At 50.2% G+C, this 266,274-nt stretch overlaps 6 protein-coding genes, 1 long non-coding RNA gene and 1 pseudogene across 67 annotated transcripts; 3 read left to right on the top strand and 5 right to left on the bottom strand.

Annotated features, from left to right (window-relative positions):
* Positions 1-371: 371 nt before the first annotated feature.
* FCN3 (ficolin 3) lies at positions 372-4,252 on the bottom strand. The gene is made up of 8 exons (XM_035308328.3): positions 4,156-4,252; positions 3,784-3,879; positions 3,407-3,451; positions 3,068-3,100; positions 2,713-2,840; positions 2,185-2,314; positions 1,940-2,074; positions 372-739 (listed from the first exon to the last, which is right to left on the bottom strand). Exons 1-8 carry the CDS (start codon positions 4,244-4,246, stop codon positions 498-500), a joined length of 900 nt encoding a protein of 299 aa, XP_035164219.3. The 5' UTR covers positions 4,247-4,252; the 3' UTR covers positions 372-497.
* Positions 4,253-9,785: 5,533 nt separating this feature from the next.
* CD164L2 (CD164 molecule like 2) lies at positions 9,786-21,942 on the bottom strand. Of its 4 annotated transcripts, none has more exons than XM_078330849.1 (6): positions 21,682-21,942; positions 13,380-13,547; positions 13,208-13,279; positions 12,661-12,705; positions 10,652-10,796; positions 9,786-9,974 (listed from the first exon to the last, which is right to left on the bottom strand). In XM_078330849.1, exons 1-6 carry the CDS (start codon positions 21,707-21,709, stop codon positions 9,803-9,805), a joined length of 630 nt encoding a protein of 209 aa, XP_078186975.1. In that variant the 5' UTR covers positions 21,710-21,942; the 3' UTR covers positions 9,786-9,802. The 4 variants fall into 4 exon arrangements, with proteins under 4 accessions (XP_078186975.1, XP_078186974.1, XP_078186976.1 ...); XM_078330848.1 differs by lacking the exon at positions 21,682-21,942 and adding an exon at positions 14,000-14,171; XM_078330850.1 differs by lacking the exons at positions 9,786-9,974; positions 21,682-21,942 and adding exons at positions 9,981-10,131; positions 14,000-14,171.
* A 203-nt stretch (positions 21,943-22,145) lies between these two features.
* GPR3 (G protein-coupled receptor 3) lies at positions 22,146-25,297 on the top strand. Of its 3 annotated transcripts, XM_035308332.2 has the most exons (3): positions 22,146-22,259; positions 22,478-22,594; positions 23,298-25,297. In XM_035308332.2, the coding sequence occupies exon 3, from the start codon at positions 23,303-23,305 to the stop codon at positions 24,293-24,295; it is 993 nt and encodes a 330-aa protein (XP_035164223.1). In that variant the 5' UTR covers positions 22,146-22,259; positions 22,478-22,594; positions 23,298-23,302; the 3' UTR covers positions 24,296-25,297. The 3 variants fall into 3 exon arrangements, with proteins under 3 accessions (XP_035164223.1, XP_035164221.1, XP_002750541.1); XM_035308330.2 differs by lacking the exon at positions 22,478-22,594 and having other exon boundaries at positions 22,146-22,369; XM_002750495.6 differs by lacking the exon at positions 22,478-22,594.
* Positions 25,298-32,847: 7,550 nt separating this feature from the next.
* WASF2 (WASP family member 2) lies at positions 32,848-117,801 on the bottom strand. Of its 6 annotated transcripts, none has more exons than XM_078330844.1 (10): positions 117,614-117,801; positions 72,941-73,046; positions 58,274-58,446; positions 48,011-48,145; positions 47,327-47,480; positions 44,142-44,259; positions 43,010-43,140; positions 40,739-40,894; positions 37,869-38,383; positions 32,848-36,857 (listed from the first exon to the last, which is right to left on the bottom strand). In XM_078330844.1, the coding sequence occupies exons 3-10, from the start codon at positions 58,401-58,403 to the stop codon at positions 36,700-36,702; spliced, it is 1,497 nt and encodes a 498-aa protein (XP_078186970.1). In that variant the 5' UTR covers positions 58,404-58,446; positions 72,941-73,046; positions 117,614-117,801; the 3' UTR covers positions 32,848-36,699. The 6 variants fall into 6 exon arrangements, with proteins under 6 accessions (XP_078186970.1, XP_078186969.1, XP_035164217.1 ...); XM_078330843.1 differs by lacking the exon at positions 72,941-73,046 and adding an exon at positions 89,072-89,113; XM_035308326.3 differs by lacking the exon at positions 72,941-73,046 and adding an exon at positions 88,987-89,113.
* Positions 117,802-134,863: 17,062 nt separating this feature from the next.
* LOC128928279 (large ribosomal subunit protein uL11 pseudogene) lies at positions 134,864-136,431 on the top strand (annotated as a pseudogene).
* A 10,243-nt stretch (positions 136,432-146,674) lies between these two features.
* LOC128932607 (uncharacterized) lies at positions 146,675-149,031 on the top strand. The gene is made up of 3 exons (XR_013519891.1): positions 146,675-146,806; positions 148,701-148,809; positions 148,911-149,031. It is a non-coding gene; the product is annotated as an uncharacterized LOC128932607 (long non-coding RNA).
* Positions 149,032-164,264: 15,233 nt separating this feature from the next.
* On the bottom strand, positions 164,265-234,079 carry AHDC1 (AT-hook DNA binding motif containing 1). 47 transcript variants are annotated; one of them, XM_078330862.1, is made up of 9 exons: positions 234,054-234,079; positions 233,620-233,750; positions 233,289-233,383; positions 188,931-189,108; positions 188,531-188,755; positions 183,313-183,424; positions 183,137-183,174; positions 177,496-182,427; positions 164,265-164,697 (listed from the first exon to the last, which is right to left on the bottom strand). In XM_078330862.1, the coding sequence occupies exon 8, from the start codon at positions 182,351-182,353 to the stop codon at positions 177,539-177,541; it is 4,815 nt and encodes a 1,604-aa protein (XP_078186988.1). In that variant the 5' UTR covers positions 182,354-182,427; positions 183,137-183,174; positions 183,313-183,424; positions 188,531-188,755; positions 188,931-189,108; positions 233,289-233,383; positions 233,620-233,750; positions 234,054-234,079; the 3' UTR covers positions 164,265-164,697; positions 177,496-177,538. The 47 variants fall into 47 exon arrangements, with proteins under 47 accessions (XP_078186988.1, XP_035164227.1, XP_078186997.1 ...); XM_035308336.3 differs by having other exon boundaries at positions 233,289-233,386; XM_078330871.1 differs by lacking the exon at positions 234,054-234,079 and adding an exon at positions 234,004-234,038 and having other exon boundaries at positions 188,531-188,593.
* A 7,997-nt stretch (positions 234,080-242,076) lies between these two features.
* FGR (FGR proto-oncogene, Src family tyrosine kinase) lies at positions 242,077-265,826 on the bottom strand. 5 transcript variants are annotated; one of them, XM_035308355.3, is made up of 13 exons: positions 265,320-265,444; positions 255,137-255,199; positions 253,737-253,968; positions 253,124-253,226; positions 251,681-251,779; positions 246,737-246,840; positions 246,398-246,547; positions 245,232-245,387; positions 244,976-245,155; positions 244,392-244,468; positions 244,013-244,166; positions 242,998-243,129; positions 242,077-242,902 (listed from the first exon to the last, which is right to left on the bottom strand). In XM_035308355.3, the coding sequence occupies exons 3-13, from the start codon at positions 253,957-253,959 to the stop codon at positions 242,694-242,696; spliced, it is 1,587 nt and encodes a 528-aa protein (XP_035164246.1). In that variant the 5' UTR covers positions 253,960-253,968; positions 255,137-255,199; positions 265,320-265,444; the 3' UTR covers positions 242,077-242,693. The 5 variants fall into 5 exon arrangements, with proteins under 5 accessions (XP_035164246.1, XP_017829943.2, XP_054114966.1 ...); XM_017974454.4 differs by having other exon boundaries at positions 253,737-253,971; XM_054258991.2 differs by lacking the exon at positions 265,320-265,444 and adding an exon at positions 256,186-256,311.
* Positions 265,827-266,274: the final 448 nt, after the last annotated feature.

Below are 266,274 nucleotides of genomic sequence, written 5' to 3' on the forward strand. Positions count from 1 at the left end.
CCCAGTTTGTCAGGCTGGTCTTGAACTTCTGACCTCATGATATGCCTACCTCGGCCTCTGAAAGTGCTGGGATTACAGGTGTGAGCCACCTCCCCTGGCTTTCTAAACATTTCTTTACCCACCCCTTGAAGGAGACAACCCCTGCCCTTTGGGCTACAACAGCTTCTCAGCTTCAAATCCCCAAGAATCCCCAACTTTCTTGTGTGAATTAATGACCTGGTATTTAAGCCTCAGTGGACCCTGAAATCAAGAACTGGGGCTATAAGGTGAGTAACTTGTCCTTTCCATCTTTCCTTCCAGCTTCCTGACACAAGCTGAAACTTGTGTCCCTGGTCTGCCCTCTAGAGTTTTTCACAGTAACTAGAAGAGTCTTGAAAGGGTTAAAATGATTTTATTTTAAAATGTGGACAGGCAAGCAGAGGTGGTTGACAAAGGGAAGGTGGCTGAGGGTCTGGAAGTTGTACAGGAGAGATAAGGGCACTGGCTGCCAGAGTGCCCTATCGAAGCATCATCCAAACCCGGCGGTAGGGGTGGCCCACACCACGGCCTGAGGCCCAGTCAATGCCATATTTCTGGGCAGCAGCCTCAGACATTGCATAGCGACCATTGAGATTGGATTGATAACAGGATCCATACCACCAGGCACCATGGACAATCACTGCACAGTTGCTCCCACTCGAATCGTGGTCAGCGTCGTAGGTGGTGAAGGGCTTCCCGCTATGGAAGCTCAGGGAATCCCCTGGCAGGGAGGAGATGGAAAGCACCTTAGTGCCCAGCTCCATGCCTGGCACCTTTGGAGATATAATCCCATGTGAGTCTCAAAGCAGCTAGGAATTGAATTTTATCAGGCCCTGTGAGCAGCACCAAGGGGCCAGGTTGTTTGCTCAGGGTCACTCGGCTAGTCGAAGCAACAGCAGGACTTTTATATATACGTATAAAGACGGGGTTTCACCATGTTGGTCAAGCTGGTCTTGAACTCCCGACCTCAGGTGATCCGCTGCCTTGGCCTCCAAAGCAACAGCAGGACTTGAAGTTGGGACTGACTGGCTCCAAAGCTCACAGCTTTTCACCCTGTCTTACACCCTCCAGAATCTTCAGCCTCCCTCTAGCTCCTTTGTCTCCTCTCAGCTCCCAGCCAGCCTGAGCAACTCTGCTAGGAAAAGCTGGGAGGAATCTCTCAGGTGCCTGGGCAGGAAAGGGGGTTCCCTGAGGCACCCCCTCATAACCACTTCCCTCTTTTAAATCTCTCCCCAACAGTCACTGTTTCTCTGAAAGAAGATTTCCTTGGTTCCTCTTCCGAAGCAGAGAATGCTAACATTCAACAGAGCCTCAGGCAGCACCCACAACCTCCTCCTTGCCTCCTTGCCCCACCCCCCCGCTTTTTTTTTTGAGACTGTCTTGCTCTGACGCCCAGGCTGGAGTGCAATGGCACGATCTCAGCTTGCTGCAATCTCCGCCTCCTGGATTTGAGTGATTCTTTTGCCTCTGCCTCTCAAGTAATTAGGATTCTAGGCACTCGACACCACTTCTGGCTATTTTTTTTTGTTTTGTTTTTTTGTATTTTTAGTAGAGACAGGTTTTCACCATGTTGGGCAGGCCGGTTTTGAACTCCTGACCCCAAATGATCTGCCTGCCTCAGCCTCCCAAAGTGCTAGGATCAGGCGTGAGCCACTGTGCCCGGCCTCCCTGCCCATTTTATAGAGGAGGAAACTGAGGCTTAATGGGGGATAGGACTTGCCCAAGGTCATATAGGTACTATCTGCCTTCAGAACCCAAATTCTTCACTGTTGCACCATCCTGTCTTATGATTGCCATTTCTCAGATGCAGGAAACTAAGGCCCGCAGAGGAGAAGGGATTGCTCTGGGTGCTTCATGGGGGCAGTAGCAGCACTAGGAAAGGACCCAGCCTCCTTCCTCTGCTCTCCGTAGGCTCACTCACCTGCAGTGCCCCCTGAAAACTTGCCCAGTACCAGCTGGTAGTGGTCTACCTCCCCGAGGAGGCGGAATGTCGCATACTGGGCGAAAGTACGGTTGCTATTAAAGTCTTCCAGCTCTACCCGAAGCTCCCAGGTACCTGGAAGTGAGGGGAGGCAGGGATGGAGCAATCCTCAGATCCAGGGGTTGAGGCAGGGATTCAGGAGGGCAGACAGTAACCCCCAGACTTCCAGACTGCTGGGAACTCACCCTGGAGAGTAAGCAGGTGCAAATTCTCATTTCCCAGCCAAAATTCAGACTCCTGCTTCCCAAAACCTGCTTTGTAGGAGGACCAAGAGCGGAAGAAATCCACAGAACCATCCTGGCGCCTCTGAAACACCTAGGGAGGAGTGGGGGCACAGCAGCTATTACTCCAGGCTGGGCACGGGTAGCTGAGGGTGCAGGAACTGTGAGGGGTAGGTGGACACCCTCTCTGTCTTTGAATTGGGGCCAAAGAGGGATTGGATTTCGACTCACTGCAACCTCTGCCTCCCAGGTTCAGGCGAATCTTCTCAGTTTCCCAAGTAGCTGGGATTACAGGCGTGAGCTACTGCACCCAACTCAAGGTCCTTTCAAATGGCACCTCCTCTCTGAAGCCCTCATACTTCTTCAGGACCCATTGGAAGCTCACTAAACATTTGTCAGTGAATTACTCTAGGAAATGCCTGCTCTGATGGGCTTGGGCTTCCTGGGGGCCAACGGGGAGAAGTGACCACTGGGCCATTCTCAGACACTCACCAGCCAGCCTCCCCCCTCAGTGTCCATGTCACAAAAGACTCGGAGGGCCCTGCCCCCAGGTAGGCACAGATGGTACCAGCCACTCAAGGTGGCACCCTGGCTCAACAGCTCCCGGCAGTTTCTGGGGCCTGGCAAAGGGGAGATGGGCTGAGGAGGGGGCAACCAGGTTATTCCCTGACCCCCACCACCAGGCACTGGAACAAGTGCGGGACTCTATGGGCCCTCTTGGCTACTTCAGATCCCTCAAGAGCGGTTCTAAGGATGCTGTGGGGAGGGGCTTGGCCACACTTGGGGGTCTGCCAACACCCAACATGACGTGATCCCAAGTTCCTGGCTCCTTCAAGGGCTGCCTCACCTTCCTGGCACCGGAGCAGGTTTGCTGGATCTCCTGCCCCAGAGAAGAACCAAGTGTTGGCTGAGATGTCTGAGCATCCCCATGGGAGTGCCCATGAACCACCAATGGAAAGGGTACCCAGGTCCTTCAAATCCTCCCCACTCCTCCCAGCCTTCCGTCCCCCATGGGAGGGCCATCATAGGGTACCCAGGCCCTTCTCCCAATTCTTCCCACTCCTCCTAGCCTTCCCTTCCCCTGTAAGAAGGCCATGATAGGTGCAGCAGCCAAGCAGAGACCCCACTCTAGAGTCCAGGGACAGAAGCAAAGAAAGGGGAGAGGCCTCCAGCCCCACATACTCACCTGGCTCACCCTTGGGGCCCATCTTGCCAGGTGGTCCAGGTTGTCCTGAAATCTCAGAGGCACAGATGCCCTGAGTCCCACCCCATGCCCAGGACCAAAAAGAAACAGGAGACTTGGAGCCAGAGGTCAAATGTCAGTGTCACCCTTCACTCTATGACTGTGGGCAAATATTTTATCCTCTCTGAACCTTCCTGTCCTCCTCAGCAGAATGAGGATGAAACCACCTACCTGGCAGAGTTGATCTTAGGATGCAGGGTGCCCAGCCTGGAGCTGGCACAGGGTAGGTTTCTTGCCCCTTTGTGGTGGCCCCTCGGCACAGACAGAAGTTGCTGCATTCTTGCCTTCCCTGTTCCCAGCCCACTCCCCACCTCTCTCACCTTGAGGACCTGGGGCCCCCTTCTCCCCAGGACTTCCTGGAGCTCCAGGACAACTGGGCAGAAGGACAACTTTGCTGGCTTCCAGTTCCCTGGGTCCTACAGGGAGACACAGGCAGAGTGGGCACAGGGTGGACTGTCTCTTCCAGACCCCTTTGCAGTTCTCTTCCAGTTTCTCAGATTCCCACTGTCAGGATGCTTGTCTCCTGAGCTAGCAAGGTTTCGCGTGCCTTACATTCATTTGCATATATTTACATGCAGAGCCCAGATTATGAAACTCCCACCCTGTTCCTTGAGGCTGATGAGCCCTGGTCAGGGGACACCCAGGGAGGGAATGAGCAGTGGCTTGGTGAGGAGGGCACCCTAAGTGCCTACCTGGACAGCTGGGGTGGTCCTGGGTCTTTAGGCAGGCAGGCCCCCCAAGCAGGAGGAGCCACAGAGAGAGCAGGATCCGTAGTAGGCCCATCTTGCTGGGGCCACTGGGAGAAGGATGCCAGATTATAAGGGGGCCAGGCTGGTAGAAGGACATGCAGCAAGACTTCCTCCCATTGTCCCCCAGAGACACCCCACCCAGACTGGAGCCAGCAGTGGGTGGCGGTATTTCCTCCCACAGCCCCGGAGAGAAAGGGCATTATCCCTGCCCTATCCAACTAGGATGGAGTCCAATTTTTTTTTTTTTTTTTTTTTGAGACGGAGTTTCACTCTTGTTACCGAGGCTGGAGTGCAATGGCGCGATCTCAGCTCACCACAACCTCCACCTCCTGGGTTCAAGCAATTCTCCTGCCTCAGCCTCCTGAGTAGCTGAAACTACAGGCGTGCGCCACCATGCCCAGCTAATTTTTGTATTTTTTTAGTAGAGACGGGGTTTCACCTTGTTGACCAGGATGGTCTCGATCTCTTGACCTTGTGATCCACCCACCTCGGCCTCCCAAAGTGCTGGGATTATAGGCTTGAGCCACCAAATTTTTTTTTTGAGACTGAGTTTTACTCTTGTTGCCTAGGCTGGAGTACAATGGCGTGATCTCAGCTCACTACAACCTCTGCCTCCCAGGTTCAAGTTATTCTCCTGCCTCAGCCTCCTGAGTAGCAGGGATTACAGGTGCCCGCCACCATGCCCTGCTAGAGTCCAAAAAATGCCCGGCTCATTTTTTGTATTTTTTTTAAGTACAGATGGGGTTTCACCATGTTGGCTAGGCTGGTCTTGAACTCCTGACCTTAGGTGATTCACCCCCCCACCCCACCAGCCTCCCAAAGTGCTGGGATTACAGGCATGAGCCACCACAACCTGCTAGAGTCCAACTTCTTTTTTTGTTTTTTTTTTTTGAGATGGAGTTTCGCTGTTGTTACCCTGACTGGAGTGCAATGGCACAATCTCGGCTCACCGCAACCTCCGCCTCCTGGGTTCAAGCAATTATCCTGCCTCAGCCTCCTGAGTAGCTGGGACTACAGGCATGCACCACCATGCCCAGCTAATTTTTGTATTTTTAGCAGAGACAGGGTTTCACCTTGTTGACCAGGATGGTCTCAATTTCTTGACATCGTGATCCACCCGCCTCGGCCTCCCAAAGTGCTGGGATGATAAGCGTGAGCCACCGCACCCAGCCTGAGTCCAGCTTCTTATCCTGGCTTCCAGGGCTCCCCAGCCACCTCTCCAGACCTCTAGGTTCACAGTCACCTCTACCTGTGAAGCCTCATCTGTCCATGAAGGTCCAGCTCTACAGCCGTCTCTGCTGGGAATCCTTCCCTGATCCTTGTCAATGCTATGAATAGTGGCCGCTGCTACCGTTTATCGGGAGCTACTGCATTGCAGCGTCCTACTGATGCCACCTCCAGTCCTTATGCAGACTCGCTCTTAGCCCTTATTATTGCGTTATGGGCCTGGTACAAAATGGGTGCTCAATAAAAAGGAGTTAAATGAATAAGGAAAGAGAAACTGAGGGCCAGGATGGGACATGAGTTCTGTTCTCTCTGGCACTTATATGTTGAGAGCCACAGAGCTTTTACCCAAGCCCCATGCCCCGACCAGGGAAAAGCACCATTGAGAAAGTGACTCCAGGCCAGATGCAGTGGCTCACGCCTGTAATCCCAGCACTTTGGGAGGCCTAGGCAGGTGGATCACGAGGTCAGGAGACCGAGACCATCCTGGTCAACATGGTGAAACCCTGTCTCGACTAAAAATACAAAAATTAGCTGGGCTTGGTGGCAGGGGCCTGTAATCCCAGCTACTCAGGAGGCTGAGGCAGGAGAATTGCTTGAACCAGGCAGTCAGAGGTTTCAGTGAGCCAAGATTGTGGCAGTGCGCTACTCCAGCCTGAGTGACAGAGCAAGACTCCGACTCAAAAAAAAAAAAAAAAGAACGTGACTCCAGGGGCGCGGTGGCTCAAGCTTGTAATCCCAGCACTTTGGGAGGCCAAGGTGGGTGGGTCACCTGAGGTTGGGAGTTCAAAACTGGCCAAGATGGAGAAACTCTGTCTCTACTAAAAATACAAAATTAGCCAGGTGTGGTGAGGCATGCCTGTAATCCCAGTTACTCGGGAGGTTGAGGCAGGAGAATTGCTTGAACCCAGGAGGCAGAGGTTGTGGTATGCCAAGATCGGGCCATTGCACTCCAGCCTGGGCCACAAGAGTGAAACTGTGTCTCAAAAAAAAAAAAAAGGAAGAAAGAAAGTGACTCCATGCTCAATCTTGAGTTCCATAAGGCCTAGGAAACAGCTGCTAATGTAGGCAATTGAGTGGGAAGCCCAGGCAGGGAGCCTGGGAGGCCAGTGAGGATGTAGCAGCCAGGGTCCAGATGTGAAGGATGAGGCCTGAGCTGGAGAGGGACCTCAGGTGATAAGGGAGGAGAGGAAGGGCTCATTCGTTCATTCACTCATTCAGCAAACGCTCCCTGAAGGCCCCCTCTGCACCTCCCTGGTATTTCTGGGGAGGGCTGAGGTGCAAGAGGTGTCAGGAAAAGTGGAGGCTGTGTTTGCCCAATAGGATGTGTCCACGAGATGGATGCCCTGAGACTCTGCAATTCCAGTTCTAGGAATCTGTCTTCCTCAGACTGTCCCACAAGTGTGCTAAGATCTGCAGACAAGCCTGTTTACCACAGTGCTATTTGTAAGCATCAATGCGGAAATGTCCCAGCCAGCCATTGATGGAATTCACATGAGTTAGAAACGTTCAGACAAGTCATAGGGTGAGTCTGATCTAAAATGAGAGGGGCAAAGTACAGAACAGTATGCACAGCGTTATTCCACTTTGTATTTTTAAAATGCTAGAGGTGTGTGTATAGATGTTGTAAATTCACAGAAAAAGGTCTGAAGAGACCTTGTGAATTGTGGCTATTTCTGGAGAGTAGGACCAGGGAGAGGGGTAGTTCTCACTTTTATTTATTTATTTATTTATTTATTTATTTATTTATTTATTTTGAGACATGACCTCACTCTGTTGCCCAGGCTGGAGTGCAGTGGTACGATCACAGCTCACTGCAGCCCCCGCCTCCTGGGCTCAGGCTGTCCTCCCACCTCAGTCTCCCAGGTAGCTGGAACCACACACAGGCAGAGCCACCACATCGGCCTAAATTTTTATTTATTTATTTATTATTTATTTTGAGACACAGTCTTGCTGTGTTGCCTAGGCTGGAGTGCGGTGACTTGATCTCAGTTCACTGCAACCTCCACCTCCTGGATTCAAGTGATTCTCCTGCCTCAGTTTCCCAAGTAGCTGGGATTACAGGTGTGCACCACCATGCCCAGCTAAATTTTGTATTTTTAGTAGAGATGGGGTTTCACTATGTTGGTCTAGCTGATCTCGAACTCCTGACCTCAAGTGATCCACCTTCCTCAGCCTCCCAAAGTGCTGGTATTACAGGTGTGAGCCACTGCACCTGGCCTAAATTTTTATTTTTTGTTGAGATGGGTTCTCACCATATTGCCCAGGCTGGTCTCAAACTCTTGGCTTCAAGCAATCATCCTTCCTTGGTCTCCCAAAGTGCTGGAATTACAAGTGTGAGCCACTGTACCTCCTGGCCAGTTCTTTTTTTTTTTTTTTTTTGAGATAGAGTCTCATTCTATCGCCCAGGCTGGAGTGCAATGCGCATTCTCCGCTCACTGCAACCTCTGCCTCCCAGGTTCAAGCGATTCTCCTGCCTCAGCCTCCGAGTAGCTGGGACTAAAGGCACCATGCCCAGCTAATTTTTGTATTTTTATTAGAGACGAGGTTTCACCATATTGGCCAGGCTGGTCTTGAGCTCCTGAGCTTGTGATCTGCCCACCTCGGCCTCCCAAAGTGCTGGGATTACAGGCGTGAGCCATCATGCCCAGCCAGTTTTTGTGTTTTTTTTTTTTAATATATAGAGGGTCTCACCCTGTCACCCAGGCTGGAGTGCAGTGACATGATTTTGGTTCACTGCAGCCTGGACCTCCTGGGCTCAAGTGATTCTCCCACCTCAGCCTCCTGAGTACCTGGGACTACAGGCATACACCATCACTCCCGGCTAAGTTTTGTATTTTTAGTAGAGACGGGGTTTCGCCATGCTGCCCAGGCTGGTCTCCAACTCCCAAGCTCAAGCAATCCTCCTGCCTTGGCCTCCCAAAGTGCTAGAATTACAAGCATAAGCAACCACACCCAGCCCGATTCTCATTCTTCATATAAACTTCTGTATAGTCCTTTTTCCAATCCTCACAGGCATTTAGTACTTTTGCAAGAAAAAGAAAGCATCCAATAAAGGAGGATGATGAAGAAAACTTGTGCTGGGGGAGAAACAAGGGCAGGGGGGCCCAGGCAGGAGAAGCTGCTCATGTGGAAGCCTGGAGAAGAGAGAAGCCAAGGCAGATGGGGGAGGCAGCAGGGCTCTAGGGAGCTGGAGGAGTGCACAAAGGCGAGGCTGATTTCCAGAGGCTGGGAGCTTTGGCAGAAGTGAGGGTGTGAGGGGGGATGAGGAGGTGGACTGTGGTTGGCAGTGGGAGGTGGAGTGAGCTGAGATCTCACCCCTCTACTCTAGCCTGGGTGACACAGCGAGACTGTCTCAAAAAAAAAAAAAAGGAAAAGAAAGAAAAGAAAAATTAAATAAAAAGTTTTAAGACTTGCAGCTACATGCCTGGCTCCCAGCAAGTGTCAGGGAAGTCAGGGGAGACTTCTGTGCCCGGGGACAGGAGGCGGGGCTTCCCAGAGAGCCTGAGAGAGAAAGGCCAGAAATGGCCACTCCGGAGTCCCAGGGGGCCTTTCCACCTTGGCACTGGGCAGAAACCTAAAACTGCAGGCGGCTGAGAGAGCCTGGAGATGCCTCCAGAATACAGTTCTGCTCACTCTGGACTCAGAAAAGTCTGAATTGATTTTATTTTTTATTATTTTCCTTTTTATTGATGGGGTCTCAACTATGTTGCCCAGGCTGGTCTCCTGGACTCAAGGGATCCGCCTGCCTCAGCCTCCCAAAGGGCTGAAATGATAGGCATGGGCTACGACGCCCAGCCGAGAAAGGCCTGAATTGAAACCCCAGCCCTGCCCTGTCCAGCTGTGTGACTTGAGCACTTGTACTTACCTGAGTCTCCATACCCTCATCTGTAAAGGGGGAGAGAGTGGGGTTAAGCTGGTATCAACGATGAAAATATATATATATTTTGAGATGGAGTTTCGCTCTTGGTGCCCAAGCTGGAGTGTGATGGTGCGATCTCAGCTTATTGTAACCTCCGCCTCCCAGGTTCAAGTGATTCTCCTGCCTCAGCTTCCTGAGTAGCTGGGATTACAGGAATGCACCACCTCATCTGGCTAACGTTTTGTATTTTTAGTAGAAACAGGATTTCACTACGTTAGCCAGACTGGTCTTGAACTCCTCACCTCAGGTGAACTGCCTGCCTCGGCGTCCCAAAGTGCTGAGATTACAGGCATGAGCCACCATGCCCAGCCAGAAATATTTAAAAAGGTGACAGTGACAGTTCTAGGTGGAATTCCTGTCAAAAAGAAGACAGCAGCCACACCCTCCCCACAACCAATCTACACACAGCCTGACACAGGACATGAAGCACAGTGCAGAGTTGCTTTATTTGGGGGCAGTGCCCAGGCCAGTTGGTGGGAAGAGGCAGGCACAGAACCCAGTGCCGGGCTGAGGGGCCCAGCAGGGATGATGGAGGAGATGAGGCAGTTGAGGGATGCTCTCAGCTGTGGGTTCCAGGCCCAGGACAGGAGGAGATGTCAGGCATTGCACACTGAGCCTGCTTGGTGCCCACAGGAGCCAAAAATTGGTGGCCAGAGTTCTTCCCACCCCCGCCTCCTGCTTGCCCACAAGGGGGCCAAGAGGCCAGCCTCCACATCCTCCTTTCCCCTCAGGATGGAGTCCAGGCCCAAGAGAGTCAGATTCTGCAGAGGACACTGGGGAAGGTGACCCTGCCTCAGCCAGCCAAGGACCCCCTGCCTCCAGAGAGGAGGCAGCAGAGGAAGAACAAACACTTTAACACAGGCTTCAGCGACCCACCCCACAGCACACACGGCACACAGAGGGCCCCAGGCACAGCTCCCTTCCAGAGCAAATCCAAACTAGACACACAGCCCGGCTCCTGCCCACAGCCACAGAAATGTAGGCCGCAGGCTTGCCTGGGCTGGCACCTACTGGTTCTCTTCCCTGCTGGCGGCATGAGGGGAAAAGACACAGGTGGGCTTGGCTGGGCTCCCAGACACCAGCCCAGGCTAAGTCCTGGTCCCAGCCAACAGGGGACAGAGAAAGCCTCCCAACCAGAGGAGAGAAAGGGGGTGTGGCTCACATGGGGGATGCTGTCACCTTCCTGAGCGCTGCCCGTGGAGGAGACAGCTCCCTGGGTACTGAAGGGGAATGGTGGGCAGGAGCCAGGAGGTGAGCTGGGACTCAGGTACTGGCTGCTGGCCAGGTACTCACAGTGTTTGGTAGGTGCTGTCCTTGGCCTTGAGAAAGCGCAGCACAAAGAAAGCCACTGCTTGTAGGCTCAACACCAGCACAACACCTCCAATAAAGCTGGCTCCATCAAATCCAGGGCTGTGGGCCTCAGGGACAAGGGGGCTCCCTGCAAGGGTGAGGCAGGGTAGGGAATCATAGCAGCCACTGTGAACTGGAATCCTAGTCCCACCCTATAACCAGCACAGGTAACCTGGAGGCCCTTGTCCTCAATATGGGGTCCTTAAACCCTGTGCTCAGAAGTCTAGTCCAGATCCCGCAAGCAGCTGGGAAGTGCCTGGTGGGAGGGACAGTGGTGTGGGAGGGTGAGGCACTGTCCAGCCCTGGTTCTGCTCCTGGCTTGCTCTGTGGCTTTTTTTTTTTTTTTTTTGAGACAAGTTTCACTCTGTGCCCAGGCTGGAGTGCAGAGACGCAATCTCGGCTCACTGCAACCTTCACCTCCCAGGTTCAAGTGATTCTCCTGCCTCAGCTTACTGAGTAGCTGGGTTTATAGGGACATGCCACCATGTCCAGCTAATTTTTTTGTATTTTTAATAGAGACAGGGTATCACCTTGTTGGTCAGGCTGGTCTCAAACTCCTGACCTCATGATCTACCCACCTCCACCTCTCAAAGTGATGGGATTACAGGCATGAGCTCTGTGGCTTTTATGCCATACCCATTCTCTCTGGGCCTCATGATCACTTGGGTCCAATAGGTGACTTGGAGTAGAGAGTGACTGAGCTCCCAGCCTCCCTGGGCCTCACTTGCCCAATAGGGTGAGGACAGATCCAGAACTCAGATATTCAGACCCACTCAGAATTCCTTTCAGCCTTGGACCTCAGGGTTCAGAGCCAAGATGGAGATGATATAGCCTCTTTTCAGGACTCCTAAGCCCTGAGACCCCAGTGTCACCCAATGTCAGAGCCCTCAGAGAGGGAAGAAGCAGGGGGAGAAGTGGAGGCCCCAACTCTCACCCTGCTAAGTGGGTGAGCAGGGACTGGACAGCATGTGTCAGGGGGAATGCAGCTGAGGGACAGGCTTGGCCAAAGTCACCTCACAGGACACACATGGGGTCTCCTCACCATTTCCTCTGCCTCATGGAGGGTAAAGCCTTAGGGTTATGGTTGCCAGGCTATGCCTGGGTAGCTCCCAGTTGTGCCACGGTACCTGTCCACTCCCAGCAGGGATTCAATTTCAGGCCCTGGGCCAGGTGCCCAGAGCAGGGCAGGGCTAGTGGATGGAACATCATTCTGGGACAGTGGAAAGGGCATAGCCTCAGCTGGGACCATTTCCCAGAAGGTGTAAGGGGTGGAAGGAGTCTGAGAATATGAAGAATAACGGTCCCAGCTCCTGCTCAGGGAGCCCCAGAGAAGGAAGCTGAGGGATGAGGAGCAGAAGAGGGGAGAAATGAGCTGCATGAGGCCGATCTGGGACTCCAGCTGAGGGAGCTGAGCCATCAATAATTCAGCTTCTGAGATCGGTTTCTGGCTTTAATTAACCAAGGGCCTCTTCAGCCATCCCTGCCAAGTCTGGTGACCTCCAGCCTCTGAGAGGCAGTGGGAAGAAAGGGGTGGGGTTCTCGCCTCTGCTCTACCAGGAACCTGCCTTGTGACCCTCTCTGGGTCTGGAGGGCGCAGTAGGTGGGCACCGAGGATGTCTCCTGTGCAATTTGAGCTGCACAGCCGAACCTCCAAAGACAAATCCCTAGGGGTCATCTTGCATTCCCAGGATGGGAAGGAGGGATGGGAACTGTCATTTCTTGATCGCCTTCAGTGAGTCAGACACTGAAGTGGGCACCATACAACTTCTCATAAAACCCATACAGCAACTCTGTGAGGAAGGCATCATCCAACCCATTTCACAGATGCAGAGACAGGCTCCAAGGGAGAAGGTGCAGGGCTGAGGTCACAGGGCATGTCAGTGCTTGAGCCCAGAGCTGTCTTCCCCTGCGCCTCTGCTCCTCCCACTCCCCTATCCCCAGGAAGTACCCACCTGTTGTGACTGTCTTTGGTTCATAGGTGGGGTGGTGGTGAGCAGCTAAGGAGACAAAGAATTCATAAGAAAGCAGCCTTCCTACCCCTGACTCCCCCATCAAGACCCCAGCCCCCACTCACCATTAAACTTTCTATTCCGATGCAGCCCTGTCCCGCTCCAGACATCCAACATACTTGCAAGCCTCAATCACACAATTCCCCCCACCAGATGTGCTCTCTCTATTTCCACCTTTGAGGCTCATCGCTAATGCCACTTCCTCCAGGAAGCACCCCCTCTCATTCCCTCTGAACTTCCAAAGTCCTTGCTATGCCTTAAACTAGAAGAGCTAAGGCTCCCATCCCCTCCACACCCCTGTACGAATTTTCAGATAAGGAAACAGGCAGAGAGAGGAGGGGACTTCTCAGTGAGCTAAAGGCAGAAGTGATACTGGGCCCAGGTATTGGTGAGCACAGTCCACTCCCCAAAAGAGGCTGTTTCCTCCTAGGGGACAGGCTATGGCTGGGGAGACTCATGAAACTTGGCTTCTGCCCAAGACCCCCCTTACCTGGACATGCCTCTGAGCGATTGTAGGTGGAGCAACCTTCCTTAACCACCTCAGCTTGGGCCACACAGTGTCCTGGTGGGAGAAGGTGCAGGGGCGAGGTTTGGGGAGAGGGGCCAAAGCCTTGGGGTTCAGAGTTGGGGGCACTGAACCTGGGGAGGGCTCAGCTCCATACCTGGCTCTTCTGGCCAGCACTGCTCCCACACGCAACTGGAGAGATTGCTTGCTCTGTCTCCCTCCACGCAGCGCTCACAGATCTCCAGCTGTTTGCAGCCGCCTTGGTCCGATGGCCAGATGTTCAGGCGGATCAGGGCTCCCCTCCCAAAGCCTCGAGCTCCTTTACCTGGGAGTGCGGTAGAATGGGAAGGGAGCAACTCCTCATAACCAAGTTGTGGCACTCACCCATCCTCTGACTCAACACTCCGGAGGCCCTTGCCCCTCTGCACACGTCTGGGCTCTCACATACACTTGCCCCTGGATCCCCAGGCCCCAGCGCACACCTGGAGCTCCCACAGAACATGTCTACACACGCCTAGAGCCCCCCCATATTCACCTAGGGCCCCTTCCTTTGCATACACCTGAGGTTCCCAGATTCGGGAACCTCATACCTGGGGCCTATATTTACACAGAGGGCTCCACACAGAGCTAGAGCCCCCTCTCCAACCTCTGGAGGCCTGCTCTCGTCCGGAAAGCCCCCTCCCCTCAAGCCCGGGCTGCTCCTGGGGAGGCGGCTGGCTGAGGGGCAGGCTCCACCAGCCCCTGTCGGGCCCCTAACCAGACCCTGCCGCGCGTTACCAGCCACAACCAGCTGGGTACACAGGAGGAGCCAGCAGCAGCCGCCACAGAGCGCAGTCCTCACGGCGCGGGGTCCCGGCGCCTCCATGGGCTCGGGGGCAGGGGCCAGGGGCGGCGGCCAGCGGCCAGCGGCCAGGCGCGTCCCTCCCAGATTGAGCTCCGCGGAGCGTGTGGGGAGAGAGACCTGGGCAACAGGGGCGTGGCCAGGTGGGGGCGCGGCCAGAGGGAGCGGCAGGTGGAGCGGTCGGGGCGGAGCCCGGTGGAGGAGGGGCCAGTTAGGGGCGTGGCTAGTGCGCGCGGCCTGGCGAATTCGGGGGTCTGGGGCGGGGCTTGGACTAAAGCGGGCGGTGTCCTGGACTGGTGGCCGACGGGGTTACTGTGTATATAGCGACTGCTTTTATCCCTGCTTCACAGGTGAGGAAACTGAGGCTCAGACAAAATGAACGACTCGTTCAAGGTTACAGAGAGAGGCAGTGGCAAAAAATTGGATTTGTACATTATTTCGCAAGCAGAGGTCACTTCCCTGCCTTCAGGGCTTGGTGCAGGCACCGCTTTGTCGAGTACACCCTCCACCCAGGCCCCATATGACCGCTGGGATGGGTGCCAGCTGGCTCCTGCCCTCTGACTACCCAAGCTCAGCTCCCATGCTCCCTCTTCATTCACTTCACCCCTCCACCCACCTCCCTTCTGCCCCTCATCCGCTGTGTCTGCCTCCGGCCTACCACACCCTCTGGCCAGATCAAGGGTGACTCCATTATTAGGCCAACTGGGCCTCTCTGCAGCCTTCCCCACGGCCACCACTGCTGCCCTGGCACCAGCCTCTTTTGGTTCTCCTCAAGCTCCTTAGGGGGCATTTCCTCTTCTTCCTCTTCCTTCCCCCCCTCTCCCCTCCTTCCCCCATCTGCTTCTCCTAACCCTCTTAATCAGTGCTGGCCCAGGTTAGTTCCAAACCCTGTTCCACACTCTCCTGGGCTCATCCTGGACATTCCACTGCCATCAGTCCCCATTTAAAAGCCAACAGCTGAGGCAGGAGGATCACTTGAGCCCAGGGATTTGAGGCTGTAGCAAGCCGTGATCATGGCATCGCACTCCAGCCTGCATGTCAGAGCAAAACTCTGTCTTGAATGAATGAATGAATGCCAACAGGTCATGTATCCCAATAAATATGTATATCTACTATGCACCTATTTTATTTTTCTTTTACTATGCACCTATTTTAAAAAGTTTATTTTTAGGCCTGGCACTGTGGCTCACGGCTGTAATCCCAGCACTTTGGGAGGCCAAGGCAGGCAGATCACAAGTTCAGGAGCTCAAATGACCAGCATGGTGAAACCCTGTTTCTACTAAAAATACAAAAATTAGCTGAGTGTGGTGGCAGGCACCTGTAATCCAACCTACTTGGGAGGCTAAGGCAGGAGAATCGCTTGAACTCAGGTGGAGGTTGTAGCGAGCCGAGATAGCACCTCTGCACTCCAGCCTGGGGACAGAACAAGACTCTGTCTCAAAAAAAAAAAGTTTTTTTTTAAAAGCAAACAGGTCCCCCAGTCATCTCCAGGCCAGTTCTGGCTTCACAGCTGCCATATATGCAACTGATAATATATAGCTAGCAATTATTGACCCCTTACTAGCAGAATGTACATTTTGAGAGCTTTTACGTGCAGCTTCATCTAATGTCCACAGCTATCCTCTAGGCTTGGATTTTGTCATCTCCCATTTGCAGGCTGCTCAAGGGTACAGGGTTTCAATGCAGCAGGCCAGGATATAAAGCTAGGACTGAATAATGCTAGAGGCCATGATCCCTTTGCTGTGCCTGCCATGGGTCCACCGGCTTCTGGCACTTCCACCTGAGTTTCTCTGAGGCTCCCCAAACTGCCCAGTCTCTTTTCCCTACTCAGGGAGGCCCCATCATCCCCCTAGTCACCCAGGTTGGAAACCAAGTCTCATCTTCAGCCCTCTCTCTGTATGAGCCTCCAGATTAAAATCCTTCGGGTTCTGTCCTCTTGTGCTCCCTCTGCAGGCCTCACTGCATCTCACCTTCAAGGCCCCTCCCATGCTGGCCCTCACAAATCATGAATTTGACCATATCTCTTCCAGTTAACAACTTCCTTCTTTTCTTTTTGTGTTTTCGAGACTGAGTCTCGCTCTGTCGCCCAGGCTGGAGTGCAGTGGCACCATCTCAGCTCACTGCAACCTCCACCTCCCAGGTTCAAGTGATTCTCGTGCCTCAGCCTCCCAAGTAGTTGAAATTCTGAGATTACAGGCATGTGCCACCACATCCGGCTAATGTTTTGTATTTTTTAAGTAGAGACAGGGTTTCACCATGTTGGTGAGGCTGATCTCGAACTTTTGATTTCAAATGATTCACCCACCTTGGCCTCCCAAAGTGCTGGGATTACAGGTGTGAGCCACCATGCCTGGCCCCACTTAACAACTTTTCAACAATGATTTGAATTGTTGAAAATTCAATGTGGAGACAACCCTTCGATTCCTGGTTCTAGAAGTCTCTCTATCCTGGCCTGGGCTCTTCCCATTACCTGTCTACCCTCTAAGATAGAATGACGCCTTCCCTCTGTACCGTTCTTCCTTTATCCTAGCTTTTCTCTCTCCTAGAGGGTCCTCCTCAACCCTGGACTTCATTTGCCTGGTAAACTAATCTTTCAAGACACTACGACAAGGCCACCTCCTGCAGAAAGCCTTCTGTGACTGTCTCAGAATGAGGCTGAGCTGCTGTAGCACTTAGCTGGAGATCTAAATCCATCTGCTTTTCCACATCAGAGCCCTCACATCTCTTGCCTGAATGACTGCATGGCCTCCTAGTGGGACTTCTGCTCCCCATTCCAGTCTGTTCTGCACTCAGCAGTCAGAGTGACCCTTTGAAAACCTGTCAGGTCAGACCAGAACATTCCCCTCCCGTCAATGGCTTCTGTCTCACTGACCACATGATCTTGCCTCTGCCCGCCTCGCCTCTCCTCCCTCTCCCCTTTGCTGATTTAGCTGCCAACACACTAGCCTCCTCTCTCTGGTCCCCATACCCATCAATGCTTTCTCTTCTTGAGGACTTTGCACTTGTCATGTCATCTCCTTAAGACTCCTGTTCTCTCTTCGAGTGACTTGCTCCATGACCTCCCTCCCCGAAAGAGGCCTCCCGGTGATTCTACAGCCCTACAGCTGCTCTTTTCTTTGGAGCATGTATCTAATGTATAATTAATTACTCATTTGTTTCCTAGGCTGTAAGCTTCATGAAGGCAGGAACCATGTTGATCTTTTTCCCTCCCTAGCAAATTCCTTGCACACAGTAAGAGCTGAATAGATGTTGGGTTTTGTTTGTTTGTTTTAAGACGGAGTTTTTCTCTTGCTGCCCAGGCTGGAGTGGAGTGGCGTGATCTTGGCTCGGTGCAACCTCAGCCTCCCAAGTAGCTGGGATTACAGGTGCCCACCACCACGCCAGGCTAATTTTTGTATTTTTAGTAGAGATGGGGTTTTATCATATTGGCCAGCCTGGTCTTGAACCCCTGACGTCAGGTGATCCACCTGCCTCAGCCTCCCAAAGTGCAGGAATTACAGGCATGAGCCACCATGCCAAGCCAGATGTTTATTAAGTAACCTTACTGTACCATGTTGTGACCATCTGTGTACATATTTGTCCCACTGGTCTGTGAGGACCCTAACAGCTTCCTACTTGGTAGATTTTAAGGATCTATTTGTAGATTGTCCATCTCTCTGCATTAAAATCGAAGCTTGGCCTGGCACAGTGGCTCAAACCTATAATGCCATCACTTTGGGAGGCTGAGGTGGGTGGATCACTTGAGGTCAGCAGTTCTAGACCAGCCTGGCCAATATGGTGAAACCTTGTCTTTACTAAAAAATACAAAAATTAGCCAGGAGTGGTGGCACACACCTGTAGTCCCAGCTACTTGGGAGGCTGAGGCAGGAGAATGGCTTGAACCTGGGAGACAGAGGTTGCAGTGAGCTGAGATTGAGCCACTGCACTCCAGCCTGGGTGACAGAGGAAGACTCCATCTCAAAATAAATAAATACATAAATAAACAATACATAAATAAAACTGAAGCTCATTGAAGATGGCAGGGATTTTTGTTCACTGCTGTATCCTCTGTACCTGGGAAATAGTAGATGCTCAATAAATGTGTCTATTGACTGTTGAAAAGGCAGAAATGTGGCCAGATCATCTTTCTGTCCCTAGTACCCACTGAACAAACCCTAAGCCCAGGGGAACTGCCGATAAATAATGGCTGAATGAATGGGTCTATGCTAAGAATATGGGCACTGATGATGCCTAGACCCTTGGGTCTTAGACAGTGGACTCAGGCGTGGAGATTATCTGTGACTGACACACACGAGCACACACTCCCCTCACCTCTCCAATTCCTCCCTCCCCAAGAGATCTCTCAGACTGGTGAAGACAGAAGAGGCAAGGAAAAAGTCTCACCTGGAAGTGAGTGCTCACAGCCATCTGGTGGCCACCTGGGGAACTGCAGGTATTGTCAGCCCTTATCAAACTTTAGCCTGAGCCTCTTCTGGGAAGAGGGTGACATCTAGGCCAGAATGGAAGGCACACTGGACTTGGTTACAGATGGAACTGGCTTCAGATCCCAGCTCTGTCATTTGCTATGTGATTTGGGGCAAGTCCTTTGGCTTTCCTGGGCTTCACCCAAGAAATGGGGACATGGTCCCTCACCTTTGCTGGGTTGTCCTAAGTCCCGGGCTCTTCCTACCTGGTAGGTAGGAAGGGTTGGAGGAGGTGTCAAGGAGGCAGGAACAGAGGGCATGAGGAGAACAGGAGAGAAGGAACTTTCTCTTCCTCTAGAGAGCAAGTTCTCAGGGAATGGAGACCTGATTGGCATGAGCAGTTTTGATGCATGAGGGAGAGCACATGTGTGTGAAAATCCACAGCCCTGCTTTAGTCTCTCAGCTCTCCCGGGTTTCTCAGGGTTACAAATGTCACTGCACTCTTTTCCTCTCCAGCTGCCTTAGGATCAATCTCCCTTGCAAACAACAGGGTAGTTATCAGGATCAGGAAGTTCATGACCAACCACTACTTCAGTGGAAATAAATGATTTTCTGTGTCCTTCACCCTGGGAAGGCAACAATACCTAAGACAGAAAACTGGTGAAAAAGTAGAAGACCACAATGGGTGTCATGTTTGTATTTAGAACCCATTTTGCACCAGGCGCAGTGGCTCAGGCCCGTAATTCCAGCACTTTGGAGGCCAAGGTGGGCAGATCACTTGAGCCTAAGAGTTCAAGACCAGCCTGGGCAACATGGTGAAACCCTGTCTTCTACAAAAGAGCCGGGTGTGGTAGTGCATGCTTGTAACTCCAGATACTCTGGAGGCTGACATGGGAGAATCATTGAGCCCAAGAAGTTGAGGCTACAGTGAGCAGTGATTGCACCACTGCACTCCAGCCAGGGTGACAGACTGAGATCCTGTCTCAAAAAAATAAAAATAAAAACAGAACCCATTTTGGTGGTGGTAAGACAACTGTCTTGGGCTTGATTTATGATTCCTTGGATTATGCTAAGAAAAATTAATCCAAACACAGACTTGCAAGACATTAAAGAAAAAGACCTCAAGAAAACAGCTAAAGGAACTCAAGAACAGAATGAAGACAGACAGGGAGTCACGAGAGTGTGGTGCTGGTGCTGGCAAACAGGAATGACTTTATCTGCAGTGATGGTGCAAATTTTTCACCAGAGGATTAATAAACTACAAAAACCTAAAAAAAAATAATTGCCATTCAGAGTAGCAGAAGATAGTCCCTGATACTCCCCTTTGATGCCAACCTCCCAGCAGCCTTCACCCATCGCTGAGACCAGAACTCTTAGGGATCCAGCTCTGATGGGGGAGAAAGGGGATCCCTGAGTCTTGGGGCCCTGATGCCCTTGGATCCTCTCTCTGACACCCCCACCTTCCTGGGCACCAGGCATACTACTCCTCTCTCTGTTTTCCTTTTTTCCTCTGGTTGCTCCCTTTTAGGTCAATCATCCAGTCCATGATCATTTCTTCAACACCAGTTACTTGTCAGGCATTTCTCCAGCAGAAATGGGACATAGTCACTATCCTTTTGGAGCTTAGGTTCTAGTGGGGCTGACATGTAGTAAAACAAACTAACATGAATTCATTTATAATTTCAAGAGTGCTTCATCCTCCAAAAATGAATAAATCAAGAGAAGTGGAGAGAGAGTGATGGGGAGGTGAGTGGCAATATGAGAGTTCAGAGCAGTCCGTTTCGGAAGTGGCTTGGGAGCAGAGACCTGGATGAAGAGAAGGGTTGTAGCGGAGGGAACAGCCAGTGCAAGAGCCCAGGAGCAGGAACACCCTCATTCATGGTCTGTGCCTCCAATGGTGGGGTCCCTGAAGCCCCTCCTCATTCTCTGCTCCCACCCCTGGGTGACATTACCAGTAAAACTCAGTTGCCACCTGCACGCCTACCCCTCCCGGGCGTCCCTCATTGGCCAGCTGTGATGTTGATGGCCAACAGCTTGCAGACCCCACCCAACAACCCCATGAGGCCAGTACTAATATTATTCCTATTTTATAGACAAGGAAATAGGCACAGAAAGCCAAAGTCACACAGCTAGGAAATGGAGAAATAGATTTGATCACCTATGCCCCTTAAGCCCCCTAAACTCACACATCCAACCGGAAATGCATCCTCTTCTCCAGCTCCAACCCCCTCCTCTTCCCATATTCCCTGCCACTTGACCTGCTGCCTCACACCCAAACCCCAAACCTGCCCAGTGGAGCCTGAGCATGGGGGCTGCAGCGGTGATGCTGTGATGGGGATGTCCGGTGGGGCCCGGGGTCCTCAGGCCTTAACCTCATCTCCCCCCTCCCACAGGCTGCATGATTCCAGGGAGCATCAAGGCAAAAGACGCAGGGAGAAGGAGCAGCCAGCCCCCTACCGCAGGACTGGCCACATCTGTCACATCTGGAGAAGTCTGCCAGAGTGGTTCTCCTGGACTAAGGGCAGGCAGCATTGGGAAAGAGAGAGCTCTTTCTCCTTGCTCCACCCATCAGGATGCCTAAAATGGGAGGCTGAGAGGGGCCTGCCCTGAGGACTGAGCTGCCAGGCTTTCTGCTTCCAAGTCCTTCCCGGCTCCCCATCTCCTCCTGCTTCGGGGAAGTGCAACCCCCACCCCCTCCCCGCTGGCTTTCTAGATCCTTGAATAAATAATTCAGGTTTTGAAATCTTGCCAGGCCCACCCCTCCCGTGCTGTGAGGGCGCTATTGGACTGACATGAGTGACGTCACCCAGCTCCTTATCCCAGCCCCAGCATCACGGGACCTGCCCTGGCAGGAACTTACCTGCCTGGTCACTGTCAGTCCAGACCCTCTACCTTGTCCCCCTCATTCTGGAGCCCACTCACCACAGCCACCTGCTATCTTCATTTCAGGACCCCACAGCCCTCATGGCTGAGCATTGTCGCTTCAGTACCCCAGCCCTTCTGACAGGGTCATGGTGACCTGAAGTCACCTGGACACTCCGTGTTCCCGGGCCACTGCCTCCGCCATCCCGGGGTCCCTGAACTCCGCCCTGCAGCAGAGTCACCCTGACACTGCCATGGTTGCCCTGGGGGCTTCCCCTCTATCCTTAGCAACCCACGGCCGTCACCCCCCTCCAAGATCCTGTCACCATGCTCATGTCGTCACTGCCACGCACCTCCCAGCTCCCTCGTGCTCCTTGTCATCGTCACCTCAGGGCCCCATCGTCTTCACAACCCTGTCATTCTCACCAGGGACGCACAACCAGCCCCATCACAAGCTCTTCCTTCGTCACCTGGATCTCGTCAGCCTCTCTGCCACCCAAGGGTCCTATCACCCCACTTCCTCGCCGGACCCCCTTTCCACTCCACCACGTTCCCTGCAGCCTCCCGGAGACTTCAAGCCTCTCGCACCGGCGCCGCTGAAACCCCCAGCCCGCAGAGGGCGCCGCGTCAAGGACAGGCGGGCCTACTCGGGAGGGGGCGGGGCCGCAGCCACGTTCGCTTTTTATGAATGGGGGAGCGGGCGGTGCGAGGCCTCATTACTATGCCGCGCAACTTGCGCTGCGCCCCAGCGCGCCGCGCCCATTGGCTGATAGAGCCACTGACGTCACCGAACCGCGAGCCGGGGGCGGGGCGGAGTGACTCACGCCGCTTCTCCCGCGGCCGCGGGGGCTTCTCGGGGTCCACGCAAGCCCTGCGCCGCCAGGACCCGAGCGGAACCTCCCCGCGGCCCGGCCGCGCGTGGTGCTGAGCAGTGAGTAGCGGGTCCCGCCGTGGGCACCAGGGGTCCTGGAGGGCACGCAGGATGCTGGAGCGTTGGGCCAGCGGAAGGCTCCTAGCGGCCTGCCAGGGTCCGAGTTCGAGGTGGGAATTCTGGGTTTAGCCGATTCTGGGTTAGCAGGTGTGGGCCCAAGGGCTCGGGTGCTGGGGCCGCGAGTTGGATGACCTGGTGAAGGGTGAGCATTCCTGCAGGGACCCGAGGCCCTGGAGGGACCGACTGATGGTCATCTGAGGTTGAGCCGGCAGGAGGCGTCTGGGGCAGGGACCCAGGGTTCTGAACAGCAGGAGGTGTCCGACTCAGGAATCCAGGTATCCAGCTAAGAGGAGGAGTCAGACCCAAAATCCTGGTGTCCGGGCGGAAGGTGGCATCTGACTCAGGGATCCAGGCTTCCAGCAGGGGGAGTCTGTCCAGAGACCTAGGGATTCAGGCAGAAAGAAGGGTCCAGCTAGGGACAAAAGTCTGGGAGGGTGGGGAGTGGGGGTTGAGTTCCCAGGTGTTACCTCAGGAGTGCTGGGTGGTGGCTGGCGGGAGCTACTTGCGCATTTCCCGGGGGTGGAGTCTGAGGCTGGCAGTACTGAGAGTCGTGAGGGGTCTGGGAGCATCAGGCACGAGCTAGCACCATCCTCTCTGATGGGAGGGAGCAGAGCTGCTCCGTCTCCAGATGTTTCCCTACCCCAGTCTTGAGGCTTCAGGGGCATCCCCTGGATCCTATGGCCCTCATCCATTTATAGTACCCCTTCTTCTGGTTACACACATGGGAAAAAGACCCACAGGGCCTAGAACAGGGATCCCCAGGAAGAGACCCTTGTTTAGAGGCCTCGGGGCATTGGAGAGGACAATGGTATCCTGGGAAGAGCTCCAGGGCATGAATGTGGGGGTTATGCATTGGGACCCTATCAAGTATCCTGAGGAGAGACTCCCACCATTATCCTGAGGGGCACCTCACCCCCTCCAGACCCCACCTCCCATCATCCAGCTTGGTCAGCTTCTCACAAGGCCTTTCTCCTGCAGGTACCATGATGTGGGGTGCAGGCAGCCCTCTGGCCTGGCTCTCAGCTGGCTCAGGCAACGTGAACGTGAGCAGTGTGGGCCCAGCAGAGGGGCCCACAGGTCCAGCCGCACCACTGCCCTCACCTAAGGCCTGGGATGTGGTGCTCTGCATCTCAGGCACCCTGGTGTCCTGCGAGAATGCGCTAGTGGTGGCCATCATCGTGGGCACTCCCGCCTTCCGTGCCCCCATGTTCCTGCTGGTGGGCAGCCTGGCTGTGGCAGACCTGCTCGCAGGCCTGGGCCTGGTCCTGCACTTTGCTGCTGTCTTTTGCATCGGCTCAGCGGAGATGAGCCTGGTCCTGGTTGGCGTGCTGGCAACGGCCTTTACCGCCAGCATCGGCAGTCTACTGGCCATCACTGTCGACCGCTACCTTTCTCTGTACAATGCCCTCACCTACTACTCAGAGACAACAGTGACACGGACCTACGTGATGCTGGCCTTAGTGTGGGGTGGTGCCCTGGGCCTGGGGCTGCTGCCTGTGCTGGCCTGGAACTGCCTGGATGGCCTTACCACATGTGGTGTGGTATATCCACTCTCCAAGAACCATCTGGTGGTCCTGGCCATTGCCTTCTTTATGGTGTTTGGCATCATGCTGCAGCTCTATGCCCAAATCTGTCGCATCGTCTGCCGCCATGCACAGCAGATTGCCCTCCAGCGGCACCTGCTGCCGGCCTCCCACTATGTGGCTACCCGCAAGGGCATTGCCACACTGGCCGTGGTGCTTGGAGCCTTTGCCGCCTGCTGGTTGCCCTTCACTGTCTACTGCCTGCTGGGTGATGCCCACTCGCCACCTCTCTACACCTATCTGACCTTGCTTCCTGCCACCTACAACTCCATGATCAACCCCATCATCTATGCCTTCCGCAACCAGGATGTGCAAAAGGTGCTGTGGGCTGTCTGCTGCTGCTGTTCCTCTTCCAAGATCCCCTTCCAATCCCGCTCCCCCAGTGATGTCTAGTTGCGTCTTGTTGACCCTTCAGCCCTGATCACTACAGAATTCCAGAATGTTAGGTTCTCCAGGGCTTCTTTCCAGACCCCCAGTTCCACACCCCCCAGACCCAGCTGGTTCTGGAGTTCTAGGACATTGGGTGTTTCAAGGTCCTGTTCAGATCCCTATGGGGACCCAGCTGGCTCCACAGTTCCAGAATGTTCAGGTGGTCAGGGTTCTACTCAGAAATGTCTCATAGGCCAGCTGGCTTGCAATTGCGGAATGCTGGGAGTTTTACAGTGCCATTCCAAGTCCCAGATGTCTCTCCTCTCCCAAACTTGACCTTGACCATGTCACTTTACGTTTGAATTTCTGAGCTAGAGTCAGAGAGATTAGTCACATAGTTGCCTAAATAGGAGAGAGAAAGATTATATATGCGCACAAACGAAGAGAGTATTATTTATTTATTTATTTATTTATAAATTTACTTATGGGTGGTAAGGGGGAAAAAGAGACCCACACCTTGATACCAGGGTACCCCTTGTCACCTCACCCCCATTTCTGACCTCAGTTCCTGGAGGGGGGAAAGGGAGAAAGAGAAACCACGTATTTTGTTATTATTTTGAATTACTTTTTATCGAAGAGATCATAGAAACCAGAGCCTTCTCCCCAGGCCCGCCCTCCTTGGGTTTGCAGGGGGAACACACCAGCCTCTGGTTTTTTATTTTTTTAAGAAGCCATCACCTGAGCAACCAAAAATTCCTCTGCGCTGGGGTCTGACTGCCCTCTGGTGGCCATTTAGGGAGAACTGCAGTCCGGCCAGGCAGCCGGGACCAGAACGCAACCCCAGCTCCATTCCAGCCTGGCATCCAGTGCCACAGCCATGGCCTGGGGGCCAAGCCTCACCCTGTGGTGCCCTGGAGGGGGGGCACGAGCCAACACCCCACCCCTCTGCCAACCGGGGTATGGCCCCCAGTGCATTCCCCGTTCCTGTCTCCAACCCAACTCAATAATAAATGATTTTGTCATAAATACGTTTCCCTATATGTGTGTGGAGGGCATGGGGTGGGGCCTGATGGGGGATGGCCTGGAATAAGAGGGCCAGGCCACGCCTGGGGGGCCTGTTGGGGTATCTGGGGAGCTGGACAGAGGGTGGAGAGTGGCTGGCAGGTGACTCGCACTCAGATGTCAATACCCCTCTGCTCAGACCTGGACACTGAGTGGCAAGGATCTTACCTCTCCATGGTGACAGGAACCTAGTTGCTTGGCCCTTCCTGGGTCAAGGATGTCCAGATTCTGCCCATATTGGCCAGTGTGGGGCTTAGGCATGATGAATATGCTCAAAGCATGTCAGTTCCCTTAATAATAATAGCCCCTTCTTATCGTGGGTACCTGCTGTGTGTCTGGCACATATGCCACCTCATTTATGCCTAATAAGCATCCCATGGCACTGGTAGTGTCTTCTCCATTTACAAACAAGGGAACTGAGGCTGAGTGAGGGACAGTGACTGGCTCAAGGCCATTCAGCTAAAAAATGGTAGAGCCGGGAACATCTGTTTCCAGAATCTGTGCTGTGTAGGGAGCAATTTCCTTCCTTCCCAAGCCTGGGGCTTAGGACACTCTGGACCCTGATTTATGTTGGGGTTCATTTTAAGGGCCACATTTGGGAAGTGGTCAGAGGGGTTCTGGTCATTTTGGAGTCAGAAGAGCTTTTCTACACATAAAAGTGGGTGGCTATCAGTGTGTGCCTTTAGGTACATATTCGTGCAGGACTCAGAGTTTGGGTATCTGGGGAGAGGAAGCCGACCCCAGAAATCAAATGTATCTATCAGGCCAGGGCAGAAGCAGGTTTGGGGTGTGGCTACACAGGAAGCTTTGATTGGCCAAGCCTCCCAGCTTCCCAGGCCTTATTGTTGGGCAAAGCCTGGAGGTGGGGCTGTCAGAGCATTTCTGGCTCACCCCTCCATATACAGACAGGGAGTCTGAGGCCCCAAGAGGAGCAGCCACTTGCTCAGACTCACACAGCTGTGCTGGCTAGGACACAGGCCTTTCTCCATTTCCCTGGCCTGGTGTAAAGATCCCTCCCCAATAGTCCAAGGAGGGTGGTCATGCCAATGGCCCAGGCACAAAGTGGGGAGGCTGTACCAGGCCAGGCCAAGCCTTATTCTATCCCCATCCTCCTGACAGATCCCTGGGAAAAGTCCCTACACAGCAAGCACCTCCCCCGCACCAAGCTTTGAGCTAAAAGTCTCACACCATCAGCATGGCTTCATCAGATGGGCACCATCGCTCTCCCCATTTTACAAAAGAGGAGGTTGAGGCTCCAAGAGTAATGGGCCTTCATTCATTCACTGCTGTCCTTGTGGATTGCTTACGTTCTAGCTGGGGGAAGTAGTAATACAAAGTTTTTCCAAAAATGTAATGTTACACAGTGACAAGTCCTCAGAGAAAGAGCAGGGGAAGAAGGATGGGGAGAATGTGAGAAATTTTTAAATGAGGATGCCCAGGAAAAGCCTCCCTGCGAGGTGACATTGGATTGGTCCAAAATCAGGGGTTGGTAAGAAGTTGAGCTGCAATTTGAACCCAGGTCCGACTCCAAATCTCTTTCTTTCCTGGATGAGGGAGTGTGCTTCAGAAACAACCCGGAAACATCAACAGGCCACGGGAAGCGGGGGTTCTCCAGGTTAAACCCAGATTTCTGGAGGCACGGCACAGGGCAGGGCCTTGTTGCTGCCCCTGCCTCATGCTCCCAAGCCCCACTAAGGTCCAGAGGAGAGGCACCAAGTGCCCACCCTACTCTGGTGGGGCTCAGCCCTTTGCTTCCCCAGCCCAGCTTCCAGCTCCAGGGCCCAAGAAAGGAGCTGCTGCCATCCTTGTATCTGGGAGGGCCTGTGTCGGGCCCCTGCACTGAGGAGCTTCTTCTGTCCCTCTGGGGGTGGCTGTGGGCTGGAGCTGAGGCATTTCTGGCAGCCTCCATCTAGGGTCTCTGCCTGGGGTCCTGGGCCCATCTTGAGGGGTGTCTGAATTTGTCCCTCAGATTGTGCTGTGTATGGTGGGGCTGGCTGGCTTTTCCTTCCTCCCAGGATTCTGCAGATCAGCTTCGCGCTTCTCCCCTGTACCTCCACTCCATGCTTCCTCCAGGAAGCCTCCCTGCCTGAGCCCTTTTGTGGCTGTGAGAATGTGATCCAATATGCCTTGCTATACCTCCCCTGAATAAACATTTACAGAGAATTCTTGTCTCCCTCCTTAGAATGAAGACAGGGCTGTGTGTCCTTCCTCCAGTTGAGGGTCCCCCACAGAAGGAATGTCTGTCTTCTCAAACCGAAGGCTCCTGAAGGCAGACCTTTCTCCTCAGAACTAGGGGCTCCTGAATACAAGGTAATGCCTCCCCCCTCAGACTGGGAGCTTGGGGCCTCTTGAGAACAGGGTCATGTCTTTTGCCTCAGATTGAGGGTCCCTGCGGACAGGACCCTCTGAGTCTTCCCCACTCAGACTGAGGCCTCCTGTGTCTCCTTCAGCCTCAGAGTCCTCTGTGTTCAGCCTGGAGCTGCTCAGTACTGCATGTTTGTGTGTATGTGCGCCTGAGTTTGCATGTTTGGGGAGGGGTAGCCACGCCTTCTAGCCTCTCTACCTCTGCCAGTTTTCCAACTCCCCAGGAAGGTGAACTGGTGATGTGGCCCCTGAATTGGGGGAGACAGGACTAGGGCCCAGTGCCCCATCTTCCTGCTGGAGTAGGCCCTGGGATGGGGCTAGAGCTCAACCCTCCTCTCCACCTCCCTTGGTCCTGGTGTGCGTGACGGGGGGACAGCCTCGAGTGCTGAGCCCCCACCGGGGCCATGTCCGCCTCTCCTTGCAATAAGTGAGGAGACAGCAGCTATTAATATAAGATGAGTTCACGGGCTCACAGCTTCCGCAGGCTGGAAAACAGGCTTCCGGGGCTGGGGGCTGCGGCAAGGCTCAGCTGTCAGATTCCCTCTTGGAGCCTGGAGACCACCAGTCCCGCATCCCCCAGCTCCTTCCGTGCTAAGATCTGCATACACAGACACATGCTCATGGCACATGCAGGCACACACGTCTAGGCCCCTGGCTGTTCTGAGAACACACACACATGCAGACATGTATGTACATATACCCAGATTCATCTGCACACTAGCACATACACACTTGTGCATGCAGATACATCATTGCACATGTGTACACGGACCATGTCAACTTTCTCTGTATGTGTACACCGATGCAACAAACATGTTTGCATATCCAAACCCATTAGCACACTCACATATACAAACAACTGCATGTGTATATAGATGGTATCCATAGTCATGTATACACATTTGCATGTAGTACTACATTCAAGGACTTGAATGCATGTGCATGCCCTTTCACACACAGCATATACACTCACACATGCTCCCTGCTGCTGGCAGTGCTCAGCAATCCTGAATTCACAGGTTAACCCTCGGTTTCCAGAACTAACGAGCTGGCTCAACCTCCACTCCTTGTCTCCCCTTTCCCCTTGCCTCATGACAAGCAGCTCATGCTCCTGCCAACCCCAATGTCTGCCTTCAGCTTCCCGCCCCCCCAGGGGGCCCCCAATCCCTGATTAATCCCCTCACTAATTGGCCAACAGCCCCTTGACTTTGCTGCAGGCCTTCTCAGAAGCTGGGAGCGAGAGGCTGCAAATTGGCCAAGTAGGACGGGTCTAGGGAATACTGCGCAGGTAGAGGGTGAGGGTGGGGGTGCTGCAAGTCCAGTGCCTGGCTGGAGCCAGGCAGGGCACCCCCTATTCCAGAATTGGGCAGAACACTGGCTTCATACTCTCTTGGGAGGGCACTCCTATGATTCGTTACCTACATAGTCACCTGAAGCCAGCCCTGCATGCACATTTACACACAATCACCAGCCATGTGTGCAGACATATTCCACCCCACTCAGCACACTAACACAGGTGAACATCTGCACAAACCCAAGTACACTCATGAATGTACCAAGTATGCATGCAAGCAAAATTTTACATGTTCATAGTCACCTGCCAGATATACAGACATCATTTATATATGTACATCCAAACGCACACAAATTCAGTTGCATATATGGCCTCACAAACACATACACATCAGACGTGCCCATAAATGTCCTAAGTGTACTTGCAGGCATGCACCAACATCTATCCACACTGTGATAGACACATGTAGAGTCCAGATATGCATGCAGAACATCTATGCACGCCAGTCACATGCGTGTATATGCCCTGACGAACAAGCTACGAAGTGGCCACAAGCTAGGGAGAACCCTCTTTAGCCAGCCTCTGGCTTTACATAAAAGGAAGCTTGAGGTTTGCTAAGTCTACTGGGGGGAACAGGGTGTAATGGCACCCACCCAAGTTCCAACCTGTCTTTTTCCAGCCTCCATGCTAAATGCCTAAGCCTGGGACCTCCTCTGGGCTTCTCCTAAATCGTTAGGCAGCCACAGGGACACTGTCATGGCTCCAAGAAAAAACGGCATAGCTTCTGGCTTTAGCCCTTGCAGTATCAGTCTTCTTGGCTGTGGCCCAAGCCCACAGGTGCTCTGCTCTCCTGTAGGCAGTCTAGAGCATTGGAAAAAAGGTTTCTATTTCCATGCCTGCTGCTAGCTTGCTGTGTGACTTCAGGGAAGTTGCTGTGGCTCTCTGTACCTTGTTTCCTCATCTATAAAGCAGGAACGAAAGGCGTTGCATTGGTAATCCTTCCAAGATGCACACTCTGGGAGTGGTGTCAGTTCCCAAGATGGTGCAGTGCCAGAGTAGAGGGCCTGCATACATCATTGTAGTCAACTCTTTGTTGACTAGGTGAGGAAGCTGAGGCCCAAGGTCTGCGCTAGATCTGACCTCTGATTTCTCAGCCAGGAAGTCTGCTCCTTTTTAATGATGTGTGCAGTGTGAGCTTGTGTGTGCACACTGTGGACATGCATGCAGTGTCTTAGGTAAAGGCAGGGAAGGCATCTAGGCAGGACCTTTTTTTTTTTTTTGAGACCGAGTTTCGCTCTTGTTACCCAGGCTGGAATGCAATGGCGCCATCTCGGCTCACCGCAACCTCTGCCTTCTGGGTTCAGGCAATTGTCCTACCTCAGCCTCCTGAGTAGCTGGGATTACAGGCACGCGCCACCATGCCCAGCTAATTTTTTGTATTTTTAGTAGAGATGGGGTTTCACCATGTTCACCAGGATGGTCTCAATCTCTTGACCTCATGATCCACCCACCTTGGCCTCCCAAAGTGCTGGGATTACAGGCGTGAGCCACCGCGCCCGGCTAGGCAGGACCTCTTGCCCCAAATATTAACTGGCAATTCTCCCATGAAAGATTCCTTTGGATGTGAAAGGCTTTTTCTTTTTTTTTGAGAGTCTCACTCTGTTGCCCAGGCTGGAGTGCAGTGGTGCAATCTCAGCACATTGCAGCCTCCACCTCCTGGGTTCAAGTGATTCTTGTGCCTCAGCCTCCCGAGTAGCTGGGACTACAGGAGCCTGCCACCATGTCTGGCTAACTTTTGTATTTTTAGTAGTGATGGTGTTTCACCATCTTGGCCAGGATGGCCTTGAACTCCTGACTTCAAGTGATCCACCCACCTTGGCTTCCCAAAGTGCTGGGATTACAGGTGTAGGCCACTATGCCTGGCCCGTGAAAGGCTTTTTGTCCTTAAGCTTCAAGAGCACCCTCTAAGCACCCACACCTCCTGGGGCTGAGGGGGCAATTCAGGGGGAACCCTTAAACTGCTCCCAGCCCCTCGATCTAGGAGGGAACTAGCTGACAACTAGCCTCGAGCAGAACTTCCAGGAAACGGTGCCAGGTTGCCCTGGCCACTGAGCAGCCAGGAGGGGGCAGTGAGGAACTGGTGGAGGCAGCAAGTAGGGAGAGCGGCTGCTGAGGACTGTGTGTGGGGGCTGCCTGCGAGTATGGGTTCCTGTAATCATGTGCTGGTTTATGTCCTTGTGAAAACAAGGACAAGGATCTGTGCACAGTATGTGCACTGGTGCTCATGTGTCTTGGTCCCTGGACCTTGGTCCTCTCACACGTGTCTCTGTGAAGCCCTGGCCCATACCTAGGGAATCCACTTTGTTTACAGGTAGCTAAGGGTGTAGGCACTTCCTGTTCTAAGGGCCTCAGATAGCTGGGCCCTCAGCCAAGCTCACTTGATTTCAAAGCAAGAGCAAAAATGACCATCACTGTTCACTGCGCCTGTAAAACTGGGCACCAGGGAGTGGGGCAGGTAAGAATGGAAACCTTTAACAGGCTCCCTACAGCGTTAAAGCCCTCAAGGATTTTGGATGGAGACTTAAGATGTTTCAGTCACATGGTAAACAGAGCATTGGGCTCTGGCTAGAGAGAGGCCTGTGTTTGAACCACATTCTGTTCCTGGCCAGCTATGTGATCTCAGGCAACTGTTTCTCTCCTGTGTCAAATGGTGAACCCTTGCCTCTTAAGAATGAAATAAAAGATATGCAGTCTTTGGCAGGTAGTGGGCGCTCAATAAATGCTCATTCTTCTCAGGATCAGCCCAAAGAGGTGAAGCGACTTGCTCAGGGTCACAGCTCCCGAGTGGCAGAGCCAGAATTCAAGCTCAAGCCTCTTGCTTTCCAGAGCCACATTCCTTCCTTCCAATTCCCTAGCAAGGGCGGCTCCCGAACCACCATTTTGTCTTCGGCCAGGGCGGGCGTCTGGTTGCCTGTCAGTCACCGGCCTCGGGAAGCCAAGTGCTGACTAAACACAGGCCCGAGCAGGCGGGTGGAGCCAGGGGGCTCTGCAGGGGCGAACCGGCTCCGCGGCCCCCTCCCCGGCACCACCACCTCCAGCGATGAGCTCAGAGCGGCTGGCGCAGCAGCTGCTGACAATTCAAAACTTCTGCCCCCTCTCCCGGGATGCCAATGGGTGACTCTCCGAACAGCAGGCGTGACCTGCAGTCACCAACTCTGCTCCCGCCCCTCTCCCAGGGGCCACTACACTGTGTCTGCTGGGCCCGGAACTGGGTGTCTGCTCATAAATTGCCCCCAGGGACAGTTACCCGCAGCAGCTGTGCTCGGAACAACCGTTGCTTCCTGGGTAGGTCATTTTTTGGGTCAGAATAAAAACCCAGCCCCTTCGCCTTTCTCAGGCAGGAGAGGGGGGGTGCAGCAGCCTAAACCTTTTATCGGATTCCATTGTAAATCGTTCTATTTAAGGTAAGTTGCTTGGGTCTGAGAGGCAGAAAAGATGCCGGCCAGATGTTGGGAGCAGCATCAGCATTCAGCCTGTGCTCCTCTCCTGCCTGATGCAAACAGTTGCTAGCAGCTTGTCTCCTGTGGCCCCAGTACACCCCCTTTCTCATGGTGAGAGGGGACTGGATACCTGGGTCTGCAGTTGCCCCAACCTGGGTCTCCTCCTAAATTGAAATGGTTTCCAGCCTTCTTCACCTCCTGCACACAGTGCGCCTTCCACACCCAGAAGCCTTCAGCACTTCAGGCCCACCCACACTGGAGCCCCTCCCAAGCTCTGGCCACCACCTGTGGCTATCAGTATCACTTCCTTCTAATCTCCTGTCCCATTAAAACAATCCCACAAACACCAGAGGTGGTTGAGTGGCTACAAAGACTTTATCAAATTATTTTAAATGTTGGCATTTAAGTATTCATGTGTATACATAGTTACATGGAACCTTTGGGCCAGTGGGGCACAAATGTGGTAGACACAAGATGAGCCTGGCAGGGAAGCAAGAGACCAGGCTTCAAGCCACAGGGCTTTAAAAAATTGATGTCTTTCCGAGGGTCTGAGAATGCGGCCGAAGAGGAAAGGGTCACTTTATGGGGTCTGGCTTAACCCACTGCCCAGAAGAGCTCCTTTCCCACCCTCAGGGGAACAGGGCCTGTTTTCACATGGCATCCCTACCACATATACACCCATTCCCTAAAATCCTGATGTGGCAAACACACCAAAGAACCCACTGGAATATGTCCTTATAAATATATTTAAGAAAACAAGGCACTTTGGGAGCATTACGGCTCACTCTACTACATGTACATCATTCTAGACAGAAAGTAAAAATTGGTTAGTTTCTCAAGTGAATTAACTGAATAAACTTAATAACAAAATTGTTCCCTAACCCACACTGAGGCACTGTTCAAGTGAACACGGCAGGAGGCACAGAATGAGACACATCTCTGCACAACACCTGGTCCCAGGTCAGCTGGACCCCAGCAGGGCTCAAAGCCTGATGCCCCAAGGAAGGCTGACATCTCTCATGAGCAAAGCCCCCCGGCCTCGGAGCACTGGCTCCCTCCCTCCCCAGGCCCTGAGGTCAGGTGAGGGGCCGCAGTGGGAGGCAGTCCTAGAGCAGAGCTGGGACACGGTGGGAATGCTTAAGCAAGGTCACCAAAGCCACAGAGACCTCAATCTGTCCAAGCTGGCGCTGCAGAGTCGGAGGATTGGCGCCACGGGAAGAGATTTCACATTAGCCCTGACAACACCGCCTCAGCTCTGCCGTAACATTGGCCAGGGTTGTTTCTGAGGGTGCTCAAGCTTCTACTGGAGGTGAGCTGGAGCCCGGGCCAGCTGCTCTAAGCCTCCAAGGGCTGGCTGAGCCTGCCGCCTCCCTGGGCTGCTCCTTTGGAATGTACCCATCTCACAACAAAGGCAAAGCCACAGTTGCTTCTGACACTATTGGAAGCTGGGACCCAGGGCCACAGGAATGGGGGCAGGTCCCCTGGGTGGGGTGAAACAGGAAGGGAGGAGACTCCTTGGCTTCAGCACTTAGGAGTCCTTATGGGCCATTGTTCCATATTCTCACCAGCCTCAGCCCAGATTCAATAATCACTAAACTTTGCATTCTACATTACATTGAGTCCAAAAACAGGATTACCTGCATTGGGTCGTTTCTCATCTTAAAGGGCTCTGGGTTTAAAGAAGCCCTTTTTTTGGTGCATATGCATAAGTGGAGCCCAGAGGGCCTCTTGGCTGACTGGGTCCCCGGCCCCCCAAGCCGAGGAGGCTTCGCAAGGCCGGCTGCTACAAAGCGCAGAGCTTGGCTGCATAGATTTTAATGAGAGCGTCAGGCAGAGCTGTGCTGTTGCTCTCCGGGACTTGCAGATCATTACCAAACCAGCTGTAGGATGAGAACACAGCACATCGAAACCCTAGGAGGTCACTGAGCTAATGATCTAATCCTACCTTCCGCAGGCAGTGCCCCTCCCCACCTCCTGCCCCCGGCCCTTTATACGATGGACTCAGTCCATTCCAGAAGCCAGGCCAACACTGCCCCCTTCAAGGTCAGAGCAGAATGATAGTGAGTGGCTCTAGCTCTCCCTTTTCCGGAAAGGAGGAGGATGGGGGTAATTCAGTCAAAGCCATTAAGCCCAAACCCTGGCCTGGCCAGGCCCCAGGTCTCCTATTTGGGAGAACCACTGCCCTCTGCCTGCCTCTCCAGCTACTGCTGGACCTTCAACAGCCATTTTAGGGTTCTGATGAAAGCACCTTCGGCTTCTGAAGTGCAGCCTGGAAAACAAGGTGGGGGCCCATATAGCTTGGTGTCTCAGCAGGGAGCCTGGTGCCAAGTCCTGTGCCAGAGACAGAGAGAAGAGGGCACATGTGGGACTGGCCACAGCAGGAGGGCACGCTGGCCCTACAGGCTCAGTCCTCACACCCTGAGTTCTAAGAAAGAAGGCAGAGGGGAAGCGGTCAGCAAGGGCACAGAGGCAGAACCCATGACTATACACTCTCCTCCAGCCGGAGGGCTTTATGAGGGCTTTGGCAATTACTACAACCATTTGCTGTGCTGGGTAGGGACAGATCCTGTTTCTCTTTGTTTCAGGGCTCTGAAAGCTGGAGAAGCCAGCAGAAGCCGATTTCAGCATAAGAGGCTACACAATAGTTAGGGCAGAAGAGAAGAAACCTCACTGTTGGCCAGAGCTGACCAGTTTTTTCCTGAATAATAGCACCTGTGTATTAGCCTGGGAAAAGTGGGGAGGAAGGGAGGGAGCTTCACCACGTGCAGCGAGGGGAGCTGGAGACAGGACCTGGAGCCCCTCTGCCTTTCAGCCTGCTTCACGGCTGCCAGGCCCCCCCAGGCAGGTACCGGCATGGCTGCCAGCCTGAGGGACTGAAGTTTCCACAATTGGCAGAATCTATGCTTAAACTGGGGGGGGAAAAGGGGGAGGAGTTGCACAGGAATTAAAAACAGCACCTGTCAAAGCTGCCTATCCTCTTCCTTCTCTCACTACTTCTGGTCCCCCAGAAGGGCAGCTCCCAAGGCTGTATGGTTGGTTGGTGACAGAAAAGGGGCAACAAAGAATGACAAGAGAGGCTATGAAGGTCTGAGCAGCACTGACAGCACTGGCACAGACCCTGAGTCCTCCTACTGGGACCCCAACCTACAGTGAGGTCTGGAGTAGCATACTGCCATGAAAGCTCTGCCCAGACTCCAGTAGGTGCCCATTATTTGGTCCCAGAAAGCACAGGTGACTTGGAATCAGGAACTCTGGGCTCTAGCTACGTCACTATCCAACTGTGTGACCTTGAGCAAGTCACTTCCCATCTTTAGGCCTCAGCATCTTTAAAGGGTGGGACCCACAGAGCACCGCTGTTCTTCCTGCCCTGCAGCTCCAAGTCTTCAGGCTTTGCTCCTGACAGCCAGAAGAGGCCTCTGATGTCATGTGTCAGGGAGAGTTTGGTCATGGATACTAAAGGTTAAAATTGGGCTGTGTTGCCTGAAGGCACCTAGAGGTGGTGGTGGTGCATCCTGAACACCATACTCACCAAAGGGATCCTGGGAGGGAGGCAACAACCTCAGCCTGCAGAAAGGCATCACTTCTGGGAAAAGGGGGTGAGACATTCTTTAGAGGCTTGATGCCTCCTGGAATAAAGGACATCCCAAGCATAGAGATCGCTTAGAAAAAGGCAGGCCCACCCTGCTGATTAGGGCAAAGGGTGAGACAGTCTGGCCATTGGAGCCTTCGGCCTGCTCTGCCCTTTCAGTGCACGGGAAAGGGGCCAGCTGTGTCCATTCAGGCCACTCCCCCTGCTTTAGAACCAGAAGGTGGCTGGCATTATTCGAAGTGGCTGAGGGCACAGGTTTTAGAAGACTGCAGTTGAATATGGCTCCTAAGGGAAGGCACCATCTCCAACAGAAACCCGATTAAAGGAATTTGTTTTGGGATTTCTCCTTCCTTTCAATATGCAACAGGCACTTGAAGGAAAGAGGGAACATTCCCAGCTGCTGAATCTCAGGAGCCCCACAGGGCCTGACAAGGGGAGAAGAAATACAGGTTGATTTGGAGGAAGCACTTGGATATATCTTTGGTTGCTTCAGGGAAAGCTTTGGCCCCTTAAAATTACTTTTTTCCTCCCTTTTCTCCCCCACAGGACTGTTGGGGTTGGCATCAAAGAAGGCAGGTAGAAATGAAAGAAAAAGAAGGTGGGCAGCAGGCAGAAAGAGTTAATCCGACCAGTCGTCCTCATCAAACTCAGAGGAGTCATCTTCTGAGTCACTGTACTCAACAGCAATTCGACGAGACAATATGGTAGCCACGTCATTGCCCACGACATCCCGCTTCTCTTGTTCCCGTTGCTCCTCAACCCTGCGCAGCTGGAAACCTGGTGGCGAAGAGACAGAAGGGTGAGGAAGGCATGTCCTCAGCCTGGGAATCCATCTGGGACTGGGTAAGGGGGAGTGGCCACCAATGGGTAAGGGGTATTGGAAAAGACAGAAAAAAAGAAGGTTGTTCTGGAAAAGCAAAAAAATAAAGATGAGTTTATGAAACTGGTAGCCCTGATGCCGCAGGTGTGTCTGAAAGGCAGCCTGCTGTCCTTCCTGGTTTACACACTTTCAGGCTGGCAAGGACTTCTCCTCACGCTTTGAAATGGTGAGCGGCCACCACACTCCAACTAACAGATCCTCAGTCTGCCCAATTCCATCAACTATAATGGGGCTTAGCTGCCATAGACTGTCCCTCTAGACTAGAAGTTTTTTGAGGATCACAATCAGAACAAACCACCATAATCCCTTGGGACTAGACCTGACCTCTGACAGAATAAATACTCCAATGTTCCAGGACAGTGAGATGATGATGGGGGAGGGGAGGGGAGGGAAGGGAAGAGGAGAACAGAGGGAAGGAGATAAAAGAAAACGTGAGAAAAAAGGGGTAAGAGGGCAAGGGGCAAGGAAGGAAGACATGAAGGGCAAAGTGGTGGAGAAGGCTGGGGGGTTGCTGAGTCCAGCTGAACAAGGACCCACTAGGACAGTGATTCTTGCTTTTTTTTGAAGGCATAAAATCCTTCTGAGAAACTGATGAAAAATGGGGATCCTTCCCCAAGGAAAAGAAAATGCATGCAAACACACATAAGCATATATTTCCAAGGACTTCCAAGATCCCAGCTTAAGAATCCTTTACTTTAAACCAAGGTGGAAAGAAATCTCAATCTCCATATTTTCAGGGTGAAGCCTTTTCTCAGGCTGCTCCTAAGCCTAATGTCCCAATCTCTCCCCACCCAACGAAAGCTATTTCCTGGGAAGGGCACAGAGCCCCCCTCACCCATCCTCCAATCAGTCATCCCAGCTTCAGAAAGACAAGGCTCCACAGTCCCAGACCCACCACTGGGATTTACCTTGACGGATGGCTGAAAGCAGGTCGCTACGGGCATCACTCACGGCAGGCAAGGAAGACTTGGGCTTGGTGGCATCAGAATGTGGTGGTGGTACAGCAGGTTGGCCATCTGCACCAGTGAAAGGGGGAGGAGGGGGACCCGGAGGTGGAGGAGGAGGGGGAGGGGGAGGTGCTCCTCCTGTTGGCTGGGACAAGGGAGGTGGTGGCAGAGTTGGGTAGTCAGCTGCTGGTGGTGGAGGAGGAGGTGGAGGGGCAGCAAAATCAGGGTGAGGTGGGAAAGATGGGGGTGAGGGTGGTGGAGGGGTCCCTGGAGACCCAAACCCTACAGGTGGTGGTGGAGGTGGGATGCCTATCATCGAAGGGGGAGGTGGTGGAGGGGCAGGTGGTGGAGCAAACCCGGGTTTAGGGCCTGGCGGAGAGCTTAGAGGAGGAGCTGGTGGAGGATGGCTTGGGCTGACCACACTGGATCTTTTGGGTCCAGCCAAACCAGATCCTCTTTGGTTGTCCATTGAGTAACTAAAAGGCCAAAGAAAAAAGACTCACCATCACTCTTAGAATGCAAACACCTACCTACAGTTAGCCTTGTCTCTATGCCAAGGTTTATCTTGGTTGACTATACCATTTCACTTTGGCTCAAACAGAAAGAAAAGCCTACCTATGGTCAGAACAGATCAATAATAAAATAAGCAGCCTTGTAAGGTAATGAGCTTCCTACCTGTAGACGAGGATAGCCAGATTGAGTAAAACTACCTGAAAGAAGTAGACTTCAGATTCCTCTATTAGGTAAGGACTGGCTGAGACATCTCTTAGGCACCCCTCTACCTTTTCAGCTCTCCTGGGGAAGGCATCCTCCCAAACCCTTCTCTAAGAATGGTCCATGGCAGTTGTCAGTTTAAACCTGCAGCCAGGATTAAGGGTGCATGCAAGAGAGAACTGGAATAAAAATTCAACCACCCACCCACACACCAGGATCTGTTTCTCAGGCTATTACCATTCACCAGCATTGGAGAGGGCAGGAAACCCAAGCCAGGCTGACCACACCTGAGTGGGATATGGATTTAGGTGAATGCATCTTCAGTGCTCATGTGGGGAAATCTTGAGAGAGAATGAATCTCAATCTGAGAATCTGCAGAGATGGGAAATGAATGTGCCACCAGACTCCTGACCCAGGCTTGAAAGAGGATTAAGTCTACACCTCTCCTGGGATCAGATTTGCTCGGATGCAGCTTCAAGGTCTCAGGCCATGTGTGAGGCTGCAGGTTTTCTTTTTCCACCTTTGTATCTAATAGCTACTCCTTAGAAAAGCAGCCATTTTGGAATTTTCCACAGACCTTCAAGCCTTAGCTGCATCTGACAGGGCAACCAGCAGGAGTGATTTGGTAAGCAGAAGGAGATTTGGGATTAATCGTTTCAAGGGCCAAGAAGAATGAGGGGAGAGGAGGAGGGCAGCACTGCTTTAGGTCTCCATCTGAGGGGTCCTCAACATATTCAATCTCTAATTAAGCAGTATTTAAGGAGAAAAGTGCACCTTTCAAAGCTCTCATTTGTCGGGCTACAGAAAGGACAAAAGTAACTGAGAAGACAGTGCAATCTGAACAATTCTCAGCTCTCTTTTCAGTGTGGTACTGAAGTGTTACTGCCTAACAAGTCCTCTGTACACCTCTGCCAGGGACACTGACAAATAGCAAAATGGACAAATTTGGAGTTTCACCCATCTTTTCCCTTTGTTTCATTCTTTCTGGAGATTCTACACAGCAGTGAAACTAACCTGAAGCAGTAAGAGAGGAAGTGACTCTATGCTAGGTTCCTAGACAACTGGGCAAGGTATTTGCAACTATTTCATGGACAGCAGTTTGTACCACTTCATTTCATGATGAGTTAAAGAAAAAAAGTTGGTGACTTCTATTTGTTCGGGTATAGTCAGGAGTAGTTAAGAAAACAGGTTCTGGGGGGCTGGGCGTGGTGGCTCAATCCCAGCACTTTGGGAGGCCGAGGCGGGTGGATCACAAGGTCAAGAGATCGAGACCATCCTGGTCAATGTGGTGAAACCCCGTCTTTATTAAAAATACAAAAAATTAGCTGGGCATGGTGGCACGTGCCCAGCTTTTCGGGAGGCTGAGGCAGGAGAATTGCCTGAACCCAGGAAGCGGAGGTTGCAGTGAGCTGAAATCACACCATTGCACTCCAGCCTGGGTAACAAGAGTGAAACTCCATCTCATAAAAAGGAAAACAGGTTCTGGTCCAACTGACCAATCACGGCTCTGCCCTTACTGGCTGTGACTTTTGGGTCATTTCATTGACCCTCCTCTGTGCCTCACAGTTTACTCATCTGTAACATAGGGATAATAACAGTACCTATTTCAGAAGAGGACTCCTATGGGAATTAAGTGACATATACATACAGTGTTTAGCATAATGCCTGCCACCTTGCAAATAGTGGGTAAGTGTTAATTATTTCTATTATCTAGACAGTTTTGTTTGAAGTTATTTTAGTGGTCTTGACCTAGGGTTTGAACTCTCACTCTTTTTTTTTTTTGGCTCGCTCTGTCATTCAGGCTAGAGTGCAGTGGCATGATCATGGCTCACTTCGGCCTTAGCCTCCCAGGCTCAAGTGATCTGCCCACCTCAGCCTCCTGAGTAGCTGGGACCACAGGTGGGTGCCACCATGCCTGGCTAATTTTTTTGATTTTTAGTAGGGATGAGGTCTTGCTATGTTACCCAAGCTGCTCTTGAACTTTTGGCCTCAAGAGATCCTCCCACCTTGGCCTCCCAAAGTGCTGGGATTAAAGGTGTGAGCCACTGCTCTTGGTCCATTCTTTTGTTCTTGAGTGTATAACCACCAATAGTGGATGGAATAGGTCCACCATTTACCTGAATTCTGCTGGTGGGGGAGGCAAATTGTCCTCGGAGAAGGAAGGAGAAGGGGAAGAAGCAGAGTCTGACTGCGGTGGTGGTGGATAGTTGCTTGTATCCACATTTTCAACACAGCCAATGCTGCCATTCTGGTACACCAAGGTGGGTGGATACCTGACAATGAACCGAACGCCAAAAACTGTCATTTAAAGAGCCTGAGTGGGTTTTCTTCTTAAAATGTACTACAAAAATGCATTGATACAAAAGCTATTAGGGAGAAATAAAATAGGTATATTTCCCATATATTTTCTGCTACACTGAAATTTTATTTTAAGACTAAATATTCTATTGTCAAATATATCCGAGATATTTCTGATGAATTGTGTGTAGTAACAGGATACAACCCAGATTATCAAAACCATGCTCCTCCTTGCCTAGTCTTGGCCTTGTCAAACCCGGCAGTTCTTTTAAATTCTCTCCCCAGTGTCAGGTGCAGATATACCTGAATACCAGAGTCTGTCCTGTGGCAAAGGGTGAAGCCAAGTCCCACAGGCTAGTGAGTTAAAAACATGTGACTGGCACACAGCCTGATTTTGAGGTCAGCAAGCCTCTGGAGAACTCGAAGGCCAAGGAGGTACTGGATTGCAAAATGAAGCTCAGGATGAATGCAGGGTGCTATGAGGTAGTAAACGTGGTCTTTCTGCCAGGTCTCTTATCAAACAAAATGAGCTGACGATTAAAGTAGGGTGCTAGGGCTTGCCTCATGAAAACCTGTCCCTCAGTGCACTGGGCCTTGGGTGAATTTGTTCTGGGTGAACAACAACAAAACTTCAAACAAGCACAAATACACAAGCATCAGCTAGCAAAATCTGGCCTGCTATGCTCCACCTCCCGCCCTCTTTCCACCATTGTTGGGTTCTAAAGAACTCATCTAAAACAGACCCCAGGGAGAACAGAGTTGGAGGAAACTAACTGAATCTAAAGATTCTCTGATGTGGAAAATCCCCAAGGCCTGGAGCCCTGGAGCCTTGGCACGTCTCTTTATAGGTTCACCAACAGGCACGTCCAGATAGACTAGCCATGCAGCCCAACTCCAAACCACCCGGACAACAGGAAAATGGGAGGCAAATCCTCATCTTCCTACTCCACAAAAAAAAGACACACATGGGTAGCTGGCATTCTGAACACGCAAGCTTCTGGCTTTAGAGTCACTGAACCTGTGACAACTGCCTGTCTGAACAGGATGGGTCCATGGAACAAAATGGCCCCCTTTACTGGGAGGTAAAGGTAATGAAGGTACCCTCAGGGGTGATTTCCTAGAAAAGAAAAAGATTCATTTTTTCCTTTCACCGTCTTCATCACTCTTTAAAATAGATCTCTTAATCCATGAAGAACAAGTGTCAGAAGTGTCAAGATTTTTAAAAGTCAAGATTTTCATGTAGAGTTATTTCTAAAAGCTAGAACAACTAAATTCTTTCCTTTTATCATTCCTAGACACCCAGCACGGGCTGGCATGGTTCTCTGACAGCCATGATGCAATGTATTTAGAGAAAAAACCAGGGTGACATTCATTCCAAGCAGTCATGGTGACTTGGCTTTGAATGTCAACCAGGTCAGATACCAGAGTAAGTATCAAACCAAGCTTTAAAACCATCTTTTTCCCCCCTTTAAACCTCCAGTGTGACTTGGTATCGGGAAATGGGGTCAGACTGACACCTCTTATTTCTTCGCAGAGATATATAGCCTCAATACTGGCCGAGCAACCTTTCCCACACTGTCTATGAGGTTTGCATTCAGTCCCTTGGCCAGCCTCTCTCCCAAGACTGACAAAAGCTGACTGAAAAGTTGCTTCAGTGATGTGAACAACTTCCTTGCCCGGCCCTCCCCAGCCCTCAGAGTGAAATGCCCAGTTCTTAGGCATGACCTTCAAATCAATGCTCTGGAGGCAAAGGATTCCCAAGACCACTTTTCTTCCCTTTCCAGTCTTTCCTCTGGGGCCCTGAGATGTGTCAGTGTCTCGCAGAATAAGGGCACTAGGAGCCATGGGCTTTCTTTTCCAGACCACTCCAGTCACCTCATTTAAATTGCTGAGTCTCTTGATTTATTTAGCAAATTTTAATCACCAGATGGATGCACTTTAAAGTAGCTGATTAATAGTGGTATTGATCTAAGCCACACAGACAGACTTCAGGGGGTGTGAAAGGTGTCACACCAGAGCTGTCAGACTGTTGTCCCCAGGTCCCCAGCCCCTTCAAAGAATGCTACCAACAGCACAAAGGCATCACCTACCCAGAAGGCCCCAGCTTCTCTTTGGACTCCACAAATTCTTGTCCCATCTTCATTTTCTCCCACTCTTCCTTACGTGTCTTGATTTTACGTGGGTTTACGTTCCCTCGATTTGGATTATCTTTCTTTTCTTTCTATAATGAAAAGAACAGGAAGGTCTTTGCAGAACATTTTCCAAAGTTATTCATTAGAATTCTACCCATCTTCATGGATGCATATCTAAGAGATGATCTGCCTAGACAACATACAATAACTACATAACTTACAGAATTACTGGGTTTGCCGGGATCTAGAGGCCATCTAATCCACTCCATCCCCTAGGTGAAACATTTGCTCAATCTCACATTCAAATGCCTCCAGCAATGGGAAACCCACTACCTCTTTTCACTCACATTTTTGAAAAGCTCTAATTGCTAGAAGTTAGTAAACAGCTATTTATTATTTGCTCAGCCCCAAAGATCAGTCAAGAGAGATGAGATGTAATGAGACCTACGGTTATCTGGGCATATATAAGGAAATAGTTAAAAAAAAATCAATGAAGAATTTTTCAGCCTGTGCAGCTGCTCTTGCCCCTGGCACTCTCTTGGGCCTCCCAGCAGCCATGCTTAATGGGAATGAGGTTGCAACTGGTAGGTCACATACATATCAGGAAGACTCTATGGGGAGGAAGAATCTCCAAAACCTACATCTAGTCCCTCACCCTGGCCCCACCCAACCAGTAGTGAAGGTGTTAAACTGCTCCTGTTGCAAATCAAACACTGCAGAACCTTGTGCTAATCTCTGAGAAATGAGCTGCAAAACTGGAAGGGAAGGGACTAGCCTAGCTTGCGTGTCCAGCAGAGTCAGGTGCAAATTGCAAGAGAAATAAATGGTGAATAGAAAAGTCAATTTCTAAAACTCAGCCTGAATATACTCAATTGTTAATAGTGCTGGGGGGAACAAACACATTTTTGGTGTGATTTATACTTTCATCTTCGTTGTGCTTGGTGTGGCCACATTTTTTTAAGAGTTTCACCTGGCATCCAAGCAAGCAGCCACTCAAAATGATTACTTCACATAAGACTGGCTTCCTTTTTATCCCTCCCTCCACAATCGTGCCTACTGATGTGGAGAACAGAGGCCCCTTTCCCCTCACCCTATGCTTTCTCTTCTCTTTCATGATATCCTTGGTGTCCTGCAGCATCTTCTCCTTCCAAAGATCAAAGAAGTATGAAGGGTCTGTGTAGAATTTGAGTGCCTCTTTTCCATCATCCCTGGGATAGAAATGAAGACAAGTAGCTGTCAGTAGACAGATGAGCTCCCAACCAAATCCAATATTCCAAACACCTACCAGTTAGCAGTTTTTACACCAAGGAATCAAGAAGTCATTTGAATCGATTGCATATTTCCTCTCCCATACCAGCATTTCAATGCCCCTGAATGGCACCTCTCTACTTATCAGGCTTTTTAAGAACTTTAGCCTTACTTTCAATTCCTGGTAGATGAATTTGCATTGTCAGGGCAAGAACAGGTGATAGCAGCAGGGATTCTGATTACTTCTAATGATCTGCATGGCCACAGACATCTCCCTGAGGATATTCAGATATCCTGGTACATCAGAGGGAATTTCTACCACTGTTTCCTCTTTTTGCACCAGTTCCCCAGGACTCTCTAGGAAGCATCAGTAGCTTTCCACCCACTGGAAATCTGTGTATACATGTGGAGGTTCATGTGTATGCATATGTACACATATATACATGAAAAGTGTGTGTGTGTACAGCTGTTATTTCTCTGCACACACAGATAAGAAACCACAGCACTCCACCTTCTTGCTCCCTTCTAAAATAGCTTAGCGCCCACACACACCCCAACCACAAGGGGGCTCCAGTGAAAAAAGACGGCCAGCTGTTGTTAAGACCACAAGGTTTAATCACCAGCTCCTAATTAGGGGCTGTGCCAGTGGGATAGCATAAATCACCGCATGTCCTTATAAGGGCTATCTGCCAGACTCAATGGTCCTGGTTGGAATCTTGCACTTTGGCATGGATGGATAAGGTCCTCTCACTATCCAGAAAATATGTGCTTAAGAGTGAACATTTATCTTAACATTATTCTGAACTAAAAAGAACTGGAAGGGCAATTCTATTTCCTCCCCTCCAATCCTATCACAACACGGAAAGCACTTCCAAATCAAACATTAATGACTGAGACAGAGTCTAGCTCTGTTGCCAGGTTGGAGTGCAATGGCGTGATCTTGGTTCACTGCAACCTCCGCCTCCTGGGTTCAAGCGATTCTCATGCCTCAGCCTCCTGAGTAGCTGGGACTACAGGCATGTGCCACCACACCCAGCTAATTTTTGTGTTTTTTTTTTTTTGAGACGGAGTTTCGCTCTTGTTACCCAGACTGGAGTGCAATGGCGCAATCTCGGCTCACTGCAACCTCTGCCTCCTGGGTTCAGGCAATTCTCCTGCCTCAGCCTCCTGAGTAGCTGGGATTACAGGCACGCACCACCATGCCCAGCTAATTTTTGTATTTTTAGTAGAGACGGGATTTCACCATGTTGACCAGGACGGTCTTGATCTCTTGACCTCGTGATCCACCCGCCTCGGCCTCCCAAAGTGTTGGGATTACAGGCGTGAGCCACCATGCCCGGCCTAATTTTTGTGTTTTTAGTAGAGACAGGGTTTCACCATGTTGGCCAGGATGGTCTGTATCTCTTGACCTTGTGATCTGCCCACCTTGGCCTCCCAAAGTGCTGAAATTACAGGCATGAGCCTCGGCGCCCAGCTGTTTGTTTTCTGAGACAGAGTCTCACCTGTCGCCCAGGCTGGAGCACAGTGGCGTGATCTCGGCTCACTGTAACCTCCGCCTCCCAGATTCAAGCGATTCTCCTGCTTCAGCCTCCTGAGTATCTGGAACTACAGGCATGTGCCACCACACCCAGCTAATTTTTGTATTTTTAGTAGCAACAAGGTTTCATCATATTGGTCAGGCTGGTCTCAAACTCCTGACCTTATGATCTACCCGCCTTGGCCTCCCAAAGTGCTGGGATTACAGGCGTGAGCCACCGTGCCTGGCCACATTAATGATTTCTATATTAAATCTTCTTCTGAATTAGATATACACCAGTTATTTCTGTTAGGCCAAGTTCAGATAATTGAGAGGCCATGCTAATTCTGATACTGTATGTTAAAAAGAAAAATACCACTAACTGAAGAAAAAAATTCTATTAATATCATCTGTTTATCCAATCCTATCACAAACCCTATGTCACACTCCCTACAATATTACTAGCTGTATGACCCCTTTTTGCCCCACAACCCCTCTGCCCAAACCCAACTAGACTCAGTAATGGAGGATGCAGAGTCAAATCTCTGTCCTGCTATGCTGGTCTCTTTGAAAGCCAAGGGCAAAACATAATTTTACACAGTAAAATGAAGGACAGATGCCATGTACTTTATATCTGTGTGAGAAGGTTCCCTGAATCAGACTGGTGTTCTTGAATTTCACATGGGGATGCGCAAGTGCACGTGTGTGCGCTCTCTCTCTCTCTACCTTGTAGTGTACACATGTCTGACAGAAGACATCCGCCTCCAGCTATCTGTAATTACTTTTTACCTGCTCCAAAGATACGTATGGATGTAAGCAAGATAAATATTCGCCTTCTGCCCCTCTTCAGTGGTTTTTTGCAGGACCGCAAAACTACCAAACCACTAGAGAGGGGCTTTAAGTTGTCTATAAGGCTACCTTGTTTTTCAAGTCCAGCCACAGCAGGGTAGGTCCTTTCAGAAGGAAATGTCTAAAGGATGTTCAAAACAAAGTGAACAATGCTCATTTGGAAGAATGCCAATTACTCCTTAAGCTTTGGAAAGACCCCTCTGGGCCCAGAGCAGCCAGTCCAAGAGGCTTGCCCCACTAACACGCCCAAACATCTGGTAATCTGGTGGTTTCCAAGTAAGTGGGAGCCTTGCTAGAATGTTGCCCCTGGGATCCATGCTGTAGGACTGCCTTGTAACAAAGTCCTTTTGGTTCTATAATAACTAAATTCCTTGGATGGAATCCAAGATGGACTTGGCTTATATGAAATTAAACTTTGTAGCATGCAATGTTACAGTAAACTTTCAATATATATTATACTCACTATGCATTTCAGAAACCAAACAATAATAACTGACAAGTGTCTATGGGGTAAATTTTAGTTTCTGCCATCACAGCCAACATGGGGGTAGGCAGTATGCTTTTAAATACAAGCCTCTGATGTAAACAACCACTTCAGATAAAAAGACAATCTAGTGTTATTAACCACAGGTTGAAAAAGGGAGGAGCTAGCCAGCCATTACCTGTAAGGGGTAAGATTGTTGAGAGGGGGAGGAGTATCACAGGTATTGTATGTTTCTAAGACAGGCACTGGGAGAGAGTTTCTGTCAAAAAGTTTCTGATCTTGAATGGTGGAGCTTCTGAAGGCCTTTCGGGTGTTGATTCCTTGTAGTGACACTGAGAGAAGATGGAAGGCATTAGAAAATGGACGACAGGCTATTTGAGCAAACACTGAGTCACACCAGTCAGAGAGGCCTCAGCTGCTGCATTTCTTGGCTGCAGCTGTCTGCAGCCAGGCTTTTTTTTTTTTTTCCCTCCTGCTCGGGGAAGCCCCACAAGGCTGTCAGCAGCCCAGTCATTTCACGACTGAACAAAATGAGGCAACACAAAGGTTTACTATGTGGCCAGATCTAGCAGGCCTCTCCTTAGGAGGAATGAATCTTCCAAGTACTTTTATGGTAGCAGAATACGATTGAGGGAGGGGAAATCTGAGAAAGAAGGAATTGGGGAAATGGGAGAAAGGAATATGTGGGGGTGTGGTAGAGCTAGAAGGTTTCTTCCCACCACTCAGGCTTGTGTCATTTCAAAGCAGAACTCTATAGGTCTCTGTGATTTCTCTCCTCACTTTTTTTTTTTTAATAAATCAGGGAAAAAATTCTACAAAACTGTTCAGCAGAGCCTGCAAATGCTGAGCTCAGCTTTCATACCTTCTTCTTCCTTGGGATCCAGCTGAGTGACTTTAACTTGTAGTCGGTCAACCCTCTCAGCAAGGGAGCTTACCCGAGAGGCAAAGGTATTTGCCTGGGTAAAAAGCTCTCCAAAAATGTCCTCTGCATATTTACCTGGGAAGAGCAAAGAAACAAGTCACTAGTGCATAGAAGTAACATAAATGGTCAGAAAAACTGGCTACTAAAGATAGTATTCCCTAACTCCCAAACACATATATACATTCATACACACATACCCTAAGACGGTTTGGGCTATATGCAGATGACTGCTCTTGGAGACAGAGAAATACTCTTCATAGTTTAGGAAGTCTGCATATGCTCTATAAGTAATGGAGCGTTCTTGACAGACTGTGAACAGTCATGAAACTCAAAACAGGCCGAATAAAACTGAAAGGTCTAATGCAAAAAATTAAGCCTGGAAGAACAGATAATATTTCTACACATTTCCAGCCTGGGCAACATAATAAAGCCCCATCTCTACTAAAAATACAAAAATTAGGCAGGCGTGGTGGCAGGAGCCTATAATCCCAGCTACTAGGGAGGCTGAGGCAGGAGAATCGCTTGAACCTGGGAGGTGGAGGTTGCAGTGAGTCAAGATCCAGCCACTGCACTCCAGCCTGGGTGACAGAGTGAAACTCAAAAACAAAAACAAAACAAAACAAAAAAACTACACATTTGCCTATAGCCTTTAGCCTCTTGCTGTTCTGTAAAAGCACCTTATAAAATGGTTCTGTAAAACAGACTAGGAGTTCAGAGGACGTTCTAGGTATCTAAAATTAACATGAAAAATAAGAAATTAGTTCCTGAATGGAGCCTGAAAAGTATAGTGAACAACCATGATTCGCTGTGGTATCTTTGAGGGGTCCTGAGCTTATCAGAGATGCGCAACTTCTAAGAGGTGGAAAGATTACTTTATGTTTTATAACCTATAACTTTCTTTTCTTTTTTCTATTTTTCTTTTTGGAGACAGTTCCTCTGTGGCCTAGGCTGGAGTACAGTGGTGTGATCTTGGCTCACTGCAACCTCTGCCTCCTGGGCTCAAGAGATTCTCACATATCAGCCTCGTGAGTAGCTGGGATTACAGGTGTGCAACACCATGCCAGGCTAATTTTTGTATTTTTGGTAGAGACAGGGATTTGCCAGGTTGCTCACTTGTCTCAAACTCTTGCCTCAAGTGATCCACCCACCTTGGCCTCTCAAAGTGCTGAGATTACAGGAGTTGAGCCACCACGCCCGGGCTGTAATCTACAACTTTTAAAGTCTTTTCTCTAGGTTACAATCCTTCAAATCTATATCTCAGAAACAAAGTGAAAAGCTGAAACTTCCAAGCCCTCTATGAAAAACAACATACCAGTGGTCTCTTTCCACAATGTCTTGATTTTTAGAAAAAGAAAAGTTCCATACTTTCAACCCTGGAATGCAAGGAGAATTTGCAGCCAAAGAAACATAACAGCAATTTGACACTACCTCTATATTGTCATTCCAAGCCACAGGCACATTCTTACTAGGAATGAAAAGTGGTGCATACAAATAAATATACCATCTGAGCTTCTTCTTCTTTTTTATTTTTTGGAGACAGAGTCTCGCTCTATCCCCCAGGCCAAAGTACAGTGGCACACAATCTGAGCTCACTGCAGCCTCCTCCTTCTGGGTTCAACCAATTCTCATGCCTCAGCCTCCTGAGTAGCTGGGATTACAGGTGCTTGCCACCACACCAGGTTCATTTTTGTATTTTTAGTAGAGACAGGGTTTCACCATGTTGGCCAGGCTGGTCTTGAACTCCTGACCACAGGTGATCCACCCACCTCAGCCCCCCAAAGTGTTGGGATTATAGGTGTGAACCACTGCGCCCAACCCTACCATCTGAGCTTTCTAATTGCAAGGTGAAGGCAGGTATGAGAGACTGTGCCCAATCAAATGATAATTTTTTTTTTTGAGAATTATTTAAGGTAGGCTCAATTTTTAGCTTCAAAACTACATTACGCTTAGTCCACATTTGAGGGGAAAAAAATAGCCTAAAAGGCCAAAACCATACCTTCAGGTGAACTGCAGTTCACCTTCCCAGTACAACCTGAAGAGTGGGGATAAGACCAATCAACTGCATATTTTGAATTGCTGGTAAATTTAAGTCAATAAGGATTTCTAATCAAGGAAGAAGCAAGTCCTTGCATACTGAATGGTTTGTGACCTAAACAACTATCGGAAGCTCCTGAGCGCAAATAACTCAAATCAGCTGATGAGCATTTCTATTCTGCAGGTTGTGGATTTTATTTGATCCCTGTTCAAAATATGGCTATGTTCCTATAAAAACCATACGGTATCATGCTCATCTAGGTAATGGAAAATTGTGTTTGGAAGGCTAAAACAGAGAAATATGCAACATTATGTGTAGAAAATAAATCAAGCTCAAAAATATCTGTTAAAAATAATAGAAGGTGGCCGGGCGCAGTGGATCATGAGGTCAAGAGATCGAGACCATCCTGGTAAAGATGGTGAAACCCCGTCTCTACTAAAAATACAAAAAATTAGCTGGGCATGGTGGCGCATGCCTGTAATCCCAGCTACTCAGGAGGCTGAGGCGGGAGAATTGCTTGAACCCAGGAGGCGGAGGTTGCGGTGAGCCAAGATCGCGCCATTGCACTCCAGCCTGGGTAACAAGAGCGAAACTCCATCTCAAAAAAAAAACACATAATAATAATAATAGAAGGCTGGGGCCGGGTGTGGTAGCTCACGCCTGTAATCCAAGCACTTTGGAGGCTAAAGTGGGTGGATTACCTGAAGTCGGAAGTTCAAGACCAGCCTGACCAACATGGTGAAACCCTGTCTTTAATAAAAATAAATAAAAATAATAGAAGGCTGGGCGTGGTGGCTCACGCCTGTAATCCCATCATTTTAGGAGGCCAAGGTGGGTGGATTACGTAAGGTCAGGAGTTTAAGATCAGCTGGGCCAACACAGTGAAACCCTGTCTCTACTACAAAAATGAGCTGGGCGTGATGGCGGGTGCCTGTAACTCCAGCTATTCAGGAGGCTAAGGCAGAAGAATTGCTTGAACCTGGGAGGCAGAGGTTACAGTGAGCAAAGACTGAGCCACTGAAAGCCAGCCTGGGTAACAGAGGGAGACTCCATCTCCAAAATAAAAAAAAAGCTGGCTGTGGTGACATACACCTGTAATCCCAGCCACTCAGGAGGTTGAGGCATGAGAATCACTTGAACTTGGGAGGCAGAGGTTGCAGTGAGCCGAGATTGCGCCATTATACTCCAGCCTATCTCAAAAATAATAATAATAAATAAAACAATAAAATAATAAAAGAAAAGGGCTGGGTGCGGTGGCTCACACCTGTAATCCCAGCACCTTCGGAGGCCAAGGCAGGTGGATCACAAGGTCTGGAGATCTAGACCATCCTGGTTAACATGGTGAAACCCTGTATGTATTAAAAATATAAAAAATTAGCTGGGCATGGTGGTGGGCGCCTGTAATCCCAGCTACGTGGGAGGGAGGCTGAGGCAGGAGAATCACTTGAACCTAGGAGGTGGAGGTTGCAGTGAGGCAAGATCATGCCACTGCTCTCTGGCCTGGACAACAGAGCAAGACTCCATTTCAAAAAAAAAAAGAAGAAGAAGAAAAGAAAAATATCTATTAACCATCCAGCTATTCTGAAGGGAAAAAAAAACCAAAAACCTCAATCACCTTACACCAAGAGAGTCACCGAGAGTACCTAGGATTTCCTGCTCCTTAAATGAAGGGGGTAGTGACAGTGAGAGTAGAGGCTCAGTGTGGCAAAGTGATTTTCAAGATAAAATCTTACAAAGAACCTCAATATTTAAAATTGCCAACAATAAAATCTCTATTTTAAGAGGAAGAGAGGTGATGTGAAGGCTTCCCCACTGTCTCATCAACTCAGGCCCAAGGCAGACTTACAACTATACTATGAGACATGCAAGGAGCAGTTGACTTCAAATCAGAAAATCTAAATCAAAGTCTCAGATTATACTTGTGTACTCATCAGCAAGTCACAATCTCCCAGCCTTAGTTTCCTCATCTGTAAAGTTGGGATATCTACCCCATCAAGTTACCTTGAGGATTAAGTGAGCTCAAAATGTGAATTGTTACAATGAGATTCTTCCTTATACTGCTCAACCACATTACATGATTTAAGATTGTAAATACCTAAGGCCAGGCGCAGTGGCTCATGCCTATAATCCCAATACCTTGGGAGGCTGAGGTGGGTGAATCACTGATGGGCAGGAGTTTGAAACCAGCCAGGCCAACATGGTGAAGCCCCTTCTCTACTAAAAATGCAAAAATTAGCTAAGCATGGTGTCGCATGCTTGTAATCCCAGTTACTCAGGAGGCTGTTACATGAAATTGCTTGAGCCCAAGAGGCAAAGGTTGTAGTGAGCCAAGATCACACCACTGCACTTCAGCCTGAGCAATGGAGCGACACTGTCTCCAAAGGAAAAAAAAGAGCGTAAATTCTGAATACCCTAAGTTTTTGTTTTTAAATGTTTTTATTTTTTAGACATTGTCTTGCTCTGTTGCCCTGGCTGCAGTGCAATGGCATGATCTCCACTCACTATAACCTCTGCCTTCTGGGTTCAACAGATTCTCCTGCCTCAGTCTCCTGAGTAGCTGGGATTAAAGGCACATGCCACCATGCCTGGCTAATTTTTGTATATTTAGTAGAGAAGAGGTTTTCACCATGTTGGCCAGGCTGGTCTCGAACTTCCAACCTTAAATGATCCGCCTTGGCCTCCCCAAGTGCTGGGATTATCGGCGTGAGCCACTATGCCCAGCCTAAATACCCTGTTTTAAGCTTAGAGGAAAATTTTAGATATAATTCCAATCAGTAATTTGATAGTCTCAATTCTTCAAGTGCTAAAAATTACTCCCAATTTCAGAAAACAATAGTGTGATACTGAACTAGGGAAAACCAAAATGTCTTGCTCAAGAGTTAAATTTCACTCATTCAGATGACCAACACAGACCCAGTATCCATCAGGACATTCATAACAGATAGCACATTCTGCAAAAGATTCCAGGAAGCAGTCTTCAATTTTGTTTTTTTCCTTAGTAGAACTCTTCAAATGAAATGTTACACAGAAGTAGAACAGGTAAAACTGATTTTTAAAAATGTGAAGCTGCTCTTATTGAAGTCTGAGTGGGAGTCTTGGAGCTCCCCAGTGGCATGCCCCACCCCCTCACCCACACTGCAGTCAGTCAGAAACCCAGTATCTAGTTTGATTTTCTAATAACCCAAGTGGGGGTTCCATTCTCCTGGGTGGCCACAAAACTGATCCAAAGTGCTGGCTGGCTGTACCTATATTTCCTAAGATATGGCAACCGAATATGCGAAATGCCAATTTACTGTTCTGAGAAAAAATCAGAAGTCTGGATGTGCTGTCACAGAGCAATCTATGGCTGTGGAATTTTTAGTTTTAGGCTTTATCCATTTCATAATCAGACTTTCACTACTAAATTGAGAAGTTCCACCTAGGTACAATGCACATAAGGCCAAGGTCATGAGCCTGAAGCACATATGAAACCCTTCCCTGTACTCCTTTCAGCTAGATGAAATCCCAGTCATCTTTCAAGGTCCCATTCAAATGTAACCTCTTCTATGAAGCATTCCTTGACCCTGCCTATCCCCACCTGTGCTGCCACTACCCACAGAAAGTATTCTTTCCATTCTTACATTCTTTGTGCATCAACAGCATAAAATCGTGGGAAATATACAGACATGAATTATTCGACAAACATTACTAAGCTTCTGCTGGGTGACAGGTACTATACAAGGTAGACATCGGGGTTCAAGGACAAACAACACATGATTTCTACCTTCAACTTTTTTTTTTTCGGTTGCCCAGGCTGGAGTACAGCCGAGCTATCTCAGCACACTGCTGCCTTGACCTCCTGGGCTGAAGCAATCCTCCCACCTCAGCCTTTCAGACAGCTGAAAGTACAGGCACATGTCACCACACCAAGCTAATTTTGTTTATTTTTTGTAGAGGCTGGGTCTCACTTTGTTACCCAGGCTGTCTCAAACTCCTGGGCCCAGGTGATCCTCCTGTCTCAACCTCCCATAGTGCTGAGATTACGAGCATTAGCCAATGCACCTGGACAAGAATTTTTTTTTTTTTTTTTAGATAGAGTCTCACTCTGTTGCCCAGGCTGGAGTGCAGTGGCACGATCTCGGCTCACTGCAACCTCTGCCTCCTGGGTTCAAGTGATTCTCCTGCCTCAGCCTCTTGAGTAGCTGGGATTACAGGTGCGTGCCACCACGCCCGGCTAATTTTTGTATTTTTAATAGAGATGGGGTTTCATCATGTTGGTCAGGCTGGTCTCGAACTTCTGACTTCGTGATCCACCCGCCTTGGTCTCCCAAAGTGCTGAGACTACAGGCGTGAGCCACTTCACCCGGCCCCAAGAGTTTTGAATTGCGTATAAGAGACATAGGTAATCTGTAATATAATGTGACAGGATAATATAGGCATGTAATGGGAGCTCAAAAGTGTACTCTTAGCCCAACCTGGAAAAGGAGATCCCTGAGCTGGGCTTTCCTACAGGTAGCTAGGCAGCCAAAGATGGCAAGGGCTGTTCAGCCAGGCAGGATAGCAAGAGTACTGCATGGAAGTATGAAAGAGCATAGTCTGTCTCAGAAGAACTACTAGTAATTGATAATTCATTCTTTCTTCCCTTCCTTTTTCCTTTAAATTAATTAATTAATTAATTAATTAATTTGAGACAAGGTCTCACTCTGTTGCCCAGGCTGGAGTACAGTAGCACGATCATGGCTCACTATAGTCTTGAACTCCCAGGATCAACCAATCCTCCACCTTAGCCTTCCAACCAGCTGGGACGACAGTTGTGCACCACCACACCTGGATAATTTTTAAATTTATTTTGTAGTGACAGGGTCTTGGTATGTTTCCAGGGCTGGTCTTGAACTCCTGAGCATAAGCAATCCTTCTGTCTCAGCCTCCCAGAGTGCTGGAATTATAGGCTTGAGCCACTGTGCTGGGCTCCCTTTCTCCCATTTTACAGTCTTTTCAAAGACTGTAAAATGAGGGCTGGGCATGGTGGCTCATACTTGTAAACCCAACACTTTGGGAAGCCGAGACGGGTAGATAACCAGAGGTAGGTCAGGAGTTTGAGACCAGCCTGGCCAACATGGTGAAACCCATCTCTACTAAGAATACAAAAAATTAGGTGGGCATGTTGGCAGGTACCTGTAGTCCCAGCTACTCAGGAGGCTGACGCAGGACAATCACTTCAACCCAGAGGCAAAGGTTGCAGTGAGCCAAGATCGCGCCGTTGTACTCCAGCCTAAACAAGAAGAACAAAGCTCTTTCAGAAGTAAAAAGATTTTTAAAAGATTGTAAAATGGAAGACAGATTACAGAAAATGAGTCTAGAGTAAGGCATGTCTTAGAGGGTCCTGCATGCTCAGTCAAGGCATCTAGATAATTTCATAGAGAGGAAGAGGAGAAATAGTTGAGATGTATACTCTGACTATAAAAACATTTGTTACATTCCAAAAGTTAACACAGAATTAATTTTCAAAGCCTCAGAAATTCAGAATTATAAAAGTAAAAAGTGAGATTTAAGTTTTAGGCAGATCACTCTGGCAGGGATAAGGGGACAAATTTAAGGGGGCTGGATCAACAAAAGAAGGCAGAGGGAGGCTTGGGTAATAGTTTAGGTGAAAGTCAATGAAGTCTGAACCAGGGCAATATTGGCAGAGACAGAGCTAAGAAACTCATAGGAAGCCTGAATTTAAACAGTGACTTCGCCTCTTACTGGCTGTCTATCTTTAGGAAAATTACCTTAATTTTTTTTTTTCTTTTGAGATGGAGTCTCACTCTGTTGCCCAGGCTGGAGTGCAGTGACATGATCTCGGCTCACTGCAAGGAGCTGGGACTACAGGTTTGTGTCACCATGCCCAGCTAATTTTTGTATTTTTAGTAGAGATGGGGTTTCACCATGTTGGCCAGGCTGGTCCTGAACTCCTGTGATTCACCCCCCTCAGCCTCCAAAAGTGCTGGGATTACAGGCATGAGCCAAGCTACCTTATTTTTCTGAGCCTTCTTTTCTTCATCTGAAAAATGAAAATATCACCACCTAATCTCAAAGGATTACTGAGAAGACTAAATGAGATAATCTATGTCAAGATCTTATCCAAACCTGGAATAAAGTAGGCAATCAACAAATGTGGGTTCCCTTCTCACTCTCTCCCCATTCTCTCTCCTTTTGAGACTGTTGCCCAGGCTGGAGTGCAGTGGTGCAATCTCGGCTCACTGCAACCTCTGCCTCCCGGGTTCAAGTGATTCTCCTGCCTCAGTCTCCCGAGTAGCTGGGATTACAGGTGCCCGCCACCACGCCCAGCTAATTTTTGTATTTTTAATAGAGAAGACAGGGTTTCACCATGTTAGCCAGCATGGTCTCGAAATCCTGATCCACCCACCTCAGCCTCCCAAAGTGCTGGGATTACAGGTGTGAGCCACCACGCCCAGCTCCTGTTAAGAATTATTTATTTCTGTCTCCCCTTGTAGATAATGAGCTCCTGGAGGGCAGAGACCATTTCTTATTATTACTGTATCCCCTTCAGCATCTGGTATATAAAATACATTCAACACATGTTTATCAGATGAATAAAGGGTCAGTTAGCCCCCACGATGTAAGAAAATCTTGTTTCCTTGGGCATAAGGTGACTTTGGCCCTCAGATCAGCTTCTACAAGATAGGAGTGGTCTGATCACAAGTGCAAGTGTGAGCAATGGCACCCATCAACACCACCGTGGAAAAACAGCTGAGAGCATAACTTCAGTAAGTGAAAATAAGAAGCACCATTAACTAGATATTCTTTGTCCTGTGAAGAAGGAACCAGTGTGTGATTGACTTCCACCCATTTGGCCTTCTCAGGGAGAGAGAGAGGCAGAAATTATGCCTTTAAAAAGCAGTGAGGCTTTCTGCAGCCTTCATGTCAGCTGCACTGCTGTTGTGCTACTGTCAATGTTCTTTTGTATAAGACAGGCACTGGCAGGGTTTCATTTCTTCATGATGCCCCATCTAGGTTTTTCAAAAGCCCTGGATCAACTGAGATGGTCCCTGAGGTAGGTGAAGGCTTAGGAATCTCAGACTCCATACATCATCTGGTCATACAGTTCTGTCTCCTCAGACTCCTATTTTAAAGGCTGGGCCTATTGCTATCCGGGGGAATGCAGGCTTTCTTGATATTCCACTGCCTTCACTAAGGGCAGTGATGCGATAGGAGGAGTGAGTGCCTGAAATAATTCACATCAAGATGCCTTTGCTAAGGAAGATCACTAAATGGCATTTTGACGGAGGTGCTTATGGGAGCTGGAGTGGCACTAGACAAATGCAGAGCCAATCCAAGCATCTGCCCTTCCCATATCTCAGCTTCAAGCAAACAAAGTCAACTTGATTCAGAATGAATCCAAACCACATGCATGTACCCCACCCAAAGCAGTCTCATTCATTCTTGCCAATTAAAAAAAATATATATATAGTTGAGCTGGCTTTCCTTCAGCTCCAAAACAGTCTGGGCTAACCCCCATCTTCCTCCTAAAGAAGAATGGCTCCAGCTACTATTTGTGTCACTGTATGTTCACACAGCTTGCAAAACTCCCAATACCCCAGAGACTGCAGAAGTAATTTGTACCCTGAACTTGAACCTGGGGGCTTGCAGCACAATTAAATGTGTACCAGGGTGGACAAGTCAGTCAGAATCTCTCCAAAGGCATGTTTACTTTGCTCCTCTTTGGGAAGAAAAGGGGTGGGGGTGTTGGGTAGATAAAGACTATTGGCACATTTGAGGCTTCAACAAAGTCAAGCTACATCGAACAGCTCATGTAATTACAGGCACATTCCCCGACCCAAGATACTGCTCTGTGAACCTCCCACTTTACACATACAGAATTCTGCTCTGTCATTCCGTCTGCAGTTTTTGCTGCAGCCCTTCCTGCCACCCTTCCCACAGATTTCTGTTGAAGCAGGTGGAGGGGGAGGGGGAGGGAACCTAGAGTGTGGTGGTAGATAAAGAAGGTTGAAGAGAAGAAGCTACACCAAAAGGGAGCCTCTCTTTGGGGAGGAGAGGGAGGATACATTTTGCATTACCTAGGGAAGGCAGATGGGGGAGAAACAGGAACGCAGGAGGAGAAGGAAACTAAATAAAGAGCACCAACGACCCCTGAGGGCAAAGCACAGGCTCTCCGAGGCACTCACTCAGGCTGCCCAGCTGTCGGATGACATTTGCCAGGGTGATGTTGGTCACGCATTCCAGCTCGCTTCTAACGCTAGGCAACGTCTGACGGCACAGGTGCCTTGGCTCGATGTTCCTTGTTACTAACGGCATGGTGGACCTGCTTCAGGCAATGTTCTGAATGATGAAAAACAACCTAAAAAAGAAATAACAGGAAAGTATTACTCAACCACAAATTCCAGGCACACTAGGGCTGTGTGAATCTTTTTTGTTTTTTTTTTTGTCTTACCCTGATCTAAAACAGCTTTAAAAAAAAAAACCTTCACTCCTCCTATCTTTCTTTTTCTTTCATTTTTAAGTCCTCCCTCCCCTGCCCTTTTTAAGGTTTGCTATTAGAAGATCTGCTGTGTAAGTTTAGAAATTCTGGACTGATGACTGCTGCCTAAGGTACAGAGGCAGCATAGAAACCTTAAAGCGCCAACTACTGCTCCAACCAACAAGAGTCCCCAGAGGCAAGGAGGCACGGTTAGAAAACAGCCCATTCAGCAGGCACTGGATGGTACAGATCCTATCCTTGGGGTGTTCATAACCAGCACAGATCAGATTCTGGGTCACCAATTATAAAGATCAAAAAAGAGCACTGTCACCTGATAATCTCCACAATGAAATCAAGCTGCCAATAGTGATCGATATACATTAGGATATAACTTTTCCAGTCCTTCCTTGGTGAATGGCTGTTAATGTATGACTAATACTAATGCCAGTATTAAGTTTAGTTTGTAAATTGACAGAATGAGAGAATATAAAGTAAAAATTTTACACATTCAATATGTCAAACATGATGCTGGGTAAACTGTGCTATAAAGTCCCTGGTGCTTTCTCTTCTACCCAACAGCTCCCTTTCTCACTTCCATCTGGTTCAACACACCTGGGCCAAAAGGCTCTAGAGACAGCAGGAAATGTCTGGAGCAGATCCGGAAACCTTCCAGTTACTGTTTCTTATCCGGTGGGCTGAGCCCCTTTCCCTAGGAAATTCCCCATTACTTCAGGTTCATGCTGAGCTATTGTTTTAGATTTAGATTACCAAATTCCTAGTTTTACAAGGATAGGAAAGGGTTTTAATTTCCACAAAATGGATGTGACTATAGTCAAGGCATGCTGGACTGGTTCTCTTCTCCATATCTTGTAAAACTAAAGAAATCGAAAACAGCCTAATGGTTTCATGCAGATTCACTTTAAACGAAAAGGTAAAGCATAAAGTTAATATATCTAAATCCTCAATTTTTTTTCTTATTTTTTATTCTTTTTTGAGATGGGGTCTCATTCTCTCACCCAGGCTGGAGTGCAGTGGTGCAGACTCAGCTCACTGCAACCTCCACCTCCTGGGCTCAAGCCAGCCTCCTGCCTCAGCCTCCCAAGTAGTTGGGACTACCGGCATGCACCACCACGCCCAGCTAATTTTTGTATTTTTTGTAGAGATGAGGTTTTGCCGTGTAGCCCAGACTGGTCTTGAACTCCTGACCTCAGCCTCCCAAAGTGCTGGGACTATAAGCGTAAGCCAATGCGCCCAGCCTTTTTGTTTTTTTGAGATGGGGCCTTGCTCTGTCATCCACTATGGAGCGCAATGGTGCGATCACAGCTCACTATAGCTTTGACCACCTGACTCAAATGATCCTTCCACCTTAGCCTTCTGAGTAGCTGGGCTAAGTCCCCAATATTATAAACTCCTTTTTTAAAAAAAAAAAAAAAAAAAGGCAAAACGGGTTTACTTACATCAAATCTTAAAACACCAGCTCATCACCAAAAAGTTGACTATGAATATAAAATGCTTAAACCAAACTAAACATTACAGACATATTGTCTGACCAAAAGAGAGAGAAAAAAAAAAAGCCTTTCAGGCTCAAAGCGGGAGTAGAACCCTTTGGAACAGACTGCTCCTTGTTATGGACATTCTGATCTGCTACAAGTAAAAATAAAACAGGAAGCCAGCAGCTTGGGGAACAAGATTTCCTGTCACCAACAGCAACAGCCCAAGAACCAAGAGAATCAGCTGTTTGCTTATAACTTTGAACCTCCCTTTAATAGTCACTGTGTGGCAGCTGTGCCTATCTTTGGGGTGCAGAGGTGTTTCCTGAATACTTGTCTACTGTCTAAGGAAATGATTTCCATTCCATTCCTCTGCGAAACTCCCCCTTTAACCTCAAGGGTTTTCTAGTTCCAAACCCTGAACTTTCCAATTTAACTCTTTCCCTCTTTTATTTAATGTAAGGGGTATCAGGTACTAAGATGCAATCTTCAGTACCACATGGTAAAAAGAGAGTTTAGAGCCTGGCGCGGTGGCTCATGCCTATAATCCCAGCACTTTGGGAGGCCGAGGCGGGTGGATCATGAGGTCAAGAGATTGAGACCATCCCGGTTAACATGGTGAAAACCCCGTCACTACTAAAAATACAAAAAATTAGCTGAGCATGGTGGTGTGTGCCTGTAATCCCAGCTACTCGGGAGGCTGAGGTAGGAGAATTGCTTGAACCCAGGAGGTGGAGGTTGCGGTAAGCCGAGATGCCGCCATTGCATTCCCGCCCAGGTAACAAGAGCGAAACTCTGTCTCAAAAAAAAAAAAAAAAAAAAAAAAAAAAAGAGTTTAGAACAGGAAAGGTGGGAGGAGGTTCCAAATGAAACAACCTTGCAGGGCTCTGAGCACCATCCTCTAGGTGTCCTTAGATTTCCAAATTTCAAACTTTCAAGATCAACCAGAAATTTGGTGTACAGCCAGGAATGATTGAAAACAGCCACTGTGGCTCTTCTACTGGTAATCATTTCAGTACTCATTCCAGCTTCTCAGAGGAGCTAAAAGAACCAGACTACCTTGAAATTCTGTGCTGAATGTGACCACTGATGGCATTCTGGACTTTCCCTCTGGATATCTAATAGAAACTAGATTCCAGATGGCTATATAAATTTCAGATTGAGTGTGGGGGGCAAATTCTAACACCTTGGTACTTTGTACCTTGGAAAAGCAGAACAAATGGAATTAACTCCATGTCCTCTGGTTGGGGTTTACCTGGAACCAAGTTTTCAAAAGCAAATGGTTAGAAAACAGCCCATTCAGCAGGCACTGGACAGTATAGATCCCATCCTATCCTTCTTCTTGTCAAAAAGGCCAGTTCCCACAACCAGTGGGAGAGTACTCAAGAAATAACAATATGTCAATATATACTAGAACAAAACAATTAGAAAAGTTTATCTGCTATTGTTTCAAAGCCACCAAAGAGGGACAAGATTCCTTGCTATGTGAAATTACATGCACCATTGCTCATTTTTCTTTTGGATAATCAAAGATTGGTATGCACAAGAAGTATGAAATTATTCATGATCTGAACCACAACAGTAACTTGACCAAGAAGAAAAAAAATCTTACATTCAGAAAATAATAAACTTAGAATTGGGCAAAAAGATTTCCAGGCTTTCTCTCTCACACCTCAAGTTGTAGAAAATGTACGGGCTTTATGAAGTCAAGACATTCTTGGGTTAGTACCCTGACTAGTACACCTTACTAACTGATCTGTGTGATCTTGGGGGCAATTTTCCTAGAGATATTAAATAATACATATAAAATAAAATACCCATTACAGGGCTTTAAAGTAAAAAAAAAAAAAAAAGGCAGTTATTTGTAGTTCCACAGTCCCTAGGCAAATCCTCCTGTAGAATAAATCCTATTCGTTGATAAATATTTTATCTTATTATTTATTTTAAGAAACAGGGTCTAACTCTGTCATCTGGGCCTCACTCTGTTTCCCAGGTTGGAGTGTGGTGGCACGATCATAGCTCACTGCAAGCTGAAACTCCTGAGCTCAAGTGATGCTCCCACCTCAGCCTCCCAAGTAGCTAGGACTATAGCCACATGCCACCATAACTGACTAATTTATTATTTTTTATAGAGATGGGGCCTTGGAGGTTGCAGTGAGCCAAGATCGTGTCACTGCACTACAGGGTGACAGAGTTAGACTCCTTTAAAAAAAAAAGAAAAAGAAATGGGGCCTTGCTATGCTGTCCAGGATGGTCTCTAACTCTGGGCCTCAAGCCATCTCCCCACCTTGGCCTCCCAAAATGCTGGGATTATAGGTGTGAGCCACCGTACCTGGTCCCTCATTGATAAATATTTAAAAATACTTTTTTTTTTTTTGAGACGGAGTTTTGCTCTTGTTACCCAGTCTGGATAAAAATACTTTTAACCATAGACATATTATGTGGTGGAATGAAATATTTATATTAAAAAAATTTAAAGACAAAACTAGCTTTCAAAGATATTCTTCCTGGAGTTTTTCCTGGCAGCTGCTTCCAGCTGTGATCCTGGACCTCTTGAAGAACATATACTATCTCTTTCTTCCAGTCTTTCATAACTGGATTCCTTATCTGAACCACAGAACAAAAAAGATGATTACAGTGACAGTTTTCTCAATTCTCCTCAAGACTGTACGTAACTAGCACCATTCTATGCATACTGGAGAAAAGTTAATATATTATATACGATGAATGCTTAATGACCTTAAGATTTAATTCTCTCATGGAACTCCAGTTGAGAAAGGCTTCTCTATGATCAGCAGCACTTTACTGGTATAGAGCACTAGGTGTTGGGGAACCACTGAATTAAGGAAGTAGATCAGGGCTACATTTGCATTTTAGACAAATCATTCTGCATAAGCACAGAAGATCAATTGGGAAACTTCAGCAGCTGAGAAGGAGAAAGGAGAAATGGAAAGGCCCACCACACCACAGCTAGCCAATAGGAGTGGAGAAACTAGATGGACTGCAGTTGCAGAGGTGAGTCTAGCCCTTCAGCCCTACCTGTTGCTCTCTTTAGTTTTATACAGTTATACTCACAAAGTGATAAAATGTATGTTTCTTTATTAAAAGTGTCAGAATGCTAGTGCCAATGAGGGAAACACAGAGAAAGTGAAGAAAACCAATGAAGTGGTGGTTCTTGGTCAAAAAGGGACATTCTGGATACATGAAAGAGTGGAATGCCCTGTCTTTATGGAATCAGTGAAGGTCTTTTTCAGACATCTTTTACTTTGATTAGGGAAATTACATACTATAGTGATATCTGCTAATTTGGGGATTTGAGAAGGTCTTACCTTGGGAGATGTTACATAGAAGAGGAATTAAATTAGAACTGCTGAGAATATAAAAGTTACAGGGAAGTAGATTTCAATTTATCTAGGTCATTTTAATGAGAATTGTCCTATAGTAGAATGGGTTATATTTAGATAAGGTTATGAGTTCTCTAGCCCCATCCTCTGGATGACCAGCTATCAGGCATATTGGGGGAGAAATTTCTAGCATTTAAGAAGGTGCTGGAAGGTCAGACTAGATGACCTCTACAATGCCTTCTAAATCAAAGATGTTACAATTTTTATTCTGGGCTTTAGTGTCCTCATCTACAAAATAAATGAACTAAGCTAAATAATCTATTAGAAGCTTCTCAGCTCTAAAATTTCTAGATTCTCTTCTACCCAAACTGCCATAAACTCCTCACGCAGCCAACATCCACTTGCATTCTGATCACACAATCAGAGGCACATTTAGGGCCCGTATAGAGGGGTGGATTATGGTCATGAATCAAGCTTCTTCTCCAGGTCTACATTTGTCTAGTTAGTAGGACCTATGAGATCCAGAATGGCCCAAAGGAAGTTCCAGACAAAGCCCTGAGGCTATTTAGACCCAAAAGGCTCCCAGACTGATCGGGAGTTAGCTACCCAAAAAATTCCAAAGGAAAAAATTGTCTTTTGGACCAGTTTCAGACATCCAGGCCAGACTCAGCAGCAACCCCATCTTCATCTGTAGCAAGTTTCAGCCTAAGGGACTTGAGAATGAGTCTGAAAACAAATAAAAGACTGCCAGGCCTTCCTAACCTTGGCCCGGCAGTATACTGACCAGTCTGGACTGTTAGAGCCATGATGGTATTCATGCTTTGAAATGCAAACTGGAGGCCAGGCGTGGTGGCTCACGCCTGTAATCCCAACACTTTCAGAGGCCAAGGCGGGTGGATCACGAGGTCAAGAGATCAATACCATCCTGGCCAACACATTGAAACCCCGTCTCTACCAAAAATACAAAAAAATTAGCTGGGCGCCGTGGCACACGCCTATGGTCCTAGCATCTCGGGAGGCTGAGGCGGAAGAATCGCTTGAACCCAGGAGGTGGAGGCTGCAGTGAGCTGAGATTACACCACTGCACTCCAGCCTGGTGACAGAGCAAGACTCTGTCTCAAAAAAAAAAAAAAAAAAGAAATGGAAACCAGATGAGGCCCTTTAAGGTCCCCTCAAACAGTGAGATTGTTGAAGTCTGTATATTTGAAGTTATCATGGAGTATTTTTATGTATTACATTTGGTCAGTATAAAGTTAAAAAGAGACTCTGGGGCCAGGGACAATGCCTCACACCTGTAATCCCAACACTTTGAGAGCTGAGGCCAGAAGTTTGCTTGAGCTCAGAAGTTGAAGACCAACCTGGGCAACAAAGTGAGACCCTGTCTCTGCAAAAAAATTTAAAAATTAGCTGGGTGTGTGGTGGTGTATGCCTATAGTCTCAGCTACTAGGGAAGCTGAGGTGAGAGGATCACTCGAACCCAGAAGGTTGAGGCTGCAGTGTGATGTGATTGTGCCACTGTGCTCCAGTTTGGGCAACAGAGACTCCAATATCCACCCTACTTTCTGAACTCTCATGATTCTGCTCCCAACAGCCTGGTGTAGGGTGGGGTGGGGTGAGGTGAGGTGGGGTGGGGTGAGGTGGGAGTTGGAGAGTGGAAGAAAATACAAAGGGATGGGTATCTGTGAGAGAAGGGAGGATGCACTCATCTGTGCCCTACACTCTGAATTCCGTACCAGGAGAGAAGACAGATGACTGCTCATTCTGGCTATGTTTATTACTAGCTGTTCATGACAAATAAACAATGCTGCATTTTGAGCCAAGGTCACTGATAACACCTGCAGATTTCTATGGTCACATCCAAAAAGCAAGCATATTTGAGCTATAGCAATAACCATCACAACAGAAATGCTTCTCAAGGCAGTTCCTCTTTGAAACGTACCCCAAAATGCTGATCAGCAGTAGCAGGGGATGGAACATGTGGGGATGTTGCATGTGTGGCAATTAAGACTTCTGCTTTCACTTCAGCGTTTCCCACTGTTCTATAGTTAACAGCACTTTGGATGGGGACATATGAGTAGAGGTTTACTTTGTAGTTTCCTCTTTCAAAAGATACATTTCTTTATGTTAAAGAATATGGCTGGGTGTGGTGGCTCACACCTGTAATCCTAATACTTTGGGAGGTTGAGAAAGGAGGACTGCTTGAGCCCAGGAATTCAAAACCAGCCTGGGCAACATAGCCAGACCTCATCTCTACTAAAAAAGATTAGCTACGTGTGGTGGCATGAAGCTGTAGCCCCAGCTACTCAGGGGACTGAGGCAGGAAGATTGCTCGAGCCTTGGAGATTGCAGAGAGTTATGTTCACGCCACTGCACTCCAGCCTGAGTGACAGCAAGACTCAAAAAGTCTTCTTTGTCTTAAAAAGAAGAAGAAAAAAGTATGCATTTCACCAGGTTCAAGACTTTCAGTTGTTAAGTTGAATAGTCATTTGACTTCAAAATGATAGACATACATGGTCTTACCGTAATTTAAGTCTGTATATTAAAATGTTTAAGTCTGTATATTAAAATGAATTTACTGTTGCATATAGCAGTCCTCATTACCATGCAGCAACTACAAGGAAGAACGCTTCATTATAGGCTTAGGCACCCACCCACTTCCTGTTGAAATACAGGGTGGGGCTGAACTAACAAATATAACCACACTCTCTCCAAGCACAAGGAATAACTGACAAATCCGTTTAGGTCACTAAAACAATGTCCAAAGGAGTTAGTAGGGCAGAAATGGAACTCCTGCAGTAGACACAAAATATCTGACTGGGAAAACTGAGAAAAAGAGCTTACTTGTGATCTAAAAGCAGGAGATACTTACAATTTCATAAAGGAATTACACAACAATTCTGTGCCTACATCCAATCAATGCAGGGATCTATCTTGTCTTGATATGGCTTTAAGACAGTGGCTGAGGAAAAAGAACTTCTAAAATCCAGTATCTTACTCCTTTAGCACAAGGTACATCCACGAAGGACCATTCACACCTGGTAATTCTATAACTTTTTATTATCTTTGGACGCAATAGAACATTTTGTTCTTACCTTTTTACACTTCACGGTCTAATCATAGTTTTGTTCTTAAAACTAAAATTGGGGGAATCTCTTTAACCTTCAAAATTGGTTTCTTCCAGTATTAAGTTTTTCATAGAAAACTGTCTTCTAAATGGCCAAAATTAGACTCTCCTTTTAGTAGGATCCATCTGGTTGTCCAAAAGAAAATACATTTAAACTGAGTTGGAAACCTGGATTGTAGCTCTTAGTCTAATGATGACTGGCAATTGGGGATAAAATTTCAATTCATCCCTCTAGTCCAGCTGTAAACTACACTAAAAATGCTTGAAAGTTCCTATATAAAACTGAGATTTTGTAGGCAAAGTATTCTTAACTCTGAGGAAAAGATTTACCCACATGAAGTATTTCTTTTATCTCCATCTTAACCCAATTCCCTGTTATGGATCCACTTATTTACATGGGATCTACACTGTGGTTACTGATCACTTTCAGTTACAAAGTTCATTTTACTTTCTCAGTCTAATGCCAATTTCTAGCAAAACCTGTATTCCCAAAATTGTATGGTTTGAAATACTTCAAACTACCTATCCTTTTACTTAGATTGGATAAACATAGATTATGAATAATTATACTCATAAATGGAGAAATCTTACCCTTTACTCCTAATAAGATACCGATTTCTTTCAACCATTGTCATCAACTGAATATTAAATTTACACAGGAGTTTAACATGAAAAACAACCAAGCTGCTCTGAAAAAACAAACAACCACACACAAAACAAAAAAAGTATAGTATCAAACCTCAACAAATCAGTTCACTAGATTACTAGAAATATGTCAATAACTCACACAAACCCCAGTAAAATACTGTTCACATTCAAACACTTCTTTTCACATTTATAGCCAATGACAAAAGAGAGTGCTTTCCAGTTGGTGGTACCCAGAAATTTGAGATTAGAGAATAGATACAAAATGCATTCCTCTGCAAGTACCCAGGAGGAACCCAAACATGGGCATGTATTCTCCCAAACGAACACCAAAAGTCCAATACACAGCTGGTTTTTATGTAAGGGTCTAACCCCATTTTACTATCATACTCTGGGATGGAGAAGATGGAGCTAGACTGTAACCTTTCGATCCCTGCAAGTAGCATTGAGTACTGTAGGCTAAACTTCCTTTGGACAAGGTACTAGAGTACCCACTGGTGGATTAGTTACAGTGGCAGGTTTGAAAATGGAAGAGGAAGGAAACAATAAGAGCTGAATTGCCCATCAGGCACTAAGTCTCAATTCATCTGGCTAGCTGTCTAACCATTTATTTTAATTTTTATGATGCCTTACTTCTTATTGCAAGCTTCTCTCTGCAGTAACTGCATCCTCTCTGGGATGGAAAGACCAAGAAAGAAGCCAACTTTACACAACTGAAAAAGGCCAGGGAAAAGAAGGTTACAGAGCAAAAACAAAAAGAAAATTCAGCAAAATGTTTTGCTGACACTTCAGGGCAATACAAACACACCGTGTGGTCATGGAGAAGGCAGAAGCCACAGTCCTGAGATGTAACTATTAATACACCAACTTGAGTGAGAAGAGAGACCAAGAAATCACAACTGTATGTGAGACAGGGAATGGAATTATGGAGCAAACTGCCATGTAATTCCATAGAAAAGTGACTATTCAATAGCCAGTTTTAACAAGAATTCCCGAAAAAGTATCACATATACATCTGTCAGTAATGGCCAAGCCACCAGCAACTGACTAAAAGTCAGCAGCAAAGGGCAGCTGTACATTTACTTCCTCTCACAAGGTCTAGTCAGCACTCAAAGCATGAGACTTACAAGCAAAAGCCCTTGAGCAGTGGGAAAAATAAGTATCTGTTTTTTCCTTTCGAACCTCAGTTTACTATGAAGTTGCCAAAGCCCTAAAAATCTAGCAAGCAGTGGGCAGAGCAAGAGCATGAACATTAGGAGATATAGGTGTGGGTTTCGCTTTACCACTGCCACATTTTAGCTCTGGAACCCTAGCAAGCAGTCTAATCTCTCAGTCTATTTCCTAGCCTGTTAAATTATTATGACCCCTAGTTTGTAAAGCTATTGTAAAGAAAAATGAAATAATGCGTGTATAAAATGTTTAGCCCGGTGCCTGACACAAAATAATTAAAGTAACAGTAGTATAATGGTAGTGGTGGTGATAGTAGCAGTAGCAGAATGATTAACAGCTATCTAGCACTTGCACTGTTCTAAATGTTCTATATATGGTTCTTTTAACCATTATACAATACTGTCTTAATAACTGCAGGTTGTATTAATGGTTAACTACTAATTATAGCACTCTTTATCAATCACTGAATATTTATCAAGAAGATACTAAAAGACACAAGGAAGTATAAAATCTCTTTCTTGACTCCAGGAGCTAATAATTTAGTTGAAGACAGATAAAACCACAGTTAAGTAACAATATAGCAAATAAACAGTTCAATTATCAAATGAATGATGTACTCAACAATGACAATAGAAAGGATGAAAAGATCACTGTGAACTAAAGGGGCTGAACAGACTCTCTGGAACCTTAAAGATCTAAACTGGGGCCGGGTGCAGTGACTTATGCTGTAATCCCAGCACTTTGGAAGGCGAAGTTGGAGGATTGCTTGAGCCCAGGAGTTCGAGATTAGCCTAGGTGACATGACAAGACTCTACAAAAAAATTTAAAAATCAGCCAGGTGTGGTGGTACACACCTGTAGTCCCATCTACTTGAGAAGCTGAGGCAGAAGAATTACTTTAATCCAGGAGGTTGAAGCTGCAATAAGCCAATATCTGCACCACTGCACTGTAGCCTTTGAAACACAGTGAGACTCTGTCTCAAAACACAAACAAACAAAAACCCCAAACCCAAGATCTGAACTGGGTAGAACTGAATGTGAAAAACAGAGGGGAAGGTTTTTCAAGGTGAGCTAATATGATAAACAGAAGTCCTGAACTTTACCACAGTATTTATGGAAAATTCATAATTCCAATGGATTTCTAACACATCAAATCTAAAATGCCACTTATTATAAGAGGCATTATAATTCAAGAGATGTTAAAATGGGGAGGGTACAGTGGCTCATGCCTGTAATCCAAGCACTTTGGGAGGCAAGGCGAGTGAATCACTTGAACTCAGGCTTTTGAGATCAGTCTGGGCAATGTGGTGAAATCCCATCTCTACGAAAAATACAAAAATTAGCTGAATGTGGTGATGCACACCTGTAGTCCCAGCTACTCAGGAGGCTGATATGGAAGGATCGTTTTAGCCCAGGAGGTCAAAGCTGCAGTGAGCAGTGATCGCACCACTGCACTCTAGCCTGGGTGTCAAAATAGAGATGTTAAAATGTGAGGAAAAAAATGTACACCTCAGAGTCAATAAAATATAAACATATTATTTTAGAGATAAGGTCTCACCATGTTACCTGGCTGAAATTTAGTGGCTCTTCATAGGTACAGTCTTAGTGCACTGAAGCCATGAACTTCTGAGCTCAAAAAATCCTCCGGCCTCAGAAGGTGGACATGGTAGGCTTCAAAAAAATCTCTCTAACTGGCTGGGTATGGTGGCTCATGCCTGTAATCTCAGCACTTTGGGAGGCCGAGGTAGATCACAAGGTCAAGAGATTGAGACATCCTGGCAAAATGGTGAAACCTTGTCTCTACTAAAAAATACAAAAATTAGCTGGGTGTGGTGGCGCATGCCTGTAGTCCCAGCTACTTGGGAGACTGAGGCAGGAGAATCACTTGAACCCGGGAGGCGGAGGTTGCAGTGAGCAGAGATCATGCCACTGCACTGCAGCCTGGCAAGAGAGCGAGACTCTGTCTCAAAAAAAAAAATCTCTCTAACCCTAAAATGCATCCTACAATTCGGACTTACAAGAGAATACAGTTATGTACTACATAACGTTTCAGTCAATAATGGACCATGATGGAGATCATACCCTCTTTTTTTTTTGATATGGGGGTCTTACTCTGTCACCCAGGCTGGAGTGAAGTGGCACGATCTCAGCTCACTGCAACCTCCCCTTCCTGGGCTCCAGCTATCCTCTCACCTTAGTCTCCCGAGTAGCTGGGACCATAGGCACGTGCCACCATGCCCAGCTAATTTTTGCATTTTTGGTATAGATGAGGTTTCACCATGTTGGCCAGGCAGGTCTTGAACTCCTGAGCTCAAGTGATCTGCCCTCCACAGCCTCCCAAAATGCTGGGATTACAGGAGTGAGCCACCGCGCCCAGCCCCTTTTCTGTGTTTATGTATGTCTGGATATACAAATACATACTGTCTGGGAGTGGTGGCTCATGACTGTAATCCCAGCACTTTGGGAGGCCAAGGTGGGAGGATCCCTTGAGCTCAGGAGATTGAGACCAGCCTGGGCAAAATGACAAGGCCCTGTCTCTGTAAACAATGAAAAACTCAGCTAAGTTCAGTGGTGTGCACTTGTAGTCCCAGCTACTCAGGAGGCTGAGGCAAGAGGATCCCTTAAGCCCAGGAGTTCAAGCCATAACTGAGTGTTCCACTACACTTCAGCCTGGGCAACAAAGTGAGACTTCAGCTCTAAAACAAAAAATAGTAAATAAAATAAATAAACAATCAATATAACCAGCCTGGGCAACATAGGAAGACCCTATCTTTATAAAAAAATTTTAAAGTATGCTGGATCCCATAAATATATACAACTATTATGTACTTACAAAAGTTAAAAATTAAAAATAAAAATAGGCCAGGCATAGTGGCTCATGCCTGTAATCCCAGCACTCTGGGAGACTGAGATGGGCAGATTGCTTGAGCCCAGGAGTTTGAGACCAGCCTGGGTAACATGGAGAAACCTTGTCTCTATTTAAAAAATAGAAAAAATTAACCAGAGGGCCGGGTGTCACGGCTCACGCCTGTAATTCCAGCACTTTGGGAGGCCAAGACAAGCGGACTATGATTCAGGAGTTTGAGACCAGCCTGACCAACATGATGAAACCCTGTCTCTACTAAAAATATAAAAATCAGGTGGGTGTGGTAGCACGTGCCTGTAAATCCCAGCTACTCAGAAGGCTAAGGCAGGAGAATCACTTGAACATGGGAAGTGGAGGTTGCAGTGAGCTGAGATTGTGCCTCTGTACTCCAGCCTGGGTGACAGAGCAAGACTCTGTCTCAAAAAAAAAAAAAAAAAAATAGCCAGGCATGGTGCTGAGAGTCTGTAGTTCCAGCTAATCTAGAGGCTGAGGTGGGAGGACTGTCTGAGCCCAGGAAGTTGAGCCTGCAGTGAGCTATGATTGGACCACTGAACTCCAGCCTGGGCAACAGAGTAGGACCCTATCCCTATATAAATAAATAAGTAAATAAAAAATTAGCCAGGTGTGATAGCATGCACCTGTGGTCCCAGCTACTTGGGAAGCTGAGGTAAAAGGATCAACTGAGCCCAGGAGTGAGAGTCCAGTCTGGGCACAACACAGCAAGACACTGGCTCTTTTAAAAAAAAAAAAAAGGCTGGGCACAGTGGCTCACACCTGTAATCCCAACACTTTGGGAGGCTGAGGTGGGCAAATCACCTGAGGTCAGGAGTTGGAGACTAGCCTGGCCAACAAGGTGAAACCCCATCTCTACTAAAACACAAAAACTAGCCAGGCATGGTGGCGGGCACCTATAATCCCAGTTACTGGGGAGGCCATGGCAGGAGAATGGCTTGAACCCAGGAGGCGGAGGCTGCAGTGAGTCGAGACCATGCCATTGCACTCCATCTTGGGCAACAAGAGTGAAACTCCAGCTCAAAAAATAAATAAATATTCCTTCAATGACAAAAGAAGAGAAGAAGATAAGAAAAAATAAAAATCAATCAATCAGTATAGCTTGGTAAACCCAGAAGAATATTCAGACAAAGAAAGCAAGGATTCCTTGAGTCACTAGCTATATGACCTTAGGGTAGTCCATCTCTCTGAGCATCATCCGAAAAATGGGGAAAATACAAACCACCTTATACTACAGTTGTTATTTTTTTGAGACAGGGTCTGGCTCAGTCACCCAGGCTGGAGTGCAGTGGTGTGAGTGTGGCTCAGGCAGCCTCAGTCTCCTGGGCTCAAGCAATCCTCCCTCCTCAGCCTCCAGAGTAGCTGGGATTAGAAGCATGCAGTACCATGCCCAACTAACGTTTCAGTTTTTGTAGGAACAGGGTCTTACTATGTTGCCCTGGCCAGTCTCAAACTCCTGGACTCAAGTGATCTTCCCACCTCAGCCTCCCAAAGTGCTGGGATTACAGGCATAAACCACCATGGCCAACCTAGATAGTTCCAAGGATAAGATGTAATAACATATGTAAGCATTCCAGAGGGGTACCTAGCATCCAGCAGGTACTCAGTAACTGAGAGCTCTCTTTATTACTAACTTGAAGGAATGATGAGTTTATATGGACCTACCTCCTAGTAATAGAATAATCTAAAGAGAGCAGGTCAAATTAAGCAACAATGAGCATTACCTAAAGGTGTTCCTAAATAGTCCTCTTTTATTTGGTTTCAGTGGAGGCCAAGAAGGTGGACTGCTTGCCTTCTGAGACAGGCTCTTCAGGAATATGGAGACAAATACTGAAAAAGATGGATGACCTCTGCTTACATTATACCAATTTTAAGGATTACAAGAAAGGGCATCAGTCTTCCAAATCACAGTCAAGGGTCAATCCAGTATTTTCACTTTACTTTGAAGGCAAAACATTCTCCAAGAGACTATTATCTAGATTGTGGTATTTCTTTATAAAAACACACAAACAATCCTTTTATCTTAAAAGCCTGAGGTGAATGTCACCACTTCTAAGACTCCTTCCCTGACTCTTCTATTCTGAAGTCATTTTCCTCTCTCCAAGTGCCAATGAGGTATGCTGAACCTCTCTTATAGCAGTCACTACATTCTATTTTATAGCACAGATTCTTGGGGTATACAACTCTTTGAATACAGGAATTGAAAAACAAAATATCTTTAAACCTAACAGAAAGCAGTCGTAGTAGTAGTAGCAGCAATAGCCGCTACCTGGAGACAAAGTAGGATTCTTAAAATTTCTTTTCATCCTACAGTGTCTGCTCAATAAATACCTGTTAAATTCCTGAAATGTGCCAGATATTTATTCACATCTTCTTGAATATTTCTAATTCTCCAAACAAATTTCCAAGGTAAGTAGTATATTTTCATTTTACAGATGAGAAACCTAAAATCCAGAGTGATTCATAACTTTATGAAAGTCACACAGACGGCTTTCAAACCCAGGTCCAACTGTGTCCGAAGTTCATGTTCTTTCCATCACACCACACTGACTCTCCACAAAACACTCAGACTAAGAAGTTAGACAAACATGCCCAAACTTCTCATCTTTATACAGAAGTGCCACCAAAAGACGAGTTTCTTTCTCATGGAAAAAAGACTGCATGCTAACACATGAAAGTCTACCTATTTACCCTAAAACTGAAATGGTGTTAATGAGTGTAACACACTGCTTTCTCCCTCTCTGCATCCAATTTTAGCCAGATGCTCTGGGGCTTCACATCTTTCCTTTAAACAACATAAACACAGGCTTATTTAAAGTGCCAGCCTCAGATAACATGTTCAGATGCTACTGCTTTTCAAACAAACTCCTGTTTTCAAACAGGTAGGCATTAGGGGTTCCACCACTTCTGACGGGTTACTTTTATCTACAGGGTCCCTGAGAATCACTTTAAGTTTCATTCCGTGTTCAGCTCATAAGATCTTTCATCTTCTTTTACACTGAACCAAAACACATTCCTATAGGTAATTCCTAATCTGTATATTTTAATATAATATTCTTCTGACCCTTTTCCTAAAAAGCACAGTTATTTTTCCTATTTAGCCCAAGTTATTTGTTTATTTTTTTTTTTTGAGATGGAATTTCGCTCTTGTTACCCAGGCTGGAGTGCAATGGCGCGATCTCGGCTCACCGCAACCTCCGCCTCCTGGGTTCAGGCAATTCTCCTGCCTCAGCTTCCTGAGTAGCTGGGATTACAGGCACGTGCCACCATGCCCAGCTAATTTTTTGTATTTTTAGTAGAGACGGGGTTTCACCATTTTGACCAGGATGGTATCGATCTCTTGACCTCGTGATCCACCCGCCTTGGCCTCCCAAAGTGCTGGGATTACAGGTGTGAGCCACCGTGCCTGGCCTAGCCCAAGTTAAGATAATTATAAGTGAAATTTCTCCCATCTCTTTCTGCATATAGGGAATACTAAAAAGTAAGTCTTTTTTAATTATTAAATGTAAATAGCTCATTAAATATAATCCAATTACTTTAATTTTAAAAAGGAAGTAATTACAATATGTACATGTATTCTTGCCTAGATTTAATATCTTAATCTTTTCAGCATTAATATTTTAAATTAACCTTTGGCATTAGAAAAATGCAAGAAACTGATACCTCTTTCAAAATATATCCAAAGCTGTTCTTTATGGATTTTTGTTTCACCCACAAACAATTTTAGAGGGATTGCAAAGAGAGACAATTAAATACCACCTGCCCAAACTGAACTGGTATTTCTTGTCTGCTATAAATCATGTTAAAGGGTCTGTTTTAAATTCTAATGCTTTAGTGAGACAAGAAGCCTAATGAATTCTATAGCATTCCAATAATCACAAAAGCTTCACTTGCAAAGACAACTCCAAGACAAAATTTGTTAGAAGAAACGCCTACAATCCCAGCCAGCACTTTGGTAGGCTGAGGCAGGCAGATCACTTAAGGCAGGAGGATCACATGGAAAACCGCATCTCTACAAAAATTAGCCAGGCATGGTGGTACACACTTGTAGTCCCAGCTACTCAAGAGGTTGAGGTTGGTGAATCGGTTGAGCCTGGGAGGTAGAGAGTGCAGTGAGCCAAGATTGTGGCGGCATACTCCAGCCTGGATGACAGAGTAAGAGCCTGTCTCAAAACAAAAAAGAAGAAGAAGAATGTCTTTGGTATAGTAGCCAAAACTTTCCATTACCTAATTTCTATTCTGTTACTACAAATCATAGCTCCCTGGGACCACCCTCAAGGATTCTTCTTGCTCTCTGGTCTCTAGCCCCTGGAGTATGCTTTTATAACATTTTCCCTCCGCAGCCTTCTGGTTCTTCCATTTTTACTTTCTTGGTGACCAACAGTAAACAAATTGCATAGCTAAATCTCTATAAACTGCTTTGACAATGGGCTTTGGTACAGTCTATAGACTGTCTTCTAGAATGGAGGGAAGAAACTTACATAAATGAATAATTAAGAAGATGGAGCTTTCCTACTAAAATTGATCAGTGAGTATTATTTTAAGATATGAATATATATTTATAAATATGAAATTACATTTATATTAACACATAACTTTTTCCAAAATTCAGAAGTAGCAAGAGTGATATGAATAGATATGCTGTGAAGGTATCGACTGGAGCCATGTTTGTACAGCAATTTCCCTCCATATTAGAACAGTTCTATTTAAAGTACTAAGACATATCATGTGTTTTCAGCAGTTCTCAAGGATTTCACTGAAATAGATTTTTGCAGTTGAGACCTTGTATTAATGAGCCAAAGGTGTAGCTCTGCCTCAATGATACCACTTGGCAGAATAAATTAATGAAATGCATGAAGCTGGTTGTGATTAATTCCTTTTGTTGTTCAGATTGTAGCTATGTTGCAAAAGCTCCCAACTACGTAAGGCACTAGTTTCTGCAGTCATCCAGCCTAACTATGGAAAGTGATTTTATGGTCTAAAAAGACAGTAACAGTAACACGGGTTGCTGTGGGTTCTCTCATCTCAAACACTAATGGATTTCAAACAGTTACTAACGGTTAGCTGAAGGAATGAAGCTGATACCTGATGATGATCACAGTTCTCCAGAAGGACAGCACCATTAAAAGAAAATAAGAAGTAATTTCACAGGTAAAAGGTACACCAGCAGCTAAAACTAAGTCCTGAGCAAAATTTAAATGATTCAAGTTTCATCTTGATAACGCTGGTATTTTGTACAAAATATATCCTATTAGGCTAGCCCATGAAAGTTAAAAAGGTGTCTTTAAATGCTTGCTGACCTAAAATTGCCATGTTCCATGTTTTAAAGGGATTGATTTTCTAGAGAAGGACAATATGATGCCACATTCTGTTCAAGGGAGATCAGAATTCTATTTGGTGAACCTATTCTGCACCTGTGGAAGTAAAAGAATAAATACCCCAAGGGAGGATGGTATTTATGTGGGCTCTCCCTCTGACCTCTTGGCAGCAAATGTAAAAAAGTCCTTTTTTGAGCCTTAGGGGCGGGGCCAGGACTTTCAACTGTCCATTCAAACAGGATTACGATTCCCCTCCTCCATAATTAAGTTCCTTTCCCATTCTCCATGCATGCATGAATTGCAGTGACACTGACACGGGGGCTTGACATTAGTCTTTGAAGGTCATTTAAATCCTCCTCCTTCCAAACTGCCTTAAAAGCAATGTATCATCCATTCCACAATGCCTGCATGTAGAGTTTGACTAGATTGTACTCAAAGCAGAGTCACCTGAAGAATAAAAAGAAAGCTTCAAATTTGGGTATCATAAAGAGAACAAATCATCCACAGTCTTGTTCATAAAAAAAAAAAAGAACAAGGAAATAAAAAGTGATAAAACTCAGTTACTCAAAAAACAACAGTAAGAAAAACACTAACACCGAATACTGGATGAATGAAAACACTTCTACTGACAATCCATTTTATCTAGGAAAGTAGAAAAGGTTATCCACTGGCCAGGCGCAGTAGCTCAACACCTGTAATCCCAGCACTTTGGGAGGCTGAAGTGGGTGGATCTCTTGAGGTCAGAAGTTCGAGACCAGCCTGGCCAACATGGTGAAATCCCATCTCTACTAAAATTAGTCTGGTGTGGTGGCGCATGCCTGTAGTTCCAGCTACTTGGCAGGCTAAATGAGGAGAATTGCTTGAACTTGGGAGGTGGAGGTAGCAATGAGCCAAGATCACACCACTGCCTTCTAGCTTGGGTGACAGTGAGACCTCATCTCAAAAAAAAAACAAAGGTCATCCACAAAATGGCCCCTTTAGATGGCTCCAGTCTCATCTCCTGTCACATTCTCATACACATTTACCTTTCTTTGCAGTCCTATAGAACTTCCCATCACTTCCCACTGTACCATGTTCTTTCTTATCTCCATACTTTTGCTTAAGTTTGACCACCCACCACAACCCCCACCAACCTATAAAGTCTTCCAAATCTGAGCTCAAGTGAAACACCTCTTGATGGGCCTTGCCCCAGAGGAAGTTGGTGTCCTGTCTTCCACATGCTATAATGGTTCTCTCAATGTCCATAACACTTTGTCCATGTTGATACCATCACACTGGATTACAATGAGTGGTTTTGGCCAGGCGCGGTGGCTCACGCCTATAATCCCAGCACTTTGGGAGACTGAGGCGGGTGGATCACGAGGTCAAGAGAGCGAGACCATCCTGGTCAACAAGGTGAAACCCCGTCTCTACTAAAAATACAAAAATTAGCTGGGCACGGTGGTGTGTGCCTGTAATCCCAGCTACCCAGGAGGCTGAGGCAGGAGAATTGCCTGAACCCAGGAGGCGGAGGTTGCAGTGAGCCAAGATCGTGCCATTGCACTCCAGCCTGGGTAACAAGAACAAAACTCCATCTCAAAACAAAAAACAAAAACAAAAACAAAAACAAATAAATAAATAAATAAAATGAGTGGTTTTTCTACTTGCTCTCTCACTAGACTGTGAGTTCTCTGAGGCTGGTGCTATGAGTCATCTCTAATCCTAGTGCCCACCATCATGCTGGGTACCAAGAGAATGCTCAATAAAGGCCAGGTGCAGGGGCTCACACCTGTAATCCCAATACTTTGGGAGGCCAAGGAGAACCAATCACTTGAGGGAAGGAGTTCAAGACTAGCCTGGCCAACATGGTAAAGCCTCGTCTCTACTAAAAATACAAAAATTAGTCAGGTATGGTAGCATGTGCCTGTAGTTCTAGCTACTTAGGAGGCTGAGGCAGGAGAATTGCTTGAACCCAGGAGGCAGAGGTTGCAGTGAGCTGAGATGAGGCCATTGCACTCCAACCTGGGTGACAGAGTGAGACTCCACCTCAAAAAAAAAAAGGGGGGCGGGCAGGTAAAGTAGCTTAAGCCTGTAATCCAAGCACTTCGAGGGCCGAGATGGGCAGATCACAAGGTCAGGAGATCAAGACCATCCTGGCGGTAAAACCCCGTCTCTACTAAAAATACAAAAATTAGCTGGGCGTGGTGGCACATGCCTGTAATCTCAGCTACTAGGGTGGCTGAGGCAGGAGAACAGCTTGAACCAGGGAGTTGGAGGTTGCAATGAGCCGAGATTGCGCCACTGCACTCCAGCCTGGTGACAAAGCCAGACAACGTCTCAAAGAGAAAAAAAAAGGTTTATCAAATGAATGAAGCCACAGTGGGTTCTTGTGCTTTGGCTCTCATAAAGATAAGGATAAAGACGGTGTCTGGACCTCAGTCTTATAGCACTGTTTCCTGAGAGATGATAACCCAATGTGAATAGCCCAAATTCAACCTCTGTTTTAGAAATAGATTCCTGGCATCTTACCAGGTCATGAGACAGGATCTACATTAACCCCTCAAACTCAGGAGGGCATCAGGGGTCCAATCTGGGACAGGGACAGAGCAGAGAGAGAAGTTAAAAATTAGAAACCAAGGCCACCCTAACTAACATGAGCTCTCTGCCACCACCACCTCATTCTTGTACCTCAAAGCTCTTATTCCCTAATGTAAAGAGAGAAACATGATAGTTATCAGCCAAGAGAGAGAGATTTCCAAAAAGGCTAAGGAAGGTCAGAATAAGGTAAGTCATGATAATTAGCACATATCCAAAGCTTGAATGAAATACAGGGTGTTTTAAACTGTCCAGGCCCTTGACCTAAAATGTTAAGAAGACTCTGAATCTCTCCCAAACCATCTTCTTGTTTTCCTCTCCTCAATACTTTCTTCCCACCTACCCACCTGCCTGCCTTTCTTTTTCCCCCCTTCCATGTTTTTTTTTTTTTTTTTTTTTGAGATGGAGTTTAACTCTTGTTGCCCAGGCTGAAGTGCAATGGCATGATCTCAGCTCACTGCAACCTCTGCCTCCCAGGTTCAAATTATTCTTCTGCCTCAGCCTCCCGAGTAGCTGGGATTACAGGCATGTGCCATCACATCAGGCTAATTTTGTATTTTTAGTAGTGATGGGGTTTCTCCATGATGGTCAGGCTGGTCTCAAACTCCCAACATCAGGTGATCCACCAGCCTTGGCCTCCCAAAGTGCTGGGATTACAGGCATGAGCCACCGTACCTGGCCTCCCCCTCCCTTCTTTTCTGTTCCCTTCCCTTCCCCTCCCCTCCCTCCCATCTTCATTTCTTTCCTCAGTAAATAAGGGTAGAGCTGATGAAAATCTTGCACACAAATGACAACTATAAAACATATATATGGAGCCAGGCATGGTGGCTCACACCTGTAATCTCAACACTTTGGGAGGCCAAGGCAGGAGGATAACTTAAGCCCAGGAATTTGAGGCTAGCCTAGGCAACATATTGAGATCCCATCTCTTTAAAAAAAAAAAAAAAGCATACATACATATTGTCTTTGTGTAAAGTAACATACAATTATTCGTTCACACGATGAACCTTATGTACCAGGCACTGTGCCATACACTTAGGATATTAATTCAATACTTCCTTTGCCTTCACAGAGCTTGCAAGCTACTGGAGATATAAATAAAGGGGACAATAATATTCTGGTAAGTGACTACAGATGTTAAGTTCAAGGTGTAATAGAAGTATCCAGCTCAAGTTGGGGCAAAGAGTGGGGTCAGTTAAGAAAAGGTGCTTTAAAGGACAAATAAGTCTAGTTAAGAACTTCCAGGTGGAGGGAGTAACATATGCAGAGGCAAAAAGTGTTCCAGGAACAGCAAATGGCATGTGGCTGAAGTACAGGAAGTCATGAGTGATGAGGCTAATAAGGCAGACAGAAGCTGAGGCACAGAGAGCCTTGTATGCCAGGCTACAGTACTTAAGAGTATGCTGAAAGCTATAGGGAGCTATTTAAGATTGAGGCCAGAGAGTGACATGATCAGATTTGCATTTAGAAAGCTCTTAGAAAGCAGCAGTATAAAGAATGTATTACGTGAGAGAGTGAAAGACTGAGGCAGGAAGTCCAAGTGGAAGCACTTCTAATTGATAGACAGAATCTACGTAACGGGAGAGTTGCAAAATAGGATTAAAGTGTGCTATGCTGGGTTTGAAAGACCAGGTACACTTTATTCCTTGAACAATTAAATTACAGTAGTCACCCCTTATCCTCAGAGCATAATTCCAATACCCTCAGACGATGCCTAAAACCACAGATGGTACTGAACTTTGTATGTTTTTACCTATCCATACATACTTATGATAAAATTTAATTTATAAATTAGGCACAGGGCGGGGCGAGGTGGCTCACGCCTATAATCCCAGCACCTTGCAGGGCCGAGGTGGGCGGATCATGAGGTCAGGAGATCAAGACCATCCTGGCCATGGTGAAACCCCGTCTCTACTAAAATACAAAAAATTAGCCAGGCATGGTGGCGCGCGCCTGTAGTCCCAGCTACTCAGGAGGCTGAGGAAGGGGAATCGCTTGAATTCCCCTTCCTCTGAAGGGAGACAGAGGTTGCAGCAAGCCGAGATCGTGCCACTGCAATCCAGCCTGGCAAAAGAGCAAGACTCCATCTCAAAAAAAAAAGGCACAGTAGGCCAGGCATGGTGGCTCACGCCTGTAATCCCAGGACTTTGGAGGCCGAGGCGGGCAGATCACATGAGGTTGGGAGTTCAAGACCAGCCTGACCAACATGGTGAAACCCCATCTTTAAAAAAAAAAAACAAACAGGCACAGTAAAAGATAAAAAACAATAATAAAACAGAACAATTATAGTAGTATACTGTAATAAAATTTAAGTGAATGTGGTCTCTCAAAACATCTTACTGCACTGTATTCACCTGTTTTTGGACCAGAGCAGACCACAGGTAATTGAAACTGAATAAGTTGGGGGGGAACTACTGTATTTAATCTCTCTAAGCTTTAGTTTTTACTTTCTGAGAAATGTGTTTATTTGCAAAAGAAGAAATAGGGAGAACACTAGACTAGATCAGGTGTCACCAATCTTTTCTTAATGCTTTAAAATTCTTCAGACATAGTTTTAAAAAATTAGGCCAGAGGCCAGGTACAGTGTCTCATGCCTGTAATCCCAGTACTTTGGGAGGCTGAGGGCAGATCAAGAGGTCAGGAGTTCCAGACCAGCCTGGCCAATATGGAGAAACCCCATCTCTGCTAAAAATACAAAAACTAGCTGGGTGTGGTGGTGTGCACCTGTAGTCCCAGCTACTTGGGAGGCTGAGGCAGAAGAATCGCTTCAAACCAGGAGGCGGAGGTTGCAGTAAACTGAGATTGCGTCATTGCACACTAGCCTGTGACAGAGCAAGACTCCATCTCAAAAATAAATAAATAAATAATAGGCTGGACTCGGTGGCTCACGCCTGTAATCCCAGCACTTTGTTTGGGAGGCTGAGGTGGGTGGATCACCTGAGGTCAGGAGTTCAAGACCAGCCTGGCCAACATGGTGAAACCTCGTCTCTACTAAAAAAAACACAAAAATTAGCCGGGCATGGTGGCTCACGCCTGTAATCCCAGCACTTTGGGAGGCTGAGGTAGGTGGATCACCCACCCACCAACCTTGAGACCAGCCTGGCCAAGATGGTGAAACCCCGTCTCTACTAAAAATACAAAAATTAGCTAGGCATGGTGGTGGGTGCCTATAATCCCAGCTACTTGGGAGTCTGAGGCAGGAGAATTGCTTGAACCCAGGAGAGGGAGGTTGCAATGAGTGGAGATCATGCCACTGCAGTCCAGCCTGGGTGACAGAGTGAGACTTTGTCTCACAAAAAAAAAGAATACTACTATTAGCCTTAAAGCTAATTTCCTTTCCTTATCCTGAAATAACTCTCAAATGTGTGTTTACGATCTCCTTTGCTTTATAGTTTTATGACATTTCTATCTCTAAATGTTACATTATTTAGTCTCATAGAACTTCATATGACTCTAATATTTTCTTTTCCTTTTTTTTTTTTTTTTTTTGGTAAGATACAGGGTCTCACTCTGTCGCCCAGGCTGGAGTGCAATGCATGATCACAGCTCTTTGCAACTTGTAACTCCTGGTCTCAGGCAATCTTCCTGCTTCAGCCTTCTGAGTAGCTGGGACCACAAGTATGTGCCACCATGACCACCTAATTTTTTTTTTGAGACTGTTGTCCTGTTGTCCAGACTAGAGTGCAGTCTCAAACTCCTGAGCTCAAGTGATCCTCCCAAATGGCTGGGAACAGGCATGTACCACCAATGCTCAGCTAATTTTTAATTTTTAGTAGAGACAGGGTCTTCTTACGTTGTCCAGGCTGGTCTGGAACTACTGGGCTCAAGGGATCCTCCCAAAATGCTGGGATTACAGGCATAAGCTAATGTGCCCAGCCACTTCAGTGTCTCACTATGTTGCCCAGGTTGGTCTTGAGCTGATTTTATTTCTAATATTAACACATATACTCTTCTGCAACTTTTTCCACTCTAAAATTTGTTCTTGAGATTAATTTATGCTGCTATAGCTGCAATTTACTAATTTTCACTGCTATATAGTATTCTATTGTAGGAACATATTTACTTACCCAATCTCAAATTGATCGACATTGGAATTTTTTTCTAGTTTGAATATTTTGTTAGTTTGTTTTGCTATTGTCAACAGTGTTGCTATGGACGTTTTGTATATGTCTCCTGCTCCACATGTTTAAGAGTTCTTTTTTTTTTTTTGAGATGGAGTTTCACTCTTGTTGCCCAGGCTGGAGTGCAATGGCGCAATCTTGGTTCACCAAAACCTCTGCTTCAAGTGATTGTCGTGCCTCAGCCTCCCGAGGAGCTGAGATTACAGGCATGCGCCGCCACCACACCCACCTAATTTTTGTATTATTAGTAGAGACGGGGTTTCTCCATGTTGGTCAGGCCAGTCTCAAACTCCTGACCTCAGGTGATTTGCCCGCCTCGGCCTCCCAAAGTGCTGGGATTACAGGTGTGAGCCACCGCGCCTGGCAGGAGTTCTTTAGGGTAGATACCCAGGAGTGGAATTTCTGGGTCATAGGGCATGTACATCTTTACTTATGAGATAATACAAATTGTTTTCTTAAAATGCTTGTACTCATTCACACTACTGCTTGCACAGCTCTAGTTACTTCATATCCTTGCCAACATTTTTTATCACTTTAATTTTTACCAATCTGATGAACATAAAACCAATATATCACTGCAGTTTTAATTTGCATTCCTCTGATTACTGATGAAGCTGAGCATCCCCAACCCTTTTCACAGGAAGGAGCTACTTTTTATTTTTCCAAAACACTGAGATCAAGCTCTCTCTATGAAAGCCTGGAATGGCTGGAGTGTGTGCCAACAGATGCCTCCTAATAATTAACCAGATGAAGTCTGGTCTCTTTCAGTACTAAGGTAAAACTATATGACCAAATCTCTGGCATGTATCAACAAATAACATAGCAGAAAACCTGAAAATTTTTATCTGAGAATTGGGGGTAGGTTATCGAAGTTAGAAGGGCTGAGACTGAGAATGAAAAAAATCAGACTAGGAGTGATCAGAGAGAATATGTATTATTTAAGGCCCTTCACTATCTGACACAAACATACTTGTTTAGCCTCCTCTCTGGCCACACCTTTCCAATGCTCTACTCACTGCTCACCACAGAGGCCTTGCACTCCAATATCTCTGTAACTTCACTCAAGACATTTCCCACTTCCTGGATTACCTACCTGTTTTTTTCCTGCTTCTTAAAATTTGATTAACACTTCCCGGCCCAGTTCAAGTGTAATTGCTTCCATGAAGCCATCCTGACCCCATTCCCCAGAAAAAATTAATCAAGCTCTCATCTACTCCAAGAGCACTCTATTATTACTTTATTATAGCATCCATCCCATATTACAGTTAGAACAGGAATAGACTGTGAGCTCTCTGCGGGAAGGTACTATCTTTTAAAGCCTGTGGTGCCAAGCAACACTTCTGTCACTCATCAAATCTTCATAAAATTCCTGACAAGTGGATAGAAAAATGAACAGAAATCTACTAGGAAATAAATCTCTAAACAGTGGAAAGGTTCTTTCTGACTCTTGCTGACTATGAAGAGAAAAAAAGAATCAGAGAAAAAGCAAGAAAGGAGATAGGGAGTGGGAGCTAATGAAAAAGAAAATAGGACAATTAGGTCCCCTTAGCAGAGATCCACATCAGATAGGCCAGGAAGTGAAAATGTAAACCACAGTTCACCATCTTAATGTGGGGGATAACAGCATGGAAAGTAAAATTTATAACTGATTCTAAAACTATAGGCTGTATCTTGAAAGTCTGATCAAATCTAACTGGAAAATTATTTGAATATTCCCTAGTAGATAGGAATAAATAAATAAATACATAATTTGGTCATAGTGTCTTCCTCTGGAAGAAGTTGTTTAAGTAAAACTTCCATTTATTAATAGTTAAAAGTTTTCTTTCTTTCTTTCTTTTTTGAGTCATTTTTGTTCTGTCACCCAGACTGGAGTGCAGTGGTGCGATCTTGGCTCACTGCAACATCTGCCTGCCAGGTTAAAGTGATTCTCCTGCCTCAGCCTCCCAAGTGCCCACTGCCACACCCAGCTAATTTTTTTGTATTTTTAGTAGAGACAGGGTTTCACCATGTTGGTCAGGCTGATCTTGAACTCTGACCTCAAGTGATCCACCTGCCTCAGACTCCCAAAGTGCTGGGATTACAGGTATGAATGAGCTGCCACGCCCAGGGTTTCCATTTTTTTCTTACATCATCTTGGAAAGTTACCTTTTCCTAGGAGTTTGTCCATTTTTATGTAAGTTTGCAAATTAACTTGCACAGTATTTCTTAAATTGATTAGTAGGGCCAGGCACAGTTGCTCATGCCTGTAACCCTAGCACTTGGGTAGACTAAGGCAGGCAAATCTCTTGAGCTCAGGAGTTCAAGACCAGCCTGGGCAACATGATAAAACTCTGTCTCTACAAAAACATACAAAAATTAGTTGGGCATGGTGGCTGGCGCCTATAGTCCCAGCTACTCAGGAGACTGAGGTGGGAGGATCACTTGGGCCCAGGAGGTGGACTGGTCGTCTTAATTGTTATTAAGACAAAATGGGGCCAGGCGCGGTGGCTCACGCCTATAATCCCAGCACTTTGGGAGGCCAAGGTGGGTGGATCACGAGGTCAAGAGATCGAGACCATCCTAGTCAACAAGGTGAAACCCCGTCTCTACTAAAAATACAAAAATTAGCTGGGCATGGTGGTGCGCACCTGTAGTCCCAGCTACTCGGGAGGCTGAGGCAGGAGAATTGCTTGAACCCAGGAGGCAGAGGTTGCAGTGAGCCGAGATCGTGCCATTGCACTCCAGTCTGGGTAACAACAGCGAAACTCCATCTCAAAAAAAAAAAAACAGACAAAATGGATAGAAGAATGGAAGAATGGAATAATGGCAGAGATAATCCAGACACAAAGATCTGGGATTCAACAAAATTGTGTATTGTTACCTTTTTTTCCTTTTTTTTAAAATAAGAGACAGGTTCTTAACTCTGTTGCCCAGGCTAGAGTGCAGTGGCTTAATCATAGCTCACTGCAGCCTCAAACTCAAGTGATCCTCTTGCTTCAGCCTCCTGAGTAGTTAGGACTACAGGTGTGAGCTACCTCTCCTGGCTAATTTTTAACAATTTTGTATAATCCCAGCACTTTGGGAGGCCGAGACGGGTGGATCACGAGGTCAGGAGATCGAGACCATCCTGGTCAACATGGTCAAACCCCGTCTCTACTAAAAATACAAAAAATTAGCTGGGCATGGTGGTGCATGCCTGTAATCCCAGCTACTCGGGAGGCTGAGGCAGGAGAATTGCCTGAACCCAGGAGGCAGAGGTTGCGGTGAGCCGAGATCGCGCCATTGCACTCCAGCCTGGGTAACAAGAGCGAAACTCCGTCTCAAAAAAAAAAAAATTTGTAGCGATTAGGTCTCACTATGTTGCCCAGGCTGGTCTTGAGTTCCTGGGCTTCAAGCAGTTCTCCTATCTCCACTTCCCAAAGTGCTAGGATTATAGGCATAAGCCACCCCACCCAGCCTATAATTTCAATATTTTAACGTATCTCTGTGTTTTCAGAATATAGGTTTCTTTTAGACAGGATATTGTATCTTTTGCACACACTGTATTGTCAAAAGTATTTGATTTCCTATATCAAATAAAAAACACAAAATTGGCAATTCAAGGCAAATAGGCATTTATTTCATTATTTTAATAGCTCATCTTAATTAATGCATGGTTGACTCCAGTTAAAAATAACTAATATGGCTGGGTGCAATGGCTCATGCCTGTAATCCCAGCACTTTGGGAAGCTGAGGCAGGTGGATCAACTGAGGTCGGGAGGTTGGAAGTTCGAGACCAGCCTGACCAACATGGAGAAACCCCATCTCCTAAAAATACAAAATTAGCTGGGTATGGTGGCACATGCTGAGGGAGGCTGAGGCAGGAGAATCACTTGAATTTGGGAGGCAGAAGTTGTGGTGGGCCGAGATCATGCCATTGCACTCCAGCCTGGGCAACAAGAGTGAAACTCCGTCTCAAATAATAAAAAAGATAACTAATATTTGAAGTTATCCTTAAAAATAAAGATTTTTCAAAATTAAGTAAAAATTATGCCAGGCACTGTGGCTCACACCTGTAGTAATCCTAGCACTTTGGGAGGTTGAAGTGGGTGGATTGCTTGAGGCCAGGAGTTCGAGACCAGCCTGGCCAACATGATGAAACCTGGTCTCTACTAAATATATAAACATTAGATGGACATGGTGGTACACAACTGTAATCCCAGCTGCTCAGGAAGATGAGGCAGAAGAATTGGTTGAAACCAGGAGGTGAATGTTGCCTTGAGTCGAGATCATACTACCGCATTGCAGCCTGGGCGACAGAACAAGATTCTGTCTCCAAAAACAAAAAATTAAGTAAAAATTGGTGGCTAGGCATGGAGGCTCATGTCTGTAATCCTAGCACTTTGGGAAGCCGAGGCAGGCAGATCACCTGAAGTCAGAAGTTTGAGACCAGCCTGGCCAACATGGTGAAACCCTGTCTCTACTAAAAATATAAAAACTAGCTGGGCGAGATTCCAGGTACCTGTAATCCCAGCTACTCGGGAGGCTGAAGCGGAAGAATCTCTTGAACCTGGGAAGCAGAGGCTGCAGTGAGCTGAGATCATACCATTGCACTCCAGCCTGGGCAACAAGAGAGAGATTCTGTCTCAAAAAAAAAAAAAATGAGAATGAGGCCATTCTCATTTGTGAATTTTTTGTTGTTGTTGAGACCTGGCCTTATCTGTCACCCAGTCTGGAGTGCAGTGGCATGATCATAGCTCACTGTAGTTTCAATCTCTCAGGCTCAAGTGATCCTCCTGCCTCAGCCTCCCACATAGCTAGGAATACAGGTGTATGCCACCATACCTGACTAATTTTTAAAATTTTTAGCAGAGACAAGGTCTGGGCTATGTTACCCAGTCTGGTCTCTAACTCCTGAGCTCAAGATCCAGCCTCCAAAAGCACTAGGATTACAGTCATTGAGCCAACCTACTGGGCCACATTCATAAAATGTGACATAAATAAAACATCTATCCTTTTAAATATAGTAATTCACTGAATTTAAAGAAAACAACCACCAAAAATAAGAAATTTAGCCAGGCGAGGTGGCTCACGCCTGTAATCCTAGCATTTTGGGAGGCCAGGGTGGGCAGATCATGAGGTCTCAGGAGTTCAAGACCAGCCTGACCAACATGGTAAAACCCCCTCTCTACTAAAACTACAAAAATTAGCCGGGTGTGGTGGTGCACGCCTGTAATCCCAGCTACTCAGAAGGCTAAGGCAGGAGAATCACTTGAATCAGGAGGCAGAGGCAGAGGCTGCAGTGAGCTGAGATCACGCCACTGTACTCCAGTCTGGGTGACAGAGCAAGACTCCATCTCAAAAAAACAAGAAAGAAATTTAAACAGCTTTGAACTATAAAATATACATTATTTTATTTTATTTATTTATTTTTAAGACAGGGTTTCACCATGTTGGTCAGGCTGGTCTTGAACCCCCAACCTCAGGTGATCCACCTGACTTGGCCTCCAAAGTGCTTGGATTACAGGCGTGAGCCACCACGCCCGGCCAATATACATTATCTTAAAAATAAAAATGTAGTTAAGACTATTGTTACTATAAAAGTATATCTCATAATTTAAGGAGAAAAGTCATTTTAGTGGTTTTAAAAAGAACTATGTTCACATTTGTTTTATCCATTCTTCCCTCAAACTTTGTATCACAGTAGTTAACTGAAAGGACAGCTGACATAAATTTCAGTGTCCTTATCTGTCCCGCTTCCTATCACCCTAGTGGACATATACTTGGTTAAATACATACTGTATGAGGAAGCAAGGAGGTAGTTTCATCTTGAAAAATCCAGAATAGGGGAGGAAGGCAGCAAAACACACTGCCATGTGTGTACCTATGCAAATGTCTTGCATGTTCCGCACATGTACCCCAAAACCTAAAATGCAATTAAAAAAAAAAAGAGAAAAAAGAAAAATTCAGAATAGATTCTATTAGAGTAACTTTGAAAGTTTAGAGATTTGACTACAAATACTAACCCTCTATCAGTGAAAGACAACTTCTAACTGGATGCAGCTCCAGGATAGTGTTATTACAAATAAGTCTGATCCAACAGATCAATGAAACAACACATATGCTTTCATTCTAGGCTGGTATAATCCTTTTTAAGAAACATTAACAAAGCCTCTAGTATCATAAAATAAGGTTATTTCCAAATATCTATAGGAAGTTGATGACAATAATATTTCTTTGCCAGTCTAGTAATGCAGATGCATTTACCAGCTCCTCTCCTTGTAGAAATCAGGTTAATAAAGGTATTTTGAGATTTACGGCTTTAAATGCCAATTTTTTTTTTAATGGGACAAGTATTACAGAAATTCCTGCTGGTATGTTTCAGACTTGGAGGAAATGAAGTTTGACAAAGAGTATTTCCCAAATGGTCTGGAGAGAAGTAGAAGAATTAGCAAAATCGAGAGATATGAAAATGAATCAGCTAAAGGCCTGAGTTCTGTTGGCAGAAGAAAAAAATGTACCTGTATTATGTAAACAAGAATCCATGGTAAACAAATTAATTATAATGAAGCAATTATCATGTCCTGTCACATTTGTTAAAACTAAACTCTGCCAAGAGGTATCCTTTCGGGGTGCCCATTCACCTTGATTTACATCAGTCATCCCAGAGTGATTATTAATAGTATTTCTTCTTACTCTTAAAAGTGAACCAGTTTATACATTAAATTATATGATCACCCTATTCTTGAAGAATCAGGAGGCAAAGCTGTTAACATAGCCCCATGTTTTGGCCGGGTGCAGTGGCTCACGCCTGTAATCCCAGCACTTTGGGAGGCCGAGGTGAACGGATTACCTGAGATCAGGAGTTCAAGACCAGACTGACCAACAGGGAGAAACTGTATCTCTACTAAAAATACAAAATTAGCCAGGCATGGTGGCACATGCCTGTAATCCCAGCTACTTGGGAGGCTGAGGCAGGAGAATCTCTTGAACCCAGGAGGCACAGGTTGTGGTGAGCCCAGATAGCGCCCATTGCACTCCAGCCTGGGCAACAAGAGTGAAACTCTGCCTCAAAAAACAAAAAACATAGCCCCATGTTCAGGATCCAATCATAGTCCCACAGTCAAAATAAGATATACCTCATTTATCTAGCACTGTGAATAGAGCAGAATAGTCCTATAATTCAGAACATGAATTCTGAAACCAAATGATCTAGGTCCAAATCTCAGTCAGCCCTGTTAAATATACTCTTCAGATGTATAAACTTAGAAAAGTTTTTTATTTTGAAATAATTTCAAACTTGGGAGAAAACTTGCAAGAACATTACAAAGAATTCCCATATATCCTTTACTTGGGTTCACCAATTGCTAACATTTTGCCACATTTATGTTACACATCTCTCTATACACCCTCACATATACAAAATTAATTAATTAACTACTTAATTAAGACAGGGTCTCACTCTGCTGCCGAGGCTGGAGTACAGTGGCACTACCATGGCTCACTGTGGCCTTGACCTCCCAGGCTCAGATGATCCTCCCACCTCAGCCTTTCAAGTAGCTGGGACTACAGATACACACCAATAGGCCTGGTTACTTTTCGCATTTTTGGTAGAGACAGGGTTTCACCATGTTGCCCAGGCAGTCTCAAACTCCTGGGCTCAAGTGATCCTTCTACCTTGGCCTCCAAAGTGCAGCCATTACAGGTATGAGCTACCACACCCAGCCACACACTATTTTTTACTAATTTTTTAACCATTTGATAATAAGGTGTAGATACTGTGTCCTTTCTCAAAATATTTCAGTAGGTTATTTCTAAAAACAAACTACAGTACAATTGTCACATTAGGAAATTTAACAACGACACAATACTATGATCTAACATAAAGTCCATATCTAAATTCTACCAGTTACCTCACTAATGCTCTTTAGAGAGAGAGAGAGAGAGAGAGAGAGAGAGAAAGAGAGAGAGAAACTGTCTCTATGGTGCCCAGGCTGGTCTCAAATTCCTGGGCTCAAAAGATCCTCCTGTCTTGGCCTCCCAAAGAGCAGGTATTACAGGCATGAGCCACCACACCCTCCCCTAATAATACTCTTTATAGAAAATTTTTCCCTCAACCCAGAATCCCAGTAAATAATCTTGGGTAGATTTCTTAAGCTCTCTCTATATCAGTTTCCCCATCTGCAAAATAGAGATTAATCATAGCACCTACTTCATAAGATTACCGTAAAAAATGAAAGAGTAAATATAATAAAGAATATAGGACAGTTGCTGGCATTTAGTGCAGGTGTTAACTGCTTTTATTTTTATTATTATTTTTAATATCTATTTTTTTAGACGGAGTCTCGCTCTATCACAGTGGTGCAATCTAGACTCAGTGCAAACTCCACCTCCTGGATTCAAGTGATTTTCACGCCCCAGCCTCCCAAGTAGCTGGGATTATAGGTGTATACCACCATGCCCAACTAATTTTAGTATTTTTTAGTAGAGATGGGGTTTCACCATGTTGGCCAGGCTGATCTCAAACTCTAGACCTCAAGTGGTCAGCCTGCCTCGGCCTTCCAAAGTGCTGGGATTACAGGAGTGAGCCACCATGCCTGGCCATTAGCTGATTTTAGAGAATGACAGATTTCATATAAGGTAGAACTGTCAGATAATGAAAATAATTATTTAGACACTATGCTTTTTGAAGCCATTGTAAAGAAAATTGGTAAAATATATTGTGCATATCAATTATTTTCTAAACAGAATATATTACAGATAATTTAACCTTTGCTTAGAAACTCAGGGTCTTCACATCAGCAGTGGTACTGCTATAAAACTGATATTATCAGAGACACCTCAGGTGTGAGGTGTGTATATACCTCTGTAGCAAAATGGATGCAAAGTTCTGGACAGACAACTTGAATTTCCTTCTGTTGTCCTGCTTCTGATCATTAGCATGTATTAATATGCCTCATCTATATTATTCTAATAATACTTTTGGTCATACAAAGCTTCTAGTTTAAAAAGTACTTTGGGCTGGGCACAGTGGTTCATGCCTGTAATCCCAGGACTTTGGGAGGCCAAGGCAGGAGGATCACCTGAGGTCACGAGTTCAAGACCAGCCTGGCCAACATGGTGAAACCCCGTCTCTACTAAAAATACAAAAAATTAGTCAGGCATGGTGGTGGGTGCCTGTAATCTCAGCTATTCTGGAGGCTGAGACCGGAGAATTGCTTGAACCTGGGAGGCAGAGGTTGCAGTGAGCCAAGATTGCACCATTGCACTCCAGCCTGGACGACAAGAAGACGACTCTTGTCTCAAAAAATAAAAAAATTTAAAAGTACTTTCACATTAATTCAATAAATATTTTATCATTTGATTAATGACAACTATTATATCATTTGATTAGTATAAGTCTTGCAAGTAGCCTATGAGGTAAAAAGAACATGTATTACTACTCCCAATTTTAACTACCTAATTACAGACAAATAAATTAAGGCTCAAAGAGGTCAAATAACACTTTGGGCCACAGAGTCAATAGGCAACACAGTCAGCCCTCATACACCTGGGTCCTCTATGTCTCAATATACACAATTATCTGAGTGAGGCCCTGAGGTGATGCTACTTTTGAGGTAAAGTGAATAATCTTTACCACTTAGAAGCACATTCAGCTTACTTTAATTTTTATTTTTATTGAGACAGAGTCTCACTCTGTCACCCAGGATAGAGTGCAGTGGCGCGATCTCGTCTCACTGCTCTGCCTCCTGGGTTCAACCAATTCTCCTGCCTCAGTCTCTCAAGTAACTGGAACTACAGGCACCCACCACCACACCCAGCTAATTTTTGTATCTTTAGTAGAGAAGGGGTTTTACCATGTTGGCCAGGCTGGTCTTGAACTTCTGACCTCGTGATCTACCTGCCTGAGCCTTCTAAAGTGCTGGGATTACAGGTCTTACTTTTTAACTTTTATTTTTCATTTCTAAACGCAGCAAAAGAAAAACAGCTTACTTTTAGATGCAAGGAAATACAATCTGATTGGTTGAGACTGCCAAATGTCTGACTTTCAGATGCTGTTCCCCTGTACTTCTCATGTATCTTTCTAAAATTCTCTGAACTTCACAGCAACACTTTATTAATATAGACTCCACACATGAAAGTTGAGATAAATTCAGACCTAGGCTAAAGTTTACCTCTGCACTCTAATAAAGACTAAGAAAACAGTGTAAATAAGATCACAGGGAGAAATGTTTAATGAGCTGATTTTAAGCATTTCAAGTCTAATTTACATACAATTAAAGTTAATTTGCACATCATTCTCAGCTATTCATTAAACCAGGTATAAGGATTTCTATCTTACAAAGTAACCTGGTAACACTATTAGCCTAGTTTCAATTATTGTATGAACTCAAAGTAACAGCTGCGCCTAAAGAAAAACAACCTAGAGCACTCTCACTAGGTTTTCCCCCAATTAGCCCAAATTAATGAGATTTAATACTACCTCCAAGATGACCCACAAAACCTATCTTCCCCTGATGACCCCTAGAGTATAAGCTGAAATGTAGTTAAACCACCTGTCCTAAAGACTAGGCAGAGGAACCAAGACAAAATGGCAATGACTAAGGAAGACTACAGTTCTAGGGCAGATTACGGCACTAAATCTGTGCTACCTTAGTTAAATGACTCAACTTATCTTGCCTTCAGTTGCCTCTTTTACAAAATGAAGGAGTTAATAATGTGGTCTCTAAACACAATATCCCACTAAAAGGATCCAGGGCTCTTCGGGAAAAGGGCAGAAAATGTACAAGATGAGTCGGGAACATCTTACCATGCTAGAAAGCAAGAAACACCATCAAAGACTGCTGAAGCTAACTCAAAAGGAATCGGGAGCTAGCTTGAAGAACTTCCCACTGGTCCAAGATGAAACAAATTGAAGATCAATAAGAATAACTACAATGAATTAAAACATATCAAATATGTTAACCCCTAAAAGTTCCTGATCATGCCCTAAAAAACCCTAAAAAGTCACTGGTCCCCTCTGGAGTGTATCAAAAAACCAACTCATTATTTTGAAAACTAGTAAATAAAAGAATAAAGGGAATGAATTAAGTATTTATCTTGCCTTCCTTGTACACATCAAACCTCAGGGTAACCAAACAGTTGAAATGGTAAACTTTTTCTTTTTTGAAGTATTCCAGCTGATAAACAAACAAAAAAAATGATAGAATTAAAATCTAATCATTTTTCACACATTTAATGAAATCATGGATCTAGGTAATCATCATCCATGAACATGTACAACAGAAAGAGACACCTGGACATTATAAGCCTCCTGACAGAATAATACACCACCATTTATGAAGTATTATTGCCAAAAAAGCAACCTGAGTCAGGTCAAGCTTCTAGAGGAGCACTGCACAACTGCACACAAACATGCAGCTATGGAGCACCCAAAACATGGCCAATCCAAACTGATATGTGCCATAAGAGCAAAGCACCGACTTTCAAAGATTTAATATTGAAAAAGAATGCTGCTTACCATACTGAGTCCGAGACCAGCCTGGCTAATATGGTGAAACCCTATCTCTACTAAAAAGATAAAAATTAGCCAGATGTGGTGGTGTGCACCTGAAGTCCCATCTACTTGGGATGCTGAGGCAAGAGAATTGCTTGATCCCAGAGGGCAGAAAGGCTGCGGTGAGCCACGATCATACCACTGCACTCCAGCCTAGGCGACAGAGTGAGACTCCATCTTAAAAAAAAAAAAAAGAACAAAATGTGGTGAAATTGCGCCGGGCACGGTGGCTCACGCCTGTAATCCCAGCACTTTGGGAGGCCGAGGTGGGTGGATAATGAGGTCAAGAGATCCAGACCATCCTGGTCAACGTGGTGAAACCCTGTCTCTATTAAAAATACAAAAAATTAGCTGGGCATGGTGGTGCGTGCCTGTAATCCCAGCTACTCAGGAGGCTGAGGCAGGAGAATTGCCTGAACCCAGGAGGCAGAGCCCATGTGGTAAGCCAAGATCGCGCCATTGCACTCCAGCCTGGGTAACAAGAGTGAAACTCCATCTCAAAAAAAAAAAAAGTGGTGAAATTATGGTTTAAGTATCATAAGCAAGGTACTTTTTGTTAAGTATATCAGAAGCCATCTTAGAAGACTGTCAGATAACTGGGCATGAAAAATAGGCAGGATTTGGACATGTAGTGACAGAGAGTATTAGATCTGAAGTGTACAGACAGTGTCAGCAGAAGCAGAGAGGCAGAATATAATGAAACATTTTTGGGAAATAAAGATGAGTGCATTATTGAGCACGTAGTGAGAAGCAAGGTGGGAAAGACAAGTAGGGGCTAGATCACAGAAGCTTAAATATCAGGTTGAGTTTATACTTTAGTCAATAAGCACTGGGAGTCACACATTTGGAGTTCTAGATGACAGAATATTTAGGAAGAAACTATACACCTCACCTTAGTAGAAAAGAACAGAGCTGGGGAGGAGGATGAAAATAAGGATAAATAATCAAGGCAAAAGGTAACAAAGGACCTAAAATGGAGTAGTGGGAGAGAAAAACAGGGAGGGATCTGAAGTATCTGGGCATGAAAACAGGCAGGAGTTGAGAAGTCGACAGTAACCAACATTTTACAACTGGATGAACTGGCCAATGTTTAGCATGTTGGCAGACCTATACCAGTCCTGAATAGTGTTCAATAAATGACCAATGAATGAATAAATAAATAGAAATACGTGAGTCAGGATGAAGAGCAACAAGTCAGGAGATTTGGGGGGCTGGGGAGTGAGGTGAGCAGGAGATAAGCTGAACCTTCTCATTTAACCTGTGAGGAAACAAAGTTCTGAAGAACAAAATGCTGCCCAGGAGTGCTAAGCATCTTTCTTGGGAATGTACTCCTTTAAAGCAAAGGACTCATCACTAAAATCTACATAAAAAGTATAAAACGCATCCTTAAAACCTGTAAACTGGCTGGGCACGGTGGCTTATGCCTGTAATCCAGCACTTTGGGAGGCCAAGGTCGGCAGATCACCTGAGGTCGGGAGTTCAAGACCAGCCTGACCAACATGGAGAAACCCCGTCTCTACTAAAAATACAAAATTAGCTGGGCATGGTAGCGCATGCCTATATCCCAGCTACTCAGGAGGCTGAAGCAGGAAAATCGCTTGACCCCAGGAAGTAGAGGTTGCAGTGAGCCAAGATTGATTCATTGCACTCCAGCCTGGGCAACAAGAGCAAAACTCTGTCTCAAAAACAAACAAAAACCTGTAAACATGTCTTCAAAGCACGGAGGAGACAACCTGTAACAATCTGACCAAGGTTCTCAAAAGCAGACAGCTAATGAAATGCTGGAGTTGTAAACAGGATATCAGTGAAGTAGTCCAATAGGAATTCTGATACTGGAGCTCAGAGGCAAAAAATAGATGTGGGAGTTACCCCAAGAAGGTTGTAATAGAAGACACAAGAGTAGGCGGGCACAAAGCCTTATGCCTGTGATCCCAGAACTTTGAGAAGCCACAAAGGAAAAAGCGCCCGATTCCAAGAGTTCGAGACCACCCTGGACAACACAGTGAAATCTTGTCTCTACAAAAAATAAAATTAGCTAGGCATTATGGGGCACATCTGTGGTCCCAGCTACTTGAGAGGCTGAGGTGGGAGGTTCACTTCAGTCCAGGAAGTTGAGGAGGCAGAGAGCCGGGATGGCGCCACTGTGCTGCAGCCTAGTCAATGGAGCGAGAAACTGTCTAAAAAAATAATAATAGAAGTCGAGTGGATCCGGGAAGAGGCCTAGTGCCTCCAGGTGTAGACAAATTCTCCAAGATTTAACTTCCGAGGAAACCGTCGGCAGAGTGGGTGGAGGAGGCGAGGATGTGTGGCCAGTGCACGCGGAGTGCAATGCAAGTCAGTGATGGCCGCCTAGTTGGGAGCAGCAAGAGCCTGCCCATTGTGGCAGGCACGTGGAACCCAATCCCTATTTCTCGCTGCGGCCTGGGAGGGGACCGCCGGCCTCACCAGAGGAAGGAGCACGAGGGGAGGAGGTCCGAGAGGAAATAATTGGTGAAATATTTGCAGAAGATTCTGGGATGCGGATTTGATTCCAGATGAACAGTGGTGCTTCTGATTCCCTCAGTCTGTTTCCCACCCACGATCTCCTCTTTCCTTGTCCTAGACACACCAAAAATAACTCAGTAAAATAAAAATAAAAATTTAAAAATCTGTAAAAAAAAAAAAATAATAATAATAATAATAAAAGGCACAAGAGTGATGACCTCTCAATACAAAAGCATAAAATGAGAAGCAAGGCCTGAGACAACTTTGAGATTGACAAAGGAGGATGAGGAAGGCAGAAAGATAACCAGAACAATGCTGTGTCATAAAAGCTGAGAAAAATGTCCAGAAGGAAGGCCTGTTCAATCCTTGTCTTCTTCTTTGACCCACAAATCCAACCAGTCAACAAGTCTTATCAGCTCTACCTCCAAAATACTAAACACATCCATTTCTCTCCATCTCTTTAGCCACCTACCTAGTAGTTCAAACTTCCATCATTACCTAGATTTCTGCAGTGGCCTTCTGTTCAACCCACCTCAATTAAGTCCTGCCCCCAAATAATCCACTCTCTTTGTAGCAATTGGATTAATCTTTTAAAAATGTAAATCAAGGCTGGATGTAGTGGCTCAAGCCTGTAATCCTAGCACTTTGGGAAACTGAGTCAGGTGGATTACTTGAGCTCAGGAGTTCAGGACCAGCCTGGGCAACATGGTGAAACCCCATCTCTACAAAAAATACAAAACTTAGCTGGGCATGGTGGCTAGCACCTGTGGTTCCAGCCACTTGGAAGGCTGAGGTGGGAGGATCACTCAAGCCCAGGAGGCACAGGTTGTAGTGAGCCAAGATTGCACCACTGCACTCTAGCCTGGGTGACATAGTGAGATCATGTCTCAAAAAAAAAAGGAAATCAGGCCATGCCCAGCACCTTGGGAGGCCAAGGCAAGGATTGCTTGAGGCCAGGAGTTCAAGACCAATCTGGAACTCCTGGAACAAATCTGGAACAAAGCAAGACCCCATCTTTACAAACAAACAAAGAAAAAGAAAATTAGCATGGCATGAGGGTGTGAGCCTATAGTCCTAGCTACTTAGGAGGCTGAGGTGGGAGCATCTCTTGAGCCCACAAGTTCAATGCTGTAGTAAACCATGATGGCATCACTGCATTCCAGTGTGGGCAACAGAGCAAGAAAAGAGGAAACCAAAAAACTGTGCTTTACAGGGCATGATCATGAAAAGTGAAAAGAAAACCCACAGAATGGGAGAAAATCTTTGTAAATCACGTATATGATAAAGAACCTGTATCCGGAATAAAGAACTATTAAAATACAATAATAAAAGGACAAATAACCCAAATTTAAAAGAAGCAACAGGTTTAAATAGGCATTTCTCCAAAGAAGATATACAAACAGCCAATAAATGGCCAGGAGTGATGGCTCATGGCTATAATCCCAACATTTTGGGAGACTGAGGTGGGTGGACAATCTGAGGTCAGGAGTTCAAGACCAGCCTAACCAACAAGATGAAATCCTTTCTCTACTAAAAATACAAAATTAGCCAGGCATAGTAGTGCACGCCTGTAATCCCAGCTACTTGGGAGACTGAAGCAGGAGAATCACTTGAACCCAGGAGGTGGAGGTTGCAGTGAGACAAGATTGTACCATTTCACTCCAGCCTGGGCAACAAGCCTGTTTCAATAAAATAAAATAAAAATAGCCAATCAACACATGAAAAAATGCTCAACACAGTCATTAGAGAGATGCAAAGCAAAACCACAATGAAACTATCTATTCATACCTAGTAGGATGGTTACAATCATAAAGACAGGCCGAGCACCACCGTGGCTCATGCCTGTAATCTCAGCACTTTGGGAGGTCGAGCCTGGAGCAACTCCAGCTCAGGAGTTTGAGACCAGCCTGGCCAACATGGTGAAACCCCGTCTCTATTAAAAATACAAAAATTAGCCAGGTATAGTGGTACATGCCTGTAATCCCAGCTACTCAAGAAGCTGAGGCAGGAGAATCGCTTGAACCCAGGAGGCAGAGACTGCAGTGAGCCGAGATCACGCCATTGCACTCCAGCCTGGGTGACAGAACGAAAAAAAAAAAGATTAAAAAAAAAAGATAATAAATACTGGTGAAAATGTGGAAAAATCTGAACCTTCGTACATTGCTACTGGGAATGTGAAGTGATGCAGCCACTTTGGAAAACAGTCTGTCAGTTCTTCAAACATAGAGTTACCATATGACCCAACAATGGGTCACATAACTTAACGACTCACAGGTATGAATTAAAAATACACAGGCCGGGCGCAGTGGCTCACGCCTATAATCCCAGCACTTTGGGAGGCCAAGGCGGGTGGATCACGAGGTCAAGAGATTGAGACCATCCTGGACAAAATGGTGAAACCCTGTCCCTACTAAAAATACAAAAATTAGCTGGGCATGGTGGCAGGTGCCTGTAGTCCCAGCTACTCAGGAGGCGGAGGCAGAAGAATTGCTTGAACCCAGGAGACGGAGGTTGCAGTGAGCTGAGATCGCGCCATTGCACTCCAGCCTGGGTAACAACAGTGAAACTCCGTCTCCAAAAAAAAAAAAAATACATATACGCAAAAATTCTGTACATGCATGTTTATTGCAACATAATAGCCAAAATGTAGAAACCCAAATGTCCAATGAAATATTATCCAGCCTCAAAAAGAAATGACACACTGATACATGGATGAAACTTGAAAATATAATGCTAAGTGAAAGAAGCCAGTCACCATAGACTACATATTGTATGATTCCATTTATATGAAATGTCCAGGATAGGCAAATCCACAGACAGAAAACCATTGTCTAGGGTTAGGGTGATGGGGAAAGGGTAGTGACTAACAGGTATGAGGTTTCTTTTGGGGTGATGAAAATGTTCTGGAATTAAGACAGTACTGATGATTGCACACCGTGTAAATATAATAAAAAGTACTAAACTGTACACTTTATTGCCCAGGCTGGTCTCGAACTCCCAGCCTCCAGTGATCCGTCCACCTCAGCCCCACAAAGTGCTGGGATTACAAGTGTAAGCTGCTGCACCTGGCTTAAACTAGACACTTTAAATGGGTGAATTGTTTGGTATGGAATTTATGTATCAATTTCTAAAATTTAAAAGCTCAAAGACCTAAAATTTAAAAGCTCAAAGACTTATACACAAATGTTTATAGCAGCTTTATTGGTAATAGCCAAAAACTGAAAATAACTTAAATGTCCATCAACAGGTGAATTTATCAACAAATTGTTATATAAAAAAAGAATGAACAATTAATATGGATGAATTTCAAAATAATTATCCTGGATGAAAGAAGCCAGACACTCACCCCCCAAAATGATCACAATTCTCTATGATTTCATTGATATAAAACTCTAGAAGATGCAAACTGTAATGAAAGAAAGCAGATCAGTGGTTGCCTGTGGACTGGGAATGCTGTAGGGGGTGAAAGGCAGGAGGGAGTGATTACAAAGGGGACAGAGAAATGTTTAAGGACAATGAATATGTTCATTATCTTGATTGATGGTGGAGGTTTCACTGGTGTATACATATGCCAAAACTTACCAAATTTTATATTTTACAAAAATGAGCCGGGCATGGCAGTGCACACCCATAGTCCCGGCTACTCAGGAGGCTGAGTTAGGAGGCTTAGCAATCCTACAGGCATGAGCCACCATGCCTGGCCATGTTGTAAATATATGTAGTTTACTGTATGCCAATAATACCTCAAAGCTGCTGTAAAAATAAAATGGGCTGGCAAGATGGCTCACACTCGTAATCCATTACTTTGAGGCAGAGGCAGGAGGACTACTTGAGCCCAGGAGTTCAAGACCAGCCTGGGCAAAATGGCGAGACCTCATCTTTTTAATTTTTAAAAATTTTAAAACGAGGGGAGGCCAAGGCAGATGGATCACGAGGTCAAGAGATTGAGATCATCCTGGTCAACATGGTGAAACCCTGTCTCTACTAAAAATACAAAAATTAGCTGGGCATTGTGGCGAATGCCTGTAGTCCCAGCTACTCAGGAGGCTGAGGCAGGAGAATTGCTTGAACCCAGGAGGCAGAGGTTGCGGTGAGCCAAGATTGCGCCATTGCACTCCAGCCTGGGTAACGAGAGCAAAACTCCATCTCAAAAAAAAAAAAAAAAAAAAAGCTAGCCAAGTGTGGTAGCACACACTTGTAGTCCCAGCTACTTAGGGTGCTGAGATGGGAGGATCACTTGAGCCCAGGTATTTGAGGCTGCAGTGAGCTATGATCATGCCATACACTCTAGACTAGGTGACAGAGTAACCCCCGTCTCAAAAAATAAAATAAAAATAAAAAACAAAAGCACTGTTAATTCAAGTATTTAAACTGCTGGAGTTCCAAGGACTAGAAAATACTTTTTTATTCATTTATTTTTTTTTAGGAAATACTTTTAAATAAAAGTTACATTGTGGCTGGGCACAGGGGCTCACACCTGCAATCCCAGCACTTTGGGAGGTCGCAGTGGGCAGATCATGAGGTCAGGAGATCAAGACCATCCTGGCTAACATGGCAAAACTTCGTCTCTACTAAAAGTACAAAGAATTAGCCAGGTGTGGTGGCATGTAGTCCCAGCTACCCAAGAGGCTGAGGCAGGAGAATCACTTGAACCCATGAGGCGGAAGTTGCAGCGGACACCAGGCCACTGCACTCCAGCTTGGGCAAGAGAGCGAGACTCCATCTCAAAAAAAAGGTTACATTATTAATCATTGAAAAAAATTATAATAGGGGAGTAAAAAGGGGTATTAGAAGAAACAATACAATAGGTCCTAACTTAACTCATCAATGATTCTTGGATATCATCATTTTAAGTAAAATGATGTATAACAAAACCAATTTTACCATAGACTAATATAAACAAGGGTTAAGTTCCTACAGTATATTTCTGGTCACAAAACATCACCAAACTTCTAACCAAAATACTTGTAATATTAAACACTGAAACAAATGTGAGCTATACAAACATTTAAGAAAGATTAATAAAAATAAGGAAGATAATTATTTACTTAATTATCCCAGTTCAGGGTCATGGGTGGCTGGAGCCTGTCCCAGCAGCTCAGGAAGCAAGGTGGGAACCAACTCTGGACAGGATGCCATCCCATCAATCACACACACCCACACTCACTCAGCCTGGGGCCATTTAGAAACAGCAATTCATCATACATGTACAATTTTGTGATTCAGGAAGAAACCAGAGTACCTGGAGGAAACCAAAATACTAGAAAAAGCCCACACAGATGTGAGGAGAACATGCAAACTACACAGACAGTAGCCCCAGCCAGGAATACATTCTTTTTTCTCATCAACATTACAATGCAATGAAGTTGAACAAAACAATGTTATTCAAAGACCTGTTGTATTGGCCATGAGTTGACACTTGTTGAGGCTAGCAGATAGATACGCAGGAATTTATTACATCATTCTCTTTACTTTTATATATGCTTGATATTTTGCATTAAAAAGTTTTTTTTTAATCTTCAAGCACCTCAAGTGTTTCAATTTAAAAACAAAACACTTCTTCCAGACTTCCCATTTTACTTAAAAATAAAACTTATCTCTGAGTGGGCACTGGACAAGAAGAAGAAAAAGAAAAATAAGATAAAAAATGCCGGGCGTGGTGGCATGTGCCTGTAATCCCAGCTATTCGGGAGGCTGAGGCTGGAGGATCTCTTGAGTCCAGAAGTTCTGGGCTGCAGTGAGCTATGCCAATTAGGTGTCCGCACTAAGTTCGACATCAATATGGTGACCTCCCAGGAGTGGGGGACTACCAGGTGGCCTAAGGAGGGGTGAACCAGCCCAGGTCAGAAACAGAGCAGGTCAAAACTCCCATGCTGATGAGTAGTGGGATCACGCCTGTGAACAGCCACTGCACTCCAGCCTGGGCAACATAGCCAGACCCTGTCTCTTTAAAAAAAAAAAGTTAAATAAATAAATAAATAAAACTTACCCAGGCAAAGTGGCTCACCTGTAATCTCAGCACTCTGGGAGGCTGAGGCTGAGGATCACTTGAGCCCAGGAGTTCAAGGATAGCCTAGGCCACATAGTGAGACTCCATCTCTATAAAAAATAAATCAATGAGCCTGGCATGGTGGCCTGCATCTGTGGTCCCAGGTACCCAGGAGGCTGAGGTGGGAGGATCACTTGAGTCCCAGAGATTAAGGCTGCAGTGAGCCGTGATTGCACCAATGCACTCCAGCCTAGGTGACAGAGTGGGATCTTGTCTCAAAAACAAACAAACAAACAAACAAAATACACATAAAACTCCTGGCCAGATATGGTGGCTCACATCTGTAATCTTACCACTTTGAGAGGCTGAGGCAGGACAATGTCTTGAGGCCAGGTGTTCAAGACCAGCCTGAGCAACATATTGAGACCCGATCTCTACACAAAAAATTTAAAAATTAGGCAGGTGTGGTGGTATATAACTGTAGTCTCAGCTACTCGGGAGGCTGAGGCAGAAGGATCACTTGAGTCCAAGAGTTCAAAGCTGCAGTGAGCCATGATTATGCCACTAGCCTGAACAACAGAGGAATACCTTGTCGCAAAAATAAATAAATAGAACTCTTAGACCAGGAATGGTGGTGGCTCGCACCTGTAATCCCAGCACTTTGGGAGGCTGAGACGGGAGGATCACCTGAAGTCGGGAGTTCAAGACCAGCCTGACCAACATGAAGAAACCCCATCTCTACCAAAAAATACAAAATTAGCCAGGTGTGGTGGCCCATGCCTGTAATCCCTACACAGGAGGCTGAGGCAGGAGAATCGCTTGAACCCAGGAGGCGGAGGTTGCGGTGAGCCAAGATCGAGCCATTGCACTCCAGCCTGGGCAACAAGAGTGAAACTCCATCTCAAAAACAAAACAAAACAAAAAACAGCTTCCATGTAGACAAAAATAAGGTCATGAAGTGACAGAAAAATCATTCAAACTGTAATTATCAGATGATGAGCTCTAAAGCTACCTGCTATAACATAGGAAAGGGATTTCTGAGTCCCTAGACTGTACCCTGAATACAGCTACAAAAAGGCAACAAAACATTGGCTGTTTTGAAAGCTTTGGAAACACAGAACATATTATCCTATCCTTGTACAAACCAAAGTGTACCTGTACCTAGAATAGAATTTGTTGTTATAATTATCATAGCACAAAAAAAGGTAAAGTAGAGAAGGCCTAGAAGATATCCCAAAGACCAAAGGGACAGGGGGGCCTCTATATATGAGTACAGATTTTTTTTAAACGTCTTTTTTAAAATATGGATAAATTAGATACTTTAACAAGAAACAAAGAGGATATAAGGTGGCAGGTAAGAGACTTCTGCATCACATCTTAGAAATTATGAAGCAGTTAGAAATCTAAAGAAACAGCCATGTGCAATGGCACATGCTATTTGGGAGGCTGAGGATGGTGGGTGAGCCCAGGGTTTCTGTCCAGCCTGGGGAACATAATGAAACCCTGTTTATTTAAAAAAATAAAAAAGAAAGAAAGAAAGAGAAAGGAGGGGAAGGAGGAAGAATAAGGAAGAGGAGGAAAGAAAGGAGGAGGAAAAGGAAAAGAAAGAAAAAAGAAAGGGCCGAGTTCGGTGGCTCATGCCTCTAATCCCAGCACTCTGGGAGGCCCAGGTGGGTGGATCATGAGGTCAGGAGTTCAAGACCAGCCTGGCCAAGATGGTAAAACCCCGTCTCTTCTAAAAATACAAAAAATTAGCCAGGCGTGGTGGCAGGTACCTGTAATCCCAGCTACTCAGGAGGCTGAGGCACAGAATGCTTGAACCTGAGAGGCAAAGGTTGCAGAAAGCGGATAATACACCATGCACTCCAACCTGGGTGACAGAGAGAGACTCCATCTCAAAAAAAAGAAAGAAAGAAAGAAATACAGCATAACACTCATTACTCAGGGTGGAGTATACAGTATAAGAAAAAATAATTCAAAAATAGTATAGATAAATTCATGGGTGACATTCCCCTAGGAAAAATTGTCAATTTGGGGCAACATAGCCCTGAATTTTGAAGTTGAACATTTTCATGCCTTTACTTCAAGCAGCCCTTCTGAAGGCTTTAAGAAGCAGAATTCTGCCTTTTAACCAAGACGTCACCAAAGGGGAAGAAGGAAGCTCCTGCCCCTTCCAAAGCCAAAGTCAAATCAGTCTTTGAAGGCCAATAAGGAAGGCATCCACGACCACACACAAGAAAACAAGATTCACATGTTACCCACCTATTAGTGGCCCAAGACACTGCAGCTCCAGGGAGAGCCCAAATATCCTCAGAAGAGCACCCCTAGGAGAAACAAACTTAAACCCTATGCCATCATCTCACCACTGAGTCTGCCATGAAGACAGAAGACAATAACACACTTATATTCATTGTAGATGTCAAGACCACCAAGCACTTGATCAAATAGGCTGTGAAAAATCTCTACAACACTGAAGTAGTCAAAGGCAACACCCTGTTCAGACCTGATGAAGAGAAGACAGCATATGTTTGACCAGCTCCTGACTATGCTTTTGATGCTGTCAAAAAAATTAGAATCATCCAACTTGAGTTCAGCTGGGTAACCATGAATACACGAGGGCTGGGCATGGTGGCTCATGCCTATAATCCCAACACTTTGGGAGGCCAAGGTGGGAGGATTACTTGAGCCCGAGTTCAAGACCAGCCTGACAACATAGGGAGACCCTTTTTCTACAAATAATATAAACGTTAGCCAGGTGTGGCTGGGCACAGTGGCTCACACCTGTAATCCCAGTACTTTAGGAGGCTGAATCACCTGAGGTCAGGAGTTCAAGACCAGCCTGGTGAAGCCCCAACTCTATTGAAAATACAAAAGATTATCTGGGCATGAGGGTGCACACCTGTAGTCCCAGCTACTCAGAAGGCTGAGGCAGGAGAATTGGTTGAACTACGGAGGCAGAGGTTGCAATGAGCCAAGACCACAACACTGCACTCCAACCTGGCGATAAGAGCAAAACTCCACCTCAAACAAACAAACCAAAAAAGTAGCCAGGTACAATAGTAGGCACCTGTGGTCTCAGCTATTTAGGAGGCTGAGGCAGGAGGATCACTTGCGCCCAGGAGCTCGAGGCTGCAGTGAGCTATGATCATGCCACTGCACTGAAGCCTGAGTGACAGAGCAAGACCCTGTCTCAAAAAAAAAAGAAAAAGGCTGGGCACAGTGGCTCACACCTGTAATCCCAGCACTTTGGGAAGCCAAGGTGGGTGCATCACAAGGTCAGGAGATCAAAACCATCCTGGCCAACAGATCAAGACCATCCTGGCCAACATGGTGAAACCCCATTGCTAATAGAAATAAAAAAATTAGCCAGGCGTGGCGGCACACATGTACTCCCGGCTTCTCAGGAGGCTGAGGCAGGAAAATTGCTTGAACCTGGGAGGTGGAGGCTGTAGTGAACCGAGATTGCACCACTGCACTCCAGCTTGGATGACAGAGTGAAACTCCATCTCAAAAAAAGGAAAAAAAAAAAAAAGAAAATTCTGGATTAGGAAGATGATGTTCTACCCAAATATGCCATTTCTTAATTATGAGAACAACTGTTCACTTACTGAGCACTGGATTAAGTAATATCATTTAATTCTTCCAAAATGCCTCTGAGATATGCACTATATTTTATAATATAATGAGATAGGTCTCCATTTTACAGACGAGAAAACTGAGGCTAAGAGAGGTTGTATGTATCATTTACCCAAGGCTAAAGAGCTAGTGTAAGTGGAGGAGCCTAGAATTGAACCCAGATGGTCTGACTCCCGAATATATACTCTTAACTATGGAATAATACTGCCTCCTATTCTGCAAGAAATGTTGAGTAGTGAGTATGCAAGAATCAGGTGGGTGATAAAGGGGGTACTAAATGGTTTTGGTTTTTGTGGTTTTTTTTGAGACAGAGTCTCACTCTGTCACCCAGGCTGGAGTGTAGTAGCACCTCAGCTCACTGAGGCTGTCTGCCTCTCAGGTTCAAGTGATTCTCATGCCTCAGCCTCCTGAGTAGCCATACCACCATGCACAGCTAATTTTTGTATTTTTCATACAGATGGGGTTTTGCCATGTTGGCCAGGCTGGTCTCAAACTCTTGGTCTCAATCAATCTGCCCTCCTTGGCCTCCCAAAGTGGTGACATTACAGGTGTGAGCCACCGCACCCGGCCAAAGGAGTGTATAATAAATGTTAAAAAATGTGGCCAATAAGGCCAAGCCAGCTACAGTTACTAGCAGCTATTCCAATTTAGGAGGCCCAAAGTATGAACACTGAAATAACAAGAACTGATTAATGAGGATGTGATAAATCTAACAAAAAGAGAAACCTAAAAATCCCTGAACTATGCTCTCAGCTGTGGTAAACAAAGTTCAAAGAGAGAGGAAAATGTATCAAAATGCTAACTGGTGGGATGATGAGTGATACTTATTTTCTGCTTCATATTATCTGAGTTGGAGAGAGATAAAATATATATAATATATATATATTTTTTTAACAAAGAACACTCATTGTTTTCATAATTGGAAAAAGGCAGAAACAAAAATAAATCTCAGGAAACTTTTACTCTTTATTCACTTCTGATTATATAATCTGTTGCAATTGCTGGGCCCGGTGGCTCACACCTATAATCCCAGCACTCTGGGAGGCTGAGGCAGGGGATGGGTGGGGGGGGCGGATCACATGAGGTCAGGGGTTCTAAGCCAGCCTGGCCAATGTGAGGAAATTCATCTCTATCAAAAATACAAAAATTAGCCAGGCGTGGTGATGCATCCCTGTAGTCCCAGCTACTTGAGAGGCTGAGGCAGGAGAATCACATGAACCCAGGAGGTGGAGGTTGCAATGAGCAGAGATAATGCCACTGCACTCCAGCCTGGGTGACAGAGCAAGACTCCGTCTCAAAAAATAAAATAAAAATAATCTGTTGCAATGAGCAAGTGTTACTTTTGCAATTTCAAAAAGATTTTCAAAATAAATCAATCCAGGATATTAGAAATGGGAGGCAGGCCAGGCATGGTGGCTCACGCCAGTAATCCCAGCACTTTGGGAGGCTGAGGCAGGTGGATCACATGAAACCAGGAGTTTAAGACCAACCTGGCCAACATGGTGAAACACTGCCTCTACTGAAAAGAGGCTTGGGAGGCTAAGGCACAAGAATTGCTTAAACCCAGGAGGCGTAGGTTGCAGCAAGCCGAAATCGTGCTACTGCACTCCAGCCTAGGGGACAGAGAAAAGACTGCCTCCAAAAAATAAAAAAAAAAAGAGAAAGAAAGAAAAGAAGTGGGAAGTACATTTCATGCAAATAGCAAAGAAAAAAATTGATGTGATGTAAGAATAAGCAAATTAGTAGTTGTGGTTTGTTGGAAAGAACTCTAGATACGCATCAAAGGACTTGGGTTCATACACACATTAACATGGACAAATATAAAAAACTTTACATTGAACAGAAAAAGTCAGACACAAGTGTACATACTGTCTGATTCAACAAGAGGTAAATTTAATATGTGAAGACAGAAATCAGAACATTGGTTGCCTATAAAGTGGTAGAGATTGACTGGAAGGGGAACTGGAAGGAGGGAAATTTGGGGGGTTATAAAAATGTTCTATTTCTTTCTTTGTTTTTTTTTGAGACGGAGTTTCCAGTTTCACTCTTGTTTCCCAGGCTGGAGTACAGTTACATGATCTCAACTTACTGCAACCTCCGCATCCCGGGTTCAAGCAATTCTCCTGCCTCGGCCTCCCAAGTAGCTGGGACTACAGGCGTGTGCCACCAAACCCAGCGAATTTTTTGTATTTTTAGTAGTGATAAGGCTTCACCATGTAGCCAGGATGGTCTCGATCTCCTGACCTCGTAATCTGCCTGCTTCGGCCTCCCAAAGTGCTGAAATTATAGGCATGACCCACTGCACCCAGCCAGGAATACCATTCTTTAAAGACTATCAATACTCTACAAAGGGAAATTCACTTATAGTTCCCAATTGTTAATGAAAAGAAATATCAATAGCCATGATCCAAACCTTCTTCTACATAATAAACAAAATTTCTCAAGACCTGATTTGCGAGCAAGCTTTTTAAACTGAATACTTATGGCTGGGCCTGGAGGCTCAGGTGTGTAATGTCAGCACTTTGGGAGACCAAGGTGCGCAGATCACTTGAGTTCAGGGGTTGAAGATCAGCCTGGCCAACATGATGAAACCTCATCTCTAATAAAAATACAAAAATTAGCTGGGTGTGGTGGCAGGCACCTGTAATCCCAGCTACTCGAGAGGCTGAGGCATGAGAATTGCTTGAACCCAGGAAGCTGAGGTTGCAGTTAGCCAAGATTGCACCACTGCACTCCAGCCCGGTAACAGAGTGAGACTCTGTTTCAAAAAATAAATAAAATAAAATAAAAAATAAAACAAAATAAAAATAAACGGAGTACTTGCTAGAACAAAGTCATAATCCACGTATGGAAGAAGGGGCAGAGGTTTCAAATTGAAATACTTGAGAGAAAATGAACTGCTCTTGTTACTTTACTATGTCAATTATGAAGTTTAATCACACAAGCCACAAGACATATATATGTATAACTATTCATGTGTGTATTCACACACACACACACACACACAGTCACTCAAATTGGAAATAAGTCAAACCACTGCTTTTTCTCAAAAAGGCTTCTATATTCTAAAAATAAGAAACTTGGGGCCAGGTGAGGTGGCTCATGCCTGTAATCCCAGCACTTTCGGAGGCAGGGGCGGGTGGATGACTTGAGACAAGAAGCTCCAGCCTGGCCAACATGACAAAACCCTGTCTCTACTAAAAATACAAAAATTAGCTATGTCTGGTGGTGGGCGCCTATAATCCCAGCTACTCAGCTACTCAGCTCAGGAGGTCAAGGCAAGAGAATCACTTGAGCACGGGACGGGTGGGGGTGGGGTTGGCAGGGGGGCACTCGAGGAGGCTGCAGTGAGCCAAGATCATTGGGTCACTGCACTCCAGCCTGGGAGACAGAACAAGACTCCATCTCAAAAAAAGAAAAAAAAAAGAAACTTAATTTTGTTCAAATGGAATTAATCTTACAGCTGAGAGTATATATCTCAGACTTCTCCGTATTTTACCAGAAAAGAAAAACAGAGCTTGAAAAGAAATATCACAGGCAAAGTTTAATAGCGTCTCCTATCAATCTCAAATTGTTTATTAGTCTGTGGAAATCATGATGAAAAGCAAATTTTTCTGAGATACTTCTATATCTGAACATTATTTCTTCAGCAAGCATTCAACAATCCTTGTTGCTATTCTCTTTTCTAATTCAATTCTGTTTGGTTTCTAAGTTAAGAAGTGTGTTTCATTTGCATAAATGGTAACTATTCTGAGATACTATTCATAACTATACATTTGAATTCTGTAAAGTACCATTCATAACTTAAAACGGAACAGGAAAAAAAAACACTCATTCAACTTTACCTTAATGGTGACTTAGACATGAATGATTATAATGTTATATTGTATAGAATTGGCCAAAAGAGAATGAAGTCCTCAAATATTACCATTATCTTGTCATTAATTTATAAATGCCCAGAGGAACCAAGGACCACTGCCTTGACCAATCTGCCTGTCACAAAAAATACTGAGCTTAGAAAAGCATGCCCATGCTAAACATGTTTTGGAGTTATCAAGTGTCTATGCAGGGATATCAAGACATACATATCAGCCATGAAGCTCAAAAATTAACAAAGAAGAATTCTGACAACTTCTGGCAAGTTCTTTATACAAGCAATGCTGGTTATCCTTTAGGTGTTAAAGTTTTCAGCTATCAGCTTTTCTGAGAAACAGTCTTTCATGCAAGGTAGGTAGTAATATTCTAGCAGCTCTTTACTCCATCTAATCTTAATCAGTGGTAAAAATTAAATTTACATAGATCTGCATAAATAATTCAGCTATCTGTCCTGCCCTAATATATTTAAACCAAATAAAATAAAATTTAAACAGAATAAAAATAATGGGGCTATTTTAAAGTTGTCACCTCCTGATTTTTCTCATTTTCTTATCCAAAGTCAGAGACAGGAACTGTATAACCAGAAAGAAGGAATAAGGACATCTATAATCACTTTCCTCTACTGCTCCACCACTCCTACCCCTGTTGATACAGTAGCTCTCAACAGGGAGCAATTTATCCCCCCAGGATAAAAGTGACAATGTCTGGAGACATTTCTCCTTGTCACAACTGGGGGAGGGGGTGGGGGGAGGTTGCTACTGGAATCCAGTCATTCAGTGAGTAGAGACAGGGATGCTGCTTAAGTATTCCTGATCTGACCATGCAATGGAAGAGCACACAAGAATGAAGCAGAATACAGAGGCCATAATTAAAGCATTATTAGCATCTATTAAGCCTATATTTGTATACTGAGCACTAGTCATATAAAAACAAACAATAAGGCCAGGTTCGGTGGCTCATGTCTGTAACCCCAGCACTTTGGGAGGCCGAGGTGGATGGACTACCTGAGGTCAGGAGTTCGAGACCAGCCTGGCCAACATGGTAAAACCCCATCTCTACTAAAAATACAACATTAGCCAGACGTTGTATTAGCCAGACGATTACAGGATTACACCTGCAATCCTAGCTACTAGGGAGGCTGAGGCAGTAAAATCACTTGAACCTAGGAGTTGGAGGTTGCAGTGAGCCAACATCACACCACTACACTCCAGCATGGGCAGCAGAGTGGGGCTCCATCTCAACCAAAAAAAGGGTTCAGACAGGCATGGTGGCTTATGCCTGTAATTCCAGCTCTTTGGCAGCAGGATGGCTTGAGCTCAGAAGTTCAGGACCAGCCTGGTCAACACAGTGAGACCTTGTCTCTAAAAAATTTTTTAAAATTAAGTGGACATGGTAACCTGCACCTATAGTCCCAGCTATGTGGGAGGCTAAGGCCAGAGGAGGATTGCTTGAGCCCAGGAGGCTAAGGCTGCAGTGAGTGAACTGTGATATTGCCACCACGCCCAAGCCAAGGTTATAGAGCAGACCCTATCTCAAAATAATAATAATAATTGTTCCCATTCCCTAATCCAATCATACACTGATTCCACCTGCAACTCCTGATAAACTATGGAGCCAGTCCAAGTAGGTAGATGAATTCAGGCCCTCAAATCAGGCAGCTCCTTGGTTTCTTAAAGGACAGAATTCTACAAATCCATGCTGTCATGGGGCTTTCTTCTAAAAAGAAAAAATAATTCTTTATCCTCCAACGATACCAGTCCACCTCACTCTACAGTAGAGATGTCCGAGAAAACTAAGAGTAGCCTGAGTTTTTAAAAATTGTGCTTGTAGAGGCCCTTGGCCATTTAAAGAAACCACCCAAATTCATATGGCTGGTAAACACAAGTTTCTCATATAGCATATACTTAAAATAAAAATACTCAAAATTAAATGTATTTTAGTAAACTTCTTAAACTAAGATGTGCAAATTGTGGAAGCTTTATAAATTAAAAATAAACAAAATGTTGACCCAAATCCCATCTACAGTTATTATCTCATACTAAAGAATACACTAAAGGAAAAAATCAGCTTTAAAATTTGGCAAACATGGCAGGACGCAGTGGCTCACGCCTGTCCCAGCACTTTGGGAGGCCGAGGCAGGTGGATCACCTGAGGTCAGGAGATCGAGACCAGCCTGACCAACATAGAGAAACCCCGTCTCTACTAAAAATACAAAATTAGCCAAGCATGGTGGCACATGTCTGTAATCCTAGCTACTGAGGAGGCTGAGGCAGGAGAATCACTGGAACCTGGGAGGCGGAGGTTGCAGTGAGCCGAGATCGCACCATTGCACTCCAGCCTGGGCAACAAGAGCAAAATTCTGTATCCCCCCTCCCACCAAAAAAAAAAAAAAAAAGGCAAACACAAATCTGCAGATCCTCATTTGTGTCATTCTTCTCTCAATTAAATGGAAAAAGTACAATTCTTTTTTTTTTTTTTGAGACGGAGTTCGCTCTTGTGTTACACAGGCTGGAGTGCAATGGCGCGACCTCAGCTCATCGCGACCTCAGGTCACCGCAACCTCCGCCTTCTGGGTTCGGGCAATTCTCCTGCCTCAGCCTCCTGAGCAGCTGGGATTACAGGCACGCGCCACCATGCCCAGCTAATTTTTTTTGCATTTTTAGTAGAGACGGCGTTTCACCATGCCGACCAGGATGGTCTCGATCTCTTGACCTCGTGATCCACCCGCCTCGGCCTCCCAAAGTGCTGGGATTACAGGCCTGAGCTACCGCGCCCGGCCAATTCTTTTTTGTTTGTTTGTTTTTGAGACAGAGTTTCCCTCTTGTTGCCTAGGCTGGAGTGCAAGTGCAATGGCACGATCTTGGCTAATGGCAACCTCCGCCTTCTGGGTTCAAGCGATGCTCCTGCCTCGGCCTCCTGAGTACCTGGAATTACAGGCATGCACCACCATGCCTAGCTAATTTTGTATTTTTAGTAGAGATGGGGTTTCTCCATGTTGGTCAGGCTGCTCTCGAATTCCCGACCTCAGGTGGTCTGCCCCCCTCAGCCTCCCAAAGTGCTCAGATTATAGGCATGAGCCACCACTTGTAGCCAATTCTCTTAAATGCTATACAAAAAAAACGATGAGTAAAGACCCAACAAATTACTATTTAAGAGGTGGGGGCAGGGCATGAAGTCTCACGCCTGTAATCTCAACACTCTGGGAGGCCAAGGCAGTAAATTCACTTGAGGCCAGGAGTTTGAGACCAGCCTGGACAACATTTCGAGAGCCCATCTCTACTGTTTAAAAAAAGAAAATAAAAGAAATACAAATTCATAAGTTAAAAATAAGAGGTGGAGGGTGTCATTTTAACATTTCAGAGAATAGTGAAGATATTAAAAGATAAATTGTGGCACTTAAGGAAAATGCTTATCAGGCATATTTTAATTACAGTAAGATTTCTGTATGACAGAAACAAAAAAAGGTGTCTTCTACGTAATATTGTTTTTAGGACCCATGACTTTGAAATTAGCTGGGCTATACAATATTTTTCCTGGTAATTGTTCCTATTATAAGTTTTACCTATCGAGATCTACAATCCCTTCACTTCATCTCCAAAATTCAAAGGCTGTGAAAAACAAGTTTTTCATTATTCATCTGGAGGCAAAACCTGACAAGAAATGCCCTAAGGTTATTGATACTACAGTATTTATTTCTCCCAGTTAGTGTGAGCATCCAGACATTTTACTACAGAAATAATAATGCATCTGATTTAAAAAGTGCTGACCTCTCTGGGGTATTACATAACACAATACCATATTTCTTTTCTAAAATCCAAATATCCAAAAAATTTTAAATTCAGATATACATTTGGCCCTAAGAACTTTTTTTTTGGTGGCAAGGATTTTGAATAAGGTACTGTGGACTGGTATACTAATTAAGATTAAATATAGCCAGGCGGAGTGGCGGCCACCTGTAATCCCAGCTACTTGGGAGGCTGAGGCAAGAGAATCGCTTGAACCTGGGAGGTGGAGGTTGCAGTGAGCCAAAATTGCATCACTGCACTCCAGGCTGGGCGACACAGGGAGACCCTATTTCAAAAAATAATTTTTTAAAAAAAGATTAAATATAACATATTGAGAATGAATGTAGTAATAAAGCTTCAGATGCAATAAATTCAGTGTCTTCACAACTATCACATACACACAATCCTGGAAAATAAAGCATAAAAAGACTTAACAAATGTCAAAAACTAAACACATTATTATGTGTTTTCAAGTGATATTTGTATCCTCTAATATCTAAATCAATTCCTTAGGTTGAAATCACAATTAAAATATAGCCAAACACTAGGCCAGGCGTGGTGATTCACGCTTGTAATCCCAGCAGTTTGGGAGTCCAAGGCAGGTGGATCACCTGAGATCAGAGTTTGAGAACAGCCTGGCCAACATGGCAAAACCCTATCTCTAGTAAAAATACAAAAAGTAGCCAGGTGTGGTGGTGCTTGCTTGTAGTCCCAGATACTTGGGAGGCTGAGGCAAGAGAATCACTTGAACTTGGGAGGCGGAGGTGGCAGTGAGCTGAGATCACGCCACTGCACTCCAACCTGGGCAACAGAGTAAGACTCCGTCCTCCGTCACACACAAACACCACACACACACACACACACACACACACACACACACACACACACACAAAGACCGAATTGGTAATTATGCTGAGAAAAAGAATGATCCACTGTAAATAACTTAGTAAAATGCTCTGATTTTTATTATTTTTATTTTCATTTTATTATTATTATTTTTTATAGAGAGGGGGTTTCTCCACGTTGGCCAGGCTGGTCTTAAACTCCTGACCTCAGGTGGTCCACCCGCCTTAGCCTCCCAAAGTGCTGGGATTACAGGCATGAGCCACTGCACCCCACCAATGCTCTGATTTTTAAACAACTATTCTCAGAGTGTTTAAGATTTAAAATTATTTCATTCTAGAAGAAAACTATGAACAAATTACAATTGACTTTTTCTATGAAAGTAGAGCCTGGGACATGGAGAGACAGGAACAGTTCTCAAAGATATTTGAACAGGAAAAAGAGTTTCACAGTTCTTTCCTTCCTTCCTCCTTTAGTTGCTGCTTTTCTGGTTTTAGAATTTCAAACAAAGAAATACATATTGGCTCCACTGCTAAGAAACGCCCTCTTTCTCAGCAACTTCCTCTTCCAATTTTCTTCCTCACCATTGACAAATGAGAACAATACCCATAGCCGTCCCTACCATTCTGATTAACCAAAAGTTCTGAGGTTTGGAAAAATTAAGGGTAGCAAGTTATTGTGCCCAACTACCGCCTACCCCAAATCCACAATCTTCACTCATTAAAAGCCAGGTAACAGGTAGCGCAAAAAAAGGATTATTAAGCTCAATCAGAGGAAGGCTACTGAACTTTCACCCCATGAAATCCAAAGAAATTTGAACTAACAAATGGGAAAATTTCTCCCACCCCAAGAAAATGTGGCTCTCTGTTGTAGGAGAAAAAGCAAATGGGCTGGCACCACCCTGATCGAAAGACTAGTCTGTACACCAATAGCTGCTGAACTTTATTCTACAGGCAACCCTATCAAGATTCAATGGGAGCTCTCTCAGGTTCTGACACACTTCAAAGTGACTTTTCGACTTACAAATAAATAGTCCTTTCCAACTTACAAACTGAATAAAGGGCTGGACTTACAATTAACCATCCAGAGACTGTCCCCATGCCAGAAGTCAAATCAAATATCTGGGACAGGCCTCTGCCCCCATTTGTGACTAGGCAAACTTCCCTAACACTATCGTTTGAGTGGGCAGTGACTTCCCCCTTGCCTAGTGATTCTCAGAGGAAACAATTTAGTTTGGTGACCTCTGCCCTTTACTGTGTGACCTTGGGCAAGTTACTTAACTCCTATGAAATTTAGTTTCCTTATGTGTAAATTCTCAACAGTCACTGCAAAAATTAAATAAGAACATATGCCTAAGGAAGGGTGGGCACCTAGTAGGGCTGCCATAAAAGTTCTTCCTCTTCCTTCTAACTAACCCTCCTGACTTCTGGGCCTAAATTCCAATCAAAGCCCCAAGGGGCTCCAAGGAGTCCTTCCTCTTGTCTGGTTCTGTGACAACTGTATTAAAACTTCCGTATCTCAGACGCTCTAGGATTCCTGGAGAACCAAGAGGCCCCCAACTCACCACATCATGGTCTAAACAGCACCCACGTCCTCCTTGGAAGAGCCCCTGTAGACAACTCGCCTCCTTACTCTGCACACCATCCTGTACGCACACACACTTACACTCTCACACACACTTTTACACACACACACTGATGAGTGTCCTCCTCCTGCTCAATTTAGCACACTCTTACACTCACACACACGAGTGTCCTCCTCCCGCTCCTCAATTTAGCAGGCCGGGGCCTCAACGAGCACTTTAATTACTTCATGTTCCAGATATGGAAACTGAGGCTCTGTCTGTGGAAGAACTAGTCCAAGGTCTCAGACAACAACTGGGACCCAACTCCTGTGCATACATCTGCCGCCGAAACCCTCGTTTTACACAGGGAAAACTAAGGCCGGGAGAGGAAAGTGACTTGCCCAAGATCACACAGCGAGTTGATGGCAGAACCAGGTCAGGCCGGGACACTCGCAGTCTCTCAGACTTGCGGACCCCTCCAAGTTTCCAAAGGGGATTCGGGGTCACCCCCTCCCTGAGGGGGTGGGGTGGACTAAGACGCCATCCCGCGCTGACCGCTCGCCCGGCCTCTGCCCGTCCGCAGTAGGAGCCGCGGCACCCACTCCCCTGGGACCCTGCGCGGCTCGGGAGGAGCGGCCCGGCCGGGGCCCGCGCCTCCCAGTGGGGTCTACCCAAGGGGACTTGTTGCTCACCTGGCCTCCCGCAGTCGCCCTCAGCGACAGGAAGGGCCGGCCGGCCGGCCGCCTAGTCTCTCCACAGGATGTGCTCCCGCGGATCGCCTCACGGGCTGCCACCCGGCCGGACCCTCCTCAGTGCGCTACGCCCCCAGCCGCGCTCGCCCGGCCTGTGTCCGCCATTACGCGATTCCCCGCCCTGGGACGCAGCCACACCCCTCCAATGGCTCTGATTGGTTCTCTGCCACACCCACCCTGGGCTTCAGGGCATTCCATTGGTCTTAGTAAAATGCCAGTTAAATAACTACGTAAAAGACGTACTCATGGGTACTCTCCCCGGAGCTCCACCCGGGCGACTTCCGCAATCGGAGTAAACAGCGGGGTGCAAACCAAGTGAAGTGGGGGGCGGAGATTAAGGTAAACCTACTCCTAAATTCAGAATAGGAAAATCTCACCTAAGAAAGTCTAAAAACTCGTACGAAGTGTGTTGAAAGACGAATTCTTCTTGTTAGCCTTCAAAGAACCGCTATATTTGGTGAAAGGAAGGGGCCAAACTCGTAAACTTTCTGTGGATACCCCTCAAGTTACAGATAATGTTGTCCCTTCACTCCGGCCTCGGCCAGGACCGAAAGTAGGGTGGAGAGAGTGAATCACAGGCTCTAGCCCGCGGTACCTGGTCCATCCGGGGCGAGGCCCCGGTTCTGGGACTGGAAGCTACTTCCGAAAAGCCGTGGTCAAGTGAGCGAAACCCTGGTTCAGCCACTTCACTCTGCGACCTCAGACAACTTCCAGAACTTATCTGGGTCTCAGTTTGTCCTTCTGCAAAATAGGATCAGTTGCCTCTGCCCGATTCATGCATGAGTGGGCATATGCTCGTCTTGTTGATTGTAAAAGGCTGCAGCTGGCCAGGCGCGGTGGCTCATGCCTGTAATCCCACCACTTTGGGAGGCCGAGGCGGGCAGATCATCTGAGATCGGGAGTTCTAGATCAGCCTGACCAACATGGAGAAACCCCGTCTCTGCTAAAAATACAAAATTAGCCGGGCGTGGTGGTGCATGCCTGTAATCCCAGCTTCTCTAGAGGCCGAGGCAGGAGAATCGCTTGAACCCGGGAGGCGGAGATTATCGTGAGCCGAGATCGCATCATTGCACTCCAGCCTGGGCAACAAGAGCGAAGCTCCATCTGGGGGCAAAAAAAAAAGAAAGAAAAGGCTGCAGCTGGATAGAAATGCGGCAAATTCACAAGTTAGCAAAAATACCTCATTTAGTTCTCTAGGGCAACTCTGTAAGGCAGGTATTACCCTCTTTTTTGCAGAAGAGAAACTGAGCCTTCCTGAAGTTGCATGACTTACCCAGGGTCCTCCAGGGAATGTGAAACAACCCCGGGACCCAAACCTATATCTTTTGGCTTCCATTTCTGTATCTCTCCCTTTCAGGCCTGGTATCAAATGAAAATGACTTCCCTCCCCTTTCTCCTCCTCTCTTTCCTCCCCCATCCCCTTGGCATTCCAGGAAAGGTCTTAAGGGTGCCAGGCCAGTCCCTCATCTCTCCCATCAACTTAGACTTGGTTACAGGCCACCCCCAACTATTGTTAACCACCAGGGTTCCTGAGGAAAAATGGCACTAGGAGTATGCCCAAGCTGTTTCTGGGGTCCTAGGAGTCAGGAGGTGACAAGGGGGTGACAGATGGGTCAAGAACCTAAGCAGAATCTCAAATGAGGACACAGAGGCTCAGAGGGGGGCAGTGATACCACTGTGAGGCTTCAGCAGGGCTGCCTCCATGCCAGGACTTAAATCCAGGTTTCTCTGCTCTCAGAACAGGGCTCTTTTCACCACAGGATTGTTTTTCCCAGAAGAGTTGCCTTGGCTGTAATTCCCTCCCTGGAAACGAAGGAGGCCAAGAAGGGAGTGGGAGGGGAAGCAGCCTAAGACTTTAGAAGGGCAGAGACAGCCAAGGGGGTGGTGCCAACAGGGCCCCGGTGCCATCCGAATTGGTGTCCTCCAGGCTCAAACTGGGACATGCGGTCTGACAACCAAGGACTATTTAAATCCTGGCTGTGGCTGTTGGGTGCTGGGAGGCAGCTGTGCAGAAGGCAGTGACTTTGGGGTTAGGCAGGCCTGAGTCCAAGCACCACCACTCTCTAGCTCTCTGAGCCTCACCTACCTCTTCTCTAAAATGATGACAAAAGGGCAGTTGTGAGGATTCAATGAGTTAATTATGGCATTAATGAGTCATGTGTATAAAGTGCCTTGTAGCTATTTATTCATTAATGGATTCATCCATTCAATAAAAAATTATTAAGCACCTACCACATACAGGGCAGCCTGACAATGCCAGAGCTACAATGGTGAGCAAAACAGACTCAGACCCTCATGGAGCCTAAAGTCTGGGAAGGAAGAAAGTTGTTAATCAAATGATCAGACAAATCAAAAAACAGAAACTGAGATAAGGAAGCAGAAGTGCAATGTGTTTATGAGAGTAAATGTCAAGGGATGGGGTGGGGTCAAAGGAGGCTTTCTTGAAGAGACATGTCTGAGGTGAGTTGATGAATGGGGGTTCATTTACTCTTTTTTTTTTCTTGCACCCAGGCTGCAACCCAGGATGGAGTACAGTGATACAATCTTGGCTCACTGGAACCTCTGCCTCCCAGGTTCAAGTGATTTTGTGCCTCAGCCTCCTGAGGAGCTGGGATTACAAGCATGGGCCACCACACACCTGGCTAAATTTTGTATTTTTAGTAGAGACAGGGTTTCTCCATGTTGCCAAGGCTGGTCTCAAACTCCTGATCTCAAAGGATCCACTTGCCTTGGCCTCCCAAAGTGCTGGGATTACAGGCATGAGCCACCACACCTGGCCTGGGGTTCATCCACTCTTGAATGAGCGAGAGGTTAGGAGAAGTGTTGGTGGCCATGGGAAAGGGTGGGGAAAAGCATGGAAGCCAATGGGAGTGGTGGCAATGGAAAGGAAGGGTGGAGCACTCAGAGCCCGTGGGCCACCAGGGAACGTATCATGGTTGGTGATGAATGAGTAAGGGTGTTAACATGAGAGGAAATCCAGCTTTGAAAGTGGGGCTTGCCTGTAATCCCAGCACTTTGGGAGGCCAAGATGGGAGAATCACTTAAGGCCAGGAATACAGCCTGGGCCACAAAGCAAGATCCCCATCTCATTTATTTAAAAACATAATAAATAAATAAATAAGAAAGTGGTGCTGTTCACCAAGGGTCTCTGTACTTTTCTGACAGTCCCTGAAATAATGCAAGCTTTGAGGCAAACCAACCTGGGTTTGACTCTTAGCTCTGCCACCTCACCGAGGATTATGTGACCTGAACAGTCACTGAACCTCACTGTGTCTTAGCTACTCTTCTAAGGAATGGGGATAATAATAGAGGGTCATAAGGTGGGGGTGAGGATTTAATGGGAAATGTATGTAAAGTATCTGGCATATAAAAGTCTCTCTCCATAAACAATGCTTGGTCTTCCCAGCATGGAGGAAACAGAGCCTGAGGCAGCAGTTGGAGCAGATGGTTTAGGTTCAAGCTGATACAGACATCCATGAACTGGACAAGTTGTCATCTGAACTTAAAAAAAATTTTTTTTTGAGACAGAGTCTGGCTCTTTTTGCCCAGGCTGGACTGCAATAATGCAATCTTGGTTCACCACAACCTTCACCTCCCAGGTTCAAGTGATTCTTCCACCTCAGCCTCCCAAGTATATAGGATTTTAATTTATCACCCAGGCTGGCATGCAGTGGTGCAATCATTGCTCATTGTAGCCTTGTGCTCCTGGGCTCAAGCAATCCTTCTACCTCAGCCTACAAGGAGCTGGGTCTACAGATGCATGCCACTATGCCAGGCTAATATTTTTTGTTTTGTTTTTTAGAGATAAAGTCTCCCTCTGTTGCCCAGCCGGGTCTCAAACCCCTGGGCTCAAATGATCCACCCACCTCAGCCTCCCAAAGTACTAGGATTACAGGCATGAGCCACTGTGCCCAGCCTGAATTGTCATAGGAGACTTTGGAGCCAGACAAGCCTGGATTTGAATCACTATTATACCACTTCCTAGCTGTATGACATTGGGCAGGTGACTTCACCTCTCCAAGCCTGTTTCCTTATCCATAAAATGAAAATCATAATTGTTTTTATTTATTTAATTTTTTTTTTTTTTTGAGACGCAGTTTCACTCTTGTTGCCTTGGTTGGAGTGCAATGCGCGATCTCAGCTCACTGCAACCTCTGCCTCCCAGGTTCAAGCGATTCTCCTGCCTCAGCCTCCCTAGTAGCTGGGATTACAGGTAGCTGCCACCAAGCCCAACTATTTATTTAAAAATTTTTGGCTGAGCGCGGTGGCTCACACCTGTAATCCCAGCACTTTGAGAGGCTGAGGCATGCAGATCACGAGGTCAAGAAATTGAGACCATCCTGGCCAACATAGTGGAACCTGGTCTCTACGAAAATACAAAAATTATCTGGGTGTGGTGGTGTGCACCTGTAGTCCCAGCTACTTGGGAGGCTGAGGCAGGAGAATTGCTTGAAGCCGGGAGGCGTTGGTTGCACTGAGCTGAGATCACGCCACTGCACTCCAGCCTGCCACCTGGCAAAAGAGCAAGACTCTGTCTCAAAAAATACATATATAATAATAATTTTAAAAAATAGAGATGGGGCCAAGCAGGGTGCAATGGCTCACACCTGTAATCCCAGCACTTTGGGAGGCTGAGGCGGGCGGATCACAAAGTCAAGAGATGGAGACTATCCTGGCCAACACAGTGAAACCCCGTCTCTACTAAAAATACAAAAATTAGCTGGGCGTTTGGTGTGTGTCTGTAGTCACAGCTACTCCGGAGGCTGAGGCAGGAGAATTGCTTGAACCCAGGAGGCGGAGGTTGCAGCGAGCTGAGATAGCGCCACTGCACTCCAGCCTGGCACCTGGCGATAGAGCGAGACTCTGTCTCCAAAAAAAAAAAAATAGAGATAGGGTCTTGCTGTGTTGCCCAGGCTGGTCTAGGACTCCTGGACTCAGCACCTCAGCCTCCCAAAGTGCTGGGATTACAGGCATGAGCCACCAGTCCTGGCTATAATTGTTTTTATTTCTCAGATCTGTTCAGATTAAACGTGATTATAAATGTGAAACCCTTAGCACAGTGATTTCTTGAAGGTTGTCCAAAAATAACAGCCTTAATTTTTTCTTTTAGGCAATGCAGATAAAGAAGTTGCTTTCAGAGTGGGAGGTGGTATTGTGCATTTAGTGGTAATATTAATAAGGACCAATATTTAGTGAGCATTTGCTATGTGCCAGGCATGTGCGAATTGCTTTACATGCATTAACTCATCAATCCTCATATCAGTCCTGTGAATTATTTATTTATTTATTGAGACACAGTCTCGCTGTGTCATCCAAGCTGGAGTGCAGTGACACAATCTTGGCTCACTGCAACCTCTGCTTCCCCAGTCCAAACGATTCTCCTGCCTCAGCCTCCCGAGTAGCTGGAATTACAGGGGTGCACCACCATACCTAGCTAATTTTTGTATTTTTGGTAGACACAGGGTTTCACCATGTTGGCCAGGCTGTTCTCGAACTCCAAACCTCAAGTGATCTGCCCGCCTCGGCCACCCAAAGTGCTGGGATTACAGGCGTGAGCCACTGTGCCTGGCCTCAGTCCTACAAATTAGGTCCTGTTATTATCATCCTCATTTTTTTAATAAATGAGGTGAAGGAGCTGGGCATAGTAGCGCACACCTGTATTCCCAACACTTTGGGAGGCCAAGGCAGGGGATCACTTGAACCTGGGGTTCAAGACCAGCTTGGGTGACATGATGAAACCCTGTCTCTACCAAAAATACAAAAATTAGCCAGTTTCATAACCTAGGCTCAAAATAAATAAATAGAAAAAAATGTAAAAAACAACAACAAATGAGGTAAAGGAAGCACAGATAGGTTAACTGACTTGCCCAAGGGTGCTCCCAGTTAGGAAGCAACACAGGGAGAATTCGAACCCAGCCATGGAACTTGAGAGGGGTTGCTACCCCTGAGGGACAGGCTTTCCCTCTTCTTCCCAGGGAGTTAAAGGTGTCACCCAGAGCACTGAAATTATTCACTACCTGTAGCAAGTCCTCAAGTTCCAAAGGCCAACCCCTATTCCTTTTCTATGAATTCTAAAAAGGAACCCCTGCCTGTCTTCCTCCACAAGGGGAAGCAAGAAGACATTTAAAGTCCCCAGAACATTGCTGCTGAATGGTATAATTTTGGCCAGGTCACACACTCTCTCTGAGCCTCAGTTTCCTTATCTATGAAATAGGGATAGCAGCTCTGTGTACAAAGCTGTTGTGAGGAGAAGAAATAGGCCCTGCATAAACTCTGCAGTGCAGTCCACACAAGAGTTCCTCTCATTGTTGCTATGGGGACAGTGAGCCCTTTGGGAAAGCTGCCGAAGTCAGTATAGCAGGCCAAATTGCCATCTCTGGAAACAGATCTGGGTTCGAGTCTCATATCTGTCTTTATGCCCTGTCTTACCTTGGACAAGTTATGAAATCTGACTGAGGCAGGGCACAGTGGCTCACGCCTGTAATCCCAGCACTTTGAGAGGTCGATGTGGGCCGATCACCTGAGATCAGGAGTTCAAAACCAGCCTGGCCAAAATGATGAAACTCCATCTCTACTAAAAATACAAAAATTAGCTGGGTGTGGTAGTGGGCACTTGTAATCCCAGCTACTCAGGAGGCTGAGGCAGGAGGATTGCTTGAACCCCTGAGGCAGAGGTTGCAGTGAGCAGAGATCACATCACTGCACTCCACCCTGGGCAACAGAATGAAACTCTGTCCCCACCCCCGCAAAAAAAAAAAAAAAAAACCTGGCTGAACCTCAGTTTTCTAATCTATAAAATGGAGTGAATAAAACTAGTCTTATGGAGCTGGAGAGAAAACACAAATACAATGAGAGAATGCATTAAAAAGCTGTGAGCTAGCACTGGGTACAGAACTGACAGTGCAGTCAGCTAAGGAATTCTAGGGGGAGCAACAAAGCGCAGGGACCAGGAAGAATCACCCCTCCTCTCTCCCCCATCCTCATCTGAGGGGAGAATGGTGGAGAGCACTGTACTCAGATCCCAGAATGGTCTACAGGTCATCCCCCTCCCTCTGGCATCCTGAGCTCTTGCTGGGTCCACAGTCTCTCTCTCTCTCTCTTTCTCTCGTCAAACAAGTTCTTCTCCACTGAGCAATCCCAGGGGGCCCCGAACCTCGGTTCCAGCCAAGCTCGCAGGCTTTCCCCACCTCCACATCCTTAATCTGCAGCCTTTGCATTTGCCATTCCTTCCACCTGGAATGCTCTCTCCTCCCTGAGCGCCTTTGATGGGGAAGAGGGGGTTGCTGAGGGGAAGGATCTGGAATGATGCTCCCCCACCTCCTCATTTCCCTCCCCTGCATCCCCCACACTGCATGCCTGACCTCCCCCATCCCAGCGTGGGGGACGGAGGCAGTGCTGGGTTGGGGAGGAAACGGGGTGGGGGCGGGGGTATTCAGGGAAGGGCCCTCTGTGGGGTTTTTCACCTGCTTAGAAGAGGCAGACGGAAATGAAAGCTCTGGAAAAAACGCCTGCTGCTCTGCTTCCGAGGCCCCAGCTCAGTGAAGCCTCCCTGCCTTCCCACTATGCCATTTTTTCCTCCTCCTCCTCCTCCTCCTCCTTCAGGCAGGTGCCATAGTTAGGGAACATGGGAGGGGGGTGGCAGGGCTAGAGAGACCTAGGTTCAAATCCCATTCCAACCACATACCTAGCAAGTAACCTTAGCAAGCTGCCTGGCCTGTTTATGCTTCATTTCTTTGTAAAAGGGGATAATAATCCCTGTCTCTCAGGCTGCTGTGAGGACCAAGTGAGATGGCAAATACAAGTGCCTGGCAGGACCCAAGTGTTCAGTGACTGAGATAACAGTAATAGCAAATACACAGTGCCCATATGTACCCGGCACAGCTCTCAGCACCTTGCATATATTCATCTAGTTAACTCCTGATGCAGTAGATACTATTACTAACCCCAGTTTGCAGATGAGGAAACTGAGGCACAAGGAGATTTCTTTAACTTGCACATGCTCACGCAGGCAGTAAGGGGTAGAGCTTAATCTGTGCTCTTACTCCTCACACTATGGCACACTTACTAATGGTTGCCATGATGCTGCTGCTGATGATGATTATGACTTTTCTTTTTTTCTTTTTTGAGACAGAGTCTCACTCTGTCACCAAGGCTGGAGTGCTGTGGCACAATCTCAGCTCATTGCAACCCCTGCCTCCTGGGTTCAAGTGATTCTCCTGCCTCAGCCTCCCAGTAGCTAGGATTACAGACGCCTGCCACCACACTCGGCTAATTTCTGTATTTTTTGAAGAGATGGGGTTTTACCATGTTGGCCATGCTGGTCTCAAACTCCTGACCTTGTGATCTGCCTGCCTCAGCCTCCCAAAGTGCTGGGATTACAGGTGTGAGCCACCATGCCCAGTCTGTTTTTATCAGTACTATGCCCTCAGTAAGTACCCGTTATCCTCTTTCCTCCTACCCTCAAAATCCTGCCTGAATTTTATTTTATTTTATTTTATTTTTGAGTCGGAGTTTCACTCTTGTTACCCAGGCTGGAGTGCAATGGCACGATCTCGGCTCACCACAACCTCCACCTCCTGGGTTCAGGCAATTCTCCTGCCTCAGCCTCCTGAGTAGCTGGGACTACAGGCGCGCGCCACCATGCCAAGCTAATTTTTGTATTTTTAGTAGAGACGGTATTTCACCTTGTTGACCAGGATGGTCTCGATCTCTTGACCTCGTGATCCACCCGCCTCAGCCTCCCAAAGTGCTGGGATTATAGGCATGAGCCACCACGCCCGGCCATCCTGCCTGAATTTTAAATTTATTTTTAGTTTTTATTTTTTTGAGACCAGGTCTCACTGTGTCATCAGACTGGAGTGCAATGGTGCTATCTTAACTCACTGCAGCCTCTACTTCCTGGACTCAAGTAATTTTCCCATCTCAGCCTCCAAGTAGCTGGGACTACAGGTGCGTACCACGATGCTCGGCTAATATTTATTTATTGTAGAGACGGGGTTTCACTACATTGCCCAGGCTAGTCCTCTTTTTCTTTTTATTTATTTTATTTTGATAATCAATGAGAGCTTGTTGTGTTGCAGGTTGGCCTTGAACTCATGGCCTCACCTCCTCAAGCGCCAGGACAACTGGCTGGAGCCACCGTGGCCCCCTCTTTTTTCTTTTTTAATAGAGATGGGGGATCCTTGCTATGTTGGCCAGGTTGGTCATGAACTTTTGGTTTTTTATTTGAGACAGAGTCTCACTCTGTTGCCAGGCTGGAGTACAGTGGTACAATCTTGGCTCACTGCAACCTCCGCCTCCTGGGTTCAAGTGATTCTCCTGCCTCAGCCACCCGAATAACTGGGATTACAGGCACATGCCACCATGCCCAGCTAATTTTTTATATTTTAGTAGAGACGGTTTTCACTATGCTAGCCAGGATGATCTTGATCTCCTGACCTCTTGATCTGCCTGCCTTAGCCTCCCAAAGTGCTGGGATTATAGACATGAGCCACCATGCCAGGCTCCAAAGTGCTAGTATCACAAGTGTGAGCCACCTTGCCCAGCCTCACAGGCTTGTCTTGAACTCCTAAGCACAAGGAATCTGCCCACCTTGCCTCCCAAAGTGCTAGGATTACAGGTAGGAGCCACTGCACCCAGCCCAAAATTCTGCCTGAATTTTCCCTCCTTTGTGACATCTTCCAGTCTATTCATTTAACAAGGATATATTATTAAATATCTGCTTGCCCTGGCCAGGCTTGTGCAGGGCATTGGGGATGTAGAGATCAATTCACTCAGACTCAACCCTTGAGTGTCTCCCAATCTGATGAGGGAGAAGATATACGTAAAAATTATAATTAAAGAGGAAGACACTGTTTGCAGTAGGAGCTATGAGCTCATAGAAGCAGAGAACTTAACTGGGAGATTGGGGCAGGCTTACAGAAGCCAATCATTTGAAAGGGGCTTTGAAGGGTGAGTATGAGTTCCTCAGGCAGAATTAGGAAGTAGGACCAGATCTACCCTGCAAAGGGCACTGAATAAGAAAAGCCTGGAGAATTAAAACCCTAGAAGAAAACCTAGGCAATACCATTCAGGACATAGGCATGAACAAAGACTTCATGACAAAAATGCCAAAAGCAACTGCCACAAAAGCCAGAATTGGCAAATGGGATCTAATTAAACTAAAGAGCTTCTGCACAGCAAAAGAAACTATCATCAGAGTGAACAGGCAACCTACAGAATGAGAGAAAAGTTTTTCTTTTTTTTTTTTTTTTGAGACGGAATTTTGCTCTTGTTACCCAGGCTGGAGTGTAATGGTGTGATCTCAGCTCACCTCAACCTTCACCTCCTGGGTTCAGGCTTCTCCTGCCTCAGCCTCCTGAGTAGCTGGGATTACAGGCACGCTCCACCATGCCCAGCTAATTTTTTGTATTTTTAGTAGAGACGGGGTTTTACCATGTTGACCAGAATGGTCTCGATCTCTCAACCTCGTGATCCACCTGCCTCAGCCTCCCAAAGTGCTGGGATTATAGGTGTGAGCCACTGCGCCCAGCCGAAAAGTTTTTCAATCTACCAATCTGACAAAGGTATAATATCCAGAATCTACAAGGAACTTAAACATATTTACAACCCCATTAAAAAGTGAGTTAAGAATATGAATACTTCTCAAAAAAAGATATTTACTTGGCTAAGAAACATATAAAAAAAAGCTCAACATTGCTGGCCGTCAGAAAAATGCAAATCAAAATCACAATGAGATACAATCTCACTCAGAATGGCGGTTATTAAAAAGTCAGGAAACAACAGATGCTGGTGAGGCTGTGGAGAAACAGGAATGCTTTTACACTGTTGGTGAGAATGTTAATTAGTTCAACCATTGTGGAAGACAGTATGGCAATTCCTCAAGCATCTAGAACCAGAAATATCATTTGACTCAGCAATCCCATTACTGGGTATATACCCAAAGTAATATAAATCATTCTACTATAAAAACACATGCACACAGCTGGGTGTGTTGGCTCATGCCTATAACCCAAGCACTTTCTTTGGAGGCCAAGGCAGGTGGATCACCTGAGGTTGGGAGTTCAAGACCAGCCTGACCAACATAGTGAAACCCTGTCTTAAAAAAAAAAAAAGAAATGGCAACCAACAGAATGAGAAAAATTTTTTGCAGTTTACCCATCTGACGAAGGGCTGATATCCAGAATTTACAAAGAACTAAAACAGATTTACAAGAAAAAAAAAAACAAGCTCATTCAAAAATGGGCAAAGGATATGAACAGACACTTTACAAAAAAGACATACATGAGGCCAACAAACATGAAAAAATGCTCATCATCACTGGTCATTAGAGAAATGCAAATCAAAACTACATTGAGATACCATCTCACACCAGTTAGAATAGCGATCATTAAAAAAATCTGGAGACAACAGATGCTGGAGAGGATGTGGAGAAATAGGAACACTTTTACACTGCTGGAGGGAGTGTAAATTAGTTCAACCATTGTGGAAGACAGTGTGGCGATTCCTCAAGGACCTAGAAATGGAAATTCCATTTGACCCAGCAATCCCATTACTGGGTATATATCCAAAGGACTATAAATCGTTCTACTATAAGGACACATACACAAATGTTCACTGCAGCACTGTTTACAATAGCAAAGACCTGGAACCAACCCAAATGCCCATCGATGATAGACTGGACTGGGAAAATGTGGCACATATACACCATGGAATGTTATGCAGCAATCAAAAACGATGAGTTCGTGTCCTTTATAGGGACATGGTTGAACCTGGAGAACATCATTCTCAGCAAACTGACACAAGAACAGAAAATGAAATACTGCATGTTCTCACTCATAGGCAGGTGTTGAACAATGAGAACGCATGGACACAGGGAGGGGAGCATTACACACTGGGGTCTATTGGGGGGAATAGGGGAGGGACAGCAGGGGTGGGGAGCTGGGGAGGGATAGCATGGGGAGAAATGCCAGATGTGGATGAAGGGGAGGAAGGCAGCAAATCACACTGCCATGTGTGTACCTATGCAACTATCTTGCATGTTCTGCACATGTACCCCAAAACCTAAAATGCAATAAAAAAAAAAATAAAATAAAAGACACATGACCAAAATGCCCATCAGTGATAGACGGGATAAAGAAAATGGGCACATATATACTATGGAATACTATTCAGCCATAAAAATGAATGAGATCATGTCCTTTGCGCAGACATGGATGAAGCTGGAAGCTATCCATCACTGCATGTTCTTGCTCATAAGTGGGAGCTGAACATTGAGAACACATTGACACAGACGGGGGACAGCACACACCAGGGCCTGTTGGGGGGTAGGGGGTCTGGGGAGGGATTTAGAGGACAGATCAACAGGTGCAGCAAACCAGCATGACATACATATACCTATGTAACAAAACTGCACGTTCTGCACATGGATTCCCCTTTGTTTGAAGAATGCACTTTTTTTTATAAAGGCTGGAGAGTAACATGTCTTGGGTCAGTTTTATGTTAGATTTCATACTAGGCATTGCAGGTATAGAAGTAGAAAAATATTAGGACCTCAGGGAGCTTACAGACTTGGGGTACGGGGATGGAAAGTAATAAGTAAAATAAAAATATGGATATAAAAAATCCATACGGGACTAGGTGTGGCAGCTCACACCTCCAGTCCCAACACATAGTGAGAATCCCATCTATCTCTCTCTCTATATATATTTTTAAAAAGAGGGGCTTCGGGAGCACCAAGACGAGACCTCAACCAGTCTGGAGGAGTCAGTAAAGGCTTCCTAGAGGAGTTGTTGATATCTAGGCTGAGACCCAAAGACCAGAGCTAGATCGTGTCACCTAGTGCTGTACCAGCCTAGGGATAAATTCAATGTAAAACAAAACTCACCAGAAAATAAGACTAAGAAACTCCAGGCCGGGCGCGGTGGCTCACGCCTATAATCCCAGCACTTTGGGAGGCCGAGGCGGGTAGATCACGAGGTCAAGAGATCAAGACCATCCTGGTCAACATGGTGAAACCCTGTCTCTACTAAAAATACAAAAAATTAGCTGGGCATGGTGGCGCCTGCCTGTAATCCCAGCTACTCAGGAGGCTGAGGCAGGAAAATTGCCTGAACCCAGGAGGTGGACGGAGGTTGCGGTGAGCCGAGATTGCGCCATTGCACTCCAGCCTGGGTAACAAGAGTGAAACTCCGTCTCAAAAAAAAAAAAAAAAAGAAACTCCAATAAAGTTCCGAATTTTCCCATGAACAGTATTTCAGCGAGTTTTTTGTTTGTTTTATTCAGACAAAGTCTCATTCTGTCACCCAAGCTAGAGTGAGTGCAGCGGCGCGATCTCAGCTCACTGCAACCCCCACCTCCTGGGTTCGAGCGATTCTCCTGACTCAGCCTCCAGAGAAGCTGGGATTATAGGCGCCCACCACCATACCTGGCTAATTTTGTTGTTGTTGTTGTTGCTGTTGTTGTTATTGTTTTGAGACAGAGTTTCACTCTGTTGCCCAGGCTGGAGTGCAGTGTTATAAGCTCGGCTCACCACAACCTCCGCCTCCTGGGTTCAAGCAATTCTCCTGCCTCAGCCTCTGGAGTGAAGGGACTACAGGTGCATGCCACCATGTCTGGCTAATTTTTGTGTTTTTAGTAGAGACAGGGTTTCACTATGTTGGCCAGACTGGTCTCAAACTTCTGACCTTGTAATCTGCCCACCTCAGCCTCCCAAAGTGCTGGGATTACAGGCGTGAGCGCCTGGAATAAGTTTTGTATTTTTAGTAGAGATGGGGTTTTGCCATGTTGGCCAGACTGGTCTCGAACTCCTGACCTCAGATGATTGGCCTGCCTTGGCCTCCCAAAGTGCTGGGATTACAGGCATGAGCCACTGCACCCCGCCTATTTCAGTGGTTAAAAAAATTATTGAATGTAAAATTATTTGGAAAAAAAAGTCTTGAATATCCGTGCTTTGCTGGGCTCTGAACACATGCATTTCTGCTCCTTGGGTAATCTGACAAGGGAACAGGTCCGAGACAGTCAGCCAGGAGAGGCAGGCAAGTGGCTAGAATTTCATGTGCAAAGGCCCTGAGGCAAGAGAAAAAATGATGGCTCATTGGGGGAAAAGGACATCCTTTAATGAGGGCTGGTGAATGGGGAGAGGTGGAGATGGAGGATTGGACTGGATTCTGAGGGTGCTGGGGAGGCATGGCAGGGTTTTAACACAGATGTGTCACAATCAAATGTCTCTTTTGCAAGATCCCTCTGAATATTTTGAGAGACCAATTTATGGTTTGAATTTATTCATTCAAGAAGCACCCCAACATACCTCCTATGTATCAGGCACGGACCAGGCACTGTGACTACAACAGATAATTAGGGGTTCCTCAGATAGGACAAAGGGCAGGACTGAGTGCTGCCACCTCTACAGAGGGGTCTGATGGATAAAGACAAAGTGTGAAAGTGTATGACTTTCACAAAAAAAGAAAGCCAAGCCCTGTGTGGGGTAACGGGGTGCAGGGATGGGAGGCGGCACTCCGGGAGCTGGCACAGGACAGGCCAGTGATTCCTAAGACAGAGGATAAAGGAACAAGAGCAGGAAGAGAGGGGATGGGTTAGGGGTGAAAATTCAGATCCTATAACCCCATAGAAGGTGGCCAAGTAGGCAGGGGGGCAAAGTCCCAGCCAAGCCCCTCAGCACCCCCATGTTTTCCCAGCCCTGCTGAGCCCTGCAGCTCCTCTCCTCCTGGCTCCAAAAGCCAGACCAAACCCTGGAGAACAGAGGCGGGTGGGGGGGACAAGCCCAGGCCTCTCACCCCAGCAGAGCCTGCCTTCCCAGTGCCTGGGGCCAACCCAGCTGAGAAGCCAGAGGTTACAGGGAAAGGATTAAGGAGTTGCTTGCTTTTTAACCCAAACCCCGCTGTATTTCTCTCTTTCTCTCAATCTCGCTCTCTCTCTCTCTCTCTTTTTTTTTAAAGAAACATGTTCCTGTACACGCACCCGGAGGCTTTTGCAGGAGGCGGCTGTTGGAGAGCTGGGAAAACAAGCCAAGAAACAAGAGAGAGGAAAAAGACCACGCCTCGCCTGGCAGATTCCTAATGGCCCAGGAGACCTGAGGCTTTACAGTGGGAGGCCGGTGGGGGCTGGCTCGGGTGGGAGGGAAGGGCAGGCCGAAGGACAGCCACTTGCTGGCTGGTGACCTTGGGCGGGATACTGCCTGCTTCCCTCTGGTGAGAATGGGGAGGAGGGAGGTAGGGGCAGGCCTGGCCGGCTGAGGTCACAGGAAGGCCCCTTCCAGCCTGAAACGCGATCTCGGGATGTGAGGCCTGCCAACCTGCCGCGACCCTGGGCCAGCAGAGATGAAAGGCTGCCTGTCCCCAGCTTCCGGACCCCCAAGGCCCCACTGCCTCAAACTTGGAGAGCAGCAGAGCTGTGCTGCCACTGGCTGGAGCCAGCTGCTGGGCTCCCCACCCCACCTTATGTCATCCAACCCTCCCTTCCCTGTTTTGCAGAGGACACTCAGGCCCAGAGAGGGTGGTGACCTGCCTGAGGTCACACAGCAAGTGGGAGGCTGAGCCAAGACTCACCACAAAGTCTTTGGACTCCAAGTCCAGGCCTCCTGCCTTTCCCAGAAACTTGGCTGCCTGGGGGCTTACCCTGGGGAGCTGGAGAGAACTAGGGCTAGGGAGGACAGTTAGGCGCTGTGTCTGTTTGAAGTCACAACTTAATGTTGACTAAAGTGCTTTTTTTTTTTAAAGACAAAAAGAAAATTCCCAGCTCCTGCCATAAGCCTGGACTTGCTCACTGGCAGGGGAAGGAATGCAGCTCTGGCCACCACAGCTGCTGGTGGCCAGCTGCAGCCTCAGCCCCTGCTGCTCCCCCCCCCAGCCAGCAAAGGGACAAAGGCCTCTTCTCAGGCCTGTCCTCTCCAGCCCCCTGGATCAGCTGGCAGAACATTGACCTAGCGCCTCCTCCGTCACAGACCTGCTAAGTCATTGTTCCTCTCTGGGCCTTAGTGCCCTTTCTGTAAAATGGGAGCATAGTATCTGCCTGACCTACTTCTCAGCACTGTTTTGAGGTTCCAAGTAAAGTTCCAGAAACACAAAGCAAGCTCTCAGCGCTTCCTTCTGCCTTCTCACTGTCCCGTCTGCCTTGAATACCCCTCCCTCCCTCATGCTTTCCCTGGCCAGCCCCAAATCACTCAGCTCAGCTCAGCTCAGCTCAGCAGGACCACCGCCTGCTCTGAAACTTTCTCTCACCTCCAGCTGGAGACACTTTCAGAAGAAAAAAAGACAGCAGTGTGGTATTTATCACGGTTGAACATAATTAAATAATTGACCAGTGTTAGGCCTCAGGCCTGTAATCCCAACACTTTGGGAGGCTGAGGTGGGAGGATTACTAGAAGCCAGGTGTTCAAGACCAGCCTGGGCAACATGGCAGAACCCTGTCTGTACAAAAAATAAATTAGCCAGGTGTGGTGGCATACACCTGTAGTCTCTGCTACCCGAGAGGCTGAGGTGGTAGGATGGATTGAGCCTGGGAGGTCGAGGAAGCTGCAGTGAGCTGTAATTGCACCACTGAACTCCAGCCTAGGTGACAGAGTGCGGCCCTGTCTCACTCATAAAAATAAAAATAAATTTAAATTAAATAGGCCGGGCGTGGTAGCTCACATTTGTAATCCCAGAACTTTGGGAGGCTGAGGCAGGCAGATCTCCTGAGGCCAGGAGTTCAAGACCAGCCTGGCCAACATGATGAAACTTTGTCTCTACTAAAAATACAAAAAACAGCCAGGCACGATGTCACACACCTGTAGTCTCAGCTACTCAGAAGACTGAGGCAGGAGAATCGCTTGAACACAGGAGAATCGCTTGAACCCAGGAGGCAGAGGTTGCAGTGAGCACCTCTGTACTCCAGCCTGGGCGACAGAGCAAGACTCTGTCTCAAAAAAAAATTAATAATAAATTAAATAATTAATTGTGCAATTGGATCCTCACTAAAATGTGAACTCTAATAATAGCTCATGTCAAATGCTGACCCAGGGACCAGGACTTTCCATTTAACCCATTTAATCTGCATGGTGAGTATGGTTAGTATCCCCATCTTACAGATGAGAAAACAGATAATGAGAGGTTCACTCACTCATCTGAAGTCACAGCAACCTGGAGGCTGAGCCAGGACTCACCACAAATGAGTTGCAAAATCAGGATTCAAATGCAGACTCCTGGCTATAACCATTACCTCACTAATGACACAGGTTTAGTTTGTGCCCTGACGTATCCCCAGCTCCTGGCATACAGTAGGTGCTCCATATATGTTAGATAAATACATACACGAATAGGTGATTGAGTATAAATGAGTATTTGGGGCTGGGAGCAGTGGCTCACGACTATAATCCCAGCACGTTGGGAGGCTGAGGCGAATGGATCATGAGGTCAGGTGTTTGAGATCAACCTGACCAACACAGTGAAACCCTGTCTCTACTAAAAACTGCAAAAATTAGCTGGGTGTGATGGCATATCTGTAATCCCAGCTACTCAGGCGGCTGAGGTGGGAGAATCACTTGAACCTGGGAGGCAGAGGTTGCAGTGAGCCAAGACTGTGCCACTGTACTCCATCCTGGGCAACAGAGAGAGACTCCATCTCAAAAAAAAAAAGAGTATTTGGAGAAGAATAAAGCACCTTCCAGGAGTGAGTTTTGCAGGGGCCACATGTGGAGCTGAGTTATGGTAGGGGACTAGGGGGGACCAATGTGTTGTTAAAAACTAATTACTGGGGCTGGACACAGTGGCTTATGCCTGACATCCCAGCACTTTGGGAGGCCAAGGCAGGAGGATTGCTTGAGCCCACGAGTTCAAGACCAGCCTGGGCAACATAGGGAAACCCCATATCTCATGTTGACCAGGCTGGTCTTGAACTCCTGACCTCAAATGATCAGTCTGCCTTGGCCTCCCCAAGTGCTGGGATTACAGGTATGAGCCACTGCACCCAGCCTTTTTTTTTTTTTTTTTTTTTTTTTTGAGACAGGGTCTCACTCTCTTGCACTGGCTGGAGTATCATGGCACAATCAGGGTTCACTGTAGCCTCAACCTCCCAGGGTCCCACCTCAGTCTCCTGAGTAGCTGGAACTACAGGTGTGTGCTACCACGCCCGGCCTGTGAGACCCCATCTCTAAAATAGTTTTTAAAATTAGCTAAGGCCGTCTTCGGTCATCCCGAATCCGGGTTCATCCGACACCAGCCGCCTCCACCATGTCACCGAAGTTCCACCCAACGAGATCAAAGTCATATAGCTGAGGTACACTAGGGGTGAAGTTGGTGCCACTTCTGCGCTGGCCCCCAAGATCGGGCCCCTGGGTTTGTCTCCCAAAAAGGTTGGTGATGACATTGCCAAGGCAATAGGTGACTGGAAGGGCCTGAGGATTACAGTGAAACTGACCATTCAGAACAGACAGGCCCAGATTGAGGTGGTGCCTTCTGCCTCTGCCCTGATCATCAAAGCCCTCAAAGAACCACCAAGAGACAGAAAGAAACAGGAAAACATTAAACACAGCGGGAATATCACTTTTGATGAGATTGTCAACATGGCTCGACAGATGCGGCACCTATCTTTAGCCAGAGAACTCTCTGGAACCATTAAAGAGATCCTGGGGACTGCCCAGTCTGTGGGCTGTAATGTTGATGACTGCCACCCTCATGACATCAACAGTGGTGCTGTGGAATGCCCAGCCAGTTAAGAAGCACAAAGGAAAATATTTCAATAAAGGTCATTTAACAACTGGTTAAAAAAAAAAAATTAGCTAAGGCCGAGTGTGGGGCTTATGACTACAATTTGAGTACTTTGGGAGGCCAAGGTAGGCAGATCGCTTGAGCCCAGGAGTTCCAGACCAACCTGGCTAATGTGGCGGGAACCCATCTCTACAAAAAAATACAAAAAATGAGCTGAGCATGGTGGAGCACATCTGTAGTCTCAGCTACTCAGGAGGCTGAGGTGGGAGAATCACCTGAGCCTGGGGAGAAATCGAGGCTGCAGTGAGCCCTGATTGCTCCACTGCACTCCTGCCTGGGAGCCTGGGAGCCAGAGTGAGACCCTGTCTCAAAAAATAAAAACAAACAAACAAACAAACCCACAAAGCCTAACTACTGGGTTTCCTTTTGGAGCACACAGGCCAAAAGCCTGGGACATCAGCTTGGACTCCTCCCTCCACTGTCTACTGGAACCAATCAGTCCCCAGGCTCTGCTTGGCTTCTCCGAGATGCATCCCTTCCTCTTCATCCCTCAACCCCCATCTTTCTCTTGGATTTTTGCAGCAACTCCCACACAGGTTTATCTGCCTCTAATTTCTTCTCTTCTAAGTGGCCTCTGAAAACAGAAAGCTAATTGTAAGCATCATCTTTCCTTTGTGTGTGTGTGTGTGTGTGTGTGTGTGTGTGTGTGTGTGTGATGGAGTTTCACTCTTGTTACCCAGACTGGAGTGCAATGGCGCAATCTCAGCTCACTGCAACCTCTGCCTCCTGGGTTCAGGCAATTCTCCTGCCTCAGCCTCCTGAGTAGCTGGGACTACAGGCACGTGCCACCATGCCCAGCTAATTTTTTATATTTTTAGTAGAGACGAGGTTTGATCTCTTGACCTTGTGATCCACCCGCCTCGGCCTCCCAAAGTGCTGGGATTACAGGCTTGAGCCACCGTGCCCGGCGCATTGTCTTTCTTTCTTTTATTTATTTATTTTTGAGGCAGAGTCTTGCCCTCTCACCCAGGCTGGAGTATAATGCCACAATCTCAGCTCACTGCAACCTCTGCCTCCCATGTTCAAACAATTCTCCTGCCTCAGTCTCCTGAGTAGCTGGGATTATAGGTGTGTGCCACCACGCCCGGCAAATTTTTTGTATGTTTAGTAGAGATGGGGTTTTACCATGTTGGCCAGGCTGGTCTCCATCTCCTGACCTTGTGATCCACCCGCCTTGGCCTCCCAAAGTGCTGGGATTACAGGTGTGAGCCACCACACCCAGCTAAGTATCATCTTTCTTTACCCTACACTCCTATTAGTGAACCTTCCATGGCCCCCCCATTGCTCTCTGGATAAAGCCCACACTCTTCATCAAGGCTCCCTCAACCCAACCCTGGCCTACTCAGCCCTCCAGCCTCACCCCATGACCCTCTGCTCCTGTCACCACATGTCCTTTGCCGAGGCTACTCTAAGCGGTAGAAGTTAAGCTCATAGAAGCAGACAGCACTGGGTTGAAATCCCAGCTTTATCACTTACTACCTGTGTGATTTGAAAACAAATCAATTCCCCTCTCAAAGACTCAGCTACCACATCTGGAGAATGGCCATAATTATACAATTTTACAAAGTCAAAAAAATTTTTTTTTACAAAGTCATCGTGACAATTAAATGTATACATAAGGTACTGAGCAAACTACCTGACATTTCTGGTAGTCACTATATTGATATACTTTCTGCTGCCACAAAGAGCACTTCTTTTTTTTTTGAGACAAAGTCTTGCTCTGTTGTCCAGGCTGGAGTGCAGTGGTGCTCACTACAGCTTCCACCTTGGCTCACTGCAACTTCCACCTCCTTAGTTCAAGCAATTCTCCTGCCTCAGCCTCCGAAGTAGCTGGGATTACAGGCATGCGACACCACACCCAGCTAATTTTGTATATTCGGTAGAGACGGGGTTTCACCATGTTGGTCAGGCTGGTCTGGAACTCCTGACTTCAGGTGATCCACCCACTCAGCCTCCCAAAGTGCTGGGATTACAGGTGTGAGCCATCACACCTGGCTCCTTTTTATTTTCTTTAGAGATGGTCTCACTGTGTTGGCCATGTTGCTCTTGAACTCCTGGCCTCAAGCAATCCCCTCCTCTAGGCCTCCCAAAGTGCTAGGATTACAGTCATGAGCCACCATGCCCAGCCTCAAAGAGCATTTTTTTTTTTTTTTTTTTTGAGATGGAGTTTCGATCTTGTTACCCAGGCTGGAGTGCAATGGCACAATCTCGGCTCACCACAACCTCCGCCTCCTGGGTTCAGGTAGTTCTCCTGCCTCAGCCTCCTGAGTAGCTGGGATTACAGGCACGGGCCACCAATGCCCAGCTAATTTTTGTATTTTTAGTAGAGACGGGGTTTCACCATGTTGACCAGGACGGTCTTGATCTCTTGACCTCGTGATCCACCCGCCTCGGCCTCCCAAAGTGCTGGCATTACAAGCGTGAGCCACCACGCCTGGCCCTCAAAGAGCATTTCTTACTGGCAGTCTTACTGAGTCATTATTGCCCAGCTCAGGTGTCACCTCTTAGAGGAAATTTTCCTTGCTATCCACTCACCATTCCCCAAGTGAAATCAGTCTTTCTATACTCGATTGCACTTTGCACCACTATACAGCACTTGTAATACTGTTGGCTGTGTGCACTATCTTTTCCCCACTGCCCCAAGAGTTCCCAGAGAGCAGGAACAACACCCTTCTTGACCCTAGCACAGGGCCTGGCATGCAGTAGGTACTCAGTGTTGGTTGAATTGAATAGTCACCACCGTCAGTGTCTTTCCTGAGTGCCTTGCAGGGAAGAGGCCTGAGAGATGAGACAGCTGAATTCTGTGGGTATCTGGTTGCCTGAGGCACCCCCCCCAGCTCTGGTTTGGGGTATATTGGGACATATGTGGGAGTGGGAGTGGGTGGAGAAAACTCCTGACCCCTGAGCTCTTTCTTTCCTGTGGGACTTGTCAGCCCTCCAAGAGAGGGAGAGGGGGAAGAGGAGGTGAGGAGGTCCAGGTGCTGAGCAGGGGTGGGGCGGGGCTACAGCAGGAGCTGAGGCGTGGGTGGGAGCTGGCAAACTCCAGCTCCTCTAAGACCAGGGCTGGGCCTGGCAGGACAGGGCCTAACAGCCCGAGTCCCCACCTGCAGTGCCCCACCTCATCCTGACACCTGGATTAAGTGACTTTTCAAGTTGTAAAAAAACTACGTCTTGATTGCAAAGCAGCAGAATCCAAGCCTGACCTTGCCTTGTTGCTGAGCTGGGAGAATGGGGGCGGTGTTTCCTTTTATTCTCCTTTTTGTGTAGCCAACACATTGTAGTCCTGAGCGCGGCAAAGAGGGTAATACTAGGCTTTTGCAAACCCTGGTTAAATTCACATTATCCCCAACCTTTGTTTCCAACCTCCTGGCCCTTCTCTCACTTCACTCTTTCCCTGACTTTCCTGCTTCTGGCCTTTCCTCAGCTTTGCCAACACACCTTTCCCCTTCTCTCTGGGCTTTCACATATACTGTTTTCTCTGTCTTGAATGTTTCCCCCACTGCCTGATAATTTTGTTTTATGGTTAGTGCTTTCAATGCCTCAGAAATCTTTGCTTAGGTTGGGAAGAGTGTCTCACACCTGTAATCCCAGCACTTTGGGAAGCCAAGGTGGGTGCATCACAAGGTCAGGAGATCAAAACCATCCTGGCCAACAGATCAAGACCATCCTGGCCAACATGGTGAAACCCCATTGCTAATAGAAATAAAAAAATTAGCCAGGCGTGGCGGCACACATGTACTCCCGGCTTCTCAGGAGGCTGAGGCAGGAAAATTGCTTGAACCTGGGAGGTGGAGGCTGTAGTGAACCGAGATTGCACCACTGCACTCCAGCTTGGATGACAGAGTGAAACTCCATCTCAAAAAAAGGAAAAAAAAAAAAAGAAAATTCTGGATTAGGAAGATGATGTTCTACCCAAATATGCCATTTCTTAATTATGATAACAACTGTTAACACTTATTGAGCACTGGATTAAGTAATATCATTTAATTCTTCCAAAATGCCTCTGAGATATGCACTATATTTTATAATATAATGAGATAGGTCTCCATTTTACAGATGAGAAAACTGAGGCTAAGAGAGGTTGTATGTATCATTTACCCAAGGCTAAAGAGCTAGTGTAGGTGAGATTACAGGTGCATGCCACCACAGCCGGCTAACTTTTGTAATTTTAGTAGAGACAAGGTTTCACCATATTGGTCAGGCTGGTCTCAAACTCCTGACTTCAGGTGATCCACCTGCCTCGGTCTCCCAAAGTGTTGGGATTACAGGTGTGAACCACTGCACCTAAGCCATATGCTTTCTTCTAGAAGCTTTAAAGTGTTTGTGTTGGCATTTAGGTCCATGATTCATGTTGAATTAATTTTTGTGCGGTGCGAGGTAGGGGTTGAGAATCATTCCCACCCTGTTAATTATTACTCTTTACACTTCAGCTGATACCCCACCTCCTTTGAGAAGTCTTCCTTGACTACTCCCAAACTAGATCAGGTCATCCTACGCCGTACCTCATAACACCTTCCAGCTTATTGTAGCACTTTCACAACTGTCATTAAACAATTATTTGTGTAATTTGTTGTTGAGTGTCTCATCCCCCCTACTATACTGCAGCCCTGTGAGCTCAGTGCTTGTGACTGTCTTTTTTTGTTGTTTGTTTTTGAGATGGAGTTTCACTTTTGTTGCCCAGGCTGGAGTGCAATGGCACTGTCTCAGCTCACCACAACCTCCGCCTCCTGGGTTCAAGCAATTCTCCTGTCTCAGCCTCCCAAGTAGCTGGAATTATAGGCATGTGCCACCATGCCTGGCTAATTTTGTATTTTTAGTAGAGACAGGGTTTCTCCATGTTGGTCAGGCTGGTCTCGAACTCCCAACCTCGGGTGATCTGCCCACCTTGGCTTCCCAACGTGCTGGGATTACAGGTGTGAGTCACCATGTCCAGCTTGTGACTGTCTTTTTTAAAAATCCATTTTAGGCTGGGTGCGGTGGCTCATGCCTATAATCCCAGTACTTTGGGAGGCTGAGGCAGGTAGATCACCTGAGGTCAGGATTTCAAGACCAGCCTGGTCAACATGGCGAAACTCTGTCTCTATCAAAAATACAGAAATCAGCCAGACGTGGTGGCATGTGCCTGTAATCCCAGCAACTCGGGAAGCTGAGGGAGGAGAATCACTTGAAACCACGAGGCAGAGGTTGCAGTGAGCTGAGATCTTGCCACTGCACTCCAGCCTGGGCAACAGAGTGAGACTCTGTCTCAAAAAAAAAAAAAAAAAAGATGGGAGTGGAGGGTGATTGACTAATCTCTTTGGGACTTTTCCAGATAATGGCCCTTGGGGCAGAATTAACCCCTGAGTTTCTGACAGTACATTGTCGGGCACTATTCTGTTGTCTGTCTGAAAATGAGGAGGACCTGGGAGGGTTGGAAACTTGATCTCACATAGTGTGAGAAATGTGGGTCTGAGAGTCAGAAGACCTGGATTTGAAACCTAGCGCTTCTGGGTGACCTTAGGCAAAAGCCCCTCCCCGTTCCTGGGCCTCTTGGGTTTTCCATTTAGCAAGTGACGGGGAGGTTGGTCTCAAAAGCTTGAAGCATAGTCATGCTGCCTCTAAGCCTCTGAGTGCTGGGGCTCAGTTCCTGGTGTACCGGCATCTCTCTGGCTCTGGGCTCCTCCCTGCCAGGCACTGTTGTGGGAGAGGGAAGCACAGGAAGTGATACCGCCCTGGGAAAGGGAACTCACAGTTTGGCTGGGGGAACCAATGTTCAGCCAGGAACCAAATGGAAAATGGGCTAAGGGTCCAAGTGATTCTCTGCGTGTGAGGTTGAAAGGACAGAGCCTGAGTGTTCCATGTAGGGGTAGGGGACCTGGGAGTAGTACTGGGGGGATGACAGAGGTGGCTTCCTGGGGGAGAAGACTGGAAATTGGCAGGGCAACCGAGGGGTGCTTCCCAGAGATGGGAGGAGGCAGGAAGAAGAAAATTGGGTCCAGGTGACCACAGCAGCAGCAGCTTGGCCAGGGACTGGGAGAGGCGGGGCTGGGGGGAGCTTGGGCAGGCGCCTCACAGCTGGGCCTTGGAGGGGAAGTGTGGGGGGGGACAGCCTCTGCCTTGGTCCTGGGAAAGCGCCATCTTCTCAGGCCACAGGCTGGGAAGGAGGGCATAGTATCAGGCTCAGGCCAGAGGGCCCTCTCTCTGAATGGCCCCCAGGGCCCTGCCCAGCTGTCCTGGTACTATAGGACAGTGAGGAGAGTACGGTCAAGCCCCAGTCCCTAGCTCCTTCCACACATCCTGCCCAGATGCCTTCAGGTTGGGTTCCATTTCTACCTCTTTCTGGCTTTTCACCCAGAGTGCACCCAGAGCACCTTCACTGTATTCCAGTCCTCAGGCAGATGTTTGAGGAAGGGGGTTGCTAGACTAGTTAAGGAACTGACTTACCACTATGATCATGGTAATAGTCAACAGAGCCCAGGGTTAAGAGCTTGACTATCAAGGTTCAACTCCCAGTTCTGCCATTCACGAGCTATGCATTCTTAAGCAAGTTTCTTAACCTTTCTGTACCTCAGTCTCATCTGAAAAGTGAGATAATAACATTACATCATAGAATCATTGTGAGGATTAAATGAGATAATATATGTAAAACATTTAGATCTAAAGCCTCCTCAGAGACAGTAAATTGAATAGGCTTTGGAGTCACTCCTCTGGATGAGCCTTAGTTCCTTTATCTTTAAAATGGGGCTCTAGGGCCAGGCACAGTGGCTCACACCTGTAATCCCAGCATTCTGGGAGGCCAGAGTGGGAGGATCACTTGAGTTCAGGAGTTCAAAATCAACCTGGCCAACACGGTGAAATCCTTTCTCCATTAAAAACAGGAAATTTAGTCGGGTGTGGTGGAACGTGCCTGTAGTCCCAGCTACTTGGGAGGCCAAGGCAGGAGAATCACTCGAACCTGGGAGGTGGAGGTTGCAGTGAACGGAAATCATGCTACTGCACTCCAGCCTGGGCAACAAAGAGAGACTCTGTCTCAAAAATAAAAAATAAATAAAATAAAATGGGGCGCCAGGCATGGTGGCTCACTCCAGTAATCAAGCTACTCAGGAGGCTCAGACAGGAGAATCACTTGAACTTGGAAGGCTGAGGTTGCAGTGAACTGAGATCGTGTCACTGTACTCCAGCCTGAGCGACAGAGCTAGACTCCATCTCAAAATAATAATAATAATAATAATAAAATAAAATAAAATGGGGCAAGGTTGGGCTCAGTGGCTCATGCCTGTAATCCAAGCACTTTGTACAGGAGAATCACTTGAGTACAGGAGTTTGAGACCATCTTGGTCAACACAGTGAGACCCCATCAATACAAAAAAAAAAAGCCTCTACTCAGGAGGCTGAGGTGGGAGGATTATTTGAGCCCAGGAGTTTTTTGGTTTTTTTCTTTCTTTCTTTTTTTAGTTTTGCCTAATAAAGCAAGCCCAGGAGTTTGAAGCTGCAGTGAGCTATGGTCACACCACTGCACTCCAGCCTGGGTGACAGAGCAAGACCCTGTCTCTAAAAAATAAAATAAATGGATAGATTAGATAGATAATGAATAGTAGGTAGATAGATAGATAGATAGAAGATAATATGGGGATAATAATTCCTGCCTTTCAGGGCATTTGTTAAGATTAGTAAGGGCAAACTGGTCCCTAATAAGAGTATAGCAGGAGGCCAGGAAAGGTGGTCACCCCTGTAATCCCAGCACTTTGGGAGGCTGAGGCAGGTGAATTACTTGAGCCCCGGAGTTCGAAACCAGCCTGGGCAACATGGTGAAACCCCGTCTCTATGAAAAATACAAAAATAAGCCAGTCATCTTATTCCGGCCTGGGTGACAGAGCTAGACCTTGTCTCACAAAAAAAGAAAAAAAAAAAAGAAATACGCCAAAGGCCCTTCTCCTCCCACATTCCCTGCCTGCTCCATTGCCTGCATGTCAAGCTGTATCCACCCACGCCTGCTGCCCTTGGCCACCCCTCAGGCCTAGGAATCTACCCTGGAAGTGTGGTTTGGATGAGGGAAGGGCCCACCCAGGCCCTGGAAACTAGCTCAGCGAAATTTAGGATGCTGGGTACTCAGAGGTGGTCTAGAAGTGGGTAGGGGTGGGCTCCAGTGGGTATGTCCTCTTGGCCTCTCTGACTCCTCACTCCATGGGGAGGGACCTAGTGGAGGAGGGCTAGGGTGGCCTTCTAAAACACTGGGGCCCCTGTCTCCACAGTTGCCTGAGCCTAAGGTCTGTACTAATTAAGAGTAAGTGACAAATCCTGGCACAGCACAGAGCTGACACTTGGGAAATAGTAAAAATGGCTGCCATTCATTATCTTCACAACAACTCTGAAAGGCAGGTACTCTTGAGCTCATTTTGAAGATGAAGAGCTGAGACTCAGAGGGGTGAAGTCACTTGCTATATCTAAGGGGAGAACTGAGACTCCAAGCTGAATCTGTCTGACTCCAAAGGGGCTGCTGGCCCAGGGATGGAAATCCCAAGGTCACCAGCAGATTCTTTTTGGGGCTGTGCCAGAAGCAAGGTGCTGGAGTGGGCATGGTATCTGTCCCAGGATAATGACCAGACCCACACAGGATACGGAGGCTCAATTTGCCCTAAGTAACCTCTAAGCCCATCTCACCCTCTGGCAGCATTCTAGCTAAAGGTATTTATTCATTCTGCACACATCTGCACACCGCAACTTGTGTGTGGAGCCATGTGCTGGGCCCTGGGGACCCTGGATCAATCAGTCTTGGACTCTACCCTCCAAGTGCTGCTAGTCTGGTGGCAGAGGCAAATACATTGCTAGAAAACCTTACTGTAGAGCAGTGTGGAATAAGGATTAGGCATATAAACTGTGGCAACAAATTGCCTGGGTTCAAATCCCAGCTCTATAGCTGATTACGTTTGTGAGCTGACCTAGTCACTTAACCTTTCTGAGCCTCAGTTTCACATAAGCAAAATGGGAGTCATGACGAGATACTTTCTTATAATATAACCATGAGGATTAAATACGAACACGAACATGGAATGCTTATGTAAAGCCTAACACATAGAAAGAAGCATTCAGTGAGAATTAGCTAGCTGGAATTAAATGTAATGGGGCATAGGCCTGGCGTGGTGGCTCACGCCTATAATTTCAGCACTTTGGGAGGCCAAGGCGGATGGATTACCTGAGGTTAGGAGTTCAAGACCAGCCTGGGCAACATGGCAAAACCCCGTCTCTACTAAAAATACAAAAATTAGCCAGGTGTGGTGGCGTGCACCTGTAATTCCAGCTATGCAGGAGGCTAAGGCAAGAAAATGGCCTGGACCTGGGAGGCTGAGTTTGCAGTGAGCCGAGATACCACCACTGCACTCCAGCCTGGGAAACAGAGCAAGACTCTGTCTCAAAAATAAATAAATAAATAATAAATTATAATAGCGCATAGAAGAGAAACTTATTCTTGCTGGGAAGAGGGGTCCAGAGAGGATTCTTGGAGAAAGGGAACATCTGTGTTGAGCTCTGAAGAATGAAGAGTTCACCTGAAGAAGAGGGGGAGGGCATTCCAGGAGGAATGTATTTTGTGGACAAGGCCCAGGGCTATGGAAGATATGACCTGTTTGGGTGTGGCTGGACACATAGTTGGCTGAGAGGAGTGGTAGGAAATGAGGCTGGAAAGGCAGTTTTGAGGGCCTCGTGTGCCTTGCTATTGAGCGCAGACTTTAAAGGACTGGGGAGACAGAGCAGAATTTTAAGGGCTGGGAAGGGACAGGATTGCTCCTATTTTAGAAAGATGATTCTAAGCTCATTGTGGAGTGTGAACTGGAAGAGGAGAGCCTGGATGTCGGGGAGCAGATCTGAGCCTGCTCCCACCAGCCCTGGCTTAGGCTCGGACCTCTCCAACTTCCTGCCTTCCCAGGTGCTCTTGCCTCTGCTTAGAGGATTGTTCCCCTGCCTTTGCCTGGCTAACTCCTTATCTACCTTCAGGTCTCAGTTTCGCCAGCACTTCCACCCAGAAGCTCTACTAGACAACCCTCCCAGTCTAGATTAGGTCCTCCTACTTACTCCTCCTCTGTGTTTGCAGACCTGCCCACCTGCCTGCCTCACTGACTGGACTCTGGCCAAGGGCAGGGACTGTGTGGCACTGCTCACTGCTGTATCTCCAAGGCCCTAAGGCATAGTGCCTGGAGCCTCAATCCATGATGGGGAGGGGACAAAGGAATGGCTAAGCCTGTTGGAGCAGGTGTGATAGTTTGAGTGAAAGTGACGGGGTCTACAGTGGCAGCAGGAGACAAGAGACACAGCAGGAGAGAAGAATTGACAGAACCCAGGATTCACGAGAGGGGAACACCGGGAGAGAGAAGAAAGAGTTGGCGATGACTCAGAGGTTTTTTTTTTTCTTCACTTGGATAAGTCCTGTGCCTCTAACCAAGATAGGAACCATGGAGGAGGGGGTTGGAGGGAGAGATGGAGGGAAGGAGGGAGGAATAGGCCCGGGCAGAGGGGCAGGGCAGAGCCTTCCCTTGGAAGGAGACTGGGGCCCTGGCCCACACCGTTTCTTGGATTATTCTTCCCTCCTGGGATGCTGTGCATGCTGATGGATCCTCAGCAGTGTCTGTGACTCTGTCCAAATGCTGCCACCTTGACCACTCTAACGAGGCTGCCTCCCCTACAAATTATTCTCTCCCAACGCACTCTCTCCACTTCCTTCCAACCCTCACGATTGTAATCATGTGTCCTTTGATTTGTATTTTATTTTCAGTGTGCCTTCCTCGCTAGATTGGAAGCTCCTTGAAGGCAGGAATCTCACTGGTTTTATTGACCATGTGTACCTGACAGGCTTTCTGGCACATAGTAGGTGCTCCAGAAAGATTTGTTGAATGAATAAGTGATGAATGAATGAATTTCTTGAACACCATAATAAAAAATTTGACTCTTAGCCTCCAGGAGACAGGGAGCCATGGAAAGTTCTAAAGGAAGGCAGTGTCAGGATGCAGCTCGTGTTTTCGAAAGCTCACCCTGGTGGCTATATGGAAGGTGGACTGGGGAGGGAAGGTGGGAGACTAGAGGAGGGGGAGTTGAGGAGCCACTGGGGGAGACAAAGACGAAGCACCTGGGGGTGGGCCTGGGAGCCCCCCTGCCTGTGAGGGCCCTGAGCCCCCTCCCAGTCTTTCCCCATCCCCCTGCCAGGCCTGTTGTCTCTGAGCCCAGCGGCGGGCAGGCGGTGGGAAGAGCAGGGCTGGCAAAGCTGACACTCACTAATCATGGCCCTCACCCCGGAGCTGCACTAACTGTCTGGTCTCCATGGAGACACAGCAACCTCCGGCCACTTGTTAATGGCAGCTCAACAAGGCTGCGGCAACAGGGACTGCCCGGCCAGCGTGCCCAGCTCCACACTACCCGTCCCAGCCTGGGTCTCTGCAGAAGACCCTAGGGGTGCCAGAGTTGGGGGACATGACCAGAGGTCTGGTGGCTGGAAGGCTCCCCCACCCCTCCGTGGCTCCTCCTCCCCTGGCACTGCCAAGCAGCGAGAGGGCAGAGACAGCCTCTGCCCAGGCTGACTCCTCTGCAGGGCTGCTGGGAAGTTGAGCTCATGCAGGTCACCCAGGCAAGGCCAAAGGGCTGGAGGGGGGTGGAGAGGAGTGGCGCAGGGACCTGCCCGCAGCCCACACACTAGCAGAGTGGAGGAGGGCATGCTGTGCCTGCCCTGACAACCCTCTGCTCTGCTAGCCTGAGGCAGGGGCCCAATTGGAAACCATCTGTCCAGAACCTCTTCTCTGTGCACTGTCACTACATCTGAAATGCCACCATTAGCAATGCACTCCTTTGGGAGGCAGCGTGGCATAGCACAAAAACACTGGCTTTGCAGTCAAGCAGGCTTGGGTACAAGGCCTGCCTGGCTCTGTTTCTCTACCTCTGAGCATTGATTTCCCCATCTGTAAAATGGGGGTAATCGCTGCACATACAGGCAAACGCTTCCTCTTCCTGGAAACCTGAGCTCAATACCTGTGATGCCTCGCTCAGAGCCTTTACTTCACCCCCACAGAGCAGCTGGGCCTCCTCCGCAGTCCCCGGGCTGATCCCCCAGCATGCTCCACCCGCCTGTGACTGTCCCACATTTGTCCTTCCCACAGACTGAGCCCTGTGGGGTTGGGCACAGTGAGCCTCAGGAGAGGGTGGCGGAAGAAACAAAGGAAGGGCGTGGGGGCCTCCCTCTGTCTTCTGTCTTTGCGCCCTCCTTCGGCACAGGTTGAAGACCTTTTTTCCCTTCTCTCCTCTAGACCTTTGTTCCTACATCTGTGTGTCTATCTGTCCAGCCTGCAAACTCTCCCCAAGCCCCTGCCTTTTGTGGGGCCTCAGAGAGGACACAGATGCCACCCCAACCTAAAGGTGAGACAGGGACCCAATTCCGGGGCTCTGGATACCTGAAGCACAGCTGTGGCTGGCTGGGGACTTTGGCACAGCTGTCTCCTCCCTCGGTCATGCTTTAGGAACACTCCAAGCTGAAGGGGCCCTTGGAAATCATCTCCTCTGATCCACGACTGCCAGCCAGATGAAGAAACTGAGGACTGACTGCCCAAGATCCCACAGCAGTTCCGTTCTTGAGCTGACAATGTACCAATTATGTGGGCCTGCTGGGGAGGCAGCTTTTGGCTCTCGTGGCCCTGCTGACAGCTGTGCTCCCAGTGGCAGCTGGAATGCTGGTGGGAGGCCTGTCTGGCCTTTGCACCCTGACTCCCCAGGGCAGAGCCAGGTGGCTTTAGTGGGGCCCAGGGCTGGGAGCTAGGGTGGGCAGACAACCCTGAAGGGTGAGTCAGGGCATGGGACCCTCCTTCGGCACAGGCTGGAGGAGAGGGGAGGCAGCAGTGATTCTGGAGACTAAAGCAGGAGCCCTGAGGTCTTGTTCCAGCTCTGTTACTCTCTTGCTGGGTAACCTCAGGTGGACCGTTTGACCTCTCTGAACCTTAGTTTTCTTATTTATGAAATGGTGCTAATTTTGCAGATTGAAACCCTTTGTCAAGGGTGGTAGACATACAGAGGTGAAGAATTTTTTCCAGAGGGGAAGGGACTAGCCGGAGGCCACAGAGCACTGAATTGGATACAAGGATTTGGAGCTGGAGGAAATGTCCAGTCCATTCACTTGCTGAAGGAGGAAGTGGAACCAGAGAAGGGGAGCAAGTGCCCAAGGTCACCACATGAGGCTTGGGCCAGTGTGGGCCTAGAGCCAGGCTGTGCGCGAGGTCCCCTGCCCAGCTGCCTTGCTTGCTCATCCAGCCCCTTTGGTTTTGTCTCCCCCAGTGAGTGGGCGCAGAACGGGCCCAGCTTCCTTCCTGCCGCCCTGCCCGCCGTCTGCCACGTTGGCAGCCACCCTCAGCCTTCTCGCCCCTGCTGCTGCTGCTGCTGCTGATGCGGCATCAGCCGAGACCAACCCGCCGAGAGTTTGCCCAGAGCAGTCAGGGCTGCTGGAGCCGGGGCTGGGCTGGCTGGCTGACTCTGCCAGACAGGAGGGAGCGAGCCAGCCGGTGGAGGGAGGGAACAAGGGCTGAGCCAGCCCCCAGCCTTCCCAGCCCTTCCCCACCCTCACCCGTCAAGGGAGGGAGGCAGAAAGCTTGGGTTGGGGGCCAGGGGGCTGCAGTGTCTGAGAGCGAGTTTCCAAGAGCTGGGTCTGTCCGTGGGAGTGTGCACACACATACATGTGTGCATGGAAGAGCATGGTGGGGTGATTTGTGAGTCTGTGTTTGCCTCAGTGTGCACAAGTGATGATGCTTTGTGTGTGGTTCTGTGCCAACACAGGGGGCCCCTGTGTGTCTGTGTAAGCACAAAGGAAAGCTGTATACCCCGAGTTTGACCTCGGGCCTATGTACAGAGACACTTGGGATCTAGCAGTGTATGCACATGGCAGCGGATGGGCACCACGTCAGTGCCAATAAATCCGTGTATGCACAAGAGAGTCGGTATGTGTCCCTGAGTTTGTGTATGTCACGTCTGGTATGCTGGGAGCCCCTGTGATTTTATGGTGTACAAGAGGATAACAGCATAACTGTGGGTGTGGGCTTGTCTGTGTGTGCACAAGGGGCAGTGTGTGTGCAGAAGGGAACGCTGCAGGTGGCTGGGATTTTGTGCGTGTCTCATGTGTGCCCAGGAAGGCACTGTTCTGGTAGTGTGGGCTAGTCCAAATGTCCAGAGGGTGGGAATGGGCGCCTCTGTGCCCAACAGACTTTGTCTGTGTCGTTGTTGAGAGTGACTCAGGGGAACACTGTGTGACTGTGTGTGCTTGGCTGTGTGTACAGGGAACAGGCGGCAGAGGCATTGTGTTTCTGTGGTTGCATTTACACAGGGCGGTGGCGGCGGCGGCGCTGGTGATGGTGACGGTGCTGTGCTACAGGTTTGCACTTGTTCCTCTGTGTGGCAAGGCCCTGCGTGTGACTGCGCTTGTGTGTGTCTGTGAGCACGGTGTGCTGGAAACTGCCTGCTTGGGTCTGTGGCAGGCTGAATGGAGGAGGGCGGAGGGAGTCCATGGCTGTGTTTGTACTTGTCTGTGAGCCCGGGGTCAGATGCGCTCCATGTGCTGCCTCCTGTGTGCACAGGTGGCCGCTGTGTCCAACCGTGTCTTTGTGTGTTTTGGGTCGCCTGAATGTGCACAGGCGGAGGACATGGAGGGGGGGATTTGAGTGCGTGCCTGTGCAGGCCCCTTTAACGTGGCAAGTCTAAGAAATGTCGGCCTTCTTGGCAGCAAATCTGGGCTTGGTTCCACTGGGGGTGTCTGCAGAGAGGGGCTCTTAGAAGGGACGTGCTTGAGCGAGAGAGACAGGAAGGGAAGGGGGGGCCAGCCCCATCTTGGGGTTTCCAGGAGGGAAAGCCAGACATTGGAACTTGTCAACGCTACCTCCTTCCCTGCCCCCACCTTCCACTGCTGCCTCCCCTCCTGGCGCCTGAAGGCTGCTGGCAGACAGACAGACAGACAGACAGTGCACACATAGACTGGCTCACAGGCACAGAGCCCAAACCTGATCCCCTAAATGCACCAGGCTGGATACTGAGGTCCAGAGAGGGCAAAGGAAGTGGCTGAGTCTTGGAGGAGCACATGTGTTTATGCATGTTGTGGGCAGGGGGTGCTATTGGCCTCTGGTGCTTCAACCTACACTAGAGTCCAGGCCTGAGGTGGAGAAGAGGCTGTAGAGAGCCCCTGAGGAGGGGCTTTTATGGTTCCAACCAGACCCTCAAGGCTCCTAGCCCCTCTCCCTGTTTATACAACTGCTGCAGGGTCCTTGAGAGTCCAGTTGCCTCAAAAAGCACCTACTGAAACTCCCTGTATGTACAGAGGCAGAAGTGGCCCAGAGAGGAGCAGCAACTGATACAGGGTCACACAGCAGAACCAAGACTGGAAGCCGGGGCTCCTTCTAGCTGTGCGTGTTGGCCCACAGGCTACTTAGTCCTATCTTTCCCTTGGTCCATTTAGCTCTTTCTCCCTCTCAGGTCTTCAGGATATAACAATGACCTCTTTTTATTTAAAACATTTTTATTTTTTTATTTTATTTTTTTTTGAAACAGAGTCTTGCTCTGTTGCCAGGCACCAGGCTGGAGTGCAGTGGTGTGATCTTGGCTCACTGCAACCTCTGCCTCCCGGGTTCAAGCAATTCTCCTGCCTCAGCCTCCTGAGTATCTGGGACTACAGGCGCACGCCACCATGCCCAGCTAATTTTTGTATTTTAGTGGAGGCGGGCTTTCATTGCGTTGGCCAGGATGGTCTCCATCTCTTGACCTCGTGATCCACCCGCCTCGGCCTCCCAAGTGCAGGGATTACAGGCGTGAGCCACCCAGCCCGGCCGACAATGACCTCGTTTTTGTTGTTGTTGTTGCCCAAGTGATATGTCTGTCTGCCTGTTAGCCCATCTGTTTTTCACAGGGCCTCAATACCCTCTAGCAGAAACTGGAAGAGAACACAGCTTGGTTTTTGGCCAAGGGCTATTGGAGAGGTAAAGGTGGGATGGGGAGACAGAGAAACAGAAGGAAAGGAATTTGAGAAGAGAGGAAGGAGGAGAGAAGAGCAAGGGGAGGGTTGGTGGCAGAGCTGAGAGGCACAGACTCCCCTTTACCTCCACCTCCAGCCTGGGCACAGGGGTGAGCTCTGAGCTCAGAGTCCTGCCTCTTGGGGCCTTGGGATAGGGACCCCAGGGCTCCTCTCAGGTCTGGGATCAACCCCTCCGAGGGCAGCTACATTGGAGTCCCTGGGGACAGTATTCTGGGTGCAAGTGTCAGGTGCAGTGACCGAACTGCCCTCATGGGAAAAGGAGGGAGGGGATTGCAGGTGCAGATGGGGTATGAACCTGGGCATGCGTTGACTTAGGGTGTGTGCTCTCTTTGGAGCAGGGTTGTTGAGAATGTGCGTGACGTTGTGAGTATCCTAGGACTCTGTATACCTATGGACATGACCATGTGGCAGACAAGCTGGGACTCCAGGTGGGGGGAGGGGAAGGACTGCAGGAATGTGTGTCTGTGACGGCAGGAGTGGTTGTGTATGTGTGGAGGGATTTGTGTGAACCGGCACTTACATGTTCTTGTGGAGGCTGTAGCCTGTGTATGTAGGCAGGTGAACAGTATAGCTATGGACAATTGTGTGTGTGTTGCGTGTGTCTGGATGAATGCATATCATGTGATTGAACTGCATGAGTATTTACATGTTAAATGTATAACTGCATATATGTGTAGATGCGTACACATTTGTGATTGTCTTGAGGCTTATGTGTGGAGTTATCTGAGTCTTGCCTGTAGATTGTGTGTGTAGTCGTGTGTATTTGTGAAGCAGTGAATGTTAGGGAGCTGTTCCCATATATGGTTGTGTATTTTGGGGGATACTATATGTGGGGTTCTTTTTCGCTTGCCTGTTTTTGTTTTTGTTTTTTTGAGACCGAGTCTTGCTCTGTCGCCCAGGCTGGAGTGCAGTGCCGCAATCTCGGCTCACTGCAACCTCCGCCTCCCGGGTTCAAGTGGTTCTCCTGCCTCAACCTCCCGAGTAGCCGGGACTACTGGCACGTGCCACCACGTCCAGCTAATTTTTGTATTTTTAGTAGAGACTGAGTTTCACCATGTTGGTTGGGATGGTCTCGATCTCTTGACCTTGTGGTCCGCCCACCTCCACCTCCCACCATGCCCAGCCACTGTGTAGTTCTTTTTGAGAAGGAGTTTCACTCTCGTTTCCCAGACTGGAGTGCAGTGGCAGGATCCCGGCTTACTGCAACCTCCATCTCCCAAGTTCAAGAGATTCTCGTGCCTCAGCCTCCCAAGTAGCTGGGATTACAGATGTGTGCCACCATGCCTGGCTAATTTTTGTATTTTTAGTAGAGACGGGGTTTTTCCATGTTGGCCAGGCTGGTCTTGAACTCCTGGCCTCAAGTGATCTGCCCACCTCGACCTCCCAAAATGCTAGGATTACAAGCCCGAGCCACCATGCCTGGCCTATATGTGTGGTTCTTGAGGCTATAGTTTATTTTGTGTTTATTGCCAAACTTCCCCTGTCAGAATGCGAAATCTGTGAGGACTGAGATTTTTTATCTGTTTTGCTCACTGTATTTCTAGTATCCAGAATAAGGCCCAACACTTAGTAGGCACTTGATATATATTTCTCCAATGAATAATGAATGAGAGTGGTCATGCTTGTCAGGGTGTGCGAAATGTATTATGTGTATGAATCATGTGTGTGTCTGGGTGTGTGGATGGATACATTTTTTGTGCCCAGGTGTGTGAGGTTTCTAGCGCAAGTGGCCTATGAGCCAAGTGTGTGCACGGGGCACGTGTGTCTAGGCGTGTGACTGTGTACCTGAAGCTGAGCCACGTCTGTGAGCATTGCATACAACTGTGTGCATGCACAGTTGTGTGTGCTTGTGCAGGGGGTAGGAAGGCACTGTTGGCTTCTCCCAGCCTTCAGCACTCACTCAGCTTCACCCCAGGTCGCCTGCTGCGAAATGTCAGTGGCAGAGAAGCTAAAAATATCCGCTCTCCTCCTTCTGCTCACTGCTTGGGCTGATGGGACTGTGGGGCCCCAGTCGGCCCCTTGGGCCCTGGGGGGAGGAGGAACTGCTGGATGAGGGGGTGGGGTATGGGGGAAGGAAGAGAGGCCCTCCTCAGTACACACCCTTCCCCCTTTCCTCTTGGGCTCCAAAGCCAGGCTCCAGGCTCACCTCTTTCAGGAATCCCTCAAGAACCCCCCCAGGAGCTGTGTGTGTCTGTGTGTCTGTCTGCCTGGCAAAGAGATATGGACTCCATCAGACTGGAGCTCCATGGGGGAGGTCTGTGCCTCTTCTGGCACAAGGGACAGAGCTCTGTCTCCTTCAGACCAGGGGCTCTCAGGGAAAAGGTGATGTCTCCTCCCTAAGGCTGAGGGTTAGGGAGGCAGTCCAGGCCAGACACGGCTTCACTGGGCTCTGGTTCTGGGGCCACTAGGGCCCTCTGACCCCAGGGCACATCTGTTCCCATGAAGAGCTAGTGAGTAGGGAGGAGTCTCAGCTCTGCCCACACCACACCCCAGGCTGGCACATATTTGTGCTGTGGGTACTTGTGCGGGTGCAGGTGGGGCATGTCAGGGCCCGTAGTCCTCTGGGGACCTGTGCCTCTCCACATGCCTGCATCAGTGGTGTCAGTGACTGCCTGCCTTGGCCATTGTGGTCAATCAGTGCAAGTTGGGTCCATTGTGTGTTTCTCTGTGTTCTTGTGTGTGCACATGGATGACTCTGTATGTGGGTTTCTGCCTTTCATTGTGCAGGCCTGCAGACACTAGCAGGGATGGATGTGTTCGTGCGGGAGTTGCCGGTGTCACCATGTGGGGTTTCTGTGTGTCAGTGTGCTCGAGTGTGTGTCTCTGTCAGATGGTCAGTGCCTGTTTGTCCTGTGAATGGAGGTGTCTGCAGGTGCATCTGTGTGTCAGTGTTTCGATGATGTTTCTGCATGTTTGTGTGTCTGTCTGCCTGGATGTCATTATGTCTGCAGCAACTCCGTGCCTGTGTGGCATGCTCAGGTCAGTTTGATTTTTCAGGTTTGTAGGGCCATGTGTCCCTCTGTGTGTTGGTGCTTTCCATGTGGGTTGGAATCTGCCCCTACTTTTCCTAGTCTCCCACCATTTCTGTGTGGAAGGCCTCAGGCATTGTGTGTGTGTGTGTGTGTGTGTGTGTGTGTGTGTGTACAGCAACTTTTCCCAGCCCCAAAGCCTGCAGCCCTGAGACCTGCTCTCCCACTCTTTCTCTGTTGGACTTGAGGTGGGAGCTGAAGCAAAGAGGGCAGGCAGGCAGGGAGCCCATGACAGCCGGGGGCTGGGGCCAGGCTGCCACGAGGGCCCTGCCTCAGCTTTCCTCCAAGCAAGCGCTAAGCCAGAGCCTCAGTTACATGTAAACACCAGCTGTGTCAAGAAGGCGCAGCTTCTTCTAGGTCAACAGACAGCTGTGGGGTTGCTAAGCAACGGCCTGGCTCCCCCCTCTATTAGGCCCCCTCCCACTGCCTCTACCTGCAAAACCCTCTGCTGGCTCCCCCCACGCCAGGAAGGCCTGCCCCACAGAGCCAATTAACACAGCGGGACTGAGGGGGTAGGGGGTCAGGGCAGTTCTGGGACTGGAATCAAGGTATGAGGAGGTGTTAACCCTTCAGGTGCCACCACCCCCTCCACCTAGTCCTGGGTCACTTCACACACCCATAACTTCACCAGTCACTTTAGAGCCTGGAGTGATGAAGAGCAGGTCCTGAGGGATAGGGACCCTCAGAGCGGCTACAACAGGGACTGGAGAGATGCTGGAGGCAGATGGCACAGGGCCTGGTCAAGGCCTCTTCCCTCCCCAGCCAAGCCGGGGGAAGGAAGGGTTAAATTCCCCCTTTATTTCCCCTATCCCGCCCCCTCTCAGGACAGCCACCCTTTTCCAGGGCAGCACCTGCGCTCCCAGCTGCCGTGCCCGCTCGGTGCCTGAGCCCAGGCCAGGCAGCCCCAGGCAGCCCCCCGCAGCGTTCGGGCCCTTGCCCTCGCCTTCCCCGGCCCCAGGGCCGCCCTTTGCCGGGCCTGGGACGTCTCTTCGGGTAGAGGGGAGGCAAGGGCCCCCAGGCCTCCAGCAAGGGGCTCAGGCACTCCGAGTGGGGTGCGTGGGCCGGGGTGCCAGCCCCCGGGGTGACTTGGCTGGAGCCGGAGGCAGGAGTTGGAGGAGGGAACCCGGCCGGCAGGGGGGCAGCTGTGGGGGCAGCGCCCATGGCCACCCCATTAGTATGCGGCCGCGCTCCGCGCGCCATGGCAACAGCTCCCGCCGCGCCGCGCCAGCCTGGCAGCCCCGGGCGCAGCGCGCACCTCTCCTCCCACAGGTGGCGGCGCGCACGGGCGCGCACGGGCACGCACGCACACTCGGCCCGGGCGCCTAAGGGAGAGCCTGGGGCGCCAGGTGCGCTCGGGCGTCCTGCCGCCAGCGCAGCCGCCCATGGGCGTGTCCCCAGGTGCTCCAGAGTGAGGCCCGAGGGAGGAGTGTGTCCCCAAGACGTTTTGCCCTTGCCTGGGTGTGCTCCTCTGTGGGTCCCTCGGCGGGCCTGCTGTGCCTTTATGTTGGTCTCCGATTGTCCTGGAGGGTCTGTGTCTGTGCTCATCCGCCTCAGCCTCCAGTGCATGGCCCCGAGTGTGACTGCCACTGTTAACTGAACATACCTGTGCCTCTGTATCTGTGTCTGTATGCGCCTGAGGGTGTGTGTGAATGTGCGTGTCCATGGTTCTGGGCTTTCCCCTGGAGGAACGCCCCGGGTGTGTCTGCAACTCTGGATGTCCGCGTGTGCCTGGATGAGCATCTGTGTGTGCGCCTTTGTATCTACGCAAACGTCTGTGTGTTGAGGCCCGTGGATATCTGTGTCTGGCATCCATGTGTGTTTTGGGGTGTGGTTGTGTGTGGACTTTTGTCCCTGTGAGTGCCCTCAGGAGCCCCTCTCTCCAGGCACGTCACTATGTGTTCCTGTGAGCGCCCGAGTCTCCAGGAGTGTGGCTGTGTGTCCAGGGGCTGCTGGCTCTTTGCCCTCCTCGGCTTCACTCCCTGCTGCCTGAGTGAGCCGACACCTGCTCCCTGAGCACTGGGCCCCCTCCCCCCACCTGGCAAGGACAGGGAAGGACGCGGAGGCAGAGGCAGACATGGAGGCAGAGACAGAGACATGGAGGGAGACACAGCCAAGCAGGCTGGAGAGGTGGAGATCCAGTCATGTGATCAGCCTCAAAGCCCAAGACGGAGAAGAGTCACAGAGATGCCAAGATCCGGACATTAGAGAGAGGGAGACTCAGAGGCACACAGAGACCCAGAGCTCCGCGTCCGGAACTGCAGAAACAGAAGAGATCAAGGATGCAGCTCCCCAGCCTCCCTTCCTTTCTCCCTCCCTCCCACTCTAGACTTTGCAGCCCCAGCTGTGCCTCCCCCACATACCCAAAGCAGAGTTCTCCTGGCCCTGGGACTGGAAACCAGCCTCCTCCTCACAGCTGGCTGTGTGTGTGTGGACACGTGTATGTGCATGTGCGCATCTGCATGACGCACTGAGCTAGTGCCTACCTAGTACACAGCCCTCCCCTTAAACACCCCTTTCCCCCCCTCCACCGTCCACATTTCACAGACCCAAATCATGCACACCTTTACACACATGCTACACAGCCAGCCACACTCATTCAAGCCCAGTAACATGCTCGGGGCCTCCCTCTCTTAATCCCATCCACACAGGGCCAGAAGACCCAGCATACAAAGCCATACCAGAAGTCTCTCCCCGGCCTAAGCTCTGCTGGTCAGATATCCACCCCTTATATTTCCCCCTCAGCAACCCTTGAGGGGCTCGAACCCCGCCACTCACAGGGAAAAACACATGATTAAATTTGTCAATTCCAGCAGACTAGACACTTAAAGGCAGGGTCCCTGCCTGTCCTGCTCACTTTTGAGTCCCCAAGTGCCTTCAACGGTGCCTGGTAATTTATAGATGTTTAAGAAATGTTTGAATGGGCCGGGGATGGTGGCCCACGCCTATAGTCCCAGCACTTTGGGAGGCTGAGGTGGGTGGATCACCAGAGGTCAGGAGTTTGAGACTAGCCTGTCCAACATGGTGAAACCCTGTCTCTAAAAACAAAAACAAACAACAAAAAAGCAATAGTTGAATGAATATGTTCATACCAGGTTTCTCAGAGAACCCACAGTAATTGACAGCCATTCAGTGAAAAACGTGAATGGATAGCACAGTGCACATACAAGAAAATATCGTATGCACACCTAGGACAGCACACTAAATACAGGTGTGTGTGTGACACTCAGCTCAACAGCTTAGAGGTTCTCCAGTGGGCTGCGCATTGGAACCATGCAAGAAGCTTTCAAAAATCCCCATGCCCAGGCCCCACCCCAGACCCATAAAATCGGAATATTTTGGGGTAAGACCTGGACATCAGCATTTTGAAGCTCTCCAGGCAATTCCTTTCTAGGATCTAGAACCCCTAGAACCCCTATGTAGATGAAGAGACTAAAAAATGTTGACACAGGGGTTATTGCCAGGGATGGGAGTAGAGAGGATTTTCACCTTTTTTTTTGGGATGGAGTCTAGCTCTGTCACCCAGGCTGGAGTGCAGTGGTGCAATCTCGGCTCACTCTAACTTCTGCCTCCTGGGTTCAAGCGATTCTGCTACCTCAGCCTCTTGTGTAGCTGGGATTAAAAGTGCAAACCACCACACCCAGTTAATTTTTGTATGTTTAGTAGACACTGGGTTTCACTGTGTTGGCCAGGCTGGTCTTGAACTCCTGATCTCATGATCTGCCCACCTCAGCCTCCCAAAGTGCTGGGATTACAAGCAAGAGCCGCTGCGCCTGGCCCACCTTTTTTTTTCTGTTGAGATCGATCTGTCACGTAGGCTGGAGTGCAGTGGTGAGATCTCGGCCCACTGCAACCTGTGCCTCTCGGGTCAAATTACTCTCCTGCCTCAGCCTCCCGAGGAGCTGAAACCACAGGTGTGCACCACCGCACCCAAGGATTTTCACTTTTTTTTTTTTTGAGACAGTTTCACTCTTGTCTCCCAGGCTGGAGTGCAATGGGGCGATCTCCGCTCACTGCAACCTCTGACTCCCAGGTTCAAGCAATTCTCCTGCCTCAGCCTCCCAAGTAGCTGGGATTACAGGCACCTGCCACCTTGTGCCCAGCTAATTTTTGTATTTTCAGTAGAGACTGAGTTTCGTCATGTTGGCCAGGCTGGTCTCAAACCCCTGACCTCAGGTGATCCACCCACCTCAGCCTCCCAAAGTGCTGGGATTACAGGTATGAGTCACTGCATCTGGCCAGGGTTTTCACTTTTTTTGTGTGAGACGGAGTTTCGCTCGTTACCCAGGCTGGAGTGCAATGGCACGATCTCAGCTCACTGCAACCTCTGCCTCCTGGGTTCAGGCAATTCTCCTGCCTCAGCCTCCTGAGTAGCTGGGATTACAGGCACGCGCCACCATGCCCAGCTAATTTTTTGTATTTTTAGTAGAGACGGGGTTTCACCATGTTGACCAGGATGGTCTCGATCTCTTGACCTCGTGATCCACCCGCCTCGGCCTCCCAAAGTGCTGGGATTACAGGCTTGAGCCACCGCACCCAGCCTCGGGTTTTCACTTTTAACTGTACAGGGAAGCACAGACTTCTGAGCCAGGCTGCTTGGTCTGAACTCTGGTGTCACCACCTAAGCAAGGTCTAGTTTGAACATACTCACTGAGTGGTCTTCATAAATTAGCTCTCTGCACTTGAGTCTCCTGTCTGTAAAATGGGGATAGTCATTACAATGAAGCCTCATAGGATTCTGGTGGAACCAAATTCATTAATATATATGCAAAGCATTTAGAACAGCTGACATATAGTAAGTGCCGTGTGTGTGTGTGTGTGTGTGTGTGTATGGCTGTTATGTATCATTAAATTTTTTAAATTATAGAATAGATTAATTTTTTTATTTTTATTTTTTGAGATGGAATTTCGCTCTTGTTACCCAGGCTGGAGTGCAATGGCACGATCTCGGCTCACCACAACCTCCGTCTCCTGGGTTCAGGCAATTCTCCTGCCTCAGCCTCCCGAGTAGCTGGGATTACAGGCATGTGCCACCATGCCCAGCTAATTTTTTGTATTTTTAGTAGAGACGGGGTTTCACCATGTTGACCAGGATGGTCTCGATCTCTTGACCTTGTGATCCACCTACCTCGGCCTCCCAAAGTGCTGGGATTACAGGCGTGAGCCACCGTGCCCGGCTCAATTTTTGGATTTTATAAGCAGATTCTTCCCCCCTTAAAACTGTTGTGAAAAAGCAAGGGAGGCCAGGCGTGGTGGGTGGCTCACACCTATAAACCCAGCACTTTGGGAGGCCGAGGCAGGTGGATCACCTGAGGTTGGGAGCTCGAGACCAGCCTGACCAACATGGAGAAACCCCTTCTCTACTAAAAATACAAAATTAGCCACATGTGTTGGTGCATGCCTGTAATCCCAGCCACTTGGGAGGCTGAGGTAGGAGAATCGCTTCAACCTGGGAGGCAGAGGTTGCAGTGTGCAGTGATTGTATCATTGCACTCCAGCCTGGACAAGAAAGAAAACTCTGTCTCAAAACAAAAACAAAAACAAAACAAAAATTTGCCAGGTATGGTGGCAGGCACCTGTAGTCCCAGCTACTCGGGAGGCTGAGGCAGGATAATTGCTTCAACCTGGGAGCTGGAGGTTGTAGTGAGCCGAGATTGCATCACTGCACTCCAGCCTGGGTGACAGAGCAAGACTACATCTCAGGGGAAGGGGGAGCAGAGAAAAAGCAAGGGAAAAAATTTTTTAAAAAGAAAAGAAAAAGGCTGGGCATAGTGGCTCCACCTGCAATCCCAGCACTTTGGGAGGGCAGAGTGGGAGAACTGCTTGAGGTCAGGGGTTTAAGACCAGCCTGGGGAACATGGCAAGACACCATCTCTAAAAAGCAGAAATAAAAGTACAAAAAGGGGGGAAAAAATAAAGGGCATAGAGTCTAGGCCAACCTACTTCTGCCACTTCCCATGTGAGCTTGGACCAGTCCCTTACTCTGTGTCTGGGAACCCGTCTTCACATCTATGAATCAAGTGAGCATCTTTTTGTACCTCAAGGATTGTTCTGAAGAATGAACACCTCAGGGAAGTGTTTAACAAATGATGGTGAAACCCACGTATCTGAGAGCCACACTGCCTTGATGCATTCTGGGATCAGATGTGGCACTGGGGTGGTGGTAGGGCCCTGACCTCTGAAAAGAACAGATCAAAACAGGGTGTGCCCCAAACCTGCACCATACACTGTGCAGGGTATCTGCTGCCCTTGCCTAAGGGGACAGAGAACCTTCGATCCCAGAGGCCCTGGTCCATCTCCTGAGTTCGGTCTCCAAAATACACCATGGACAGCCAGGCTCACCCCTTACTAAACAGCAGACCCTAGGCTGAAACCCCGCCCCTCGCTGAGTGCCCATTCCCTTGCTGCTCCTCCCTTTCTATCTCCCAAAGCCCCTGTTCTCACCAAGCCTCCCTCCCATCGCTTCCCTCTCCCTATGCCCCTCTCTTTACAGTGAACCCCCATCTTCCCTTCAAGTTAAGGGGCCACTTCACAGGGCTGTAATCACCTTGTCAAACTCCCATTTCCTTCCTGGGTCTCCTTTCCCTGCCCCAGTTCCAGAGCCCTGGGGCCCACAACCCTTCACTGTCCTTCCTCCTCCTTTCAAGACCCATCTCTTACTGAGCCCCAATGCCTTCCACTAAGCAATCCCCCACTGTCCCCTTCCTTCCCTGAAACCTCTTCTGGGCCGCCAACCCTCTGAGTCCTCAGCTGGACTCACAGGCCCCACTCTGATTCCCTTCAAGCCAACTAGGCCCAGCCTGCCCTATTTGGGCAGCCTTCCCGAGTCTCTTCTGCTTCCTCAGCAGCCACTGAACACAGGCATTTTCTTCCTGCTGGTGATTCTTGGGGCTGAACACAGGCTTCTCTTGGGTTGGCCTATCCCAGCCTCACCCACTGCTTTCTCTGAAGCCACTTACCCACTCCAACCAGCCTCCACCCTACCCAGAGTGACCTTGTTAAAGGCCCCTCCCTAAACAGTGTGTACCCACCAGACCTGACTGCGTGCGACTCCTGCCTGCTCACATCTCTGGGCCTTTGCACAGCCTCTCCCTCCTCCAGGAACTCCCTCACTTTTCTGCCTAGCTCAGGCTTGGCTCTGTGAAACTTTCTCCTTAGGGTAGCCCTCCTCCCTAACCCTTAGAGGGCCTCACTACTTCTTGCCCCCACTTCCAGCTCTATACTGCATGGATGGCTTGAGTGTAGCAGTGTCTTCCCCGTCAGCCGTCAGGAAGTGCAGGACAATGTCTTCATCTCTGAGTCTGGGGAATGCCAGGAGGGAGCTTGGTGGGTGGATGAGCCTTTTACATCCAGTACAGAGGCTACAGTTTCAGGGGACTGTGACCTGAGTCCTCCTGCCCCTTCTTCCAGACAGCTGTGTCCAGAAGGTGGGGGTGTGTATCCCCCTTCAGACCACGGGCTCCTCTGACTCTCCTGAGGCCAGGGCCTCGATGGCTGGGTCAGGGAGGGCAGGCCCTGTGGCACTATCCCTTGGTGTCTCCCTGAGCTTCATTAAGGAGGGACACAAAGCCACACTCAGTAGAACTTAAACATATAATGGGTCTATGGGAAAAACTGCTTCCCAAAGACCAGGAAGGTCAGAATGGGCATTATTTGGGCAAAGGCAGCCAAAAGGCCCCAAAGTCAGGAATCAGTAAACAGCTTAGCTCTTCTTGGCCCACCAGACACAGGCACAGTTAGGAGTTTTCTTTTTCCAAAGTTTACCAAAGCTGGGAGGAAACAAAGACCCAGCATTTGGAGTTCAGGGTAGACAGAAAGGGGAGGGTGGACTAACACTGGGGTGACCAGCCTGGTAATATCCCAAGTTCTGCATAAGCAGATGTGGGTGCACTGGAGTAAAATGAGGGACGTGGAGGCAGAGAAGACTCATGACCTGGGGCAAATGGGAGATACACAGACGGGGGCACTGCATTCCTAGTGGGAAAGGGAGGCCCCACGAGGGTTCTCAGACTTAGGACAGAATGAATGTTGCCAAGAGAGGTGTCCTTGAACCAGAGTAGAACTGTGAGGCCCAAAGGCCAGGAAGACACAGGACAAACAAAGGGACTAGAGGCAGAGACACGGGACCTTGGATGGAATAAGGGAGTCCAGAGCAGGATCCCCAAGCTCTGGCCCATGATGGAGGCTCCCAAGGAGAGGAAACCCAGGATTTGGGGAGACCTTGGACTTGTGATAGAATATGGGGTCTCAGAGTCAGACACCCAGGTCCTAGTGCACAATGAAGGTCCAAGAGGCAGAATCCCTGGACCTGGGACCCAGTGCATGATCAAGGACCTGGATGTCCTCGGCAGCAGAATGGGGAGCTCAGAGGCAGGGAGACCCAGGGCCTGGGATGAAATGGGGAGAACCCAGATGCAAGGGTGACCCAGATCTCAGGCAGAAGGGAGAACTCTGTGGCCAGGAACACATGTAGGTTATTTCAGCTCCTCTGGAGAACCAGTAGCTGGTGACAAAACCCAGCAGTGACCCTTCTACTCCCTCCACCCTCACTCCCCCTTTCACAAGACACGAGGTTTTTTTTGTTTTTTTTTTTTGCTTTTTTTCATTTCTTTTTAATACAAACTTGGATCTTTGGGTGTGTCCTGCCAACAGAAAACAACAACAACAACAACAGAAGAGAAAACCCAAAAGAGTGAAAAATAAGAAAGAAAAAAAAAAGCTCCCGCAAGAGGTTCTTCTCCCTCCCCCCCACCATGCGAATTTGCACACCACGGGACCACAGCAGGTTTACAGAATGCAATATACAATCCACGATTTATAATAAAACAGTATATACAATAAATAGGATATTGTTCATTTTTGTCAAACGACCTGTAGATAAATTTCTCAGTGCATACTTGCAGGGGCTCTGGACACCTCGGGGCCCCGCTCGCAACCTCTTGCACACGCTCGCTCTCTCGCTCTCTTTTTTTTTTTCTTTTTCTAAAACTGTGTTTTGTTTTTAAGTTTTGTACATTTTTAAAAAGTATTTACAATTGCTGGTTTTGTGCAGAAAGGGCTCACCTTCGGCTTCTGCGTGGAGGAGATGGGCGGGAGGGGGTGGAGGGAGATGGGTCTGCAGGGGGTGCAGGGGGGCAGGGTGGGAGGCAGAGGGGCAGGCGATCCTGCCAGAGGACGATGTGGACGCTGGGAGGGATCTTGGCGTTGGTTTTCTGAAAGCTGCAAAGAAACACAAGAGAAGAGGCAGGAGTGAGCAGCAGGCACAGGCTGTGCTCTGAGATCAGGGAAGTGAAGAGGGAGACCCCCACACCCTGCTCTTCCCAGGACTGGGGGCAGCGGGAAGCTAACCACATTGATCTTTCTCCCGAAAACTTAGACTTGCCTTCTCTGAGCCCAGTTTCCTCATCTGTAAAATATGCATATCCAAGCCCCAAACCAAGGGATAAAGCAGGTGCTGGGTGAGGAGCTGGGAGTGGAATTTGTTAAGAGTTTGGGGTCTAGGCTGGGCACAATGGCTCATGCCTGTAATCCCAGCACTTTGGGAGGCCAAGGCGGGTGGATCACCTGAGGTTGGGAGTTCGAAACCAGCCTAACCAATATGGAGAAGCCCCATCTCTACTAAAAATATGAAATTAGCCAGTGTGGTGGCTCATGCTTGTAATCTCAGCTACTAGGGAGGCTGAGGTAGGAGAACACTTGAACCTGGTAGGCGGAGGTTGCAGTGAGCTGAGATCGCACCATTGCACTTCAGCCTGGGCAACAAGAGTGAAACTCCATCTCAAAAAAAAAAAAAGTGGGGGCTTGGGCTCTGGAATCAGACACTGCTGAGTTCAAATACCAGTGCTACCCTTTAATAGCTCTATGACCTTGGGCATGCTGTTGAACTTCTGTGAGCCTCAGTTTGCCCATCTGTAAAAAGAAGATAACTGAACTACTCCATTGGTTTGTTGGGAAGATTCAGTGGTATAAGGCAGATGAAGCCTGGTCCTTAAGTGCGTAATAAATTATACTGTTTACTATTCATTCTTATTTTTCTGGGACAGTTGGGCTCTCCAAACCTGCCCCACTCATGTCATGATGAGTTTAGAAACTCCTCCAATTTAGGGTGTTCTGAGGAATGACATAATGAGGAGGACAGGGCCTCAGCACACAGCACAGGTATGAACCACTGCTTTTTTTTTTAGACAGAGTTTTGCTCTTGTTGCCCAGGCTGGCGCGATCTCGGACTCAATGCAACCTCCACCTCCCAGGTTCAAGCAATTCTCCTGCCTCAGCTTCTCAAGTAGCTGGGATTACAGGCATACACCACCAGCCAGGCATGGTGGTGTATGCCTATAATCCCAGCTACTTGAAACATATGAAATATGAAATTTTGTATATTTCATAGAGACAGTTTCACCATGTTGATCAGGCTGAATGGTCTTGAACTCCTCACCTCGGGTGATCCACCCATCTTGGCCTCCCCAAGTCCTGGGATTACAGGCGTGAACCATGGCACCTGGCCGAACCACTGCTTTTAATTATTCTAAATCCAATCCTCTTCTCATCCCTTGCCATTGCCATTCTGTTTCTTAGAGAGGTGAGGTGAGGAGGAATTCTTTCTCAGGGAAGGAAGAGAGAAGCTGCCCAACGCAATGCCATCTGTGTTTGGCTTAACCCTGCCTTCCTGAAGCTCAGACTCCCAAGTTCCCAGTTCCTACCATCGCCAGACACTCGAGATTGGAAGGACCCCTTTTTCCCAGACAGTTCTCATTATGCTTGCGGGGCCCTGGGGATCTGACTTCCCTACCCAGACCCCCAGTGTGGCTAGACCCCCTGGATTCACAGCTCTACTAGGGTGAGTGAAAAGGTCCCCCAAAGAACAGGGCTGGGCTGAGGCATTCCTGAAAGCTCCAGCCATTATCCTGTCCACCTCTCAGAGCTCTGAGACACACATCTCCCACCCTCAGTGTGCGACCGTCTCCATCCGAATCAAGGGGTGAGGTGAGGGTGCTGAAACTGCCTCCTCAGGTTCCTCAGGAGCCCATTCGTCCTCCCCCACACCAGCAGGAACCAGGCGGGTGACAAAAAGCCTCTCCTCCCTTGTACTTTCTTGGCTTCCCTTTCTACCAAAGCCACATTTAAATTCTGCTCAGCCTCAGCTGCTGTCTGCTGGGTAGTCAGCCCCGGGGACGACTTTTGTCCTGAGGCTGGACTTGCCAGGACTCCCCCAAGGTCCAGGGGAACCAGGTGGGCTCCTGCAGAAGCAGGGCAGCACCCTATCCTGGTGGATCAGACCAGGTGGCAGGCAGAGAGGCTCTAGAGAGAGAAGAGCTGCATCTTTGTTAAGCTGTCAGGTCTCCTGCAGTGGCAGGATGGAATAGTAGCCGTAGGGGGAGCGGTGTGCCTGGGAGGGCGATAGCTGTGTTGCAGTGGGGTGATAGGTAGAAAAGCAGCTCTTGGGGCAGGGGCTGCTGTTGGGATGAATGCAAGCTCTCCACAGTCAGGTGGTAAACAGGCTGCAGAGACAAGAAGGGTGTCCATTAGGGAGTAGAACAATTTTATCTGGGGTAACTGCTTGAGCCAGAGGGCTGGGGGCATCTGTCCAGAGGACAACTCTATTGCGGTTGAAGAACAGTTGCCAAGCTAAAGAACCTCTGTTGGGGTGACAAGGGAAGGCGACTTTGGGATGGGCTGCTCCAAATCACTGGCAAACCGATGTTGTCCAACACCAGCCTCCCCTGCTCCCTCCAAGGGCCCCGGGGCAGGCTGGGAGCCTCTGCATAAATCCCTGCACCCCCACCCCCAACCCAGGCCCTTAGCCACTGCCAGTGACCCTCTCTAAGCCAGGTCTCCATGGTGATCTCAGCCCAGCAGGCGGCTCCTGCCAGAACCATTCCCGTGGTGCCTGCGGCCAGGCAGCAGGAGGCTTTCTCACCCTCTGCTAAGCCGCCCATCTCGTCTCACCTTCCTCCTCCCACCACCCTCCCCAGCTTTCAGGACTTGGCCAGCCAGGGACTTTGGCAGAATCTGCAGGATGGGAGGGAGTGGGGGAGGGGGATGAATCAAAGCCCAAAAGCCCCAGGGTTCTTGTGGAGGTTGGGGGAGAATGCTGTGGCTGTGTGGAACCCTGACCTCACCAGGTTCAGCTCTCCACAAAGCACAACCAGACACTAATGTGCCAGGCAGCCCAGTGCTGGGCACTGGGGACAAAGCAGAGACCAAAACTGATCTGGTCCCTGTCCTTGAGAGCCTCACAGATAGAGAGGAAGGCAAAGCAGACCCCAAACCAGGCAATTCTGATGCAGGGAGATGGGGGCTGTGCCACGGGAAGTCCTGAGGAGGCAACTAACGTGGTCGTGGCAGGAGAGAGTGCGGCTCTTCAACCACTGCTAAACATGGTGCGCAGCATGTGCTAGGACCAAGGCATGCGCCGACTGAATGGCAGAGCAAGGACTGACCTGAGTCTAATCAGTATGTCAAGGTCCAGCTTGGGCTTGCACAACTTCAGAACCCCTCCTTAGACCACCCTGTTACCATAGCTATGTCAACCTGGCTTCTGCAGGGCAGGAACCTGTACGTGGTGCTGCTGCACACCCAGCGCTAACACACACCAGCCCCCAGCACAGCGACTACTGTTCCGAAGACTTCACCTTTTAGTGCCTCCGTGACACACAACTGCAAAGCCACATTCCTCTGAGTCCTCACGCTCCAGCGGTTTCACCATCTGAGGTGCCAGGGCATTAAGTGGTCTCTGCCTGTCAGGGGGGATTGGCACTGGCAGCACTGAGGGACAGCTGAGCAGAGCTTCAAAATGCTGCAGAGCACATATAAATCAGGTGGTCTAGAGGAGGCTGCTGTCCCCCAAAAAGGAACATATATTTGTGCTTTTGTTTAAGTAACCAGCAAACATGTATTCATGCTCACTGGCTGCCAGGGCATGAGTTAAGGCCTAATCTCTACTCTCTAGTCTCTGCCCTCTCGAAAGGGTCCAACGTCAAACAAGGCAGTAGAGCAGAAGGCAAAGAGTGCATGAGGCTGGGTGCGGTGGCTCACGCCTGTGATCCCAGTGCTCTGGGAGGGTGAGGTGGGTGGATCTTTTGAGGTCAGGAGTTCGAGACCAGCCTGGCCAACATGGTGAAATCCCATCTCTACTCAAAATATAAAAATTAGCTAGGAGTAGTAGCACATGGCTGTAATTCCAGCTACTCGGGAGGCTGAGGGATGAGAGTTGCTTGAACACAGGAAGCGGAGGTTGCAGTGAGCCGCGATCATGCCACTGCACTCCAGCCTGGGCGACAGAGCAAGACTGTCTCAAAAGAAGAAAAGTATATGAGAATTTGAGAGACTGATTTCCTGTGTTACCTAGAGCAAGTCCCTTCCCTCTCTGGGCTTCAGCGTTTTTTTTTGTTTGTTTTTGTTTTTTTTGAGACAGGGTCTCACTCTATCACCCAGGCTAGAGTGCACTGGCACAATCATGGCTCACTGCAACATCCACCTCCCAGGCCCAAACAATCCTTCCACCTCAGCCTCCAGAGTAGCTGGGACTACAAGTGTGTACTACCACACTTGGCTAATTGTTTTATTTTTTTGTAGAGAAAAGGTTTCACCATGTTGCCCAGGCTAGATTCAACTCCTGAACTCAAGTGATCCACCTGCGTTGGCCTCCCAAAGTGCAGGGATTACAGTTCTGAGTGACTGTGGTGGCCTGAGTTTCTATTCTATAAAATAAGGGAGTTGAACAGGTGATGGGAGAGATCTTCAGGCACTGGGATGGTGCCCCAAAGACAAAGGGTCAGAGGCAAACCACAGAGGCCCACACCTGATCCATCCTTGTAACATTTTCAGGCAGCCAGGCCTGGGAGTCACCTCCATGTGAAGAGTATACTGCTTCCTGGGGGCTCAGCCCACAACTGGTATGGCAGAAGAACTGTTAGATAGGTGGACCTGGAATTCACCGAATTATCGAGGCTCCCAATTACTCAGGCTCCCAATCAGGAGTCTCTCTCTACTCCAGAGAAGTTTTAGGTTGTTGGTTTTTTTTTTTTTTTTTTTGAGCCAGGGTCTCACTCTGTCACCCAGGCTCCAGTACAGTGTCATGATTATGGCTCACTGCAGCCTCAAACTCCTCGGCTCAAGCGATTTTCCCACCTCAGCCTCCTGAGTAGCTGGAACTACATGTGCCTGCTACCACATCTGGGTAATTTATATTTTTGTAGAGATGGATCTATGTTGCCCAGGCTGGTCTTAAACTCCTGGGCTTAAGTGATACTCTACCTCGGCCCCCCAAAGTGCTGGGATTGCAGGCATGGTGATCCACCATGCCAAGCCTGGAGAATTTTTTCAAATGTGTGTCTACTACTGACCAGAGGTGCTCCTTAAACTCTAGCTCTGCCAGCCATTCCCTCCTTAAGGTTCTTCCCCTGCCTCCCCCACTGTGGGGCAATAAGACCAAATGGGGTTCCCCAGCCTTGTGTGACCCTGTATTATACCTGTCCTGGGAGGAGACTAGCCTCACCTCTTCCATCTATCTCTCTATCTCTCTCTCTCTCTCTCTCTCTCTCTCTCTCTCTCTCCCTCCCTCCCTCCCTCCCTCCCTCCCTCCCTTCAACTGGAGCTGCCAAATGTAAAGACAGGCATTCCTGACTGGTTTGTGTTGGACAAGCAACTGAAGTGGAGGCTTAAGAAAGAGCAAGAACCACGGAACCAGGTGATCCCCAAGGGCCCTTTCTGGCTCTACCTTCCGTACTTCAATGACCAAGTGGCTCTGAGTCCTCAGGCAGGACCTTTCCCTCTCTGAAAACTGGGAGGAGTTGTGCTTGGAGAGTTCCACAGGCCCAAAGAGCCCTGAGAGTCTGAACTAGTTTATTTACACACCCCGTCTCTGCCCTTCTTTTTTTTTTTTTTGAGATGGAGTTTCTTACTTGTTGCCCAGGCTGGAGTGCAATGGCGTAATCTCAGCTCACTGCAACCTCTGCTTCCCGGGTTTAAGCAATTCTCCTGCATCAGCCTCCAGAGTAGCTGGGATTACAGGCATGTGCCACTATACCTAGCTAATTTTTGTATTTTTAGTAGAGACGGGCTTTTGTCATGTTGACCAGACTGGTCTCAAACTCCTGACCTCAGTTGATCCACCTGCCTCAGCCTCCCAAAGTGCTGGGATTACAGGTGTGAGCCACCATGCCTGGCCATCCCTGCCCTTCTTTTAGGAGCATATCCTGATGACAGGGTGAAATTGTCCCATCTCATTCCCCAGTGCTTAACCTTTCCTCTTATAAGTCTCCCTATTCAGGCCAGGGGTGGTGGTAATCCGTAATCCCAGCATTTTGGGAGGCCAAGGTGGGTGGATCACAAGGTCAGGAGATCGAGACCTTCCTGGTTAACATGGTGAAACCCCGTCTCTACTAAAAATACAAAAAATCACCTTGGGAGGCTGAGGCGGGCAGGTCCCGAGGTCAAGTGATTGAGACCATCCTGGAGAACATGGTGAAACCCCGTCTCTACTAAAAATGCAAAATATTAGCCGGATGTGGTGGCACATACTTGTAGTACCAGCTCCTTGGGAGGCTGAGGCAGGAGAACTGCTTGAACCCAGGGGGCGGAGCTTGCAGTGAGCCAAGATCGCGCCACTGTACTCTAGCCTAGGTGACAGAGCAAGACTACGTCTCAAAAAAAAAAAAAAATTAGACAGGCATGGTGGCATATGCTTGTAGTCCCAGCTATTTGGGAGGCTGAGGCATGAGAATCATTTGAACCCAGGAGATGGAAGTTACAGTGAGCCGAGATCGCACCACTGAACTCTAGCCTGGGTGACAAGAGCAAGACTCTATCTCAAAAAAAAAAAAAAAAAATCTTCCTATTCTACATCTAGTTCTTTGACTCAAGTTTAAAAAAACCAGAAAACCTGAAATGTCCCAGGCATGATGAGACACTGGGTGGGGGAGAGAAGGACAGTGCCCAGAGATGAATAATCGCCCTAAAGGAGCTGATGGTGTGGAGAGGAGGGCATTCCCAGGAAGGGCCGTCAGGAATGCAGAAAGGGTTAGAGATTAATTGGGCCTGAGAAAGATCCTGGAACCCTTCTTGGAGGAAGTGATGTCTGAGTGAAAGATAGGAACTGACAGGTGGGAGATGGGGTAGGAAAGGACCACCCAGGCCAGGAACAGCAAGAGCATGGGGCACGTTTGGGAGCCAGCCCTCCCAGAGCTCCCTCCTGCTTCCACGCATGCTCCCAGCTAATAAGGGTGTGTGTGTAAGGTGGGGCTAAAAAAAAAAAAGGTTGGATGCCAGGAAGGAAGCCTGGAATACCTTGAATTCTGTGCTGGGAAGTTGGGCCTTTATTTTGTAGGCAAGGAACGAGGCTGGAGAGGGAAGGATGCAGTCAGAAGGTGTAGAGCAATGGAGTTACAGGAGCAGATGTGTTTTAATCAATTCATTCAATAAATATTTTAGGGACACCAGACACCATGCATCTAAAAATGCTCAAAAAAACAAGCACTTTGGTGGCCATAATGGGGAGAACGAACTAGGGGGCTGGAGGTGGGGTGCATGCCTGGAGCAGGGAGGGGGTTGGGCCAGAGACCCTGGTGGCTGAGCTAGAGCTAAAGCCTCTGAAGTCTCAAATTTGTCAAGACCCATTTCCTGCCTCCAGGAAACTCCTGCTGCCTGCCCTGCTCACACGGTTTTAGTGGGTGGTTCCTGATCCTTCTCCTGGGAGTTTCCCAGGCCCTGCTCTAAGAGCAATGCCCATGTGGAGGTTTTTTTTTTTTTAATTATTTATTTATGTATTTATTTATTTTGAGACGGAGTCTTGTTCTGTCACCCAGGCTGGAATGCAGTGGCGTGATCTTGGTTCACTGCAACCTCCGGCTCCCAGGTTCCATCTATCCTCCTGCCTCAGCTTCCCGAGTAGCTGGGACTACAGGTGCACGCCACCGCACCTGGCTATCTTCTGTGTTTTTAGTAGAGACGGAAACTCCTGGCCTCAAGTGATCCACCTGCCTCAGCCTTCCAAAGTGCTGGGATTACAGGCATTGGCCACCAAGTCTGGCCCATGTGGAGATTTTAAATAAACACCTGTAAAAGGCTGCAGGCCCTGTGAGGCCCTGCAGGGGACTGCCTGTCTTGCTCAGTGACACCCTCAGCACTGGAAATAATGCCTGGCCCCGAGCACGTCACTAGCTCATATGTGTGAACACAGAATTCACCTACTTCCCCCAGCCTTCCAGCACAAACACAGGGCACTATGGGAGCAAAGGTTATGCTGACAAAGATGGCACAACTGCTAGGGGACAAATCATGACATATTACAGTCACAAGAAAATGTTTCATATTATTTGCAGTAGGGGAGAGGATTGGTGGGCATGACTGTGATGACAAGGTGTCTAGCTATGCTGGGTCATTTTGTCCTTGGGTCCCCCAGGAAGGACTCAGCCTAATTGCTAAAGCAAAGAACTAGGTGTTATAACAAAGCCTCCTCCAAGGACCCAAACCCACACTAGAATACAAGCTCCTTCCTAGGAGGGGTGCAGGTGAGGGAGGGCTGGCTGTGGTCCTGTAGGAAGGTCCAAGAGGCGAGGGTTAGAGGTGTGTGACTCACACAGGCTGGTCAGAGGCCCCGGAGTTCAGCCTGTGTAGGGTATTTACCTACCCATCACCAGCCATTGACTACGTGCTCACTGTGTGCCAGGGACCGGGCCAAGGGCTTCATGTGTAATCTCATTTAATTCTCACAAGAGACGCAGAGAGGTGACGTGACTCATCAGGTGACATGACTCACCAGGTCACCTAGCTGGTAAGGGATGGACTAGGTTGGAATAGATACACAGAGGCCTATCTATGTCCACAGACAGGCTCCCAGCCACCATCCTCCAGTTCCGTGGCCCTGCTCTGGGATGTGAGAAGATAAGAAAAAGGAGGGCAAGTCGGCATGGTCATGGAGAGATTATTTTCAGGAAATGAGGGCTCAGAACAAGGCCTGGCTTAAGCATGGCTGCAGGAACAGCCAGAGATAGGATCAGAGGGAGGATGGCCTCAGAGAGTGTGGGGAAGAACTTGTGCCCAGAAGAGTCAGGGCAGGACTAGCTGAGCCCCGACGTGAGGCCTCTTGCTCAGAGCCACAGGCAAGATCAAGTGACCTCTCAAGGTTTCAAGACACGAAGAGACAAAGCCCAGAGCAGCTGGGGCCTGGCCCAGGCCCGGGCATGTCTGCTGACCCTGGCTGGATGGTGGCCTTGGAAACTGCTTCCTGCTCCGGTCAGGCCCCAGCTGGCGTAACCTTGGAGGACCTGTGACATTTCTCTTGGCCTCAGGTCAGGCCTGAGAGGGATTAGGGAAGGGAGAGGGACTGGAGATTCCTGAACACCTTGGAGGGCCCTTTGTACCCTCCCACCCCTGTCCCCAGGGTCTGACAGGGTCGATCTTTAGCCCACAGGGCCCAATGTGGAGCCAGTCTGTCTGGCTCTACTTTCCATCTAGAGGCCCAGAGAAGATGTCTGCACAGGCCCAAGGCCCCTCCTTGCTTGACCTGTGCTGTCTTCTGTCCCATCAGCCACAGCTCTGAGATCAGTTGGGACCCACATTCCCCATTCTGTCTCCTCTGAGCTTTTATCTAATTCACATTGGGATGTGACCTGCCTTTGCCCACAGCTCCCTCTGCCTGGAATGCCCTTCCCCTGGTCTCCGTGTGTCCAAACCTTGCCTATTCTTTAAGGTCGAGCTCAAGTGCAGCTTCTTCCACAGAACCTCACAATCCATTTAAGATGTCAGACCCAGCAAGAGTTGTAGGGATTGTCCAATCCAACCTGTCCTTTTGCAGATGGGGAAATAGAGGTGTGGGGAGATGAGAGGCAGCCATATGGCAGAGTACCCAGGCTCAGGACGGACAGTACTGGGTGCTAATCCTGGCTCTATTGGCTAATGGATCCCCCTGGGCAAGGTTCATTCCTCAAGTCTCTCTAAGGTAGGACAGGGAAGGAGGCAGGGGGCTGTGGTTGGGAGACACACCCCACCTCGTAATCTGCTGTGAAGGATCAGTGAGGCGGTGTTACATAAAGGGCCCAGCACAAATGTCCCTTTTCTCATCAAGGGGGCAGAGGGCTGACTTCTGACCACAACACCCAGCTGCCCAGTGCAAATCTTTGTTTCTCACTGGCTCTGGGCACCTGCCACTCTCTACCAGGTGTTTTCAGGTTCTTTGTGTACCTGTTGGAACATAACAGGTACCAAATGGAGGCTGAACTGGAGGACAGGGGCCATGCCTGTCTCCCCAGTACCCAGCACTGGATGGACACACAGGGGCTCAAGTTGGGAAACTAAGGCCAATGACTGCTTTCCAGAGCCTGGCGTCAAAACTGCTCACTGCTGTTGGTGAATGAGTGTGTCCTGGTCCTCTCTGCTTAAGCCCTCTGTTGAGAGTAGCAACTCCCTCTGTGAACTCTTCTTCCTTACCACTCTCCTTCTCTGTATCTCCAACTCTTTCTCATTCCTGTGGTGATTCTGATCATTTCCTGGCACTGCAGGGTTGCTCTAGAGTCTGTGTGCCATCTTAGATAGAGAGAGGAGGCAGCCCTTCCCCGACCTGAGTCTGGGCCATCATCACTGTGTGTGTCGACCACTGCAGCTGGTCTCCCTGCTTCAACACTAGCCCTGCTCCATGGTGGCCTGGGGAATTCCAGCTGGGAACTCTTCAGTGGATCCCCGTGTGTCTGGGAATGAAGTTCAGACTCCTTCCAATGTCCCACATGATCTGGCCTCGCCTGCCTCATCCCCTCACTTAACTTTATGGCCTTCCCATAGGCAGATCCTCAAAGCTGAGCCCCTTCCTGCCTCCAGGCTTTCCACACTGCTGTTCCCTTTGCCCAGAATGCTCTTCCCACTCCCCTCCAGCTGTCCAGCCCCCTCATCCCTCAGGTTCAGCTTCAAGGTCCGGTCAGCATGCTGTGTGCACTTACAAGCTTCTAGCTTTTTTGGCTTACACAGTGTTTCCCATAGCTGGAATCATCATATGCTTTATGCCACTGTTTGTTGTCTTTCCCTTTAAATGGGAAGCCCCCTGAGGACCAGTACCTCATTTGTGGTGTTCACTGTGGTGCCCCAATGCCTGGCATCTAGTGGGTGTTGGACAGATGTCTCTAGAACAATGGAATGCATTGGTTTGAGGACAGAGCTGGTAACTCCCAGCCCTGAGTGGGGAGCAGGGCCAGAATGTGGGGCTGGATGGCATCCCAGTTCCTCCTTCGTTCAGACCTCACTGGGTGGTTCCATTATGTATTTCACTGAGCTGTGACCTGCCCAAATACCCAGCCCCCACACCCGTCCATTTTCCCACCCAGAGCCTGGGAGGAACAGTTTTGGATTATTTCACATTTCTGGATTATCCATGAGACATCTCCCCTCCAGTGAGAAGGATCAAGAGTTTGACATTTTAAACCCTAAGCAGCTTCTCCCTGGCCTGCTTCAGATCTGAGCCTCTGCTGCTTGCAATGAGATGCATGGGGAATGGAAGGCCATTTTAATCTTGGCCTGGCTTCATTAGGAAGAAAGAGATGCTGCCAAAAAAAAAAAAGTTTGCTTCATTGTCTCTGCCATGCAGAGCTACACAAGAGCCTAAGGGGTTATCAAAGTAAATTTCCTTGAAAAGATGGGGAAACTGAGGCTTAGAGAGGAGCAAAAGCTTGGTCGAGGGCATGCAGCAAATTGGTGACCAATCCAGGAATGGTCCTCCCCCAGGCCTCCTGATTCCCGCATGCTGCCCTTTGTCACCTTCAGGCACCAGGGGAGCTAGGGTCTGGCAGAGAGGGGGTAATAATGACTTCAGGACCCTGAGTCACCCTGGCCTTGAATGGCCTCCCAGAGCACAGATGGGGTTTTCCAGGAGCCCAGCTACTCCTCCAGGAAGAGAAACTCCCAGGAAGCTTCAGTGGCAGCAGAAGGGAAGGGTGAGGGGCTCAGACATGCCTCCGGCTTACCCCGCCACCAACCGCCACATCTGGGTCAATTTTGTGACAGATCTGTTGTCCTAGAGTGGGGCCTGTGGTGGCTAATTTCTGGAGCAGGCTGTTCTTCAAGAAAATGACTCCTTCTACCCTATTCCCTTTGATCATTTTGGGGGCGTTTTCTGTCTTTTATTTTCCTTTTTAAAACACCAAATCTTGAGAATACTAAAACTGACTCCAATTAATGAGGTCACAGTACCTGATAAAAACAGCATCTAAACATTTAAAACTCTTTCACTGAACTCGCAGAAAAGCTTCAGGAAAGGGACTGGCTTTTCCAGGGTCAAAATATCTTGCCTGAAGGTAGTCCCCATGGCTGCACGTTTGCAGGGACGGTGGGATCCCAGCACCCCTTCTCCACTTCTGGGTCCCTACCCCACATGCTCCTGGCCACACCTAGCCTACCTCAGGTCACAGATGTTGGAAAACAGCTCTTGGGGGCACCTTGGGAGGCCAAGAGAGGACACTTTGAGCCATCCTGTGAAGTCCTTGCAGAGTGTGTGACCAAGCCGTCCTGGCCACTCTCTTGACCTGGCCCTCACCAGGCTGCCTCTTAGAATCAATGAAGCTCCCAGGGAAATGGGGGTACCAGCAGGGCTGGTCCTCTGAATAGGCCCTGGGTAGGTGACCATCCAACCTGCTTCTCCCTTCACCTGTCTCACACAGGGTGATGCAAATGCCCACTGTTATCAGTGTATTTCCTGGGAAATACTTCCTGCCCAAGACATGGCATGAACAAAGGAAATGAAAACTTGATAAACCAAACGCCAGGGCCCCATCCAGTCTATGGTCCTCCGGCCATTTCAATTAACAAGACTCCTTGAACGTCCAAGTCGCCTGCTGAGTTCCCAGCCCCAGCACCCCACCTCCTCCTGAGACTGTCCACAGCAGCGGATCCCTACTCCCTGCCGCTGGTCCCAGCCTTGCCCTTAAATCCTTCACCTGCTTCCTGCTCACTCCATACCTCTGTCCTTGACTAAGCTCTGATGTCCTCTCCCCACCCCCGGGCCTTTGCCCGCTGTGCCCACATCCCCAGACTCACCCAGGAACAAAACCTCGCGGTCCAGTCGGCACTTCAGTTGGCACTACAGGGACGTGACGGTGAATGTGTCCTCAGGGTGAGGTTCCGCCATGGGCCCCAGGAAGCCGCTCTTGGGGCCCCCACCTAGGCCGGGATGCGCCTGCGGCATAAAGCCTGGGTACCTGTAGGCAGTGTCCTGCAGGGGCAGCAGTGAGTCCCTCGGCACGGGGGACAGGGTCAAGTCACTAAGGAGTGGGCAGCCATAGCCAGCAGCAGCTGCAGCAGGGCCACGGGGTGGGCCGGGCGGCCGGGCCATCTCCAGTGGCTCCTTGTCGGCCTTGGGTGTGGCTGGTGGGCTAGCCAGGTGAGGGGCACTGAGGCATGCGGCCTCCGTCCTGCCCAGGAAGTCAGCCAGCAGCCCTGTACCCACCTTGCCTTCATAGGGCGGGCTGCGGGCAGCTGAGCCTGGTGGGTACCAGTATGCTGTGCCCTTGCAGCTGGGGGAATCGTAGTGGGGCTGGCCCAGTGGCAGGTCCCGGCAGCTCAAGTGGGCCTGGGCTGCAGCTGCATGGCCCAGGCTGGCCCCCTGGAGCCCATGCTTGAGGGGCTCGCAGGCAGCCAGTTTTGTGGGCGGTGGCCGCAGCTCTTCCTTGAAGCCCAGCGTGGGTGAGCAGGTGGGTGAATATGCCTTCTGCAGGCCGGCGTCGAACACCGTGGGTGGGTGGGCCAGTGGTGGGAAATGCTTGCCATCAAGCTCGGGAGCACCCAGGCTGGGAGAGTCGCAGTGGAAGCCTTGGCCGAAGGTGCCGTCAGAAGGCGTGGACGGATTCATGGAGTAGGGTCCTATGAAGTCACAGGGGTCTCGATCTCCCACACCAAAGGCCCTCGACTGTGATGAGGGCAGTGGTGACATGCTGCTGTCCCCACTATAGTAGTCCAGGCCGAGGTCGGGACTGTCCTGGAACAGTGGGTTGACCGGCTGTGGCTTGGGGATGAACTTGGCTTTGGCCGCTGCGCCACCCCGCTCCTTCTTAGCTGAGCAGGCCCCACCGCCCCGTCCACCCCGTGGCTGCCGGGGCCCAGTGCTCCGTTTGGATGGGTAGCCTGAGGCAGCAGCAGAGGCGGATGTTGGGAAGCCCAGATGTGAGGCCTCGAACAGGTCCACTTTCTTCCGCCGTCCACGGCCCGGCTTGGAGCTACTCTGAAAGAGGACACTCTGGTTCCAGTTGTAGCCAGGGGCAGATGATGCCTCGTTCCAGTCCATCATCAGTTTCTCCAGGCTGGACAGGCTCGACTGGCCCTCACTACTCGAGGCCTCGCTGTTGGCACGCCGAAACCCGCCACCACCGACCGGCTGATTGAACTGGGTGCTGTCGGAGGAGGACTCAGAGAAGGTCTCTGACACGGCGGTCTGCTGCTTCACCTTCTGTGGTGTGTAGTTGGAGATGTCCAGGATCACATTGGGCTCACTGACGTGGCAGTCAAAACTGGGATTGTAGAGCTGACTAAAGGCCTCTGAGGCCCAGTCCAGGCCTCCATAGCCCTGCCGGAAAGGCCACTGAGAAGCCCCCGCAAACTGCCGACAGTTCTCGGGCGAGGGCTGGAAGGAGGAGGAGGAAGAGGAGGCGGCAGAGGCTGCAGAGGTGGCAGAGGCAGTGGTGCCCTTGGGCACCATGTAGCCACCAGGCGAGACTGTGCTGGCCCGGCTATCACAGCGCAGGGGCGTGGGGGCTGAACCAGAGAAGGGGGTCCCCTCAGAGCTGTTGAAGAAAGAGGCCTTGCTTGGTGGCAGGCAGGGGCCCCCAGTAGGCGGTGGGGCATAGCCGGCGCTGTGGGCGCTGCTGGGTGAGGCAGGAAGGCTGTTGCCGCTGCCATAAGCAAAGCTGCAGTCCTTGCTGTTAGCGCAGTCCTGGCCCGTGAAGGGCTTAGCTGGGGCGAATACGCTTTGTCCAGCCCCATAGCTGCTGTACTGGGGCAGGTAGGTGTTGGTGGGCGGGTGGGTGGTAGGTGAGCGGGCCACAGCTGAGGGCGGGGGAGCCAGCTTTGGGAAGGTCTCAGCTGCCCGGCAGTCTGAAGTGGCTGGAGTTAGCCCATAGCTTGCTGCCCGTCCTGGTGGGAAGGTCTGGCGTGTGGGCAGAACAGGCTGGAAGGAGGGGTCTGCCCCAGCCCCACCGCTACCGACTGCCACTGGGCTAGCCTTGGCTCCCCGGCTGGGGAAGGTGCCCAGGCCCCGCTGGGCAGGCAGGGCGCTGGTGGGTGGCCCTGCATAGGTGCCTGATGCCTTCCGGGACTCTGGGCGAGAGGATGAGAGGGCAAAGTCCAAGAGATCGGAGGAGTCATCTGAATCGAGCAGCGAGCGGAAGTAGCCAGTGAAGAGGTTTTGGCGCTCCTGGCTGAGCTCGGTCTGGCCCGAGGGTGCGCCCGTGCTGTAGTAGCTGCCACGGCCTGAGGCTCCACTCTCCAGCCCAGTGGAGGCAAAGGCCCGGGCCTCAGTCCCCTGAAACCCACAGTTTCGGCCAGCTTGCCCGCCTGGGTGCCCATGGTGAGGGGCCCAGGCACCACCCTTATCCCCAGCCCACTCGGCACCCGCCTCTCCGAAGCCCGGGCCACTGGGCACCTGCTCTGGGAACAGGGTCCCATTCTTTCGGGACCGCCGCTTGCGCTTTGGCTTCCCAGTCACAGCATCCACCTCCCCCCGGCCCCGTTTGCGTGGGTGCCCCAACTCAGTGAGGCCAGGCCCCCCTACCCCAGCAGCAGCCACGGCCACCACCTTCTTCTTCTTGCCAATGCCCTCAAAGAAGTCACTGAAGGAGCATCGGGCTGACTTGGCTGCATGGCCCCCACCCCGGCCACCAAACCCGCCTGCTTTGCCCCCACGCCGCCGGAAGCCCTGCACGCGATGCAGGAAGTGGGAGATGCTCTGGGTGTCGGGGGCCTGGTGCACCGACTCTGGCTCACTGGGTGTCCAGCAACGGGGTGGCGAGCACCGGCCAGCACACTGGCTCTGGCGGTTCAGGAAGGCCAGCTTGGCCAGGACGTCTGAGTACTCGGCCTTGCTGTCGTTGGCGTCGGCGGCATAGGACGGCTGGGGAGAGGCCAGCTTCTGCTTCCGCCGCCGCCGCTTCTTCACCTCTGGCATGGCCATGGTGGCTGCTGCCACAGTGGCTGCCTCAGCCGCCACCACAGCTGGCTCCTTGGGCTTGCCGGGACCCAGCAGCAGGTTCTTAGGAGGGCGGCCCCGCTTGCGCTTGAGAATGATGGGCATCTCCCCTGGTGGGAAGACCACTACCACATTCCGCCCGTTGTTCTTCATCTTCAGCAGTGGGGTGGGCTCAGCCGACACACGCAGGCCTAGCTCCTTGCCCTCCACGCTCAGGCTGCTGCTCAAGGAAGACACTTTGTACGTGGTCTTGTTCCGCCGCCCCAGCGATACAGGGATCTTGGCCATCTTCACCACCATGCGCCGCACGCCCCGGCACTTGCCTTTGCGGGTAGAGACCACTGGGGTCTGGGAAGATTCCAGCTTCAGCTCTGGGACTGAGACCGGGCCTGGGCCTGGCAGGGCAGGGGGTGGAGGAGGCGGTGGCGGTGGGGGTTCGGCCAGGGCGGCTGCCAACCCCGTAGGCATAGGCAGGGGCAGTAGGCGGCCCTCGGGTCCGGCGTCTGCCTTGCGCCCCCGTCCGGCTTTCCGCCGGCGACACAGGATCTTTGGCCTATCAGTGCGCCGCAAGGCGTACTTGGGGTGACCCTCAGGCCCAGGGGGGCCGTGCGGTGAGCACAAGTCCAGGCGCAAGGGCTCTGCCAGTGGGCAGTGCCCCAGGGGCTGCTGGGGCTCCAGACGGCGACCTGGGACGTCAAGCAGCTTGGGCAGGGGGTCGAGTGCCTGGGGGTCAAGCAGCTGTGACTCCAGGGAGTCAGGCAGGGTGTCCAGGGCCTGGAGAGCCAGGCCTGGCAGCCCCAGAGGATCAGCAAGAGGTTGCAGGGGTGGCAGCTCCAAAGCTTCCCCGAGTGGCTCTAGTGCCTGTGGGTCCAGGAAGCGGGGCTGGGGGTCCAGGAGCTGAGGCTCTGGCTCAGGCGATGGTGGCTCAAGGGCCTGGGCCTCAAGCAGCTGGGCCTCTGGGCAAGTGAGGGAGGCCAGCTCACTAAGGATGTCGGCGTCAGCAAGTTCTGAGTAATCAGTGCCGTCTGGCTCAGGCTCTGGGGGCAGACTTGTGGCCGCAGCCGTGGCTCCGGGACTATGGCCTTGGCCAGGCTGGGGACTGTCCCTAGGCTCAGGCTCAGGCTCGTAGAGGGGGTGGCTGGGCCTCTCCGACTTGGCGTGTGGGGTGGCCCGCTCCTCAGGGCTACGGATACTGTTGGCTAGGCTGGGTGAGGAGAAGAAGCTATACTGTAGGTCACCGGGTGGCGGTGCAGGTGGGCGACTGAGTCGGAGCCCACCACAGTCCAGGTGTACACCACTGTGCTGCAGGTCCTGGGAGAGGCGTGTCAGGTCCTTCATGATGTCAATCAGCTGCACCACTGGTCGCAGGTTCACCCGCCCGTTGTCCCAGCAGCGTAGGGAGCTGCTGCCGTCTCCAGCCGGTGTGGGGCAGCGGGCCTGTGAGACAGGACGGGCTGCCCGTGGGGGCAGCGGGTCGTCCCCCTTGGCAAGGACTGGTGGGCGCCGGGTGCTGGGGTCCCGGCGTGGGGGTGGGCGTGGGTTCTCAGAGAAGGCGTGGGTGGAGAAGGCCTTGTTGGGTGGGCTGGCAGAGGGCCGGGTGGGAAGCAGGGGCCGGGGGGTGGGGGGGCCGCCGGGGTAGTACTTGGGCTCCCGGAGGTAGTCAGGAGAGCTGCACACGGCACTGGAAGTCACCACCAGGCCCTGGGGCTTCACACGCATCCTGACCTTGTCCTCCGCAGGCCTCCGGGCGGGGCCGGGGCTGACATGAGGGTGCGAGAAGCCGGGACCAAGACCTGCCAGGCAGGAAAAGCAGGAGGTCCCTTACTGAACATCCACATCCTCATCAGCTTCCCATATCCTCGAAGAGTTCCTGAACCCCTCCTTCCTGAGGTCTCATCTCCTTACCAAGCTCCCGTCCCCACCCCAAGCCCAATCCCCTTGCTGACTCCCAGCCTTTCCTAAATCACCACATACACAGTGAGCCCCTCAAGGGCTCCAGTTTCTTTTCTTTTCTTTTTTTTTTAAGAGATAGAGAGTCTTGCTCTGTCACCCAGGCTGCAGTGCAGTAGCATGATCTTAGCTCCCTCCAACCTCTGCCTCCTGGTGCAAGCGATTCTCACGTCTTAGCCTCCCAAGTACCTGGGATTATAGGCTGTACCACCATGCCCAGCTAATTTTTATATTTTAGTAGAGACGGGGTTTCACCATGTTAGCCAGGCTAGTCTCGAACTCATGACCTCAGATGATCCACCCGCCTTGGCCTCCCAAAGTACTGGGATTACAGGCGTGAGCCACTGCGCCCGGCCCAGTTTCACTTATTGACAACTCATCCCTTTGGGAATCTGGCTATGCACTCAGGAAGAATGGGACCCCTGCCTTTCAGAGGGAAGCCCATCAGCAGTGATCAAACTTAAGGAGAAGGCCAGGAAGTTCTAACAAGGACACAGCCTCCCTCCTTCCTGCCCGCATCCCCAGGGCTCCAGGAGAACCCCAGCCACTCACCCTCGGCTCTGCCGCCTGGGCTGTCACACTGGAGATCTCTGTGGGCAACAAGACAGGCAATAGATCTGAAGTCCCTGGTCTGGTGGCCACAGCTCAACCCCTGCCCACCAGCCCAGCCTCCTCCAGGAACCCCACCACCACCTCGGTGCTCCCTTCAGCGCAGACACCCGGCTGACCTGGAAGAGAGAGGGCCCCCGTGCCTGGGGGCTCTGCCAGTCGCTGGCTGTCAGCTAGGGGTGCTGTGGAGCAACTTCGGCCTGAGCCCAGGCCTCGGGGCGTGGACAGCGCCTGGAAAGGACCATCGCAGCTCAGGTTTAGTGAGCACCTACTGCGCGCCAGGTACTGGGTTGGAAGCTGTCCAGGCATCGTTTCATTTAATTCTTCATACCAATCCTGTGAGGTAGGGGCTATTAATAACCCCATTTTGCAGATGAAGAAATGGAGGCTCAGAGATAAAGTAACATCATTCATTCATACACTCATTAGTTATGAAGTACCTACTTTGCACAAGGACTGGACAGACAGATACCGATCAGATCACTACAAATGACTTAATTACTAGTGCGATGAAAGCTGCCAAGAAAAGTGAAGATGGCTGAGGTCAGAGCAGTCACACTGGGAGTCAACAACAATCAAAGCCCATAGTTTGGCGACATTTTCTGTTGCCAAACACTGGGCCAAGCACTTTATATAGATTATCTCATCAAATTCCCCATACAAACCTGAGAGCAATATGATTATCCTCCCCAGTCTTACAGAAACTATCCCCTGGAAGGTGGTAAACACGATAAAAGCAAGGATTTCTGCCCTGTTCACTGCTATATGTGTCCCCCAACACTCAGAACAGCACATGGCCTACAGCAGTGTTTAAAAAATGGCTGTGTGGCCAGGGACAGGAGCTCACATCTGTAATCCCAGCACTATGGGAGGCTGAGGCAGGAGGATCGCTTGAGTCCAGGAGTTCGAGACCAGCCTGGGCAACACGGCATGACGGCGTCCCTACAAACATTTAAAAATTAGCTGGGCATGGTAGTGCACACCTATAGTCCCAGCTGCTCAAGAGGCTGAGAAGTGGGAGGATCACTTGAGTCCAGGAAGTTGAGGCTGGCTGCTCTGAGCTATGATCACGCCACTGCTCTCCAGCCTGGGCAGCAGAGTGAGATCCTTTCTCCAAAAAATTAAATTTAAAAAGTTTGTTGAATGAATGAACAAACAAATGAAGTATACAGAGCAATCAATCCCACCTTTTCCCTTGAGGCTTTTTTCTTCTTTTCCAGACCCAAGAAGGATGCTGAGGGAAGGACCCAAGAATGTGAAAAGGGACATTCTCTGACCCTTCTTTCACCTTCATCAGAAAAACTCTGCTGCCCCATCCTACCTCTGGCCTTATCTTGGCCCCTGCTACATCCTCTCAGAGCCCTATCTATTTCACCTTCATAGTACTTATCACCATTATAATCAATTACTTGTGTGACTGGCTGCTGAGTGTGTCCCCCCACCTCAAGAGTGTGGGCTTTTCAGAGGCAGGGATCATGTCTGTCTTATTTACTGCTGTATCGCCTGACCCCAGGGCCTGGGCTATGAATGCTACATAAATATTTACCAGTTGACTCCCTAAGCTGGTCAGGGCAGAGCTAGGATTTAGATTCAGGTATGTCTGACTCCCAAAGGAGTCTGAGGACTCAGGGCCGTGGCTGATCCCATGAGCTGGGATCTCAGAGAGCAGGTAGCTGAATGGACCCCAATACTGTGAAGGTCTTGAAGACTGACCTTGATCACTGCCTAATGTTTGGCTCTGACCTAGTACTGATCCCTGGGGCCTACATGCCACAGACCCATGTAGACTCTCCCCAGCAGCCAGTGCTGTCACCCCACAGGAAGACTGTAGAGCTGACTCAGGGACAGGAGAGAGCAGAAAGAGACACTTCTCTGCTCCCCTTTGGGGAATGGCTATTTGCAGTCTACAAAGCACCTACACATCTATGACCCGCTGAATCCTCACAGCAGCCTGAGGGGCATGATTTATTATCCTCATGTTATAGGGGAAACTGGCTCAGAGTGGATGTGTAACTTGCCTGAAATCACATAGCTGCTAAGTGGCAGGATTCCTAATTCTGCCTTAAGTCCAAAGCCTCCTTCCACTCCCAGCTCCTGCAACAATCCTTCAGCCACTTCTGAAAATGCTCCTTCTAGCACCATGGTCTAATTTAAGGCTGGGAGGAATCTTAAAATTATCTAACCCATTGGCTTCCAAAGACTGGGCCTGGGGGAACTGTGTAACATTCCCAATACCCAGGCCCTAGTCCAGGGGAGTGTGACTCATAGATGTGAAGGGACATATGGGAATCTGTATTCTTAACCAGCTACCCCAGTGGGTACACTTTCTAGTGCCATCTCATGCCTCTCCCATTTTATAGATGAGGAAACTGAGACCTGAAGAGGGAAAGTGACTTTGTCTGAGGCCACAGAATGGCATGGGAAGGGACCCTTGTGTTGCCTACCCAGGTGGAACATCCCTGCATTCACTGTTCCTTCCCTCTTCTGCAGGTTCCAGGCCTCAGCTGCTCCTCATTGTCCCACCTACTGGCTCACTCAGGGCTTTGCTCTCTCCCAGGCCTGGCTGTGGACCAGGTCAGGCTCTCTCTAGTCCAAGAATTTGGAGCACTGTTGCTGTCGCAGGGAGGACAGTGGGTAACACCTTCACCAATGAGAAAAGGGGCTCAGACTTTGGAACCTCCAAGTCCAGTTTCCAACAGTATGGTTGCGCTGTGGCTCCTGAAGCCCATTTGGAGGTGCCTACCAGAAGCCCCCTCCCTCTCTTACTGAGGGTCAGGCTAGCCAAGCCTTCCCCACTCTGGAGACCTCCCAGCTGGGGCCTGAGGGTGTGACCTTGGCAGAAGAGAAAAACCTCCTCTCCGGTGGTGGCTTCTGTTCCACCCACCCGTGAAGACCTCTGGGCGTGTCCTCCAACCAGGCCTCCTGAGGCTGGTCACTGCTCTCTTTCGAAGCCTCCAGGATCTGAGAAAAGCAGCTGGCTCCCCTCCTCACCACACCCCCGTGGCCATTCTCTTGGCCCTCTCCCAAGGGTACCACCTAGTCTTGGTCTGTGGATAAAGTCAAAGGGGTCCTTCTGTCTGCTGCTGGGTCAATGTGTCTGAGTTTGCCCATGGGGACACCAGCTGGTTGGGAGAAGGCTGGGGGCCCCAACCTACTGTGCACAGTGCCGGGAAGCGCCAGCCCACATCCTTGAGTCCCCAGCCCCACCCTCCCCGCTGTGGCTGTGACCACCCCACCCCTTCCCCAACCCTCCTTCCCCTCCCCCACACACCACCTCCCCAGGGGAGCCAGGCTGCCAGCCCCAGCTCTCACTTCCGGCCTCATGACCCTCTCTCCAGCTTGCACACTCCTCCTCCCCCACCATTTTCCTCCCAGCCTGGTTCGAAGGCCCAAGGATGTCCTCAAATGGAAAACACTGCTTCAGAGGGGCCATTACTGGTGCTCTGAGACCTTCCCATCACCTCCCTTCTCCTCCAGGGGCCTTATCTCTCAGGATCTGCCCTTCAGGGACTAGTCATCACCTCTCTCAACCTCCTTTCCTTCAGCTACCTATCTGCCCACACAATAACACCTGAAGATCTTCCAACCACACGCACAATATCATAACAAAAACAATAATGGCAATAATAATGGCAGCCATCACTCATTTGGCATCATTTAAACAGAGGCACAGAGAGGTGAAGTTATGCCCTTAAGGACAAACAGCCATCTCATTCAATTCAGCTGGTGTCTGAATTTAGGTTTGTTGAGCTTCTCTAAATCAAACTGCTTCGCTGTCCAGAGATTCAGCCCCTCCCATGCAGCCTCCTCCAACTGTCCTAGTCCCAACAATCAGTTCTAATTTTCGACTTCTAATCTATTCTCTCAGCTTCTAGCTACCACCTCCCACCAACAGCCATTCAACTAGACACAGTACTCTCCCTCGCCACTAGGTGTCCCCTTGGAGCCACTGATGCCCCCAAGGGGAGCTGGCCCTGCCCCGCCCCCTGGGGCCATCAGGCGCCCCCCCCCACTCCGCCACAGCACAGTACAGCACTGCACACCCCACCCCACCCTACCCCCAGCCACACAGAGCTCCTTTGTGCAACCCTCGCCCACCCCCTTCCTGCCCGGAGCAGGGCACCTGGCAAGCAGGTCTGCCCCAGAACTGCCCCCTGCCAGCCCCCTGCCCTGGGTGCCAGGTGTGCAGGCGCCACCGCCAGCTCTGGCTGGACCCGAGGGTCACCCTGCCGGGGCCCTCCCTTCCTCCCTCCGAGGTCACCCAGGGACTATGCTTCCCGCCCTGCTCCGCCCCCCTCCCCTCCTGCCCTTGGCCCTTCCAGACTTCTGTCCTTGTCTTTCCTTCTGTCTCCCAAAGGACTCCCCTCCTCCAGCCCCACTAGGCCCTCCCAGCAGCCTCTCACCCCCGCCCCACCTCCTTCCCCGGAGAGCTCCTTGTTCCGCCCCCCACCTCCCTCCCCGCCCAGGTCTGAAGAACTCCTCCTCCTGGAAAGTTGCTGCTGGAAAGGAAGTGACTTCAGCGATTTGGCCACAAGGCTGGGCACTGCTGAGCCCAGCTCAGCTCAAGGCTTGCCCAACCCACCTCCAAAGCACAAATGGAGCCACATGTGCACACATCACTCCCACTGTATGTCCAGAACACTGAGTATACACTTCGCCAGTGTACACACAGATCCCCATGTGCACACACTGTATACCATCGCAGTGTATTCAGATCTTGTCTATATACACATTTCTCCAGTGTACACTAGCACCCTTGCACACACACCATCCAGTTTGGCACACACGGTATCCCCACACCTGCCCAGTACATACCCGGAATCCTGCATATCTATGCTCTCACGTACCACATACACAGCCCTTCAACACCCCCCCAGCCCAATCCTTACACAACTCTTGTATATTACCCCTGTGCCCAGGACAGAGCCCTCCACACACACCAGCTTGCACACAAGCTTGAGTGCCCTGTCCATTTATAGTTGGATACACACAGCCGTGCATCCTCCCACAGCTGTATCTCCCCACCCTTACAATCGCAGGAGGCTCCACCCCCAGACCTCAGGCCCCAGGAATGCTCCTTTGGAAGCTGGGTGGGGTCCCCAGGCAGGCTCAGCTCTAGGAGCTTCCTGGAGCCAGAGGCTTCATGTGTCAGTTCAGGGAGTTGCCTCTGCAGGGCAGGGCAGCTTCACCTAGCTCTGCAGCTCCTGAGCCAGGGTGGGCGAACCTGGGCCAGGAGTAGGGAGGCGGGTCCTGCCACTGCCCCCGCCCCCGCCCCCTCCCTGTCCAGTAAGGACACTCTAGCATACCTGGGCTACCCAGGCCCTCCCAGCACCTCACCTTGGCCTCCCAGTTCTCTGCTTCCACAGACTCCGGTAGAGAGGTGTCCTGGGGGGTCAGCAGCTGCACACATCAGGCACTCTGGTTTCCAACTCTGCCCTGAGTCCTGGTCATTGTCACAACCCCTTTCTCCTCCCAGTTCTCTCAGGTCATCAAGGCGCAGGGAAGAGTCCTCAGGCTAGGAGGTAGGACTCACTGTATATCCATGAACCTCAGTTCCCCTTTCTGGATAATGGGGAGTTTGAGTAAATGTTGGGTTAATATGTTTTGATTCTGTTAAGAACCTCTTTTTGGCCTAAGCTGGGAGGGGATCCCTGTTGGGACTGGGAGGCAAGTCCCCCTGATCCCCACTTCCTGGGGGTGGCCCAGGCCCAAGCCTGACTTCCCTGCACACTGTTACCTGAGCAGGCTGTGCAGACAGGGCCGGCTCAGCAGGAAAGGCCTGTCTTCATCAGCATATCCAGGGTGGTCTCTGCAATGGCCTGAGCAGCGCCCCGCACTCGGGGCCCTCTGCACACGCTCAGCTGGGTGGACTCTGGGGTCCAGGCCAATGGGTAGACAATCAGGCAAGCTCCCATCTGTGGAAGCAAACACAGCACCCCAGAGATAAGCATGGACACAGGGTAAGCCAGCCACACAGCAGGGTGCAGAGGGACACCAAGCCAGGAGGCTCTCCTAGATGGAGTCCCAACCAGCTTCAACCTCATCCCATCATCCCACTGGGGAACTGTGAGCCCTTTTTTTTTTTTTAAAGAGAGACAGGGTCTCATCTTGTTTTGTGGCCCAGGTTGCAGTGCAGTGGCATGATCCTATGATCACTGCCACCTTGAATTCCTGGGCTCAAGTGATCCTCCCGCCTCCCGAGTAGCTGGGGCTACAGGTGTGCACCACCATGCCTGGCTAATTCGTTTAAATTTTTTTGTAGAGATAGGGTCTCACTACCTTGCCCAGGCTGGTCTCAAACTCCTCGGCTCAAGCAATCCTCCAGCCTCTGTCTCCCAAAGTGCTAGGATTACAGGCATGACCCACTGCACCTGGCCAAATCTGTTTCTTAGAACCCCAGGCTCCTACTGAGAAGCAATGTTTTTGCGCATCTATGTACACACATGTGTACACATGCACATACACCACAGTGGAAGGAACCTGGCCTTTGAGAGTCAGACAGTCCTTGGCTCAACCTTCATTAACTGTGTGACTTTGAGCAAGTCAGTCAACCTTTCTGGCTCTCAGTTTTCTCATCTATAAAATGGGAAAAGTGCAATCTTACGAATGGGGAGGAACATCTGGGGAAACTATAAATACTAAGACTTATTAACAACGCAGGTGAGAGAGTTGCTGTTCAGAGTGATAGTGGATGTGAATTTCCACAAGGGTGTATATGCAGCTGGTGTTTACCCATCTCCATCGGTAACTGGTTATGTCTCTTGTTTTCTTTAATAACCATGGCCCTCCTCACCACCCCCCTGCTTCCTGCCCATTTGTCTGTTTCCTCAAGGTCTGAACTGGAGCCCAGAGGGGGTCTGGGAACCAGGCCTCACGGACTGCTTATGGATTCTGGTTGCCTGGGAATTTGTATGTGTGTGATCGAGATTCTGCCTGTGCAAATGCATGTCTGTCAAGCCTCAGCTGTCTGGGTAAATACACCTGTATGTGGGTTCCTGGGTCTATTCAGCCTGTGTGCTGCTCTGTATTTCTGTATGTCTGTGTGGGTATGTGTGGGCTTAAGCATGTCCATGTGTGGGATCACGTGTTTGCTCAGTTGTGGCTGGTGTGGTCAGCTGTGTGTGTATGTGTGATGCCAGGATGAATGTGTGCCTGGATTTGGTGTCTTCAGTTATACATGTAGGTATGTGCACTTTTCAAGTTTCTTTCTATTCAGCTTTGTGTGTGTGTGTGTGTGCGTGTGTGTAGCTAAGCCTGTTTGTAAGTGTGTGAGGACCCAAGGAAGCATGTGAGGATGCAAGGATGCATGTGTGCCTGTGTGTAGCCAGGTGAGCCCAGCTGTGGCTGGGGTATAAGCGTGCCTGAGTATGCACACACTCTGCCTGGCTCTCTGCATCTCACTGTGTCAGGAGCCAAAGCGGCTCCTGCCTGTCTCAGAGCTTTCTGGATGTGTGTTTGGCAGGGGGTGGGGGTGTGCGGCTGATCCTCTGCTGTCCCTGCAGGTTTCCAATCTTGAGGCCTGTGACTGCAGGCGCTGGTGTCACTGTGGATCAGTGTTGCCTCCCTCCCACCTCTGCCTTTCTCTGGGTTTTCAGGGTCATGGTGTGGTGGTGTGATTGGCCACGGTGTCCCTGTGGGTCTCTTTCACCACAGGTCAGTATATGCGTGTCCATGCAAGTGTGGATTTGTGTGACCTTATCTTTGTGTGTCTGTGTACCACTGCGTGTCTCTGTGTATGTCAGTGGGTCCGTGTGCTATGTCATTGTATGTCCGTGCCAGTATGGTCATGTGTCAGCGTCAACATGTGTGAGCAGGTCTGTGTGCCATAGTGTGTCAGCACAATGGTGCCCCAGTGTTTGTGTGGTACCTTTGTGTGAGTGCTGTGAGTGCATGCATGTGAGACACCCTTTGTGAGACAGTGTGTGTGTCTGTGTCACTGTGTTTGTGTGTGCCTGCTTTCCTCCTCCCTCCCTCTCCCTCCCTTCCTCTCTCTCTCTCTTTTCTCTCTCTCTCTCTCTTTCTCTGTAGGAGCCAGACAACTCCCCAAGCCTGGATTAGGGACAATTTATCCACAGGCAGAGAAGGAGAATTCCAACCTGCCAGAGCCTCCCTCCTCTGATCTGTCCCCCCTTTCCCTGTGGTTGGGTGGGCACAGAAACACAGCCCAGCAGCTCCCAAGCCCTCAGGGATCCCCCACCTTTGCAGCTCCCCAGAGGCCCAGGAGGAAGGAAAAGATGGAAATCTGGGTGGCCCCAGAGCCCTCCAGTGGGGGTAGACTGGCTGCCCCCCCCAACAAGGCCCCCAGAGCCCGGCTCATCTTGGCCCTGTTCTCCTACATATGGTGGTGGTAGGTGGGGGGAGTCTGCTTGGCCCTGGGAGTTGGGGGGACTTGAGGAGCAAAGCTACCCTCAACCCCTCCACAACCTGATACTCCCCAGCAGGTAAACATCAGGCCCCCACCGTTGCAGATGAACTTCCAACAGTGCCCACACAGGCTCGGGGAGCCACTGGGAGGCAGAGGACAGTGCGGTGGGGGGAATGCAGCAAGGGGGTACAGGCGCTGGGCTGGGACTAAGGCTCCCTTCATGGTGCTCCAGGCGCAAGGCAGAATCACATGTTTCCCATTAGCTGCTCTGGCCTCCTTGTTCAGGGGGTGTTGGCTGGGGGAGATTTGTTCTGGTTGCAGACACCAGCCGAGACCACACAAGAGAGAGAGGAAAAGACAGAGAGAGCGAGCGTGCCAGAGGGAGAGAGGGAAAGACAGAGAGGAAGAGGGAGAAAGATACACAGGGAGACACAGAGACACATGGGGAAACAGAAAGAGAAAGACAGAAACTGGGAGACCTGCACAGGCACAAACACAACAGCGGGGACAGACTGGTGATGAGGGGCTCGAGGACTCACTGTGGAGGTGCAGAGGAAGGCAGACAGAGCCGGGGGAGGCCTTGTCAGAGGCTGACGGGAGGGGTCGCTCAGGCCCAGAGTGAGTCTGAGGCCAGTAAGGACCAATGAAGAGCGCCAGAGGGGAGAGGGGCACGGGGAAGCGAGCCAGGCAGAGATGGGAAAGGCAGGGAGAGCAAGGACCAGGGATTTCTGCAGGAGCTTGAGAAAGCGACGGTGAAGGGTCAGGGTGAAGGGCCGAGGGGAGGCCTGTGTGGGCAGCAGACAGGCCAGAGCTGGGGTGTGTGGGCAGGGGGAGTGGACGCGCCCGAGCTGGCCGGGCGGGGGCGGCCAGCGCGCGGAGCCTCCTGCCTCCTGACCCTCGAGCCTGGGAGAGATAACAGGCCTGAATAGTGCTGACTTGCGGTTCAGAAATCCAATATCCTCCTCGGTGCACTGATCGACTACCTGAGCTCCCGGCCCATGCTGAGCTGCCCCGATTAATCCTATGGCTCCACAGCCTTAATTAGTTTAACGGTTTCAGGGGCAGGAGAGGCAGGAAATAGGGTCCCCAGTCCCTCAGGGACACAGCCCCCCAAACCCTGCCTGCTTCCCCACCTCACAGACACACACCTGCCCTGGCCCCAAAGGCCCTTCTCCACACCATCTGAAAAGTGCTGGGTCCCTCCTCCTGGGGAACAGTCCTACAGGATAGCATGTGGGTGAGAGGGTAGATCATGCGGGACTGAATACCCCCAAACCTGCACTTGTCCCTCTGTTCAGGACCCCAAGCGTTTCCTCTGGCCAGCCCTTTGGGGCTCTGTGGTCTGCACGGGAAGGCCCCACCAGCTGCCAGCTCCATATCACTGGGCAACATGTCGTCTTTTTAGAGTGAGACACGAGCTCCCAAGTTACTGACAACTTCCCAACAGCATGAGATAATCACACATGCCACTCCCCACAACAGCCTGCGATGGGCACATGGTGACATCTCACACACACAACAGCCAGAGACAGGCACACAAGTTGGTGACAACCCTCCTAACAGAATGAACTAAGCACATAACCTGTCTCTCTCCCCAAAGCACAAGATGGGCGCACCTGACATACCCCAACAGCATGGGGCAGGCATCTGTCACCCCTCACAGTGGCAGAACTGATATGAAACCAGGCCCCTCACACCCACTAATAGGATATGAATGCACAGAGAACCTGTCACGCAGCTGACCAAGACACACACACACACACACACACACACACACACACACGTCCCGTCTTCCAGGTGTGAGAAAGGTATGGACCTCTATGCCCACCACACAGCCTGAGGTAGGGACACAGCCTCACCCCTGTCTGGGAATCCTCCCTGCAGACTATGAGATGGATACAGGACCTGTCACCTCTCTGATTGCCTCGGACAGGTGACAGCCCACCTCACCCCTCCCCCATCATTGTCACCAGCATGGTGGTGCTGTCCCTCTGCCTGCAGAGGCGTCACAGCTCACAGGGCATGAATGTCACCCCAGCACTGCCAGAGCTGCACAGAGCCACACACTGCCCCAGTGACAAACACCACTGGCCCCAGAGGAGGTGAAGGCACACAGGGCTCTGGTGTGACCTTGGTCCCTGGACACCAGGAGGGGAGGTGCTGTGGCTTCCTGCCCAGTGGCGGGTGCTGGGGGAGAGGAGGGCTAGGGAGGAAGCTGCCTGGGCACACAGACTACCTGGAAATGTCACCTCCCCTGGCCCCTGCTCCACTCCATTTCTCATTGACTGTAGTTGTATATCTAGGGAGGGGGCAGAGTGAGTGGTGGAGGGAGGGCTGTCCTGAAACCTGAGGAGCTGTTCCTCTGAGACTGCTTAGAGATCAGTGGGGAGTTAGGGGGTTAGGGGTTGCTATCACCATGTGCTCACTGGGGAGGGGATGGGATGGTCTGAGACCCCCAAAGCTGCCAGCGACCCCTTCTTCCTTACAAAGGCCCCCTCTCCAAACTTCAGGCCACAGAGCTGGGGACAAGGAGGCCAAAGTCCAGGAACATGACTCACCCAGGGAACAGGCCCAGCCTGCTGGCCATAGTGGTGAAGGAGGCTAAGAGCCAAGAGGCCTGGGTTCCAGTCTGAGCTCCTCTCGGGCCAAACTGGGTGACCTTGGAGCAGCAGCTCAGCCTCTTTGGCTTTGGGGAGGAGGATAGGGGCCATGGTGAGAGAAGTGCCAGGGTCAGAGAGAAGCAGCTAAAGCTGGAGACCAGCAAGCAGTGCCCTCCAGGCCACAGGAAGGGGACACGGCAGGCTCCAGCCCACACTCCCCTGCTTCCTCAAAAGGAACCTCAGCTTCATCATCTGTGAAATAGAGACAACAGTGCCAGCCTCCTGAAACAAGGTAGCATAAAGTGGGCAGCTCCTCAAGAAACGGGAAGCTTCTGAATGAAGAGAGGGAGAAATAGACTAAGAGACTTGCCCAAGCCACAGAGCAAATTAGGATCAGCTGAGCTCAGCCTCCATCTCCTGGCTCCCCACCTGGAGCTGTGTCTTTAAGACTGCTTGGAGGTCCAGTGTGGAGGGGGAGAGGGGAGATGTTGGGGTGTTGTTGGATGCAGTGCCTCCCTGCCACCCAATGAAGACCAATGAATGGAACAGAAGTCCACCATAACCCACCTTTACCCTAAACCCTACTTGGCCCAAAGCTTGGACAAGATGAGTGGTTCTAAGGGAGAGAGGCAGTCCACTTCCCCTGCCCCCTCCCATGACCAGCAGCAGCACCTGGTGCCCGGAAGGACTGGAGGATCTGAGACATCAGTGTCTAGGGCCCCTCATTTTACAGGAGTCCAGAGAGGGAAAGGCCTAGCCTGAGGTCACACAGCATGACCAGTCTGTAACGCCTGACCAGAGCCTAGCAGAAGAGCTTAGAGTCCTGGCTGGGGGCAGCCTCAGAGCCGAGTCCCTCTAGCCCCTGGGGGTGGCTGGAGCTGGGGGGCCCTGGGGGACTGAGCAAAGCATGGCGACAGATGGCCTGCCGAGGCAGCGGCGATCTGGGCGGCTGGCAGGCATGCTCGCTCCCGCGCAGGGAAGCGGCTAATTTTAGCTGAGGCCTCGATGCCAGCTTTGTTCCCCCCACCCACCCGCCGAGGGGGCCCAGCATGCCTTGCGTGCAACCTGCCTCCCCCAAGCACCCCTACTCTCCCTCCTGGCCCCTTGGTGAGTAGTGCCCAGACCCCAGGATCCTAGAACGGTCTGCCTGACCAGGCCTCACCACACCCAGAGGCAAGGCCTGGGCCCAGAGGCCTGGCTCCCCCACCCCAGGCCTGTTTGCCCATGACTCCAAGCTCATTCCATGAACAGGGGCGAGGGAGGAAGGACAGAGGCCACTGCCCAGACTGGGAGGGAGGGCTGGGCAGCAGGGGCTGCCAGTCTTGAGGGGAGGCGGGGCACTGTCCTCCACCCAACCCTTAAGGAGACAGGACCCTGATTCTGTGTTTGTCCTGGACAAACACATTCTGTCTGGTGTCCCCCAGTACTGGTGAGAAAGGGTCAGGAATCACTCTAGTCTTTCCTTGTTCCTCGTAACTTTGACTTTGCTCCAGGAACTCAAAGCACTTTAAAGAAGTCAAACATGGAGAAAGGATAGTATCCCTATGCCATTTGGGGAAACTGAGGCATAGTCTAACATTGCCATTGTTTTAGCAAGGGAAGGGACAAATTGCAACAATCAGTGAGGCCTGCTCTCTAAAGAGTTTCCTGGACCAGTTTAGCTCCTGGACTATCTTCTGCTCTTACCCTGGGCTGGTGGAAGGTAGACTAGATGGATGGAGCCCATCCTCTAAAACCTTGGAAAGGCAGACACACACTCTTGTTTCCTGGTGCCCCACTCTCTGCAGACTCTTTAACTTTGCACCCCCCATTTCAGGTCCAACCACACAAGCCCATTGGGGCTTCCAGGACATCTGGCCCCTACTAAAAACAGGGATCCTTTGGGGTGACTCTGGAGCCCCTCACCCTGCACCAGCTCCCTAACCTGGTAGGAAATAGAGTAAGGAGACCTGAAAGGCCCAGCCCTGAAAGAAAGATACATATTTAGAGAAAGAAAGTCAGAAGAAAGAGAGGGGGTGGGAGAAATCAAGGCAGAAACTCAGATCCAGGAAGAGACAGAAAGACGAAGGACACTGAGGCAAGAGAAACGGCAAAAAAAGAGGCTGAAAGAGAAAACGATCCAGAGGGAGGGGATGAGAGCCAAAGGAGAGAGGGCGAGCATGCTGGAGGAAGGAAAACAGCAAGAAAGAGACTCAGGAAGAGAGAGAGAGACAAGGAGGAAGGAAAAGACAAAGAGAGAGACAGGCAGGATGATGCAGAGACAAAGACACATGCACGGGGGGAAGAGATGGAGAAGGAACCTGAGGAGTCTGCACAGACAGGCAGAGGCACAGAGCACCAGCGACCCGGGAGCCGGAGAATGAGGGACTGACACACCCAGAGCCCCACAGTGACAGTCAGAGGGTGAGACACACTCAGATGGGGCGGGAAGAAGGGGGTGACACTAAGTGTTAGAGTGTAGGGGGAACAGCAGGAGTAGACAGAGGTGAGGAGGGAGGGGGTGTGAGGGGGAGGGGGGGAGGAGGAGGAGGAGGAGGAGGAGGAGGAGGAGGAGGAGGAGGAGGAGGAGGAGGAGGGATGTCTTTGCCAGAACTAGGGGGTGGGGGACAGAGGACAGAAATGGAATGTGGGTCTGGGCATGAGGCTCACAGATGCATAGGCTCTGGTTTCAGCTGGGGCAGTTGGCTGCTAGGGTGGGGGGAAGGAGGAGCAGAGTTGTCAAGGGAGGGGCTTGTTGCCATGGTGGCGGGCACGGCAGGGGCACAGTCTGCTGGCACTTGGAGCTCTGGGCATGGTAGGGGGCTGACTGAGGGGAAAAGGCAGGGTAAGGAAGAAGCCTCACCCCTGCCCTCAAGGCTCTACCAGGAAGAAAGTTTCCAGAGAGCCAGAGAGACGCTGGGAGGGGAGGGCAGCTCTGGGCCCTGCCCAACCCTGGAGGCTGTGAAGCGTGCACCGTTCTGCAGGCCAACCTCCAGCATCCCAGCTTCCTGCGTGAGCCTCAGGCTGACCCTGGGGACCCTCCTCTCTGTCCCCTCCAGTCTAGCTGAAGATCCTGCATGCTGCTGCTTGCTGCTGCCGCTGCTTGCAAGGGAGCAGCAAGATTGTGAATTCAGGATCTGTAATCCTAACGCAGAGCCCAGGCCTACCGGGCTCCAGTTGCCAAGGCGACGGCGGGTCAGAGGGCAGCGCGGGGCGCCCGCTCCTCCAAGTCAGAATCCCAATTGTTAAAGCCCAAGAATAAACAGCTGAAGCGGCCGTCGGGGGGCCAGGAGGGGGGCTGAGGTCTGCATCGGCTCAGTGTGGTGTTGTCAAGCGAGATGTCACTAATTGTCTGAAGGAACAGGCTGAGGCAGCTCTTAACTGCTTCCGTGCCACCGGAGACACCTTGGCTGCCTGGCCCCATCCCTGGGGCCTCCCAGCATTCTACTGGGCCAGGCTATTGGTGGGGGCAGTGCTGGCCCAGCATAATCCCTACCTCCCTTGCACTGTACTGAACCCCAAATACTTGTGGCTCCCAACCCTCCTCTTTGTCCAACTTGGAACCTCCCACCTGCAAGCTAAATCCTTATGTCCCCAACACAAGCACCCCCAAATCACTGGGCCCACAATACTCCTCTTAGCCTAGGAACTGCCCCTTTGGCTTGCAAAAGCCCTCCCAGCTCCCCCATCACCTCTCCCTCTTGCCAGAAGTTGGGGTTCTGGTCCAGATGCGTGGATTGCAGAGGAAGGCAGTCCTAGGGCTCTTCCAATCTGTGGGGAGGGATGGGGAAGGGCAGAGGTCCTCCTATCGGGAAAGGTGAGACCTAAAGCAAGTCTCTGGGCAACTCCCCTCTTAGTCACATACCAGAACCAAAGGCCTGAAGGCAGCTGGGAAACCTGGTCTCCTGCTTTAATGCTCCTACTTCCTTGATGTGTGACTTTGGATGCAGTGTGACTATTCTTAGAGGGGCCCATGTCTGTAATGCCTGACCAGAGGAACTCCCAACCCAGTGGGAAGGGCCCAATAATACAAGGTGGACAGCCAGCAGAAATGCAGCCCGTAAGCCGTTCCATGAAAAACCTGGAGCAGTGAGGGATACACAGCAAATTGCCTAGTGGACGGCAGCTGGTGCCGGCAGTAGTGCTGGTACTGCCCTTACCACAGAGGGCCCTAGAGGGTGCAGGTAATCAGAAAAGATCGGAGGGTCAGTTTTGGGAAGGCTTCCTGCAGAAAGTGGTACTTGGCAAGATCTGGGGCAGGTGGGCAGGAAGTTGGGGTGGGCAGGACAGCGATTTTGTGAGGAGCTTCACGGAGCAAAGAAGCTCGGTCTCAGGTCGCCCGTTCAGCCTCTCCCAGACTTGGAAGGGCAAGGCCTTCAACGGTCTCCCCGCCCCTTAGGCCGGCCCTGCCTCCTCCTCCACCTCCTGCCGACTCCACCAGCGGCGCGTCCGCGTCCGGAACACCGGGAGCGAAGCCGGCGAGGGGGCGGGCCGCGCGGGCCGGGCTCCCGGAGATTGGTAGCACCTGGAGTGATGTCGCGAGGGGTGGGATCGGGGCTTCGGACACGCCCTCTTCCCCGGACCCCTTCTCCCGGTCCCAGAGCGGGTCCCCGGGAGGGGGCGCTCCGCTCCCTGAGCCCCTCAGGTAGGGGCCTCCGGTGGGCCGGGCCGGGGCGCTGTCCGTGGGCGGGGAGCGGGGCGCGGAAACAGGGGATCCCCCAGAGAGGGCCCAGCCCAGCCCGGGGCTGGACGCGTACAAAAGGCGACTTGTTCTTTCTCGGGATGCCTGCGCCTTCTCAAACATACCTAACAGCCGCACTCCAGGGACAGCTACACCCACACAGCCAGCCGCACAAAGCCTGCCAGGGTGGGGCGCGGGGGGCTGGCGATAGCCCCAGAAGTTGGCTGTAAGAAGAGCCCTGCCTCGAACCCCCCCTTGCCACATACTCAAAACCACCTCATTCCATCTCATCCCAAATAATCTGGATACTAACCCCCCATCGCCTAGCGTGCAGCTCTGGGGACACTGACGCAGTCACATTCTGGAAACTGCCCTCTCCCTCATACGGTCTATAGCTCACCAACCCCTGCTCTGGAGTCAGACTGGCAGCTGCAATGCTGGCTCCATAGTGTGTGGCCTTGGCATCCAATAAGGCTTCTTAAGGTTACTTTTTACTGAGCACTTACTCTGTGCCAATCCTCATCATCCATGGTGAGTGCTATTAGTCTTATTTTGTAGATAGGGAAACTGAGGCTTGGGTAAAATCGCCTAAGACAGGCAAGGATTTGAACCCCATGTTCTTCCATGTCGCATCATCTCAGCCTCCCATCACGCCACCTTACACCCTAGCACCCCACCATACACAGAACCACAGGCAGCAAAGCCATCTATCTCAGAGTCGAGGTGTAATTCTCCACCCCAAACACATCTCACTGTCACAATCTAGTACCAGGCGGTTTCTCTCACTACTCAGTGTGTTTGGGGAAGGGAGGAGCATCTCCTACCTCTAAGCTTCCCCAGCCCTGATGCTGGCCGTCAGAGTCATAAATGGGGCAGAGTGAGGGCAGGGCCAGAACAGGCTGCCTCTAACCTTTCCAGCAGGCTCACCTCCACCTCCCCTGACCCCAGGATGACAAAGCACTGCCATATTGGTTGGGGCGCCTGGACTGTAGCTCTCCCTGGCCCCACAGGCCTGGACCCTCCCCTAGCCCCCCGACTCCTGCTGAGAACAAGTAGAAACAAACTCCTTCCTGGGGATGTCAAAGCACCTTTCCAGGGGGAGGCGGCACTGTGATCCCCTGAGCCTGGCTAGGAAGAAGGATCGAGTTACTCTTTCTCCAGCTGTGCCTGGACTCCTTGGGGCTGACCTTTCACCTCAGCCAGGCCAGGACCCAAAGGGGGCTGGAGTGCAGCCTTCACCTCCTGTTAACCCTCTGCATTCCTCATCTTTCCATTCCTGGGCCCCCAGCAGGTCTCAGGAAGCTCGGCCAGGCATGCCAACCTTTCCCTACCCTCCCATCCTAGGGTCTGGTTTCCCAGAGAGCTTTATAGAATGCTCCTCCCTGCCCCCTGCCCAAGCTGCCCTGCCGGGATCAGATACCTCCGCCCAAGCAGCTGAAAATGACCTGGGCTATTTTCGCTCTGGGATCATGTTGCAAACTCCCCCTTGAGCTGGCAGCTTCCCACACCCCTCCAGACCATCGCCCCTCACCCCTAATGCCTTACCCAGGGTTACTGACTAACAGGACAGGAGGACTATTAGAGACCACTGGCCTAAACCCTTCAAATGGGGATACTGAGGCCATGAGGAGTCAGGCACAGGGCTGGGCAGAGAACCAGGTTTCCTGAGTCCCTGCCCAGGTCCCTTTCTACTGTCTAGCACAGCCTGCTCCATACCCTAGATCTCAAATCCTCTGACCCAGCCAAAAACCTAGCCAACCTCCCCTAAGCACCAGAAAGTCACTCTGCAGGCTACCAACGAGTCCCTGAGCTGCCCTGCATGTCAGAAACTGCCTTGGCTGCACTATTCTCTTTGTTTAGAACTGGGACCAGGTCTGTACCTGTGACACAGGCATGTGGACCACTGGAAGGTTTTAGGGGACGCAAAGACCTTTTGGAAGGAAAGACAGGGAGACTGAGGCCTAGAGGAATGAGGAGATGAACTCAAGCTTTCTGTCTCTTAATATGTCCGTGTTCCCAGCAGCCCCTTGCCCCAGCTTCTGGATCCCCTGCTTCCCATTCCTGCAAACCCAGCCCCCTCCGGGCCCCTGCCCCTGCCCCTGCCCCTCTGCCTCAAGCCCCAGCCCTCCTGGGCAGGAATGTGACTGGTCAGGTCTGAGCTGACCACATGAGTGGCTATAAGGTGACAGACCCCCCATTCTCCCATCCCCCCCAGCCTGGGGGAGCTCACATACCAAGGCAAGGGGTAAGAGAGCTCCTTTAACCCTTTGTAGCCTGGCTTTCAGGGAGAAAAAACAGGGTACTCTACTTCCTGTGGCCAGGTAGAGGGAGTACAGGAAGAATCTCTTTCAGCGAGCAGGGGTGGAATGCGGGTATCCACCCAGAGTCCCCACTAGTATTCTCTGCCACCTCAAATGTTTCATCTCATCTCCCATGACATTTGGAAAAAATAGTCATGAGCTGGTGCTGAGGGTGGAGAAGGAAAAGAGGCATCAGGAACCCTAACCTCAGGAACCCCTATTCCCATGGGAGTACAACCCTGCCCTGGGGAGTCAGATGGGGTAGACCAGGCAACAGAGGCAGGCTGGGACAAAGAGCAGGGAGCAGAGCAGAGCCCGGAGCTGCAGCAGGAGGAGGAAGAAGCCAGGGCAGGAGCAGAACAAGCCAGGTGGGGTCAGACCGGACAGGCTTCCTGGATGCGCTCTTAGCCCACACCCCTCCTCCCAGGCTCTGGAATCTCGGGGGTCAGGGCTGAGGGACAGCCCCACCCCCTGCTCCCCTCAGGCTCAGGAATTCCACCAGCCAAGGAGGGGGGTGGCTGCTTCGGCCTCAGTCCAAGTTCCCACTGGACCGGGAACTGCAGCTCCTCCTCGGCCCCCCACCTCACCCAAGCCCCAGGGCTGGCCCCCAGCCGCCTCCTTTCCCCCTCCCAAGCTGGCACGGTGTGTGCCAGGCACTGGCAGAAAACAAACCCGCCGGGGTGGGTTTGCAGGGAGCGGGGTAACCTTGACACAGTTGCGGCAGTCGCTAATGGCAGACACACACTCCGCCTGTTCTGGGGGGACTGTTGCCGTTGCTAGGAAACCAGCAGCCGCGTGAATGGAAATGGGTCAGTAAACCTGGGGAGAGATAGTGTGACACTCAACCACTGCAGCTGCTCCAGCCCACACCGAAATCCCTCCTCTTCAATATTTATCACTCCCGCCTGGGCCCTCAGCTCCTGCCAGACCCTGCACCAGCCTGGCCTTCAGCCCCCAACTCAAGGCCTGACAGGGATGGGAAAGAAAAGAGATGGAGAGGGTTGCTTATCCATTTTGGGTGGTGGTCCAGATGGGATGGAACTGGCTCTGGAGGAGATTGAACAGGAAACAGTCTAATCCCGTGGTGGGGAAGGGGTTAAAAGGCCAATTCATGCCTGTTCCTGGTTTAGGCACCGAGGTAAATTACGGAGAGTGAGGGGGCTTGAGGCTGCCTGCCTGCTTACCTGTGGAGAGACTGATTAAGGCAGATCTCCCTCCAGGGGTCTTGGGGCCTCCCTCTGTATAAAGATAGAGGGGGAAGAGGCACCCAAAATATGGCCAGGATTCACTCACAGCCTGAAAACACCACCGGATGGTCCCAGTACAACCTGACATCTGATAGCAGCCCAAATGGCCAGGAGCTGCCTACTGCCTTACAATACAGTCCTGGACACCTAGGCATACTGCAGACAGCCACACACACACTGTTCAGAGGCCCTGACAACACCCCTACAGATACCCTACAACAGAACATGACAACTGCAATTCAGAACAGTGCCACTCAGCTCAACATCCATAAACAACTGACAAACCCAGGTGCAGGCGAAACCATGCAGCCAGCGTGGGACTGTGCTGACTCCAGTCGCTTCCCCGGGAGACTGTCCTGACCCAAAGCCGGGCTCTCTGGTTCACGGATGTTTCTTCCTCCCTCCCACAGGCAGCCTCCTTGTCCTGCACACACCCTCAGCACACTGCCCCTGTGATTGCTCTTCTGGAGACACCATCCCACGAGCTAGCTGCCTTGTGCACTGTGCCCCCATTCCCTGGAGGCTGACTGGTCACTGACACATACATTCCCTTCCCCTAGAAGCAGGCAGTCTCACAGCCCCACCTGACACAAGCTCTTGTTCCTATGTACAGGCCTCTCTACAGACAACAGGGACACAGGGAAGCAGCAGTGCCACTCGCCTGGGTGATATGCTCCCTCCACCCACTGCAACCTCCACCAGTATCCCTGAAAGGTGTGTCTCAGGAAGGGAGGCACTCCAGCCTTCTGGGGGTGGGGTGGGGATACCTTGACAGGAATCTCAGAGCTGACTTGGTTCTCTGTGTGTGTGCCTATCTCCTAGGATACATCAGTCAACACAGGCTTGGAGCCTGTCAGCGCTAGAAGGTGCCTTAGGGAGCCACAAATTCAACCACCTCCGCTATGCAGGAGGAAGGAAACCAAGGCTCAGAGAGGGGAAGCGGCCTGGTTATGTCACACAGCCCGACTACTGGCTGCCAGTTCCTTACTCTTTCATAGTTCCCCGCTGGGAGCCCTCTATGGGTTGGAGAGACACTGGGGGAGTAGGGTACAGTTTAGCCCAGGAAGGCTTTTCTGAGGCAGAGGGAGGTGGTACTGGACTAGCTGGGAGGGGAATCTGTAGTCCTAGAGAGGAGTTTGTGAGAACTGCCCAGCAGTGCATCCAAAGCTCTGAGCACCTGGCAGCCCTGGAATCTGGGCCACATAAATTTGGTGGAATCCAGGCTTTGCCAAAAAGAGCTGGTGGATACTCATTCCTGCTCCACTTCCTATCCCAGGACCCCAGAGAGCTGTCTCCCCAAACTAAAGGCAAGGGAAGGTTACAATGTTCCCTATATCTGGCCTTGAATTCAAGTTCCCTATGTGGTCCAGGGCATCTCTGCCTTTTATTGTTTACATAGATCTCCACCAGGAAGTTTCTGGGATGCTTGAGTAAAGAGGTGTTCTGCTAGGTAGTTTTTATTTCAACTCCATTTTGCAGAAAAGCAAATTGAGGCTCACAAGAGGTAGGGTAATTTGCTCAAGTTTACACAGACGACAAATGGGGCCTTGAGCGCCTTCCAGTACTCCAGGGTCTTTCCCAGTGGACACGGAAGGCCTGTCAAACAGGAAACAGGGAGAACTGGGGGTAGGGGACGCTGGGATTGACAGAGGCCCAGGCCCGACATCCTGGGCTGCGGAGGAGCCCAGAGGCATCTGAATTTGAATTTGGGTATCTGGCAGTGGTGGAGTGAAAGGTCAGCAAAGAGATGGGAGAGGAAAGCAGAATTCCACCAGCCTCACAGCCTGCCTGGACCACCTCCTGGGGAGCCAGCTCATGCTCTCTGCCAGCCCCCACCCCACCCCCAATGGAAGGCAAAAGGAGCACTGTGAGGAGACTAGTGTGACAGAGACCTTGAGAAGTGAAATCTGACAGGCTTGTTGCAGGGGAAGGGAATTCAAGGGTTTTGGGAGCTACTTCTGCTTTCTGGGATGGGGCTGGATGTTACATGGGTGCCCTTCATTTCCCACCCTTACTATGTGCAGATGCTATGCTAATTCATTGAAATGTTGTACAACTTAAGCACCACCATAAGCCATGGTCTACCTACTATTATCTAGTTTTTCACGTGAGGAAAGGGAAACTCAGGAGTAAAGGGATTTGTTCAAGGTCACACAGCCAGTGAGTGGCAACTGCGGCATAGTTGAAGGGTGCCTATATCCACTGCTTTTGTTTACCATGGTGAGCGTATGCCGGGGAAACGGAACTGAACAGGGGCCACTGGCAGGGGGAGAAGGGTCCACTATCAGGTGGGGAAGATGCCTGCTGAGTTGCCAAAACGTTGTCTGCAGAGCACCAAATGGTGCTGGAAGGGAAAAAAGTTGTGGGAAAGCGCCCCTTCCCCTCCCTCACAAAGGGCAGGGTAGATCTCTTTCCCTTCTCCAACCCACATTGCCAAGAGTGAGCCCTGCAAGGTCACTTACCTACTCCCCTGGATTCTCAGGGCTCCTGTAAAACGAAGCCCTTCCCACCTCGGGGCCCTTTTCTGGACTCTGGGGCCTGCAAGGTGCAGAACTGGCCCCAAAGAAAGCTGCTGTCGACGTCGTGGAAGTTATCCAGGATTTTCCCAGCATGTCTGCCCACCATGGGCTCCGCCGTTGGAAGGCGGGAGTGCTGGGAGAAGACTGCCTTGCGGCTCTCCTAGTAGCCCTCAGAGTCCTGTGGCTCGACGAGAGGCTCCGGGCCGCAGGCCTGGCCGTTCTAGGGGCCCAAACAGTCCGCCTCCGAGATTTCCCGCCGCCGCCTCTTGACTACCTGGCAGGCTGAGCTGCCCACTGATCCCTGCCACCTCCGCCCCCCCTCCCAGATGAGGCCGCGGAGTTTCTGGCTCCTGGAGGAGGTGACGGGCCGAGAGGGAAACCAGGCGGCTGGGGGAGGGGTGTTGCCTGCACCTGGCCCTTCTCCGCCGCGCAGGCCGGGAGGGGCGGGACTGGACCCTCGCCAGACCCGAAAAGAGCGGCCAGGGAGAGGAGGGGTGCCCTCTCCACTCCCGCAGTCTGGGGCCGGGCGGCGAGGTCTCCCCACACCACCCTCGCCACGGAGGCGCCCCCTAGGGTCGGGCGCCAGGCGCCCCTGTCCAAGCCGGGCGCTCAGCTCGCTCCCCCGGCCGGCCGCGCTCTCCAGCTGCAGGAAATTCCAGAAGCTCTCCATCATCCCCGCGCAGCGCGCAGCCCGGGCTGCCAAGGCTCCCAGAAGGAGAGCCACATGCCGGCCGGCTGCGCGGCCCGCCCTCGGCCCCCACCCGGTCCAACCCGGCCGGGTAGCCACGTCGGGCCGGGTGGGGGCCAAACCGGCGCCCCTTTTCGCGCCCCGTACCCGGCGGAATGCGTGGCAGCCCCGGCCGGGGGCTATTTTGAGCGGGAGGGGAGCGGCCTCGGTGTTTTCGGCTTTTTCCTGGCCCCCGGCCCGCCAGCCTGAGCGGTCTGCTGCCCGCGGAGTGGTGGTGGTGGTGGGGTCACGTGGCGGGGGGAGGGGAGGGCCGCCACGATCCGGCTCGGGCTCGGGCTCGGGCTTGGCCCGGGGACTGGAAGCGGCCGACCGCAGTCCCGACCTGCGCTCTCGGCCGGGCTGAGCGGCGGGATTATTATTAGTGCGCCTGGCTCCGGCAGAGGCTCCAGGGCGCCCGCTACCTGCACGCCCCTCCTTCGGAGAGCTCCGGCGGACCAGCGCTCCCTCCGCAGCGGCGGACTAAGGCCTAACTGGATAGCGCCACTGTGAACCGACGGCCAATCACAGGCCTCGATTTCCTTACCTGTAAATTGGGGATGACTACCTGGCTTTATAGGGTAGGTGCCATATAAAGGTTTTGTTTGCTGTGTACCTCTCCTTGGGCGAAATGCTGTCACAATTGGGGGCCTCTGTTTTCCTTATTAAAGTTGAAGGGGTCTGAGAAGGCCCTCTGCAGGGAGAGCGTCCCGTACCTCTGAACCATGCGTTTTCAATGACCACCCATTTGTGCCTAGCGACTACCCAATGATCACTGCCAACACGGGGCACCTGCCCTGCAGTATTAGCATGCGCTAACTCACTAGATTATGAGGCCTCCATGAAGCAGGTAATATCCCCTTTTTGTTAGTGAGGAAGCTGAAGTTCAGAAAGTTAAGCGACCCAGCAAAGGTCGCACAATGTCAGAGCCCAAAGTCAGAAAAACTGGCTCCAGAACCCATTAACCACTGAACACAGTCTTCACCCTGACACAGGCAGGACAGGCATTGCTGCTTCCCTCCTCCCTTCCAGGCAGTCCCTGGGGAGCCCTCCTGCTCTGGTCCCAGTTCCAGGCATGAGGGGCTGTTCTTTGCCAGCCCCACTGGGGGCATTCCCACCTCCATCTACCCATAGGGACATGGGAAGATCACACCAGCATCACCCCCACGAAAGTGGAAGCTGGTTTTGGGCATGTGGTGACCCTGGCCCTGTCTAGGCACTGGCCATCCTGAACCTAGAACCTCACACACACACACACACACACACACACACACAGGGCATCCCAATGCTCACCGCCTGCACACACCCCCAACACTAGCACCTGCTGTCATGACATGAACGCAGAGACCAGCACTCCCAGCACAAAGCCAGCAGTTTCAGACAGCATCCCTCAACATTCTTCCTGGCTACTCTGTCTCTGTCCCCCACTCCCTCTCCAATAGCTCATAGTCCAAATCCCACAATGGATGGGGAAACTGAGGCCCTAGTGGAAGGGATGGGAGGACACCATTGTCCCTCCTGAGATCCTGGGGTAGGATCACAAATGAGGAAAGGAAGTTGCCTTTAGCCAGTTAGTGGCAGAGGTGGGCATCCAATACGAGTCTTTCAGCTCTTGGTTGGTTGTCCCACTGCAGCCCTCTGAATCTGTTCAGCTCCTGCCGCCACAGCAGCTAGAGGAGCCCCCAGGACAGGGTTCTAGAAATGGGCACCAAGCTGTGACCAGAGAGGGTTCTAGAAATGGGAACCAAGCTGTGACCAGAGTCCTAAGGACCATTCTTTGCTCCCAAGTGTCATTCCCAGACTACTGGGCCCCCAGGTTTCACTAATCCATCAAATCCTAGACTCAGCCCAGCCTCAGAGCCATGGGGGCACGGGCATCTGGGGGTGAGGAGAGATGGCATACAGGGGGAACAGCCTAGGACAGGGCCTGGAGCTGCTTCCTGCTCCCCCCACTCCCAAGCAAGGAAGCACAAAGGCTGGCAGGCCCCCCACTCCGCCCCGGAAACCTGGCAGTTTATTTCTGTCTCTGGGCCCCCTGTTTCCACAGAGTCAGTCCAGGAAGGCTGGCAGCAGCTGGCTTGGAGGGGTGGAGCTCCTGCTCCCTCAAGGGTCCAGCTGCTACCCCACCTCCCTCCCGCTGACCTGCCAGAAAAGACTGAGGTGACACTAGGATAAGGGTCAGGAACTGGGAGCCAGTGCTCAGAGGTGATACTGAACACCCTGAGAGGCCTAGACACTGACAGAGATTCTACCTGAGGCCAGGGAGTCAAGACTCCAGTTGAGGGAACCCCGCACTCTCCAACCCAGAGCCCAGATGTTCTCCCAGGCAGTCAGACTACACCCAGTTCAAGTCAGCTAAGGGTGTAACCTCTGGCAAGTGCAACCCTACTTATTCCAGATTATTCTGGCTCATGACTCCTCTGAACCCTCCTCCCAAACAAAAGCCTGTATCTAAACCTGTGCAGTCCAATATGGTAGCCACTAGCCACATGTGACTATGGCTAGTCAGAACTGGAATGCACTAGAAGTACAAGTTATACACTAGTTTCTGAAGTCTTAATATATTTTTTAAATGTAAAATACCTCATTAATAATTTTTATAATGCTTATACATTGAAGTGAGATTTTAGATATATTGGGTTATATAAGATAAATTGTTGGGCTAGGTGCAGTGGCTCACGCCTGTAATCCCAGCAGTTTGGGAGGCTGAGCAGGACGAATCACTTGAGGTCAGGAGTTTGAGACCAGCTTGGCCAACATGGTGAAACCCTATCTCTACTAAAAATACAAAAATTAGCTGGGTATGGTGGTGGGCACCTATAATCCCAGCTACTCAGGGAGACTGAGGCAGGAGAGTCATTTGAACTTATGAGGTAGAGTTTGCAGTGAGCTGAGATTGTGCCATTCCAGCCAGGGTGACAGAGTGAGACTCCGTCTCAAAAAAAATAAAAGATAAACTGTTAAAATTAGTTCCACTTACTTCTTTTTACTTAGTTTAATGTGGCTACTTGAAATTTTTACATTACATATGTGGCTTCTATTACGTGTCTCCTGGATAGTCCTGTTCTAGATTTTTTTTTTTTTTTTTGAGATGGAGTCTTGCTCTGTCGCCTAGGCTGGAGTACAATGGCACAATCTTGGCTCACTGCAACCTCTGCCTCCCAGACTCCAGCAATTCTCCTGCCTCAGCTCCCCGAGTAGCTGGGATTACAGGCACGTGCCACCATGCCCGGCTAATTTTTGTATTTTTTTATTTTAGTAGAAATGAGGTTTCACCATGCTGCCTAGGCTGGTCTTGAACTCCTGACCTCAGATGATCCACCTGCCTCAGCCTCCCAAAGTGCTGGGAGTACGAGCGTGAGCCACTGTGCCCGGCCCCCCCTTTTTTCTTTTTGTTTTTTGAAACAAGGTCTGGCTTTGTCACTCAGGCTGGAGTGCAGTGGCACAATCACAGCTCACTACAGCCTCAATCTCCTGGGCTCAAGCAATCCTCCCACATAAACTTTTGCATAGCTGGGACTACAGGCTACCATGCCCAACTAACGTTTTAATGTTTTTGTAGAGAGAGAGTTACTACGTTGCCCAGGCTAGTGTTCTAGGCCTTACAGGTTCTGACTTTGAACTAAAGCTTTGCCTTCTCTAGATCAGTATCTGTGTGACTTTAGCTCCCCGACTTTCTCCTATCCAGACCACAGCCTTATGTATTAGTCTAAATCTCACCACCCATACCACCCCATCCCAGTTTTCCATGAATCTATGTTCAGCCAGAGATTATGGCTTAGTCTGCCTTATACACACTATCTAGTGCATTTCTTGTTTACCAGTCGCCAATATCTACATCCCAGCAAGAGTGTGACTGTCAATTCCCTTCCATGTTAACTTGCCACGGATCTAGGTTCCAGCCTGACATGCCAACCTTGTTTGCTGAGATCACTGTGTAATTAGGTTTAAAATCTACACACCCTTCAGGAGAAATAAGGTTCTAGATCAGAGGTTGGCAAACTATGGCCCATGGGCCAAATGTGGCCTGTTGTCTGTTTTTATAATTCAAGTTTGACTGGAACACAGCCATGCTTATTCACTTATGCACTGTCTATGACTGCTTTCAAGGTACATACAATGGCAGAGTTAAATACTACTCATGACAGAGACTGAATGCCTACAAAGTCTAAAGTTTTTATAGAGATAAGCAGCAAATCCAACCCACCATAAATTTAGATTCTAGCCCAAGACCACGGCCTAGTCTAATCTAGATCACCTCCTGCTGTGGTTCTAGATGGTGCTGCTGACCAGGATCTAAAACCAGAGCCTAACATTGGTCCCCTGGTACTTGGGTTCTGAATCCTACTCTGATCTCAGCCGATGGGCCCCAGGACTCCTCTCTGGGATGGAAAGGGTGTCTCTACTTCTTAACTCTCCTAGACAGATCAAGGCCCATGGGCCCTTCTTGATGGCCTTGGAATGTGGGAGGGAGGGTAGATTCCAGAGACAGCACTGGAGGCTGAGTCAAAGAGTCAGGGGTAAGCCCTTCCATAACAAGGGGGCAAAATATAATGAGGCCAAGAGATAGTGTAGCCCCACCTCCACCCGTTCCCAGCAGGCTCCAGAGCAGGTCACTTAGCTGGGGGTCATGTGGGACAGATACCAAGCCCTCTGGAAGCCAGGCCAGAGGGCGCTAAATGAAATCTACATCTCCAGCCCCTTACCTCCAACTACCTGATGCATCTCTTGTTAGGGCTGAGCTGGCACCACTACCACTCTTCCATTCTCTCTTGCTCTGCTATCTCCACAACTTCCTTTGAAAACCTTCTTGTATCTGTCCCCTTCCTTGCCATTTCTCCTTCCTGAATCCTAGAATCCTTGGCTAACCTTTGCTGTTAAGATCTCAGGCTCTGGATCTGACAAGCCCAGGCTTAACTTCCAACTCTGACTCTGGGCAAGCCACTTCACCTCTCTAGGTCTCCTCAGTTTTCTCATCTGTAAAATGGAAAATAACAATGGTAACTATTTCACAGGTTGTTGTACAGCTTTAACAAGATCATGAGGTATATCATTTGCCCAGTACCTGGCACATAATAAGCATTTAATGCTAACTGCTGTTTTTATTACTACTGATCATCTAGCTTAGTTCCATGAATGGACTTCAGCAGGTTTATAAACCTCACAAAATTTTGACCAATCAAAACTTGGGTTTTGTTTGTTTGTTTTTTGAGACAGAGTCTTGCTCTGTTGCCCAGGATAGAGTACAGTGGTGGGATCTCGGCTCATAGCAACCTCTGCCTCCCTGGTTCAAGCGATTCTTCTGCTTCAGACTCCAGAGTAGCTGGGATTACAGGTGTGTACCATCATACCAGGCTAATTTTTATATTTTCAGTAGAGACAGGGTTTTACCATGTTGGCCAGGCTAGTCTCAAACTCCTGACCTCAGGTGATCTGCTTGCCTCGGCCTCCCAAAATGCTGGGATTACAGGTGGGAGCCACCACACCGGGCCTGTTTTTGTTTCTGAGACAGGGTCTCGCTTGGTAGCCCAGGCTGGAATGTAGTGGCGTTGGCGTGATCATAGCTAACTGCAGCCTCAATCTCCTAGGCCCAAGCGATCCTCCCACCTCAGCTTCCCAAGTAGCTGGGACCACAGGCATGTGCCATCACACCTGGCTAATTAATTTTTTATGTCACCCAGGCCCAAAACTGGTTTTGTTTTGTTTTCTGGAGAGAAAGCCCCAGCTCTCATCATCTTCTCAAAATGGGTCCTTAGTCAAAATGGTAACAACAACAACAACAGAAAACACGGCAGGCGTGCTTTAGTTCAATCCAAATGGGAAAACAGAGGCACTTAATAAAGAAGGGACCCTCAGAAAATCCGAGCAGATCCAAGGCCAGAAGCCAGGAGAGTCCTCTCCTTTCACCAGTTCGAGTGGTCTCTCTGATCTGACCTCATCATTTCTCACCTGCTTGGCTGTGACAGCCTCCCAGTGGGCTTCCCACCTCCAGTTGCCTCCACTGAATCTCCAGCTCGTGCCAGCTACATCTTCCTCAAATCCCATTCTCATAACACTGTGTCTCTGCCCTGAAACCTTTAATAGCTCCCTATTGCTGACGACATCAAGGCCGAGGTCTTTAGCCTGACATTCAAGGGCCTTCAGAGCCAGCTCTGGCCCCACCAACTTTCTGACTGTTCCCTCTCACCTGGTCAGAGGGGCTGACTACTTCCTCTCCTCTCTTCCACTCCCCTGATCTCAACACCACCCACACACTCACTCCGTTCTGGACAGATTCTGCCCCTTTGCTCAATCACACAGTGTCTCAGGCCTCCCCTGCTCTGCCCTTGGGATTGCCTCTGGGTCCAACCAACCTCTGAACTCACCCTGATTTCGCCAGACCAGCAGAAGCTGGCCAGGCTTGACTCTAGGAAACAGGCATCTTGCCCCTCTCCAGTGCAGCTCCATCCCTGGACATTGACCCACCTCGGCACTGCCCATGCCCCTCCAATTCCCATCTCCTTTCATCTGTCCTCTAGACTTTCAGGAACAGAATAGCGAATCCCACAGAGAGTTAGCAGGTATAGCACTGTCCTCTAAGTCATGACTCCTGGCTCAGTCAGATTCAGATTGTTGTCTTCAAGCCACAGTGTCTTCATCTATAAAATGGGGATGGTTGGCTGGGCGCAGTGGCTCATGCCTGTAATCCCAGCACTTTGGGAGGCTGAGGCAGGCGGATCACCTGAGTTCAGGAGTTCAAGACCAGCCTGACCGACATAGAGAAACCCTCTCTACTAAAAATACAAAATTAGCTGGGTGTGGTGGTGCATGCCTGTTATCCCAACTACACGGGAAGCTGAGGCAAGAAAACTGCTTGAACCCAGGAGGCAGAGGTTGCGGTGAGCCCAGATTGCGCCACTGCACTCCAACCTGGGAAATAAGAGCAAAACTGACTCAAAAAAAAAAAAAAGAAAAGAAAAGAAAAAAAAATGGGGATGGCAATACCTGTATCTCACTTGATTCTCAGGAGGGATAACTGCCGTGTAAACTGAAAGGTGCTTTTCCTACTAAAACCTACTATACAAATAAGAGGAACAACAGCCTCCATCTGTACATTGATTTAAAACTGCAATAACCCTATAATGTGAGCATGCCCCATGCCCCTTCTCTGATTCATTTTCCTCTTTGGTACATATCACCATTTAACAGCCATGTATTTTACTCGTTTTTACATTAACTGTTTAACCCTCTAAATGTAAGCTCCTTGAGGGCAGGGATTTGTGTCTGTTTTGTTCACTGTGTGTGTCCTAGAAAAGTGCCTGACATCAAGTGTGCATGTGATGGTTAAGGAATGAATGCATTAGTCAGGTCCTTATTGCTTGCCAGGCACTGTGCTAAGCACTCCTCACAGAGCATCTCATCAGAGGGGGCAGCTACTTTGATGACCCCTTGTTTTGGAGATGTGATGTTATGTTGACTTGCCCTGGTTACATAGTGGGAAGCAACCTAGCTAGGAGTGGACCGCAGAGCCTGCCTTCTTGATCACTATGCTGAAGTTTCTGTCCAGATGGGGGTTTATTTCTATTTCTACCTTAGCTAAACCTCGCAAATCTGTCACCCTCCCTATGCCCTGGAGGCCACCAGCCCTCCCAATCCTCATCCTGGTCTCACTCAGCCATTTCCTTCAACTTCTCAGCCCTGAGCGGCTGTTCATTCTCACCTCAGGGGCTTTGCTGGTGCCCTGGACCCTGCCTGGAATACTCTGGCTCCCCCATCTCTTTCAACCACCCATTTCTCAAGATTCACCTCTTCCAGAAAGCCCTCCCTCCAGACTTCACTTGCTCTCTTCCCTGAGCTCATGTCTTGTTTATTGCTGGCAAAACCCATCTGAGGAGTGTGTATCTTGATTTGGTTCACTCTGTTTCTTGAAGTTGAAGGCCTTGCCTATCTCTGTCCTTCCTTTCTATTCCCCCTGTCCCTCTCCTGGCTAGCCTCGTTCCTCTGCTGGATCAATGCCCTCGCCCCTAACCCATCTCTTAATCAGGTTTAGCTTTGTGATTAATAGTCTGGCTTTTTAGTCTCTCAAACTGCAGCTCCACCCTCTCCCTATCAGCTGTGTTTCCTTGGGCATGACACTGTACCTCTCTGAACCTGACTCCTATCTATGAAATCAGGTTACTATGAGTACTTGCCTCAGGACCAAATGTGCCTGGCACACAGTAAACACTCAGTAAGTATCAGCCCATGTTTATTTCTGTAGCCCATGTTTATTTCTGTTATCTGTCTCCATTCTAATTCAGCCTCCTCTCTGCCTCCTTCCTGAACAGTTGTCCCCTCTTTCCAGATTAAGATAATAAGATTGCTAACATGACCCCTGATGATCTGCAGTGACTGGAAAACATGTCTGGCACCCAGCAGGTGCTTGATATTAGTTCTGAATAAATAAATTAATTTAATCCTCACAACACCCTATGGGGGGGAGAAGAACTAGTGTTATACTCATTTTACAGACAAGGAAATCAAGGCCCAGAGAGGGAAAGCAACTTCTGGTGGCTGCGATTTAAACCCAAGCAGTCTGACTCCAAAGCCAGGCTGCTCACTGCCCATTCCATCCTCACTATTCCCATCCAGACCTGCTCTGACGCCAACCCCAAGGAGGGACCCTTTCTTTCTCCAGGTATTGGAACTTAGCATCTAGATGGATGCTCACTGAGCCCCTGCTCCAGAGCTCAAACCTTCATGTTTTATCTCATTTGAGCCTCACAAAACCCTATGAGTGCCATTATTATTTCCCATCGACAGGTGAGGAAACTGAGGCCCAGAGAGGAGTTAAGTAACTAAGGACACAGGATTCAAAGCCCAAATTCTTTAAATGACATGATGTTTTTTGCGATGTTTTTCTCTTATTGTTTTATCCAGCTGTTGAGAATTGACCACATGTATCTGCCTTGTTTTTTCAGTTAGTTGGGCAGCAAGCTCTTTGAGGCCAACCCTTCCACATCCCCCACTGATGGCCAGCACTGTAGCAGAGTGAGCTGTGCTCCATAGAGGCTTCCGAATCGATGAGGCACAGCCAGACACTCTGCCTGTTTCCCCCATAGCAGGTCTTGGTTTGTAGGCCACGACTGCTCTATCACCCTATCAAATTTAGTATTGGCAAAGGCAGGGCTAGGTCTCCCCTTTGGCCTAGACTAGAGGCTCCTCAGAGTTGCCTTATCTCCTAGGAATTCAGGGCTCCCATCTCCTACTTAGGGCATCAACAGGGCAGGACAGGCCAGGCGTGGTGGCTCAAACCTGTAATCACAGCCCTTTGGCAGGCCAAGGTGGGCAGATCACCTGAGGTCAGGAGTTCAAGACCAGCCTGGCAAACACGGCGAAACCCCATCTCTACTAAAAACACAAAAATTAGCTGAGTGTGTTGGCATGTACCTGTAATCCCAGCTACTCAGTAACAGGGCAACATGGCAAAACTCCATCTCTACTAAAAATACAAAAAAATTAGGCAGGCATGGCAGCATGTGCTGGTAGTCCCAGCTACTCAAGAGGAGAATAACCTGACCCTGGGAAGTCAAGGCTGCAGTAAGCCTCGATCACTCCGCTGCACTCCAGCCCAGGAGATAGGACTGAGACCCTAACTCAAAAAAAAAAAAGAAAGAAAGAAAAGAAAAAGAATGAATGAATGAACAAGGACTCTGGACTCCAGGCTCTACCACGTACTGGCTGTGTGACCTTGGGCAAGTCACTTCACCTTTCTAGGCCTCAGTTTTCTGATATATAAAACAAGAACACTAATAAAAGGGCTGATACAATGATTAAGTGAAGATCTATTTATAAGTTAGAAGAGTATCTGGGACATGGTAAACACTATATATGTGTTTGTTAAACAAATAAAAGTTGAGCTCCACCTAGCTATGGAAAGGTCCCCGTGGTAGGGTACAGAGCTAGTGACAAAGCAAGCCCCTGTTCCAAACAGATAATTGAAGACACACAAGGAAACGGGAAGAGGTAACAGAGACCGCACACCTTTGGGAACCCCCTTGTGGCAGGGACCCACTCCTCCTCCCCACATCCTCCAGAGGCAGAGGACCCCATTTCCTGGCCTAATCAGTCTTCTGACCTAACCCCCCCACCCTAATCCCCAAGCCACTTCCCCTACCCTCCCTCCCACTGTTAACTCTTTCCATGCAATCAGACTGTGGCCAGAATTCAGGCCCTGCTGCTTGGTTGCTGTGTGACCTTGGGCAAGTTACTCAGCCTCTCTGAGCCTCAGCGATCTCCTCTATACAAGGGGATCATCCCCCTGGAGGTCTGTCCTAGGGATTAATTAATAGCTGAAATCATACCCACGGACATGTCCACAGATACTAGGACATGCTGGTGTCCCACAGTCCTGACAATGTGGATGGGCATGCTGTTTGGGCACTAGGGTGGAGGAGGGAGAGGGAAGGGGAAAGGGGCTGCTGTTAAAAACTGACCCCTCCCACTTCAAAAGTTTCCCCAAGGGTGCCTAAGCACCATGCAAGGCAAGTTCCCCATCCTTCCAACCACCACCCTATGACATAAAAATGTTTACTGGGAGACAGGCAGGGGCCTTGGGTCAGGCTCCTCATTGCCACAGTCCCTACTTCCAAGACCCTGAAGCAGATCTGGGCAAGAAAAGGGAGGGAAAGGAGGGGCCACAGGTGAGATTGGAGGAGAGGACCCCAGTGGGGAGGATCCCTGGGATGAGAGGAGCAGAAGAGGAGAGGGACAGGCCCCCAAGGACCTCCATCTCCCCCACAGCTAATCCAGCAATCACCTGGCCTGGCCTTCCACCCCTTCGAAAAGGAAGAGAAGCCAGCCACAGTAGGTTATGATAGGCGATTACCCATCATTAATTAATTAAAATAAACAGCAGATTAAATACAGCAAAATTAAAATAGCACAGGAAATTAATTCTCTCCCAGCCCCACCTCACAGGTGAGATGCTTAAAGGGCCCCTTGAAGCCAGGATCCAGGGCAGCTTGGGCTTGGAGTTGGGGGGAGGTCACCAAAACCTAACTTACACCACAACTCCCGGCAACCCCAAATATCACCCAGCAGAGCCCAGCTATTCACCTGGCTCTGCCACCCCAAGATTGACCTCCTGGATTCTTATCCCTGGAGGAATCCAAGCCCTGCTTCCCGGTCAGTGGGCAGGAAGGGTCCTGACACCCTCTAGGCCAGGGATTGAGCACTGGGTCCTCCTCCTAAGTACATGGTCCACATCTACCACCACACAGGTCAGGGCAGAAGAAAAGACGGACCCTGCCCCTCTCTTCTGGGTCCCTCTGGGGCTTGGAGTCAGGTCTTAGCAAGACGCCCCTCTTCTGTGCTGAGCCCCTGGCCCCTCATTTGGAGTGCCCCAACATCCATCTCTGAGGACCCCTCATTTTCCTCCACTCTTTGGTCTAGGATGCTCTGCAAGAAAGCACTGCCAAGGCCCAGAATCTCAAGGCAGAAAATGCCTGACCCAGTTGGCTAGACCAACCCCTAGGATGTGAGGCTAGAATTCCCTCCTACTCAAGACTAATCGGCTCATTGCCCAGATGAGAAAACTGAGGCTGGGGAGGACAAGGCATTCTGTTTGAATACCCAGTAACCTAGTAGGAGAGCCTGAAGCTGACTCTTTAGGGGTACGTTCCATGTCACTGCTCCAACAATGGATTTTCAGAGGGCAGCTCAGTTCTATGCTGTCCCCTCCCAGCCTAGTCACTGAGGCCTCGCCTCCATAAGCCCATCCCACAACTTTCCCTTCTGTCCTCTGCAGCAACTGGTTAGATCTCAACCAACCTCAGTTACTGCCCTCGGGCTTGCTGTTCACATAGTCTGCTTGAAAGCTCCTTCCCCAACTTCTCCCTGCCCAAATTCTACCAGATAGCTTGATACCAGCTCCTAGGTGAGCCTCCCAGAACCCTGACAGGTGCTGCCTCGACTTCCTTTAAGCTTCTGGGATGGAGGTGAAGGAAAAGACTCCCTCTCTGCTGTCTGCGTGATGTGGTTATCAGGCGAGCTTTCTGGAGCCCAAGAAAAGAGTCTGGGCCCCAACATCTGGCACAGTACCCAGCCCTAGATGCTCAGTAAATCTCTTCATCTGGTGTCCCCCCACATCCAAGTGATAACTGACAATAATGGCTATCATTTATTGAGCAGCTACTACAAGCCCAGCACCTGCACTGCCCCATCCTTGCATGATGAACCTTGCTCATAGACGTTGTGTGACTTTCCTAAGGTCACTCAGCTCAGGAATTGGAACCCACTGATCCTTAACCCTAACTGAATCTCCTTTCCATCCAACTCACCACTTCTAAGTTGGACCATCTTCTCCCACCTATACTTCCCAAGCCCCTCAACTAGCCTCCCTGCCTCCGGTCTCTCCCTCTCCTGGTCCTGTCACCAAAGATTTCCCATAACCCCTTGTAGCCCATTGGATAAAACTCAGGCCCCAAAGCATGACATCTACACACCGTGACATCTGCCTTCTGCCCTCTTTGCAACGTCTCCTCTGGTCTGTGAATGTCCCTCCATTTTCCCAGCATAACACACTTGATTCATGTCCCAGGGTTTGCGTACACTATTCCCACTGCCTGTAACACCCTTCCCACGTTTCCTCTTCTGAATTCCCACACATCCCTCAACACCTAAGATCAAGGGTTACTTTACAATCAAGTTGGAAGAGAAAGGCAACAAATAGGCTGGTCACAAAACTGAGAGATCTGTGAGAGAAGGGCTCATGTCCATCTTGGTCACCACAGTATCCCCAGGGTTTAACTCATAATCAATGCTCAGTCAATATTTGTTGAATGAATCAATGAATGCGCTGTATAGACCTGCTGACTAAACAGAGAAATGACAAAAGAATACAAGGCCACAGTAGGCAGGGCGGGAGGTAGACAGGGAGAGACTGAGGCCAGGAAGGGCAAGGACGCGGTCAAGAGCAGTAACAAACACCGTCAGGGCTAATCTGCAGCAGGCCACACTCTTGGCAGAGAGAGTGTTTATGAGAGACAGAGGAAGGAAAGTGATGGTGTGAGGGAGGCTCTCTGTGTGTGTGCGCACATGGGCAAGAAGAGGTGAAGACGCGTGTGTGCTGCGTTTGCAAATTAGCCTGTGTGAAAAGGCAGGGAAGGATGGAAACATGTACATGTGTGTGTTTGTAGGGGTCTGTGTATGCATGCCACAAAGTCTGGGGTATGTATGAGTGTGTGTGAGAGGAAGGCTGTGTGTGCATAGGAGGATGCCGTGTGTGTACGTGATGGAGGCTGTGCACTTCTGCTAGGAGGGAGTGACTGAGAAAGACAAGAGCGGACACGCGAAGGAGGGGTGAGTGAGTGAGAAGCTGCGTATGGAGGCCTGTCGTGAACATGTGCAGGAGGAGATGGTGTCCCTGTGAGTGTGACCAGCGGGGAATGTGTAGGTAAGAAGTGTCAAGGCTCTGCTGAGGGTGCGGCTTCCATGGTCGCGACCACAGGCCTGGTGCCAGAGGTGGGGGGCTGGCCCTGAGCCCAGGGTGGGGGGTTCTGACAGAGCAGAAGATTCCTCAGAGTCCTCCCTGGAGCCACAGGCGCCAGATTACCATGTCCCGAGGCAGGGAGGTCGAGGAGGAGGCCCAGATGTGCATGAGCCTCTACATCTGTCCACAGTAAAACCTCTGGGCATTCATTTTGTCTTTGTCTGTGTCCGGCTGTGCACGCCTGTGCTTGTGTGAGTACCACCGGCTGTGTGTCTGTGCCTGTCTTTGTCTCTGTATGTTTCTGGGCCTTTGTCTCAGTGTGTGTGGCTGTTGATCTATGCCTGTCTGCATGGCAGTGTCTGGTTTTGTGGGTGTCTAAGTGTGTCCTAGACTCCATGCATGTCTAAGTAGTGGGTGCCAGCATCCTGCTGGACTGCTGTTTGCATGTGTGGGTCTATGCGGTCTCAGTGTGAGGGCACACTGTGCTTTTGAGACTGCTGGTCTAGGCCTCAGTGTATCTAAGGGTAAGTGTGTGCTTGTGTTTCTGTATGGGAGACTATGCCATGTGTTGTAGTATAGAAATGCTTATCTGTCTGTGTGTTTGTGAGACTAAGGATATGTGTGTGTCTGTGCCTGTGTGTGTATGTGTTGGGTGTGAGGAGTTTGTCACAGACTGGTGAGCAAGTTAATCTCAGACTCTGTGACACGTGGAATAAAATCACGCTCCCATAATGGGATCATTCGTCTTCCTGTCCAAGAAGAGAACCAACTCTTCACCCTCCGCCCTGGGGGAGCCAGTGGGGCCAGGGCCAGGGATCGGCCCCCACCCAGGCCCACTTCTGGTCTCAGCACCCCCACCCCCTCCTCTGCTGCACTAGGCTCCAGAGTGCCCTGGTGCCCACTGTGGGCTGGGCAGGGCTCCAGGACATGTGACTGGGCCTTAGAGGCCTGTCCTGGGTCCCCTGCCCCACCCACTGCTGAGGAGGGCCCTGCCCTGAGATGGGGGGGGTGCAGGAAGGACTCTTTGGGCCCCTCCTTCTCCCAGAGGGGAGGGATGAGCTGCAGGCGGCCTGGTCGGGATTTTCCATCTCTCAGCAACAAGATTCCTGGTGAGCAGGCTGCGGGGTTTGGCAGGGCGCCTGCTGGAGACCCGCCCTCACCCGCCAGGATGCCTGGGTCCCTAGGGCCAGGCTGCAACTGGTTCCCTGGGGAGCTGTTGGGGGGCCCACAACTCCAACCTACTGTTGCCTGGGCCTGTGGGAAAGTCAGACCCTTCCAGGCTCCTGCCTCCAAACCAAAGATGGCTCCCCAGCCCCCCCCAGGCAAGCCACCACCTTAGCTTAAGAAAGTGTTCCCAGGCCAGCCACCCAGCACCAACTCCCACCCCTGAGCACACACCCAGCCTGGGTTCCGCACCTCACCTCCAAGTCCGAGGGCTATCGAGGGAGGGTTGTGCTTCTCCTCTCAGACTTGGGGGGTTCTGAAGGCAAGGCTATGTGTCCTGCATCTGCTAAATCCCTCTTGATCTTAACTCTACTTCCTGTCTGAGCTGACAGCCACCAGAAGAGAATTTAAGGTCCCAAGATGGGGAAACTGAGGCAGTGAAGCCCTTCACCCTACCCATCACAATGAGTCAGAGACAAAATCCAGTCATCAGGACTTGTCTTAATGCTGCCTAGCAATAGTGGCTGCAACTCTTTCTTTCCAGTGGGAGGGTGCAATTTCCAGAGGGGATGAGCATCAGTTAGAGGGAGTGAGGAATGGGCAGGTGGGCTCCCTCAACCCCCAACACCTTGGATGATTAGCTAGAGAGCAGGTTTGGTAAGAGATTAAGGTTGAGGAGGAAAAACGAGATGTTCCATGATTTATGAGCTAATTCTTCTCCCTTAAATTCCCCTCCAACGCACCCCTTTCCCTGAAGCCCCAGCCTGGTCCCTCTAGGGCCATGCTGTGGACCCAGGCCAATGTCAAGGCCCTAACCCATCCATCAGCGGTTGCCAGGGAGTTTCCACCCCAGTGGGTTTCAAAGGGAGGGGCATAACTGACACTAGGGGCTCAGATTGATGGGGAGGGGGCATGGCCCTAAGGAGCCTGCCAACAGACTCCTGCACCCTCCCAAAAGCTAGGGGCTCACAATATCCAGAGAGGAAACTAGGCTGGTGGGTGGGGCCCAGGAGGAGGTAGCCTCCCAGTTCTGGCACCACACCCAGCCCTACCCTTTCAAGAACCCAGGAGACCGGGATCCCATGGGGGCCCTACAGCTCACAGGGTGTGTGACCTTAGGTGGTGACTGCTCCTCTCTGGGCCTCAGCCTCCCCACTGCACAATGCAGGAAGTGGCTCAGATATCCCAGGTAACCCCCTTTGGGCTCAGCCCCCCTTAGCATTAAGCCCTGCCCTCTCTCCAGAATGTGACCCAGATGGGGTAAGGTCACAGCAGCTACCTGGAGGAGTCCTCAAAGCCACCTGAGTCAGAGCTGAAGAGTTTAAGGTGATCGCCCCTCCACTATATGCCCACTTGCCAGTCCCTGAGAGAGGGTCTGGAGTCTGCACCAAGACCTGAGTTTTACTGGTGGGGTGGTTAAGAGCACATGCTCTAGGGACAGAAAGACCTGGATTAATGTCCTAGCTGCACCGGTAACTTGTTGTATTAAGTCCTGAGCCTTTTGTCAGCCTCGGATTCCCCATCTGTAAAATGGGGCAATAGTGTCTCCCTGCTAGGACTATTGAGTTGAAATGAGAAAATGCATGGGAAGGCCTTGGCTCGGTGCCTGTCACATAAGCGCTTGAACAATGGTAGCTATCATCATCGTGGTTAGTATTAACATAAATCCAGTGGCCAGGGAGAGGGGAAAAGAGGGATCCCTGACCTGGCTGGAGGGTGACGCCAGCTTTATCCTTGAGCCGGGTCAGGAACCCCGGGGTCTCAGCCTAGGAGGGCCAGCCCAAGTCCTCGAAGCCCCCCAGCTGTCTCCCCTATTCGTTAAAGGCCTCTCATTAGTGAGCCTGGGCACCTGCCCCTCCACGCGTAATAAGCCTCATTAGTATCTTAGCCCCAAGCTCTGAGCCCAGAGTCTATGTGTGTGCACACGCATGAGGGTAGGGGCTGCAACAGACCACCAGCCAGGAGACAGCATCCTCGCCAACCACACCCCCTGCCTGTCATCCGCAGAGCCCGTCACCACCCAGCTTGTCACCTGCCTGCCTCGCACCCGCACCACCTGTCACCCACCCAGCTCATCACCCACCCAGCCCATCACCTGCACCACCTGTCACCCACCCAGCTTGTCATCGGAGCCGCCTGACAGACATCTGGGTGGGGGACAGGAGATGGGGAGGAGAAGACCACAGGGGTGCGGATCTGGGGGCCCCAGAGACCCTGTGGGACCCCCACTTCAGCTCGGCATCCTGCAGCATCGCCATGGCAACCTCTCAAGCCGCAACCACTTTCCCAAACATCCCCCGCCCTCCCCCCCCAAGCCCTGCTCTTAGCTGAGCTGAGGCTGAGAAGAGCCTGAGTGACAGGAGAATGAGGCAGGAAGGAGGGGACTTCTCAGCTGGCTGGCCTTGACCACTCTTCCGCCCCTCCGGACTCGGTTACTCCATCTGCAGAATGGAGGGGCCGGAACGGAGGAGGCCCCTGTAGACAGGCCATCTCTCTCCGGCCTGGATTGGCTGAGCCAGCTGCCAGTTAACCTGTGAGGGCTGGGGGTGGGACGAAAGGACTGGGGTTTCTGGGTTCTTCCACACTACCTCGGGCCCAGCTCAGAGAGGCCAGGCCCCTGGGGCAAGCTCACACAGCAGACGAAGAGGCACAGGCTGGACAGGAGAGGGGTTCTGCCAAAGGACTGCCAGCTGGAGGCGCCACATTGGGTGACCCAAGGTGACCAGGGGCAGAGTTGGCCCCACCTCCAAGCTGCATTATTTATAAAACCCAGAGCAAGGAGCTGAGCAACAGCTGCGGTGCTGCCCCTCCAGGGCGCACAGGTCTCGGTGGAACAGCGAAGACAAGGTGCCTCCTCAGGGAAGGCCCCTAGGGTCCTGGGCTCCCTCCAGGGCTGGCTGGGGCAGGGGCTGAGGTGGGGAAGGGGGAGCAGCTTCATCCCTCCCCTCCCCCTCCACTCCTCCAGGCAGGCAACGATAGGATTACTTCTGCATGACTGCCCACTCCACAGGGTTCCAGAGACCCTCCTGCCTGCAGCAATCTTTAAAATTCCTCCAGCCCAACCTCTCTCCCTGCAGTGAATGCTCCAGAGTCTACCGCAGTGTGTCCACTGCTGTTGCCGCCACCACTACTACCCCCAGACAGGCTGGGACCCAGGTCCTGGTGCCTACGGGCAAAGATGGACCCATCCTCGGGGTGCAGCCCTGTGTCCCTCAGAACCCTCTAAGGCCCAGGCCCTGGCCCATTCCCTCTGGCCCTTGGTGTTGCCTTGGTCCCACAGCCACGATTCCAGCTGGGGTCAGCTGTGCCAAGGTGGCCGGGCATGTATGTGCAAACACCCTAGGTGGGTCTTGGCATGCCTGCCCATGGGCTTTGCTCAGAACTGGCTGCCCCACCTCTGCTCTGACCCCGTCCCTATCTCACCAATCCCTGCTTCCCCCAAGGGTGGGCAGACAGCTGGGCTAAGCCAGTGCCTGTGGCTCCCCAGGGCACAAGAGGCAGGCAGGAATCGATTCACTGAATTTTTTAAGGCCCTAATGGAGCCTGCATCCCAGGACCTGCTGGACTGGGATACAGGCAATGTCTCGGGGACCCTTCCCATAGCACCGCAGTTGCTTCCTTTTCAGTGGGGCCCTTCTGTGAGCTTTTCCTTAGCAAGAGAGGAGGCACGAGGGACCCCTGGGAAAGAGGAGGGATTGGGGGGCTGTGAGCAATACCCAGAGCCCCCATCTCCCCAGCCCTAATGCAGGCAGAAGCAGCTCAGCCTCTAAATCACTCCCCTCATGCTGCCCTCTGAGGCGGATTCTGTGCATCTGTAATTAGGGGGTGGAACAGATGGTGGAGATTCCGTTTAAAATCATGCATCTAGTAAAGTAACCTTCACTGTCGGAACTGACTCCCAGGGAGACCAAGCCCCGCAGCCTGGATCGGGGGTGGGGGGGAGTGTGTCAATCCAGCACCTTCCCCATCCCTCTCCTTGAAGCCCCAGGCCCCATGTCCCTCTCAGGTGAGCCAAGGAGTTGAGGAGGGCAGTGATTTGGCAAGCACTTGAAAAACTGTAGGCTGGGGGCAAATCCCCCTGCCTACTCACCCCCCAAAAATACATGCCAGAGCCAGGGTAGAGCTGGTACTGAGGGTTCCTGGCTGAGAGACCAGAGTGATCAGGTGCCAAGGGGCTCTGCCCCCAGTCCAAAGGGGCCCCAAACCTTCAAGCCCAGGCCAGGGTACCCAGAGCACAGGGTCTTGGGTGGGGCAGCTTTGAACCAGATGTCCAGCCTCACTGTCCAGGAATGAAAGGCCTGGGGCGGTGAAGGGGTGGAGATGCCTCACCAGGCAGAGGAGGCTCTGGGAAAAGGGGGAGGCCTGGGCATCAGAGAGAGAGCACACAAGAGTGAGCAATGTGTGTGACAGGCTGAGGCTGTCTAGGGGAACAAGGTGGGGGAGAGGGTGTGCTGGAATGTGCAAATGGTGGGAGTGAGGGCTGCAGAAGAATTAGGCGGGGCATGTGACAGGGTGCCGTGGGGTGCAGGTGGAGCACAGAATGGGTGCAGGGTTGTGACTTGCTGAGGCTGTGTGTCTTTGTGTATAAGTGTGGTGTCAGGGTGTTTGGACGGGTGTAGGGGTGTCCCTGGGCCCTTAGGTGGCTAAGGCGATACCAGGGCTGAGACTGTCTGGGGAGTGGAGGGGCCGGACCATAAGGACTGCCTGTCAAGGAGGTGCTGGGATCCGGGGGGCAGTGTGCACGTGTGCCTGCGCAAGCTTCAGGAGGTATTAGAAGCTTTGGGTCTGATCTGTTTGGAGATATACTAGAACCAAAGCCATGCCTCTGTGTGTTTGAGGCGAATATTGTGGCTACAGAGGGTGTTCTTGTTTGAGTGGGTATTAGAAGCAGTGAGTGTATGTGTGTTACAGGGGGAGGTTGTATGTTAGGAAAGGTACAGGGGACGATGCCAGCATTTGGGGAGGTGCTGAGCTATAGCTGGGAGAAATGCTGGGGCTGTGGGCAGAGCATGTGTGTCTAGGGTGGTGTCAGGACTGAGGGCCTGAGTCTGTGGGAAGGTAGCAGGGCTGTAGCTGGGTTCTGGGTGTATCTGGCAAAGTACCGTGGTTAGATAGGGGGTTGATATGCTGAGGGTGCAGTAGCTTTGTGTGTGTGTGTGTGTGTGTGTGTGTTGGAGTGTTTAGGGATGTATTGAGAGGTCATGAAAATCTGGGTTTTGGTGAAGTACTTGGGCTGTAAACAGTGCCTGGAAAGAGGCTGTGGCTTGTGGAAGATGCATGCGGTTTGGGGAGGCGCTGGGGAGTGTCTCTGGAAAGGTTACTGGGACTTTAACTGGGTACCTGCAAGGGTCTGGGGAAGCGTTAGAGACCTAAGGTCCCGCTGTATGTGGGAAGGGAAGAATGGGCCTCTGATCTCAGGAATGTGCTAGGGGCTATCATTCATGCCTGGGGAGGTGTGAGGGCGGTGCCCATGCTCCTGGTGTCTGGGGAGGTGCTGCAGGTGTGTGGGTAAGCATGTGGTGGTTGTGTGTTCGGGGTGTGTTGGGGGTAGCTGGATGTCAGGGGGTGTCTGTATGTAGAGTAGCTGTGTGTTTGTGGAAGTGTGTGGGCTGGGTGTTGTAGGTGGAGCAGTTGTGTTTTAGAGGTGTTGGAGCTGTGAGTACGTATGTGAGGGGCAGTTGTCTATTTCGAAGGTGTTGAGAGCTGTAATTGAGTCCCTGTGCCTCAGAGATGTGATGGGGCTGCAGGGTGTGTGTGTGTGTTGTGGGGAATGCCCCTCTGGGAAAAGGAAGGACAGAATCCTGGCCTTTGCTCCAGGGCCTAACTGGGGGCTACCTGCTAGAACCCCTATGCTACGGGGTGCCTGTGCGGGGGTGTGGAGACAGGCAGTCCATCTGTCTCCGCCTGTGCCCAGGCCCAAGGAGCAAAGCTGCCTCCTCGCTCTCTGGGGGGCAGCAGCAGATCCAAGCCCACCCATCTGCCTTCAGATGGTCAAGGCAGAAGCCTCCCAAAGCTGCCTGGAGGGCATCGCTGTGTTTGAAGAGACATAGGCTGGGGGTGGGGTAACGGCACAGCGAACAGTCCTCACGGAAGCTCCTTTAAAAACCACTGACGCCAGGAGAGAGGAAGAGGGAGGACAAGGGCGGGTTATGTCTGTCCTTGTGCATCTGTGTGGGTCAGTGCCCAACTTCCAGGCCAGGGGCCCCTTCCCACATGCTTGTGCCGGATGTTCCTGTTCAGGTAGCACTCAGGCCTCGCTCCAACCCAGGCAAAGGCTCCCAGCCTCACACCTGTCCTACATCCTCCTATCTGTACAGTCCCTACACTCACACATAAACACCTTCCCACATGCCTGCCTGCCACTGCACCCTCACACATGCAGTTTGCCCCATGCCCTTAGACCTTTGTATATGTACCATCACACATATCCCACCTGGCAAAACCCATGCAGTTACACACACCCATCTTACACACACACTTATCACATAAACATGCATCCACACACTCTACACACCTTGGAGCTCCCTGGCACACCCGTATCCTGTCTCACATACGCTCAGTCTCTCACTCCATGATGACATTCGCCATCCCTTAGACCTGCACACGCAAGCACATGTTTCTACACACACGCCTCGCCACCTTTGCAACAGCTTTCCCACTACCCAACCCGCCAGGCATTTCTGTGTCCAGGCCAGGCCCAGAAGCTTCCCAGAAGAGCTCCCACCAACTGAGAGGGCCTTCTGCCTCCCCACCCTGCCAGCTGGGTCAGAGTACAGGTGCAGGCGGGTGGGGGGGAGGCTCTCTGTGTTCTGGTGTGACCCTGTATGTGTGAGGGTGTAACTCTGTGTGTATGTGTGATAACATGTCCTGAAACCCATGACAGGGCCTGTGAGTCGACATCTATATGGGTAAGGAAGCACAAGTGCGTGTTCACCAGCTATGTCTGTGAGATGCAGAATGAGTGTGAGGGTGAAGATTTACATGTCACAACTGTGTACGTGTGAGAGACAGGGAGAGAGAAACGCAGGGCCTGTGTAGACAGGTGTGACCATGGGGACTGCGTTTATACGAGGAACATCCCCTGGGTGAGTGGTGAGTGTGAGGGGGTGTTTCCCAAGACAGGAGAGGAGTCAGGGCTGCAGGCCTCTGAGCAGCCTGTCCCCCTACGAAAAGAGGAGCAGGGAGCAAGGGGCTCTGGGCGGTTTCTCTCTCTCTCTCTCTCTCTCTCTCTTGCTCTTTCTCCCTGACCTCTTTAGCAGCTGGAAACTGAGCCGAGGGTGGAAGGAATGGAGACTTGGCTGGCCTGGGGGTTTGGGGAGGGAAGAGGGAGAAAACACCTTCCAGATTCTCATCAAATCCCTGTTTGTGGTTTGTAGCCTCCAGTCTCCTCCCTCCCTCTTCCTCCCTCTCTCTCTCTCTGTCTGGGTTTCCCCCTTTCTTTATCTCTTCCTGTCTCTCAGCCTCCCCATCTCTCTCCTTCTCCATCTCAGTCACCCTGTCTCCTTTCTTGTCTCTAAGTCTCTGTCTTCCATTTTTCTGCCTCCTCCTCTCTCTGCCAGCACCTCTGTCTGTCCGTCTCTCCCTGTCCCAGTCCATCTGTCCGTCTCTCTCCGTCTGTCTGTGTGTGGGTGTCTCTGTCCATCTGTTCCACCACCCATCTGTCTGGCTGTCTGTGTTAGTCCTTCCAAGGGTGCCCACTCGCTCCCCAAGGCACCCTCCCCCAGGTCAGCAAGGCCTCTCCTGGCTCTGAGGGTGGGAGTGGGGGGTGCAGAGCTGCAGCTTCTGGAAGCTTCAGTAGCAGTTGGGCTGAACTGGGAGTTCGGGACCAGCCAGCTGCAGAAGCGACCCCTCCCCTGGGCTCCCAGGCCAAGGACCCCAGAGCAGAAAGAGGAGAGAAAACAGGGCCTCACTGCAGTTGAGCTTGTGTGTGTGGTGGAGGGGGGTGGGGGCAGGCAGGGCCTCACTTTACTCTCACTTCACCATTGCCCTCAGAGCCAGGCCCTGCAGGAGAGGGATCCTCATTGCCCCTCTTCCTCATCCCCTGGCCAATGGAAGAGATGCTGGGATCGAGGATCCAGGAGGGAGGGGCCAAGAGAGACCAGGCCTTGGGAAAGAAGGGGCTGGGAGCCAGGGCTTCCTGTCAGCTGGGCTGGAGTGGGGGCTCCTTCCCTCCTCCCTTCTAGGCAGTCCCTAGGGACCCCTCCTGCTCTGGTCCCAGGTTCAGGCATGAAGGGCTGTTCTCGCCAGCTCCACTGGGGACATTCCCACCTCCATCTACCCATAGGGACATGGGGTGATCACACTAGCGTCACTTCCACAAAAGTGGATGCTGGTTTTGGGCATGTGGTGACCCTGGCCCTGTCTAGGCACTGGCCATCCTGAACCTAGCACCTCACACACACACATACAGGGCATCCCAGTGCTCACCACCTGCACACCCGTCAACACTAGCACCTGCTGTCCTGACATGAACGCAGAGACCAGCACTCCCAGCACAAAGCCAGCAGCTTCAGACAGCATCCCTCAACATTCTTCCTGGCTACTCTGTCCCTGTCCCCCACTCCCTCTCCAAGAGCTCACATTCCAAATCCCACAATGAATGGGGAAACTGAGGCCCAAGTAGAAGGGATGGGAGGAGACCGTTGTCCTTCCTGAGACCCTGGGGTAGGATCACAAATGAGGAAAGAAGAAAGAGATGCTGCAGGGGCAGACTTTGATTCCTTCCTGACCTACCACGGGCAAAGTCCATATTGGCTGCACCCTCCACGCAGCCCTACCAGTGGGCCAGGGCCAGGGCCAGGGGCTGGCTCCCTCCCTTTCAAGCTCTCTTTGCCCCTGGCTGGGCCCCCTCCCTCTCCTCCCTTCTGAGCAGCCCTCCCTGCCCTCTCCCTCCCAGCTCTGGCTCTCTCATCCTCAGCTCTTGGAAGCCTGACTCACTGTTTCCCCTCCTTTCTCTCCTCCCTCCCTCTCTCTCCCGGCAGTAGCAGCGCCTCCCCCTCCCCTGGGGGGGGGCTCTGGCCACAAGGGTGCCTGCCTGCTTCTCTCCCCAGGCTCCAGCTCCCCTCTCCGTACCCAGGAGGCCCCCTGCAGCTGTTCCAATTCTCTAACTACAGTGAGGTGGAGTGCAAATAGCCCAGGTCCTAGGCTGGCCTTGCCAAAGGTATCTGTGACCCTAGGCAAGGGGTTCCTTTCCCTAGACTTGGCTTTCAAACAAGTGGGGGGCATCCAACTGGATGATGCTCCTAGCGTCTCTGGGACCCTAATGTTTCCCACTTTTATAACCTGGGTGTCTTTTGGCACAGAGCACCTGACGACCTGTAGGGTGCCATACCTGCCGCAGGCCACGCCCCCCCAGGTCCCAGGAAAAGCTCAGCTCTGTTCCAGGCATTTGGCGAGGGCAGAGGGTAGATGCTACCCTGGGGCTAGAAGCATTGGTTGAAAACCCTGGAATCCCTCTGTCTCCCCATTCTCCCTCCTCCTGTGAGAGTCTCTCTTTCCCTCTCTTCTACCTGTCCCCCTCCCTATTCCCAAACATCTGCTTGTCTCTCCTCCAAAAACAACCCCAGCATCTCATCTTGAGTGAGAGGCCCTCTGTGCTGCCTCCTCTCTGGCTACAGGGAGGGGAGTGGCATATTCCCAGGCCTTTTTGGTCCCGGCTTCCCTTTTTGGTCCCGGCTTCCACCTCCAGGGGCTGTAATCCTGGCTCTTCTTGCCTGTTCTCTCTCTCTCTCATCGCTGGCTTTGGTCTCCATCTTTCTCTCTCTTCACCATGCATGTGGCTGTGAGTCTTTCTCCTCCCCCTGCACCCGCCCCCTCTCCCCCTCCCTGGGGGGGCCCATATGCTGGCATTAGCAACAATGTTACCCTTGCTTCCTCCCATAAGTCCCCAGCTCCACTCCATCCTGGCTTCCGCCTCCCCCCTCTGTCCCAAGAGACCCAGGGGACCCAGAGACAGAGCTGGGCTCCATCCCATAACAGTGAGTCTGCTTGACCTCACCAAGCCAGACCAGAAGGGCCTGGGCATCTGGTACGCAGGCATGGCACCCTCTAGTCTTGGGTGGCTGGCATCAGACACAGAGCTCTGTGTTCTACAAACCAAAAAAAAAAAAAAAAAAAAAAAAAATGAAGTTGACCTGGGGGTGGGACAGAGAGGAGATGGGGGAAATGAGGGAGATCAGGTTTGCCTGGAGGAAGCCCCTGTCCAATGAGGAACAGAGCCATAGAGGAGGGAGTGGTTCAAAGTCAGTGCTCCAGGCTGATTGGCGAATAAGCAATGTCCCTCTGGGGCTCTGCCAGTCCAGAACAGCTCCCCCTACCCAAATGTCTTCTGCCAGGGACAGTCTGCCCTCAAGCCTCCAGCACAACCACAGCAACCAGGTGGACACCCCATCTTTTCATCTCCTTTTGAATCCAAGTCCAACCTCCCTACTGTACACCTCCACTTAGCTCAGCAGGGGGTTCCAGAAGCCTCCCAGCCAAGATCTAGGCACTTGTAGTGGGGGTAACAAAGCCCCCCAGCTCCCAAACCCCTTCCCCAAAGGCCCCATCAAGGGCTGGGGAGCAATACAAAATAACCCCAGAACGCTCATGCATGGAAACTGAGAAGCTACGCTGTCTATTCACAGCGCCTGAGGGTGGTAGGGGCTCCCTGTCCCCACGACCCTGTTCCAGACCCCCCAGCCCAGCAACAATAATAAACAGCAAGCCCTTTTTCTTTATGACACCAAATTTCTCCAAGCCCAACAGCTCCTTCCATCACTACCTCAGCCATAGATCACATTAAAAACTCACAGAGGGCAACTTAAACACATCACATTTGTTTCTCTCTATATTATTTCAAAAGTAACGGCATTAAAAATGGATTTTACTACAGAAAATAAATATCGGCACGTGGGCTGGGAGCCCAGGCGGAGGAGAGCGCCCACCAGGGGAATGCCCCTGAGGGCTTGGGCACAGTTTAGGCACTGACCAGACTAGAAAAGCCAGAATACACCTTGGGATGGTAGGGGGGGCTGGGATTCCTGGGGAAGGGGCAATGCCTGCCCACCTGGGCATCTGCCCCAAAGCCAGATGAAGGACAAGTCATTGGTTTGAGCTGGTGCCCACTGATCCCCCAAAGCTCATGCCCTCACTGTTCTTTGCAACCCCTGAAGAGTAGGAGCTCTGGGGCCAGAAGTTCACCAGTCTCTGGGGATTACTCCAACTATTGACACAGCAGGAGAAAAAAAATGAATTCAACTTACTATCCAGTTTGATTTTCCATTACTATAAAAATAAATATACATCTGCTCAAAGGAAGAAGATGGCAAGCAGCATGCATATGCCACCTGGGGGGTCCCCCGCAACCCAGCCTGCCGCCCCCCCACCACTTGAGGGACAGACTGGTAATCTTTCGCTTACAGCCCCAGCTCACACAGCCACACACACACCGGGCCACAGGGAACAGGAACAAGCCAACAATAGAAACACCCCAAATGCCCCTGGCAGGACTCTGCCCAGGCCTGGGCACATGCCCCCGCCCAGCCAGCGGCGACACCAGCAGCGGACGAAATGTGGCCACCCTGACCTGGAGGCAAAGCTTGTCCTCACACCCTGAGCTCTGCCCAGGGAGCTGGGGCCAAGTCCCGCCTGACACCAACTGGTCCGGCGGGAAACGCCTGCCCAGCCAGACAGGCACAGGGCCCCCAAGGGTCCCTCCTTGTGCTCAGGGACCAGGCTGGTGCAGTCCGGCCCTGCCTCCCAGGGTGACGCCTGGGCCCAAATTCAGCTGGCCCTGCCAGTCAGGCACTGGTACAGAACCGAGGGCACCAGGCTCAGCCCCTCCCAGCCCAGCCCCAGGGCCCCCAAGCTGAGAGGGAGGGAAGACTCCCCACCCCTCCACATCTGGCCCTGGCCCCCAGGGTCTGCGGTAGAGAATTCCCGCCCCCGCTTCTCTCTCTCCCTCCTCCCGCTCTGTGCCCGCTGCCCGCCTCAGGGACAGCCCCAGCTCCCGCCTCCGGCCAGCAAGGCCCACATCCTTCCTCCCTCAGCTGGCCCCTTAGCCTGGCAGGAGGCTGGGGGGTCAGGCTGCTGGGGAACCCCCCCAAGCTCCCATCAGTCCTCATCCCCAGCCCCCAAACTCTGGGTTGCTGTCCCTTTTCCTGTAGAACAGGAAACAAGGTTATTTCCTAGACTCAGAGCCAGCCCCCTGCCCCTCTGGCTCTGCCCGGGGACCCAGACCCAGCAGGGAAAGGCGCCCTCAACCAGCGAGCAGAGATTCAGCAATTCAACCCCAGCTCCCTGCCTAGGGGGCTGACAGCTGTCACTCAGCACCCCACCCCCTGGGGAAGAGGGGGCCGATTCAATCAGAGCCCCAGAGGAAACGCATTGATAGGCGATTATTTATTTATTTATGCAAAAGTGAGCCGACTTTGTTCGCCAGGTAACCCGGCACGCGGCCCAACCCCTCCAGCCCTAGCCACCCCCAAATCCCTCCTCCGCCCCACACCCCCTCTGGGTCATTAGGTCCCCGCCCCTCAACTCCCGGAGAGGCAGCGGATCCTAGGGATTTGGGGGTTGGAGGGGAGGGGTTCCTCCCTCCGCAGTCTCCCCTTTTCCCAGCGCGGATCCTAAAATCCAGCCTTGTTCTCCGCTCCCACGGTCCCCCCTTCATCCCCCCCCCCCCCACATTCTCAGCAAGCTGGAGAGCAAATTGCAGTTTTAAAACCAAAGGCGGAGGGAGGGGGAAGGAGGAGGGGGCGCGAGGCAGCGCTGGGCGCGCACCTCACCCCCGAGCCGGGGGAGCCGCGGGGCGGCCAGGAAACCCGAGAACCCCCCCACCCCGCCCCCCCTCCCCGTCCACCTCCCCCTCCCCCTTCCCGGCGCTGCCTGCCAGGCTTCGAGCCGAGCCCAGCCGAGCCGCGGGCCCCGGTGGAAACAAAGACCGATCGTACCGCGGGCACCGCAGCCACCGGGTCCAGTGGACCGGACCGGGGGACGCTGCCCCCCACCCCCGTGCGCTGCACAAAAGAGCCCGGCCGGCAGGTCCCCAGCGGGGGTCTGGCGCTGGGGAGGAGGCGCCACTCACCGGAGTGCTGGGCTGCCGGCTCCGTAGGTCCGAGCCAGGCGAGGGGTTTTGGGGGGCGTCTGTCTTCCGGCGGTGGCAGCGACACGGGCGCCCGGCTGCTGAGGAGAGGAGTCGTGGAGGAGCCCTGAGCTGCCCGCCGTCGCTGACAGCATGGCTCGCGCCTCGGCTCACATTCTCCGCCGCTAACTCCGCTGGACACGGCCCCCCGCTCCCGCGGCGCCCCCCCCACCTCGATCACTCCTTCGCTCTCTCTGCGCCCCCTCGCCCCCTCCCCGCGCACACACTCTCCCAGCCCTGGACACCCCCGCCCCCACCCCCCCCAATTGCAAACCTGGGAGGGAACGCGCCCCGCGTAGTCCTCCTGCTCCTCCTCCGCCCTCCTCCCTCCCGCTCTCTCTGGCTGTCTGTCTGTCTCTCAGGCTGTCTCTATTTCTCGCTCTCTGCCTTTCTCTGCTCTCCAAGCTGGGTGGGAAAAGGAAATGAGGACAGAAAGCAGACGCTGGCTTTGGGTGGTGGTAGCTGGATTCCCTCTCTCTCTCCCTCCCTCCCCCTCCTCCCCTCCCTCCTCCAGCCTTCTGCTCTCTCCGCTGCGAGCGGGCTGAGCGCAGCCTGGCGGGTGGCTCGCTGTGCCCGCCCGCCCGCCTGTCTGTCTGTCTGGTCCGCCTCGCTCGCTCCCTCCCTCCGTCTCTCGCCCTCGCCCTGCCTGCCTGCCTGCCTCTCTCCGTCTCCGCCGCCGCCGCCGCTGCCTCTGCGAGCTCGCCTTACCTTCGCCGCTCACCATCCGGAACCCCAGGGGGGAGCGCGCGCGCGGCACGCCGGGACTTGTAGTCCCCGCCCCGGCCGCTCCGCGCGCGGGAAGGGCGGGGCCGCGCGGGCTGCTCCGACGGCGCGGCCCGGAGCCCCGGGGACCCTGCGCCGGGGGCTCTTCTGGCTGGGGCGCGTCCTCGTTTACCAACTGGCGCCGATCCTCCCCAAGGATTAAGAATGGTCCCCGGGTTCCTAGTCTTCACCGGGGGACTCTGGATCGAGCGGAGGTTGCGGGTGGGAGTGAAGGGGCGGGGTCTGAGAGTGGGATGGGAGTGGAATAGGGAACCAGGGGATTAGCCAAAGGGTCTGCGACTTTCTGGGGCGTCCCAATTAAATGGGAGGGGTAGAGGACAGAGGAGAGGAACGGCTCTCTCATTCTGGGGACGTTCTCCTTTTCTGAAAAGGTTTCTCACTGAGACAAGCGCAAGTATTTCTGGCGGGAGGACTGCTGGAGGCGGGGGGGGTGGGGGAGCTGGGGAGACCCAGCGCCGCCTCCTCACTCAGTGACCCCTCCTCTCAAACTCCGAGCTCTGGGTTTCGCCCTTGCAACTCCCAGCTTTCCTGCAAGTCCAAGGGCGGCGAGGGCTCAGAAGTCTTGGAGAATCCAGATAGAACACACACACACCCTTTCCCGAATTCTGCTGAGCATTTGCGTTGTATCAGGAAGCAGGATTCAGATTGAACGGTGCTGACCTCCTGCCGCGGCCGGGGGTTGGGCTCAGCACTTTCACCTACCTCCTCTTCAGGTCACATCTGTTCTCCAGCTCCTAGCTCCGGGGGCCCCCTGCCTAGCCTATCCCACAGATGGGAATGTGCGCTGCTTGAGGGCCTGGTTTCCCCCGGGAGATGGCTGAACTGCAGCGGGAAAATCCTCCTATTGTCATTTCCATTTCAGAGATGGGGGCACCGAGGCCCAGGTTCTCCAGTTAGCAAGTGGCTGAGCCCCGCTGGGTTTGAACCAGGGTCTAACTCCAAAACCCACAAGCTTAACCCCTGGCTATGGCAAGGATTTGTGACTCCCTCCGTTTCTGTGACTGACCTTCCCTCCTGTGTCTGTGTGTCCTTTCTTGGCCCTTCAGCAATGTTAACTGAGGTATGCAGGGCTTGCAGAGGACACGGGGATGAATAATGCATAGTGGCTGTCGTGTCCTGTGTCCTAGGTGTCTACCAACGCTGGCCCTGCGGTGGTCCCACCTCATTGAACCACCTCATCTGTGTGTCTGACGTTCTACCCCCGGTGTCTGCTGGCTTTGTCTATCTTGCTCCAGGTCTGAAGTTCCTAGAGCAGTGCCTTTGTGTCTGGCTCACCTGTTTCTGACTCTTCCTTTGGCCTTGCAGGGTGATGGCCAGTGTGTGACAAAGGCAGCTGAGCTGGTGACATTTTGCCAGCTGCAGCTCCTTGGTATCTTCCCCACACCTCCACTCCTTCCAAGCTCCTTTTCTATGGCAGTCCTGTACCCCCAGAGGACAAAAGAGGGGATCTGGGGAGCACTCTCTATTGGCCCTTGGCGGAGGGTGTGTGCAGCATATAGGAGAGGTCGAGGGCTCTAAACCGGACACTATTTATTTGTTATCATGGGGCTGCCGTGATCTGCTGGAGAAGCCCTCATCTTGGGGCAGCTTCTACTTGCAGAAGTTAGGCCTTGGGTTCAAAGATGTATTCGTTGAATGGGAAATATAAGGTCAGATACTCATAAAAGTAGTGGGTAAAGTCATTAGAGATTCTGCAGCTCCAAAACCTGGGCCTGAAGTTATATAGATGAGGCTTTGGCATCTTGCCCTAGCTAGCCTGCTGTAGGACAGACAGACTTTGGCATTGGAGAGGTGAAACAGACCCAGGTTCCTCCTTCTTTCCCTCCCTCCCTCCCTCCATTACCCATTAGATTATGCCCTTGGTCATGAAGGCGCCGCTCAGTTTGACTCAAGTTTTAGGAGGGAGTTGAGTGGGATAAGGTAGGATGGTTTCTAGGGTGTGGAGAGCCCCGGTAGATTGGGATGAAGGGCAGTCTGGGAAAAGCATGGGGGGAGGGGAGGTTAAGGAATGAGAAGCCCAGGGCAAGGTTAGTAGGGCCCACGGCTCTATGAGTTACAGAGAAATAGAAGTTAGGTAGTGTTTCCCAAGCATGCCCCTCCCACCCCAGAGTACTTCAGCCCCTTCCCTGTGAGGGTGAATGTCGTTAGCCCCTAAAGTGTTGATCATCCCTGGAAACCAAACATTGCAGAGTCTCCCTGTTATTTGGGGGCTGGTCTTTCTTGTGGAACCTCTTCAAATTGTGTTGAGTGGGGGGGTCTCCCCAGACGCAAGCTGTCTTCCCGTGGGCTGCTGCTGCCACCTACTGTCTACTCTCCATTTCTGCTTCAGCGGTTGCCAGCGAGCAGGAGGGTTTTGAGCTGGGGAGAAAGGAGGCTTGAGGGAGGGGACATAGGTTCTGGACGAGCCTGCATCATCCGCTCTGGGCTCAGCTCCCTCCAGATACTTTTGTCTCAGTGTAAGCAGAAGGGGGTGTAGCTGGACCCTAGAAAATGAGATGATAGTCTGGAGATCAAGTTGTGGGGCCTTAGGTTTGAGAGGCCATGTGGAGTAGGAGCCAGACAGGCCTGGTCCTGATCTTGCTTTTACTTGTGTGTCCTCAACCTGTGTGAGTCTCAGTTTTCCCATGTGTAAAATAGAGGCAGAGCTGTTGAGAAGATTAACTGAGCACATAGATGTAAAAGCACTGTGAAAACTGGCAAGGGCATGGTGAGAGAGATTATGAGTCATAGTAATAATGGCAATAACTGACAGGTTGCAACAGCCTGGAGCCAGACCCCTGGGACTCATGGAAAGGGCAGGATGAAGTGAGGCTTGGGTGGGGACTGGCGCTGCCCTCCCTGAATATGGAAGTTCTGGGGCTGGTCCTCCTCCTGGGCTGACTCAGGGGGTGTGTGGACTGCTAGAGGGTGGTTCAGCCCAGTCCACAGAAGGGGAGACTGAGGCCTACAGAAGTGGCAGGCCCATTCTAAGCCATTGGAGCTGCAGATCCAGGAACAAGAGGCCTATTGGACTGCAGCCATTATGGCCCTGGTTTTCCCCTTCTTTGGGTGGGAACAGCTCAAACCTGGAGCCCTAGAGACTGTGGAAGCAGGAAGCCCCCCTCGTTGTGGTACAGTGGGGACTAAGGCCCCCAGGCCCTGTTAGCCCTCCTCCTGAGCCAGCCCCTTTCCCCTCCCCCGCGAAAGTCGGCCCACATTCCTCTTGGCCACAGGAAACCCCAGCTGCAGCCCAGACTTCAAACAGCTCCTCCCTCTGGGGCAGGGGGTGTGGGAGGAGAGGCCAGAGGCCAGAGGGCAAAGGTCAGCTTTGTTCCTGCCGGAGGTGGTGAGAGACCTGGGGAAGACAGAGCCGAGGTAGGGTCAGGCCCTTGACAGCCACACTGAGTGTGTGTGAATTCCTGTGTCCATCAGTGTTGTGTGGTTCCCGCTGTGCACCTATGTCTGGGGGGTAACTGTGTGTCCTCAGTTTGCTTTTCACTGGCGGACCTCACTTCTGTGTCTGAGTGTGAAACCATACATGATTGTCTGTGGGCACTCAGCCTGGGATCCCACTGACATGTCTGTAGGTGCCATTGCTTGTATCAATATGTCTGGTTCATAGGCGAAGTCAAAGCTGTGTGTCCTTCTATGAGTGTGACCTGGTATGGTTCTTTATGTCCAAGAGGGCTGTCCCTCTCCTGCCTCTTCCCCTCCCATCTTTCCTCCCCATTGTCACCCAAGGGTTCCTTCTGAAAAGTGAATCTGGCTGGGCGTGGTGGCTCACGCCTATAATCCCAGCAATTTGGGAGGCTGAGGTGGTTGGATCACTTGAGGTCAGGAGTTGGAGACAATCCTGGCCAATATGGCGAAACCCTGTCTCTACTAAACATACAAAAATTAGCTGGGGGTGGTGGCTTCCGCCTGTAGTCCCAGCTACTTGGGAGGCTGAGGCAGAATCACTCGAACCCGGGAGGCGAGGTTGCAGTGAGCCAAGATCACACCACTGCACTGCAGCCTGGGTGACAGAGTGAGACTCTGTCTCAAAAGAAAAAAAAAAAAAAAAGGTGAGTCTGACCTTGCTACTACCCTGCTCAAAACCTTTCAGTCACTTCCCATTGCCTAAGGCTTAGGATCCCAGCTTGAGTGCATGGCAGAAAAGATGCATGCCTGCCTTGGCCATCTTCATCTTTAGCCACTAACCTCTCTGAAATTTCATACTCCCAGCACACCTACCTAATTGTAACTCCCTGAGCAGTCCCATTTCTTGCCTTTGAGCTTACTTAATTCTGTCCAGAATGCCCTTCTGTTGCTTCTTTCTTTACCAATCAAACTCTTAGTCTTGCCTGGTGAAGCCTCACCTCCTCTGAGAAACCTTCCAGACTTCCCCCTGCCCAATTGAGTTAGGACTCTCCCCTGTTCTCCCACATAGCTTTATTGTCATTTGCTGCCCGCATCTGTCCCATTAACACCCATCATCATTAAACTGTGACCTCTTTGAGAGCAGGAACTGTGCCGAATCTCCTGTCCTGCGATGGGAATTTTATGAAGAGACCTGGTTCTTCCATCCCAGGGGAAAGTTTCTTGCAGTTTTGGGTGTAGTACCCAGAGTCACCACCAGAGGGGGTGTGAACATCACTGCAGGACCATCAAGGCGTGTGTGTGTGTGTGTGTGTGTGTGTGTGTGTGTGTGTGTGTGTGTGTGTGTACAACACTGCAGGACCATCCAGGCTTGTGTGTGTGTGTGTGTGTGTGTCTCCCCTCGGCACTCAGTTCAGTCCTGGAGAAGTGGGATCCAGGCTAGACTCCCCATTCCCCACAATGAGCCCTGGGTCCCCCAGATTTCTTCTTTTTCCCACAACTCGAGGGCCAGACCCCTTGGTCTTCCCCCTCCTACTTGTTGCCTCTGACTCTCCATCCCTCTTCTTCCATGCCTCATCTGTACCCTCAGCCCTCCCATGCCTAATTATTGGCACTTACCTGGCTTGAGTGGGCCTTACTCTGCCAAACCTCTGAGTCTTTGCACATGCTGTTCCCTCTGCTGGAGATGACCTTACCCTGTGGCTGCTTCATCAGGCAGACTTATTTCACAGACTCCAAGAAATCCCCCAGACTTGGTTCCCAGACTGACCTTGCCCCTAACTGTTGTCACTGTTTACTGTTGTGCCTCCTAGACAGGACCAGCCTACAGGAGACATCAGTAGATGTGTATGAAATTAATAAATGACTTAATTCTTTTATCAGTACAATTGTCAGCATGTATGGAGCTACCCCAGAACCCTAAGTGTACCAGGCCCTTCTTGGACCTGACTCTGGGTCAATATTACACATTCCCATGCTGCTCCTTCAAATAAAGAAATATGACCCAGGGGAACACATGAGACTTTGAGGTCAAATCCTGGCTCTACCATCTACCTATATGACCTTGAGTCAGTTTTGTAGCCTCTGAGTCTTGTTTCCTCTTTTGTAAAATGGGGATAATCACACTTCTGTGCTGCTTTGTGGTGAGGATCAAATTAGACGATGGATGTGAAATACCCAGCATTAGTCAATTAGGTGTCCTCCTCCCCCACCATGAACTTGGAAATAAAATTGCCCTCTGAGTCTTAAGCCAGAAAATCCACGCATCACAGAGGAGAAGAGCCAGGTGGGGGAGTGAATGAGGCGAGAGATGGTTTCGTAAACGACTGAAGAGTTTTGTGAACGGTGCAAACCGCAATCAAGGTGACCCGCCTGTAATCTCAGGGAGGCAGGGCGAGGATGTGATTGAAATTGAGAAAGCAGAAGCCTAATCAATTGCATTGTGCTCTATCTGAAGGGAACAGAAGGCTGCACAGAAAACGGGGTGCAAGGGAGAATTCATTTAGCTGTTTCAGAGGGAGAGACAAGGAAGGCACCAGTAGACACAGGGATTCCAGGCTCAGGAGGCTCTGGTCTCTACTGAGGAGCAGTGAAGGGGCTTGGTGAACTCCAGCTGGTTCACTGCCCTGATGGGCCTTCACTGAAACCAAACGGGCATCCAGGTACCACGCAGAGCCTTGTAGGGCAAACAAGAATATTCTAGTCCCATAAGAAGGCTATAGAGACTAAGAGCACTGATTTTGGAGTCAGAAGACTGAGAGCACTGATTTTGGAGTCAGAAGACTTGGTGTAAGCCCCTGCTCTTCCACTTCTGTCCTGCCGATTCACTTCACTGTGCCTGTCTCCTCATTAGCAATATGAAGATACAATGAACTCCTCCTCCTAGGGATCTGTGAGGATAAAATGGCAGCATGCATGCACTTAGCAGGATGCCTGGCACAGAGTAAACAATTTTCAAATGGTGGTCACAAAGAGAATTAATATGTATTGAGAATTCTGTTGCTATTTCACAGATGTGGAAACTGAAGCTTGGAGAGATGAAAAACTTACACAAAATCACACAGCTAGTGAGTGGTGGAGGCAGGATTCACACCAGGCACTACAGCTCCAGAGCCATGCTCTTCTCTGCTTATTCCATGGCAGGTAGAATCACAGGCCTCTGGCTTATACATCAGGCTCTTGTGAGTTTGGTCAGCCAGAAACTGTGGCCCTTGGGAAATCTTGGCCCCTGAGACTTTTTCTGTGGAGCTAAGGCTCCCACCCCTATGACAACCCCTCTGAGCAGCCATTTGGCTTATCTCCATCTTATTGCTCTCATTCAGCAACCCGCAGCACATGGCTGAGCACAGGGAATTCTCAATCTGCATTTATCGCTTTATCTTTCTTTCCTTTAGGTCACTCAGCATGGGAGAATTTCCAGGGAATCTTTCTACCAATAACTAGAGGAAGAAGGATCACATACACACACACACACACACCCCCCCACAGATGCTCTCTTCCCAAAGCCTAGAGGCAATGATGTCTAGTGACAAGACCTTGGGCTTTGCTATAAGATCTAGTTTCCATACAGCTGCATGCCCTTGGTACATCATGTAACCCCTGAGCCTCAGTTTTCTCATCTACATGTGGGGCTAATCACAGGAACAGGCTCAGGACTGGATTCCAATGAAAAGATGGCTGTAAATACATCTGACATTCAGAAGACACCTAATAAATGAGTTATTATTATTATTATTACTATTTTCCTCCTCTGCTTGACTATGAACTCCTCCTCCAGGGCAGGGACAGGTCTTTGTGTTCCCAGGGTCCTCCTTAGCAGAGTCAATGCTTTAGAGAGTCAACGCTCAGTAATTACTTGCCAATTGCAGCAGCGATTCCAAGCTCCCAGACTCCTTCCCTGTCCATTCCCTTAGTAAGTCAGAGGGTCAACAAACATATCTTGACGGGAGAGATGGGAATCTTTATTCCCTGCTCCCCTTGTTTCCACACGGAGGCATGTCAGCTTCCAGAGTTTCTCTAAGGGGGAGCAAGGGGGTGGGAAGATTCATCATCACGCAGGTGCACTGCAGGTTGTTCAGCATCCCTGATCACTGCCTGTAGGAGCCAAATAAACCAAACTGCCTCCAAACCTCCCAAAAGCTCCCTTGGGGGCAAAACTCCCCTAGTGAGATCCAGTGGGTTAAACTAACCCTCAGGTCTCTCCTCTCTCCTCCCCTCCCTTCTGTCCTCTTTTGGGGAGGCTGACAGCTACAGAGGGTCCACTGAGGTCTTCTTGCGCCCTGCCAAAGGAGGCCTAAGGTTGTCCCGTTGTGCCTGTGATGAATGGGAAATCCGATGAACTCAGATAAAGAATTAGCAAACCTATTGTACACAGTTCGAAGGCCACATCAGTAATGACGGGGACATTTTAACATATTTTCAGTTGCTTGTCTTCTTTATCTGTCTGACACCTCATCCTAAACTCACGTGTTTGTTTGAAACTCCACACCTTGGATGCCCCATGCTTGGTAGGCATGAGGGCCCTCTCTCACCTGCCTGTAGCCAAATCTGTCCGTTCACCTCCCATTGACCACCTTCCCTCCCAATGGAAGGTGCAAGGGTATTTCATGGCTTAAGGATTAATACTGTCATTTTACTTATTTACAGAATCAATAAACCAACGCATACACACTTTTCAGAGAGGTGGGAAGGGCTCAGCAACCCTCTCCCTCAAACCTGGGCCCAGACCCCAGTCCTGGACCACAGCATCCACCCAGCAGGAAAGGGGTCCAGCCAAGACTTTTCCTGACTTTGTAACTTACAGACACAAGAGAATTGAGGGTAGGAGGGATATTCTTGGCACCTGAACTGGAGTGGGATAAAAGGAGAGTAGGAAGGCAGTGACAGGAGAGAAGTGAGGGGAGGTACATACAGTTTTATAAATAATTAGACAAGGTCTGAGCACCTTGGGTGGGGGTGGGATGAGAAAGGCTAGAGGCATGTACCCTAAGAGGGAAAGGAAAAAATAGTGCTTGGGGCCAGAGCAGATGAGGGATCAACTCTGGGCCTCCTTTTGCCCCATCTGTAAAACGAGTGAGCTGCCCTCAATGGTGTCAGAGCACCCCACCTCCTCTGGCATGGTAGGACTCTATGGGGTTCTAAGCCAGCCTGGGGACTTTGGAACAAGAGCTCTGGGGATTGGCAAGCACTGGTGGCCACTGCCAGAGAGGTGATTGATGCCCACGCAGGCTATGTCTGATCCCCGGGCTGGTACTGGGGTTCAGTGGAGGTGAAGTAGTCTTCCAGGAAGGACTGCAAGTACTCAAAGGTAGGCCTCTGCTCCGGGTCCAGACGCCAGGTCTGCTCCATGGCCTCGTATAGGGATGCTGGGCAGCCTGGGGGGCACGGCATGTGGTAGCCCTGCTCCACCTGTTCCAACACTTCCCGTTTACTCATGCCTGAAGGATGGGACTCCATCAGTCAAAGGGACAGCCAGGAGGGAGCCCTTCCCCGTGACCATCCCCCACCCAGCCCTACCCATGGCGAGGCAAACCTGGGTAAGGGACTCGGCCCTTGCTGATGAGTTCAGTGAGCAGGATCCCGAAGGACCACACGTCCGACTTGATGGTGAATCTGCCAAAGAGGGCAGCTTCTGGGGCTGTCCACTTGATGGGGAACTTGGCCCCTGGAGAGGATGGGGGTGCAGGGAAATTTAGTGAGGGGGGTCCCTGGAAATGGCTGGATTAAGAGAATGGGCTCTGGGTGCAGTGGTTCACGTCTATAATCCCAGCACTTTGGGAGGGCAAGGCAGGCGGGTCACTTGAGGTCAGGAGTTTGAGACCAGCCCGCCAACATGGTGAAACCCCATCTCTACTAAAAATACAAAAATTAGCTGGGCGTGGTGGGCAGGTGCTTGTAATCCCAGCTACTAGGATTACTCCTGCTGAGGCAGGAGAACACCTACTATGTGTCTAGTATAGTGATGGGCACTTTCCAAACATTGCAATAATTCTCATCCTAATAACAGCCAATACTTAGCTAGCCTTTCCTGTGTGCCAGACACTGTTTTAAGTGATATGGATGCATTAACTCACTTAACTCTCACAAAACCTCCATGAGATAGAGACTCATTTTACAGAGGAGAAAAAAGAGGCACTGAGTAGTTACCTAACTTGCCCAGATTACATAGTATGTGGCTGGGATTCGTACCCAAGCATTCTGGCTACAGAATCCCCACTGTTACACCCTATTGTCTTTCATTTAAGAATTATAGCTGTGCCTGTCACATAGCAGGTGCCTGGTAAACATCTACTGATTTGCTCTTATCTGAGCATTTTCATTTTACAGAAGACAAAAGGCAGCTCCTAGAGGTTAGGTGACTTGCCCAAGGCCACATGGCTGGTAAGTGGATGACCTGGGATTTGAGCCCAGAATTGCCTCTCATACTACATCAGGATGGAGGTGTCTCAGGTGACCTGGGGTGAGTAACGGTTCCTGAGTGTGTGGAGCCCCACAGAAGTCCCCTTGTTGCCTGGGGAGCTCTTGGGAGGTGGGGTGAGGCAGGGCACCTTGGCGGGGGTTGTACTCATTGTCCTCGATGAGACGGGCCAGGCCGAAGTCTGCAATCTTGCACGCCAGCCTCTCCCCCACCAGGATGTTGGCTGCTCTCAGGTCGCGGTGGATGTAGTTCATTCGTTCCATGTAGGCCATGCCCTCAGCCACCTGGGGGGCCAAGATGTGGAGAGATGGGAGCTCATGTGGACTCACAGCACCGTGGCCCATGTGAGAATGAGGGACAATCTGAAAATCCCACTTTCCAGAGGGGGAGACTGAGGCCCAGAGAGAGGCAGTACTTAGGCACAGCTGATGCAGTGGGCGGGGCCAGAGAATGTGTGAACTGTTAATAGGTGGGAGGTCTGGGAGGTAAAGGCTGCCGGACCAGTTTACCTGGGCTGCCATGTCCACCAGCTGGGGCAGCTTCAAATCCTGGCCCTCCGGGTTCTTGAGGAAATCCAGCAAGCTGCCTGGGAAGAGGAAGCCGTAACATCAGCTGCAAGGCCCTACCCCGGGCCCCAGCCCCGCCTCCTCTAGCCTGACCCCGCCCCTCCATCCCCGCCCATCTGGACCCGCCCCGCACTCAGGACCTCGCAGGTGCTTCAACCCCTTACTTGTCTCGCCCTGGCCCTGCTGCCAGACACAGACTCTGCCCACATCTCGTTTCTTCTCTTCCTTGGTGCCCCCGACACGACCCTCGGACTCCGCCCCAGACCTTCCCTCATCCCGGATTCTGCCTTCGTTAGCCCAAGCCCCACCCCCAACACCGGAGGCACCGCCCCCCGCCCCAGACCCCTCTTGGTCTCACCCCGTCCGGCTCCCATCCCAGCGCTCCCGTCGTTTTACACACCCAGTCCCTTAGTGGGACTCTGCCCATCGTCCCTCGTCCCTCACAGATCGCGTCCCAGGTCCCACGCCTGGAGACTCCCACCTTCACTTCACCCCGAATCCCTCCCGCCCGGGCTCCGCCTCCTGACCGTTGCACATGAACTCTGTCACGATGTAGATGGGCTCCTCCGACACCACGGCGTACAGCTGCACTAGCTTGTCGTGACGCAGCAGCTTCATGACCTGCGCCTCCTCCAGGAAGGCCTTCGGGGACATGGTGCCGGGCTTCAGCGTCTTCACCGCCACCTTAGTGCTGCCGTTCCACGTGCCTGCTCAGAGGCTGTGTCGTCAGGACCCTCTCCCCCGAGCCCAGGCCCTCGCCCCGGCCCCCCGGGAGCTCCGTACCCAGCCACACATCCCCGAAGCAGCCGGTGCCCAGCCGGCGCTCCAGCGTGATGGAGCTGCGGCTGATCTCCCAGGCGTCCTTGGCCAGGCCCAGCGTCTGCGGCTTCATGATGGTGCAGGGCGCCGTGAGCAGGTAGCACAGCCCGTCATTCACCTCTGGGGGAGGCGTCATGGAGTAGTCACAGGGGGGCCAGGACATCCCCCTCAACTTCTTATCCTACCCCAGCCTGGTGCCAGACCCTAAGATCGGTTATAAGGAACTAGGCCCCAAGTGAGGTGACAGACCAGGAAGAAAGGCAACTCGGCCCACTGAATAGGGGAACATGTTGGTGCCCAAGGAAGGAGGTGGCACCCAGAGGGAGAGAAGATCTCAGTGAGCCTTCTGTAAGGACTAGGGGTCTTCCCCATAGGAGGTGGCCTCTAGCTGGGCTTTGAAGGATAAGGTGGGATTCTCACAGGGGGAAATGGGGTTGGGGATTCCAGGCCGAGGTGTGGACAGGAGGCCCATGGTCTTCCATGGCATCATCTTTGGCATAACCAATCAAGGCAGAAACGGGCATTGACTCCCACCTTCCCTTCACCCCCACAGCCAATTCTCCACCAGGTCAGGCCTATTCTGCCTCCTACCCAGCTTCAGAATTGTCCGCTTCCTCTTTACTCCACTGTCACCAATTTAGTCTAGCCTCCATCACCTCTCACCTGGACAATGGCCACTGACTTCTAATGAACCCCTTATTCTGCCTTGTCCCCTGGCATCCAAGCTCTACCAGCAGCCAGAGTTTCTCATCAAAGTGCTGACCAGCCTCTGTACCCCCCCTGCTCAGGGCCCTGTGATGATGGCTCCCTGTCTGCCTACAGGGCAGTCCTAGTGCCTTGGTGGGGTATTCAGATGGCACAAACACTTCATAAAGTTTCCACAGTTGAGGCCTTGAGGCAAGAAACTGGCCAATGCCTGTCCAGTCATTAGGGCATGCTGCTTGGTCACGGACTGCTTTCCTCCAGAAGCTCACAGAGCTGGATCCGGGGCTGGGAGACCCCATACTTGGGTTCTAGTTTCAGTCTGGGCAATATTGCTTGGTAGACCCTTCTCTTCTCTGGGCCTCAGTCTCCCCATCTGGACAACGCTTCAGTGAGTTGGTTCAGGGATCTGAGGCACCTGCCCTCACCCATGTAGTGCTGTACCAGCTCCTGCACCGAGTCGAACTGAACCCTCGTGGTGATGTAGTAGCCGCCTGTGTCCAGCTTGCGGATCTTGTAATGCTTCACATGATCGCCTCTGGTCTGATCCCAGTCCCGGATGGACAGGGAGTAGGCACCTGTGGAGAAGGATCACTTTGGAGCTTCCATTCTCCTCTCCCCTAGTCTGGGAGCTGGGAGAGGCCCGACAGCAGCATCCCTAGGATCTGGTCCTAGTCTTGGCCCCCTGACCCAACCACCCTACCGCTCCAAGCCCTACCCCAATGGCTGGGGCTCCCAGTCGCCTTGGTGCATGGCACCACCCCTACCTTTGGTGGTCTCACTCTCCCGAATGAGAAAGGCCCCCTGGGGGTTGCCTGATGAGAGCAGCTGCCTCTCTGCATCCTTTCTCCCGATCTTTCCAAAGTACCACCTGTTGGGAAAGGCAGGCAAGAGTCCGGTACGCTCTGCTCAAACCTCACCCCAGCCTCCTGCGCAGTCACTTCGCAAGTCAAGACTCCATGTGTAAAATGGGGCTGGTACACCTGCTCACAGTCTGGCTGGGAGGATCACAGAGAAGGGGAATGTAAAGTGACTAGCACACAGTAGGTGCCCAAAAAAGGTCAGGGTCTCTTCTTGTTGGGTTTCTCTTGAATTAAAATGGCTACAATCCCAGGCATCAGGGTGTCATGGACCCTCAGTTCATCTCACTATAGCCCCTCTGCACTAACTTTACAGATGAGGAAGTTGAGGCTCAGAGAGGGGAAGTGACCTGTCCACAGGCTGGCTAATGAGCTCTATCTAAAATCCTCTGCCACTCACCCTAGTGCCTTTTTCACTGCTCCAGTCATCAAATCACTCAGATCCTTCCCCCACACCCACCTCCAAACCCTTTTCTCCTTTGGCCTCCAGAGCAACACGGTCTCCTGCCTCTCTTCTCTCTGGCTGCTCCTGTCCCAGCTGCTGCTCTTCCTGCACTCTCTTAGACTTGTATATTGTCCTATGTCTAAACTTCAACCTCAGTCCTCAATCACTCCTCTCCCTTGGGGATTCTTTCTGGATTGGCCTGTAGCAACTGTGTAGGTACACTGAGGGAGCTGAAGTGACCACAGGTGCCATAGAAGACTCAGATGATCACGAAACCGACCTGTGGCTATCTTGGGTTGAAATAAAGGAGCCTCAAGTTTTCTTTTCTCTTATCTTTTTTTTTTTGAGACGGGGTCTCGCTCTGTCACCGGGGCTAGAGTGCAGTGGCATGATCTCGGCTCACTGCAACTTCCCCTTCCTGGGTTCAAGTGATTCTCTTGCCTCAGCCTCCTAAGTAGCTGGGACTACAGGCAGGCGCCACCATGCCCAACTAATTTTTGTATTTTTAGTAGAGATGGGGTTTCACCATGTTGGCCAAGATGGTCTGGATCTCTTGACCTCGGGATCCACCCACCTCAGCCTGCCAAAGCGCCGGGATTACAGGCATGAGCCACCTCGCCTGGCCGAGCCTCATGTTTTCAAATCAAGGGCAGTGGAAGTCTGAGTGGACCCGGGGAATGTCAGTTCACCCCTGGGTACTAGACAGAGTTCAGGAAACAGTGCAAGGCACTGGCAAGTGGTGTGTCCTGGAGGGCAGGCAGGAGGGGGGTGGAGGAACTGTTGAAGGACCGTGTAAACAGGACACATTGTCAAGTTTTTTCAAAGCCCTGTCCACTCCCACACATATGACATTGCTACTTCCTTAATAATCAATATAATAATAACAGCACATATTTCATGTTAGGATTTGCCTTAATACATGCATGTATTCACTTAATTCTCCTAACAACGTTGTGAGATAGCTACTATTGTTCACCCCCATTAGACAGTCTAGGCTTCAGTTGCTAGAACAGGAACCCAGGCTGTCTGCTCTCGGGCCTGTGCTCTTAACCACACTACCCTTAACCACAGCACCGCACCGAGCAGCTCTCGGCGCATGCTGACACTGGCTCTAAGACGTGGACACAAACATGAAGCCCTCCACAAACCTCCGGTCCTCTGCATCATTGTCTCCTCTCCTTCATGCTTCCTGCCACTCCCTAGACTTGGGCCTTACCCCACCTGAGCGCTGAAGCTGGCCCACCCACTTCTGCTCAGTGATATCCAACCCTTGCCAGCAGCCTCCACCTGCAGCCTCTCCATTCCAACAACCTCCAAACATGCCCACATTTCTCCCTTCCCCAAAGGAAACTATTCTAAGTTCCATCTTGCCATCAACATTCTGCTGCATCTTCTCGCCTTCCCTTTACTTGAAAAAGCGCTTCACACTTGGGTCTCCACTTCCTCACCTCCCACTCCCTCCCAGGCTCTGCTGTCTGGCCTCTGCCTCCCACTCTCACACTGGGAAATCTCTCACCAAGGTCACCCCCACTGCCAAATCCTGTAGCAGCCTCTGACACACCCTCTCTTTTTTCCTGAAGCTTCTCCACTCTCCCAGCTGTTCTTAATTGGCCTGGCCTGGCCTGGATTTCCTGACTTCTCCAGAGGCTCCTTCTCCTTCGAGGGCAGCTTTCCCCAAAGTGGGGTCCCAGGGACAATCTTTTTCACTCTCTGCTCTCTTCTTTAACCCTCCTAGATAGCTTTTTTTTTTTTTTTTTTTTAACAGTTTTTTAAATTAAAAAAAACTTTTTTGAGATGGAGTCTCACTCTGTGCCCAGGCTGGAGTGCAGTGGTGCAATCTTGGCTCACTGCAACCTCCACCTCCCAGGTTCAAGTGATTCTCCTGCCTCAGCCTTCTGAGTAGCTGTGACTACAGGCGCTCACCACCATGCCTGGCTAATTTTTGTATTTTTGGTAGAGACGGGGTTTCACCATTTTGGCCAGTCTTGTCTTGAACTCCTGACCTCAGGCGATCCAACCACCTCAGCCTCCCAAAGTGCTGGGATTACAGTGATGTGTCCCCGCACCTGCCCCCTCCTATATAGCTTTAATGATTATCTTTACTCTCATGAGTCCCAAATTTCTGCCCTAACCCCTTGTGCCCTCTGCAAGGGCCACAGGAAACAAATGAGGAGTCTTAGTGCCAATTTGGAAAAGGTGCCCCTTCCTCTAGGCTGATTCGGGGGCACGAATTGGCATGGGCTGGTTGCCTGCCATACAAAGCACAACCTAATCAAATTGCTGGCAGCTTTCTTCACCTGGATGTTCCTCTCCATAAACCACAATCCAGCAAGTACCCCCCAGAGCCCAATACCTGCTCCTGTGTTCCCCGCCTTAGCAAATGGCGCCATCATCCACCCAGCTCCTTAAGGAGACTTTGAGTCACCCTCAATTCCTTCCACTCCCCATCACCCAAATCAGTCACTGAGTCTCACTCTGCAAAGTCTTTTCAATCCCTTCTTTTCTCATATATGTATGACATTTGTGAGGATAGATTTTTAAAAGCTTTTATGAGCCTCTGTTTCCTCATCTGTAAAATGGGGACAAAAATTATATCAAAGGGCCAGATGCGGTGGCTCATGCCTGTAATCCTAGCACTTCCAGAGGCTAAGCAGGAAGATCACTTGAAGTCAGGAGTTTGAGACCAGCCTGGTCAACATGGTGAAGCCCTGTCTCTACTAAAATTACAAAAATTAGCCGGGTGTGGTGGCATGTATCTGCAGTCCCAGATACTTGGGAGGCTGAGGCAGGAGAACTGCTTGAACTTAGGAGTTGGAGGTTGCAGTGAGCCGAGATTGCGCCACCACCCTCCAGCCTGGACGACAGAGTGAGACTGTGTTTAAAAAAAAAAATAATAATATCAAGCCCAGGCATAGTGACTCATGCCTATAATCCCAGCACTTTGGGAGGCCAAGGTTGGAGGATTGCTTGAGCTCAGGAGTTTGAGACAAGCCTGAGCAACATAGCAAGATTCTGTTTCTATAAAAAATATAAAAATTAGCCAGGTGTGGTAGCACATATCAGTAGTACCAGCTACTCAGGAGGCTGAGGAGGGAGGCTCAGGAATTTGAGGCTGTAGTGAGCTAAAATCATGTCACTGTACCCCAGCTTGGGCAACAGAGCACCCCCCATCTCTTAAAAAACTAGTAATATCAAGAGAGCTATTGTGAGAATTAAATGAACCAAGGCAGGTAAATACCTGCTGTAGTATCTCAAGTATATAAAGGTATTTGATGAATAATAAATTATTGACTCTTGGGCCAGGCCCTGGTGGCTCATGCCTGTAATCCTAGCACTTTGGGAGGCCAAGTTGAATGGATCACTTGAGCTCAGGAGTTCAAGACCAGCCTCAGCAATGTGGTGAAACCCCCTCTCTACTAAAAACACAAAAATTAGCTAAGCATGGTGAGAGAATCATCTGAGCCAGGGAGGTCAAGGCTGCAGCGAGCTGTGATTGTGCCACTACACTACACTCTAGCCTGGGTGACAGAGTGAGACCCAGTCTCAAGAAAAAAAAAAAGGAAGGAAGAGAGAGAGAGAGAGCTAGTGGGAGGGAGGAAGGGAGGGAAGAAAGGAAGAAATAAAATTAAATAAAAATTCCTGCCTCCTTAATAGAATTAATTCCTGGTAATGCTGCCTTGTACTTGTTCAGCACTTTACAATTTTTTTTTTGAGACGGAGTCTTGCTCTGTTATCCAGGCTGGAGCGCAGTGGTATGGGTATGATCTCGGCTAACTGCAACCTCCTCCTCCCAAGTTCGAGTGATTCTCCTGCCTCAGCCTCTCAAGTAGCTGAGACTACAGGTGTGTGCCATCACGCCTGGCTAATTTTTGTATTTTTAATAGAGACGGGGTTTCACCGTATTGGCCAGGCTGGTCTTCAACTCCTGACCTTGTGATCCGCCCGCCTCAGCCTCCCAAAGTGCTGGGCTTACAGGCAGGAGCCACCGTGCCCAGCCAGCACTTTACAATTTTTTAAAGTTCATACACTGTTGTTTTTACTGAGAAGCAATATGTATATGCTTAGCAAATGCCGCCCAACTATCTGGGCTCATATACCAGCTCCACCACTCACTAGTCATGTGAACTTGCACAGGATATTTGCTTTCTCTGTGTCTCAACGTCCTCATTTGTAAAATAGGATAATAATAGTTTCTAACCCCGTTAATACACAGATGGTACTTTGAATAGTGCCCAGAACATAGTACATGCTATATAAGTATTATCTACCATCATTGCTATCATTACTATCTTCTTTTGTTCTCACAAAGACCTTACAAAATTATTACATAAGGAGACAGGCTCAGAGTGGAGTCTGGACTCCAGGGCCCTGCCCATAGGGCTGGCCTTGCCCCAATCCCCACTTACTCTTCAGCCTGGATGGAGTCAACAGGGGCCACATAGTTGCTGGGAATGTAGCCAGTTCGTCCGGAGCTGAGGGACCGAGCCTCCCACCAGTCACCTTCACTGTAGGCACAGAACAGGGCTGGTCAGCAGCACCCCCAGTCCCTGAGGCACCCTGGGGCCAGGCGGAGCCACACAGATCTGCAGAGATGGGTCCTGCCAACCCCTCATCTTGGACACCCCCACCACTGGGGATTTTTGTCTACTCTGCCCCAGACACTACAGTTGCCCTGGGAGGGCTTTTCCCTGCAGAAGGAATACGTTCGGGGGCATTTGGGGCTCCTAGATCCTTCCTCGGGCTCTTCAGCTGGGCTGGGCCGGGGATTGGGAATACAGTGGACAGCTGACTAGGTCACTGAAAATGGCTACAGATTTCCCATTCAGTGATCCACTGAAAATGGCTACAGATTTCCCATTCAGTGACCCGCTGAAAATGGCTACAGATTTCCTTCTGGATATAATCTAGACTTCTTAATGTGGCTTAAAAAGCCTGGCAGAGGCCAGGTGTGGTGGCTCATGTCTGTAATCCCAGCACTCTGGGAGGCCGAGGCAGGTCAGGAATTTGAGACCAGCCTGGCCAACATGGTGAAACCCTGTCTTTACTAAAAATACAAAAAATTAGCCAGGCATGGCAGCTCCTGCCTATAGTCCCAGGATCACTTGAACTGGGAGGAGGGGGTTGCAGTGAGCTGAGCTGAGATTGCACCCCTGCACTCAGCCTGGGAGACAGAGCAAAACTCCAGCTTAAAAAAAAAAAAAAGCCTGGCAGAATCTGCCCCTGCCGACCTCTGTAGCCTCTGTTCTTTCCCATTCTGCATCCCATATTTTATGAACCACCTAAAGGGAACCACTTGGTGGTTTTCAGAAATCATCATTTATTTTCATTCTCTCTCGATTTCCCCCTCTTTTCTCATCTCCTCCTTCATTGTCTATTCATTTTTATTATTTATGTTTTTTTTTTTTTTTTGAGATGGAGTCTCACTCCATTGCCCAGACTGGAGTGTAGTGGTGAGATCTCAGCTCACTGCAACCTCCACCTCCCAGGTTCAAGTAATTCTCCTGTCTCCCGAGTAGCCGGGATTACAGGCACATGCCACCACGTGAGCCACAAGCGTGAGCCACTGCACCTGACTCACTAATCATTTTTATAGTCTCAGCTTAAAAATCACCTCCTCCAGGAAGCCTGCCCTGTTCACTACTATTCTGGGGACCATGTTTGGTGTTCTTTCTCTGCTCATAGTTTCTCATGCTCCCCCACACAATTGCAGTCACCCAGGGTTTTTATTGCTATGTATATGTGTTCCCAACTAGGCTGGAGCATTCTGAGGCTAGGGACCAGGTGAGATTCCTGTCTGGGTCCTGCTTCCACCCTAGGCACTGTTCTGACTAGGTGTCCTGGTCACTTACGTATTGTTCAGGATGTGGAACTTCTCGCCCTTGGTGAAGGTGAGGTCATCCTCAGTTCGAGCCTCATAGTCATATAGGGCGATGAACAGGGTCACCCCAATCCCTGCAGAGTCAGGGCTACTCAGCAGGGTAGGGCATGGGGCAGAAGCACCAAGGGGTCTGCACCCCCATATTCCTGTTCCCCTGCCAGGCGCTGTACCTCCCCACTGCTTCAGTGCCCCGGATTTCCAAAGGCCTTTGGAGTCCAAGGAATTTCTGATTTGGTCTCCGCAGCTCAGGACACACAGCTTCAAGCCCATTCCTCCCACCATAGAGAGTCCCCATGTTGCCCAGTCCTCCTCTGCCCCACCAAGAAGACTTCCCATCTGGGATCCCAGTGGCAACTAAGAGGGCAAGAAGTTTCCCTTTGTCATTTGCATCTGTCACCCAGGTCCTGCCCCTCTCAGCCTGTGAGCAGAGCTATACAGACTCCCTCAGCCCGTGTGATCTTGCAATTGGGGTTGTATCTGCTACATTCTACTGGAGGTTTCTAAGGGCAATTCTGCATCTCCTCTTCTTCTCTCAGTTTCTCCCAGGATCCAGGCAGTACCTGCCTCCAGCCCCCTGGACTCACCTGACACACCCCTGAAGGTGCCACTATCAAGGAAGGCAGTGTTGGTAACCTGAGGGGAGAAGTTGCTGTAGTTGGGGATGTGAGCAAAGGATGTGAGCCGGGCCTTAGTGGGGTCAGGCCCATAGTGGTCTGCTGCCCCGTAGCTCCTGAAGTCCCCTTCCAGGCCAGCATCCTCCTTGGCAGTGGCCGTAGGCTCCAATTTCTTGCAGAACACACAGCCCATTCCAAGTTCCTGCTATAGAATGGGGCATACCTCGCTCAGTGGCCCCTGCCAGGTGCACCACCCTGTGCACACATGCGCATGCACACGCTCATACGCTCATACAGGCACGTGGCTTTCCCTCTTGGGCCTAGATTGGGGCCCTCCCTGTAAGGGATAAAGGTGGAGTTGGCACACCTACAGAACGATTGAGTCTGCCCCCAAGTGTGCTCCCCCTCAGTGCTTCTCTTCCCTTTGGCTCATGTCTATATCTCTAGGGCTGGCGCTCTACATTAGGATATTGCTGTGCCTATCAGGAAGACTGGGCTCTGCCCCAGCATGACTTCTGCCTTATTTTTTTTGAGACAAGATCTCACTCTATTGCCCAGGCTGGAGTGCAGTGGCACAATCATAGCTTGCTGCAGCCTGGATCCCCTGGGCTCAAGTGTTTCTCTGGCCTCAGCCTCCCAAGAAGCTAGGACTACAGGCACATGCCACCACCCCTGGCTAATTCGTTTAATTTTTAGTAGAGACGAGATCTCGCTATATTGCTCAGATTGGGTCCTGCTGCTTTGTTTGATATGCTGCGTTTCTGTGACTCTTTCAGTGTGCTTGTACATGTGCGTCTTGGTGTGTCTCTAAGTATGGGCGAGTTTGCCTGTGTGGGTATGTGTGTGTGTGCAGTTGTTTGTGGATGTCTGTGTCTGCGTGTGCAGGTTTGTGTGGCTATGAGAGTGGGTAAAAGTCTCTGTGCATGTGTTTGGCTGCATGTGTGTATGTCTGTAAGACCATGTTCGTGTGTACGCGTTTCTGTGCGAGTGTATGTGTGCCTGTCTGTGTGAGTGGGTGTCTCTATGTCTGTGTGTCCACAAATGTGCATGTAGCTCTGTGTGGGAGCAGTGTGCCTGTCTCTAAGTGTGTGTATCCCTGTGTATATGTCTATATATCTGCGCATGTTCGTGTGTGAGTGTGTGTGAGGCTGTGTGTCTGCACCTGGAGAGTCCCTGCAGAGGGGGATCAAGGCCATTTCCTGTTGTGGGTCCAGCCTCCAGCCTCTCAAGCTGCCTCATTCTCGCTCCCCCATTCGTTACCTAGCAACAGGGTCCTTGTAGGAGGAGGGGGCTGTGATGAGTTGTGGGGTTCAGGAAGCCACCCCCACCCTGTTTCCTGACCCTGAAAGCCCTCAGTCCACCCCACTCACCCCTTAGGCCCCTACTCCTGGGTCAGTGGGGCTGCGACATGATCCTTAGGAGGGGCCAGAGACCTGAGGGTGAGACAGAAGGACAAGGAAGATGAAGGCTCTGCCAGTGTTCCTGTCAGCAGCTGCCCAGCTCCTGCCCTCTTCAGGAAGCCAGAAGGACTGGGCTCTGCCCCAACATGACTTCTGCCTTCACTTTCCTTCCTGTCACCCCTGGCACACTTACACAACCACCGTCACAAAGGGCACACCACCCACGCCAGCTCTCTCGCACACTCACACTCACCTGACACCAGCACAGTCATACAGCAACACTCACAGCATGTATTTGCATGAGCGTGCGTGCCAATACCATCATACGCCAATACAGGCTCTAACAAAACCAAGCTCACAATAGCACACACACATACACACGCACACACATTCACATGCACAGATACATGTGGTGCCTGCCAGGTCAACAGATGAACACACTTGGACATGCATAATTTTATACATTATACTCATCTCTCTAACAGGATTTCTATCAAGCCATGCTCAGCTCCCTCACAGTCCGCAGTCACCATCTCCCAAAAACCAGTTCTTCCTCTGAACCTGCCTGTGCTCCCAGACACCTTAGGGTTCCATGTGGTGGCTGAGTGACAGTGGATACCTGCCTCTGGAGCTCTCCTCCTATCGCCATACCAGGAAAAGGCCCAGGTCAGCAACAGGGGCCACCAGAGTCCCTTGGGAAGCCCCACAATGAGCCATGCCTTTTCTGGCAGCTGTATCCTCTGAGCAACAGGGCAGGAGGTCATTGAGCAAGGGTCCCCCACATCCTGCCAGAAACTCTGCCATTGCAACACTCAGAGAGGAACTGACTGTCGAGATGGCATGGTTTCCTAAGATATGACAAGAATGGAGAGTTGCCAGGTGAGGCCAACCCAGTGAACCCTGATTTACCCTAGAGGGGCCCCCAGCTTCTCTCTCTCAATCCCCCAGTCCAGTTACCCTTACAGACACCCTCTTCCTCTTCTCTCTGGGTCCTGTCCTTCCTACCTAGCACCACTCACCTCTTCCAGGAAGTCTTCCTGGATCCACCAGGTCCAATTACCTGGCTGATGGTTCTGTCATGTCAGTGCTTTGGTCTCCACCCTAGCCCCACCTGCCCCCTCACCCTTTGCTGTAATTGTGCTCTCGTGTGTGTTGGGTGGGGGTGGGGGCATGACACCCATGTGGTGAACTGTGGGGCGGGCTGTGGTGAGAAGCCTGCCTTAAAATAGCCCCTGTTCACCAGGCCCTGCCTGAGACCTCTGCCCTGGGACCCCTCCCTGGGATGAAACCACTGTGTCCAAAAGGCCCCAAGATGCTACAGGTCTAGTTAGAGCCAGGGCAGAAAACAGGAGGGGAGGACTCGAGGCCATCCAGATCCCAGTGGGAGGGATTTCAGGAACTGGTGACAGGAGAGATGGGGCTGATACAAAAACAAGGGTGAGGCCAGGCACAGCGGCTTACACCTGCTATCCCAGGACTTTGGGAGGCTGAGGCAGGAGGATTGCTTGAGCCTAGGAGCTTGACATCAACCTGAGCAACATGGGGAGACCCCATCTCTACAAAAAAAAATATTTTTTTCTTAATTAGTTGGTCCTGATGGCACCCACCTGTAGTTCCAGGTACTAGGGAGGTTGAGGTAGGAGGATTGCTTAAGCCTAGGAGTTTGAGGCTGTGGGAGCTGTGATTGCACAGCTGCACTCCAGCCTGGGAGATGGAATAAGACCCTGTCTCTATTTTAAAAAGAAAACAGAAAAACCAAGGGTGAGAATGAAGCCTTCTCACAGGAAGACACATACACACACCTCAAATGGTGCACAGTGCTGATACCCAGATCTGTACAGCCCTTCAGACCCCCTCAGACAGCACATCACCTCGCTGCCTCATGCACAGGAGCCAGGCTCCTCTGCATAGACTCTTAGCACACACATCTTCAAGAGTACACACACCCCATACACGCACACCTCCAGCCCGCATCCATCTGCACATAGATGCCCATGCACATGCACGTGTGTGCACGCACACACACACACCCTCTATGCAAGAATAGCAAATACAAAATTTATAGCATTTACTATGTGCTGGCTACTGCATTAAGCATTTTACTTATATTATCTCATTTTATCCACACAACTATATGATTTAAGTATTGTTATTATTATTGTTTTTATTTATTTGAGACAGAGTTTCGCTCTTGTCACCCAGGCTGGAGTACACGGCATGATCTTGGCTCACTGCAACCTCTGCCTCTCAGGTTCAAGCCATTCTCCTGCCTCAGCCTCCTGAGTAGCTGGGATTACAGGCACCCACCACTACGTCCGACTAATTTCTGTATTTTTGGTAGAGATGGGTTTTCGCCATGTTGGCCAGGCTGGTTTTGAACTCCTGAACTCAGATGATCCACCTGCCTTGGCCTCCCAAAGTGTTGGGATTACAGGTGCCTGGCCTAAGTATTATTATTATTGATGAGGCAACTGAGGCACAGAGAGGTTTGGAAACTTGCCCAGAGTTGGCCAAGCACAGTGGCTCATACCTGTAATCTCAGAACTTTGGGAGGCCAAGGCAAGAGGATTGCCAGGAATTCAAGCCCAGCCTGGGCAATATGGCAAAATCCCATCTCTATAAAAAATACGAAAATTGGCCAGGCACAGTGGCTTCTGACTGTCACTGAACTCCAGCCTGGGTAACAGTGAGGCTCTATCTGAAAAAAAAATTAGCTGGTCATGGTGGCAGGTGCCTCAGTCAGGAGGCTGAGGCAGGAGGACCAATTAAGCCCAGGAGGTAAAGACTGCAGTGAGCTGTGATCGTGCCACTGCACTCCAGCCAGGATAACAGGAAAAACATTTCTTTCTTTCTTTCTTTCTTTCTTTTTGAGACAGAGTTTCGCTCTTGTTACCCAGGCTGGTGCAATGGCGCGATCTCGGCTCACCGCAACCTCCGCCTCCTGGGTTCAGGCAATTCTCCTGCCTCAGCCTCCCGAGTAGCTGGGATTACAGGCACGCGCCACCATGCCCAGCTAATTTTTTGTATTTTTTAGTAGAGATGGGGTTTCACCATGTTGACCAAGATGGTCTCGATCTCTTGACCTCGTGATCCACCCACCTCGGCCTCCCAAAGTGCTGGGATTACAGGCTTGAGCCACTATGCCCGGGCAAAAACATTTCTTTTTCTGTCTCAAAAAAGAAAAGAAAAGAAAAGAAAAACCTGCCCAAGGCCACAGACATGATGTATCCCAGTGTTTGGCTCCAGAATCTGAGCTTTCAAGCAGTTCTCTCCATTGCCTGTCACAAATACAGACAGCTGCAACCATTCCTGCTAGCATGCACAAATGCAGACACCCCTGCACCATCCCCCCTACCGCCATGTAGGGAAACACACACACACACACACACACACACACACACACTCACATAGATACAGCCCTCCCTGAGACACAGACCCACATAGAGCTCTCCTCTATAGAACACAAACTTACACAAGTTCTCATGTTCACACACAGATACAATGTTGCCACTTCCAATAATACCCTAGTATATATTGCCACAACATATCTATATCAGTCCAAGGGGATCCCTGAATTCTGCATGCCCACCATGGCAGAAAGGAGAGACTCTCAGCTTCTGAGAAGGAGGCTGAAAGCTCTGTGGGCTCAGGAAGAGCCCTGGCAGGGCTGACAGTCTGGTCAGCAGGCAGAGGTAGGCAGCTCTTGGGTCTTAATCACTACCAGACTCCTGGCCAGGCCTAGCTCTCTGGGGACCAGTATGCTGAGGGGTCAGGGGATGTAGGGCACAGGGTATGGCATCTGCATGGCCCAAGGCAGTAAGGGACTGCACTGCACGTAGCCATGTTCATGCTGTATTGTCAGAGGAAGGAAAGAGATGGGGAAAGACAGAAAAAGAAGAGGCAGGGGGAGAGAGAGAGAGACAGAGTTTGAGAGATAAGGAGATAAAGAGAAAGAGCCAGAGACAGCCAGAAAGAAAGAGAGACAGAAAGAAAAGACAGAGACAGAAACACAATGTAGTGTGCTGGTAAACTGACTCAAAAAAACCAAAAGCCCTGATTTGTCACGTTTTCTGATTTCCATGGTGTAAATATTCCCACCATGGCTGATTTAAAGCTACCAAAGTGACTTCCTGAATGCTGGGTTGGAAGAGAGGCATAGAATCAACTCCCCTGCGCCAGTAACTTGCTGGCTCCAGCACACACTGCCAGAAACAGAGACAAAGACACAGAGGCAGAAATGGGAATTAAGGAGAAAGAGTAACTGAAGGACAGAAAGAGACAGAAACAGAGAGAGGCAGAGATGAAGAGAGAGAGAGAGAGCTAAAGAGACAAGGAGGGGAAAAAAGACGGAGGGAGAGCAGATTGGATTCTCTCTGCTCAGGCATCTGCATGAAAATAGCCCTAGGATTCTTCATCCTCCCCTTGCTCTGATCCCTACGTGGCACCAATTCTTTGGAGAGAAATCTGACTTCCTAGAAATCTGGGTGGCAGTAAAAATGTGCTAATTTCTTCAAGAGTTACACAGTGACTAGCATCTTGCCAAGCAGTTCTCAGGCATGACCTCATTTGGTGAACCTACGAGGTGGGTTTATTACTACCCTTATTTTACAGATGAAGAAACTGAGGCACAGAGATAAGTAACTTGCCCAAGATTACATTGTGAGTAAGGATATTAAAATGCAATGCTGAGCAATTTGTTGCCAAAAACCACTGTAAGCTCTGGTCCATTCTGCAGTCCTAGTAGAAGCAATAATGCAAGCTTGGCCAACCCACGGCCCGTGGGCCATATGTGGCCCAGGATGGCTTTGAATGCTGCCCAACATAAATTTGCAAACTTTCCTAAAACATTATGATATTTTTTTATGACTGAGTACGGTGGCTCATGCCTGTAATTCCAGCACTTTGGGAGGCCAAGGCAGGCAGATTGCAAGGTCAGGAGTTCGAGACCAGCCTGACCAACATGGTGAAACCCCGTCTTTACTAAAATACAAAAATTAGCCAGGTGTGGTTGTGCACCCATGTAATCCCAGCTACTTGGGAGGCTGAGGAAGAAGAATCGCTTGAACCAGGAGGCGGGGGTTGCAGTGAGCCGAGATCGCACCACTGCACTCCAGCCTGGCGACAGAGCAGGACTCCATCTCAACAACAATAACAACTTATGAGGTTTTTTTTTTTTTTTTTTGCAATTTTTTAAAGCTCATCAGCTGTCATTAGTGTTAGTGTATTTTATGTGTGGCTCAAGACAATTCTTCTTCCAATGTGGTCCAGGGAAGCCAAAAGATCAGACACCCTTATAATAATGTGTCTCTTAAGGAGCAACTAGTGTTCTGAGTCCTGTGCCTCATGCTCTAAATCCCTGATACCATGGCAGGGTGCTGGGGGTGGGGAAAGAGAGAGAAAGGGCTATCTCTGTCCAGATTTTCTCAGGCAGTCACTGAATCTGAAGCCAGGTCTGTTTCATCAGCATTGAACTTTGCTGCCTGCTAACACAAGAAAGGGGGCAGCTAAGAGTGTGGCCACAGTGTCATTCTGGGCTCTGTAAGGACTTAAGTCTGTTTATGAATATGTCTCTTGAACATCTGGTTGACAGGAGTTGGCTCTGAGATTCCCATCATGGTCAAAATCAGCTTACAGGTATCAAACTGAGGTCCAGTCTGGACCACAGTGTTCCCCACTTCAGCATCTGCCCTGCGGCCCTCCCCAGCTCCATTCTTCAGTAGCTTTGTGACCTTGGATCTTTGACAGAAGCCTCTGAGTCTCAGTTGTTGCATCTTCACTTTCTGAGCAGTTGTTGTGAGGGCTTCGTGACATGTGGCTCTTGCTAAATGTGCAGTGGCCAAGTGTGACTGAGAACCACAAGGGCAAAACCAGAACAGCCCCAAGGTACCATTTACCACTCCACCCTCTCTTTTGCATAGGGGGAAGTTACTTTCCCAAGATCACACAGCCAGATAGGGGCTTCAAAGTCAGGACTATTAATTCAAGTTCAGGGTTCTGCTCCCTACCACATGGCTGTGTTCTTCAAAGCCTGAGCAGGAGAGCACGCTGTTCCTAACCAGTAAATGTCATATTTCCTGTCAAACACACCACCTCTGTCATATGGCAGCTGGTTACCCAGCAGGGAGGGACCCTGCCCCCCACCCATCCCTATTACTGGACATAGTAACCCCAGGTCCACCCACCTTTTTTTGAGGCCCATACTACCCAAAGCTATGCCAGTTCTTTGATGTAGACATACGATGTCCTGCCCCCTCAACCCCCACCAAATATCTGTGGGATCTAGAGGCAGATTTAGGCTCAAATTCTAGCCTCCCTGACAACTAGCTTAAGGCATTGGGCAAGTCAGTTCATCTCTTTGAGTGGCAGCATCTTTGCCTATAAAATAAGAATGCAAATGTCTACCTCCTGAGGTTGCTTCTCAGCATCAAATGCAGTCACACCCCTGAAAGCATCAGACATACAGTGAATGCCCAGTGAACTTTCACTTCCCTCCTTTCCCTCGCAGGAGGTCCTTCAGGGCAGTGACAGTGTGGGACCAGAGGGTACAGGACTGGGCAGGGCTGAGAAGAAAGAGAAGTTCCCAGGGTGAGGTGAGAGGGCTGAGCTGGCCCAGCTGCCTGGGGGATTTCACCAAAAGGGAACTGGGACTTTGGGCAGTGGCAGGAAACCACCATCCTGCAAGAGTTCCGGCTTCTCCTCTGGGCTCCGGGCTGGCCTGGGGCAGGCCAGGGCTGGAGGGGCAGGGAGCAAGGCTGAGGTCTACAGGTAACTCCCATCCCACTGTGCCATATCTCTCACTAGGACTGGGCTTCCATCCCTCTCCCCAAGTCCTCTCACTGAGACCCTTCACCCAGCTGAACCCCAGTGCCTTTGCTGAAACCCCATCTCTCATGCTGAGGCCCCCACTGCTCATTAATGCCGTTTCTTATTTTTGAGACAGAGTCTTGTTCTGTTGCCCAGGCTGGAGTGCAATGGTGCAATCTTGGCTCACTGCAACCTCCGCCTCCTGGGTTCAAGCAATTCTCCTGTCTCAGCCTCCTGAATAGCTGGGATTACAGGCACCCGCCACCACACCTGGCTACTTTTTTGTATTTTTAGTAGAGACAGGGTTTCGTCATGTTGGCTAGGCTGGTCTTGAACTTCTGACCTCAGGTGATCCACCCACCTCAGCCTCCTAAAGTGCTGGGATTACAGGTGTGAGCCATGGTGCCTGGCCTTCATTAATCCCTTTCATCTCACACCATCCTTTCTTGAGGCCTCGAAACTGCCTCCTAAAGAAGACATGCCCACCCCAACCCCGTCTGACTCCACCACCACCCTGGTGAGGCCAGGTGTGTGCAGGGGCTGCTGGGGGTGGCCTTTACCCTCCATATGCTCCTGAGGCCATCAGCAGTTTTCTCCACTTCTTGTGGGTAAAAGTGGTTTTCCACCTGCTGCTGAAAACCAACCACCAGCCTCTAAAACATGAGTCTTTAGGTCCCATCTGGCCTGGGACTCAGGATATTCCGGAGATGGGAGCCATGGCGGGGGGTGGGGGGGGTCCAGGGGCAGCCAGGGGATGAGTCTAGATTTCACAGTGTGGCCAGACAGGAAGCCCCCTCCCCAGTCCCTCAGGGGAGGGGGGTGGTGAGGGGGACATCCTCCCTTTTCCCACCTTAGGCCAGCCCAGTATGCTCTGTGTGGGAAGAGCCCTGGCCCCTACTTCCCCAGCTCTGGCATCCCCCTACCTCGCCTCCTGGGGTCTGGCCACTTCGTTTACTGCATCAGCCCCAGGGGGCTGCCGAAAACACCCAAACATCCACTCATATGCTCAAGGGTTCATGATCATCCACTCAGAGCCCAAAACATACAAACACTGACACCCTTACTGGAGGAGGGTGTGAGAGCACCTCCTCACCAGAGCAGGAAGTAGTCATGAAGCCCGTGAACCCCACACCCTCCTCCTAGGAGGGGACATGAAACTTGGTAGGGATGAGGTAAGAACTCAGACCTCAGCTCAAGCTACCTCAGGCGAGATGTCCTGGACTTCTGGTCCCTACTGTTGGCTCTGCAGGTTGCCGACTCCCAAACCTCCATCTTCCCATCTGTGAAGTGGGAACAGGGTCCAGCTCTCCCATCATCCACAGTTGGAAGAATACTAAGGGCATGAGGGTCCCTGAGAGTGCACACCTGAGGGGCGGCCAACTGGGTGCGGCACCACAGAGGGTGCCAGACAGATTTCAACTCTGCTGACCTCCTCATGATGGGCCCTCATCAGAGCCACGGACTATTTATAATAAATAATTTTAATATGTATTTATTATTTATTAAAAAATAGTTGCCGACTGTGTGTGGGTCCCTGGAGGCCCTGTCAGTGAGAGCTGGGCAGTCTGGTTCCCCTCCATGTTTTTGTTGCCATTGTTTTATTTCGTCAGACAGAGTCTCACTCTGTCAGCCAGGCTGGAGTGCAGTGGCGCGATCTTGGCTCACTGCAACCTCTGCCTCCTGGTTCAAGCAATTCTCCTGCCTCAGTCTCCCGACTAGTTGGGATTATAGGCACCCACCACCATGGCAAGTTAATTTTTGTATTTTTAGTAGAGATGGGGTTTCACCATCTTGGCCAGGCTGGCCTTGAACTCCTGACCTTTTGATCTACCCACCTCGGCCTCCCAAAGTGCTGGGATTACAGGCGTGAGCCACCATACCCGACCTGTTGTTGTTTTTTACAGACTAGGTCTCACTCTGTCGCCCATGAGCTCCCGTGCAGCCTTGAACTCGTGAGCTCCAACGATCCTCCAGCCTCAGCCTCCAGAGTAGCTGGGACTACAGGAAGGGGCCACCACTTGCAGCTAACTTTACTATTTTGCAGAGACGGGGGAAGTCTCCGAATGCTGCCCTGCTGGTCTCCTCTGCCTCCTTTTGAGAAGGTGCAGGGAGGCCCACTGAGTCAGGGATAGTCGTTAACCCTTCAGGAAACTCAGCAAAAACTGCTTTCTGCACCTGATTCTCCTGGGGAAGGGCGGGCGCAAAGATAATGTCCGCCCATAGTTCAGATGAGGAAAATGAGGCCCAGAGAAGCCCCGTAACTCGCCTACAGTCACAGCAATGAAGGGCCCAGTCTTGCTAAGAGCCCACGTCTCTCAAACTGCAGATCCCCCACTCCAGGATCGGTGAACACAGCGGCATCGCCCCCCACCTCGGTCGGGAAGCCCATCCCACCCCCAGACGGAGGATTCTGAAAGAGGGCGAAGGCGGGGAGCAAAGGAGGCTGCGCCCGCCAGGAGCTCCGCGGCGGCCCAGCGCGGCCCGCCCTCTCGTTGTCATGGAGGCAGCCCCTGCGGGCACCCGCGGTCAAAGGCAGGATTTCCGTCGGGGCGGCAGCAATTCCCGGATCCCGCGGGGAGCGCGGGCTGAGACCGCCGCTGCGGGCTTTGAGGGAGCGCTCAGAGAGGCAGGTCCCTGCCGAGGGCGGGGACTTCCCCAGGAAGCGGGGACCCACGCCTCGCGCGCGGGGAAGGAGTCCCCTGCAGCGCAGCTCGGAACCCATCGCCAGGGCGGCCGGGGGGAGGGGGGTCGCGAGCCTCCTCCGTTACCCTGCGGGCTGACTTCTGCCGGGTCGGAACGGGGGGACTTCCTGGACCTGCAATCAGACCCCAGGTTCTCTGTCCTCTAGAAGTCGTTCTCCTCGACCCTCTTCCTGCCCACTCCTTCACCTGTTCCCTCCAGCACCCCCACCCACTTCCCCTCTCCCGTACTCAACAAACCCGTCGGCTTCTCCCCAAAGTCTCACTTTCACCATCTCCTCAGTTTCTCCCCCAGACCCTTTTGGGGTTCCCCTTAGTCCTTCTCTCCAGCCTCTCTCAGCCCCTTCCTAAACTCTCATCAGTCTCTTGCGTTTGACCCACCAGACCTCTTTGGGAGTCCCTTTGGTCGGGTTTCCCCGTGCTCCCCTACACCCTCTCCCCCAGGTTTTCCAGCCTTGCTCTCCAGGTCGCCGGTTTTCCTCCTTAGGCCCTTTTCGGGCTGAGGTCCCTTTGGCTGTCACCTTGATCAGCTCTCCTCCCACCCCTGGGTTCAGGCTTCTCTTCCCTTCCACCCCCAGCCCTCTGTCCAGAGCCCCGAGGGGGAGGGCACTGCCTGTCCTGCCCAGCCCCCACCCGACGCGGTCGCTTACCTGTAGCCCAATTCTGCCCGGTCCCCCGGGGAGAGCCAACTGGGGCTCCAGCAGCCGCGAGCGCGGGCGTGGGGGGACAACCGGGGTGCTGCCGTCTCTAACCGCTGCCCACGCTGGGCAGGGACAAGGAAGCCGCCTCTGACTTCTCTTATTGCAGTCGCGGCGGGCGGGCGGTGGTGGTGGCGGTGGGAGAATTCACAGTCACGCCCCAGCCCCGAGCCAGCTGCCCGCAGCGAGGAGGAGATCCCAGGCCCACCCGCCCCTACCTCGCTCCTCCCCGGGTTATGGGAGGTCGGCTCTGTCACTCTCCAGACCTGAGTCCCCAGCATGCCTTCCCAAAGGCCCCCTCCAAAAGAGCAGGTTCCACACTCCCGAAGTCCCGGCTCTTTTAGGATCATTGAATTGGAGGTTAAGAGGTTAAGAGGGGCTTTTCTCCGTCACTGAGGATCAGATCAGGACTGGCCTTACCCAGGGTCTCACAGCCAGACATCAGACTGCTGTCACCAGAGCCACTGGACATGGATTACATAGACCCTGCCACTATGCCTTCCCTTCCTCAGGGGCTGGGCACTGGGGACACAGGGCTGTAGGAGGGTGGTGAGCAGCAGAAGACCCTTTCCTTAGGAAACTGTCTTTTCGGAGGAGTGGGAAGGGTGTCAGCCTCCCCCACTCACCCAAGTTTCAGAAAACTGAGTAACTGGCCTGCAGCAGTGGCTCAGCCTGTAATCCCAGCACTTTGGGAGGCTGAGGTGGGCAGATCACGACGTCAGGAGATGGAGACCATCCTGGCCAACATGGTGAAACCCCATCTCTGCTAAAAATACAAAAAATTAGCTGGCCGTGGTGGCGTGTGCCAGTAATCCCAGCTACTCAGGAGGCTGAGGCAGGGGAATCACTTGAACCCAGGAAGCAGAGGTTGCAGTAAGCTGACATGACCCCACTGCACTCCAGCCTG

The sequence above is a fragment of the Callithrix jacchus genome, chromosome 7 (assembly GCF_049354715.1).
Source record: "Callithrix jacchus isolate 240 chromosome 7, calJac240_pri, whole genome shotgun sequence".
Lineage (NCBI taxonomy): Eukaryota > Metazoa > Chordata > Mammalia > Primates > Cebidae > Callithrix > Callithrix jacchus.

What these genes read in the sequence shown, in the direction of transcription:
- FCN3 (XM_035308328.3), bottom strand. Translation starts at nt 4,246, where the DNA reads ATGGGCCTACTACGGATCCTGCTCTCTCTGTGGCTCCTCCTGCTTGGG. An exon ending in GGGGGCCCCAGGTCCTCAAG is followed by an intron (nt 3,452 to 3,783) that starts GTGAGAGAGGTG and finishes CTGAGATTTCAG; the next exon opens with GACAACCTGGACCACCTGGC. An exon ending in GGGCCCCAAGGGTGAGCCAG is followed by an intron (nt 3,101 to 3,406) that starts GTGAGTATGTGG and finishes TCTCTGGGGCAG; the next exon opens with GAGATCCAGCAAACCTGCTC.
- CD164L2 (XM_078330848.1), bottom strand. Translation starts at nt 14,087, where the DNA reads ATGGAGGCGCCGGGACCCCGCGCCGTGAGGACTGCGCTCTGTGGCGGC. An exon ending in GTGCTGGCCAGAAGAGCCAG is followed by an intron (nt 13,280 to 13,379) that starts GTATGGAGCTGA and finishes TTCTCCCACCAG; the next exon opens with GACACTGTGTGGCCCAAGCT. An exon ending in ACCAAAGACAGTCACAACAG is followed by an intron (nt 10,797 to 12,660) that starts GTGGGTACTTCC and finishes TCACCCTTGCAG; the next exon opens with GGAGCCCCCTTGTCCCTGAG.
- GPR3 (XM_035308330.2), top strand. Translation starts at nt 23,303, where the DNA reads ATGATGTGGGGTGCAGGCAGCCCTCTGGCCTGGCTCTCAGCTGGCTCA.
- WASF2 (XM_002750496.7), bottom strand. Translation starts at nt 58,403, where the DNA reads ATGCCGTTAGTAACAAGGAACATCGAGCCAAGGCACCTGTGCCGTCAG. An exon ending in AACAATCTTACCCCTTACAG is followed by an intron (nt 44,260 to 47,326) that starts GTAATGGCTGGC and finishes TTTCTATCCCAG; the next exon opens with GGATGATGGAAAAGAGGCAC. An exon ending in AAGAGAAGAGAAAGCATAGG is followed by an intron (nt 43,141 to 44,141) that starts GTGAGGGGAAAG and finishes TTTTCATTATAG; the next exon opens with AAAGAAAAGAAAGATAATCC.
- AHDC1 (XM_078330874.1), bottom strand. Translation starts at nt 182,353, where the DNA reads ATGCGTGTGAAGCCCCAGGGCCTGGTGGTGACTTCCAGTGCCGTGTGC.
- FGR (XM_035308355.3), bottom strand. Translation starts at nt 253,959, where the DNA reads ATGGGCTGTGTGTTCTGCAAGAAATTGGAGCCTACGGCCACTGCCAAG. An exon ending in CACCTTCAGGGGTGTGTCAG is followed by an intron (nt 253,227 to 253,736) that starts GTGAGTCCAGGG and finishes CTGACTCTGCAG; the next exon opens with GGATTGGGGTGACCCTGTTC. An exon ending in TGGTGGACATGGCAGCCCAG is followed by an intron (nt 244,167 to 244,391) that starts GTAAACTGGTCC and finishes TTGGCCCCCCAG; the next exon opens with GTGGCTGAGGGCATGGCCTA.